The sequence below is a fragment of the Typopeltis vanoorti genome, chromosome 18 (genome assembly GCF_054136105.1).
Source record: "Typopeltis vanoorti isolate ZY-2024b chromosome 18, IOZ_Tvanoo_1.0, whole genome shotgun sequence".
NCBI classification, from domain to species: Eukaryota; Metazoa; Arthropoda; class Arachnida; order Uropygi; family Thelyphonidae; genus Typopeltis; species Typopeltis vanoorti.
This window is the reverse complement of record NC_143566.1, coordinates 82,664,466-82,952,823: the sequence shown is the minus strand read 5'-3', so window position 1 is coordinate 82,952,823 and position 288,358 is coordinate 82,664,466. Positions and strand designations below refer to the sequence as shown.

At 35.3% G+C, this 288,358-nt stretch overlaps 3 protein-coding genes across 3 annotated transcripts; 1 reads left to right on the top strand and 2 right to left on the bottom strand.

Moving 5' to 3' along the window:
* Positions 1–12,851: 12,851 nt before the first annotated feature.
* Positions 12,852–13,827, bottom strand: mRpS18B (mitochondrial ribosomal protein S18B). The gene has a single exon (XM_090408454.1). It carries the CDS (start codon positions 13,560–13,562, stop codon positions 12,900–12,902), a length of 663 nt encoding a protein of 220 aa, XP_090264580.1. The 5' UTR covers positions 13,563–13,827; the 3' UTR covers positions 12,852–12,899.
* A 21,557-nt stretch (positions 13,828–35,384) lies between these two features.
* On the bottom strand, positions 35,385–52,859 carry LOC150096863 (chromosome transmission fidelity protein 8 homolog). Its single transcript, XM_090408297.1, has 3 exons — positions 52,616–52,859; positions 44,961–45,078; positions 35,385–36,188 (listed from the first exon to the last, which is right to left on the bottom strand). The coding sequence occupies exons 1-3, from the start codon at positions 52,636–52,638 to the stop codon at positions 35,871–35,873; spliced, it is 459 nt and encodes a 152-aa protein (XP_090264423.1). The 5' UTR covers positions 52,639–52,859; the 3' UTR covers positions 35,385–35,870.
* An 89,800-nt stretch (positions 52,860–142,659) lies between these two features.
* l(3)72Dn (UTP4 small subunit processome component l(3)72Dn) lies at positions 142,660–287,577 on the top strand. The gene is made up of 12 exons (XM_090408484.1): positions 142,660–142,738; positions 142,858–142,905; positions 148,982–149,162; positions 154,689–154,762; positions 154,895–154,988; positions 171,326–171,486; positions 186,390–186,591; positions 231,452–231,558; positions 238,260–238,355; positions 238,644–238,817; positions 279,206–279,307; positions 287,395–287,577. The coding sequence occupies exons 3-12, from the start codon at positions 149,084–149,086 to the stop codon at positions 287,509–287,511; spliced, it is 1,206 nt and encodes a 401-aa protein (XP_090264610.1). The 5' UTR covers positions 142,660–142,738; positions 142,858–142,905; positions 148,982–149,083; the 3' UTR covers positions 287,512–287,577.
* The last annotated feature ends 781 nt before the right edge of the window (positions 287,578–288,358 follow it).

Sequence of the window (288,358 nt, the reverse complement as noted above, 5' to 3'; positions counted from 1 at the left end):
TATATCAATGCCTCCAACTAAACTGGTTTTTCTCCAAGGGAAAACCATAACACAGCATCATGAAGTATCCAAGAGCTTAGCACATTCGATGTGATTGCAGTGTTCTAGATTAAAGGGGAGGGGAAAGAACAACTTATTGAAGAACAGGTCAGAGACATTATATAACTAAATTCTAGTGCATTATCTAGTGATAGGGCAGGTGTGGTGGAGAATCGCAACCAACCAGTGGCTTGGGTAGAACTGGTTATAGATCTAAAACTGAGTTTATTCGCCCCAAAATCATTGGAATAAGTGAAACATGGTTGACTGAAGATGATATAACGGGAACAGAAATGGAAGGATACAATAGTTTTCAGGAGAATAGAAAGGTCAAGAATTGAGCATGAGTGCTGCTGATGATAGCAGGGAATTAAGTCCACATAAGGTAGACATGAAAGAGGGAAATAGCGGCACTGGTTATGAGGCAGTGCGTGTAACATGGAAATTGACAGGAAGGCATATTTAATTGGATGTTGCTATAGGCATGTGGAGGATTGTGATGAAGAAATGTATAAACAACTTGGATCAGTGAACAAAGGAAGGGTAATTATTATGGGGGATTTTAATTATGACAGTATAGATTGGAATGAAGAAATTGCATTTGGGAATAAGAAAAATGAATTTCTGGAGTTCTTGAGAGATAACTATCTCAGGCAGCACGTAAAGAAGGGCATTCGAGGATTGAGAGTTTTTAGATCTGATCATATCGTCAGAGAATTATGAGTGGGGTTTCACACTTTCCTCCAGTTGGTGAGAGTGATCATGAAGTGACCACCTAGGTTGTGGCTAGCCATATGTGGACTTCTGTGAGGAAAGGATATATGTGAAATTATAAGGCTGGTGATTATGACAAGCTTAGGAGACAGCTTGGAACGAGGAGTTAAGCAGTAAGGAAATAAATGCTGCTTCGGAGCTGATAAAGAAATACATAACAGCATCAATGTGTGAATTTATTCCGAAGGACAAAAGGATGAATAAGGTAGGCGCAAAATGGATGACTGAGGTGGCTTAAGCATGAAATCTGGAAGAAGCAGGTATTTCGGAAGCGGTACAAGATGAATAATGGTAATAATCAGTTACATGAAGAGTATAAAGAACAAGCCAGGAGAGCAACTCAGTAAGGAAAACAAAAGTGCAATATCAACAGAAATTGGCAATTCAGGTGAAGAAAAACCATATAAAGTTTTTTTAGATATGTGGCAAGTAGAAGGAAGAATGATCATGGTAAGATTATGTTAATGGATGAAAATGGTAGAATGGTACCTGCTGTTGAAGACATTGTTGAGTTATTCAGTGATCAATTTATAAGGGTGTTTTATTATGATCAGGGTGGAATCATGAGGAACTTAGGTGTACAGAATAAGAGAGGATGGCTTAATTGTAAGCAAGCAGGAGGTATTTGAGGAAATAACCTTGATGTCAATAGGATGTGATGACATATCAACCATGAATCTTAAGGGAATTGGCATGCTTGTTTAATGTCTTACAACACCACAGGTTCCAAGGGAGTGGAAAGAAGGTAAAATTGTTCCACTGCATAAATGTGGTAATAAGGCTGTGGCTTCAAATTATAGTCCAATCTTTATATCTGGAGTTGTGATGAAGGTACTATAGAGACTGGTGAGAAGTAGGATACAGAAATGGGTTGAAAACAGCAGTATTCTTTGTAGTTATCAGCATGAGTTTGTTAAGGGGAGATCTTGTTTTTCTATAACAAAGTGATGAATATCTTGAACAGGAGAAATGCATGTAGTGGTACCTGGATTTTGCAAAAACTTTCTAGGCTCCCACATGACAAACTAATAAATAAATTGAAACAGATGGAATTGGATAGCAGACTTCTGAGTTGGATCAGTGACTGACTGTCAGATAGGTTGTACATGGGGGCACAGTATCCCATAAGAGGAAAGTCACTAATGGTGTAATGCAGGGATCAGTTTTGGGACCATTGTTGTTCAATTTGTATATTAATGGTACTGAGATGTTTAAATAGTGATATGCAGCTGTTTGCAGATGACGCAAAATTGGGGAGAGCAATGCAGAGTCAAACATATGTTATGGCCTTGCAGGAGGACTTGAATAGAAGGAGATGAGATATCTGGGAGTGGTGGTGGACAAGTACTTGAAATCCGGGGAGGAAAATTGCACAAGTTGTGAAGACATCATATCGGATAATGGCAATGATGCTGAGGACCCTGATATGCAGAAATAAAGAGGTTATGATGCAATTGTATAAGGCCTTGATCAGGCTTCATATGGATCATTGTGCACAGATCTGGTCGCTGGGTTTTCATGGTGATGAGGATGTTAGAATGGTCCAGAGAAGATTCACAAAGGTTGTCAGTAGTCTTTAGAATTTGTAGTACAATTGAGACATAAGCTAGTCAGGGGTTATCAGGTTGATATGGAAGAGATTTTTCATAGAATGAGATAAGGGGCAGGGGGAAATAAGAAGTCATTCTGGGAAACTATATAAAAAGGATGTGAATGGGAAGAGCGAGAAGCAGGTTCTTTGCACAGAGAGTGGAATGCATTGCCTGGACGGTGTGAATATAGACACACTGAATCATTTTAAGGCACAGGTGGATGAGTGTGTACCTCCCACAGTGAGTCTTCGACTGCTTAGAGACCGGATGTTAATAATAATCTTCAGGCAGTCATGCATTCTCTGAAAAGCCAAATGATAATCATTCCATAATATATAAAGTGGGATGCATTGGAGATATTATACCAGTGTTATTCAACCATAATTAAGTTGTGGTATAAATGAGACCTCTTACATGTGCTCAACTATGTCAAGAGATGCAAAATAATTTCAGACAATGTCAATCTTTTATTAAAGTAATGCCAGTTATTGTATGTCTAATGTATTGTCATGTTTGTTTGAATAATTTCTTTTGTATATAGATACAATAAAAATTGATTGTGCAATTAAATTAAAGACTAGTTGATACTTTTTTTTGTTTCTTCTGTGTGTGTGTGTGTGTGTGTGTGTGTGTGTGTAAGGGAGAGGGTTCTGAAAAGTTCTGATAAACACCTAGAACAAAAATTAATATTATGTCTTCTTATATATTCTAAAAGAAAAAAATTATTACATGATGAAACATGGGGGTTAAAGGGTTTTAAGATATGTTCTTTCTTGTGGTTATATCAGTTACTTTAATATTTTTGTTATAGGTGTTTATCAGAACTTCTTTTCAAATCCCCATCACATATAGAGGGTGATCAAAATTAAAGCATACATGTTTAAGGCTTTGTGAAGAGATGATCTATCCAGTGATCTAAATTCTGAAAACTTTGCAAGAATACATTGTGTCATGCAGAAGCAATATCTGAGGTAAAAAAGTATTCCAAAATTCACCACAGAGGACACTGTATGATGGAGAAATTTTTCTGTGTGTAAGGAAAAAAGCGAATAAATAACACATTTTTATTCGCTTCCATTTATGCATTCATGGGCTGTACTGTTCAATGTGCTGCCCTTCCTGCTATGTCACAAACCGCATGCTTTGCACAGTGTATTCAACACAGTTATTTTGCACAGTTATCGGAATGATTGTGATAAACCCTGTCTTTGAGAAATCACAAGAGCCAGAAGTCAGAGGGTTCAGATCAGGTGAATGAGGTGCCCATGCAGTAGGAAACGCAAGGCTAATCATTCTGGCTTCCCTGAAATGCTCTAAAAGAATTTCCTGTATGGATCGACTGATGTGTGGAGGGTCCCCTCCTGCATGAAACTAACTGAATCTATACACAACTGCTGTAGCACAACTTGTTTATTATATTGCTGTACCACTCGGCAGTAACTGAGCAGATCACAAGACCTGAAGACCCAACTGGCAAATGTCCTCAAACAATGGTCCAATGATAAACAAAGCTATAAAAACTACACCAGAGTAACTTTGGATGAACAAAGGAATTTGTGAATTGTATGTGGGTTTTGAATAGCCAAAACCTGGCTAATAGCTATACAAAACCACAAAATCATCCACGGCCCATGCAGGATACAACCCCATTCAAGGAAGATGTGTTAAATTGAATGTCAGTAGACTTTCAAAGTTCTGTAGGTGCAACTCCTGTGTCATGGTTATCTTGAATGGGTAGAAATGCAGAATCTTATGTAGAATTTTTCAGACAGTTGTGTAAGGCTATATCAAGGCACATCCATGATATAGCATGTGAACTGCAGGAACCAAGTATGTTATTCATGGCTTGCTCCACAATGGAAGCAGCAACTGCATTCACTTGTTAACTGATTGTTTTGTGACCACTGCCAGGTCTAATTCTCAACGATCCTGTTTCTTCAAAATGACTGCTCATTTGTCACAGAACACATGGAGATGGTGGGCCTCATCGACATTTGTTCAGGAGATGAAATCTACACAGTGCAGCAACAGCACTGTAGTTGTTTTGGCTTTATGAGCAAAGCACGTTGCAGCATGATTAGTGCCATCACTGTGGACAGTATTTACAACTGGAATGAAGGGAAAAATCCCATGTCCATCTTTTTAAACCTTCGTGTCATCTGTCAAGTTGCATAATATGCAAATTCCAAGCATATGGTGTTTACATCACCTCTAGTGGTAATTTTGGACCCTTTTTATGTTTTCTCAGAATCAATTCCACATGATGCACAATATATTCCTCCAAAGTTTCACACCATTTGGATCAACTGATGGTGCTCCACAAGACTTTAAACAGGATATTTGAATTTTGATCACCTTGTATAAACACACACAGTATATAATACACTGATGTCCTAAAGCTAAGTACAAACTACATTTTTACCTGTAATTTTCATGACTCTACTCAAAATTTGGACATAAATTTATGGCTAGCATACTAACAAATTATATTACACAAAAAATGTGTTACAAATATCATACAAATTAAATTGCAATGTGTTTTTGGCAAAAGTTACAAATTTCCTAAAGATGTAGTTAAGAAATTAATGTATGGTGCTTATAGAATGCTATGCAGAGACATTTAGTATGGAAATGTCTATATATAGAAATACAATGCAGCTCGCACTATGTCATACTATGCTTTCAAGCTGGCCTACTCCTCCTTTAGAGCAAGGATAAGGCCTTGTTTGTTTTCTGGAGGGGAATTTTGAGCAGCAATGCATCTCCCTATTGTGTCCCATACATGCTCTATGGCACTGAGATCTGGGGAGCGTGTTGGCCACTCAATTCAATTAATATCCTCAGTTTCCAGAAATATCTCCCCTGCTCATGTATGCTGTGGCATTGTCATCCATTAAGATGAATTCTTCACCAACAGTGCCATGGAAGAATCGAACATGATGTTGAAGAACTTTTGCAATATCGTTCACCAGTCATAGTTGCATTTTTTTTTCCAGCACTTGTAGCTCAGTGTTCCATTAAGCATGCCTCCCCACACCATAACCCTAGCACTGCCGTATCTATCCCTTTCAAGAACATTCTCACGATGGTAAGCAGTATCACTTTCCTGCCAGATCAAATGTTGTCTATAATCGGAGGAGAGACTAAAATAACTCTCATCTGTAAAGAGTACATTAGCCTATTGGTGTCATGTTCAATTTTTATGGATACTATGATGAGCTGTGGATAAAGGGACACTGACTTTGGGCCTATAAGCCTACTTGTTGTAGATGTCTTGCCACAGTTTGTCGAGATATCTGTGTACCTGTGCTTGAATGAAGCCGATTTGCAAATTGACCTGCCATGGTTCGTTAATTACGTTTTGCTATTATAAGTAAAAATCTGTCTTCATGCTCTGCGATAAAGTGAGGAAGACCTCTTAGCAAACATCTGGAATGCATTCCACTGGTTTAAAATGCTGCTCAGAGAGCCTGGATGCAACTCTATGTGAGATTCCAAACTCAGACAATATCAGTAATCCTGTGGCCTTCTTCAAGCTTTCCAATAATTCTTCCCTGCATGAAATCATCTAGATGATGTCTTTGAGATGTTACAAGCCATCCAAGTTTGGCACTTTATTCCTTCACAAAGCGCTTCCTTCAAACACAATTCACTTAGCACAGCCTTTTATCCTGTTGAGTACTACCACGTGACCCCTTTGTGCATGATTTGAAAATCTGAATGTGTATCCGCTTTCTACTCAAAATCATCAGTTATACAAATTGCCACAAGCTGATTCATCTGAATTTATGACTGTAATCTTCAGAAATAGTGTTCATCCTCAAGTTTTGGATATCAGTGTATAAATGACCCATGCAACATGCTGTGACTGGTGGAAAGATGATTAGAAACAGTATATCAGGTCAATGCAATAAGCTAAGAATGAACCATGTCTTTGTGAGTATGGCATGATATGATAGCTAACATCAAATAACAGAAAGTGCTTTCTAGCGAGACTTGTGCAAACAGTGCCATTCTTAAGCACATTCTTAAGACAATGATCCTGTGGCCTTTCACAATTGGAGAAAGCAGAAGTGCTATACACTCAGCCAACTAGGTCAGCAAAGATAATACATAAAAAACTATATTATGTCTTTAAAGAAGGGCAGATACATATGTCAAATATTAACTGTGGCAATTAACAGCACCAACTATGCTTGTGAAGTATAAATCTTAACTGGACCATAGAGCACTGGAAATTCACAATGTAGAGCAAAATCGCATTATACTCTTTTCCAGCTGGATGGACAAGTGTAGCAGATACCTGTAGAATGCCTAATGCACAAGTGAAGTTTGGTAACATTAGTGAAATGGTCTGGATTTGTTTCTTCTATATGGTCTCAGACCATTGAAGGTACCTAGAAGGATAAATATCAATGGATATGTAACACTTCCAGAAAATGCAATGTGACAGAACAGATGCATGCCTGTTCTGTTACATTGTAGCATGACAACATGCCATATCATACTGCATTGTTACTGAGACGTGGTTTGAAGAAAATTACACGATAAACACTTGCATAGCCTTGATTTCAGACCATTTCTGGGACAAAGGAAAACATCAGATGTGGCAAAAATTAGTATGTCCAACAACAACAATATAGACCGATTTTTTTGCCGTTTTTTAGATGGTTTCTGTTATTTTTTAATGGTACTTTTTAAGATAGTGATGTCAGAAAATTAATTATAGACTAGAGCAGTGGTTCTTAACCTTTTCGAAGTCATGGAACACTTTTGATTATAAGAAAAATTTGGGGAACACCAAGAGCATTAGGGTCATAAAACTAACAATAAAAATATGCATGGACTTGCTTTTTATAAAAATGGAACTTATTTTAATGTGATACTTGAGCTTGTTGGTTTTCAGCAATATCAGGTCTAATATGTGATATAGCTACCCTCATCTCCTTGTCTATATTAGTAAGTCTTTCACGCATTTTAGTTTTTATATGGGATAACATTGAGAAACTGAGCTCACACAAATATGCAGTTGAAAACTGTATTAAAATTTTCAGTGCCCTTGTGGAGAGAGCTGGGTGTTCAGCTTCTACAAAAATCCAAAATTCCTCAAGAGTTATTTCAGAGAATTTTATTTTTAGAGTATGATCCATTGACAGGGTAACTAATTGTTCTAACGAAAATTCACAACTCGATGTATTAACTGTGCCAAATGGATTTCATATCCAGTCATAATTGTGTGTATTTAAGGAAGGAAAGTAACTTGAAATCTTTTCTTCCAATATTGTTAACTGTTCTGTTATAACGGAAATAATTCCCTCAACATTTTTATTCAGAGTAGCCAATTATACTCAGAACTGTGTCATGTGACATCTTTCACCGCGGAACACTTGTAACCAGTTCGCAGAACACCGGTTAAGAACCACTGGACTAGAGACATGCAGTGTAGGGATGAAAGACTCATGTATATGTCTCCAACAGAGAGAGAGAGAGAGAGAGAGAGAGAGAGAGAAATCTCACTCTACCTCTAAATGGCACAAATGACTGAAGCAATATAAATGGTGTTCACATTCAGCTTCAATTTAAAGGAATTATTATTGAATGAATATTTGTTTTATATTAATTTCTTTGCCAATTTCAATATCTATAAATCTGATGTGAGCTAACTGTGTTAATTTGTAAAGAAAAAAAAAATTAAGTGCATACATGTTTTCTTGGTACTGTTTTCTTTTTTGATTGTATTATCATGCAGCAAGACTTAAAAGCAAATGGCCAAATTATTGTGATAAGATGTTTAAGGAAACATATTTAAGTATTCACATTGCAGTCCTTTCTTTACTAGATCAAGGCCCACCCTAAAAAGTTGGAATAAGAGTATTTCAGCATAATGGTTAGAAACTTTGTGCTGCAAAAAAAAATACATTACAGAAAAAAAAAAAAAAAAAAAAAACTTTTCAAACCACTTCAAGCATTCAATAAACAGAGTGGAACTTTCACATTAGGTGAAGAAAATATCTACTCTAAATACTTGAAACTAAAATACATCTACATTGACTCTCATTGTAGCAAATTTACTTACTGTAACAAACTAGCAAAAAGCCTTGACCAAATCTCAACAGGCACAATGCTAAAGAAAATTCATTATAGCATACAATCCACTATGAGAAACTACTTATATGTACTATCTAATCATTTTTAATCCATATTAAAAATGATATAATTAACCAACCATTAATTTTTAAATACACTAATTTTTTGAATTATGTGGTTATAACATACATGGACACTTACATAATTAAGGTAAATAAACAGCATGCACTTGTTTAGTAAGTAATATATAGAAATAAAACCTGCTGAATGTGTGTTATTACATAAATCTCACATCAATTTTTTTAAAACATTTTTAAGAATACAAATGACATTAAAAAATGGCATTACTTCATGCATTGCAAATTGCTTTACAAGCTGAATTTATCATTTCATAAAAATCAGCTGATCAGCAACTGTAAATAAGCCATACATAACATACAGAAAATGTCCCATACAATGTAGGAAACTGAATACAAATTTTAAATCAAGCAAAATTTCTGAAATTAATTTTTTCACTTTAGACCTACTTCTTCATCAACAAATCCATGATGATGAAGGGATGCATAAGATATTAAGACAGTGCTACATGATTCAGTTTAGATCTGTTATTTCTCAGAAATCCAATACTTTAAAGACACCAAGAAATTATATACTTGGAAGCAAAATGTTTTGCGTGTGAAATATATTCATGTCAGAGCTATTCGTATTTAGAGGCTAATGACTTCATATTACTTGCCTTAGTATGTGTCCCATAATGCAAAGCACAAATCTTTTGGGCACGTATAATGCTATGCATAATGGGAAAGGCCACTACCTGCCAAGACCAGTTTCGACCTTTACTGAGGTCTCATCAGTGGGAGCCAGACCTGGAAGAGATACCAAGGTTGATGTAATGTAGAAGTCATATTACATCTCATATACAAGTAGCCAAAAGGTGCTAGACCTTATTAATAAAAATCTCTGAATGAGAGAAACTCCAATACTGTTAATCATATATTTTGATTTGTGTAGATTTGTCATCAAACACATATTTTCCTCATCTTTCCTCTCCCATTCTGCATTTTTTCCCCTTACATATGCAAACGACAGAAGAGCCTGTAGCAAATAAATGCTGTGTGGACATTTATAACACTGTTAGCAAATAAATGCTAACAGTGTCAAGTTTCTTTCTAGTATCTTAATTTTTTTTTATGTGATGATGCCATAATTTTCACTCCTATATCTAATCTTCAGTTCAACTGATGAAATGTTTAATTTCTAACCCAACTGTTGATCCATAAATCAAAATTGGTGGAATAGTATTTGGTATAGCATTTTGGCTAATTTCTCCCATATTTCATATGTATGTATATATATATATATACACATACTTATTCAACTGGGACCTTACTATACCAATGTTGCTTATCCTATTACCTATTTTCATATTTAATTTGTCTAAATTAAAAATTATGTATAAAGAGATGAAATATATTTTATTGGTTCTACAAGTTCTCCATAGAAAATTCAATTTACATTCTCAGTGTTCTTTCCTTTTTAAAATTTTTTTTTTTTGTTGTTGTTCTTTGTTTCATATCAAATTTGTTAAGAGTTGTTATACTTGTAAATAAATCAGGTACACACCATCTGCATTAAGTATAATGTCCATTATAACAACAATTGCTCACAGACCAAACACGGAACTTTTTTAAGCCACATCAGGCATTTGAGTGTCTCATACTAGCCAATGAAAACTGTTTGCCACCACAAGAGATTCGTAAATATCCACAAATATCAGTGGATACTTACGAATTGAATACACCATTAGATACCACATTCACCTAGAAAAAACCAGGCCAGTAAGGAGTTTCGTGATTTCTCTTATAACTGCAAATTTAGCATTATTTGATATTAGTGCTTTTCAGTAAGTCAACACTGCTGTGGTGCTTCATGGTGGTCCTAGCATTTTCTAGAACTCTTGTTCCTACATAAGTTTTTCTTACTGATGTTTCTCCAGTTAGTATTGCTATTGCTTTTCTTGAAGATGAGAGAGAGCTAGGTTTATAAACATTTTCTATTATGCATATTTTAATAATTATTGTTTGACTTAGTAGTTCCAATACTGTTTGGTTTATGTCTATGTCTTGCTGTATTTACTTTTTTTTTTTTCCATGGGCAATATTATAATTGTCACTGGAATTATTTGAATTTTTTTGACAACTGCTAATTTTTTAAAACAGCAAATTTTTGTGGCCAATTTTCAAGTGCTCAGTGACAATCGTGCAATTGGTGCCATTGGTTTCACAGACAGCTCGAAGAAAATTACTGTTTATTTATAATGTCAAAGTTTTGGAATTAATAATTTAATGGATTTTTCAGCTTATGCAAAGATCACATATTCCTTTCATGCATTTATAATAATCTAACTTGGAATATGTAGCCTTGGTTAATTACTATTATTACGGACAACTCCAAGGAGCCCTTAGACTCATTGGGGGGGGGGGGGTAGATACTGATAGATACTGTGCAAATGTTCAACATTTGCACAGTATCTATCATACTTTGCTATGAACTCATTCAGTCATGGTACCCACAACTGACTCCAGCAATCTATTTCATTCATTTATTACTCTACAAGCAAAAAATCTAATTCTAACACCCTTGTTAACTATACCCTTACTCAGTTTCTGTGGATAGCCCTAAGTTCTCTCACCACCACACCTGTTCTGAAAAATTTCCTCTGAATTAATCTTATAAAAACCCATCAGTAATTTGTATGCCTCAATCATATCACACCTTTCCACCTATCAACCAGTTTCTGTAACCCGTTCTCGTAAGGTTCATTCCATAGAGCTTCTACCATCTTGGAAACTCGCCTCTGAATCCTCTCCACTTCCTTATCACCAAGAAACCCCAGGACTTAGATTTGTGACACAGTATTCAAGATGGGTCTTATCATGGCTCGATAGAGAGGAATAATAACCTGCTTGTCTCTGCTCGTCCAAGTATTCTTCAGTAACCAAGTGATCTGATGAGCTGCTTTAGCAACTTTTACTATGTGCCTCCTAAACTTTAACTTCCTATCCACTAACACTCCCAAGTCTCTGGCTTCAAATGACTGGAGTATAGTTTCACCAATGTGGTATCATCATCATCTGGTAGCATCCTCTAGCAAGAGGGTTGCAGCAGATGAGCAGCTCTTCTCCATTTCTCCCTGTATGTCGCCTCTGTCATTCTTAAATGGCAGAGGCGACAGACAGGGAGAAATGACATAATGAAGAATGACATCGTGGAATGGACCAGTCCATTCCACGATGTCATTGAACCACTCTCTAGTTGGTCTTCCACATCTTCTCTTCCCCTCAACTTTCCTTTGTAATATAGTTCTTGTCAGGTGTCCCAAAGAACCTCTCAGAAGATGTCCTGCAAATCTGGTCTTTCTTTGCATAATATTCTTGAGCAGTGCATTCTTTCCATCTCAACTCTTCTTAAAACTTCTTGAGTTGATATTTTCTCTGTATAGCTAATCTTTTCCATCTTTCTATAACACCACATTTCCAATGCATCAATTCTTTCCATATCTCTCTTTCTGAGTGCCCATGACTCACTTTCATAACTTGTAATACTCCAAACTGTTGCTTAATTATTCCAAGTCTAACACCTTTATTAATATTCTTGTTTATTAAAATTCTCTTCATTTCCATAAATGCCGATTTAGCTTTGCCTATTCTATTTCTAATGTCTCTAACTCTAAAGTTCCTTTCTCTGAGATCCAGCTACCTAAATATTGAAATCTTTCCACTTCTAAAATCTTTCCTCCACATCTAATCTTTATATTATCTCCTATTATTCTGCCCATTATCATTACCCTGGTTTTCTTCATGTTAATCCTTAGTCTATACTCTTTACAAGAGTTTTCAACAATTCTTAACAATGTGGTATAAAGCTGGTAATCTTTTCACTGCAAAATACACCCATATTAAACGATATACATTCTCCTTTACTCACTTTACTTTTAATTAAATGCCAGTATTATTTTCCCAAGTTTCTGTTGGAAAAACCATTCCCAAAATTCTGAAAAGAATAAATGAAAAAGTTAATTTAAATGAGTAATACCAAAGCATCTTAGTGTGTCAAAAATGTCATTATATGAGGGGGGGGCTGAAAAGTTTTCATACACACCTAGAACAATAGTGATACTAAAGCAACAGATGTAAGCACAAGAAAGAACACGCCTTAAAACCCTTTAACCCCCATGTTTCAGAAAATTGTAATAATATATCCTCAATTCTTTCATGGTGATTATCACAACTTTTAAGCACACCTTTGCAACACAATACTGCACGTATTACTTAGAACTACATAGAATATGCAACAATAAGCGCTTAACCTTTTTTTTTTTTTAATAAGGTAATATACATCATAAAATTATTTGTGTTTTAGATAATAAGCTGAATAATCATAATGTCGAAATGGTACACTATAGGTAATCAAACCGTAATCTTTTGCCTTTTCAACAGCAACTAGCAGTTCTAGATATTTCTTACGACAAAGACCAGTCTTAAGTGCTTCATAAACCTCTCCCGTATACGGCGATATAAATTGCTTTAATAATTTAACATTTGTATAATGCAGAACAAGATATTCATCACGGCATATAGGACATGGATTTCCACTTCTTATAATACCACTTGTAACACACTTAGTTCGCGTCTTAAAAGCGAACTGGCCTTTGATATTTCTGCGATAACTTTTCCAAACAGGTTCATCACCATACGTTTCTTTATAAGCTTTACTTTCCATATATCTTAGGCTTACGTCCGGAGCTATAATGCGATAAGGCTGCCCTTTTATCTTCCCGCTTTCATTTTTCTCTTCTGCTTCTACATTATACAATAAAGGTGAGCGAATATATCCTCTCTTCAACTGATGGAATAGTGCATCATACCTTGTAGGATGTAGAAACTTAGTCAAAAGATTTTCAAATAAGTGAAAATTCAAATTACTTGCTAACCTACAAGACTTGCGTACTATTAAATGAACACCTGAATTAGCCAACGGGTTATTATTAAAAACCTTGAAAAAATGCATTTCTTTAAACAGAAAATATACAAACGATAACGATTAACAAAAAAAAGATGCTAACTTCTTCAATTTTCCATAACGCAAACCACTGAACTACACCTACACAACCCGTGTTGTTCGAAGTGCAAACTCACGAAGTTTCTACCACCGTCTGAGAGAAATCACAAATATATTGGAAATTTTTTCTGCTGTCAGCTGAGAGAAGTTTACGAGTTTACGTACTGTTTCGTTGTGCATTTCATGTTTATTTGACTCTTCTATCGCACGGTTTAATAACGACATGTATCATTTCAAGAGGGTTCAGTATGTGACTAATCTTGATCTTACTGTACGGTGAAACGATAGGTTAAATGCGTTATTCTTGAAATGAAAAACATACAGCCTGTATGACACCGGCATATATGCTGTGAATACGATTTACTTTATTTCTCTATAACCTGTTTTTATTTATTTATTTTTGAATATTCATTTGGGTATGATTTTATATGAGGAAAAAAAGGGAGGAGGAGGAGTACTGTTGATGGTAGCAGATAAGTTGTGTCCATCTAAGGTGCAAATAGTGGCAACGGTTTAGAAGCCGTATGGTGTGGGGTGGGGGTGAACAGGATGAAATATTTACTTCGGTGTTGCTATAGGACTAGTAATATGGAGGGTAATGAAAAGGGAGTGTATAGGCAAATTAGCCTGACTAGCAAGAAACGAGTGATCATTATGTGTGTGATTTGGATACGATGCTTCTGATTTCTTTCTGAAAGAAGCTCAAAGGAACATTGAGTGATAAGTATTTGGAATAGATAGCAACATTTCATAGGGTCAACCAGACAGGAATTAAAAGAGAAAAAACTTTTTTCCCTGTGAGTCATGATACATTACAACCATTAAGGTTTAACAACGTTAGACATCAATTAAGACTGATGACTTTGGGTAGAAACCAGAACACATGAATGGCATTTGGACAGGTTTCCTGATCCATGCAGGTGGGAAAAAGGAAGCCAGTTGGTGTTGTGAACATGGAAATCCTTGAGGAAGATGATCTCTCTGTTAGGAAGAATAAAAAAAAAATCTAAATCTAAATAAAGAAAATCAAAACGTTTGGAACGATTAGTGATGTTACTTTTGTGATAGAATGGGGATAACAGATTCTCAGCTAAAGGAAGTCAAAACCAGAGCATTTTTAGTTGGATCCTGTTTGTCATGTATATCAGGGCATATATATATATATATATATATATATATATATATATATATATATATATATATATATATATATATATATATATATATATATATATATGCTGCTAATATCTGGAGTTTCCCAGATATTAGCAGCGGCAATGGCGATTCTTGCCACGAGGTCCATATCAGAGGCAACAGGCATAGCTTTAAGGGTTCCCCACAGAAAGAAATCAATGCTCGATAAATCAGATGAGCGTGGGGCCATGCGATGAGTCCATCATGCCCAATCCCACGAGCCCCAAAGTACCTGTCCAAATACTGATGCACAGAAATGCCAAAATGGGCTGGAGCCCCATATTGTTGGAATCACATCTGCTGTCGCATAGTCATTCGAACATTCAGAAAATCCGGCAGAACTTCTTCCAGAAAGGTCCGATACTTCTGGGAGTCCAGTTGGGGTGGTAACAGGTATGGGCCAACTAAACAGTCAGCGATGAAACCTGCCCATACATTAATGGCGAAGCGTTGTTGTGCAGCATGCGATCGCACAGCGTGTGGGTTCTCATGGGCCCACACATGAGCATTGTAGTGATTGAAAACCCCTTCACGGGTGAATGAAGCTTCATCTGTGGCAACAGCACGTGTGGTTGTCTCTGGATTATTGTCCATCGCATGCAAAACCTCCTCTTCCATGGCAGGATTTCGCGTGTTGGAAAGATACTTTTTAAAGGAAGTAGGCAAACAAAATTTGTGCCTGAAGTATTTTCAGGACTGGAGCAACTCGCATAAGGAAGCTAAGACTTCACATCACTTGTCTTAGTATCCCATAATGCAAAGCACATCTCCTTGCGGACATGTATGATGCTATGCATTATGGGAAGGTTCATTACCCAGACCAGTTTCGACCTCTTTTTGAAGTCTATTCGGTGGGAGCCAGGCCCAGAGATGATACTAAGGTTGAAGTAATGAAGAAGTCATATTTTCATATACGAGTTGCCAAAAGGCGTCACCTTATTAAAAAAATATAATATTTTTTAATTTATATTTATATTTTTATATTTATATATTCTATAAATTTTATATTTATATATTTTATATTTATATTTGTAATTTATATATATAAAATATTTTAAATTATATTTTTTTAATATAATTTAATAATAGTTTTAACCACCTAACCTGCCATTATGGATCAAATAGGCATTCTCAAACGCTTCGTATCCATCATATATTTCAATGTAATAACAATGGTATTACAATTTTAATATGCACTTCGCATCCATAATAAACTTGACGTCTATAGATGTTTTGGCAGATAGCGTGTTAAAATAGGTGTGACACCTTTTGGCAACTCGTATATGAAAATATGACATCTGCATTACTTCAACCTTAGTATCACCTCTAGGCCTGGCTCCGAATGAAGAGACCTCAATAAAGGTCGAAACCGGTCTGGGTAGTGACCCTTACCATAATGCATAGTATTATACATGTCCGCAGGGAGATGTGCTTTGCATTATGAAATACTAAGGCAAGTGATGTGTAGTTTTAGCTTCCTTATAAGAGTTGTCCCAGTCCTGAAAATACTTCAGGTGCAACATTTGTTTGTTTACACTTGGATAAAGGATTAAACCAAGTATATAATTTCTTGTTATCTTTTATTTACAGTGCACTTAATGATGAGTGTGAAGTTAGTTCCGTTTTTACATGGCACATGAGTATCAAATGGCTATACCTGATTATTTGGGGGGGGGGGATGAACTAGAAGATTTCTTGAGCTGATGTATATTAGCGTCTTTCTGCGAAGTTGAGGATAACATTATTAAAAAATAAATAATTAAGCTTCGAGCATTATGACAATATTTTGCTTTTAGAATAAAGCTGTTAGTAGATGGGGTAAATTATTTTCCATTTCAACATAGTTGTGCATGATAAAATGTTTGTTCCTCGGCATTTACATCATGGTCTAGGCGCTCGTCGTGCATGACTACGAGATCTATTTCCATTAAATCCATTTTAACATGCACAACTATGTTGAAGTGGAAAATAATTTATTTGGTTGAGGTCAGAAATAAGCTTGCACTCTGATTCATTAAACCTTGCATAGCCAACATTGCCTTTTGTTCTTCTGATACTGAGTCTGCAACTGTTGCATTTCATAAGTGATCCGTTTGATTACTGATTGATTATTTTCCAGTGATAGCAGTACCGGATGTGCTCCAACATAGCTTGAAATTGTTGCGGCCATCTTTTTCTCGTGCAATAGACAGGGCCTTCGTAACTCAATATGCTGCTAAAGAAATGCCTGGGAGCAGCAAATTTGTAGGGCAGAAAAATTTATATATATTTATAATTTATAAATTTATATATATATATATTTTTTTAAACAGTCTTGGCGGTAGTCATAGTTGGGTCTCGGTGCGTTGTATGCGGTCTTGCTCGTCGGCAATATAAAATAAAAGACAACTGTTTCTGGGTTGGTCAAAAAGTACTTATGGATTTATCTGGAGAGTTCTTCAGCTCCTTAGAAATACTGTTTCATTTTCATTTGGTGTTGAAGTTAGAATGAAGCACTTTAAAAGCGGTACCTAAGCGATATCTGGTGTAAAATAGATTTCTGATTTAGTTTTATTGTTAATGTGATGCAACGCATGTTGTAGAACTACACCGTTGTAAAAGAGAAGTCCCAATGGTAAGGAAGCAGTTAATATTTTTCAAACATCACAAAAGGAGAGATACTGAATCATTAAGTTATAGAAACACCTGAAGTTGCATGAGGGGTTTAAACTGAATTAAGAACTTTAATCTTGCAAGACCAGAAACCACACTTCAATCCAGACAGAGATAATATATGTAATACGCTAGCCTCATAGCATTAGCTCGACTGTAATTCCAAGCATAACAACTTTACAATATTAAACCATAGCAAAATCATCAATCTTTTTTCTGCTACTTCTACTAGAGGAGATAACAGAGGTGTGTCCACAAAAGACATACCTCAAAACTTGTTTCTTGTGATTTTAAGAAAATATGGATGTGAAACTTGGAAACTGAAGAAATCTGATAGGAAAAGGATAATGGCTTTTGAGATATAGTGTTACAATAGGCTGTAGAGGATATCATATATTAAAAGGGGGAGAAATAGATGAGCGCTAGAAAGGATCGGTAGAAGTTTAAAGCTCCCTAAGAGTATTGACAGAAGAATGCTGAAATACGAGTTAGAGATATTTTTTCATTGGACTCATCCATCTCGTACTTTGGACACATTGAAAGAATTGAAGAACTTTCAAAACAGTAACAGAAGATAAAGCTTCTGAGAAAAGAGGACGTGGTAGACACCCTCACTGGGGTGAATGGATGGTTAATCTTCAGAGTTGAAATGGCCAGAAAAGCATTTAACAGGATTAACGGGAGAAGACTTGTGTGGAAAATCACAGAATGTCCAATGAATCGATTGATGGATTAACATAACAACCAATTATTCAGATCATCCCACGTTTGCCTTCTCCAAAAGTTGTTGTATATCAAATTATATAATTAGGGATTATCTTAGTATAAATAAAGTGGAAGCTCCAGTAATAAAAGTATTTGTGAATACCAGGATGAGCTTATATTGAACTGCATAAACATCACAAATCAGGCCCTACAGAACAAACATTGTATTGTAACACTAGCCAACGATTCTCTGGAACTGTGCTAATTTCATAGACTCATTTTAGAATTTAGCACATCTTTTAAAAGAAAGTACGAAGTCCATCATCATCATTAATATATTCACAATTTTGACTTCTGTGATAGACTATCCATGCCCAAAATGTGAACAACCCTAATTTTATATATCTATTGATATATAAAATTACAAACTATATTTCTTATTTTTTGTAACATATCTCGTATATTTTATTTTGTTTGTTGCTTCCTCAGCGCAAGGTATCCCCCCCCCAAAAGTACAACTCTACTCGCCCACTAGTTGAACATTTTGTAAGCGTTTCTTCAACTGGTTCCCGAATTAATTGATCTCTGGCACTGGCACATGATTTTTATAACAGAAACTTGTGTTTTTTGCCCAGTAAAATCAAGAAAATCCACCGTAGGACCAACACTATTTTAGACAACGACATATCATGATAGGGACCATGATATGGCAGCATTTGTTTACAGACTCTTCACTAGATGCCGCATAAAATTAGTGATAATCTTCGGCCAGCTATGTCTAATGGTCTAGTTTCTAGTTCAACCTCCTCCACTGATGGACGTTGAACCAGCAACTCACTCTCCAACAGGTACACATAGCTAAAACAGTTTCGTCTACTTTCATAATGGAATAAAAGCGATTGTGAGGCACCAACCAAAACAGCTGTAATTACATTATAAGTTCTTAATTAAAGTGTTTTACAGTGCACTATGCTTTTTTTAATATATAACTTAACTGCAATTGTTTATAGTTTGATTAGCAATCTGCTGCCCATAATATACTTTTTAATTTCGTACCAAAGAAGGAAATTTGATATTCAGCTATATGGCCTGGACTCTAATTCTGTGTGAGCCATTTCGTGTTTTGGAGAAACACCAAATGCCTGAAATTTTTAAGTTAGAACTCAATAAAGACCTTCCAAAGCTCAGTGGGTGTGGCGTTTGCATACCACGGCGCTTGGCCGCACGAAGGAAGACTTGGTTTCGAGTCTAGTCAGCGACTAGAGGAAATTTTTTCTAAGCCTTTTTTCGACCGGTTCCCGAGTTAGTCGATCTCTGGCACGGGCAAGCAGGTTTTCCTATCGGAAACTCGGGTTTTTCGCCCTGTAAACTCAAGAAAATCGACCGTAGAACCCACATTATTTCAGACATTAAATATATTGTATTAGGGTTAGGGACCACGAGATGGCGGCACATTTGACCGTCTCTCTTCACTGTATACAGCTTAATTAGTGATAGCCTTGGGCCATCTATCTCTGATTGGTACCAGTGGAGATTGAATTGCCCACTCAGTCTCCAAGTTAGATAGGGCTAAATGGTCTCGCTTACTCTCCGTATACGGGAATAAAAAAGCGTTAGCTGATTTTTTTTTTTTTTTTGTCAAATGACTGTAAATGAAAAACCCGCGTTTCCGGGAGAAAAACTCTACACCCCGTATGAGACCGCAAATTATCCTTAGAAAACACACCAGATGAAATTTCCTTGGGTCATAGTCATGAATCAAACCCTGGGCTTTCGACAAAAGGGTTTCGTCAATACCGATTGAGTTACGGAGGCTCCAAATCATACTTATTATATAACATTCATCTAGAATGCTCTTTTCCAGACTGCCTACTTTCTTCTTCATTAACTCTACACTACTTTTGTACAACTTTTAACCTTTGATATGTATTCACACATTAATATGCTCATTATTCTTGATCTATGTCACACAGCATCAATCTCATCCTCTACACAGTCAATGTTAATCTATCATATTCATCTAAGCTGTTTGACAATCATCTGTGCCGTTTTTCTACATACATAGTGATCTAAATTAAAGTGTCTCTGTTTAAGACGTCATCCAGCGATCCAAATGCTGCAGGAATGCGTTGTTCGTCATGTAGAATCAGTACCGTTGATAGGGTTAGCATAGAGGCAGCCTGCCTCACGGCGCGGCTTAATAAGGGCGCTCGTTCAGCCATATTGCGGTAGACACGGTGGCTACGCTAACAATTCCTGTTAGCGTAGCAAGTGTGGAAAGAAGTTCTTCCAAGCTTCAACTGATTAAAAATGATTTGCCAACAGCAATGACCCAAGAAAGGTTGGTTGGTCTAGCAACTATATAGTGGCGGACATAGCTTATAATTTAAATTTTGAAGAGCTTATGAGCAGTTTCATTGTGCGATATCCCCGTAGAGTAAACATTTAATTAATATTATTATGTAATTGTTTTGCATTAATATTTCTCTTGTAATAAAAACAAAATATATTTGGAGATTTTCTTATATTTTTGTCTTAAATCCATCAGGGATGATATTTAACTGTTTGCCTCAGGTCGTGATCTAATCTGGCGACTGCCCTGTGCATAATATCTGAGATTAAAAAAACTATTCTGCCTCTGGTCACCGACCAGATGCAGAATAGTTATATCTTTAATTGAAACCTCCTCTGACACTGTAATCAGATCTAACACTCCTTGACCGCGAGTTCCTTCTGTCCCATGCTGTTTGAAGAGGTCTCGCAACAGCTCAATAAATTCAGTTTCATTTTTCTCATGCGATTTCATAGCTGCCAATGAATGCTCGGATAATTAAAGTCCCACATTAGGATTACTCTTTGCGCCCAACGTATTTATTTGGTGATGCAATTCTTCTTGACTAGCAACCGATCTATCAGGTCTGCTACAACTCTCCACTATGAATTTCATCTTGTGAGATTCTACGTCACACCAGATGGCTACATATTCATTGCCACGTGAAAAACTGTTAAGTATTAATCATAATTCTCTACACTAACTGGATCCATGTCAACCGATATCATAAGCAGCTCGTCCTCTCCTAACCTGTCCATCCTTCCTGAAAATATCCTTTACACCCTATATTAGTTAGTATTGTTCAAATCTTATAGCCAAGTCTCACAAGTGTCTACAATATGAGCTCCCAACATATTGACCAAGGCAACAAACTCTATCCCTTTGTTTCTGATATTACTAATATTCTTGGACAAATTGCAGCTCTCTGATCTTTTCTAGTTCCTTACATATCCAGACATTTTTGCACACATTTGATGGTTCCGAACGGGACGAATACAAAGTCGAAATTGTTCTCTCCTGGTAATCATTTAAATTATAATGCCCATTCCCATCATTAAAACGGTTACATAACATTGTCGTTCTCATACACATATTCTCACTATTCTTGCCATTATAAATAAATTTCCCAAACTCTGTGTTAGATATCATATCAGATATTAATTTTTCAAGGCTCCTGATACCAATCGTATTCAAGTATGGGCTGACACTCTTATACAAATAATATCTTCCATCGGACTTACCCCACACATCCAAAAACTGGCATCCATTCCATCTACAATTGAAAACAATCTGATATACAATTTCGTTGTGTCTTGCGTTTCCCACTGCATGGCCACCTTGTTCGCCTGAAGTTTCACATCGTGACTTCTGGCTCTGTGGGCGTTTTCTAAAAGACAGGGTTTATCGAGATTCTAATAACTGTTCACCTCTGAAATACAGTATAACGTAGCATGTGAGCAACTTCAGTCCGACTAATGGCATTATGCGGTTGAACACACTTTGCAAAGGATACAACTTGTGGTGTACCAGGAGGGCAGCATATTGAACACTACAGCCAGTGAATACATAATACAAGTGAATAAAAATATGTTATTGATGCTTGTGTTGCTTATCTTCTTACACGCAGACTAAAATTACTACATATATAATAGGTACAACATGCACAGAGCCGTCTTGTATTGAATTTTGGAGCTGATTTTTGATTCTCAGATATCACTTCCGCATCATGTATTCTGCAAAGTTTTGCAGTATTTGGATTCACAGGGTGGCACACAACAAGGCCTTAAACAGGATACTTTAATTTTTATCATTCTATATATCCATTCCCCGATTTCGCCACCTACGACCATTATCTAGACTACTTAATAAATGGATGCAGATTTTTCAATCTATTTGACAATAAAGTTCTTTGATGTGATGAACAAATCCGTTTTCAATATACATTTCTCGCTTATTATCCCAAGTGTAAGGCAGTTTTTCTGAGGAATGTAACAAATTGATTAACCACGCTCGCTACCGACTAGGATGTATATTTATGTCCAAGTTGTCATGGATGCGAAGTGCATATTAAATTTGTAATACCGTTGATATTATATTGAATTATATGATGGATGCGGAGCTTTTGAGGATGCGTATTTGATCCATAATGGCCGGTAAGGTGGTTAAATGTTTTTAAAATTCGTAAATCCTAAATTTTTTTCTTTATGACAAAACATATTCATAATTAAAATCACTCATAAATATTTTCCTATTTTTATTAATTAAACCAGATTGATTTTCCCATGATTATCACTAATTATAAGTGGCAACCGATGAAGAGATGGACAAACAAGTCTTGCCATCTCTTGGTAACAAGCAATAACAGGATATGTTACTGTCTGAAATAGTGTGGGGTGATCGATTTTCTTGAGTTTACGGGACGAAAAACCCGAGTTTCCAGGAGAGAAAATACCAGTGGCGGCCGGTGAAAATTTTAAGTGGGGGTGCTGCATATAAATAATAATAATAAAAAAAAACACTTTTTTTTTCTATTCAATAACGAATTTATTAATAAATAAATTTACATATTAAAAATATTTCATCCTCACCACGAACAAACACCAATAATAAAAGTTTCGTATTAATAGCAATGACAAGTGCAAACGGATATCGGCGTTAGATAGAAGTGCATGTTTCATGTAACGATAATTGAAAAATTATAATTCTTTTCATATTTTCAACAGTAACACTCGTCATAATTCAGCCTTGTATCTATAATAAATAAATAATTATATGTTATTTTAACAAAATAAATTAAGATTTACAAAAGAACAGTTCACCACGAACACACGCCAATAATAAACGTTTCATATCTTTATCTGGTCGATTTCAATCGATGGTGAGTTAGCCGATCTCATACGGAGGTAGCAGGGTTTTTTCTCCCAGAAACTCGGGTTTTTCATCCCGCATACATACAAATCGGCCCTTCAGAACACACGCAATTTACAGACAAAAATTACTAGTTGTGGTGGTGTTGGAGGTGGGCGGTAGATGGCGTTGATTCGTAGTAGAGGTAAGGTGTAGAGACAGTTGAAGATGTCCTCCCGCGATGAGTCTTCGGACTCCTTGGAGGTGTCAGGAATAATAATAATAATAATAATAATAATATCTCATAGAAATAGCGAACACAAGCATAAGATACAATGCCCATGCAGCAGTGTATCTAATGACGTAACGTGCAACGACAAGGCAAACGAATATACGCGTTAGATCGTAGTGCATTTGTTTCGTGTAACGATAATTGAAAAAATATTATTCTTTTCATATTTTCAACAGTGACATTTGTCATAATTTAGCCTTGTATCTATAATAAATTAATAATTATATGTCATTTTAATAAAATAAAATAAGATTTACAAAAAATAGTTCACCATGAATAATAAACGTTTCATATCTCACAGAAATAAGGAGCGTAAACATACTAAAAATACACTGCCCTTTTTAGAAGTTACAGTTGGGAATGACGTAAATGTGCAATGACAAGCGCAAACTATCGGCCTTAGATCGTAGTGCATTTGTTTCGTAATCTAAAGCGTTAATCTAACAATTCCAATTATTAACTATTCAATCAATGTCAAAACATAAGCTGTAACCTTTAACATGTTGTATTGCATTTATATAATGTTGTAAGCATTGTTATTATTTATTAACACAAACAAATTTTAATTTTTTCATTTTTTCCTTGGGAGTGCTGCAGTATCGCAGTGCTTATGTATGGGCCACTACTGGAAAATAACCTGTTCTCTATGACAGAGATCCACTAACCAGGAACCAGCCAGAGAAAGGCTTAGAAAAAGTTCCTCCAGTCGGTGACTAGACTTGAATTTAGGTCCATCTTCGTGCGACCTAGTGCATATTGTGAATTAGAGGAAAAAAATGTATTTGCTGAAAATTTTCGAGAGTAAAAATCTGCTTGACAGTGCCAAAGATTGACTATCTCGGGAACCAATCAAAGAAAGACTTAGGAAAAGTTCTTCAAGTTGGCGACTGAACTTGAACTATAAGTCTCTCTTTAAGCAACCTAGCACAGAGGATGCAAGCATCACTTCCACTGAGCTAGGACTGAACTGAAGAAACCTTAAAGAAATTATAGTCAGTAGGTAGAATGAAAGTCTATAATAATCTTTCCTCAAGAGGTTTATAGAATTAAAAAAATCAGCTAACGTCTTTTTTTCTGTATAGGGAGGGAGTGGCGAGGCCGTTTTAGCCCTATCTAACGTTTTGGAGAGTGGGTGGGGAGTTCAATCACCACTGGTCACCAATGAGAGATAGCTGGCCCAGGGCTATCGCTAATTTTTGAGAGCCTGTGTAGCTCCTTGGAAGTGGTGTTTGCAATCCTTAGTGCTAAACCAACCAAAGATAGAATTCGAGTTCAAGTCTAGCTGCCAACTTTTCCGGCATGGTTGGCTGAGTGGTTAGCATATCTGCTCTCCAGTCAAAAGGCTGCAGGTTCGGATCCCTCCGTGAGCATGGATGTTTGTGATTGTCTGTGAAAATAGTAGTGGTGGTGGTGATGGCCAGTAGATGGCGTTGGAGGATTGAGTGGTGGACGCAGAGCGTTGTAGAGTAGGTGCGCTCCCTTGAGTCTTTGGACTCCCTGTAGGTGTCATGTAAAAAAATAATAATAATTTAATCTGCACCCAGCCAAGAGACTGCTAACAAGTGCCACCATCTCGTGGTTCCTAACCCTAACACAATATTTTTAGCGTCTGAAAATAGTATGGGTTCGATGGTCGATTTTCTTGCGTTTACGGGAAAATACCCGAGTTTCCAGGAGAAAAATCCCGCTAACGGGATTTTTCTCCTGGAAACTCCGCTTCCCTATGCCAGAGATCGACTAACTCCGGAACGTGACAAAAAATACTTAGAATATGTTCCTCTAGTCGGTAATTGGATCTGAAGTCAAGTCTTCCTTTGTGCGGTCAAGCACAATGGAGCACAAACTCCACTTCCACTGAGCTAATTATGGAGACACAAATGCTGATACGGCAGTTTCTAAATCAAAACTCAATAAATATTCTTATGTCGTACTTTTTTCATTTCTATGAAAAAGAACATATCTATAAAGCACGCGATTTCGCGTGTCGGTGACCATTTCTTTCTCCCCTTCAATGATAACGTCCAAGAGTAAATTAAATCTCATTCTGACGAATTGAGTGATTACGACCTGCTAAATTTAGATGCTCAGCGGGAAGATACCGAAGAATATGAAGAAAATTTAACCACTGATAGTCAGCCAAAAGAGATTTCACAGAAACAATTTGAAAATATTTTTCGTACAATCGAAGTTTTTACGCAGTAATGCTTGGGAGGCTGGCCCTGATGAAGAGAGAAGCAGTAAATTTTGCAGAAGAGTAGAAGAGGCAATAGGGTCATACCGTCGGGTGTGTGGGGAGGGAAAATGCCCGCCAAACTACGTTAGCTCAATTCTTTGTTATAAAGTAGAATAAAAGAATTTATATTCTGAATATGTTTTATTGTCTTTTAGCATTACGGTTTTCCTTTAGCTAGGCCCTGAGACATACTTTAAATCTTTTATAAAAAAATTAAGGTTCAAAAAATAAATTTGACGAACGAATTATACTTTTTCCAATAGGTTATTATATTCGATTAGTGCGTTTTTGATTAATGCGCATGTTTTAAAGAACGCATTAGGCACACTAATCGAGGGATTGCTGTACGTGCAAATGTGAGTTCTATCAAACGCAGGATGTGCCTCTGACAGCTCGTAATGAATGCATGCGAATTCCCAGTCATTGGGACGAACTGAGTTATTTTTGTGAAAAGAAATTTTTTTTGCTCTGATGCTTACGTTGGTGGATAAGGCATTGTTAGTGAAGTTGTCTAACATAAGTGGAGAACTAGTAACAGAAGTTTTGTGAAAGTTTCGAACGCAGAAAACAATGAATAAAGGTCGAGGTCCTATCACTCCTGCCAGACTACAGTCTCTAATACGATGTTTCGAGAAAAATGGAAATTTGTCAAATCGTTCTCGAACATGCAGATCAGTGTTATCCGAAGCTCGTACCAGTGTTGTGGTATCGAAAAGAATGCCCAGTGGCACAATCAACAAGCGGTATAAGCAGTGCACGGGAAGCAGCATCATACCACTAAAGTAAGCATCACAGCAACAAATTTTTCTTTTCACAAAAACTATACTGTTTATACCAATGACTGGGAATTTGCACGCATTCATTACGACATGCCAGCGGTACACCCTCGTTTTATACAGGGTGTCCCAAAATTCACGCAAGATTTAAATCTAGCGCCATTTGTGCAGTAAAGTGTTGCCAACGAGAAAAAAAGACAGCGTGACAGCTGATAGTTCAGGGTTATTAAAAATCACCACACACAGCGAAGAGAGTTCGTTGAATGGATTATGGAACAACAACAAGTGATGCTTATTTTTCGAACAAAATCATCTTCAGCGATGAGGCTCATTTTCATCTTGATGGCTTCGTTAATCGACAAAATTGTCGCATTTGGGGTTCAGAAAATCCACGAGTGATTGTTGAGAAACAAATGCATCCACAACGTGTCACTGTTTGGTGCGGATTTTGGGCTGGAGGCATCATCGGTCCATTCTTCTTCGAAAATGTGGCTGGTAAGGCCATAACAGTTAATGGTGCTCGCTATCGCGATATGATAATCCAGTTTTTTGTGCCTAAATTGCAAGATATGGATGTGGACAACATGTGGTTTCAACAAGACAGTGACACATGCCATACAGCCCGAAAAACAATTCAATTACTGCATGAGTCATTTCCTGGTCGTGTAATTTCCCGTTTTGGTGATCAGAATTGGCCGCCCAGATCATGTGACTTAACGCTGTTGGACTTTTTTCTTTGGAGTTTTTTGAAGTCTAAGGTTTATGCCAACAAGCCCACGACCACCCACGCCTTGAAGGAGGAAATTGAGCGCTGTATCAACGAAATTCAGCCACATTTATGCAAAACGGTCATGGAAAATTTCGACAAAAGAGTGCGTATGTGCCAGCAAAGCCATGGAGGCCATTCACCCGATATGCTATTCCATGCATAACCCTATACTGTATACTTTATGAATCAATAAGAAATTATAATTTTTAATTAAAAACCTGTGTTTTCTATCAAAATTACTTCTTGCGTGAATTTTGGAACACCATGTAGAACTCCCATTTGCACATATTTGCAAATGATGCATATGGTAAAGCGCAGTCTATCGGTGAAAATTTGAAGTAAAATTTTTCTCCCAGCCCAAAAAAATGCCCCTCCTTGCGATTCATTTTCGTGCAAACCGCACTCTAACATAACAATTTTTCTAATTTTTATGAATTATTGAAATAACCCTTTTTTCGACGAGTTAGTCGATATTTGGCACAAGCAAGCAGGTTTTTCCTCCCTGATACTCGGGTTTTTCTTCCTGTAAAATCAAGAAAATCGAACGTCAGACCCACACTATTTTCAGACATTAAAATATTGTGTTAGGGTTAAGTACCACGAGATGGCGGCACTTGCTAGTCTTCTCTTCACTGTGTGCCACTTAATTAGTGATAACTCCTATATACGGGAATGAAAAGACATCAGCTGATTTATATATCGAGTTAGTCGATCTCTGGCACGGGCAAGCAGGTTTTTCCTCCCGGAAACTCGGGTTTTTCGTCCTGTAAACTCAAGAAAATCGACCGTAGAACCCACATTATTTTCAGACATTAAATATATTGTGTTAGGGTTAGAGACCACGAGATGGCGGCACATTTGAGCCGTCTCTCTTCACTGCGTACCGCTTAATTAGTGATAGCCTTGGGCCATCTGTCTCTGATTGGGTACCAGTGGAGATTGAATTGCCCACTCAGTCTCCAAAAGTTAGATAGGGCTAAATGACCTCGCCTACTCCCGTATATACGGGAATAAAAAGGCGTTAGCTGATTTTTTTTTTTTTTTATATATATATAATTATATGCTTCAACTCGGTTGTTGTGATACATTTTTAAAAATAGATTTAATGACTTAATAAACCGAGATTACTTATAAAGATTTAATAAGATTAATACAACTAGTTTCGGCTTATAATAGCCTTCATCAGGTATTCTTAAAGGAAGAGAATAGTAATAAACATTGAAGTATCTAAAAACTTGAAAATACAGGTAAAATATCGCCACACATAATTGATACATAAAAAACGTTGTATTTTTTCAAGTTGTTCTAACAGACGTGCCATTGTTTATTGCAAGTATGCGTGCAGACTTGCAACAAACTTGCAATAAACAATCGCACGTCTGTTAGAACAACTTGAAAAAATACGTTTTTTTATGTATCAATTATGTGTGGCGATATTTTACCTGTATTTTCAAGTTTTTAGATACTTCAATGTTTATTACTATTCTCTTCCTTTAAGAACACCTGATGAAGGCTATTATAAGCCGAAACTAGTTGTATTAATCTTATTAAATCTTTATAAGTAATCTCGGTTTTAAAGTCATTAAATCGATTTAAAAAAAAAAAAATATATATATATATATATATATGTGTGTGTGTGTGCGCGCGCGCGCGCGTGTGTGACTATATATACACACACTGCTTGGAAAGAAGTAAACGGTTATCCCCATGGGAAAGGGGAATTGGTCTATGTAACAAGTATCGTGTTTCTAGCTAGTATACATTGAGGAACCTAATGCTCCCATGTCAGTACAGCTGTGTACTGACATGGGAGCATTAGGGAACTGACGGAGTTTGAAAGTGGTGTTCTGATGGAATGCCATGTTGCAAGCCTCTCCGTTCGGCAAATTGTTGTAATATTGGGCCATCCCAGATCAACAATTAATGATACCATACTGAGATGGAAGTGCAGGGAGTGAACTGTAAGTGCTACTCGCTGTGGACAGCCCATCACACTCACAATACGTGATCGTAGGATGCTACGAAGGATAATATGTAAAATCCGCATTTTAACTGCAGGCCGACGTGTTAAATGCGGAGTTCCGGGCACCGACTGGAACACTAATCTGCACAAAAATATTCGGAACTGAGGCTAACAACTTGGGTTTCCATAGTAGGACAGCAATATGTGAGCCTCACACTACACGAACCAAAATGCAGCGTCGTCTTCAGTGGTGCAAAGAATATGTACAGTGGGATGTGAATGCATGGAATGCTGTTTATGGAGCAACAAATCACGCTATACATCTGTATCGAGGTGATGAACCGATGTGGGTGTGGTAGATGCACGGTGAATGTGTCTTACCAGTGTGTAACCCCGAAGTATGAAATTTGAAGGTGGCAGTGTGATGGTATGGTCCTGTTTTTACTGGTTTGGCCTTATGGTGCCACAACTATTGAACTCCGAGAGGTATATGAACATTCTGGACAATGCAATGCTTACTTTGTAGTGTTGCTGTAGAACTGCCCATTGTCTCTTTCAGCAAGTCAATGCACTGTCATAAGTCTGCCGTTGTAACTGCATAGTTTGTGGACACGAATGTTATCACACTTGATTAGTCTCCACAGAGCCCTGATCTCAACTCTATTGAACATCTGAAGCATCGAATGAAGTCGAGGGTTGCCCCACGACAGCCAGAACCTTATTACATGCCTATAGGAAGAATGGTCCAAAATTCCTTGATCGCTGTCATAGGCTTATGGAAAGTATTTCCTGTAGAATTGCTGTAGTCATTGCAGAGAAGGGAGTTCCTACATCTTATTAAGTTGGGCGCCATAGCTGTTTATTCCTCACACTGCTATCCATTGGCTTCTTTCCAAGCAGTTTATGGTTAACATCTCTGTGGGAACTCGCCTCATGAAAAGAAAGTTTCAGTTATTTATTGGTAATGCAGGTAATTCTCATTGTGATAGTAGTAGGCAGTAATCACTAAAATCCCAGTTTAAATGCAACTCGCGTCTCGAATGCGTATATGCAATATGGACAGTAGAGCGACCGATTTATTATTACTGGTGCAGTGATCGCAGTGAAAGGAGATCCTACACCTTATTAAAGTGGGTACCATGGCTGTTTATTCCTCACAGTATGGTGCCTGTCTTCTTTCAAAGCAGTGTGTATCACTTCACCTCTTTATATAAATATATTATTATCATCACTGTTATGAATTTGACACTCATCGGAAGGAGCTCATTCGACTGAAAACATATTTATCATACTGAATCCTAAAATCCTTAACCCTCCTTGCATTAACATGGTGGTAATGGGTTTTATTCATTGACAATTCTCCATGTAAAAAATCTAATCCTTACACCACTCTTCACCCCACTGACAACTTCCAGGGACTGCTCTGGTTTCCCACCCTCTCACTTTCTACTCTTTTTATAATCTCATCTGGATTAATCCAATAAAATCCTCTAACTTAAATGTCTCCATCATATTACCTCTTTTCCTTCTAACCACCAAACTCTACAATCCACATTTCTTCGAGCTCTCTCCATAGTCAACATCCCAAGTCCTGATATTGCTTAGTCATTCAAATCTGGACCCCCCACCTCTCCTCCAATGTTTCCACATCACTGAAAACCAAGTGATCAAATTTGAGCACAATACTTCCAGTGTGGTTTGACCAGTGCTTTATACAGTAGCACAACCACTTCCTTATCTCTGCATGTTAAAGTACTTCTTATCATAGCAGCAATATGATATGCAGTCTTTGCAACACTTGCAATATGCCCTCTAATCTTCAGCCTGCTGTCAACCATCACTCCCAAATCTCGAATCTCATCCACTTCTTGCAGTAGGGCACCATCGATATAGTACACAACCTTTTATTTCTGCACTCCAAAATGCAACATCTTGCACTTATTAATATCAAAACTACAACCCAACTTTTTCCAAGTCAAATGTCTATTCAAATCTTCCTGAAGGAAATTAACATTAGCAATTATAATTCTCTCCAACTTTGCATCATCAGCAATCAACCAAAGTTCCCAATCAGTCCACATGATATATCATTTACAAACAAGTTAAACAGCAGGGGCACGTCACTTGTCACTCTCCTTTTTTGAGACTGCTCCATTATATACAACTTGCTGGTATCATTCAGAGAGCCCATCTCTGATCCATCTAACTATATACCATCTATTCCCATCCTATGCAGCTTGAACTGCATTTATGTGGTAACCTATCAAATGCTTTTGTGAAGTCCAAGAACATCACTGTACATGATTCACCCTTCTCTAACACACTCGTTACCTTATAAAATGCAAGTAAGCTGCTAAAACAAGACCTACCCTTTACAAATCCATATTGACCATCATTAAAAATGAATACCATGTCCATCAACACAATTCTGTATTCTATTCCTAACCAATCTCTCCAACACCTTGACTACAACTGCAGTTATACAAACTGGTCTATAATTGGAAACTTGTCCTAGAACCATGCTTGTGGAGTGGTACTATTTCGCCTTCTTCCTTGGAACCCTACTCACTGCAAGACTTTCATTAAATAATCAGGTCAAGGAAATAGCTAACTATTGCATACATTCCTTAATACATGGTGATATGTCATCCATTATCCATTCCCACAGCCTTAACATCTAACCCAATCAACACCTAATATACCTCTGATTCTTTCACTTCCAATTCTCCTAATACTTGCCTGCTCCATTCTACATACTGCACCACATCATTTACACCAGTATAATATACACCAATAAAGTGCTTGTTCAATAACTCCACTATATCCTTCCTTTACAATTGTTATTCTGCTGCCACGACTATCTACCAGTGTCAACCAGCCATAATTATTCTTTCTCTTGCTTGCCATATAGCAGAAAAATTCCTTGAGTTAACCTTGGCCAGACCAGCCTATCTCCTCTCATACTGTACCTTTTATTTCTTTACAAGGCTCGTTACCTTCCTAACCTGAACTTTACTGAACAGCTTAATTGGTCATTTCGGTCAATTAAAATAAGAATGTAATTTTGGCCCTTTACAAGGCTTGGAAAGACCTCACTTAGACTACTGCGTTCTTTCCATTGTAATTCTGATACAGTGGAGAGATTTCTAAGGAGAGTATAAAAATTGATATCAGGATTGTGGAATACTGATTATGAAGACAGAGTGAGAATTTGTAGTGCAGACACTCACAAACTTTTGCAAAAGTAATAGAGTATTTCAGTTGGTAGAATTTTTTATTTTATGGAAAGGACATGGAAGCATCCTTGGAAGTGGAGAATGAATGCCACTGAAATGACTTCAACAGATTTGATTTGTATAAGAGGGTCACAGTCTACACTTGAATATGTTTGGTATCAAGAATCTTGAAAAATTAATAACTGGTATGATATCTAATACAGAGTCAGGAAAATTAAATTATAATGGCAGGAATGGTGAGAATATGTGTGTTAAAATGACAATAATATGTAACCGTATTAACAATGGGAATGGGCATTATCATTTAAATGATTACCAGGAGAGAACAAATTTCGACTTTGTATTTGTCCGGTTTCAGAACCATCAAACATGTGAAAAATATCTGCATATAAAAGGAACTAGAGAAGACCAGAGCTGCAAGTTGTCCAAGAATATTAGTAGTATCAGAAACAAAGGGGTAGAGTTTGTTGCCTTGGTCAATATGTTGGGAGCCCAGATTGTAGGTATATGTGATACCTGTCTATAAGTGAACATACTAAGATAGGGTGTAAAGGATACCGTATTATTAGGAAAGACAGACAGGTTAGGAGAGCAGAGGGTGTGCTTCTAATGATATCTGATTACTTGAATCCAGTTACTGTGCGACCACAGATGTGACACCCCTCGGCACTTCTGCTCATGGCAGAAGAAGGCGAATCCATTCCAATAATAGGGTAATCAATGCGTTTCATGGGATGAGTGTTTATTATTATATGTTGGAAAGTTAGCTTTTCTTTTATGAAAATTCTAGTTTTTAAAGTGGTACTATTTTGCATGTACAACAGTTGGAAAATTTACATATAAAGCATGTGATTTGGCATGTTGGTAAAGAATTTGTACCTCAGCTTATTCCTTCAATATGATTCGACTCTCCTTGGCACATTGCGAGCTGAGGGTCTCGCATCTGTGGTCGGACAGTAATGTTGAGAACTATGATTGTAATACCAGTAACAGTTTTTCGTGTGACAGTGAATTTGAAGCCATCTAGTGTGATGTGGAATCTCACAAGGTGAAACACATAGTGGGGTGTTGTAGTTGACCTAGTGGATCGGTGACTAGTTACGAAGAATTGCATCACCAAATAAATACGATGGGTGTGAAAGGAGTAATCCTAATGAAGGAATTTAATTATCCGAATACTGATTGGTCTAATATGCTTTTAGGTTTCTTGTTGGCAATCTTTATCGTTGGGGGGAAAAAAGAGCATCAGTAATTTTTAAGTTATTATATATGAAAAAAAATTTCTACATCTGTGTTCATTTTTATTGCATGTAGAATCACCACATATTCCTATATTTGTACCAGGCACAACGTTCCTTACTCTGGATTGAAATCTTCAATTAATAATAGCGAGTAATTTCGGTTTATCTTTTATATTTTGTACACCTGAATAGAAAACAATGTTATCTTCCTTTATCTGGGGCAAAGACATCAATAACAGTCATGAAGCCAAGATTATTTGTAATCTTAGTTCTAGAATTTCATCGCTTCACAATTTATTATTATTATTATTATGAGATGCCTCCAAGGAGTCCAAAGACTCAAGGGAGGGGACCTAATCTACATCTCTCTGTCTCCACCAACTACAGTGAACTGCAACTGCCATCATCAGCTACACCAAAGCATTTTACCTGCCACCACCACAACCTCCAGTAGTATTTTCACAGACAATCATCACAAACATCCATGCCCACAGCCTTTTAGCTGGAGAGCAGATCCACTAACCACTCAGCCAACCAGGCTGACTGGTTTATGAGATTTTTTTAAACTGACTTATGAATAAAAATTACTTTTGTTTTTGCTCTTTCTTCCCTTTTGACTTCACTGTAGATATAGAAGTAATTATCTGTTTCATCTGCACCTTTGTTTTTTCTTTATTTCTGTTATTATTGCCCCTGTCATATTTTTTCTATTAAAGTTTTGTCTAGATCCTGGTATTTGTCATGAATACTTCTGATATTCAAAGTAGCAACATTCCAGATATTGTTTATTTTCCTTTCCTTGTCCTGCTCACATCCATTAACCTTTCTGAGTTGTTTATCAGTGTGATGACAGTTTAGTTTCTTATATCCTAAGACTTTGGAGAAAGAAAAAAATTAGCTTGGTTGGCTACTGGCCACCAGTAGCCTAGTTTGGTGGTGGGGCTGCCATCTTAAGACTTCCAAAAGCCTTGATTGTCCCTTCTCCCTTCTCTCCTTTGTACGTTTCTGACAGAGTTTACTCAATCTTTCACTTAGTTGAGGTGAGAGTTAGATTGGGAAGAGAAGCTAGGTGATCCTTCTTGAGAGGATTGCATCCATCTCCTTTGAACCCCCTAATCATTTTTTTTTTAAATATAAATTCAACAGTACTGAAATTTCTGAATGTGTGAAAAAAAAGATAAGAAAAATTCTCATTGATAAATCCTAAACTCATATATATATATATATATATATTTTTTTTTTTTTTTTATCAGAAATGATTATTTTAATTATTTATTTATTTTTTAATAGTAAAGAAGTTTTGATAAGAAATCAAAAAAATTCTGTAATATTTGCTATCATTATCAAACAGTAGCAAATTATCAAAAGCTAACCTTGAAAACAAAGAGTAATTGTTTTCTCCAGATGCTTATAAACTATCAAGATCACATAAAATAATCTCCCTTGTTGCAAATCTTCTTTTGCTTTAGAATATATCTGAAATGTTGACTGGTATATAAATAAGCAAGAAATAATACAATGTTTCAATTCATCCAGTTACTACACTTTAATTGTATATGGAAACATTGCTAACTTAAATATTACATAAAATTTATCACCAGAATATGCCAAACTAAAAGTACTTGTAAGTGAAATCTAAAATCAGTGTAAACAAACAGAATCGGAGGGAATGTTGTCCTTATTTAAAGCAGCATGAGGCCAGTTTCATGTGCACGCAGGGCTCTACAAAGAGCTTACTCACTAGTACGTGATAAGTAGATTTTGTCAGTGGCAAATGAATGCAGATTGGAAAAACAGACTAATTTTTATTTAATAAAAAAAAAAAAACTTTCTAAACAAATCTTCTGAACTTTAAAAAACTGATCCATTTATGAAACTCCTATTATTGATTTATTGATAGATTTTTTTTTTTTTTTCAAATGGGAATCTAAAGTAAGTGCATTTTTTGTGTAGTGAGTAAGAGTTTGCACAATTTGTCAAGCCCCAAATGTACACGTTTTCATATTCACATAAATACCTATACTTTTTTTGGTACATTTGCTATTATTGGTTTCGGTCGTGTCTTAAAAAGAAGTTTTTTTCTTACTACAGCAGACACATTATATTCAGTAACACTATGCGATCTGTTTTCACCAGCTGCAATTAATAAGTCACTATTTTTGTCTGATGGTTTGTCAATTTCTTGAATAGATGCTGGGTTTCCTTTCATGGGAGTACTCTCTGCATCTTCCTGAGCTCTCATTTTCCTTATCCTCTTGAGAACAACGAAGGGTTTTTCCATTTCCACAATTTTTCCATACAGGATATGATGACCAATAATAAGAACAGGAACTTTCTAAATTGAAGCCAAACAAAACAAACTGAAACATTTTTCTACTACTACTTTCTTTTTTTCTTTCACACTAAATCAAACCTATAATTATTAAAAATAAATAAATAAATGTGAAAAATTTACTAAGTTGGTTTACAATATATACGATAATAAAGATGACAAACTTTTTTTTAAATCTTTAGTATTATGAGCATTTATGTATTATTATGTTGTAGTATTATGAGCATTTCAACACACAGAAATACAAGACAAATTCCTTAATGTGTGTTATAATTTTTTATTTGAGTAGGTAGCAACACACACACACACACACACACAAAAAAAAAACACAAGGGTTGTATTATGATATTGCAAGCATTACAATGTCTGTCTGTTACCAAGTGAACAAGAGTGCAAATTGTGTGGACCATAACGTTTCAAAACAAGTGAGAATTTTTTTTAAATACTTATTTATATTCAAAATGTTGATCTCAATAGACAATTTTTTTTTATATTTTTTTAATTGCCTTAAAGCATTATTTAGATTAAATTTCATCTGAGTGAATGAATCTGGACAAACTATCCTTATTAGTAGTATTAATGTTCTATAAATTAATAGTAAATAGTGGTTTTGGAAAGTGGCATTAGATTTTGAAACAGAAAGCAATCATCAAATAAAATCATGTATTGAATAGGATAAAACTGAGTATCCCATTCAAAAACATATGGACTAGTTTTTTTTTTTAAAAAAAAACAAGTTGAGACAAGAAATAAACTTTAATGAGTAAGTTGAAAAATCCAAAGAAAGCACCGAATGAATGATTACCAGAGAAGTTAGGTACAAAAATATAACAATTAGAATAGAACATGGTGGATATAAGAGGAAAAGAAGAAATCTTTTGAGATATTCCTGGCTAGTAAGTCAGCATGTGCTCTGAGAATATAGAGAAAACTTTATGTTATTTTAAAACAGGCTAAACAAAATCATGAGAAAATTTTGAAAAGAATGAGTAAAATAATGGAGAAAGCACACCACAAAAGGAATCAAAGATAATAAAGAACTATTAAAACTGAAGATAAGAATATTTTGGATGTCTGTAATAATTATTTAGAAAATTATTTCAATTTGTTGTCATCTTCCTATCCAGGTTCTAGGCTAAGTGGCCTATTCCAGACTCAGTCCATGTACTTGGTTGTCCCCTATTCCTTGTTCCTTTAGGATTATATGTTAAGATCTTTCTTTTTTTTGGTAATCTTTCTCTGTGCATTCTTGCTATGTGGTCTAGCCAGTTTTTCCTATATTTAATCATTGAGTCAGTTATGGGACTGATTTCAAGAGTTTTAATTATTTCACTATTTCTTTTTTTATTTAGCAGGGTAAGTTTTTCTGTTTTCCTAAGGAATTTCATTTCTGCTGCCTGAATTCTCTGTATATCCCTTTCTCCGAAGGTCCAGATCTCATTTCCACATAATAGTGTAGATTTGGCTATTGTTTTGTAGACTCTAAGTCTTGTGTGTTTCTCTACGTAATTAAGTTTAAAGGTTCTGTTAATTATTCCAGTGATTTTTATAAAGTTTGTCATCTTAAAAAATCAATATCTATTTCATTTATGTATGATGGTTTACAGCCGAGGTATTTGAAATTATTAACTTGGTCAATTATTTTATTATTTATTACTATTTTTACTTCTGACTGGGTTATTTCCATAAAAAGCCATGACTTCAAGTTTTCTCTGTTGACATTTCTAGGCCATAATATTGTTTAAATTATAAATTGATTTCTGCATACATCTTCAGTCTTTCCAAAGATGATCTGATCATTAGCAAAGAGTAATGTGTCTATTTTTGTATGTCGATTAATTTGGAAGCCGCATGTATTTATTTCTCTCCATTTTTGATATTGTCCATATATATGTTAAATAATATGGGTGATAAAGGACAGCCTCGACAGACTCCTCTATTTATTGGTTTCCAAGTAGGTATGGTATCATTTTGCCTTATTGCTATTTCATTATTATGATATATGTTTAATAAAGCATTGTATAGTTGGTTTGGAATGTGATATTCCTTTAGAGTTTCCCATAGTTTATTTCTCAAAATTTTGTCAAATGCTTTTATATAATCAATAAAAGCTATGTGTGTTTCAATATTGTATTCTCCTTGTTTTTCTAATTCTTTTTTTTTTTTTAAAAAGCTGGATCGATACATAATCTTCCCTTATGAAATCCATTCTGTTCTTCTCCTAGCTGTGATTCTATATAAGATATTAATCTAATTTTTACAATCAGATAAGATTTTCACAACCTAATTATTTAAATTAGGTTGTAAATATCTCAAATGTTTTAATTACATTCGTTTTTTTCACAGTGTTATATATCCATCCACCCATCAGTGGTTTTAATTAAGCATCCATAGCCTTCCAAGTATCCTTGGACTTCCCAACCGTATTACGAGGATAAGGCAGTTACCCATATGCCTCTAAGTATTCTTGTCTGTAAATTGCATATGTTCTACTGGCAGGTTTATGTTTTGAGGGACGAAAAATCTGAGTTTCTGGGAGGAAAAAACCCTCTACCCACTTATGAGACTGGCTAACTCATCTTTTGTCAAAAGAAACCAGTTAAAGATAATGGGAATGAAAATCAGGTCTTTCCGATCAAAGGGCTTCATCTATACCCGATATGGCAAACCTAGCATGTATGCCAAAGGTAGCATGTACGAAAATTTTGCTGGCACGTCAACGATTTACAGGTGATATGATTTTATACGCTTATAAATTATTCAAACTTTTTTTTAATTGTTACAATGTGTACAAGTTAAATTTTGTTTTACACAAAAGAAACTAACCAACAAATACGCAGCCCACTGTAGGAACAAGGCCAGGCAGCTGAAAACTACAGCTGATGTTAAGAACCTCTAGCCAATAGCTGAGGGGCATAATGACATGACTCAGCTGATAGACAACTGTGTTTAGTTGCCAAAACTTTTCTATCACTGATATAAAAACTTTTCATTATTTAAAAGCTTATTAATTATATCAAGTTTATGATCTGTAATATTTTTAGCACATGAAAAGCCACCAGCTGCAACTTTGCCAAAATGTGTGCCATCTAAACATACGATATTCATTCCACGCATCTGCCAGTAGGCAGAAATAAGAAGCAGCAAGCGTATTATTGTTGCGCATGTGCACTGTGTTTTGTTTCTGCTGTAAGGGTGAATTATAAAGGTAATTTAATTTAGGCATATAATAAAATGTTGACTTTTGAGACGATAAAAAATTCATAAAAGAATATCATTAATTTTATTTTATTTTATTGTGCATTAATCAAGTAAAGCAACTATGAGATTGTGAACTGTAATAACTTAAAATTTGCAAAACTTAAAAAAATGTATGTCTGACTGATCTTTATAAAAAATAAATAAAAAAATTCAGAATTATTGTTTACTTTTTTGGTGATGTAAAAAACTGCATCTTCAAATTGAGTGATTGTATGTGGCAGCTAGAATTACATTGAAAGGCAAATAAAAATATCCATGCTATCAACAGGGTAGAAGGACTTTTAAGTAAAAATTCTGTCACTAATTTATAAATTTATTCAATGTTACATGACTTACAATAATCACTCTTACAATATTCTTTGATTTTACCACTCTGGTGTGATTTTTGATTATTTGAAACGATTCTCCCAATACTTACAAGACACCAAATAATATTATGCTCCCCAAAATTTTGCAAAGATTTGGCAATTTTGGCATGCACGGTTAAAAAGGATACCCACCCCTGGTCTATACTGACTGAGCTACGGAGGCTCATGTTATATATAACGAGAGAAAATGTCACTGGTGAGAAATACGTTTTTATTATGTGATATGATAATCTATAAGAATATATGTCACATGTTCACATTTAATAATGCAATTGTATATATACGTTAGTAATTTCAGAACCACCATGTGGTTAAGCGGAAGAATAACAAAAAGAAACTCAGATGCATTAATTATAATTTTCTTTAATTATAACTTTCTGGCATTCGTATAGTGAAGGTATGTAAGTTCTTTTCACTTAAATTTTGATATCATCCAGGTCTAGCTATTCACTGATGAGACCTCAAAAAAGGTTGAAACCGGTCTGGATAGTGACCTTTCCTCATAATGTAAAGCAGTATTACATCTCCTAGGAGCTGTGTGTTTTTACATTATGAGAAAATATCAAGGATAGTGAGGGAGCTTGCTCCACCTTTGCTTCGAGTTGCCTTGGTGTGGTACTACCAGGTGGTCACTTACACTTGGATTCGCCGATAGTTCGTCAGCATGAAACTCTTAGATCATAGTTTTCGATCTTAGAGTTTCGCATACTGGCTGTAAAATAATAAGGAATTTTTATCCCCTTAATTTAATTAACTTCACCAGAAAAATAGCCGTTTGGCTTTTGATCTTAGTTATAATATAATATATGGGCACACCTTTCTGGCATTCGTATAGTGAAGGTATGTAAGTTCTTTTCACTAAAACTTTGATATCATCCCGGTCTAGTTACTCACTGATGAGACCTCAAAAAAGGTTGAAACCGGTCTGGATAGTGACTTTTCCTCATAATGTAAAGCAGTATTACATCTCCTAGGAGCCGTGTTTTGTTACATTATGAGAAAATATCAAGGATAGTGAGGGAGCTTGCTCCAACTTTGCTTCGAGTTGCCTTGGTGTGGTACTACCAGGTGGTCACTTACACTTGGATTCGCCGATAGTTCATTGGCATGAAACTCTTAGATCATAGTTTTCGATCTTAGAGTTTCGCATACCGGCTGTAAAATAAAATAATAAGGGATTTTTATCCCCTTACTTTAATTAACTTCACCAGAAAAATAGCCGTTTGGCTTTTCATCTTAGTTAAACTCAGATGCAGTTATAAGTAATAAATTTGCTTACAGTATGTTGGAATCCTTAAGGAATAACAATAAGAATGGCATATGTATGTATATTTTGGATGGTAGTGTTTCTATGCCAAGCAGTATTACATGTGAGTACTGTGGTAACGGCAGCCATTTTTGTCACTTGAGTTTTGCATTATTTATTTAGCATATGGGAAAAATACAAGAAATTATGCAGAAATAATGGCATTGTCTGAGGGTAAATGCAAATTCCTGAGGCCTCCAGGAAAGGAGTGTATGGGGCAGTCATCAGTGATATGATGCATAGTCTACACAGCACCACACATGCAAAATGGTGACTGTGATATTCCGGCTTTGTCCAGTCCTAAATCTGTTTAGCCAACTCCAGAGGTGTCGAGGTAGATTAAATCCTGGCAGTTTGATGGTTGGATCAGTACTCAGGTACTCGACTCCAGAATTTTGCTTTGAATCTCAGTAATGGGCACGCAGATTAATTGTTTTTTTTTTCGAAAATAGCTGTCGCTGGGTAAAAAGAATGCTAGCCAGCCAAGAGTAGGCAAGCAAGGAAGGAGAGCTGGAAATGTTTTTAATAAACTGCTGAGTTCTCTAATCTTGGAACATGCTTTATCAGTCAAAAACCTTGCACAAAAAAGTTCTAAGGCAATTCTTTCATCTCAAATCTTGAGCATCTTCAGGAACGTCTGGCTTCAGTAATATCTCATAGGTAAAATAGTGTTCTGTGGACTGTGGTAGGCATTCAGCTCCGGCAGAATGAGTGAGTAGAAAATAAATAAGGGAAAATATATAGGATAGTGATAAAACAGATGCTGCAAAGGAAATTTCCATATGGTCAAGTGAAACTACAGAATGTTTAGTTGAATGCTGTGTTCAATTTGTTTTGTAAGTATTTGATGTTTTCTTTCGGAATCGTATTTAACAGTGAGTTAGTAAGATATATTTTATTGAGTCCATATAATCCAATTATAGAATGGTCATTTAATTGGTCTTTGCATATATAATGAGAAGTCAGCTATACAGATGATAGAAATTAAATTACTAAATATAATTCTAAAAAGAGCAAGAATGTCAGATCATCTTAGAGAGAAATGCTTATTATGTTAAGAGTTTATTTTTCACTTGGTTAGACTATAATAAGTTTAGTTTAATCCTTTATCCAAGTGTGAGCAAAAAAGTTTGCACCTGAAAGTTTCTTCAGGACTGAGGTAAGGTAGTGCAACACCAGGCAACTCGTTGCAAAGGTGGAGAAAGCTCTCTCATCACTCCTATCTCAGTATCTCCCATAATGCAAAGCACATCTCCTTGCGGATATGTGTAATGCTATGCATTAAAGCAAGGGCCACTACCCATACCGGTTTCGACCTTTATTGAGGTCTCGTCAGTGGGAGCCAGGCCCAGTAGTGGAGATACAAAGGCAGAAGCAATGAGAGGTCATCCTAACCTATAGGAGTTGCCAAAGGGTGTGCAACCTTATTATTAAATTACTCCGGATTCAGAGAAAGATGTTGAGAGTTTATTTTTCACTTGGTTAGACTATAATAAGTTTAGTTTAATCCTTTATCCAAGTGTGAGCAAACAAAGTTTGCGCCTATCTCATCAAAATACACAACATGATGATCCTTGAAGTCAATGTACCATCACAGATATGAATCCAAAACATTCTAACCAACTAATATAAAATTATATGTAACATACGAGGGTGGTCTGAAAAGTTTCTTGGCCTAACAATGAAAAAATGAATTTATAATTTCGAAATTATTTTTATTTTTCAACATAATCTCCCTTAAGACTAATACATTTATTCCAGTGATGCTCCAGCGCCATTATCCCATCCCTGTAGTGGTTCTCAGTAAGATCTGAAAAATAACCTCTCTACAGGTGCAATCACCTCTTGATTCGAAGAAAAATCCTGACCAGCGAGGAAGAGTTTTAGTTTTGGGAAGAGATAGAAGTCAGAGGGAGCCAAATCTGAGGAACAGGGTGGATGTTCCAACAATTCATAGTGTAGATCCCTTAATTTTCCCATTGCCAAACCACACCTTTGTGGGCAGGTGCATTGTCCTGATGAAAGATGATTTTTTTCTTCTGAAAACCGGGTCTTTTCTCACGAATTTTGTCATCTAGACTGGTTAAAAGATTGCAATAATATTCCCCGGTTATTGTTTTACCCTTTTCAAGATAATTAATAAACAAAATGCTTTTAGCATCCGAAAACATCGATGGCATGACCTTTCCTGTTGATGGAACCGATTCTGCCTTCTTTGGCGCTGAACAACCAGCTTATGTCCACTATTTTGACTGCTGTTTGGAAACTGGTGTGTAATGGTGAATCATCAAGCATTTTTAGGCCTCTTACATCTAGCTGGTTTACATTGCAACAATTGGCTAAATTTTTATCCTTTATATTTCTTTGTTCAATAATTTCTGGATTGTAACTGAAAATAAATAAACTATCATGTATTATATTTGCAGTGTTTTTTTTTTTTTTTTAAGTTTTATCACGTTTTAGCACATACAAGTAATGAACGCATCTCTCAGATACACGCGACCTAAACTGCAATTTTTTCAACTACGATCTCTGCAGGGATAAGCAGGATGGTAGTGGTCTCACACTGGGCAATGAAATTCATATCGAACTATAAAGACAATCACAAACATCTATACCCATAGTGGGATTTAAACCTGCGACCCATTGGTTGTAGAGCAGGTATGCTAACAACTTGACCAACCAGGATGGCAATGACAACAATCTCAGACCATAACATATTTTGTATGTAAACATAAATTACCTCCTGGCATTTTTGTATACGTCTACAGTGTGTTATACGTCTACAATGTACACTGTAGACGTATACATTTTTGTATACGTCTACAGTGGCAACATTCTCTTAATCTTCCCCCACACTCAATAAATACAAACCTGAATTCATAATTACTCACTGATATTTACATCATCGTATTTGCATACCTCAGTTGACAGGACTGTACTTTAACTTTTCCCGAGGTGCTAAAGTGCTCCTCCCTCACTGTTTGGGACCCTTAAATTGGCTCTAATTTTTTTGAGGTCCTCAGTTAGCAACTCATGTACCTGTGCATAAGTATGGCCCTGTTAGCTGCATTCCCACCTATTTCTACTGTTTCTTCCATGATGATCTAGTTTCTTTGACTCTCTCTCTCTCTGCATTGTCTCACCCTAATAGATAATTTCTTCAAGCTCATGATACAAATGATTTACTGATTTTTTTTTTTTTTTTTTTTTTTTTTTTTTTTGTATGTGTAATTCCCACCCATGAAATGCTATTAGAAACCTACAGCACATTTTGTGCTGTGGGTGGGATAAGAATTTTTTTTTTTGCCATTTTTTTTATTTATTTTTACACAGTCTGGAAATCCTGCTCTAGAGACCAAACATGTTACTTTTTCAAGCCACTTCAAGTCTCCAATAGGCAGGGAGGTGGTCTCACACTGGGTCAGTGGCGGCCTGTGAAGTTTTAAGTGGGGGTGCTGCCTATACAAAATAATTTTTAAAAAATTATTTGGTTACTGATTAGGAAAAAAAATATTTTTTTAAAAATTATTTTGTATAGGCAGCACCCCCACTTAAAACTTCACGGGCCGCCACTGCACAGGGTGAAGAAATTCATCTCCCACCTAAACACAATTACAAACATCCATGCCCACAGCAGGATTTGAACCCACAACCTGTTGGTTGGTGAGTGGGTACACTAACTGCTCAGCCAAACAAGCTTACCGAGATGATTGATTTTAAATATGCAAATATTTCAAACTATGGTTATTTAAAATTTAAAACTTATAAGCACTGGTACTATTTTTAACCTTTACACAAAAATTTAATAATATACAACAATTAAAAATTCCACCTCACTTTTTTTGTATAGTGAAGATCACCAATAAAAGCACCAAGTAAGGCCTCTCCATCTCTTGATTCCAGCTCTCCTTGCAGCTCTACTATGACCCATTCTTTAACATCTGCATTCTGAGGACTTCAAAAACAACATCAAATATTAAGATATCAGCAATCATAGAAGTATAATGGAATGCATAAAAACTAATTTAAAAAAAGTTGAGAACCAAATATAAGACATATATTAATAAAATATGATTATATTCAACCAACACAATAAATTATCTCTAAAAAAAAATATATATAAAGATCTGATTTTAAGTTTGTTTAAGAAAAATAAAATCTGGGCATGTTGCTAGCTCATCCAAGTTTTGCAAGAGATTTTGTTTTATGCATTCAGTAGAACTACCAAGAAATCTCATAATTTTTTACTCCACATTTTTTTGAGCAATTCATGCTAAAAAAAAAAACTTTTTGTTCAAAATTCCTAGGATAATCCTTTCCTTTCATGAATTCATAGGTAATGACTTGAGAACTGCTCAGCAAAGAATAACGAATTGAATAATTGTCTCATAGAGTACAGTATTATATTTTACTATTGGAGATACTTTAATAAGTGTTATAAATTGCATTTGAAACACTACATTATGTTACAAAGTACCCAATTCCTCATTCTTTCTAGTGTAGGTTTTATTGCTACATGGATAGCTGAGGCCAAAAAAAAAGTGCATTCTGAATCGAAAACCTACAGAACAAGTAAACCATTTCAGCAATTTAGGCATAATTTTTTACTAAAGATGGCAAATTAAATATTGAATTACACAACAGGATTAGTAAAGATGGTATGGCAGGAAGTCCTGAATAAATTTATATGAAATAAGAGAGCTGGGTTAGAAATAAAAAACTTGCTGAAAGACTGGAGACCACAGACATGAGAGTTCTGAGAAAGATTAGGGGGAAGTGAACAGATGTCATCAATGGCAATATATTATTAAAAATGAGGATATTGGGGAAGAACTTAACATTGTTAGCATTCAGGAATGTGTTAGCTTATAGTTCGCCCACCGATTTGAGGTCCCTCGAAACTACTGCGCATGTCAGAAAAAGGAGAATCCATTCCGATAATAGGGTAATCAGTCTGTCTTCTGGGATGTAATAATAAACAAACTGAGTTTGTTCATTATTACAGGTCGGAAAATTTAGCTTTTCTTTTACGAATATTGTTGTTTTTAAAGTGTAACTATTTTGCTTGTATAACAGTTGGAAAAATGTACGTAGAGTGTTAATACGTGCAAATACTGCAGTCTACATAAAACAATGTCACTTCGCTCCATGATAAGTTTCCTTTTATTCTGGGACTTTTTAAAACAAAATCCGATTTCGTGAAGTATTTTCCTTAAAGTTTCTCTTTTCCAAGGAAAATTAATTTTTTCTTTAAGCACAGGAATCAAGTTCAGAATAGTTGGCACTCTTTTCTCGAATACGTAAAATTCGTGAATAGCTCTTCTTATAACGTCTACATCAAAATCATTCAAAGCTACGGTTTCGATGGTTTTCTTTCTCTGGCCCTTTTTTTTTTTTTTTTAGGAGATTTAAATTTTGGCTTATCTTCACCTTTTGATTCCCTACGAATTCTTTTAACAGTCGACCCCGATACGCCCGCAATTGCACTTGCACATTTTATGACTTGAGAAAGGGGAACAAGAAGACGACCTTCTGACGATTCTTTTTCGCAGAATGTCAGCACATTATTCAATATTCTTTTGCAAGAGCTACTGAAACGTTTAACAACAGAACTTGTTGACTGTACTGGATCCATCATACAAATTAATAATAAAAAAAATAATGCAAAAAGAGAACAACAAAAATCAAGCTAGTACTAGTACAGCGACAGATTTCGCATGTTGGCGACCAATTCGTACATCCTTCATTTCTTTCTCCCCTTCAGCATGAATCGACTATTCTTGGCACAAAGCCAAGAAGGGATCTAGAAATGGTGGGCGAACTATAGCAGAGCTAATCTCAGTTGGCATTGGTCACTTAAACAGAATGGGAGTGGGAAGGTTAACAAAACATTTTTTTTTTCCAAGAAAAATGGCAAGAGAAATATCTAGAGAAGACCAAGATCTTGGACTCCTACAGTAAGAATTGCCTCATAAGAGCAAAATATAAGATAAAAATTGTTGATAGAAGGTAACAATGGATCCTTTTCATGTAGTATTATGATATCCTGTATGCTCCCTGAGGATTCATATTAGGAATTTGATGATACAAATCTCAAATAGTCTTCATCATCATCAACAACCATGGGTCCAATGCCCGTAGGTGTCTGCTGCCATCTTGATATGATTCTTCCATTGCATTCTATTTTGTGCAAGATGACTCAGTTTGTGTATAGAGTTTATGCACCATTTGACGATGTGCAGAAACTCTATACACAAACATCGTCCCATTCTCTGTTTGGTGTTCCTCTTTTGTTCTTTCCTTCAATCATTCCAAACAGCAACGTTTTTAATTTTCTCTCATCGTTCATTCATTCTACATATATGGTCAAATAGACGTAGTTTCCTTTTGTTTATTTTCTGGATCAGGTTTTCTTTTGGTTGTATTCATCTATAGATTTCTTCATTGTTCACTTTCTGTATCCAGCTTATTCTCAAGATTGTTCTATAGCACTTCCTCTCAAATGCCAATATCCTCCTTTTAGATTCTTTCAGGAGTACCCAGGCCTTGCATCCATAGAGCATGCTGCTGAAGATACAGGTTTCTACAATGCGCAGTTTAGTTTGCATCTTTATAGCTCGGCTCTTCCATATTTTGTCCATGGCTTTTAAAACAGTTGTTGCTCTGGCTATTCTAATTTTTATCTCTTTTTTGGGGTTCAAGTCATGCGTCATGTGGCATCCAAGATATGTGAAGTGTTCCACATTTTCCAGTTGAAATCTGTCTATTGTATTTCTGTTCAGTAACTTTTGTTATCCAAATATCATTGTTTTAGTTTTTTCAAAGTTGACATTTAGTCCATATCTTTTTCCTTCTGTGTATAGTGTTTGCAATGTTTGTTCCAGTCTTCCTGCATCTTCTTCAATCAGGACGATGTCATCTGCAAAGCAGAGGTAGTTTATTCTCATGCCATTTATTGAAATGCCTCCACCTTCTTTAATATTATCTAGTGTTCTTCCCAGATGTGTGATGAAGATGATTGGTGATATTGGATCACCATGTCTTGTGCCTTGACTAGTGGCAAACCAATCTCCAGTCTCACTTGCTATTCTGATTTTTGCTTGTGCTTGGCTGTTTATATCTTTCAGCAGGCAGATCAATTCATTATCCACACCTTACTAACTATTAAAATAACAGAATTAACTCACGTCAATTATTCTTTATTTGTATAATTTTCATCTGACTATCACAGGCATCATCAGTACAGGTACAAGGCTAATTAGACAATAACTGTTATATTCACAAAGCGCCTCCTAAGTAGCTAAGGTTAAATTTCCTAAATTTATTTATTTATTATTATTTTTTTAATTTTTTTTAATTATTTAAATTTAATTATTTACTTATGTAATTATTAAATAATAATTATTTAATTATTCAATTATCATAATTTTAAAAAAAAATTTTTTCTTTTTTTTTCAATATAATATAGAAGAACTACAACTGTTTCTCTCAAAAATTAATGCACTTCATCCAAGGATCCAGTTCACCCTAGAAGTAGAAGTAAATAAGCATTTCTAGACCTCTTGATTCTTCGCCAACCAGATGGTTATCTACAATTCAGTCTACAGGAAAGAGACTCATACAGGCCAGTACATCCATGCTGAATCACATCACCATCCCAGCCAAAAAGCAGGTACTATAAAAACACTAGTTCATAGAGCCCACTCCTTTTGTTCTTCAGAAGAACTTTTACAAAAAGAATTACGGTATATTAATTCCTCCTTCATATCCAATGGCTATACGAAGTCCTTCATAAAACGAGCTTTAAGTAGTCGTGCTCCAGCATCCTCTTCAAGTACAGAAGAACCTACACATATACCTATCCCCTATGTACAAGGGGTTAGTGAACGCATAGCTAAGGTGCTAAAACCATTAAATATCTGTGTGGCTTTTCGACCCGTCAGAAAAATCTCTACTTTCCTTATGTCTCCAAAGGACAAGCTCCCACATCTCAGCTATCCAGGTGTCTACCAGATTCCCTGCTCGTGTGGATTATCATATTTTGGACAAACAGGAAGATCTGCTCAGGTGCGGTCAGAAGAACACCAGTTGTACATCCAATACCTTGAACCCGAACAGTCTGGAATTGCAGAACATGCCATCAACACCAGACATAGAGTTAAGTGGAACAAGACAAAAGTCATTCACAAAAGTCGGTTCCTAATGGAATGGCTATACAAAGCAACATGTGAAACATTACTTCACTCCCCTAACCTAAACAGATCCGATGGTCTACGTCTTTCCCCCTTGTGGGAGATAGTACTTTATAAAGCAGCAAATCTCTCCTAACATATAATTGTATACATATATATATTAAAAAAAAAAGGGAAAAAAATTTTTTTTTTAATTATGATAATTGAAAAATTAAATAATTATTATTTAATAATTACATTTAAATAATTAAAAAAATTTTTAAAAAAATAATAATTAAATAAATTTAGGAAATTTAACCTTAGCTACTTAGGCGGCACTTTGTGAATAAAACAGTTATTGTTTAATTAGTCTTGAACCTGTACTGATGATGCCTGTGATACTCAGGTGAAAATTATACGAATAAAGAATAATTGATGTGAGTTAATTCCGTTATTATAATAGTAATATGTCTACTCACAGTATTTCCTTACTGAAACTTATTATCCACACCATAGGATTCCAAGACAGTACATTTTATGTTTTGGTCAATATTATCAAATGCTTTTTGGAAGTTCACGAAACAGCAATATATCTTTTTGTTCTTTCTTTGAGCTTTCTCTGCTATTAGTCTTAGTGCGAGTATTTGTTGCACTGTACTTCAATCTTGTCGAAATCCAGATTGCTCAACTGGAATATGTGCCTCCATATGCCCCACCAGGTGTTCTGTTAGTATTTTCATCAGCACTTTGCCAAGATAACTCATTAATGCAATAGTTCTGTAATTGGTGCATTCTAAAGAACTGCCTTGCTTATGAAAAACAACCAATAGCTTAGGTATTTCTTTTACAACTGATAGAATCTCCCCCCATATTTTAGCATCTCGCCTATTATGTTGTCATTTCCAGGACTCTTACTGTTCTTGAGATGTTTTATATCACCTCCTCTTCCAAGATGTCATTTTCAAAGATCTCTGCTGGTGGTGGGATTGCTTTTAGTTCTTTGATTACTTCTGTTGCAATATCATTTTGTTGATTTTTATATAGTTTGCTGCAATATCTTGTCCATCTGTGTAAGATTTCTGTCTTGTCCATCAATACTTTATCATTTTCATCTTTGATTGCTACTGATCTTGTTTGCCACTTCCTATTGACATTTCTTATAAGTTTGTAGACCTCTCTAGTTTTGTGTTCTCCATAATACTGTTCAATGTCTTTGCACTGGTCCTCCAACCATTTGGCTTTATCAGATCTTGCTGCTTTCCGTACTTCATTGCATTTTTGATGGTATAACTTATCTGCTGCCTCTGAATTATCTCTTTTAAGTTTAAGATCAGCTATAGTCTTCATAGCCTTGTAGTAACATTTGTGAAGTCAGGTGTGCAAAAAATACATTATAGGTTTGATTCTAGTCACCAGTAAGGGGTGGGACTTTTACAAGCTCTTTTTTCAGGAGTTTTTCATCATCATCAATCTTCTGATATATATCCCTAAATGGGTGTTCAAGTTACTTAATCATGTAGTACTATGAAGTACTACATGATTAAGTTTGCATTAAGATTAATCTCCTATCAACAATTCTCCTCCAAATCAGTCTATTACTTGTAAGAACTCCAATATTGTCATATCTAACATTTCACACTTTAAGACACTTCTAACTGAATCAATCCACCTAGACCTTAGTCTTCCTCTGAGTCTCTTTCTTGCCATCTTGGCATTAAACCTGTTTTTGTAATCTTTCCTCACCCATTCTATTTAAATGACCATACCACCTTAGATTAGCTCTGCTGACACATTCTTGAATGATAATAATGCCAAGTTCTTTTCTAATATCTTCATTTTTAATATGATTCTACCAATGACACCATCAATTCACTCCCTTAATTTTTCTCAGAACCCTTATATCTGTGGTCCCTAGTCTTTGATCAAGTGCTTTATTTCTAACTCAACTCTCAGATCCATAACTTAAAACTGGTTTGAACACTGTCTTGTATACTGCCAATTTGTTTTTGCTAACTTATCTCTTATTCCATATAAATTTATTCTGGCTACCCATCATATCAGCTTTGCTTATTCTGTTCTCTATTGTTAGATTTAACCTGTCATCTTCACTACAAACTATGCCTAAATAGGTAAAATATTTTACTTGTTCTATAGGATCTCCATTCAGAATGCAGCTGAAGTTTTCCATGTTCTTGCCTATTTTCATAGTATTGGTCTTCTTCAGAATTTTAGGGTTTATAAATCTTGATCATAAACAGAATAATTCCCCCATAAGAAAGAAGGGGTTTTTAATCGTGAAATCCTATCAAAATCAACTACGGAAAATACACACTAAACACTAAAAATAAATAGGAATTAAAATAATCTGGGTTTGGGCCAGATAGAGATTGTCTTGGTTCTGATTTTCACTTTAAGATAAACAGTTAAGATATCACTAGAATATAATAAGGATCTGTATTTAAGTTTTGTAGATCTGGAAAAGACACATGAAACAGAGCCAAGAGAATAGCTGTTCAAATCGCTAGTTATATGACAAAGGGACATTGTATTGAGCAATATATGTAATCTATACTGGAGACATGTCAGCAGTTAGAATTGAAAGAGGCACAGGAAGATCTTTTAATGTTAATCCAGGTGTCAGCAAGGGTATGCATCTAACTTCACAATGACTGGTGGAAACCAATGACAGTGAATTTCCAAGATGGCTAAAACAGATGTGCTGCCTACTCCTGTCTAAAGAATTAAATGGGTGCAAAGGAATTTGTTATTTCATAAAAAATAAATTTAAAATGTTAACAAGCAGTAAAAAAAAGGTATATAATATTCGTGTGTTATGTTACTGGCATGGGGAATTCAAACCTCCTTTAGGTGAACAAATGTAAAATACTTCAGTTTTCAACATTACTTTTTTAAGTATAATTTTAATTTTTATCTTTAATTATTCACTGTTGACAAATGACATGCATTTTTAATAGTAACATAATTTATTTAATTGGTATTAGTAATGAAGATATCATTCCCCTATAAATTCTGGTATTTAATAATTAAAGTGTATAGACATATAATATATGGAGTAGTGCGCTCCTGCGTTGATTCCTGGGAGGATGTCACTGTTACATCATAAAAATAATTATTCACTTTACTGGCCGCTGATTCAAAACTTTTAAAAGCAGTAAACTGCTGGGTTAAAAGTATTAACAAGTTACTAAATATCAAAGTGATTTCTATGTTTTATGTTTTGCACTGCCTATAGTTTATGTTAAGATTCTTCTCAAAAGGTGTACAGCTGAACAGTTTAAAAATATTTAAAATACTACATACACTTGAACGAAAACCTGAACCATCCTTAAGCATTATTTGTGAAATGTTCAAGTTAGTAACAAAACTTCTTCGCATCGACAAACACTTGAACCAAAACAATTAGTCATGAATCAAAAGAAGGCTATTTCCACAAAACATATATTTTATACATCATATCTGAATGAGAAAACTCAGAACAAATGCTTCTCGATGGAAAATAATAATTATATGAAACAATAGCCCAACACATCAACTTTCATTCTCCCTCCACATTCTTCGGCGCCATAGACAAATCAAAAAGTGTGTGGAACAACGTACAAAATAAAATATCAATTTATTAATTTTTATGGTATTTTGCCCATTTATGTTTGAGACGTTATTATACTACATCTATGTCGTATAAGTTTAGAAGCAGTAAGATGTCAATCGAAGGTGAGTTAGCCGATCTCATACGGAGGTAGCAGGATTTTTTCTCCCGAAAACTCGGGTTTTTCATCCCGCATACAGAAAAATCGGCCCTTCGGGAATACACGCAATTTACAGACATAAAATACTAGCAGTGGTCGTAATGGTAGTAGGCGGTAGATGGTGCTGATGTTAATGATTGGAAGTAGAGGTCAGGTGGAAATGGAGAGTTGTACAATAAGTGTCCTCCGGCGATGAGTCTTCGGACTCCTTGTAAGTGCCAAGAGTAATAATAATAATAATAATAATAAATTCAAACGGGTTGAAAGCACTGTTTGATGTTTAGAAGAAGGGCATTTCAGATAAATGAAGCTTACTTTGCTTGGAATTCTTAATTTTGTTGTTACAGAACATGGTTGCGTTAGATAGGGAGAGGTATTTTAATGTACAATACTGCTAACTAGGATAGAGGCAAAAACATTTCTTTCGGCCCTGCCACAGAACGTTTCCTTTACCTTTCTCTTACCTCGATGATAACAAATACATTACTGAATAATTCCCGCAGAAAAAAAACACCCAAAAAATTGACCAACATCAATAACAATCATCGATATATCCAAGTGTACTCTGAAGTAGCAAAAATATCCGATCTTGCTATTATTAACAGTAACCTCTATGAATTCAGAGATTCATCGATGGAGGTACACAATTGTTATTCCATAATTTTACTCTGTAACGAATGTTTCTCAGATGGAATAACAAGTTCTCTTTCTTCTTCTCTTCAAAATGTATCAAATTAACATTAACTACTCAAAGCCTGTGTAGATCAGGGAGTGACGCTTGCATCCTCTGTGCTTGGCTGTCCGAAGAAGATAGATAGATAGATTTGAGTGCTCAAGCCTAGTCACCGACTAGAGATACTTTTTCTCAGCATTTCTTCGACTTGTTCTCGGGGTAGTTAATCTCTGGCACGACAAACAGAGTTTTTTCTCGCAGAAATTCGGGTTTTTCGTCCCGTAAAATAATGAAAATGGACCATTGCCCCGCATTATTCAGACTCTTCAGTCGGTTACAGAGTTAGAAAAAACAAGAGTATAGAGCCCATTATATTTCAGACAAGGTATTGTTAGGATTAGGAACCGTGAAATGGCGAAAGTTGTCTGCCATACTGTCTTCATCGGATGCTGTTTAAAATCATTATTAGCTTTTCTATCAACAATGAATCCCTGATATTCTGGGATTCATTTCTATCAACAATGAATCCCAGAATATCAGGGATTCATTGTTGATAGAACTGTCATTTTCATGTAAGATTAATTTATATTGATTTTACAGCGATGTGCATACTGTTTCAACAGGAGCATTTCAAATGTAACAAACTAACAAATGCGATTTCAACAAGCACTGATGAGAACCATGCAATCTCATAATACAGAACAACAGGAAATGCGTTTCTTCAATACTGGTTTTGATATGATCGTTTTTCATATCAGGCAACTGTGCATTGTACATATTTTTATTTTAGCAGCAAGAATCAGTATTTGTATGATAGTCTGCATAAATTAAAGGAGATTATCAATGTAATCCCTCCCCACCCAAATCGACTGAGATATTACAACTGTATACTTTACTAGCTTTAACCTTGTAAAATTTCAAAAATGTTCTCTAAATATCGGTTAAATCTTAAAATACACAAATTTACAATAAAGATATATTTTTTGAGTATTTATTTACTAAGAAAGAAATACAAGAAATTATTCAACAAAACTATACACAGACTGACAGTTCAGTTAACCAGTCGATGGAACTGTCTGGAGTAAGTGCAAGTTCCTGATGGGGGTAATCATCAATGATATGATGCGTAATCTGCACAGCACCATACATGCAAATAGATGACTGCGAAATTCCCCACAGATGTACTCTAAAGTAAGTGTAAGTCTGTTTAGCCGATTCCAGAGGTGTCGAGGTAGATAGAATGCTAACGGTTCGGTAGTTGGATATGGGGTTAGGTACTTGTTCATAGTTCATTCCAGAGTCTTCTCCAGTGATGCATAATTCCACAACCCATGCGGGAGATCTGGAGGGAAGGCGGAATGTTTGAGATGAAGACATATCTTGATGAATACAAAGATACGTGTTATTATGAATTTCTTTCTTTAGTGACAAACTTTTTGTATTCCGAAGCATGAAGGAGTGATGTGGGAAAAAACAGGTAACCATGGGAGAGCATAGTCCTAAAACACCAGAAATCTTATTGTTATATTAAGCTGTGCATCTACAAGTGTCGTGTGACAAATTTGGCTCAAAACGTGCGAATAATACTTTTCAACAGGGAAAACTGGATCCATAGCTTCTGTTTTAAGAGTTGAGACATTACAACCCCAAGTTGCGCCTGTCAGCTTGTTTATGTTGTCAGCTTCTTTATGATGTTGTTCCTGAAAGATATCTTTAACTTAGTTTTTTCCAAATGTTTCTGTTGGGAAAAAGAATAGTATTTGGTAGTTTGAGGTGAGAGTAGTTCATGGATATCAGTGATGGTGGTATTACAAAGACTAGGAGTTGTCTCTGATGTCCAACTAAAGATTTAATATTCTGTTTTTTTTTTTTTTGCAGTTTAAGTGATTATAAATGACTGAATGCAATTTTGGTATCTTTGTGCTATAACAAGATATAAAATATATATTTCTCATGTAAGAAAATATTTCTTTGTATTTAAGGCAGTTGAGCTTGAAAAATATAAATACTTCTTAAAGTAAATATTCTCATATTCTCACACTCAAATATGATCATTTAAATAAATAGATATATGGAACTTACCTAACTCCGTGACGACTGACCCGTGTAAAGCCTTTAATTTCTGGGAATACACACCTTTAGCTGTTTTATTTCAGCTAAATTCTGTTTATTCCCGTGTAGGAAGCAGGCGGGGCCATTTGAGGGAATAGTTCAGTCTCCACTGTTAGCCATTCAGAGATAGATGGCTGAAGACTATCGCTAATTATAACCATTATAACCACTTCGATCCATTAAATCTAGACTGAGACTTTAGAATTATTCAGTTTTACAGTAAAGTGATTGCAATACATCATACTTTGCAGAGATTGGAAAAAAACTGTTAAGTATGTTAGAGTGATAGAGTTGCAGAAACTTAAAACCATATCTCTATCTTCGCATATAGGGTACTCAGTAGATCCACACAATGCTTGACAAAGAAACACACTAAGTTCTCCGGTACGAATCGGAACTCGCACATTGGTGTAATGATAAAACAAAAAATATCTGGGAAATGACATTAGATGTCATATATATACTTAAATGTACATTCGAGTATTCATTTATATCAACATTTCCAGCTGTTGCCAACAAAGGACACAAACGAAATGTATTTATACTGGATATAGAACACCAGCCTGTGTAGCTCAGTGAATGTGGCGTTTGCACACCAAAGCACTTGACCGCATGAAGAAAGACTTTTGTTTCGAATCTAGTCGGCGACTAGAAGAAATTTTTCTAAGCCTTTTTTCGACCGGTTCCCGAGTTAGTCGATCTCTGACACGGGCAAGCGGATTTTTTCTCACAGAAACTAGGGTTTTTCGTCCGTAAACTCAAGAAAATCGACCGTAGAACCCATTATTTCAGACATTAAATATATTGTGTTAGGGACCACGAGATGACGGCACTCAGTTAAGCCGTCTCTCTTCACTGCGTGCCACTTAATTAGTGATAGCCTTGGGCCAGCTATCTCTGATTGGGTACTAGTGGAGATTGAACTGCCCACTCAGTCTCCAGAAGTTCGATAGGGCTGAAACGGTCTCGCCTACTCCCTATACGTGAATAAAAAGGCGTAAGCTGATTTTTTATATTTGATATATATATACTGTATATATATATAAAAAAAAAAAAAATCAGCTAACGCCTTTTTATTCCCCTATATACGGGAGTAAGCGAGGCCATTTAGCCCTATCTAACTTTTGGAGACTGAGTGGGCAGTTCAATCTCCACTGGTACCCAATCAGAGACAGATGGCCCAAGGCTATCACTAATTAAGCGGTACGCAGTGAAGAGAGGCGGCTCAAATGTGCCGCCATCTCGTGGTCTCTAACCCTAACACAATATATTTAATGTCTGAAATAATGTGGGTTCTACGGTCGATTTTCTTGAATTTACAGGACGAAAAACCCGAGTTTCCGGGAGGAAAAACCTGCTTGCCTGTGCCAGAGATCGACTAACTCGGGAACCGGTCGAAAAAAGGCTTACAAAAATTTCCTCTAGTCACCGACTAGACTCGAAACCAAGACTTCCTTCGTGCGGCCTAGCGCAGTGGTGTGCAAACGCCACATCCACTGAGCTACACAGGCTCTAAATATATATATATATATATATGTATATTATATATATTTATTTTTGTAAATAATAAATATAATAAATATATATATTTTATATATATTTATATATCTTATATATATATATATATATGACAGCATGAACATTGACTCGGTTATCATACATAGTTTTATGAATAATTAAATGACTAGAACCGAGATTTAAGTAGAAAGGTTTTAATATAAACACACTACTAGTTTCGGCCTGTAACAGCCTTCTTCAGGTGACATTATAAAAGAAAAAACACTAAACATTGAGGGTTAAAAGACTATGAACAACACAGACAGTCTTTATACATAATTAGCATGAAAACGTTCACAACGTTTTCATGCTAATTATGTATTAGCCTGTTTATATATATATATATATATATATATAAACAGGCTGTACTTATGCACAGGCTGTACTATGCATAGGCGCTAGCTGGGGATTTCGAAAAATTAGGGACAATTTAAGGGCTCCAAACAATGAGGCGGGCTCAGAGCCCACTATCCCCAGCGACAGCCTCGGCAAAAGTGTAAGTACGGCCCTGTATATACAAAGACACACACACACATACTTATATAACACATACACATACTTAGGGTTTTTTTTCAGCAGTTTCCAATTCAGTCCCTCTAATGGAAAACCAAGAATGGTTTATACTGCTGGAAACTAGGCTTTTGGGCAGATCAAGAACAATAATATGGCAATCAAGGTTTAGAACCACGAAAATGCAGACTTACTTTTTTCGGTATTACTTCAAAGTCATCGATACCTCCGAGTACGGTCGTCGCCAGGTTATATCGCTCCCTGAGGAAAACAATTAAATATCGTCCGTGATGGATTATAAGACAAAAAATAAGAAAATCTCCAATTGCTATTTTTTTAAAGAGAAACATTAATGCAAAACGATTACAAAATAATATTAATTAAATGTTTGCTCTACGGGGATATCGCACAATAAAACTTTTAAAAAAATTATAAGCTATATCCGCCTCTATCGATATAGTTGTTAGACCAACCAATCTTTATTGGGTCATCGCTGTTCGCAAATAATTTTTAATCAGTTTGAACTTGGAAAACCTCTTCCGCACTTGCTACGCGAACAGGAATTGTAGTGTAACGACAGCATCTATCCCAATATGACTGAAAGAGAGCCCCTATTAAGCCGCGCCGTGAAGCAGGCTGCTTCTATGCTACACCCTGTCGATAGTACTGCTTTCTAGCTCAGTTATTGTTGGTAAAACAGAATGGAGTGTACTGTCCATTGTGTTATGAATGTTCCTGAAAGCTGAATTAACTCCTTACTCCTTTGAAGAAAAAGTTTTATATTTGTAGCTCAATCGGTATAGACCAAACCCTTTGGCCGGAGAGACCTGGGTTCGATTCACTTCCATGAAGTGAGGAATCTTTATATGGTCTCTTTCAACTAAAGGTGAGTTATCTAGTCTCATACGGTGGGTAGAGAGTTTTTATTACCCGAAAACTTGGGTTTTTCACCCGTGACAACAGGCAACCCGATCCCGTGAAAACATACGGATGTACAGCCATGAATACCTTCAACGATATGTGGAAGAGATCGGGTCCTCACCATCACATATCGTTATGCCCGTGGTTAACCATGAGACACATCATAGTACTCAACCTGATAGATAGGAGACCTCACATAAATGGGATGGGATTTGTAGACTAGTTTGCATTTAATCATTGCGTGTTATTTATTTGGTTCGAGAATGTACTTAGCCTGTATTATGGCTATGGGTAAAGAACGCTAACGCAGTTTATTTCCGTAGAGAGAGAGAGAGAGAGAGAGAGAGAGAGGCAAATTTAGTCCTATCTAATTTTTATAACTTGGCGGCAATTAATTTCAACTGTTCTTTTTGCAATCAGAAATAGAAAGTGCAAGAATCTTACTAATTTTTTAAAGTGTCCAGGGAAGAAACAAAAGACAAGTGCCGCCATCTCTATGCACCAATAAAAAAGCATTATTATTACAGCAATCCCTCGATTAATGCCCCTAATGCGTTTTTTAAAAACAGGCGCATTAATGGAAAACGCACTAATCGAATATAATAACCTATGGAAAAGTTTATAATTCGTTCCTCAAATTTCTTTTTTGACCCTTAATTTTTTTTTATAAACGAATTGGGGTATGTTTCAGGGCCTAGTTAAAGGAAAACCATGAAGCTGAAAGACAATGAAGCATATTCAGAATATAAATTTATTATTCTGGTTCTTAACAAAGAATTCAGTGAACGTAGTTTGGCGGGCATTCTTTCTTTTTTTCATACAACTAACGGTACGAATCACTCAATTTCTCAGAAAGAGATTTAATTGACTTAGATTCATTTGAAAAGCCTCTGAAATCATTTGCACAGTGTGGAAGAATGTGCTTCCAAACGGCTCGCAGTAATTTCATTCGACTTTGAGACTTTATAACCAGGCCGAGATTTCTCTGATTTGGCCAGAAAAGTCTTGGAAGGAGTGGAATTCCCAAAAAGGCCGGTTTCATCGACTATTAAATATTTATTGGTCAAAATAGCCCCTTTGTCCATAATTTTCTTCAAAATCCTTGATAATTTGCGACCACCTGCTTATCTCCACTTGTAGCTTCCCCTGTGATTATAACATTCTGTAGGCTTTTCTTTTTATGAAACGTTTAGACCACCCAGCACTAGCATGGAATTCTTTTTCATCATTGATAGCCCTTTCCTTCAAGGATGCAAGGAGGCTTAATGCTTTTGATTTAATAAGGGCAGTGGATCCGTTTTTGGTTACAATCTTCGATCCATATAGAAAGACGTCTCTCTAATTCAATGATTATAATACTTTGATTTCGAGTGCATGCATGACGAACTTGAAGCAACCTTACCTTTCTCTATGTATTCAGCAGTTTTGCTTAAAATTGCTCGTATAGTTGATTCACCCATTTTTGAGTTCTTGTGCTATCTTTGCTCTGCACTCACCTTGTTCATTTTCTTTATTATTTCAAGTTTTTCTTCCAATGAGATTACTTTTCGAATAATTTTCACACTTCCACATTTTTTCTCACTAATTGTTGTACTCATGATGAAAGACTGGGAAAATACTTCAAAATAAAAAAAAGAGTAAGGAAAACAATTGCAAAGGAGGGACGAGATATGATCATCAAACGATCAAAGACGACATTAATTTAAGCGTTAAATTTTGAACATGGTGTAGATAGAAATAATCTAGTATGCCATTAAAAAATAACTTTGTAAAATGTTTTAAATCGAAATTTTAAATTTAAAATGTTTTTAAATGGCAATCACTATCTTTCGCTCACATTGCCAATTTATTTAATTCATGCTGCAGATTATCTACATGACGTTTATGAGCTGTTACTTTCTCCAGATTTGCAGCTTCAGCAAATAACTAAATAACGCCTCCACCTTAAACCTTCTATATAATAGAACACAAACTAATGAGAAAAGGCACTAGTAAGAGTCTTCGCATAGCCATCCCCATTTGCCTTGATTTGATACAAAATACACCCTCTCAGATTCTATCTGTTTGTTATCCACCATTATCCAGGCTACGAGCCTCACACCCATTCTCGTCTGCTCTAACTTCGGTAATTGTGTATTTTATCACGGAGGTATTATGTGAAATATCTTTGTAAATTCTAGTAGTATATTGATGTCACAAATTTTTTAACCGGTTCCATTGTGTTTTTGTTATTAAATATGGAAATTTGACTAAGGCACTATCTCTACTTTATAACGTTGTCCTTTCCCCATTAGAGTGTTATATTCCTATCGAGAGCCTTCGTAGCTCAGTCGATCTAGACCATAGGTTCCCAAAATGGGCGGTACCGCCCTCCAGTGGGCGTTGAAGCCTTCTAGGGGGGGGGGCTATAGTGGGATGAGAAGCATTTGGGGGCACTCAGGCGGTCTTGGGGTCGGTGGCTCTTTATAGAAGAAATTAATAATATATATTTAAATATTAATTATTTTCGTGATTTTGCGATTAGATAATCATTTAAAATTTAAATATTGCATTTTAATTTTTAATTCATCTTATGCCCGTCTTACACGATCAATTTTTTAATCAATTTTCTATTTCAATTATTTAATCATTTGAAAATTTACCATGTCAGATAGAAATAGATGTATCCAAGCAGCAGACGATTCTTAACTAGTAGTATGTTGGTCAACAACAGGTCATAAACAGCGAAATGGGATTTGCTAGGGAGGCAGGTGATAGAGTCAGCTGTAAATAGTACTAAGGTCATTAATCACTGTGAATTTGGGATTAATTGTTTGCGGAATGTTAACAGTATACAGAGTGGGCTAATTCGCACACAGGGAGATTATGGGAGGAAGGGAGTATTGCAGTTTATGTATACTAATGCACGAAGTATTAGGAATACTGTGAAGAATTTTTGTCATTACTTAGTAGAACATGGCCAAAAATTATAGGAATTAGCGAAACTTGGTTAACCAAGAATGATATAGTTATTGGGATTAAATGTAAGGGGTACAGTATTTTCAGGCAGGACGGAGATGATAGAATAGGGAAGGGGTTTTATTAATGATAGACGAAACATTAAACCCAAAAAAAGATAGAAGTACCTCACTGTGACAGGTATGTAGAGGGCAGTTCATTAGAGGCTGTTTGGTGTGAGATAGAGATTAACAAGCCGAAATATGTAATTGGTTGTTGCTATAAGGGGAATAAGGGAGAATGTAAATAGCACATATTGGCAAATCAGCACGCTGAGTGAAGGTCAAGTAATTATTGTGGGGGATTTTAACTTTAGGGACATAGATTGGGGGAAGGAATGGTCACAAGGAACAAAGGAAATGGAGTTTATACAGTTGTTAAGAGATAATTACCTGAGACAGCATGTGATGGAAGGGACAAGAGATTCTAGAGCAGGGGTCCCAACCCTATGCCCGCGTGCACATAGGCGCCCGCAGACCAATTTCTGTGTGCCCGCCGCTGTTCAACTGTGTGCCGTATAGTTTGAAATAATCACGCAACAATTCATGGCATGCTATATGACGCATGCGTTAATGACACATGACGAGTATTAAACGCATACAATGTAAAGTAGACGCGCATTCGAAGTTGTTCGTTCTAGTTTAGAACTAGAATATCATCATATTCTCCTAATTATGAAGTACTGGCCAATGAAATGCAATGCCAAAGATCACACGAACTTACATATATATATATATATATATATATATATATATATATTTAAATTTATATATTTAAATTTTTATATAATGTAAACTTTTAAGTAATAAAACATTTGATTATAATGTAAACTTTGTATGTATTCATTTAACAAACGAATTCAAAAAATTTGCTTGAAAAAATAGATGGTGCCCGTAGCCCTATCGGTATTTTAGAATGTGCTCTAGGAAACAAAAAGTTTGGGAACCCCTGTTCTAGAATGTTAGATGTGGTCATAACATCGGAGAACATATCAATAAGTAATTTAGTTACAATGTCTCCACTTGGGGAAAGCAATCATGTGGTCTTGAACTAGGAGATTGTAAGATGTGCTGAATATTCTATTAAGAATGGGTATATGTGGAATTACAAGGCTGGTGATTATGACAAGCTGAGAAGTCAGCTTTCAGCTGTACTATGGCATGAGAAATTCAAGGGGAGAGATGTTGATTGCGCGTGGAAGATTCTCAAGGAGTAAAGATAAAAAACCAAAAGGCTAGTTTTCTGGCACCTTAATATAGAAATAAAAATAAATATAAAATAAAAATATCCACCTTTACTTCGAATTGCCTTCGCCGATAGTTTTTCGGCATTGAAACTTATATAGATCGTAGTTATCGATCTTTAGTTTCGCTTACTGGCTATAAAACAACATAGGATGTTATATCCCCTCATTTTCTATTCTCAAGGAGTATTTGAAGAAAGCTGTATCAGACTGTATTCCCAGAGTCAGAAGGAGAAATCAAGCAGGAGTAAAGTGGATGAATAATACTATTAAACAGGAGTTGCAGATAAAGAAAGGTTGTGGAGGACGTATAAAGAAAAAGATGATGAGAAAATGAAGGAGTATTTGAAGAAAGCTGTATCAGACTGTATTTCCGGAGTCAGATGGAGAAATCAAGTATTAGCAAAATGGATGAATAATACTATTAAACAGGAGTTGCAGATAAAGAAAAGGTTGTGGAGGACGTATAAAGAAAAAGGTGATGAGCAATATAAGGGACAGGTAAAGAGAGTAACCTGTATGGTAAGGAAAGCTAAAGCTAATTATGAGAGGAAACTAGCTGATGAAACCGAAAAAAACCCTAAAGAGTTCTTTCGCTATGTGGCTAGTAAAAGGAAGAATGTCCATGGAAAGATTACTTTCAAAAGTGTTGATGGTAGGGAAATTACTGAAGCTAATCAAATAGTTGAGTTGCTTAGTGATCATTTCGCAAAAGTGTATCATCTTCGTAGTGATAGTGCAGTGTCAAATGTGCCACTGACTGATGAGAGTATAGAGATAGACGAAAAAATTGTGGTGCTTGATATATTAAAGAACCTTAATGCTAACACTACCATTGGGTTAGATGGCATATCGTCCCATGTGTTACGAGAATGTGCAAGAGAATTAGCAACTCCTCTAACCTGGATGTTTAATTTATGCCTCAGTTCTGGTAAAGTGTCAATAGAGTGGAAAGAGGGGAAAATAGTTCCATTGCACAAGAGAGGCTCTAAGACTGAGGTTGCAAATTATAGACCAATCAATATATCTGGAGTGGTGGTTAAGATTTTGGAGAAATTGGTTAAAATTAGAATTCAGGACTGGGTGGACAGCAATATGATACTTTATAAGGGGCAACATGTTTTGTGAAGGGTAGGTCTTGCTTAAGTAATTTGCTTACTTTCTATAATAAAGTAATAGTGGAATTGGATAAAGGAAATCCTTACTCAGTGATACTTCTTGACTTTGTAAAGGCTTCTGACAAGATTGCACGTGGAACTCTTTTACATAAATTAGAGCAAATGGGTATCGATCCGAAGATGGTGATTTGGATTTAAGGATGGCTGGTGGACAGATATCAAAGACTAGTTTACGGTGGAGCTGAATCCAAGAAAAGGCAAGTGACTAGTGGTGTACCTCAGGGCTCAGTGCTTGGTCCTCTATTGTTTAATATGCACATCAATGATATTGGAAATACCTTGAATGGAAATATCCACTTGTTTGCTGATGATGCAAAATTGGGAAGAGCGATAATCAATTCAAATGATATAAATATTTTACAGTATGGCTTAAATAGGCTGAAGGTATGGAATGAGATAAATGGCTGTCAGTTCAACGTGGCTAAGTGTAAGGTGATGCACTTCGGGAGGATGACATCGCATGCTGTTTACTATATTAATGGAACTGAACTGCAGGAAGTTGATGAGACAAGAGACTTATTGTGGACAGATAACTTAAGTTTACAGGGCATATTGCAAAGATTGCCAAAACATCACATCAAATTACATGGTTGTTGAGGAACACACTAACAAGCAAGGATAAGGAAGTTATTGTTCCACTCTATAAGGCATTAATTAGGCCGAATTTGGACTATTGTGTACAGATCTGGTCGCCAGGATTTCATGGTGATGCGGAAGTGGTGGAGAGGATTCAGAGGCGGGTTACAAAGATTGTTGCAGGTCTGTGGGATGTTCCCTATGAGGCTAGATTGATGATCTGTGGGCTCCAAAAACTAGCTGATAGACGTAGGAGAGGAGATATGATAGAGGTATTTAAATTGTTAAAGGGATTTTACAGGATTGATACTGATGATATTTTTAAGACCAGTGCAGGATGTAAGAGAACGAGGGGACATCCCTGGAGATTGTGTAAGAGTGTGGTTAACAAGGGTGTTAGGACTAGATTTTTTACTTGGAGGGTTGTGAATGGGTGGAATGTTTTGCCCGAGGTGGTTGTGAATGCTTCAACTGTGAATGAATTTAAGGAGAGGTATGACAGGTATTGTGTAAATAATGGTTAGTGTGTCAATGTCGGGTCTGCCGCGATGTCTTTTGACTCCATGGAGACACCGTTAAAATAATAATAATAACTATTACGTAGGTAATTCACTCAATTCAGCATGTTTTGACAGGAATATGGGTGCTTGAAGTGACTTGTTCAAAGCACGAGTACGATGGTATCGCAAGTCGATTCAGGCTAGATTTCAAATCTATAAATACCAGTTGTTTAGGAATAAGTTTCATTATTTTTTGTGTGCTTTGCTAACAATCATCAGTCGAAAGTATGATAGATAAGTGGAGTCATACAAAGTGTAAATTATATCTTTTATTTTGTGAATGTTATAATGGGGGGGGGCGTTACAAAATTTGTCTTGCAAAGTGGGCGGTTGCCCGAAAAGGTTTGGCAACCTATGGTCTAGACGAAGTCCTTTGTTCGGAAAGACCTGGATTCGATTTCCATCTATGACGTGAAACGTTTATCTGGTCTCTTTCGACTAAAGAGACCAGATAAATCTTTCTTACACAGTACGACTAAAGGTGAGTTAACCGATCACATATTGGTGGTCGAGGGTTTCATCCCTCAAAACAGCAAACCGGCCCCTAAACACACTCGGCTACAGTCATAAATACTTACGGCAAGGAGGTCAACAGGAAACCATCTTGCTTCATTATCGTCTCCCTGATGTGAAGATAATTTGCTATTTTTTGTCAGGGATAAAATGTCACTATCTTACTCTTTTCACTTTCCTAGAAGTGAAACGTAGAAGAAACATCTTCTTCGAAGTCACTCCTTGTTCTGTTGCAATTTTTCTATCACACTAGCTGACATGCTATTCAGTCCCAGCGCTGTATTCGCATTCGTATTTTTGAACACGTTGAGTATCTTCAGTTTATCTTTAATTTATACATTAACATCTGTCACATGAGTGACTGTGAAAATTCCTCTGGATCATACATCCTTTCAAAGTGATCGTTCAGCAGGTTAACCATTCCTTCTACATTTATCACTTTCCAAACACCAGCACTGAGTATAGTTATACTTTTATAAGCATTCTTTCTCTTATTTGCTACATTGCGAAAAACCGTTTCTGGATTTATTTAGCTAATTTTTTCTCATAATCTGATTTATAACATTCTTCACTATACGTGTCACTCTTCTTGACTGCACTTTGCATTGCTTATGAGCATGTCGAGAACCTTTTCATATAATTTCTCTCCTCATTGTTTTCGTTTCATTTACTCACCTGATCCTTGGTGTATAGTCCAATAGTACTTCACTGAAATAATCTTTGCCTTCTTGCCATGCACTGCTGATAGCGTTTTACCGTAGCTTCTTATGCGATTGTTCTGCTCCTAGAAGCCACCTACATTTGTCAAAATAACTAGGTTTATAGTTCCGTGTGAACTTTTTTCTTTTTTTTTTTTTTTTTTTGCTAAGACTCCGGATAATCAGTTTCCCCGATCGGAGATAGAGCTGATACCGTAGTTATGGTAGTTACGAATAGTTCTGATGCTATTATCAGTTTTCTTACGCTCTCAAACTACTCCCCCCCCTCCATCACATTCTGTTTCTTCAGGTAATTTTCGCTTAGTAGTATAAATTCCTTTACCATGTTGTCACCTTTCATTTCCGATTTCCAATCTATATTCCTATTATTAAAGCCACCAATTATAATTTCTCGGTCAGCACTTATTGTGGTAATCATCCGGTCAATGTCATGTGCATCTTCTCTATATCCTCAGGTCTGTAGTAGCAACCAACAATGTATTTTATCTCACTGGTCTCTCTCTCACACCAGATAACCTCAAATGAATCATCTCCTTCATATCTAATATCCTTCTATTTCTTTTGGTGGATGTTCCTCAGCTATCATTTAATACCCCTCCCCCTGTCCTGTTCCTGCTATCCAGTACGACTAAAGGTGAGTTAACCGATCACATATTGGTGGTTGAGGGTTTTCATCCCTCAAAACAGCAAACCGGTCCCCTATACATACTCGACTACAGTCATAAATACTTACGGTAAGGAGGTCAACAGGAAACCATCTTGCTTCATTATCGTCTCCCTGATGTGAAAATAATTTGCTATTTTTTGTCAGGGATAAAATGTCACTATCTTACTCTTTTCACTTTCCTAGAAGTGAAACGTAGAAGAAACATCTTCTTCAAAGTCACTCTTTGTTCTGTTGCAGTTTTTCTATCACACTAGCTGACATGCTATCCAGTCCCAGCGCCCCTTGAAATTTTGCCGCCCCGTGCTGTAGCATATTTTCCCCTTTCCCCCGTATTTTTCTTATAGTTTGTGCCAATTTTACCGCCCCAAAAAAACTTTGTGCCCCGTGCAATTGCACGCTTTGCTCCATCGGTAGAGCCGGCCCTGCTGCTATCTTCTGTAAAAATACAATACCCATTACATTTTGTCCATGTAACTGCATTATTCTCTGTCAAGCAGGTCTGACTGACTGATGTCTATAATTTTGGGGCAAGTCGAACCGGCACTGTAAAAAAATTCCCCTCATTTTATTATGATATTTCTGGCATGCGTGTATGTGCATTCCAACATCCCATTGAACCAACATTATTTTTTAAAATGTTACTGTCGACACATTCAGATTCAAAACCTAGAATTATTGTCTGAAATGTGTGGGAGCTACTCTCGAGTTTCTGTGAACAAAATCCGCTTTCCCTTATTTGCCTTACTTTCAAAAATGGAAATGTATTACAGGATTTTTGTGATATGCGTAAATCAGTGAACTCATTTTTTATACGCTAGGGGACGCCAGACACTACAGATGTCGTTTTTCAATTGATGTTGGTACACGTGCTTTAGTTGTGTTTATGTTAACTGTGGTTTAGAGATTAAATTATTTTAGAAGCATGTCTCATTTAAGAATTCATAGAATAAATTTCTATCAACGAAACCATTCAGCAATTCATTGCTTAGCGTATTGTAAGCAGTCCTATAGGTTATGTGTGGTCAGGTAAAGTTTTACGTGTAAAAGTTTAGTTGAACTATAATTTTTTGTGTTATTGTTGGTCGATTGGTACAGCCTCTGTTACTAATGGCTCGCAAAAAAAAAAAAAAAAGTTAAGCAAGTTTGAGCGCGGTTAGTAATCTTTCGATGCTGTTGACACACTCTCCCTCGATGAGGCTTTTGGCTCCCTGGATTATTATTATTACCAATATTACATAATAATATTGGTAATAATAATAATATAACTAGAAGCATATCTAACATATTGTGTTTGAAATCATTCACGAGCCATTGCGTTCATCTGAGATTTCATTAAGTCTTCCATTCTACATTCAATTTGCCAAAATTTCATGCAGAAAATCTCACTCCTTTATTCATTACATACGTGTATAACTTAAATAAACAGTCTCATTGTTACTTCTGGGCATCAGTTCTATCCCCCCCCCCCCACATGCTCATATTAATCTGGTGACTTCACCATACACACACAAGAAATGAAAAGTTGTTACATTTCATCTGTGCCATTTGGTAATCTGTTTTGCATTTTCGCAACCTCTTTCTGTTATCAGCATTCCAGGTCTTAAGCTCTTTGTTTCTTAACCCCCCCCCCCTTTAGTTTCCATAATGTAAGAGCTATTTGATTTCCACAACTTCTGCAGAGTATCCCTTGATTTTTCAATGACTAATTATCTCTTCCCTGTGTTGAATTTTATTTTCCTTCTGGCACATACAGTACATGGCACTATACTTCTGCATTCCAGAATGCAAAACCTTGTACTTGCTAACATTCAAATGACACCCCCACTTATGTCTCCAAGTTAAAAGTTTGATTTATCAGCTGGACTTAAGCAGCACTCCTTATAACTCCAAAATTTATTACTCAGCAAACGTGAATAATCTTTGTCAGTGCAGATCAAATATAATTCCTACAGAGGCATTTCCATGGATTTTTGACTCATTATGACAGCCTATGTTATTATTATTTTTTTTACAATTAAGACAAGCCCTGTAAATTCAAAGAGTTGTCATGCTCATCTGGAGCAGGCTTTTACAAACAATCATGCTCAAGGTGGGATTTGACTCACAACCTGTTGGTTGGTGAGTAGGCATGTTGTATGCTCAGCCAATCAGCCTGGCTGTTGACACAATTGCTGACACTAATTATTGACACAGTACCTATCATATCTCTCTTTAATCATTAACTTACACACTGTAGGTCTCAAATCTGAGTCAGATACTTACTGAAAGCTTCTAGGATGTGAGGTCAAAGGAATATTGCAATATGTGTATACTAATGCTAGCAGTATCAAGAACAAAGGTGAAGAGTTTTTAGCATTGGCTAGTTTGAATTGGCAAAATGATATGCATCACTGAGTTTTGCTACACAGAGGAAGGTCATAGGGTTAAAAAAAAATGGGATACTGTATTTTCAGGGAGCATGGAGAGAACAGCACCAGTGGAGGTATTTTGCTAATGATAGCAGAATTGCAACCATCAGAAGCAGAAGTTCAGCAGGAAGGAGGTAGAGTTGAGAGAAAGGTAGTACATTTGAAGCTATTTAGTGTGAGATTAAAGCCAGCAGGGCAAAGCATAAGGTTGATTGCTGCTGTAGGCCAAGTGGAGAAATATCGATGACACATATCGCCAAATTACGCTCAATGAGCGCTTGGTGAGTAAAATTATAGGGTAATTTAGTTATAGAGACATAGAAAAGTGTACAGGGAGGAAATAAAATGGAAATTATGCTGTTGTTGAGATTACCCGAAACAGCATGTAATAGAAGGTATATTGGAGATTTGAGAATATTTGATCTGGTGATAGCATCAAAAAGTTTGACCATAACTAAGTCCAAGAAGGGCAGTATATTGAAGACAAAATCAGAGATTATGTGAGCAAAATTAACTGAGCAGGCTAAAGGAAATCCCAGTCTCTCTCTCTTGTTTTGTTTTTTTTTGGATGGGGTGGGGGGATACAGGGAAAATTATCCTGCAGTCTTCATATGGAAAGTTATGTATGTTTAATTTTCAGTCAGGGGGATTTGGTCATATATTTCAGATTTCAATCCCAAATATATATGTGGAACATCAGAGAAAGGAATTTGGCATGAGAGAGTATTGAGGCAAGGAGATCTGATAATTTTCTCCTGCATCAGAAGTCTTAAGAAATGTCTCATGCAGGAAAATATGGAATTAACATAAATGTAAGAAATCTAAATCATTTGTTTTGCAGATGACATTGTTTTGTTAACAAAAAATGAAACAGCTCAGACAATTTATTTTTTGTTAGGTATGCTAAATGACCTTAGCAGAGAAAGCAAGAAAAAAAAAGTAAAAAAATTAATATAGCTAAAACAAAACTGATCACAAATGCAGATTTAAGAGAAACTGAAATCAGTAGATAATCCTATTGAAACTGCTGATGACTGTATTTATCTCAGACAATAAATTAACTTTTAGGAAGACTAAGATAAAGAAATAGGAGAACCACACAAGGAGATGAAGCATTTTGGTTGTATAAACTTGTTAGGAGATCTGTATGTTTAAAAAGAAAGTTGTTTAACACGTTCGCTGCCACGCTACTTTTTCATGGTCTGTTCCCCTACGCCGAGCTGTTTTACTTCTTCAAGGTCAGTACTATAATCTCGTTACCGGAGGTAAACGACCTACGAGTATACTCGTAGTTGGCTTGTACAGAGCATATACGGTCTATGAGAATACACAGTTTTGAAGCTAGCCCCACAAGCCAAGCATTTTCACTTCTTCAAGGTCACTACAATAATCTCGTTCCCGGCGGTAAGCGTCCTACGAGTATACTCGTAGCTGGCTTGTGAAGCAGGATTACCCACTACGAGTATACTCGTAGTTGGCAGCGAACGTGTTAATATGTACATTACTCCAGTGTTTACCTGTGGACATGCAAGGAAGACAGGTTGTGTGTGGCTCAGACAACCTTGGAGGGAGGAATGCTCCACATAAAAAAAAAAAAAAAAAAAAAAAAAAAAAAAAAAAGGAGGATAGAATTAGAAAGCTGACTAGCATTGAGGATATTGTGAAACATCATAAAGTATGTAAATAGAGATGGACTGGCAGCATTATAAATTAACAGATGAGAGAGGGGCACAATTAAGTGCTTAGTGAATATGGATACTAGGAGAAAGAAACAGAGCAAAAGGTTACTGAAGAACAGGATGGAAGATAATCTACAAAGGTTTGATGTGATATGTTAGACTTAGCTAAAGACAGAAATAACTGGTAAGTTAAAGGGAAGCTTGTATCCAGCAGTGGATGAAAGAGGCTGAAGAAGATATCTACCAAGCTGGTGATTATGACAAACTCAACTTGCAACTGGGAGCAGTAGCATAGCTTAAGAAACTAAAAGAAGGATGTTAGTAATGCAGGGGAAATGGTCAAGGTGATTTAAGGACGTAGTATCAGATTGCACATACCGTAAGTTAGGGAGATAAATCAGGTGGGAGTTAAACTGATGAGTATCATTAGGTAAGATCTTCAAAAAAAAAAAAATAAATAAATAAAATGTTCTAAGAAGTTGACACGAGCAATGCACTGCATAAGTCCAAGAAGGGCAATTAGTACAGTGAGGAAGGCAAAATACTCAGTGATCTCTCTGTAGACGTGTATCATCCAAGTGGAGATAATGCAGGTAAATGAACTGGACACATTTAAGTTATTAAGAAATTTCAATGTGAATACTATGGGATTGGATGAGCTTCTGTGTTATGGGCAAGTGTAAGAATAATTGCATCCCTAACCAGGTGGGAGACCATGAAGTGTCACTACTGGTTGAGTGTAAGAGGGATAGAAGAAAGGAGGAGTGTATTCACATTTTGCTTGAACAGCTGAGGGTTGTGATCTTTGAGAAAGGCAGAGTGGGAGAGACTGTTCCAAAGGACAGAAGTAGATGGAATAAAAGAGGAGGCAGTGAAGTTGTTTTGGTGAATTTTAAGGTGTCTGTAAAAAGGATTTTTTGGTTAGCAGTGGTTCTTGTTTTAATGATTTTGGAGGAGAGCAGAGGAATAATAATGGCTAATTCTGCACAGCACTATCCATGAAAGTATGTATAGAAGAGGCACAACGCAGAAACTGAACATCTATGAGAGAGGGATTGAAGTGGGTTTGTTAGAGAGAGAGGGATCATTAATTAGCTGGATTGCCCTCTTCTGGATAGAAGTGAGCAATCTCATAGAGATTTTTGGTCCACCACCCCAATGGGAGCAATATTCCATGCTGGGCAGATTTGGGCTTTGTATATTTTTAGTAGCTGTGAAGGTATGAAATAGTGTCTTGTGCAAAAAAAGTACATCAAGTTTTTTGGTGGCTGCAGAAACTAGTTGAAATATGGTTGTGCCAGGAAAGATCAGAGATGCAAGTCAATCCAAGAAGAGAAATCTGATCGTGTTTGGATATCTCAGTATTCTCTCTCTCATTTTATGAGGAAAGATTGAGAAGATGTAATTTGTAGAGTGTGGTGGACAGGAGGAAGAGGGGAGATATGATAGAGACCTATAAGTTGGTAAGGAGTTGTTATAGGATCAATGCTGGAGAAGTTCTACAGAAAATAGTGGGAGATCAGGGGTAGAACCAGAGGTCATCCCTGGATGTATAAAGAGGGTGTGAGTAGGGGAGTGAAAGGCAGGTTTTTTTTCATTCAGAGTTGTAAATTATTGGAATGCCTTGCCTGAGAGAGTGGTGTCTGCAAGGAGTTTGAGTGCGTTTATGACATGGTATGATGAGCTGTGTGTGTGTGATAAAAGGACCTCCTAGATGAGGTCTTGGGGTAATAATAATAATAATAATTTTGTATAGTAATAATGATATACGAACACTACTGTAAACAAACATAAAATATACATACATATTTATTTTCAAGTAACTCTTTAAGGATTAATGCTTAATCACATCACTCAGTATACATAAAACTGTGAAAGGCGAACATAAAAAGTGAAACATTTATGTGCGATTTTTTACAGATACACTTACAGGTACAGATACACATAACACTTTTGGACTTTGCTAAAACTTTTGAGAGGATTCAGCATGGAAGATTGTTGCATAAGTTGGAAGATGTTGGATTGAATTATAATTGATTGATATCAAAAAGTGGTGTATGGAAGTGGGGATGTAAGACTGTAAGATTTAAGATGGTGTACCCTAAGGATCAGTCTTTGGTCCATCATTATTCTTTACATTAATGACATTGAAAGAATTAGAACAGGAGGCATACAATTATTTGCTCATGATTCAAGCAGGATAATCAGGAATGTGACTGACATTCGGTACTTGAAGATGATTTGAATAAGTGGGAATTGTGGATTGCATGAAAATGGTTGTGAAATCAATATTAGTAAATGTAAAGTTTTGTACTCTACATATAAATGGGCTTATGCTAGATGAAACTGACCAGGCTAGGGATGTTGGGTTTTTAGTAGATAGCAAGTTGAAGTTCAGGGCCATATAAGCAATGATTGTTAATATAACTGAAATGAAGTTTGACATGTAAGGATAAGGAAATCATTTTGCCTCTTTACAAGGCTTTAATATGACCTCATCTGAAATATTGTGTGCAGATCTTAGCTCCTGGTTTCAGAAGTGATGCAGAGTATGTAAAGGAGGGTGTTAAAGATGATATTAGGATTGTGGAATGGTGATATAATATACCTACAAACATCTGGTAGGGTCATACAGGACACCATGAAATGGAATTTTTCATTTTACAGAGGACAAGAAAAGGATAAAAGGGATAAAATTCAGTCAAGAGTGGGGAGTGTGAGCTATATTTTTCTCTCATAGAGTGGTGCATGACTGGAATAGCTTGCCTTTGGAAGTTGTGAGTGCAAATAGTCTGAATGAATTCAAGAGAAATTATGAGAGATAGTATGATATGTGGCCTCTCTCATATGCTCATCTCTCTCATCTCTCCCTGATTTCCTGGTAATAATCTCTTGTAATAATAATGATTCCTGTAATTTATTTTTTATTTTTTTTTATTTGTTAATAGCAGTTTTGATTGTCATAGCATTCATCTCTAAACTAAACATTTTGGTTTTATTGCCTTCATTTTTTATTGTAGATCTGACTTCACAATTGAAATATGGAACTTTACTTGTATACCATACCAGGAAAAGGTAGGCAATTTTTTAAAAATTTTTTAATGCCAAAGGATATATATTAATCATAAATATTGATTCACTCTATACATAATATATTTGTCTAGGATCAGCCTCCTGTCTTGTGACTTGTGGAGGTTCTCAAAAAGAATATACGTATAACTGTATATTAATATTGTTGTCGCTGAATGTTATATTTATTTCTAAGAATGCCAAAAAAAAAAAATAATAATTTAGTTCTAACTGTTTTAAGATATGTACAGCTTGTTACTTTTTTAGCGAAGTAAATCATAATAAAAAAAAAAAGTAATTTCATAATCTTGAGCCCTTAGTCTTAACTAATGTGAAAACAATTTTGAATAATTTTATTGCTGATTTTCTTACCAAATTTATTACAGCAGTTATTCTGTTTAATTAGGGAATCCGAAAACTTGTACCGGATTTATTTTGAAGCATTACATCTCCTGCATAAATTACAGAGCTAAGATTAATACCTTCATTTTTGATCCCAGGTTTAATGTCATTTCCTTCATAATGCAATCTATATAGATGATGAATAATAGTGGAGATGATTTGAAACCTGATTTAACATCAAATCATTCTGTACCTCCTTCAATTCTAACTGCTCACTTACAACTCAAATATAGATGGATTTGAACAGCTTTTCTGTTCAAATCCATCTATATTTGATCCATCATTGCCACTTTGTGCCTTTTCCAGATCTACAAAACCTTAAAATATATAGCCTTGTTTTAATTCTATGATTTCTCAACTATTTGTTCTAAAGTGAAAATCTGATCCTGACAGTCTGTTTGGCCTGAACCTAGCTTGTTCTCCAAGTTTTCCTTTCCACAATTTTTTTAACTTCTTTCTCAAGTATGCTTGTATAAATCTTATGAGGAACACTCAGAATTCTTCTGCATTTCTCACATTCATTTTTTTCTCCCTTATAGATGGATACCATGAGAACTCTAATCATCTGCAAGTCAACCCATTGACCAGGCCTTCTGAATTATGCAGTGTATTTATACCTCCATATTTGAGATTTCTAGTCAAATATCATCTGCTCCAGTTGCCTTTCCACATTTCAGGTTTTTGATAGCTGTACTCCTAATTGCGGTCCTCTTGAATATGTTCTACCACTATGCTTTCACTGCTTATTTCATTTCATAATCTTTCAAAGCAGTTACTCCAGACATTTAGAATATCTTCAGTTTTCATGTGAGCTTTATCATCCTATTCCTTTTACACTACTCTCCTCCATTTCTAAGCTTTTTCTACAGCTGTCAGAATATTTTGCACACTGACCAGGCTTTCTCTGTTATGCAGTGTCACCACTGTAAAACTTTTACATTTAAGTTTATACATTTGAGTTTACTCTGATAGCTTTATTTCTTTTTTAAAACTTTTTGCCACTTTTTTCAAACGATTTCTCATTTGATATATTCCGTACTCCATATACAGATTTCAAATCCTCCATATACTCTCATGTCCTAAACCAGCATGAAGATATCGCCATCAATGCACATCCTTGTTTGAATATGGTGTTAATAATGACTAGACCTTTTCCAGAACAGGAATCCAGAGGTACTTTACCATTAATATTTGCTTTGCTCTTTCTCCAAATTTTCCCTAAAGATTTCTGAATGACTTGTAATAATTTCCTCCACTGTTGCTTAGATCTTCAGTTAAGATCAACTTCTTTTTTTTTTGTCATCTGCCTTCTCTGATACCTTGAAAAATTTCTCCATTTCCTCTTTAGTAGAACCTTCTTTCTGATCATAGCCACAAATTTGATGTTTGACATCGAGGTCTACTCTGCAAACTGCCTGCCTTTGGTCTACCTACAACCCTCTGTAACTGGATGTCATGTTCGAGCTTTACCACTAATGCAGAAGTGCTTTAAGGCTCTATCACCTGCTCTCTTTCTCTTATACATAAATAACCTACTCTTAGTCACTGCAAATCCTATCCATAGCTTAGCCAACGATAGCACTCTCCATTTATCCTACTCCTTTGAAAAATCATGTAGTTCCCAGACTTCCCTTTCATCAAGATCATTTATTACCAGTGTCTTAAACACTGATCTCTATACCATCCTTCAGTGGGGCAAGGATAACATGGTCACTTTCAATGCACCAAAATGAAGCCTTGATTTTTCTCTTGCAAAAGGGATCTCAGCTCTAATTCCCTTATCCTCAGTAATACACACATATCAGACAGGATGAACTTTCTCTCTCTGCTTGGAATAATATTTATCTCCAGCTTCTGATACAAACACATCATATCAATAGCCTCCTCAACCTGTTAAAAAAACAAAAACAGACAAACAAAAAAAAAAACTAGGCACTCTTTTCTACTCAAGAAGCTATTTTACACCCACTCACCTACTAACTTATATAAATACCAAATCCACTCATTTAAGGATGGGTGGATTTGGGATTTATGTTAAAAATTACTAGTGCGTGAAGAATGATGCTGTTCAGAGGAGAACAGTTTTGCTCATAGATAACCCTTCCCTCATAGGCTTAGTTCAACCACTCTCACAGACGCAGTGTTTCAGTTCTGTGTTTCTTCTACAGGTAATTCCATGGATTCTGTTCCACAGAATTGACAAATGCTTGATGAGACCACTTGCAGTTGGGTCTGGTTAAACAATTGCAGCTACTGCTCAGCATCTTTTTACTATCCTATCTTATCCTATTATCTCAGCCATATGGCTGGTGGGTGGGGGACAGGGACAGCTATATGCTACCATACAAGGGAGATGATTATGGGCAAGGTGATTTCCTGTTGCCTTCCTTGCTGTAGTATATTTATGACTATAGCTGTGTGTGTGTGTTAACTGGACCGGTTTGCCTGTTTTGAGGGATGAAAAACCTGAGTTACTGAGAGAAAAAAAAACCTTCACCTCTGTATGACACCGATTAACTCACTGTTAGTTGAAAGAGAGAGATAAAGATTCATCATCATCAAATTCCTGCCATGTACCCTCAAAGGGTGTATAGGATATGATAGTACTACATGAAAAATTTACATCAGTACTAACTTCCTATCTGCAATTTTTCTCCAAATCAGTCTGTTACTTGTCAAGACTTCAACATTATCAGATATTATATTTCTGTCCTCGTAGACAGGCTTATACGTTGGTTATGCATTATTAAAACACTTAAGGAATTGAACAACGTAGTTAAGGATATAAATTAAATTAAACTTTAATAAATATTTCGGCAACGTCACGTTTTTTGTAAGTTCCTTTAGAAGATGGCAACGTGACGTTGCCGAAATATCGGAAAATGTTTATTAAAGTTTAATTTAATTTATATCCTTAACTACGTTGTTCAATTCCTTAAGTGTTTTAATAATTATATTTCTATCATCTAAGGCACTTTGTACTGTATCAATCCACCTATATCTTGGTCTTCCTCTGGGTCATTTTCCTGCCAAGCAGAGAATACTTGTTTTGCTAAAACAAGTGTTCTCCGCCAGGTTGGTAGCTGAAATGTTTTACTTGTTCCACAGGTTCTCCGTTCACAACACAGTTGACATTTTCAACGATTCTGCCCATTTTCATTGTCTTTGTCTTTTTATTGCTGACCTTCATACCATATCTATTACAGTAGTTATTCAATTTAGTCAGGGAATCTTGCAGACTTGTAATGGATTTATTTAGAAGTATAACATCGTCCGCATAAAGCAACCAGCTGACATTAACATCTCCAATTTTGATATCATGTTTAATACCACTTTCTTCATAATATGATCCATATAAATAATGTGCAGCCTTGTCTCACACCAGATTTAACATTAAACCATCTTCCAATACTTCCTTCAATTCTAACTGCTGACTTACAACTCAAATAAAGACTAAGTATTGCTTGATATAATGCCCCATTGACATCATATAACTGTAGCGTATTGAATAGCTTCTCTCTCTTGGCACCTTGTCATATGCCTTTTACAGATCGACAAAACTTAAATACAGATCTTTGTTATATTCCCATGATTTCTCAACTATTTGTCGTAAAGTGAAGATCTGATCCTGACAGCCTCTATTTGGCCTGAATCCAGCTTTTTCTTCAAGCGTTTCTTCCACAATTCTTCTCAACCATTTCTCAAGTATACTTGCATAAATCTTACTAGGAACACTCAGTAGGGAAACACCTCTGTAATTCTCACATTCAGTTTTATTTCCCTTTATATATATGGGTACTATGAGAGCTCTACTCCAATCATCGGGAATTCATCCCTCTGTCCAGGCCTTCTGCACTATGCAGTGCAGCCACTGTAAGACCTTTATACCACCATGCTTCAGCCTTTCTGGTCGAACATAATCCAATCCTGCTGCCTTTCCACATTTCAAGCCTTTGATGACTTTTTCTACTTCAAGTATGGATATGTATTCCTGAATGCATGCCTGTTGAGTGTTTTTTACCACTGTGCTATCACTGCTTATTTCATTTAGCAATTTTTCTAAGTAATTACTCCATGCTTCAAGGATATCTTTTTCTCCCGTTTTCATGTCACTTTCTCATCTCTAACTCCTTTTACAACACTCTTTCCTCCATTTCTAAGCTTCTTCAACAACCTCCTGAATAACTTACCACCCTCTTGATATTTATTTTCTATTGTCTTGCCAAAGTCCTCCCATGACTTTTGTTTAGCTAGTTTGGCAGTATTTAGCTTTCTTACATTTGTCTCTATATTCTCTAAGAGCACAAACTGACTTATTTGCCAGGAACTTTTGATATGCTTTCTTCTTTTCCTTCACTGCTTCTTTAACTTCCTGTGTCCACCATGGAGTTCTGATTTTTCTATCCTTGCAGACAACCTCACCACATTTCTCTCTGGCTGAATCAAACATTGTTTGTTTCAAGGCTTGCCATTGAGTCTCCAAGGTTTGGTTCCTCTTCTCAAACTCTTTTTACTTTTTTCTTCAATAATCTTTGTGTATTTTAGTCTACAGTTCACATCTGAGAGCTGCTCAACTTTTATTCGCTTTAAAACTTTCTTACATGTTATTCTTTTCAATATGAAATTCAATTTTATCTTGCTCAAGACTAAATAGTGATCACTTCCAATTTAAAATCCTCTGTACACTCTGGTGTCCTGCACCAGGGAGAAAACATCACTATCAACAATAACATAGTCAATGAGACTTTTCTTATTCCTTGCCTCTTCTCTCCATGTGAATTTGTGCACATTTTTATGTTGGAACATGGTGTTAGTAATAACTAGTCCATGTCCTGAACAGAAATCCAACAGGTATTTTCCATTATTATTATTAGCTTTGCTCTTTTCTCCAAATTTTCCCAAAATATATTTGTATGTCTGACAATCATTTCCTACTCTGCTATTTAGATCTCCAACAATGACCAACTTTTCCTTTTTCATTGTGTCAGTTGCTTTTTCTAAAGCCTCAAAAAATTCCTCCACTTCTACCTTAGTAGAACCTTCTGTGCGATCATAGACACAAATATGTCTTATTGTCCAGTTTCCCATTCTGATATTTGCCCACATCACTATACTTGAGACTGCCTGCCATTCAAGAAGATTAGCCTCATATTTATACATTTATTAAGAAAAATATCAATAGATTTCCTCTTTCTCAATCCCTATCTGCACCTCACTCACAATGCACTGATGTGCTATAGGTTCTTGTAATTTGTGTGTGTGGATAAATATAAAAAAAATAACTAAACGAATTTTGGCCAATTCCCTACTCTTTGTATTTGCTCACATCCAGTGTGCACCCAGAGGGGTAGCCAGGGGCCCTGGCCCTCCAAATAGAAAAAGGAAAAAAAACACTAGAAAATAAATACGTAAATAACTCATAGATAAAGATTCCTCATGTCAAAGACAGGAATCGAACCCAGGTCTTTCCGACCAAAGGGTTTCATCTATACTGACTGAACTACAGAGGCTTATCCCTTTACTGTGTAACTGCGAATGCACTGAACCTGCTTCTGCTATTTGTCCTTTATTCAATCTACATTTTTCCTTTAGAACAATGTAGATTGAATAAAGCATTTCATGATGCATTTCCTAACAACTTTAATCTCCAGTTCTTTAAGAAAAATATCAATAGATTTCCTCTTTCTTAATCCCTATCTGCACCTCAATCACATGGCACTGATGTGCTATAGGTTCTTGTACCTCTTGTGTGTGGAATAAATATAAAAAAAAAAAACTAAATAAATTCTTGGCCAATTTCCTACTCTTTGTATTTACTCACATCCAGTGGCGCACCCAAAAGAAAAAGGAAAAAAAAAAAAACACTAGAAAATTTTCCAAAAATCTTTTCCTAATTAAAATTTATTTATTTTTATTTATGTTGTGTCGTGTCTTCTATTTCTACTACTTATGAATTAGCGTTCATTGCAGATGCTCATTCAGAGGTCATATGCAATGCGTATTCTCAAATTGTCTACTTAACTCCTTCCACCGTATTCTGTGGCATGTATCCAGAGCATGGTCTGCAAGACCAGAGTGGCTGTACTTGTGAAAACGGATGTAGTCCTTGTGTTCCGAAATTCTGATATTCGCTGTCCTGCCTGTTTGGCCAAAGTAAGACAGTTTACAGCTCCACGGAACCTCGTAGGGGTAATGGTTGGTCTTTAGTGGAGTGGATAAGGGATGCCAATTTTCTGTATGGTCTGTATCAGGAGGTCAAGTCATGTTTTTTTAAGATTTTGGTAATTTTTTCCGAGGTGCCTCGGATGTAGAGAATGGTGAGAGATTTAGATTAATCCTTGTTGTGGAGAGGGGGGGGGGGGTTGTGGTTTGTTGGTTTCAATATTTTTTGGATTTTTTTGGGGTGGGGGAAGCCATTGGCTGAGAAAGTGTTGAGGATGTGATTTAGTTCAGTGTTTAGAGCCTTGTTGTTAGAACAGATTAGTTTAGCCCTGTTGTATAGTGTTTTCACCACTCCATATTGTTGTGAGGAGGGGGGGGGGATTGTTGGTGAATGCACCTGCCTGCATGGGTGGGTTTTCTATAAACTGAGAAAACCAAGGTTCCATCAGGCTGGCAGGTGACTAGTGTGTCTAGGAAAGGGAGGCTGTTGTTTTCCTCTTTTTCCAGGGTGAACTTGATTCTGGGGTTGTTGGTTGTTTAAGTGTGTTAAGTAGGAGAGGAGTATATCAGAGCCATGTGGCCAAATAGCGAACACATCATCAACGTAGCAAAGCCATATGGTTGGTTTTTGTGGGGCAGAGGCTAAGGCTTTTTCTTCAAAGGTCTCCATAAAGAAATTGGCCAAGGGAGAGTGGTGAACCCATGCTGTCCCCTCTATTTGTTTGTAGAATTTTCCCTGCCAAATGAAATAGCCTTCTGGTGTAACGTTTTTTTTTTTTTTTTATTATGAAAATGTCTAATGTTCTTTGCTTATTCTTTTTCTTCTTTTCATCATAAACTTGTTTATAGCAAACAAATGCATCATGTACTTTCCTTTCTACTAATAAGTAATGTTCAACATTGGGGTCCATGTCTTCAGCCATTTTGGGAATATCGCTAACTGCAGAGAATATTTCTGCAAGACCCTTTGCTGTAAATTGTTTAACTACCTCTTTTTGTTTCTCTTTTCTGTCTTCCTTTTCTCATTCTTCCTCTTCTGCAACTGTTGTTCCTCCAGTGCAACCATTTCTTTATTGATCAACTTTTCAGGAGTACTTTCAGTTGAACTATGTCATCATCATTCACTTTGAGAATCAGATTGTTTGCTAGGTCTACCATTTCTTCACTCAATTTATAAAGGCCTTCATTTTTTTCCAAACTTCCAAAATTGTACAGGAACCTTTTTAATAGAAGTCTTTTTCCATATGCCACTCATGCATCGAGAGGTCACTTCATCCCAAGCCACAGCAATATTTTTAATAGCATGATAAATATTGAATGCTTTCCAGAATTGCATGAGAGTCTAGTAATTTCCTTCAATGGCAGAAACAACTTGTGAAAAATTTCCTGGTAGATAATAAGCCTTAAACACTGCAAGAATTCCCTGATGCATTGGTTGGATCAATGAAGTACTGTTTGGAGGGAGAAATGTGACTTTGATCTTGGGGTGAAGATCACTGATGTAAGGTGGATGACCTGGAGCAATCTAGAATTAATAAAATTTTAAATTCTACATTTTCTTTCATATAATTGCTTTTCATTTCACTCGCATAACAGTTGATTAAGGCATCCGCAAACAATTTTTGAGTCATCCACGACTTCTTATTACTTTGATAACGAACTGGAAGAGTATACTTCCTAATGTTTTGGAAGGCTTGTGGATTTTCACTGTGCCATATCACAAATGGTTTTAGTTTATATCCAGCCACGTTGCCCCCTAACTGAATTGTAATATGGTCTTTAAGAGCTTTGAAATCTGGCATAGATTTTAGCTTTTTGTGGATGAATGTCTGCTCAGGCATTTTTTTCCAAAACAAGGAGATCTCATCCATATTAAATATTTGCCACAGCAAATATTTAATATGGATGAGATTCCATAATAATTTTATCCAATTTCTCCACGAACTCCTTAGCAGCCCTCTCATTGGCACTTGCAGATTCACCATACATTTTCACATTATGCAGTGCACAATTCTGATTAAATCTCATGAACCTACCGGAAGAAGCATTGAATTCATAGTCGTGATTGGGCCCTACTTTCTCCTTCAACACGTTGAAGAGACTTAGTGCGTTAGCAGTTATAGTCCTAGTGCTAAGGGGTATGCGCTTTTGGTTCAGGTCCTCTATCCATGATGCAAGTAGCTTTTCCATATCACTAATAGGACCTTGTTGTTGCTTTGTCACTATCATCAGTTTAATGGAATCAGATCCTTTCACAGCGTCTACGATTTTATTGTTATTTTTCAAAGTGCTTGTCACTGTAGAATGAGACCATCCAAAATTATGTGCGATCACATTGACAGGCTTATCAGTTTCATGTTGCTTTATAGCTTGCAACTTCATTTCAAGATCAATTGCTCGCCTCTTTTTCTGTGATTCTTCACTAGGTTTTTTTTTTGATTAGGCATCTAGGGGCCATGTTGAACAAAATAATGCAAAATATTTAATGATAAATGCACAAATAACCTATTTCTCAAACACAAAATCAACAGATGAACTGTTGAAGACACATGACAATTGCTGAATGTACTGTTGCCATTGCACATGATGCATTGTTGCTAAATATAAACTTTTTACTTTACGTTTGCTTACGTCATGGTCGAAAGTATAGTCAAAAATGTTATTTATTCCCTTATGGGATCACGGACATATCTTCGAGTGTACGTAAGTCAAGGGATGACTGTATATGGACACCTTTTCACTGTCCGTATCTTTATAGTAGTGGAAGTTTGAGGTCCGATAATTAATAAACCCTCGACACCACAAGGTAAAAGAGGGTAAAAGGAAGATGAGATGATGAGCTAAGGCAATTCTGATACTGAATATTGTATTATAAGCTCTCCAGTCAGTTTTTGAAACTTTCAAAGTTTCTATATATATTTAGTTATTCATTTATTTATTTTCATGTGGTCACATAATTAGGCGAAGTATTATTATATGTTTTTTAATCTTTCTTCATTTTATGATTTGGCCCAAAGTACTGAATATTTGGCTGAAGCTAATTAATTAAATTTTAAACATTGCAAATTAAATTTTATAAACAAATGTTTTGAACAACAAAAAAAAAACCCTCATTAAATTTTTTTTAATTTTATTTTTTTGAAAAATTTGTTTATAAAATTTAATTCAGTATGCTTCGACCAAATATCAAACTGAATATTTGGTATTCAGTGCTTCAGCTCATTGCTAGAATTATCGGTACAGTATAAATGAAAATGAGTTTATTAATGCTCTACTTTACAAAGAATGTGTAGAAAATTTTTTATAGTATTTGTAGAAAGTTTATTATTTATTAAATTCTTGTTGCTGATTGCACCTTTTGTAAAAATTGGCTGTGAGAAGTATCAGATTTCTATACTGAAATCTAAGAACACAAGTAAGATCATAGATAAATGTATTTTGATGTGATAATGTGATTTTCTCTACTATTCTCAAAATTCAAATTAGTATACTAATAATACTGAGATACATTAAAATAAATATACACTATTTTAAATTTAATAGCATTTTAATACTTTTATTAATTAATTAATTTTATTAATTAATTAATTTTAATACTATTTTAAATTTAACTTCGACAACAGAAACTAGTCTTAAACTCTAAAAAGATAATTAACCCTCACATTTTATCTGTGCCCAAAAATATGCCAACTAATCTAGACTTGAAAAAAATAGTTTCTTTATTTCTTTAGTGGAAACAGTCCTTATCCTGTTTTCACTTTTCTCTTACACATCTTGAAAATAAATGTAAATTTCTGATTTCATAGTAGATACGAACTTCAGACTTGGATAATAAAATCCTTGATTTCAAACACTGTCTAATGTTCCTCTTTTGTCTTCTAGAGAATTCCATAAAATATTCCTTCTTTCTTTCTTTCAAGGTTCATAATTCTTTGCCTCTTCCTATACAAAGAATTTCCAAGAAATAATGATCAAACATTTAAAAATAACTTGCTGTATCTATTTTCTTATATAGCTGTTAAATCATAACTGTTCTGATGAAACTTGTGATATCTGATAAACATAACTGGCTGGAACCAGCTTGTTCAAGTTTCCCTTCCAAAATTTTTCTTAGCACCTCATCTCAAGTAAGTTTTTTATATCATATCTGACCCACACATGAAAGATCAAGACCAAGCAGATCAGTGACATGTGTGGGCAAGAGGATAAAAAGAAAGGAGGAATCTGTTTGCATTTTTTTAAACAACTGAAGGTTGTATTCTTTGGGGAAGGCTGTTCCAAAAATCAGAAGTAGATGGAATGAAAGAGGAGGCAGTGAAGTTGGTTTGGTGAGTTTCAAGATGGACTGTAAAAGAGTGTGTTGGTTAACAGTAACTTAGCTCTTGTGCTAATGATTTTGAAGGAATGTGGATTAATAATAGTGGCCAATTCAGCTGAGAATTGTTTATGTTTGTATATTGTCTTACTTGGAATACTTGGTAAGGAAATTCCTCTGCTTTCAGTGTTTTATTTTCCTTTTTATATATGAGTACTGTATGCCCACAGATGCGAGACCCTTTGACACTTGTGTGTATGTCAGAAGAAGGAGAATCCATTCCGATAATAGGGTAATCAATCTGTCTTGTGGAATGAGTTGTTTATTATTATGCGTTGGAAAATTAACTTTTCTTTTATGAACATTGTAGTTTTTTTAAAGTGGTAACTATTCTGCTTGTATAATAATAATAGTAACAGTTGGAAAATTTTACGTATTTGCAATGTTTAAAATTTAATTATAAAGCAAGTGATTTCGTGTGTTGGTGACCAATTCTACATCCTTTATTTCTTTCTCCCCTTCAGCATGAATTGACTATTCCTGGCAATCAGCCAAACCTAGTTCTACGAACTGTGGGCTTACAATACTGAGAGCTAGACTCCAATCATCTGAAATTTAGCCTTCTGACCACGACTTCTGGATTACGTTTTAGATTTGTAGTGTGAGTTTGATGGTAGCAAAGTTGCACTTGAATGGATTTGGCATCAGGAGCCTGGAGAAATTATTTATTGAAGCAAAATGTAATGCAGAGTCAGAGAAAGTAGATCATCATGGGACAAATTTCACAATGATATGAATGTCACTGGGCATGGTTATGAATCTAATGAAGGGATGGAAATGAACACTTTGGGTTCAGGCTTTTTGATTGTGCCCAGGAAAGGCAAAAACAAAGTTGCCCAATCAGGTCAAGCAATCTGTAGATGTCAGAATAAGAAAAAGCCAGTTGGTAACTTATTCACAAATACCAGGAGCATCAGAAATAAAGGAGTTAAATTTGGTGCGTTGATGAATGGCCTAAAATTGTTGGTATTAGCAATTGCTGTTAGCAAATTGCTCTGATGGGTACTAAAGAAGTATTCATTTATGGGTGATTTAAATTACCAGAACACTGATAGGATAGCACAGAAATCTTATGAAAGAATGAAGAAGAATTTAATGAGCTGTTTTTTTTTTTGAGACAAACAGCATGTGAAAGTCAAAAAGTATTAGATTGGATCATAGTCAGAACAGATCTCAATTAAAAATGTGATTGTTTTGCCATCAGGTAGTATGACTAATGATGCCATACTGTCCTGGGAAGTAGCTAACTATATGAATGTTCTAATGAGGACAGGTTATGTGCTGAACTATGAAGCTGGAAACTATTACAAACTCAGGAGAATACCATCTTTAGTCCCATAGTATTAGTCAATGAATTGGAAGGATGTCAGTGCTTGAAAAGCTTTGAAGTAATGCTTAATGAGGCAATATCTGAATATATCCTTAAACGTGTGGACAGACTTATGTGTTCGTCGAACATGTTGTTTATTATTTTAACGGTATAATAGAACACAGAAACTAAGTAAATAATTAATTTATTGACTTGATGCTGATATTTCGCTGGTATTATAACCAGCATCTTCAGAGCACAAAAACACTGTTTGTCACAATACGCGAGACTAAAACAACATGGTGTACTTAACCAAAATTGTAGCAGCAACACAAAGACTAGAGTCCTGATTTTGGCGCCCTCTATCTGAAAAAAAAAAAAAAAAAAAAAAAAAAAAAAAAAAAAAAAAAAAAAACGCTATCATATATTACTAGAGTCCTAGAAAAGTGCTAGTTTTTTCTTAATATGACTGTCTCCCAGATCTTCGGCAAGTTAATACAGCCATATTTGTTGAGATTTGGAGTGTGTTTTAGGGCTTCTGTCGCCTCTAAGAACAATCTCTCTGATTTATATGGGTTTCTGTGTAGTACTTTTGTGTTTTTCCAGTTGATCCTGTGTGCAGGGGTATCCAGAGCATGGTCTGCTAGGCCCGACTTCCCATAATGATATTTCCGGACGTATCGTTTATGTTCGCTGATGCGGATATTCACAGTTCTTCCTGTTTGACCGTAGTAGGCTTGATTGCATGAGCAGGGTACTTGGTAGACTCCTGGATGTGATAAAGGAGGAATGCTGTCCTTGGGTGAGCGGATGAGGGTGGCTAATTTGCTACATGGTCTGAATGTGGTGCGTAATTTATGTTTATTGAGGATTCTTGAGATCTTTTCGGATGTGCCTTTAATGTAGGGGATGGTGACTGTTTTGTTGTAGTTCTCTGTGGTAGATGGTGGGAGGGGTTTCTTAGGAGTGTTTAGTATTTTGTTTATTTTTTGTGGATTGTAGCCGTTGGCCAAGAAGGTGTGGCGTAAGTGAGTCAGTTCAGCAGTCAGAGCTTTGTCATTTGAACAGATTGCTCTTGCTCTATGGGTTAGCGTTTTTAATATGCCATATTGTTGAGAAGGATGATGGTGTGATTGTTTGTGTAAGTATCTGCCTGTATGTGTGGGTTTTCTGAAAACTGAAAATGATAAGGAACCATCTGGGAGACGTGTGATGAGTGTATCCAGGAAGGGCAGACAGTTGTTGGTTTCCAGTTCCATAGTAAAGTGGATTTTTGGATGTTGGCTATTTAAATGTGCTAAGAATGTTTTCAATGTCTCAGGGCCATGTGGCCAAATAGCAAGCACATCATCAACATAGCGTAGCCAAAGTGTTGGTTTGAGAGTGGCTGTATTGATTGCTTGTTTTTCCAGGTGTTCTATGTAAAAGTTGGCTAGGGGGGGAGAAAGGGGGGAGCCCATGGCTGTCCCATCAATTTGTTTGTATATTTTCCCTTTCCATGTGAAATATCCTGCATGTATTGTGAATTTGAATAGTTCAAATATATCAGGGGGGAAGTATGACTTCAGTAGATTGAGGGTTTCTATTAGTGGTACATTTGTGAATAGTGAAGTGATGTCAAAGCTTACTATTAAGTCTGAGCTTTTTAGGGTGAGGTGTTGTAAGATGCTTTTTAGGTGTGCTGAATTTTTGATAAAGGAGGGAGAATTGTTAGTGAGAGTGGCTAGTAGCTTCGCTAAATGTCTAGCCAGTTTGTATGTGGGACTATTTATACTGTCCACAATTGGGCGTAGGGGTGTGCCTGGTTTGTGAATTTTTGGTGATCCATAGATCCTCGGTGTTTTAACATGGAAAGGTTTGAGTTTGTTAACTGTGTCTTTGGGCCAGGAAGTGACTTTTTTTAATAATTTTCGTGCCTTATTCTTTTGCGTGTTGGTAGGATTGCGATCTATAATTTTGTATGTTGACTGATCTTGTAATAGTGTGTGCATTTTGTTTTCATATTCAGTTGTGTCCATCACCACGGTTGCATTTCCTTTGTCTGCTTTTGTTATGGTAATCTGGCTGTTGTTGTGTAGCTCTTTTATAGCAATGAATTCCTTATGTGGGATATTATTTTTTGGAGGCTTGGACTTGATTAGGATGTTGGCCACATCTAAACGTATGTTGTTAGCTATTGTTGGAGGCAGGTCGTAAATTCCTCGTTCGATGGACGCCATTGTTTCGGCTTTTGGAACTTGCTTCGGAGTTATGGCAAAGTTGTGCCCTCGACTTAAAGCAGTCGTGGCTTCTTTGCTTAAGGTGAGTGATGATAGATTCACGACGACGAGGTCTTGTTGTAATTGTGGTCGTTGTATGGTGTTCCGTTGTTGTAGATTTTCGAACTTCTTTTGGTGCCGGTTTTTTGACTCTGTCGAATTCTTTTTTTGCCGTTGCGTCGGTGATGTTCTCTAAGATCTGCCAAAGTTCCGTATTTAGTCAATAGATTAATTATTTACTAAAATAAATTAATTATTTACTTAGTTTCTGTGTTCTATTATACCGTTAAAATAATAAACAACATGTTCGACGAACACATAAGTCTGTCCACACGTTTAAGGATTCTTCACGGAGACGATATCGTACGCAAGACACGACGATATGGTAAGTGGAAGTTGAAATTGGCGCGGCAACTAAACAGGTTAGCCTTCTTAAAGAGGTGCCGAGACACCAAATTAATACCGAACTGTTTTAAAATCAAAAACAAGTTCCACTCGGCCAAAGCCCAACGCATCTATAAACGAGCTAGTGTAGCGCTTTTACGCGAACAAATTAACACCACTCGTCGGGAATTAGCACAAGCAAATACAACCATCAGCGAATTACGAGAATCACTGCATAATATTCTAAATACGGAACTTTGGCAGATCTTAGAGAACATCACCGACGCAACGGCAAAAAAAGAATTCGACAGAGTCAAAAACCGGCACCAAAAGAAGTTCGAAAATCTACAACAACGGAACACCATACAACGACCACAATTACAACAAGACCTCGTCGTCGTGAATCTATCGTCACTCACCTTAAGCAAAGAAGCCACGACTGCTTTAAGTCGAGGGCACAACTTTGCCATAACTCCGAAGCAAGTTCCAAAAGCCGAAATAATGGCGTCCATCGAACGAGGAATTTACGACCTGCCTCCAACAATAGCTAACAACATACGTTTAGATGTGGCCAACATCCTAATCAAGTCCAAGCCTCCAAAAAATAATATCCCACATAAGGAATTCATTGCTATAAAAGAGCTACACAACAACAGCCAGATTACCATAACAAAAGCAGACAAAGGAAATGCAACCGTGGTGATGGACACAACTGAATATGAAAACAAAATGCACACACTATTACAAGATCAGTCAACATACAAAATTATAGATCGCAATCCTACCAACACGCAAAAGAATAAGGCACGAAAATTATTAAAAAAAGTCACTTCCTGGCCCAAAGACACAGTTAACAAACTCAAACCTTTCCATGTTAAAACACCGAGGATCTATGGATCACCAAAAATTCACAAACCAGGCACACCCCTACGCCCAATTGTGGACAGTATAAATAGTCCCACATACAAACTGGCTAGACATTTAGCGAAGCTACTAGCCACTCTCACTAACAATTCTCCCTCCTTTATCAAAAATTCAGCACACCTAAAAAGCATCTTACAACACCTCACCCTAAAAAGCTCAGACTTAATAGTAAGCTTTGACATCACTTCACTATTCACAAATGTACCACTAATAGAAACCCTCAATCTACTGAAGTCATACTTCCCCCCTGATATATTTGAACTATTCAAATTCACAATACATGCAGGATATTTCACATGGAAAGGGAAAATATACAAACAAATTGATGGGACAGCCATGGGCTCCCCCCTTTCTCCCCCCCTAGCCAACTTTTACATAGAACACCTGGAAAAACAAGCAATCAATACAGCCACTCTCAAACCAACACTTTGGCTACGCTATGTTGTTGATGTGCTTGCTATTTGGCCACATGGCCCTGAGACATTGAAAACATTCTTAGCACATTTAAATAGCCAACATCCAAAAATCCACTTTACTATGGAACTGGAAACCAACAACTGTCTGCCCTTCCTGGATACACTCATCACACGTCTCCCAGATGGTTCCTTATCATTTTCAATTTTCAGAAAACCCACACATACAGGCAGATACTTACACAAACAATCACACCATCATCCTTCTCAACAATATGGCATATTAAAAACGCTAACCCATAGAGCAAGAGCAATCTGTTCAAATGACAAAGCTCTGACTGCTGAACTGACTCACTTACGCCACACCTTCTTGGCCAACGGCTACAATCCACAAAAAATAAACAAAATACTAAACACTCCTAAGAAACCCCTCCCACCATCTACCACAGAGAACTACAACAAAACAGTCACCATCCCCTACATTAAAGGCACATCTGAAAAGATCTCAAGAATCCTCAATAAACATAAATTACGCACCACATTCAGACCATGTAGCAAATTAGCCACCCTCATCCGCTCACCCAAGGACAGCATTCCTCCTTTATCACATCCAGGAGTCTACCAAGTACCCTGCTCATGCAATCAAGCCTACTACGGTCAAACAGGAAGAACTGTGAATAACCGCATCAGCGAACATAAACGATACGTCCGGAAATATCATTATGGGAAGTCGGGCCTAGCAGACCATGCTCTGGATACCCCTGCACACAGGATCAACTGGAAAAAACACAAAAGTACTACACAGAAACCCATATAAATCAGAGAGATTGTTCTTAGAGGCGACAGAAGCCCTAAAACACACTCCAAATCTCAACAAATATGGCTGTATTAACTTGCCGAAGATCTGGGAGACAGTCATATTAAGAAAAAACTAGCACTTTTCTAGGACTCTAGTAATATATGATAGCGTTTTTTTTTTTTTTTTTTTTTTTTTTTTTTTTTTTTTTTTTTTTTTTTCAGATAGAGGGCGCCAAAATCAGGACTCTAGTCTTTGTGTTGCTGCTACAATTTTGGTTAAGTACACCATGTTGTTTTAGTCTCGCGTATTGTGACAAACAGTGTTTTTGTGCTCTGAAGATGCTGGTTATAATATCAGCATCAAGTCAATAAATTAATTATTTACTTAGTTTCTGTGTTCTATTATACCGTTAAAATAATAAACAACATGAATATATCCTTAGTTTGAAGAACAAATAGGGTGTAAGTGAAATGGAGATCTGACCTTATTTAGCAGGGAATCCCTAAGAAGATGATGGGAAGGATATCATTAGAATAAATATGTGAGGACTTAGGAAATGTATAAAGCACAGACTACAAAAGTTATAAGTATAGTACAGAAAGCTAAATCAGAGTATGAAAATAAATTTGCTATGCAGGCTAAGACAATTGAAAAAAAATTATAATTACTTATCAAAAAAATTATGCATTCACCTTTAGTGAATGCATACAGCACCTCTGTGTCCAAAGAAGATTAGGTTGTTCAGATAATAAGTGCTCGTTTTACTTCTTGCTATGAATCAGATTTATGTAACATGGCACTACCACTGTACTGCATGAAGAGTTAGAGGTGTATGAGGAGATTGAAGAGCTGTTGGATAACAGATAAGAATTTGGCAACAGGCACAGATGGGATATCATCATGCATGTTAAAGGGATATTCAGCCATATGGGGTAGGCTCTGACAGGTTTGTATTACTCAAGTCTCAGCTCAGGAAAGATCCCACAGGAATGGAAAGAATTTGCTAATACCTTTTATTCCCTTATATTGAGTAGGCTGCTCTGGCCCTATCTAACTTTTGGAGACTGAGTGGGCAGTTCAATCTCTACCAGTCGGCTATCTCTAATCAGAGATAGCCGACTCAAGACTATCATCAATTTTACATGCCATCAAGACCAGAGAACACCACCATTTCATGATCCCTAACAATATGTTCTTACCTCATAGTATATAGGTTGTACTGTCCATTTTCTTGAGTTTATGTGTAGGAAAACCAGAGTTTCCAGGGAGAAAAAAAAAACTCTTTATTTTGCCAGAGATCAACTAATTTGAGAACTGGTTGAAAAAAGTGTTAGAAAAAGTTCCTCTAGCAATTAGAATTGAACTTAGGTTTTTCTTCAGGCAGCATAGTGGTGTAGAAGCAAATGCCACTTCTACTGAGCTACACAGCATAGAAATGCAAAGAATGTATAATAATAATAAAAAAAAGATGTCTAACTGCTGATATATCAGTATCTTTGGAAAGGTTTGGAGAAATAGGTAAGAACTTGCGTACAGAAATCAAACAAATAAGCTGTGCTTTGTAAAGAGCTGCATGGGTTTACTAAAATGAGGTCACAATTTAGCAACCTGCTTATATTTTTAATAACATTATTACTGAGTTAGATAAAGGGAACTGATACACTATAATACTACTGAATTTGTTAAGACATTGGATAGGATACCACATGAAAGGCTGTTGCATAAACTAGAGAATATGAGATTGGAATATAAACTATGGGGAAAGTGAATCTGCCACATTGAAGGTGACCAGTGGTGGCCTCAAAGATCAGTCCTTGAACCATTGTTTAATTTATACATTAATGATATTGAAAAAGCCTGACAGGAGATATTCAGTTGTTTGCTGATGATGCAAAGATAGGTAGGTCAGCCAGATGTGTTACTGATATACTGTATTTATATGCTGGAAGTGTGAGCAAACAATAATGACTGTCAATTCAATGTTATTAAGTGTAAATTTATACACTTTGGCTTGGCATGTGATATCCAACAGCATATTGATGGGATTATGTTTGGAGTAACTAACGAGGCTAGTGGCCTTAGAGTCAATGTGGAGAGAAAGCTGAAATTCAGAGATCACATAACAAAAATTGCAAATACAATTCAGAGAATAATTGTGATATTGAAAGGAACATTGACATGTAGGAATATGGAAGGTCATTTAGCTGATTCACGAGGCCTTGATACAACCACACCTGCACTGCTGTGCCAGATTTGGTCCCTGTGTTCCAAAGGGATAAAGAAGCTGTGGAAAGGCTGCAAAGAACAGTTATAAAGATGATATCCAGATTATGGAATGTGTGAAGCTCATCAGAAAGTAAGGTCCATTCAGAATTTACCACCAAATAAGATATTGGTGATTGGATTGTGCATGCATGGTAGCATAGAATGACTCATTAGCTAGCTGTTGACCATTTTGCTTTCATCACAGTATTGTTTGTTGTCTTCTATGAAGAATTTATAATGAGTACTGTGATGATGATAACAAAAAAATAGTCAGGTTGATGGTGTCATATGGCTTTTGTTGGTGGAAAACAATAGTGCTGTAGAAATTAACTGACGACTGTGTAAGGTTTATGGGCTTAATGTAATGAGTGACAATCAATGGTGTTGTTTGTTTAAAGAAGAGTACTACAGTGTTTACGATGAGCGCAGTGGCAGGCCAAGTGTGGTGACAGATAGATTTGGTGAAAAGAGTGAACACGAAAATTCATGCAAATCGTTTCACAGTTATGGAACTTTCTTTTAAACTCCTGGAAGTGTCACACTCAGTCGTTCATGAAATTGTGACAGAAAAGGTAGGGTATAAGAAATTTGTATGCCAGATGGATCCCAAAAATGCCGACTGATGCGCATAAACAGCAACGAGTGGAATCAGCACAAAAATTTTTGGAGCATTACGAAAATGAAGATGAACTTTTTCTCATTGAGACGTTTATTGCAGCATAAGAACTGATCAAATCAGAGACTTGAAAAGTAATATACTGATAATTTGGAAGAAAATTAAGAAATGATGTGGTCAAGAAATAAGTTTGTTTATATACACCCTTGAAGTATATATTCCAGAAATTGATGATTTTTGTTATAAATTTTTATTTAATTGTTAATTTGTGGCATATTTAATAATTTTTTTGTAATTTTTTTCGTATTTTTTTTTTTTCCTTTTTTTAGTTGGTCTGGAAATCCTGCTCTGAAGCTCAGACATGGAACTTTTTCAACCTGCCTGAGTTCTTCAGTAAGCAATGCAGCGGTCTCACACTGGGTGATAACATTCACCTATTACTTGGTTGAGTAGTTAGCATATCTGGAGAGCAGATATGCTAACTACTCAACCAAGCAGTCTATCATCCAAATATAAAAGATGTATCTAAAAAATGAGTCATTGATCTTAGTTCTCTTTGTCTTGAAATTTTAAATGTAATATTCCAAAATGGGATTCTGATCATCAGATATATGAAAGCATTATTTTCTGATATGTACCCCCAAGGGGTATATAGGCTATTATGACAGTACTGTGAGTAAGTTTACATTATTACTAATTGCCTATCAATAGTTTTCCTTCAGATTAGTCTGTTACTTGTCAATAGGCTACGGGCTTATCAGCACTCCAATATTGCCATCGTATCTAACATACAGTATATGAAAGCAAAAGGATAGATAACTTGTGAAATGTGTGGTATGTAATAATGTGAGAAATTGAGATGTCTGCATTTATGATTTAAATGATGTCATGGTTTAATGATATTGTAACATTTCTCTTTTAAAGGTGATACCTGGTAATCCTGATAATTCTGTTGAAGCAGTAACATGGTGCAATGGTCGTCTTTTTAGTGCTGGTATGCATGCCAGTGTTGCTGAATATGATTTGTTACGGTTGATACCAAAGGTATGTAACTTTTTTTTATATTTCATTCTTGTTGTTCATAAATTCAACAAGAATTATTATTTTTGTTGAATTTATGAACTTTACATTTATTTTATGTAAAGATGCTTTAATTATACCAAATAGATTATTAAATTGTCCACTACCAGAGATAGGAGGGTTTTTCTTTTAAAAATCCTGTTTTTTTTCCTCTTTCATAATAGACGTACTGTCCTGAGGATGCATGCAGTTAAGTGATGTCTACCTCATTTACAAATTCTTAGATAACTTATACTGATCTGTTGCTGAATGCTTGCTGCTTAGCATCATCATCAAATTCCTGTCTGTCTGTCTTTAGGAGGTGTACAGGATATTATGAAATTACTACATGACACATTACATTATTACTAACTTCTGATTGACAAATTTCCTCCAAATTAATTCATTATCTGTCATCATAATATTATCGGATCTTATATTTCTCCCTTCTAAGGCACATTTTTTACTGTATCAATCCACCTAGATCTTGGTCTTCCTCTGGGTCTTTTCCATGCCAGCCTTGTAAAGGTCACTTGTTTTGCTAATCTTTCCTCTCCCATTCTGTTTAAATGAATAGATCACCCAAGATTAGTTCTGCTAACACATTCCTGAATGTTAACAATGTTAAGTTATTGACATAGTTTTTAATATGATATTGCCATTGATGCCATCCGTTCATGCCTCTAATCTTTCTCAGGACTCTTTGGTCAAGTGTTTTATTTGTAACCCAGCTCTCAGATCCATAAGTTAAAATTGGTTTGAACACTGTCTTACATATAGCTAATTTAGTATTTTGACTAATTTCTCTCTAATTTCATATAAATTTATTCAGTTGACTTCCTATCATACTGGCTTTGTTGATTCTGTTGTCTGTTTTCATATTCAATTTGCCACCTTCACTAAAATTGTGCCTGAATAGCTGAAACATTTTACTTCTTCTATAGTTTCTCCATTCATAATGCAACTGATGTTTCTACCTATTTTTGTTGTCTTTGTCTTTTTATTGTTGATTTTCATATGAAACTTATTACGACTGCTTAACATTGTTTGAAAATTGGAGGAGACTCATAGTCTGTCCACTCAGTTTGTGCTAAAAGTAATCTGTGACTGTCTGATTGATTTTATTTTTAGGAGAACATGACTGTCACTTACATACCATTTGCATTTGTCAGCAGTTTGCATTTAAAACAAAAGCCATCTTAAAGAAGACAAGAAATGCTCCTTGAGGCATTCAAGATAGTAGACACAATCTGTATACTGACAGCCTGAATGTTATTTGAAATGTTTTGTGCCACCATAATGTGAGGTATTTTGTGAGATTTGGTCAGTTTGCAGCAGTTAACCATTACATATGCCACCACCACATTAGTAGAACTTTTAGCAGTTCTAGATACATTTTCTATGCAGTAGGTATTATAACCCTCAGATTAGAGGAAACTATGAGCAAACTAACATAGGTGTCAAACTGATACACTTAGAGGAAAATCCTGAGTGCTAGAGAAATAATATTAAAAAAAGCAACAACAATTTTTGGTATTTATATAAAACGAGAATTTCCCACTTTTTTTTTTTTTTTTTTTTTTTTGATGGGGTGGGGGGTAAGAGAGAGAGAGAGATGTGGACTGTACTAGCACCTGTGATTTATTATTTGTATACTATGTCATGTTCAGCTGGCTTCTACCTTACAACATGAAAGCAAACTTATATACATCCATTTTCAAAAAAAAAAGGTGATAAGTCATACAATGAAAATAACACATTAATAAACTTTAATGAAAAGCACAGATGTTTTCCGTACTGAAACTAATAGTACATTGTCAGTGTGTGTAAACAAGCAATTCAAAGATTAGGAATAGAGAGTAAAGCAGCAATTGGCTTACCAATTAAAAATGGGTGCCTGCATGCTAGAGAAATAATATTAAAAAAAAATTATATTTACATAAAATTAGAATTTCCAAACTTTTGTACAGAAAGAGAGAGAAAGAATCATTATGATTCAGCTTAGGCCAGTGTAAAAGGGCTTCACAACTTTCTTTGAAAAGGCATTCATATTTAAAACTGCTTCGATACAGATGAGTGAGATTCATCCCACAAGATACTGGGTTAAGTGTGACTGCAGTGCTGTGACAGACCAGACTTTGAGATTTTAAGTATCCTTGGGCATGGATGTTTGTGATATTTATGTAATAATACTAGTGATGGCTTGCAGTGGCTGTTGTTGGTGTAGTTGTGATGATGGTAGTTGCAGTTTGTTATACTTGGTGGATAGTAGGGGACCCTCCCTCAATGAGTCTCTAGACTCCCTGGAGGTGTCACATAGTAATGATAGTAATGATAATGATATATATATATATATATGTGTGTGTGTGTGTGTGTGTAATGACCTCCTCTCATCGACCTCAAACCTTATTTTTGCTGATGATAGTACCTGCACTCATCCCACACACATGATATACAACTTGCAGTGCTCAAACATCTCTAGCTCTAAGATCGTCTATTATAAGTATAAACACTGTTCACAGTATCTTTCATTGTTGCAACATCAACCTATTCATCGTAATTACTTCCAAAGCTCATTTCTTTTTCTGTTTTCTCAAAAATAGCCTATTCTTCACTCACCTCTCACCTTTGATAATGCTCATCTTAACAGTCAATACCAGATCTCTTTTCTTGCACTGATTCTTACTCCTATCCTTTCCTTCATAATCACATCACTTCTGTAGCATCTTCCAAAATCTTGGCATTCTTTTATGTCCAAAAATGTTACTTCTCTACTGTTCTTTTTTTGTACACATCTCAAATCTGCTAAACCTTGGAAAACTGCTCTTATTTTTAGGGTGGTCCTCTCTAAAATTCTTGATGCAGTTCAGAAGACACTGGTTGGGTTGATTGATTTTTCTCTCAGACTCTTCAGCCACTATTACATAGATGGTCAGTTTTTGCATTGTCTCTTCTATAGATACTTCTATGGGCACTGTTCAGCAAAACTGCATCCGTTAGGTCCACCATTTCTGCTAAACCTACAGGAACATAAACAACAACTGCCCTGTTTTTTACAGTTGAACTGCTGACTCACTAAACTTGCTGTCTTTTATTCCATCTATCTCAGTTCTCTGGAGCAGTCTTCCCCCATGAAGTATTCCACAAGAACCACCTCCAACTCTTTAAGAAGAATATCAACAGATTACTTTGCTCTTTAACCCAGCCCACACATATAGACTTTACAGTCTCTCAAATGTGGAAGTAATATTAAAAAAAAAAATATCCGACCTGGTTGGCCGAGTGGTTAGCATATCCACTCTCCAGCCAGAAGGCTGCAGGTTTGAATCCTGCTGTGGGCATGGATGTTTGTGATTGTCTATGAAAATACTGGTGGTGATAGGCAGTAGGTGGCATTGGTGTAGATGATGCAGTTCACTGTAGTTGGTGGATTGAGCAGTAGAGACAGGAAGTTGTAGAGTGGGTGCCATCTCTCAATGAGTGTTTCAATTCCTTGGAGGTGTCACGAAATAATAATAATATTTCATATTGTTGGAATTTGCAAAGAACAGGTGCACTGCAGTTTGAAGAGCTTATAAATTTTGTTTTATTTTAACCAGTTTTACTCAGCTACATGATATAATTCAATTCATTATTCTTAATAATACGTTATTATTATTATTATTATTACATGACACCTCTAGGGAGTCCAAAGACTCATCGAGGGAGGCACCTACTCTACAACTTTGTCTGCACCACTCAATCCACCAACACCATCTACCGACATAATGGTTCAGATCAAAGGCCTTGAGGTTACCATATGATGTGAAGCTCAAATTCAGAAAGATGTAGATAGTGGATAAGTAAATTCCATGATATTTGTATGAGTATTCGCTACTTTTGGTTAAAATTGGCTTTCTTCAAATTTTGTGGAATCTTAACCTTCCATAATAACATTGTTCTAGAGTGAAATAATGATTCACATAGCAATAATTCATATAAAATGCATATTTTTAGGAATGTAATAATTTTGGCAAATAATTTGTATACTTAGAAATGACTGTTTGAAAATAGCATCACCATTTCTGATAGATATTTTTTCATCTGAATATTTGTGTTGTTTTTGCATACTGTAATTATTACTTTAAAAGAAATATTTATTTTTATTTTTTCAGTATTGTTTTCCTTTAACTTCTGGTCCTATATGGTGTATGGCTGTAAATAAACAACACACCTCTTTAGCAGTAAGTATTACTTTAAAATACTTGCTCTTCTGTTAGTCTAGAAATTTTAATGAAATATCACCAGTTTATTTTCATCAAAACTTATTTACCATTTATTATAAAGTTATTTACTGAACTCTGTTTTTGTTCTATTAATATGTATAAAATATTCTTGGTGAATAGAATGTGAAATATTGAGTATAATCAAGTAACCAGAATGGTTCATAGTGTGACATCCTTTCTTGACTACTTGTATTAGAAACTATAACACATTTTAGGAATGTTAGTGAAGTTAGTAATATTTATTATCCTACTAGTTTCACTGATTTTTGCTATCGGCATCTTCAGGGATACAATTGGTAATCGATATGAAGGTAACAGACTAGGTTTTAACTGACAGTTCTAATTCATACAAAAATCAGTACTGTGCGAGACAATACGCATGTCTCGGGAACATGATTTATTTGTTACGAGACATAATGTAATTGGTGTGAAAGTTCACGGGGTTTAGTGATCTAATTAAAGTTTTCCAAATTTCCAGTAGGATTAGACCTTGATTCTTATTTAGGTTTCCTATTGAACGGGTGACTATAACAGCTTCCTTGAAGGTTCTGGAGTGGTAGTTCTCTTCTATATAGGGCATATGACACTTATCCCACTCAGTAAGCTGGTTGGTAGTGGGAAGAAAGGCCTGAAATATCTTGTCTGTTGTTTCTAGCATAGCCTATGTGCTCCTTCTGTCTCATTTCGAAGCTTCTAGAGGTCTGACACCAATGTAACTAATACCACAGGAACAAGGTATATTATATACTCCAGAGTACTTGTAGAATGGATGAGGGTCTTTCGGTGATCTGAAAAATTTCCGGATAGTATTGACTGGCTTGAATGTTACTCTAATATTGTGTAGTTTTAGAAGGATAGCCAATTTTTTGGAAATGGTGCTGACAAATGGAATAGTTGTAGTACTGATGTATTGGGTGTCATCACGTTGTCTTTGTGGTATATCCGAAAAGAGAATCTTGTTGCAGAGTCCTTTAGGATAACCATTTAAGGATAGCTCTCTGGATATTGTAGTTAATTCTTCTTGTAAGTCATCTTGGTCTGTGATGTACTGCATAGCTCTTTTCTTAAGCATATGGATAATGCTAAGTTTCTGGGATATATGATGTGACGAGTTGAAATGGAGGTAATGTCCAGTATTCGTAAGTTTTCTGTACACAGACAGGTTGATACTGTTATTGGTTTGTTTCTTTATTAGGATGTCTAGGAATGGAAGTTTTCATCTTTTTAAATTTCTAATGTGAATTTGATGGTATGGTGGAAATTATTGAATTTGTTGAGATAATCCATGTTCTTCTTTCTTATGATTCCAAATGATAAAGATTTCATCTACATATCTGTACCAAGTTTTAAGTTTTGAGGTAATTTGAGATAAGATTTTATCTTCTAGGTCTTCCATGAATAAGTCGGCACAAGAAGGAGAGAGGGGCTACCCATGGCTAATCCGGTAAGTTGTTTGTAGACGGTTTTTTGCCAAATGAAATAGTTCGAAGTTAAACAATGATTGAACAACGTAGTGATGTTTCTTGGGAACAAGTTGTCTAAGATGTTGATTACTTCCACAACTGGAATGTTTGTAAACAGAGATGTGACGTCAAGGCTTGCTAGTATATCATCTTCAGAGATAGGGATGTTTTTTAATTTCTCAATTTCTCAACTTATATTTGATATAAGTATCCCAGTTGTGAATGTGTTGTTGTAAAATTTTGGCTAGATATTTAGGCAGTTGGTAAGTTGGAGAATAGATTCCATCAACTATTGGACGTAATGGTGTACCTTCTTTATGTATTTTAGGAACGCCATACAATCTTGGAGTCAACAGGTGCATAGATTTTAGCTTTCTTATTAAGTCTATAGGCCAGTTAGTCATTCCACATAATAGTTCATTGGTGTCATTATGGTTTTTTTGCATAGGATCTGTACTGAGAACATCATAGACAGACGTGTCTGATAATAGATTGTTAATTTTCTCTTCAGATAACAGTATTATTGCCTTTGTCAGCTTTAAGTATGATGATGTCTTTATTATTCTTTAATTTGAGTAGTGTTCTTCTTTCCATTTGGTTAGAGTTGGTGTTAGGAGATCTTGACGGAGCGGAGAGGATTATGCTGCTTTTTAATCATAGGTCATTAGCTATTGGGTGTGGTAGCAATGAGATGGCTTTTTCTAAGTTGCAGATGAACTCTGTTTTACGAATAGCAGTAGGTTTTAAGGTGAAATTGAATCATTTTTTGAGAATTGAGATTCAGGTTTTGTTAAAATGTGTTTAGATAGGTTCATTATCACTTGGTTATCTGGTAGAGACGGTTTAGAGTTAATGTAATTATCAGATAGCAAGTTGAATTTATCAATTTGCATCTTTTTGCTGTAACTGAAGGTTTTAGCAAAACTGTTGGTAATCATATTATCTAAAAGTTGCCGGGTATCTATGTCAAGGTTATTTAAACAAATCATAGCATTGAGAGTCTGTTTGGCTGAGCAAGGCTCTCGTATGGCAAATTCTTTCTCAGAGAAGGGCGAATGAAGTTTTGTGGTAAATAATATTAGCTTTTTTTTGTTTTAAAATGTTGTTTGAGACGAAGAAATTTTAGGATAACGTTATTGTCTCGACACCTTTTTAAAAATGTCAGATGGTTTAAACACTTAGCCTTTTTGCATTTTAAACCTTCAAGATTGCGTACCTTTCTTTTTGTGATCTCGTCGATCCTGTTCATAGTGTGCTTCCTTTCTTGACTACTTGTATTAGAAACTATAACACATTTTAGGAATGTTAGTCAAGTGAGTAATATTTATTATCCTACTAGTTTCACCGATTTTTGCTATCGGCATCTTCAGGAATACAATTGGTAAGCGATATGAAAGACAGACTCAGACTAGGTTTTAACTGACAGTTCTAATTCATACAAAAATTAGTACTGTACAAGACAATACGCGTGTCTTGGGAACATGATTTATTTGTTACAAGACATAATGTAATTGGCGTGAAATTTACCTCCATTTCAACTCGTCACATCATATATCCCAGAAACTTAGCATTATCCATATGCTTAAGAAAAGAGCTATGCAGTGCACCACAGACTAAGATGACTTACAAGAAGAATTAACTACAATCTCCAGAGAACTATCCTTAAATGGTTATCCTAAAAGACTCTGCAACAAGATTCTCTTTTCGGATATACCACAAAGACAAAATGATGACACCCAATACATCAGTACTATAACTATTCCATTTGTCAGCACCATTTCCAAAAAATTGGCTATCCTTCTAAAACCACACAATATTAGAGTAACGTTCAAGCCAGTCAATACTATCCGGAAATTTTTCAGATCACCGAAAGATCCTCATTTATTCTACAAGTACTCTGGAGTATATAATATACCTTGTTCCTGTGGTATTAGTTACATTGGTGTCAGACCTCTAGAAGCTTCGAAACAAGACAGGAGCATATAGGTGTCTGTTAGAAACAACAGACAAGATATTTCAGGCCTTTCTTCCCACTTTGCCACTATCAACTATCTTATTGAGTGGGATAAGTGTTATATGCCCTATATAGAAGAGAACTACCACTCCAGAACCTTCAAGGAAGCTGCTATAGTTGCCCGTTCAACAGGAAACCTAAATAAGAATCAAGATCTAATCCTACCGGAAATTTGGAAAACTTTAATTAGATCACTAAACCCCAAAGAAATGAACTTTCACGGCAATTACATTATGTCTCGTAACAAATAAATCATGTTCCCGAGACACGCGTATTGTCTCGCACAGTACTGATTTTTGTATAAATTAGAACTGCCAGTTAAAACCTAGTCTTTACTTTCATATCGCTTACCAATTGTATCCCTGAAGATGCTGATAGCAAAAATCGGTGAAACTAGTAGGATAATAAATATTACTCACTTGACTAACATTCCTAAAATGTGTTATAGTTTCTAACCAGAATGGTTATTTAAAAAGGTTAAGTGGTTGGTTACTGGTTTTGTGCATAACTGAATATTCTTGCTGTAAGCAGTTGCTTAGAACTGTTTCTATATTAGTCATATGTTATGCAATTAGTGACCACTACCACACACACATTGGTTTAGGAAAACAGTAACAGTGTAACAGTTGGTATTTTTATTATTTAGTTTTTTTGCACTATTAAAAAAAATGCATAAAATATTGTGGAATCAAATTTAGTAGTTTAGAGACTATTCAAAACAGTGAGTTATATTTCTGAAATTTTTTATACAGAATTGTTATATGCACAGTTCATTATAGAATTTTTTTATAGAATGAAGTAATACATCATATTTATTAGTATCCACAATGAATGTGCCACAGAAAATTTAATTGCATTTTATGATTTGTGGGAACAAAGAAAAATATACAGTAAATCCTGTTTAATTCAACCTCAAGTAATTCAGTATCATGTTTAATCCAAAATGGATTCCATCATCTGCCTACAAACTATAGTTTGTAATTAACTGAAAAGCATGGCAAACTATAGTTTTGCTTACTTTTCACTTAATTTATTTTGAAATGTACTTCATTTTTAATTTGTTCCAAATTGCATCCCCATTGACCATTTAGTTTTGATTAATTGAAATTAATCAAAACTAAATGGTCTGTATAAAATCCTTTGAAATATTTTGGCCTTTCTGATGCTGATTTTAAACTTTTCTTAAAATTTTCAACATCAAGTTGTCATTTTTGTTATTCACTGTGGACTGAATGGCCCTGACTTTCAGCTGAATATGTAACATTATTACTTCTAAGACAGCTGTGCATTCATTTCATACAGTAAGCTAGAAGGAAATATTGTCCTATGTGACAAATTTTTTGTATAATTTCTAATTCACACATGAAATACAGTACTATTAACCATTTAATTTTGATTTAGGTTCATTCACTCTCCCATAAGGACTACCACTAACCAACTGGGCTGAGTAAATATGCCATGAAATGATGCTGTTAAAGAAATCTTTTCATGTATACATTCCTTTAATATGCAGTAAAATAAATGCATTATATATATATATATAATGCATTTATTATATATAATGCATGCATATATAAAAAACTGAAAATGCCTTATAAGACAAATGTTATTCATTAAGAAATTATTTATTCTTGACTATCACCAACATATATAATTCTGTGTATTCATAATTGTATGTTAACGATTGAGGCCTACATGTAGCAGCACACTTCTCTAATTTAATAAAGTAGCTTGTTTGTTTAAAATTTTTTTTTTATATCTGACCTATACATGAAAGGTTAAAAGACCAATAATGCATTAGTGTTGCAAGGTCATGGAGTAAATGTTTTTTAGTACTGAAAATAATCCTGATTGTTTTGGGAAAAAATTAAATTTCATTTTTATGTGACATTTCCAAGGTGCGCTCCCAAGAGTCACATAGGAAAACACTCTACATTACACAGTTCTCCATATACACACCATGCCATCTACGATTTCCTAATAGTATTTTCATATGTAAATTGCATGTTCTCTGGCTGATTTGCTGTCAGGATGAAAAACCACTTTCCCAGATTAAAAAAAAAAAAAAAAACTCCCTGCTACCTCCATGTGAGATAGCAAAACCTTCACTTAAAAAAACCCATATAAAGATTTCTCTTGCAATGATGATGATGATTTAACTCTGGGTGTCATGAGTCTTCCAACTGCACTATGGAATTTACTAATTTCCCATGTGTTTGTTATCTACTGCTAATTTTAAGCTGGATCAGATATGTTACATCCTGCCCATTAAATAATGAGACAAAATTTGTAAAATACTACTTATTTAATTTTGATTTCTCCTTAACTCACTACAACATTTTCATTGTTCATACAAATTTTCGAAACATCACTGATAGGCATTTAAGGGTACAGCATATATCTCAGCAGCCACACTCTTCTGGATGGCCTCCACTGAATCAAATCAGAGTCCTTTGAATTTCGTTTTCACAAAACAAAAAAGAAGTGTACTGGAAGCAAATCCAGTGAATATGGCAGGTTTGAGCACTATAGTTGATTTCGAAGCAAGAAACTGTTTCACGTTTAATGCACAATGTGCAGGCAGGCACAGCATTGTCTTGAGTCAATAGCCAGCTGTTTGTTTTGATACTGCTCCTCTCTCACTCGTATCATGCATTAATTCAGACATTGCATGACATCAAGATAGTGCTGACTGTTAAAGGCATGAACATTTCTATGAATGTTGAAGGAACGTCAGCATTGTTTTGACTTGAAACTACTGCAGTTGACCTTTTGCTGTCTTGGAGATGTCTGCATTCACCAGTTAACATTTTGCCATTTTGTTTCTGGGATATGTTGGAAGCATCATGATTCACCACGTGATTCTTTCAAAAGTGTGATTTTGATCAATCATTTAAATGAAATTTTCACAGCAAGCAACACAATGTACTTTGCTCAGAGTCAAAGACTCTGAGCAAAGTACAAGAATTTTCCATCAGGATTCATGGGCTGCTTTCTGATATTTAATTTTTGTGCAGTAAAACAAATGGTGATTCAACATTCACTGTTGATGTGCTTACAATCTTTTTCCACATTTTCATCAGTCCAGACTGAGAGCTTTCCTGGTCATTGATCGTCGTTGAATCCCTATCATCTCTCCAAATCATGTGAATCACTCAAAAACTGGGCATGTAATGTGCAGTCATCCTCATACACCATTTTAAGATTGTTAAATGTTTCTGATGTGGATTTTCCTGTTTAAAATAAAATTTATCACTGCTCATTGTTCCATTTTTGAATTTTTTTTATGAATCATTAACATCTTGCTCAAACAGCAACTACACAAGAACTAATGACGCTATCACAATGTGCATGTGCTTGTTGGAAAGAGTATGTTATAGAGGTTAAAATTATATATATGTATAATTTTTTTTCCCCAATTCTGTTTACAGTATGCTCATAAAAAATGTCTCATTATTTAACAAGCATACTGTGTATATCTATATACACAGAGAGAGAGAGAGAGAGATGGTTGCCTGATACTTATCTAACTAGAATTACATCCATATGTGGAAAACTGTAAATAGCAGTCAAAGCATAGAATAAATTCCTAAACTAAAGACGATTGTGTTTAAGATAGCATCATGTGAAGGAAGCTTATTGAAACTAATAAGGTGGCACATGGAGGAAGTTGGTGTGACATGTCTTTGTAAAAAGAAAAGTTATAATTGGATTTGTAATTAATGATGTATAATTTTGGCAGATTTTGTTTATTATATGGTTTTAAGTATACAGTGTGTATTTGACTTAGTGTATTTGTATTTTATAAACTTTTTTATACACAGCACTAAAATGAATGGGGATAGTGGGGGAAACAGGTCATTATTTACTTTTTTCTCACAATGTACTCACTATTGAAAGTAAGCGATTTGTTGGTAATAAGTAGAAATGGCGAGATAGTGGGTGTCAGAAGTGTGCAGGTCAAAAAAAAAGAGGATGAAGAATGATTGAAGAAAAAATGAAGAGAGGGAAGTAAACACAAGTGAAGCAGAAAGAAGTATGAATGACAAAAGTGCCAAAAAGATGAGAATAGTGAGACTGTTTTAATAAGTGAAGTAGCACTTATGCAGTCTTCATAGGCCAAAATATGAGCTATTTGGAAAGCATCTCATAAGTAATATGACAGAGAAGAATGAGAAAGAAGAGGTGAAAGGAAAAGTTGGGAAAATATTAGTGTGAAAAGGCAGAATAAGCACAATATTTTATGGCAGTTCATGATTAGAGGTATGCTTGAAGAGTATGCAACAGAATCATGCTTTCCTGGTGTAACGACTGATAAGATATTAACTTTCAAACTTTATTTCAAAAAAAGAAATAAATACAAAGGGCAAGTAAGAATTAATTTTGGCCATAATAAACAATTAAAAAAGTGTGGAATGTGAGAGGCTATGAGAGTTACCAGAAGAATTGGGAAAAAAAAAGAGATAGTAAAGTTGCCAGGTATGATAGTATTGTATTGAGAAGGGCCATGATTGCAAATGAGTTGATGCATAGATTGTATAGGAGGATGGTGTAAAATTTTTAGATGTTTGGAGTGAATTTAATAAATGAAGAAACTTACATAAGCCTAGTGGATTATACTTCAAGGTAGGTGTCTGGAGAAAGTTATGTTCAGTTGAGAGAATGATATGCCAAATCAAACTGAAGATATTAGGAGGGATGTTAGTTGAGCATGTGTTCTGCTTGCTCCATTGAGATGAGTGAATGAACGGGAGAATGTCAAAGATTATAAAAGGCTAAATGCAGTTTCTCAAGTCTAAAATATGAATGAGACATGTTAAGTCTCTGGAATATGGAGTATAAGGACAGATTGAGAGAATACAAATTGCATGGTTCTTACTACACTCAATGTAGTCAAGAACCATGGCATTATTCTGCACCAAGTTTGGCCTTCATTCATCAAAAATCTCATGTTTATAGACCTTGACCATGATACATTTATGTCTCTAGCATATTTACACTTATGTAAAGTATATATGATTTTACAAAGTATACCTATCAAGCATTTTACGATTAATGAGCTTTTTAGTTCTTTTCACGTCATTAAATTGGCAGTTTGAAGAAAGTGCTCAAACCAGTTTTAAAGCATAGATCTGTGATAGACATAAAACATTTCAGTAAAGATTATGGTAACATATGAAAGTTTGACCTAAGAAAAGTGAACAGATAGCAACACAAGCAGAATCATATTAAAAATTGAAGTTAGGAAGTAACGACATCGTCAGCATTTAGGAATGAGCAATGCTAATGTCATGCGGAGAGGAAGGGTTCGCATAACAAATATTTGATCCCAAGGTGTCAGGAAAAAGGTTCAGAAGGAGTCCAAGATCTAGGTGGATTAATGCAATGTAAAGTGTCTCAGAAGACCAAAATACAAGATTTGACAATATTGTCCTGACAGATAACACTGATTTGGAGAAAAATCTGATAGAAAATTAATGTGCTGTTGTACTGTCTTGCACATCCATTTGAGGAAACATATCCAGAATTTGAAGTTTCTCTTCCACAATTTTCTTGACCTCTCTTTAAGGGCGCTTATCTAGTATCTTAACTGAAATGCATGGGGAAAATTTCCCATAATTTTGACAGTGATCTATTCCTGTTTTTGTAGATAAGATCTCTACTGCAATCATCTGGGATTCAGCCTTCTGAATCAATGCAGCTATTGTAAAACTTTTATACAATAGGAGTATGATACTCTATAGTGGGCAGCACAGTTTTGTAAATGGTGTCCAGTGTGGTCAGATATTCTGTATATTATGCATATATTTGTCTGTAATCTCACCGTGCATATTTTAAAGATAGTCATCTCTCACTATTAATGAGCGTCATTATATTAAGTCACTGATTATCAAACTACTGATGTAAATTATCACATAGCATCCATATTGTTTCAGAATGCCCTTCAGAAATAGTACAGATGTCATGTAGTACTGTACAGTTTCTGAAGGACATTCACCACAGCAAACATTTCACTATAGTAAATTATTTCTTTGCATCCCATGATTTTCGGTGTAATGAATGATTGTAGTTATGTCATTGAATTTATAAGCAGTAAAAAAAAAAAAAAATCTTGGAGTATGACGATATGAAGAAAAAGGATCTGGAAGATAATTTTTATTATATCTACACAAATTACAGAAGTTACATTTTAAGAGCATTCTTTGTAATTAAAGGGAGAGAGAGCAATGAATACTTAAAAGCATTTCAAATGATGTGTTTTCGTGTAATTATTTGTATGGTTTCTCAGGAGATAGTTTGAGTTATTTATTTTTATTCATTTTTATGTCTCTAGGTAGGTACTGAAAATGGGCATATTGTTCTTCTATCCATTAGCCAGGATGGATTACAGTTTGAGAAGACACTTGATAGACAGGAAGGTAGAAAACAGTACTTGATTTTCTGAATTGTGAAAATAAAGTGTAGTACTCTGTTATGAAAAATTCAAATTGCCAGTTTATAAAGTAACGTCAGTTGAGTGTTTTAATGACTACTGTTTAGACTGCATGACTTGATGGTGTCACAGATAAGCTACTCAATTGCATTGATTTAAAAAAAAAAAAAAAGAAGCAAAGCCTGCAAGTTCATTATGATATTTTGATTGGTTTATTTTAAATATGTATGTTTTATTACATTAATCATTGAATCTCTTTCATGGTGTTGATCCCATATACTATACCATTATATATACTATACTATATTTCTCTATAGAGAGAAAGTGAGCATGATTGAATCACATTATAATAAGAAATATCAAGTAGCATCTACTATGTCTTGAAGAAAATCGTGCCTCGTTGCTTTTCTAGAGTATAATATAATAAAATCTGAGCATTCATAAATCTCTATTATATATGTATATGAGGGGATACCAAAAATAACTGGAATTTTTTTTTTTTTTTTTTTTTTTTATTAAAGTTTATATACCATAACGTTTTTTTCCACTGCTGGAAACATTTCTGGAACTGTTTAACTGGAATACTGTTTATGGTCTCCAGCGACTCATCTTTCATTTCATCATAACAAATCACTGCTTTTTCATGGTTTTCTTTATCCTAGGGGATAAAAAAAAGTCGCCTGGAGAGAGAGAGAGATCGAGTGGGTAGGGAGGATGGGGAACAACCTCCATGTTGTTTTTCATCACGAACTGTTGGACAAAGCAGCGTGGGTTGGGTCATTGTTGTGATTCAGCAACCAATCTCTGCTACTCTACATTTCTGGCCGTTTTCGTCACACTATCACGTAGTCTTCTCAAAACATTGAGATAAAAATGTTGGTTCATTGGTCCAGGAGGAGGAACAAATTCTTTCTGTACAATTTCCATTCACATAAAAAAAAAATCAGCATTGTCTTGATGTTTGATTGAACTTGATATGCCTTCTTGACTCTTGGTGAATTTGCACGTTTCCATTGGCTTGATGCTTGTTTTGTTTCTGGATCATAATTGTAGCACCAAGACTCATCCCCAGTCACAACTTTTGAAAGAAAGTTCTTACTCCCTCGAATTGCAGCAAACATTCACATGATTTTTTTATTTCATCATCATTATCATCATCAAATTCCTGAGATGTACCCTCAAGGGGTGTACAGGATATGATAGTACTACATGAAAAAATTACATCATTACTAACTTCCTATCTACAATTTTCCTCCAAATCAGGCTGTTACTTGTCAAGGCTTCAACATTATCATATCTTATATTTCTATCATCTAAGGCACTTTGTACCGTATCAATCCACCTATATCTTGGTCTTCCTCTGGGTCATTTTCCTGCCAACCTGGCAGAGAACACTTGTTTTGCTAATCTTTCCTCTCCCATTCTATTTAAGTGACCATACCACCTGAGATTAGCTCTGCTAATGCATTCCTGGATGCTGACAATGTCAAGTTCTTTCCTAATATCCTCATTTTTAATATGATATTGCCATTGATGCCATCTGTTCACGCCTCTAATCTTTCTCAGGACTCTCATATCTGCGGTCTCTACTCTTTGGTCAAGTCTTTTACTTCTGACCCAGCTCTCAGATCCATAAGTTAAAACTGGTTTGAACACTGTCTTGTATACAGCTAATTTAGTGTTCTGACTAATTTCTCTCTTATTCCATATGAATTTATTCAGTTGACTTCCTACCATACCAGCTTTGCTGATTCTGTTGTCTATTTCTATATTTAATTTACCATCTTCGCTAAAAATCGTGCCTAAGTAGCTGAAATGTTTCACTTGTTCCACAGGTTCTCCATTCACAACACAGTTGACATTTTCAATGATTCTGCCTATTTTCATTGTCTTTGTCTTTTTATTGCTGACCTTCATGCCATATCTATTACAACAGCTATTCAATTTAGTCAGAGAATCTTGCAGACTTGTAGCAGATTTATTTAGAAGTATAACATCATCCGCATAAAACAAAGAGCTGACATTAACATCTCCAATTTTGATATCATGTTTAATACCACTTTCCTTCATAATGTGATCCATATAGATAATGAATAACAGAGGGGATAATGTACATCCTTGTCTCACTCCAGATTTAACATTAAACCATCTTCCTTCAATTCTAACTGCTGACTTACAACTCAATTAAAGACTAAGCATTGCCTAATATAATGTCCCATTGACACCATATAACTGTAGTGTATTGAATAGCTTCTCTCTTGGTACCCTGTCATATGCCTTTTCCAGATCGACAAAACTTAAATACAGATCTTTGTTATATTCCCATAATTTCTCCACTATTTGTCATAAAGTGAAGAGATATCTGATCCTGATCTCTATTTAGCCTGAATCCAGCTTGTTCTTCACCAAGCTTTTCTTCCACAATTCTTCTCAACCGTTTCTCAAGTATACTTGCATAGATCTTGCCAGGAACACTCAGTAGGGAAATACCTCTATAATTCTCACATGCAGTTTTATTTCCCTTTTTATATATGGGTACTATGAGAGCTCTACTCCAATCATCGGGAATTCGTCCCTCTGTCCAGGCTTTCTGAACTATGCAGTGCAGCCACTGTAAGACTCTTATACCACCATACTTCAGCATTTCTGGTCGAATATCATCTACTCCTTTTTATTTTTTATTTTTATTTATTTTTTATATCCTCTGTGATAAAGCACAAATATAATGGACACATGTTTGATTTGCAAATCTGTTAAAATTTGCTGTCATGAACTCCATGACAAATTCCTCTCTTCAGAAACTTGCTCAATGGCCTTTCGACAATCTTCATTGATAGCCTGGCAAACCTTCTTTAATGTTTTCGTCGTTTCTGCTTTGAAGGCTGACCAGATCATGATTGGTCTTCAACTGACATGTCCTCATTTTTGAAACAGGAAAACTACTTGTAGACCTTTGTTTTACCTAAAGCATTATCCTTAAAGGCTTGTGAAGCATAACCATAGTTTCAGCTGCAGTTTTATCCAGAAGAAAACAAAATTTCATGCATGCTCTGTTCCTTGTGGTCAGCCATTACAAAATCGCCAAACTTGTTTGTAAGCACTAACAAAAAAGTAGAACAATGAACCAGCTCACACAGCACTGCACATTCACAAGCCTATCAGCATCATCCATAACTAGAAAATGCTCCTGTGCCAAGTTCAGATTCTGGTCATTCTTGGGTACCCCCTTGTGTATGTATATATATATATAGAGGGAGGGAGGGGTGAGTGATTGAAAACTTTAAATGGTGTTATAGTAAGAAATATATCAATCTGTGTAAGAGCACTTAATATTTCTTAAGAACATTTAATATCTGATTATGAAGTTTAACTCAAAAATCTCATTTCATCTTCTTAACTTTTAACAAGTTAAGAAGATGAAAGTGACTTCTCAAACCCGGGTAACTTGGTTTCATAGAAACTAAATAATGCTATGCTATGACATTTAATTCTGTCTATAAAGATATCCTCACTAAAAAAAGTTTATTCTTTTTTTTCAGCTATATTTTTGAAGATGGGATTAAATGTCCTGGTATAGCATTATTTGGTGCTGACATGAGTTCTCCAAGTGAGTTTTTATGTGAGCCTCCATAATTCAGTCAGTACTGATAGTGCTCTTTTTTTTTGGAAAGCCATGGATTTCAGTTCTGTCTAGGACACATACGGCTTTTCAACTGAAGGTGAGTTACCTAGTTTTATGCAAAGGTGGCAGGGTTTTTCATCCTGCAAACCAACCAGTATAACAGGATTAACCATACTGTCATAAGCAATAGGCAACTTTATAAGAAGTCAAGTTACTTGGATGTGACCAGGACTAATATGAAAGGGCAGATGAAATAGGATGGTGAGTGTTCTGAAATTTCAATACAGAAATTTAATAAAATGAAGGAAAAATAAGCTCTTTAAGAGTAACAAAGATTTTCTTGTTTGAAAGTTTGCTTTAGTAAGGTAAATTAAGACAATTGAATCATAAGAATTTACTACATGTGTCGAATTTTCAAGAAACTTGCTGTTCATAGACCAAGAGAGATAAACTTAAAGGAAAAGTTTTTTTGGTTGCTTAACTAATGACGTGTAAGAATAAACGTTTGTTGTTTAGTGGTTTAATAAAAATTCCAGTGCTTGTAAAAGACTAAGGCAGTATCTAAAAAAAAATTAATTTTTATATCTAAGCACTATGAAACACTTAAATCAGGATGAATTACTATGGCCTATGCATTTGTGTTCACATAATACATCCAGCTGATCAGTCTAGTTAACCAAATGGATAGCATCTCCATTCTTTGTATGTAGATTCAAATACCACTCTGGATATGAATGTTTGTAATGTCATTAAGTGATGAATGAATTTTATTGCCTGCTGTGAGCCACCCCAGTTAGTTTTGACTAGCCTTCAGTTGGAAAAAACCTGGGTTTGAATCCCAGATGAAGGTTCTTCATCTGGGAATTTCACTGAAATGTGAGTTGGCTGGTCTCAGGGAGACATTTTTTTGTTTTTTTTTTCCCTTAAAAAATTTGGGGTTTTCCTCCTCCATCAGACAAACTGGCAAGGAAAACAGGTTTTTATATATAAGCATAGGGCTTTAACCACTTTATCCTGCAGTTCATCAATTTCTTGATATGTACCCTCAAGAGGTGTTCAGGCTACTATGACAGCATCTATGATTTAGTTTATTATTAATTTCCTATCCACAATTTTTCTCCAAATTAGTCTTTTACTTGTCAATACAGGCAGCCCTTGGTTTACGCCGATTCACAATAACTGTAGTAAGAAAGCCATCATAAGAAATCTAGTAAGAAAACACTAGATTGCGCTAGCAGGCAATCTGGTGTTTGAGTGTTTACTGAGCTACTACGACGTATATGTATCAAACCTAGTTTTAACGTTGAATCTACCTAATTGTTCTATTTAATTTTTTTTACGTACATACGTATTTAAATTGATAAAGTACTTAATTACATACCATGTCTGATAATAGAAGTGCAGAAAAATTAGCAGAACTTGGTGTTAAGAAGGCACGGAAATCGATCACACTTGAAAAGAAGATGGAGGCGATTCGAAGAATGTAAGATGGGCAGACACGTGCTAATGTCTGTAGAAGTATGAACTTACCTCCATCGACTGTTACTACAATTATGAAAAATGCAGATAGAATAAAACAGTCTGCGCAACAATCTACGGCAGTACTAAATGCAAAACATGTAAGTTATAGGAGGGGTAAACTTCATGAAAAAATGGAAAAATTATTATCATTATGGGTGGATGACTTGAATCAAAAAAACATTCCTGTGATGCAGGCTGTTATAACTGAGAAAGCAAAAACAATTTTTGAGGATCTTAAAAAGACAGATGGAGGCAAAGAAACATTTTTAGGAAGCAAAGGTTGGTTCATGAGATTTAAGTCTCGAAGTTAGTGCCACAGTGTCAAATTATGTGGTGAGGTGGCAAGTGCAGATGTCGCAGCAGTGGCTGCTTTTCAAGACTTTTAAAGAATTTCAAGACTGTGTAGAACAAGGAAGTTATCCTCCTGATCTCATTTTTAATGTTGATGAGACTGGGCTCTACTGGAAAAAATTACCATCACGCACCTTCATTTCCTGTGGAGAACGTTTCGCTCCAGGTTTTAAAGCTGCAAAAGATGGACTTACGCTTTTGTTGGGCAATTGTCTTCGGAACTTTGAAGCTTAAACCAATGTTGGTGTACCATTCACAGACATCACGCTCCTTCAAGGGTATAAAAGCCATGCTGCCAGTCTATTGGAATGGAACCAGAAAGCTTGGGTTACACAAGACGTTTTTATAGATTGGTACACAAATTATTTTTGTTCTACCATGTTTCGCTTCTGTAAAGAAAATGATTTGTCAGCCAAGGCATTGCTTCTCTTGGATAATGCCCCTGGACATCCTCAAAACCTTGCTGAAGTAAGAACACCATTGGATGTCAAGGTTGTTTACATGCCCCTAAACACAACATCGCTTTCTCAACCAATGGATCAGGGGATTATATCAATCTTCAAAGCCTATTACCTCCGTATAACATTTATGGAAATGGTAAGAGTCTTGGACACTTCAGAAAAAACTATTAAAGACTATTGGCGGTCATTCGATATTTTGAAGGGCATTAACAACTTCGAGGCAGCTTGGAACGATGTATCAGCAAAGTGTTTAAAAGGAGCATGGTGAAAACTTCTTCCAGCATTTATGCATGACTTCGAGGAATTAGAGCAAGAGGAGAATATTATTGAAGATGTTACCAAGCTTGCACGAGAGGTGGGATTGTATGATATTACAGCTGAAGATGTGACAGAAGTCTTAGAGAGCCATGATAAACTGCTTTCCAATGAAGACTTAAAAGAATTAGCTGAACAATTAAGTCAACATCTAAAGGAGGAGAAAGAAAATGAAGAAGGTCCTCTGAAAGATATGAAAACGGCCGATTTACAGTGTATCCTTACAATCATAGAGACATTGACTGATGAACTCTGCAAAATGGACCACGATTGGGAATGGAGTGTGAACGTAAAAAGGAGCGTAATCGCATCTATTTGACCTTACACTGAACTCCTTAAAGAAAGAAAAAGAAAATCTAGGCAGTTAATACTGGATACTTTTTTTAAAAAAAATGCAGGTGATCCGAAACCAGGAACTTCAACATAGAAATATGTGATGTCTTTTCGAAGTTTCATATTTTTTGTATATAATTTTGTTTTGTTTTCGTTATTAATAATTTTATTTTAACAAATATATATGTATGTATTATCAAAGCTTTAAATATAATAATGTTACACATACTTCATGTGCATATTTTTTGACTGTGCAGAACGTAACTTCATATCTTCTATTAAAATTGGGTTCGTTTTACACCGATTCAGTTTACGCCTGTTTTTTCAGGAACGGAACTGAGGCGTAAACCGAGGGCTGCCTGTATTCCAATTTTGTCATATCTAATATTTCATGCTTTTAAGGCACTTCTGACTTAATCAATCCACCTATACTTTGGTCTTCCTTTGGGTCTTTTTCCTTCCATCTTGGCATCAGTTTGCTGCTTTGCTAATCTTTCCTCATCCATTCTATTTAAGTGACCTTTGCCACACCTGTTCAGGCTCATAATTTTTCTAAGAACTCCCATATCTGTGGTTTCTAATCTTTGATCGAGTGCTTTATTTCTACCCAACTTTCAGATCTGTAACTTAAAACTGGTTTGAACTGCCTTGTATACTGCTAATTTAGTGTTTTGGCTAATTTCTCTCTTATTCCATGTGAATTTATTCAACTGGTTCCCACCATCCCAGCTTTGCTTATTCTGTTGTCTATTTCCATATTTAATTTGCATTCTTCAATAAAAAATATATCTGAATAACTGGAAATACTTTACTTGCACTATAGGCTCTCCATTCAGAATGCAGCTGAAGTTTTCTTTGTTCCTGCCTATTTTCTTAGTTTTTTTTCTTTTTATGCAGAATTTGCTACAGCTATTATTCAGTTTAGTTAGAAAATCTTGAAGATTTGCACTGGATGTGTTTAGTAGTGCATCATCATCCTCATTAAGCAAAGACTAAGTTTGATATCTTCAATTATAATATTAGGTTTAATATCACTTTTTTCATAATGTGATCTACATAGATGATGAATTAAAATGGAGATAATGTGCATCTTTGTCTTATGCCTGATTTTGCATCAAACAGTCTTCCTGTATTCCCTTCAGTTCTAACTGCTGACTTACAACTTAAATATAGACTATGTATCATCCTGTACAATGTTCCACTTACCTCATATTTTGTATTTTGAAAAACTTTTCCCTGTGCACCGATCAGAGCTTATAGCTCTATACTACCCCATCCATACATTTTCTTCTACAGATAACGGGAAATATGAAAAGCATTCTTGCTTCACCCATCTAGCCAAAAAAAGTAACGTAAGCTATCAATAAAAGTATAGCTCCTTATCATATTCCCATGATATCTCCACTGTTTGCCATAAAGTGCAAATCTGATCCTGGCAACTTCTATTTGGCCTGCAGCTTGCTCTTCTCCCAATTTTCTTATGTTCTTTCATAAGTTTTTTCAGCCCTCTTTCCAAGTATGCTTGCATAAATGATTGTCATTCAGTTTTATTCCATTTTTTTTAAATGGGAACTATGAGAGCTCTACTCCAATCATTTGGAATTCAACTTTCTGGCCAGGTCCTCTGAATTATGCAGTATAGCCACTTCAAAACTTTTATACTGCCATATTTGTGCATTTCTGGTTGAATATAATCTATTTTAGCTTCCTTTCTGCATTTCAAGTTTTTGACAGCATTTTCGGTCTCAAGTATTGATACATACTTCTGTTTACATTTCTCTTAAACATTTTCTAATACAGTTCTGTCACTGCTTGTTTTGTTTAACAGTCTTTCAAAGTACTTACTCTAGACATCTAGGATATCCTTATCTTCAGTTTTCATGCCATCTTTGATTCCTTTTTACAGTATTTTTCTCTCTTTTTTTTTAATATCCTCCAGAACATTTTGTCACAATGTCATCATACAGTTATGGTTCCAAAATCTAAGAACACCTGGTTGGTCATAGGTGCTTAAGATCCTGTTAGAACCACTGATGATGATGGTGTGAACCACCACCCTGCTTATTGGAGACATAAAGTGACTTAGAAAAAGTGCTCTATTGTGGGTCCTTCTAAATCAGGAGATCCATACCTAGGATTATCTATTCAAGATTCTTAGCCTACTCGTGTTACTAATAAAATCCTGTAAAATTCCTTTACTATACTTTGTTTCTATCAGATATCTTTTCTGCCTGATGTAAATGGGCTGAATGTTTAAAAAAAAATTACATACTAATGACAACCTCTGATTGTCAAAATTACTAATTTATGTAATGCTCTTGCATTTTATTTTTCATACTATGCTAGAAAAATTTATATGGTATTTAAACTTTCAGTGTTAAAAAATAATAAAAGAAATCCAAAGATTTCTTTGCTTTTTTTCCTCCTGTTTTTTTTTCCTATTTTGTGTAATACTTTTTTTTATTATTATCTAGTCACTTTCTGTAGTAAATACTCACAGATGACCACACTAACCAATATTTGCACAGTAGCTACCATACCTATAATTAAAGTCATATACTAATAATGGATTGCCATTTCTGGTAACCCATGCTACTCTTTTGCCACTTATTCTCACAGCCTTACTAAGTCTGCTCTTTCAACTTCCAGGTTTGACCCTCGATCTCTCTCTCTCTCTCTCTCTCTCTTTCTTTCTCATATCTCCTATGACAGCATTTCCCAAACTGTGGGTCGTAGGTTTTGTTGAGGGGGGGGGCATGAAATAATGAAAACAAATTTAAAATCTTTTAAGACTAAGTAGATTTTTTTATCTTAAAAGAAATGTATTTAATTTTTATTATTTCTTTTTTGATATTTTTTATATTTTAATGGAAAAAAATCACCCATTGGTGCAGGTTCACAAATTTTGCTTCCTGTGTATTTCGGCGCTTAATGAATATTAGTAAATATATGCATCATCATCATCATCATCATCAAATTCCTGACATGTACCCTAAAGGGGCGTACAGGATATGATAGTACTGCATGAAAAATTTATATCATTACTAACTTCCTATATACAGTTTTACTCCAAATCAGTCTGTTACTTGTTAAGACTCCAATATTATCATTATCATATCTTATATTTCTATTGTCTAAGGCACATTGTACTGTATCAATCCACGTATATCTTGGTCTTCCTCTGGGTTGTTTTCCTGCCAACCTGGCAGTGAACACTTGTTTTGCTAATCTTTCCTCACCCGTTCTGTTTAAGTGATCATACCACCTGAGATTAGCTCTGCTAACACATTTCTGGTTGCTAATAATGTCAAGTTCTTTCCTAATATCCTCGTTCTTAATATGATATTGCCATTGATGCCATCTGTTCACGCCTCTTATCTTTCTCAGGACTCATATCTGTGGTCTCTAGTCTTTGGTCAAGTGTTTTACTTCTGACCCAGCTCTCAGATCTATAAGTTAAAATTGGCTTGAACACTGTCTTGTATACAGCTAATCAAGTGTTTTACTTCTGACCCAGCTCTCAGATCCATAAGTTAAAATTGGTTTGAACACTGTCTTGTATACAGCTAATTTAGTGTTCCAACTAATTTCTCTCTTATTCATTATGAATTTATTCAATTGACTTCCTACCATACCAGCTTTGTTGATTCTGTTGTCTATTTCCATATTTAATTTACCATCTTCAGTAAAAATCGTGCCTAAGTAGCTGAAATGTTTTACTTGTTCCACAGGATTGCCGTTCACAACACAGTTGACATTTTCAACAATTCTACCTATTTTCATTGTCTTTGTCTTTTTAATGCTGACCTTATCTATATACATATTTATATAGCATTTCTATTACAACAGTTATTCAATTTAGTCAGGGACGCTTGCAAACTTGTAGTGGGTGGGGGGGGGGGGGGGTGGGGGGGGGGGGGGGTGGGGGGGGGGGGGGGTGGGGGGGGGGGGGGGTGGGGGGGGGGGGGGGTGGGGGGGGGGGGGGGTGGGGGGGGGGGGGGGTGGGGGGGGGGGGGGGTGGGGGGGGGGGGGGGTGGGGGGGGGGGGGGGTGGGGGGGGGGGGGGGTGGGGGGGGGGGGGGGTGGGGGGGGGGGGGGGTGGGGGGGGGGGGGGGTGGGGGGGGGGGGGGGTGGGGGGGGGGGGGGGTGGGGGGGGGGGGGGGTGGGGGGGGGGGGGGGTGGGGGGGGGGGGGGGTGGGGGGGGGGGGGGGTGGGGGGGGGGGGGGGTGGGGGGGGGGGGGGGTGGGGGGGGGGGGGGGTGGGGGGGGGGGGGGGTGGGGGGGGGGGGGGGTGGGGGGGGGGGGGGGTGGGGGGGGGGGGGGGTGGGGGGGGGGGGGGGTGGGGGGGGGGGGGGGTGGGGGGGGGGGGGGGTGGGGGGGGGGGGGGGAAATTAATAATTAGTTCATTACTAATAGAGACATATTTCATTAGGAATAATTCTTTTCATCCTTAATTACATTTGAAACAACGTGTGATGATACATATGCAGCAGTTCATGCCAAGTGCTGTAATTATGCCTTGGGCGAAATTTTATCAGATTATTGTAATCTTTTTAAATGGACTGATATTCTACTTATGAAATGTCTGTGAATTAGCTTCATGTCTTTTCAAAGGATTCTGCATATAATTTTGACACCATTGGCTAATCTAGATATGTGATGATTATATCTTGATGTTCATTATGATATGTATATCATGTATCAGAAGGCACTAAACATCTATTTAGTGACTAAATAGATGTAGATATGGGAGATGGATAGTCTATTTCTTGAATAAATCTAGGTTTGATTGCTTTGTTTGTTTGAAACTTCTCTCTGCAGAGCAATTTGCTGTACCAGAACTGTTAATAGTTCTCTTCATTGTGTTCCCAGTTAGTTATTCTCATTAAAACTCCATTGCTTCTGTATCTCATGTTCTTAATAATTGCTCTCCTGAGATTTATTTCAGTTAGTCCATTTTGAAACAATGTTACCATTTCATGTAGGTGTTTTATTCTGGCATTTGCAGTATCTTACTGGTTAAAGCTCTTTCTATGAGGCTCTGTTATGTTACTCATAGCTTGGGATCTCAATTCTTTAAAATTATTGAATATTTATTTCAGTTCCTGTATTTCTTAATGATTAGACTCTTTCTTGAGGCACCATGTTATTGTTAATTCGCCCATAGTAATACTACGTGCTATAGGTTTACAGCCTTTCATGGATGAAATTCACAAATCTCTACCAGAAATATTCATACGCCTCCGAATCAAAAAATTAGAATAATCAAAGAAAATGTTTTTTGAATGACTTGCAATTCAAATTTATTGCACAGAAAATAATTATTACCAAATATGAATTAGCATTGTTTAAATCTGCATACTTTGTAGATTATCTAACCATGTAAACACATAAAAATGTAATATAAATTATAAGAAAACTTATTTGAAAACATTCACAGAATTAGAATAATTTTTAATGTGATTCAAAATATTAGAATATTCTAAATTTTTCTGATTGGTTTTATATTTCACTAGCTGCAGGACTGACTCATGTGCGAGGAATCGTTTGCACGTGGATTTCATTTTATCATTTGCTAAATATGGGTTGAACGAGTGACATATCGGAAGCTAGGAAGTTTGTATGGTGTCTCTACAAAGAAGGCCAAACTCAACAGTTTATAGCTAAGGAATTGAAATGTTCTCAAGTAAGCTTGAGTAGAATATCAAGACAGTATTCTAATAACCAGAGTTTTCAAAATAATCATTGCAGTAGCAGTCAAAAGGTAATAACTACATCAAGAGATGAGAGGAGATTGAAGCATACCACTTCTGAACTGTAAGGTATTTTCACAGGAGATGGAAAGAACTAGGTGTGAATGTGTCTAAATCTACGACGTTGAGACAACTTCACAAATTGGATTTTAAATCACATGTGCCTAAGATGAAGCCGCTTATAACTTCCAAGCAAAAGGCAGCTAGAGTGCGATAGTGTAAGCAAAGACTGTTGTGAGGTCAATAGGACTGGAAAAAGGCACTTTTTAGCGATGAAAGTATGTTTTGTGTATCCCCATGGTCATCAAGAGATCCGTATTTGGCATCTTAAGAAAGAAGCATTTCATAAAGAATGAATGAAACATTTGGGGAAACTTGCAACCTCTGTCATAGTATGGGCTTGTATGACCGCAGAGGATACAGGTAGGCTGTGTATTGTATGAAAGAGTCAATTCCAAAGTGCACCAAGAAATTCTTGATCACTTTGTTATTTGCATCAGAAGATTTATATGGTGATTTAATTTTCAGCAAGATTCAGCTTCTTGTCACACTTCCAAGACCACTACTAGGAAAATCAATGTAATTCCTTGGCCAACAAACTCAGCAGATTTAAAATCCATTGAGAATTTGTGGTGGTGGAAAATTATGAAGAAATGTCTTCAAAAATTTCCCCCAAGAGACAAAAATGAACTATTTTCTAATCTGCAGGCCACATGGGCATATTTTGTTAAAAAATCAGACTGAACCACTAGTAAATAAGATGCTCAACTGTTTACGAACAATCATAAAAACTAAGGGGGATGCAACAAAGTACTAATTATCATGTTTCCCTTTGACTGTAATTTTTGTGCATTTATTTTCACATTCTAATATTTTGAACCATGTTAAAAATTATTCTAATTTTATGAATCATCATCAAATTCCTAATATATATCCTCTAGGGGTGTACAGGATATGATAGTACTACATGAAAAATTACATCATTACTAATTTCCTATCTACAGTTTTCCTCCAAATCAGTCTATTACCCGTCAAGACTCCAACATTATCAGATCTTATATTTTTATCTTCTAAGGCACTTTTAACTGTATCAGTCCACCTGTATCTTAGTCTTCCTCTGGGTCTTTTTTTTTTTCTGCCAACTTGGCAGAGAACACTTGTTTTGCTGATCTTTCCTCTCCCATTCTCTTTAAATGACCATGCCCCTAATCTTTCTCAGGACTCTAGTTTTTGGTCAAGCATTTTACTTCTGACCCAGCTCTCAGATCCATAAGTTAAAATTGAATTGAACACTGTCTTGTATACAGCTAATTTAGTGTTTTGGCTAATTTCTCTCTTATTCCAGATAAATTTATTCAATTGACTTCCTACCATACCAGTTTTGTTGATTCTGTTGTCTATTTCCATATTTAATTTACAATCTTCAGTAAAAATCGTGCCTAAGTAGCTGAAATGTTTTACTTGTTCTATAGGTTCTCCATTCACAATGCAGTTGATATTTTCAACGTTTCTGCCTATTTTCATTGTCTTTGTCTTTTTGACCTTCATACCATATTATTACAACAGTTATTCAATTTAGTCAGGGAATCTTGCAGAATTGTAGCGGATTTATTTAGATGTATAACATCATCCGCATAAAGCAAAGAGCTGCAGATTAACATTTCCAATTTTGATATCAGGAATAATACCACTTTCCTTCATGATGTGATCCATATAGATAATGAATAAGAGAGGGAATAACATACATCCTTGTCTGACACCAGATTTAACATTAAACCACCGTTCTGTACTTCCTTCAATTCTAACTGCTGACTTACAACTCAAATAAAGATTAAGTATTGCTTGATATAATGCCTTGAAATCAAAGGCTTGAAATGTGGAAAGGCAGCAGGAGTAGATGATATTCGACCAGAAATGCTGAAGTATGGTGGTATAAGAGTCTTACAGTGGCTGCACTGCATAGTTCAGAAAGCCTGGACAGAGGGACGAATTCCCGATGATTGGAGTAGAGCTCTCATAGTACCCATATATAAAAAGGGAAATAAAACTGAATGTGAGAATTACAGAGGTATTTCCCTACTGAGTGTTCCTGGCAAGATCTATGCAAGTATACTTGAGAAACGGTTGAGAAGAATTGTGGAAGAAAAGCTTGGTGAAGAACAAGCTGGATTCAGGCCAAATAGAGGCTGTCAGGATCAGATCTTCACTTTACGACAAATAGTCGAGAAAGCATGAGAATATAACAAAGATCTGTATTTAAGTTTTGTCGATTTGGAAAAGGCATATGACAAGGTGCCAAGAGAGAAGCTATTCAATACGCTGCAGTTATATGGTGTCAATGGGGCATGATATCAAGCAATACTTAGTCTTTATTTGAGTTGTGAGTCAGCAGTTAGAATTGAAGGAAATACAGGAAGATGGTTTAATGTTAAATCTGGTGTGAGACAAGGATGTACATTATCACCTCTGTTATTCATTATCTATATGGATCACATTATGAAGGAATGTGGTATTAAACCTGATATCAAAATTGGAGATGTTAATGTCAGCTCTTTGCTTTATGCGGATGATGTTATACTTCTAAATAAATCCGCTACAAGTCTGCAAGATTCTCTGACTAAATTGAATAGCTGTTGTAATAGATATGGTATGAAGGTCAGGAATAAAAAGACAAAGACAATGAAAATAGGCAGAATCATTGAAAATGTCAACTGTGTTGTGAATGGAGAACCTGTGGAACAAGTAAAACATTTCAGCTACTTAGGCACAATTTTTACTGAAGATGGTCAACTAAATATAGAAATAGACAACAGAATCAGCAAAGCTGGTATGGTGGGAAGTCAATTGAATAAATTCATATGGAATAAGAAAGAAATTAGTCGGAACACTAAATTAGCTGTATACAAGACTGTGTTCAAACCAATTTTAACTTATGGATCTGAGAACTGGGTCAGAAGTAAAACACTTGACCAGAGACTAGAGACCGCAGATATGAGAGTCCTGAGAAAGATTAGAGGCGTGAACAGATGGCATCAATGGCAATATCATATTAAAAATGAGGATATTAGGAAAGAACTTGACATTGTCAGCATCCAGGAATGCGTTAGCAGAGCTAATCTCAGATGGTATGGTCACTTAAATAGAATGGGAGAGGAAAGATTAGCAAAACAAGTGTTCTCTGCCAGGTTGGCAGGAAAACGACCTAGAGGAAGACCAAGATATAGGTGGATTGATACGGTACAAAGTGCCTTAGCCGATAGAAATATAAGATCTGATAATGTTGGAGTCTTGACAAGTAACAGACTGATTTGGAGGAAAATTGTAGATAGGAAGTTAGTAATGATGTAATTTTTTCATGTAGTACTGTCATATCCTGTACACCCTTTGAGGGTAAATGGCAGGAATTTGATGATGATGATGATGATGATGATATAATGCCCCATTGACACTATATAACTGTAGCATTTCCTATAGCTTCTCTCTCTTGGCATCTTGTCATATGCCTTTTCCAGATCTACAAAACTTAAATACAGATCTTTGTTATATTCCCATGATTTCTCAACTATCTGTTGTAAAGTGAAAATCTGATCCTGACAATCTCTATTTGGCCTGAATCCAGCTTGTTCTTCACCAAGCTTCTCTTCCACAATCCTTCTCACCTGTTTCTCAAGTATACTTGCATAAATCTTATAGGAACACTCAGGGAAATACTCTGTAATTCTCACATTCAGTTTTATTTCCTTTTTATATATGGTTACTATGAAACTATGAGTACAAATATATGAAAGCTCTACTCCATTCATCTGGAATTCGTCCCTTTCTCCAGGCCTTCTGAACTATGCAGCAGTGCAGCCACTGTAAGGCTTTTATACCTCCATACTTGAGCATTTCTGGTCGAATATCATCTACTCCTGCTGCCTTTCCATATTTCAGGCTTTTGATGGCTACTTCACATATATTCCTGACCGCATGCCTGGTCAATGTTTTTTACCACTGTGCTGTCATCACTGCTTGTTCATTTAGCAATTTTTTGAACCATACTTCAAGGATATCTTTTTCTCTTATTTTCATATAATCTTTATCATCTCTAATTCCTTTTATAGCACTCTTTCCTCAATTTCTGAGCTTCTTCAACAACTTCCAGAATATCTTGCCACTTTCTTGATATTTATTTTCTATGTTCTTATCAAAGTCCTCCTGTTAGCTAGTTTTACACAATGTTTAGCTTTCTTACATTTGTCTCTGTATTCTCTAAGAGCACAAGCTGACTTATTTGCCAGGAACTTTTGATATGCTTTCTTCTTTTCTTTCACTGCCTGTTTAACTTCCTGTATTCACCATGGAGTTCTGAATTTTCTATCCTTACAGACAACCTCACCACATGCCTCACTGACTGAATCAGTCAGTGTTTTCTTCAGGGTTTGCCACTGAATCTGCAAGGTTTAGTTGCTGTTCTCACACTCTTTCATTTTTTCTTCAATCATGTTTGTATTTTAGTCTACAGTTCACATCTGAGAGCTGCTCAACTTTGTTACATGTTCTTCTTTTCAATATGAAATTCAGTTTTATCCTGCTCAAAACTAAATGGTAATCACTTCCGATTTCAAATCCTCTGTACACTCTGGTGTCCTGCACCAGGAGAAAACATTACTATCAACAATAACATAGTCAATGAGACTTTTCTTACTTATTGTAAGGTACTTATCCCATTTCCTCAGATTGGTACTTATCCAATTTTCTCAGCTAGCTCCATTTCTTTGCCATTCAGGTTTCTTATGCTGATAGTACCAATCTTGAACTCTGGTGATGTTGAGTTGGGGTGTGTGTGTGTGAGGATTTGTTCCAGTAGCTGACTTTTCTCTGTTTGCCCTGGTTCCCTGGCGAAAACAATGGGGCTGGGGGATGGCCTTGTTTAACCAGGCGATGCCTCAGCTTGCATGAAATTCTGTCATATTGTACCATCATTTTTTATTTTGGTTTAAGCCAATAAGAATGCAATTTGGCCTGCTAAATCCCAAATTGCTGGACCATTCCAAGTTCCCAGTATCTAGGTAGATACCTAACAGGGTGCACCATGAGAAGGTGTGGATTGGACGTTAGGTCAGAAGCCCTGATCGGTTCTCTGCATTCCTTTAAAGGCTATGTGGAGTTATATAGCTTTTTATGAATGTTTTCAAATAACTGTTTTCTTATAATTTATATTACATTTTTGTGGTTATTACATTTAAATGGTTCTATAATTAAAAGTATGTAGATATAGACGATGCTAATTCCTATTTGGTAATAATTATTTTCTATGTAATAAATTAGAATTGCAAATTATTCAACACATTTTCTTTGCTTATTCGAATTTTTTGATTCGGAAGTGTATAAGTATTAATAACTTTTATTTTCAAACATTTGTGGTTGTTCACAATAAAAATAATGTTTGCATTTTATTTTTCCATCAGAAAATGTAGTTTTAATTTGAACAGTTTTACTATTTCTCTGAACAACTTCTTCAAGATCTCACTTATAAAAACATTAAGTGATGACTGTGAACGTAAGAAATTGCATATGAAAACAAATATAATTGTGAAGCATATAAATCCATTATGAATCAATGTTTCCAAACATATCGAGAAACATTATTTATTCATTAATGAGTTTATATTTTTTGTTTTTATTTACTTTCATGCATGTATTTCTTATCAATTTCCCAATATGTACCCTCAAGGGGTGTTCAGGCTAACACTATATGATTATATAGGTTACTAGGATAACACTATATGATTAAGTTTAGATTATTAATTTCCTATCCACATTTTCCTCCAAATTACTCCATCACTTGTCAGCACTCTAATATTGTCATATCTGGATGGATTGATTCAGTTCACCCAGACCAAGATCTGGGGGACTGAATCAGTCTACCTATATCTTTATTCTCTCTAGGTCTTTTTCCTGCCATCTTGGCATCAGACACCTGTTTCACTAACTTCAACCATTCCGTTTAAGTGACCATATCACTTTCGATTAGTTCTGCTCACACATTCTTGAATGCAATGTCGAGTTCCTAATTAACCTGTTCAGTTTGTTCAGGCCCCTAATTTTCTCAATATCCTCATATCTGTTATCTAATTTTTGATCAAGTTCTTTATTTGCATATGCATATAAATACATATGATGCTACAACGTGTATTTTCTAATATTTCTATTTAATATACAACTGTTGCTTAATGTCCTTATAATGTCAGGATCTTGGTTATAAAGGAACCAAATCAATAGCAAAGCTGTTGATCTGATAAAAATTACATTTTTATTAAATCAAATTACTGTTGATCTAATAAAAATTGCGATGCCTGTTGATGTGGAAAAATATAATGACATTGTTTGCCGCAACTTTTCTTTGATATCATTCATTATCGTTATGGTTACCACTCTCTCTCTCTTTTTTTTTCAGACTTCTTATTTTGACTTAACATTTCTTTTGCCTCTACTAAGTATTTGAAGTTGTATCAGAGATGGTGTATCTTGACCTTTAGCTGGTCAAGGATTGAGGATATCACATTCTGTGGAAAGTACACCACTCTCAATATAAGTATACAAATCTGAATGCTGCAAGTTGTACTGAATAACTAGAGCATTATTGTAGCATTAATAGTGTCCTGCGTTGGGAGCTTTTACAGTTTTTGCTCACTTTGGACAAAAGTGAAAAACAAATCATTGTTAAAAAATATTTGTCACCAAGGCAAACTTTCTGTTTACTTTTCTGATTATAGATAAGTGTGCTAGGAAAATGTTATTGCTCATGGTGTGTTTATGATTGACTTTTGGCCCTGTCTCTTGAGGCAAAGTAACTCAGTGCTGAAACCAAAAGAGCATCTGATTACCCTCTAAATTCCCTTTTCATCTTGGGATTATAGATAGAAGTGCATGAAGGTACACACTTCCACAAAAGAGAGAGAGAGACAGGGAGACTATCTCCTGTGCTTTTTACTACACTGAGATGAGAAAGTAGTTAGCAGATCTGAATGGTTGCTTTGAATGTACTTGAGAATTTGTATTCTGCCTGACTTATGACTTTGCTATCATTAGCAAAATAATGCAGGCTGGCAACCAGATAATGTATTATTATTTATGAATTTAGGGACACAAAACACACTTGTTGAAAAGATTATTTTACAGATTAATAATAAAATAATAACTTGACGTTTCGACCCCTGTATTGAGGTCATCATCAGAAGGATACATGTGTATAAGAACCAAGCTACATGCTGTTGCACTCTATACAAGTAAATTACATCTACGTTGTTAACTAATCTGTTTTCTTAGCCTGCCCTCTAGTGATTAAAAAAAAAAAAAACTACAATAAACTGCTAAAGTCCTCACGTACTAGGATTCTTCTGGAATTATACAGTTCATATTGTTATATTACGATTATCTTCTGGATTTGTACAGTAAGGTTGCTGGTGGTTGCAGATGGGTCCTCCACATTCTTGGAATGGTATGTGGACCCATCTGCAACCTTCATGGCAACCACAAAGATAAATCTCAATACAGGAAGACTTGGTGAAGTGTTTTTTTTTTCCCCTGAACATTCATTAGCAACTTACTGTACAAATCCAGAAGATAATCGTAATATAACAATATGAACTGTATAATTCCAGAAGAATCCTGGTATGTGAGGACTTTAGCAGTTTATTGTAGTTTTTTTTTTTTTGTTAATCACTAGAGGGCAGGCTAAGAAAAAAGATTAGTTAACAATGTAGATGTAATTTACCTGTATAGAGTGCAACAGCATGTAGCTTGGTTCTTATACACATGTATCCTTCTGATGATGACCTCAATACAGGGGTCGAAATGTCAAGTTATTATTTTACTGATTATTTTATTATACTGATCACTGTGTAACCTTAAAAGAAAGAGATAATGTATTAGACCAAATGTAATGGTAATGCATTAGAGAAACATTAGGATGTTTCTCTGTCCTCTGCTAAATAATTTCACTCACTACTACTTATTTTGCTAGGTGTGTCTGGAGGAAGACAAAGTGGTGGTATGTCAGAGCACTGCTGAGGCCATATGTGAAATGAGCTTGGAATTCCTTCTGCTTCAACAGAACTTCCATAAGATTTGTTTTCCCATACTCCATATTTTGCTTTACACTGATTTTTTTTCTAATATAAATATATACATTGTGGATTTAAGAGAGAACAATCCCAACAAAAAAACTCACAAAAAATGTATACACATTGAAAATGTATTTTGCCACATATGCTTAAATCTTAGAGGCATCCTGTGTAAGGTTATGGACTTTGTTCTCATTCTTCAGCTCAGGGTATTAAAGGATAAGTTAACAGCTTTTTTTAATGGGTCTTTCTCTATTTCTTTTTCCATTTTTGGTTTATATTTCAATAATTTTTGGCAGTGTTTGACATTATTCTCACATAGAAATTAATGGATTATATGGAATCCATTCTTTCTATAGCTATCTGTTTGTAAAGTTTGCTCCTATTGTCATTCTCAAATTTTCATGTTTTGATGATTGCCTAGTTTACTGGATTCCATCATCATCTAATTCCTGATGTATACTCAAGAGGTTATCAGGATACCATGATGGAAGTACATAAAAACCTTACATTATTACTAACTTCTTATTGGCAGTTTTCTTTCAAATTAGTCTATCTACCAGAACTCAAATATCATTAGCTTTTATGTTACTCCCCTTTAAGGACACTTCTAACTGCATGAATCCACCTACATCTTGGCATCAAACATCTGTTTTGCTTTCTTTCCTCTCCCATTCTGTTTAAATAACCATATCACCCAATATTAGCTCTGGTCACACATTATTGAATGCCAGCATTGTCAAGTTCCTTCATAATATCTTAATTTTTCTTCAAACTCTCATATCTGTGGTCTCTCGTCTTTGAACAACTGCTTCACTTCTCAGCCAACTCTCAGATCATTAAGTAAAACTGGCTTGAACAGTTTTACTTTGACAGTTTGAACTGTCTTGTATACTGCTAGTTTAGTGTTCTGAATAACTTCTCCATCTCAATTTTTCACACATTTTTCATCATCAGTAATTAGACTTCAGAGATAATCATCAATTTCCTGATACCTAAAGGAGTGTTCAGGTTACTATGACAGCACTACATGATTAAGTTTACATTATTATTAATCTTCTATCAACAATTTTCCTCCAAATCAATATTACTTGCAAGCACACCAATATTGTCATATCTAACATTTCATGCTTCTAAGGCACTTCTGACCGAATCAATCCACTTAAACCTTGGTCTTCCTCTTGGTCTCTTTTCTACCATCTTGGTGTCAAACCTGTTTTGCTAATCTTTCTTTACCCATTCTATTTAAGTGGCCATACCACCTTAGATTAGCTCTGCTTACATATTCTTGAATGCTAATAATGTCAAGTTCCTTTCTAATATCTTCATTTTTAATATGATTCTGCCATTGATGCCATCGGTTCACTCCCTAATTTTTCTCAGAACCCTCATGTCTGTGGTCTCTAGTCTTTGATCAAGTGCTTTATTTCTAACACCCAACTCTCAGATGCATAACTTAAAACTGGTTTGAACACTGTCTTATATACTAGTAGTTTGGTGTTTTGGTTAATTTCTCTCCTATTCCATTTAAATTTATTCAGCAGGCTACCCACCATAACAGTTTTGTTTATTCTGTTGTCTGTTTCCAGATTTAACCTGCCATCGTCACTGAAAACTGTGCCTAAATAGCTGAAATATTTTACTTGTTCTATAGGATATCCATTCAGAATGCAGCTAAATTTTTCTATTTTCATACTTTTAGTGTCTTTCACTTTTCTGATTTTCATACCAAATTTGTTATAGCTGTTATTCCATTTAGTTAGCGAATCCTGGAGACTTGCACTAGATGTGTTTAGGAGTACAACGTCATCTGCATAAAGTAAAGAGCTAAGTTTGACATCTTCAATTCTAATATCAGGCTTGATCCCACTTTCTTTCATAATGTGATCCATATACATGATGAATAAGAGTGGAGATAATGTGCATCCTTGTCTTACCCCTGATTTTACATCAAACCATCTTTCTGTATTTCCTTCAATTCTTACTGCTGAACTGACAGCTTAGACTATGTATTGCTCTGTATAATGTTCCATTCGCCCTCATATATTTGTACTGTTTCGAAAACTTTTCTCTGGGCACTTTGCCATAAGCCTTTTCCAGATCTACAAAACTTAACTATAGGTCCTTGTCATATTCCCACAATTTCTCAACCTTTTGTCTTAAAGTGAAAATCTGATCTTGACAGCCTCTATTTGGCCTGAACGCTGCTTGTTCTTCATCAAGTTTTCTCTTCCATAATCTTTCTCAACCTCTTTTTAAGTATGCTTCCATAAATCTTACCTTGAACACTTAGTAGAGAAATTCCTCTGTAATTGTTGCATTGAGTTGTATTCCCTTTTTCATAGATGGGTACCATAAGCTCTACTCCAATCATTGGGAATTCGATTTTTAGACTAGTCCCTCTGAATTATGCAGTTTAACCACTACAAAACTTTTATACCTCCATACGTAGCATTTCTTGTCGAATATCATCTACTGTAGCTGCCTTTCCACATTTCAAGTTTTTGATGGTTTTTTCCTACTTCAAGTATTGATAATTACTCTTCTTTGCATTCCTCTTGAAAATTTTCTAGTATGGTTCTGTCACTGCTTGGTTCATTTAAGTCTTTCAAAGTAATTACTCCAGACATCTAAGATATTCTTATGTTCAGTTTTCATGTTACCTTTATCATGTTTGATTACTTTTACAGTACTCTTTCCTCCTTTTCTAAGCTTCTTCAATAGTCTCCGGAACATTTTGCCACTTCCTGATATTTATTTTCAATATTCTTATGAAAATCTTCTCATGACTTTTGTTTAGCTACTTTTATTGCTTAGCTACCTTAGACTATGTATTGCTCTGTATAATGTTCCATTCACCCCATATATTTGTACTGTTTTGAAATGCTTTTCTCATAGCTTAACTCTATTACATTTTTTTCTGTATTCTTTTAGGACATCTGCTTACTTATTTGCTAGGATCTTTTGGTATGCTTTCTTCTTTTCCAGGCCCCTGCTTCTTTAACTTCTTGTGTCCACCATGGTGTTCTATTTTTCTATTCTTACAGACAACTTCACCACATACCTCCCTAGCTGAATCAATGTCTTCTCCAGAGTTTGCCACTGAGACTCCAAGGTTCTTTTCAATTTGTTTCATTTTTTCTTCAATAATGTGTCTATAGTTGATTCTGCAATTTATTTGTAAAAGCTGCTGAACTTTAATTATTTTTAAAACTTTCTTACATATTGTTCTTTTCAATGTGATAACCGTTTTTGTCCTGCTTAGTAATGGTCACTTCCAATTTCAAATTCCCTGTAAACTCTTGTATCCTGAATCAGCCTTATGATATCACTATCAACAATGACATTTAGTCAATTAGGTTTTTCTTATTTCTTGTGTCTTCTCTCCACGTGAACTTGTGCACATCTTTATGTTGAAACATGGTGTTAGTAATGATTAGTCCGTGTCCTGAGCAGAAGCCCAGTAAATACTTGCTATTATTATTAGTTTTGCCCTTTTCTCCAAATTTTTCCAAAATGTGGCTATATGTTTGGTGGGATTCATTTCCTATTCTGATTTTCAGATCTCTAACAGACAACTGTTGGAGATCTGAAAATGTCATCTGCCTGTTCTAATGACTCAAAAAATTCCTCCACTTCTTCCTTGGAAGAACCTTCTGTGGGACCATAGGCACAAATAAGTTTCATTGTCCATGTCCCCATTTTGAAGTTTTCCCACATAACTACTTGAAACCGCCTTCCAATCAAGAAGTTTATCTTCATGTTTGGTATTGGATACTATTGCTACTCTTTCCTTTCCTTGATCCTTGTTGTCTGAAAATAACATACTATACTTATTATTTAGTAAATCTCACCTGTTTTTGTTTTCTTTATCTCAGTAATATCAATTATGTCCATGTGGTACTTTTCCAATTCTCCAAGACTTCAAGAGATATATATAGTAAATATGTCAACTTGTTCAATGGGATGGCCTTTTAAGGTTATGTTTAGGTTTTCATCCATTGTTTTACCCCTGATTATTATTGTTTTTGATTTCTGGGTATTTATTTTTAGCTGACTATATCACAGTTCTCTGTTACTTTAACTATCCTGTGTGTATACTTTTCATTTTCAATGATTAGTACCTTGTCTTCTGTATATCCTATGTTATTTCTGTTTCTTCCACCAGTTCAGATGCTTTTATGTGTTTCTTTTAAAAAGAGGAAGAAAAATATTTCTTTGTTTTGATCTTGTTTAAAAAAAAATTGCTCTGAAACAATGAAAAAAACTACAGGAATGTTAGTTACCTATGGATGATTTTCATCACCTGGTGTGAGACTACTCTGCTTACTGGAGTCCAAAGTTTGTGCCTCACAGACTTTCACAACATGTAATCTTAATACAGCTATGGTACATTGATAATAGCTGTGAAATCTTTTGTGAGTGGTACTTTTATGAAAAATGCAACTGGTTTCAACTAATTTAAGACTTTTTCCAGCAAGTTTTCAAGAAATGTCATCATCTTTCTGTCTTTCGGCTGCAGCTCACAAGCCATAAAATCCAGAGTTACTGATTTTAGATTTCGATTATTATTTTGATGTAACTTCAAGATTAACAATAAGAGAAAGGACTAAACTTGATGCCTTTACACAAAAGGCTACGATTTGTTTTCTGCTTTCACTTTTTCTGATATGGTGGCAGTTTATTTGAAATGGCCAGCACACGATCATTACTGATGGCTGCCCATGCATAGTTAAAGGATAATGATCATAGGATAAGTTTCCTATGATCCATGTCTTTTTTTCTTTTTGATTTGATGTATTATGTGTTGTGCTTTTTCCATATAAACTATGGATTTTGTATGTGCTCCATTTTGAAATCCATTACTGTCTTGGACTCATTACTGATATATTTAATCAATTAAAATAAAATAAAAATCCTTCAAGTAAACAATTTAAAAAATGCAACAGATATGCAATCATTTTTTCAGTCAGTATTTTTTAAGAACAAAAAAAAAAAAAAAATCCATAATTGTAAACATTTAATTTGTAGGCTTATGAGTAGATACGGGTCTTTTGCATAAAGTTTATGGCATTTCTCCTACAAAAAGTTATATGTTGACAGTGCATTCTGTTGTCTTCAGACCTGATCCACTGTGACTTCTTCATAAAAATAAGAAGTCTTGTCTGAAGGAAGAAGTCAAGATAGTAAAACAAAAAATAATATTTCAAGAGACGGCAAGAAATGTTATTAAAGAAGAATAATGATAACAAATTGTGTTATTTCTTTAGGAAAGCAAATGCACACTGTTAGAAAAATATAGGGTGACAAAGTAGAAATAAACCTATTACTGGGCATGCAGTAAAAGTAAAAAGATCATGAAGGAATAGTGCTGCAGTGAAATGCATAATGGGGGATAGAGTGGGCAGAATCATAGTGGTGAACATTTCATCAGCTTTTGGCATCCCAGTAGACATGATGTTACTTCTGCAGCAAACAAATCTGTTGCTACTTTCAGATGAGCTGAAAGGCCTTGCAAATTGAACACACAGAATGAGGTGTGTTAAGATAAGATCATGGTTGCAGTGCTTTTGACTTATTTTTTAATTTGAATTTCTAAACTGGCTGGGGATTTCCAGCCAAGTGAGAAAAGTGCCTGATAGTTTTATTCCATAAGGGAGGCATTAGAACAGAGGCATGAATTTAGAACCCTTTAATAATTCTAAGGTGATAGGCTGGGCCTTTGAGAGGTTGGTCAGACTGAATTCAGGAGTGGATGGAATAAAAGGGACTACATACTCTGTGAAAGATGTCACGAATCTGTTAATGAAAGAACTTCTCTTGGTAATGCATTCACATTTTATTATGAAGTGACTTGAGTCAAGAAGTAAGTTAGTGTTGGAATTTCTAAGAGTAGCATTGGTTCAAGGGTGGCTGGAGGATGTGCCTATTAAGAATTGAGTTCCAATTGAATTTTTACATAAACTGGGGTAATGATGGAAGATTATTTTATTCATTCATTTAATCTATTAAAGCATCCTAGTTTTCTCCTCCCCTTCCTAAGGAAATAACAGAATTTCTGTTTTTGTTATTCCTCTTTAATAAGTCACTTTTGAAATATGTTGGGCATTTACATGCATCTTGCAACTCTCCTGAGCATTTCTTGCTGTAGCTTGAAATACAGTTCTTCATTTTATTGTCTCATTTTATTCACTTCTTCCTTCAGATGAGATTTCGTAATTTTATGAAGACGTAACTGTTGATAAGGTCTGGAAACAGCAATAAGCACTGCTGATATAACTATATCTAAGTGAAATGGCATAAGCTTTATACACAGGATCCCTTACCTTCTTGTAAGGCTACAAATTAATTTCTTCTCAGATTTGATTTCAAATTGAGAAATTTCTTATTCCATATAAGTTTATTCAGTTGACTCCCAATAATTCTGTTGTCTATTTCCACATTTTTACTTGATTTACCATCTTCACTGGAAATTGAGCCTAAACACCTTGAAATATTTTATTTGCTCTGTAGATTCTCCATTTAGAATCCAGTCGAAGTTGTTTATGTTCCTGCCTATTTTCATAGTTTTGGTCTTTTTATTGCTGATTGGAGCCTCCATAGCTCAGTTGGTATAGGCAAGGCCTTCTGTCAGAAAGACTTGGGTTTGATCCCCCCCCCCTCGAAGCAAGGAACCTTTATCAGGTCTTTTTGACTAAAGGTGAGTTAGCCAGTCTTATGCAGAGGTGTAGGTTTTTTCATCCCTCAAAACAGGCATCCCCACCCTGTGAATACACACACACCTACAGACGTAGAATACTTCAGAGAAGAATAATAGCCAGCACTGACCTCCTGGCTAGGAGGAAAGTTACTTCTGACCAATACCTCATCTTGGATCCAAATGTCAATATTGGTATCCTGAATACTCCTATCTGCTAACAGCATTGCTGATTTTCATACTAAATTTGTTTCTCAGCAGTTATTGAATTTAGTTACAAAATCCTATAATTTTGTATTTAATTTATTTCAGTATAACATCATCTGCATAAAGTAAAGAGCTGATATTAACATATCTCATTTTGGTATTAGGTTTAATGGCACTTTACTTCATAATGTAATTTTATACCATTCCATTCCCCATTCATCACATACCATTCTGCTGTACTTCCTTGTTTTAACTGCTGACTTACAACTGAAATATATAATGTATATCACATGGTATGATGTCCTATTTGCTCCTTACGATTTTAGTGTTTTGAGCAGCTTTTCTTTTGGAACCATATCACATAACTTTTTCTGATCTATAAAACTTAAATACAGATCCTTGTTACATTCTCATGATTTCTCAACTATCTGTCTTAAAGTGAAAATTTGATACAGACACCCCTGTTTGGCCTGAACCCGGCTCATTCTTTAAGTTCCTTCCACAGTTTTCTTAGCATCTTCTCATGTATGTTTTATAAATCTTGCAGAACACCAAGTAGGGAATTCCTCTGTAATTCTGGTATTCTATTCAACCAACAGGTTGTGAGTTCATATCCCATCATGGATATACATGTTTGCAAAGCCTGCTCTGAATGAGCTTTATAGTTTCTTTAGTATAAATGAGGCTTGTCATTTTTTTTTCCTTTTCCATTCTATAGATTAGTATCATGATAACTCTACTCTAATCATCTGGAATTAGACCCTCTGACCTAAATTATGCATTGCTGCAACTATAAGTTTTTATACTTCCACACTTGAGAATTTTTGGTCAGGTATCATTTTCACATTTCATGTTTTTGATGCTGTTTCATTCTCAAGTATAAATATGTACTCCTGATTGCATTCTTAATATTTTCTACCAGCATTCTGTCATGTTGGTTTTATTTAAGTCTTCTTTCAAAATAATGATTTCAAACATTCAAGATATTTTTATCATCTCAGATTTCTTTAATTGTGCTCTTTCCTTCATTTCTAAACATTTTTCCACCTTCTTGATGTTTATCTTCAATATAGCCTTCCCAAGACTTTTATTTAGCTTATTTTACAATGCTGCTTTGCTTTCTTACATTTTCCGTCTATTCTCTTAGGGTATCTACTGACTTAGTTATTAGGAACTTTTGATATACTGTCTTATTTTTTAGGACTGCTTGTTTTATTTCTTGCATACATGTAGTTTTTATCTTTTCATACCTATGTTTGAAAGACATAACTATTCTGCCTCTAGCTGGTGACAGTGATCATACAGTACTCACTTGGGAAGTGACTAAGTTTATGAATGTTCCATTCAGAAAAGGTTAAGTGCTGAACTATAAAGCAGGAAATTATGACCAACTGAGGAGTATACTTTGTTCATTGGAATGAGATCAGTTGCTGGATGGGAAGAATATCGACAGTGCATGGGAAGCATTTAAACAATACTTAAATGATGTGATATCAGAATGTGTCCTGAGAGTTTGAAGAATAAATAGAGTAGGAGTCAAATGGATGTGTAATCTTATTAAGCAAGAAAAAGGAATAGCCTTTAAGAAAAAGATGATGTCTGTTGTGAAAATTATAAGCAGCAGGCTAGAATTGTCACAACTATTATATGGAAAGCAAAGTCTGAGTATGAAAAGAAACTGGCTCTGCATGCTAAAAACAACCCCCAAGAATTCATTGATATGCTGCAATTAAAAGAAAGAATGAATATGAAAGAATAACTCTTCTAAATGCAGTTGGCATGAGAGTAATAACAGATGCAGAAGAGGTTATTCAACTAATGAGTGTCCATTTTGTTAAAAATCAACCTGTTGTATGTAACATTGAGCTTACTGCTGCCTCTTCACTAGATGAAGAAACTCAGGGGTATGAAGACAAGGCATTATAGCTGTTGCACAAACTGCATAAGAATTCAGCAGTAGGGACTAATGGGATATCAGCATATGTGCTAAAAGAGTGTTCAGCTGAACTGGCTATTCCTTTGACTATGCAGTTTAATATGAGTCTCAGAACAAGGAAGATTCTGCAGGAATGGAAAGAATGTATGGTAATTCCATTGCACAAGGGTGGTGCAAAGACCAATGTATCCAACTATTGACCAATTAGTATCTCAGGAGTGGTGGTGAAGATTTTGGAAAAATTGGTCAGGGCTCACATTCAGAAATGGGTTGACAGTGAATCTCTACTTTACAACGCACAACATGGGTTTATTAAGGGAAGGTCATGTTTTAGCAACTTGCTCACATTCTATAACAATGTTACTATTGAACTAGACAAGGGGAATGGATATATACCATGATACTTTTGGATTTTTGGCTATTGTAACCAACAAATATTTAATGTTGATAGAACCGGCTATTTTAGGAAGTGAATACCTTCCAAGACTTCTGGCCAATTCAAAGAAATCTCAGCCTGGTTATGAAGTCGCAAAGTCAAATGAAATTACTGCAAATGATTTTAGAGGCTTTTCAAATGAATCTAAGTTAATTAAATCTCATTCTGAGGAATTGGGTGATTCCGACCTGCTAAATTTAGAGCACAGCTTGAAGATTGTGAAGAATATGAAGAAAATTTAATCACTGACAAGTCCAAAGATATTTCACAGAAACAATTTGAAAAGATTTTTCGTGCAAGCGAAGTTTTTAAGCAGCAATACTTAGAGGCTGACCCTGATGAAGAGAAAAGTAAATTGTAGTAGAAGAGGCCATAGGACCATAACATCAGTTGTATGAAAAAAAAAAAGAAACAGAATGATCGCCAATCTACGTTAGCTCAATTCTTTGTTAAGAAGTAGAATAATAAATTTACATTCTGAATATGTTTTATTGTCTTTCAGCTTCATAGTTTTCCTTTAACTAGGCCCTGAGACCTACCCTAATTCTTGTATAAAAAAATAAGGGTCAAAAACGAAATTTGAGGAATGAATTATACTTTTTCCTATAGGGTATTATATTCGATTAGTGCATTTTTGATTAATGCGACTGTTTTAAAGAACACATTAGGCGCATTAATCGAGGGATTGCTGTATATATATCCCCCTCCAGTATGTATTTAGTTATTCTTCTCAAAACTAAATGGTGATCACTTCCTATTTCATATTCCATGTATACTGATTTATCCAGAGTTCACAGTGCTATCCACAATAACATAGTTATTGAGACTTTTTTTTATTCCTTATATCTTCTCTCTATAAATTTACATTCATATTTATGTATAAAGAGGAAGATGATCTTTTTGTCCTCTCTAAGTCATTGGACTTTCCCTAATTCATTGAGTCAAAATAATTTTACAGGCCACTCAACAGAATAAGGAACTCACTTTTTTATCTCGATTCTATTTCTTACCCAAAGTAACAAGAATACATTACTCGCTCTGTGAGTGATGCTAAATGTACTGTATATGTTTGATGTAAATCTTATCCACAGTAGATGGTTAGCCTATAGTACATTAGTGTATTAGTACCCTGGGTGAAATAATGGTTAGATAATCTTGAAATCTGCTGTATAGACTAAACAAGAAATGTTTCCAAGCACTTTAAACATTCACTAAGCAGAGTGGCAGTCTTTCACCACCTGATAAGATTCATCTGCCACCTAAATACTTGCAAACAAATTGTGGCACTTATAAACATATCACACACACAAACAACAAAAAAGTAGTCTGCACTTGTTTTACTTACCTCTAACTATTAAATATGACAGAAATAAAGAAGTTTTAAGAATCAAAGTTGAGCAGCTTTAAAAGGTGAACCATAGATTAAACATACCAATAGCATTAAAAAAAAAATTGGAAGACTTTGAAAAAGTGTCAAATCTTGGAAACTCATTGGCAGAATCTGAAGAAAACATTGATTCAACCAGTAAAGCACGTGGTGAAGTTACTTGAATGATAAAAAAAAAAAAAAAAAATGCTATGGTGAACTTAAGAAGGTGAAGAGACAGTTGAAAATGAAGAAAAGATCCACTTAAGAGCAGGTAAGTCAGCATGTGTCCTGAGAGAATACAGAGAAAAAAATGTAAGAAAGCTGTGTGAAAGTATATAAAGTCAAGCTATAGGAACAATTTGGTAAGAACTTGACACACTGTTAACATTCAGGAATGTGTGAGCAGAGCCAAGTGATATGTTCATTTAACCAGAATGCTAGAGGAGAGAATAGCAAAAGAGGTTTATTGCCAAGGTGGCAAGAAAAAGACCCATTGGAAGATCAAGATGTAGGTGAACTAATTACAGTTGGAGGTGCCTTAGAAGACAGAAATATAAGATCTGCAGATCTGGCCAATAACAGACTAATGTGGAAGAAAATTGTCAATAGGAAGGTAGTAATAATGTAAATATTTCATGTAATACTATTGTAGTATCTTGTGCACCCTTTTTTTTTTGTTAAATATCAGGAATTTGACAATGAAGATGATAATAGAATATGCAAAACTGGCACAGTCAGGAGTGACCTGAATAAATTTATGTGGAATAAGAAGGATATTAGTCGAAACTTCAAACTAGCTAGATACAAGACAGTTATCAAACCAGTTTTCACTTATAGATCTGAGAATTGGTTAGAAATAAAACAAGTTGTTAAGACTAGAGACCACAAATATGAAATTTATGAGAGTGATTAAGGGAGTGAACAGATGCTGTCATATCAAAATCATGTTAAAAATTAAGATATTAAAACAGAACTTGACATTTTTACAGGGATGTATGTGAACAGAGATAATCTAATGTACAATCACTTAAACAGAATGGCAAATGAAAGGTTAGCAAAACAATTTTGTGATGAGGATGCAGTGCATTGCGAATGCAAGGAGTCTAAATGATTACAAAGTTAAATTGAATGGACCTCCTCTGATGAGTCTACTGACTCCATGAAGATTATTGTTACAGTAATCTTGATAAACATTGATCCAACCATACCTCTGTTTATTTTCAAATTACTACATTTCTCTAAGCTGATAAAAGGGCACTTAAGAAGTAATGTTAATTTAAAAGTTTGGCATTATTGACTACTTCATGATAAATGTTAAAAACTTATTAAAAGCATTTTTATCTATATGTATTTCTTATATGGAACTTTTTGGATTACAGATTTGCCTTAATTACTTCCAGTTACATTTATTTATGTATTCATTTTTTAAATTTGTTGGTGTATTATAACATAGAATGATATAATCAAGTAGTTATGCTCTCACAATATGGTTTTGCTGATGTAATTATATATAGTCAGTGAAATTTGATTTACCATAAAAGACTAATACATGTAATATTCTGTAAATTCGAAAGGTATCTGAAAATATTACTGATTATGCATATATGTATTAATGATATTACTGACAAATGGGAAACTTTTCTTCTCCATATAGGATATTTTGTGTACCTTTTTTGGGTGTGTTTTACTAAAAACATATATTCAAGTATTTTAAATTTGTTTTTAGTGTGCATGTTGTATAAATAAATGCAAGCATTTCAAATTATGCACAAGCTTTAAAACAGGAAGTGAAATTTGACTTAAAAAGATATATAGCATTGTTTTAAATGGAAAATTGTGGGTGAATGGAACACGTTGAATGGATTTTAAGGTTCAGTATGATAAATGATGAGTGTGTTGACTCCATGGTAGATGTGATAATAATATAGTAAACTGTGGTTATGATTAGTGATTGTTTTTATTTATTTGTAGTGATTTCACAGTTATAAGTGGCGATTCTTGGGGAAGAACTTCCTTTTGGGATGGCAAAACTGGAACACTTTTAAATGTAAGTGGGATTCTATGATTTCTAAGTGAAATTATTTGCTCTGTATTTTAATATTAACGATTTTGCTTGATTATTATTTTCTGCTCAACTAAAATTGATTTTTTTTATACTATATATAGAGTTCAAAGACTCACAAAGCTGATGTACTTGCTTTATGTCTTACTGATGTAAGTTGGTGTAGTTTTTTATAAAATGAAATGACTTAATTTTATGCCTTTTTAACTAAAACACATATACATAAATTTGCTACATTTTAGATTTAATCATAAAAAAATATATGAATGTAATTAAAAACAAAACTTAAAAGTTTTTAAATACTTTTTGCAAACTAATGCTAATATTTCTAAATTTTATAAGACATTATTTAACAAATGTGTTTGTATTTATATTGGTGTTTTTTGTATAAAATTTTATAATTTATCAGCTAAATTTCAAAAATAAAGATTACTGGATTGTAATATTTAGATTCTTAGTTTTTAGCAGTAAGCAAATTGGATAAAAAATAGAGAAATGTCTGCCCTTAAAATGTATCCACTTATGTAAGTGAATACTGTGTAATAAAACATCACTAAAAAAGTATAAGTTAAAGTCCCAACGAACAAGCCTATTGTAAATTCATTACTATAAAAATTAAGTGAGTTTATTAATCATCATCCAAAAATTCACTGTAATGAACTGCATTTGATAAATATTTGTGCACTAAATGCAGATACATTTACTGTATATTCCAGTGTACAAGTCGACCTGGCATATAACTCGATATTGGAATTTTTTGAGTTTATTTGAGTTTTTAGTATATTGTATAAGTCGACTGGAAAATTTTCTTTAAAAATAAAAATTATGACAATTTTTAAGTAAATTTTTATACAGGCGTCAACCACTAGGATCATAACTGCCTTTTTAGTCCTTCCATTCTTTGTTTTAGCAAAAGATATAAAATACCTAGTTGACAAAAGAAATTTTATTTCGTATTGACCAGTTGACCAACAGTGAACTAAAGTGCAATGGCTCCTTTTAAAAGAATGAAATATGACGCGAGTTTTAAGTGCAAAGTGTTTAAATTTTCAAAAGAAAATACTGTGTTGCTGCACATCAGTTCGGAGTAAATGAAAAACTAATTCGCGATTGGAGAAAAAATTGAACTTGAATAATGAAAAAATAAGTGGGCATTACGGAAAGGAATTTGTAAGTGGCCTATTCTGGAAAATAATGTTGTGGATTGGGTTCTAGAAAATCGCCAAAATGGACTCGTTATAACGAGAAATAATATTCGTTTATTTGCTTTGAAGTGGGGTAAAAGAAACTTTGCCCCACTTCAAAGCAAATAAAAAGGACAACGAAAACTTCAAAGCTACAGTGAGTTGGTGTAACCGGTTTATGGAAAGGGAAAATTTTGTGCTTCGACTAAAAACGAAAATCGCACAGACGCTGCCAAAGGATTTGGATGATAAGTTATTAAGTTTTCAAAGATTTATAATTGCTAAAAGAAAGCAAAAAAAATTATTTATTGTCTCAAATTGGAAATATGGATGAAACTCCAGTTATGTTTGACATGATTGGGAATAGAACAGTAGAATTGAAAGGAAGTAAAACTATTTCTTTAAAAACAACTGGACATGAAAAAAGCCGTTTCACAGTTGTACTTGCTTGTATGGCTGATGGTACTAAATTAAAACCTATGATAATTTTTAAAAGAAAAAGAATGCCAAAGATCAAAATTCCAAGAAACATTTTTGTCCACGTTCATGAGAATGGTTGGATGGATGAAGCAGGAGTTAAGCTGTGGATAAAAAATATTTGGAATACATGACAAGGCATTAAAAAAATCCAGTCTTTTAGTGGGTGACATGTTCAAATCCCATTTAACGGAGAGCACCAAATCTTTATTAAGAGAGAATAATACCAATATGGCAGTGATTCCAAGTGGGTTAACTTCACTAGTGCAACCATTTGATGTTTGTATAAACAAGCCATTTAAAGACAGTTTACGAAAACAGTGGAATGCGTGGATGCAAGAAGGAGAGAAAAGTTACACAAAAGGAGGACAAATGCGACATCCATCTTTGGTAGCTATGTGTGAATGGGTAACGAATGCATGGGATGAAATAAAACCATATACAGTAATAAAATCTTTTAAAAAATGTGCTATATCTAACAAATTAGATGGCTCGGAAGATGATTTTGTTTACAATGATGACGAAATTGATGGAGAAAACGTATACAATTTATATGACGATATACCAGAAGAAATTACAGAACCAGAGTACAATGAACTTTTCATACATTCAGACAGTGAAAATTAAATTTTAATTATGTAGTTACCTACCTATTTTCTTTTGTAAATAAATAATTATTTACAAAAGAAATTTTGTAAATAATTATTGTAAATTTATTTATTTTGTAAATAAATAATTATTTACAAAGTAGTACAAGTTTTTTTTTAAAAGACTTATTTATTAATTTTTTCTGTAATTTTTTTTTTGATATAAGTTGAAATATTTTTACTTATTTATCCTTTTTGTATATTGCTAATAAATTTAACAGAGTATGATACGTACTAGTTTTTTCTTGGAAAGCAATCAATTTTGACCTGGCGTATAAATCGACCTAAAAAATTTAGTACTTTTTTTTTTCAATGCTGAAAAGTCGACTTATACGCCGGAATATACGGTATTGGTAATTTCATCTTAGGGTCATTAATCGACAATATAAGTCATTTCTGCCTTTCTGTCATTTCTGGTTTGTTTCCACAAACAGGACTTATAAACACCTTCTAATTTATAAACATATCTGCCCTATTTGATGGAAATGCCATTAGGCCTCTACATGATAGATAACTTTCATCACCCCCACTGCTCTGCTTATTAGAGCACGAAGTGGCCATTGTGATGTTTAATCTAGAGTAGGATCTCTAGTTTCTGCTCTCTCCTTCCTTTCTTCCCACACACAGTGTGGATGATGGCCTTGTTCTGGACTTATGCTAAACATAATTAGGAAATCAGCATTTCCGCCATTTGAGGATACAGTGGTAAATCAGTTCCATGGATCATTTACTAATCTACATCATCTGTCAGATTTTTGCACTAGAATTGGAGACACACTTCCTGTGGGAGAGTTATCCACAAGTCTTTCACTCTTACTGTATACCTCATGTTCTATAAATTTTTGACTGCATCAACTATGTAAGATACTACATGAACAATAACAACACTGTGGCTCAAAAAATATTCACACTACAGAAAATTGCAAAAAAACAAAACAAAAAAAAAACTTCCAACTCCCCTTCCCAATTACTATGCAAAACAAGTATTTCCACATCCAATTCAACATCTTGGACCTCAACATAAAGATTAATGATGCACATCATCACTTTTTTTACACAACCACAGTGTTCACTTTACCTGTTCTAACTATTCCTCTACCGAAGTTAATTTCCATAGTTTAGCTACCTAAATAGTGCAAGTTTTTTTTTAAAAGACTTATTTATTAATAATTGAAAACTAGTTTCCTCCCTCTAACTGCATAGATCAAGCTGGAAGAAATGCTGAATTATTTTGCTGTCAGAAATGCTCTAACACAAACTGCTCATCTATTGACCAGCATTCTGAATAATCCTCATCACTTTCTCAATACACTGGACCTTTTCTTAATTAGTTTTCCCTCCATGTACTCTATGCTTTCTTCTTGGCAACTTGACTTATAAATTTGTCCTTTTTGCAGAAAATGTTTCCTTTTCTGCACATTGACCTACTCTTGGCCATTCTTATCCTCATAATTCTATGGCATTACACTGGTGTCAATTGGGATGACCTCTGAGATTTTTACCCCTTTTGCCATGTGGTCTTAATATTTCTTTTTTCCCTAATCCGAAGACTTGTTCCAACTGAATAAAAATAATTGCTGCTGTAATGAGTACCAAAGCAGTCCATAATAAAAGTTCATTATTAACCCTAAATAGCTCAAGCTAAAAACCCAGATTTACATTTAGTCTACACTGCAGTCTGCAAAATCTGTGGAGGGAAAAAAGAAATAAAGAAATTCAAAACAGACTAAAAAGAAATTTGCCTCCTGCTCACATGGCAGTCAAGCCTTTTGTGCTTCCATCATTCACATCCAGTTAGTATATCATGGTAACATCACCTAAAGATAAGGCTGATCTCTTAGCATCAGTCTTTTTCTCTAATGCTTCTGTAGATACTTAAGAAATGCCTCCACTGATCTTTCATCAGATAGAGATAAAAAACACATCAGAAAAATTCTAAATCTAGATACTAAGTCTCTCTTGGTCCAGATGATATCCCTTCAGTTGTGCTAAAAGTTATTCTGGAATTAACACCCATCCCATATCACTTATACAAGCTGTCATACTAATTATCATCTATCCATCAGTATGCTATTAACATGTACCCTATCAAACTATCGCTCCCATTCCCCTCACCTCCATACTCTCAAAGGTAATGCAGGTGTGGATGCCATTTCCTGTCATTCTCTACCACTTGAGAGGAAATTCTCAGTAATACTCAATGTATCCGTTATACACATGAAAATTTCATTTTGCTAGAGAATATCAGTTGCCATGACTTGCAATCTTGAGTTGCTTCCACTTCATACACAAAGTTACTGAGGAAATTTGACAAGTTTATTCTACAGAGGATAGTGTTTTATTCGGATGATGCTAATTGATGCATTATATCACAGAAGGATTCATCTTTATGAATATCCATTAAAAAAAAATCATTGTCATAATTTCAGTATAAAAATTTCCTTTGAGTGTTAAAGTTACATAAAGTTGCTCTCATTGATATTTACGTAGTTTATATCTAGACTAATAAAAAATAAAATATAGATCATGCAACGTATTGTTTGTTACAGTAAATTTGGGGGCTGCATTTAATTCTTGGGAATAAATACCCTCAGAAGTATAGCATTTAATAGTATAACTGACTTTTTTTATTTTCAGAAACAAGCTTTCAGTGGGCTTCTTAAGACCCCTTCCCCTCTCCAGTTTTAATTGAATCCATACCTCTCAATCTTAAGTTTTGAATATGTATAGGTGTTAGCCAGATTGGTTAGAAAGGTCTTATCTGATCTGAAATTAAACAAATGAAGCCCACTTAATACTATGGATATTGGGAAATACTGGTATTGCTAACAATTGATGGGAGATGGATTTCATTGCCCAGTGTGAGACCCCCCCCCCCCTCTCCCGCTTATCTTATCGGAAAAAGGCCTGAAGCTGGCTTGAAAAGTTCCTTGTATGGTCTCTAGAGCAGGGTTTTTATGCTATGCAAAAATACATTTTAAAAATGCAATAAATAAATAAATATATATATATATATATAATTGATTAAAATAGAAGAAAAAAACATCCTTATCCCATCCATGGTACAAAATGTGGTTATAAGTTTGCAGATAACCTTTTTATGGGTAGGAGCCAGGGTGGAAAAAGAAAACTATTAAAAGAAGCTTGAAGCTTTCCACTGATCATATATTAAAAATTTATTATTTTTATAATAATTCTTTTAAAATAAATTAAAAATAACATGAAATTTAAAAAAAAAAAAGACAAAATATTTTAGTTTAACCTTTATACATTTCAGTCTCCTTCATTAAGTCTGGTGAAGCCACCAGACCTAACATGAAAATCAAGAATGGAATGTATAAGGGTTAAAGTGAAATCTTTTTTGAATTTCATATATGATTTATAGTATGTCTGAATCTAAGTTTGTCCTTATTGTATTCTTTTGTCATATATTTTATTATGTTTTCAAGTTCTTGGGTCTTTTAAATTTGTCTTTCTTATATTCCAAGTTTTAAGGTTTTAAGTTATTAATGTACTTTTTTTGTCTGACTCATTTTTTCTGTTTTTATTCTTGTTTTTTACTTATGAATATCATACTTATTCATTATTATTTATTTGTTCAGTATCATAATACTATCATTATCATCACACTCATTTACTATTAGTTTATTTTATTTTGTCATCTTTTACATCTACTTTGATTTATGAAATTAACTGTCTGAAAGGAGCACAGCAAAGGAAAGGATTGTTAATAATATGTTTTTTCAGTATTTATATCTTTAATATGTTATTATTAAAGCTGAGAGAATTAAATATATTGATGTTCTCAAAAACCAGAAAAGTACTTTTATTCTGTAAAAATATTTTTCTTGTGCTGTCTCTTTTTTGTTGCATAAAAAACAAATTTAGGTGTGCTGTGATTACAATGTTATTGTTTGCAGAATGAAAACAGTGTATATACAAGTGGGGTAGATCCCTTAATTATCCAATTTACACGAGTTTCAACAAAAGAAGAAACGGAACTTGATCAAACAAAACATTGGATGAAATCTCATCAATGGTCAATACATTCCCATGATGTAAGGGCACTGGAATATACAGGAGATTATATAATATCTGGAGGTAAGATCAAATTTTTGCTTGTAAAGTCTTTCTTGGTATCCTTTCTCTACCATGTGAAAGGATGCTCATTATTAGGTTTTAAATTATACATTTACAATCAGCTGTATATTAGCTGTATACAAGACAGTGTTCAAACCAATTTTAACTTATGGATCTGAGAGCTGAGCTAGAAGTAAAACACTTGACTAAAGACTAGAGATCACAGATATGAGAGTCCTGAGAAAGATTAGGAGCATGAACAGATGGCATCAATGGCAATATCATATTAAAAACGAGGATATTAGGAAAGAACTTGACATCATCATCATCCAGGAATGCATTAGTAGAGCTAATCTCAGGTGGCATGGTCACTTAAACAGAATGGGAGAGAAAAGATTAGCAAAACAAGTGTTCTCTGCCAGGTTGGCAGGAAAAAGATCCAGAGGAAGACCAAGATATAGGTGGATTGATACGGTAAAAAAAAGTGCCTTAGAAGATAGAATGCAGTAAATGCAGTAAAACCCCGTTTTTACGTTCCTGCCATTTATGTCATTTTCTGTTGGTCCCGTCTTAAGGCCTATTCTCACGATGTATTGTTTTCCCACCATTAACAACTTGATGTGGACGTTATTTCCTGTGATTTGCGTTTTTTTTCTCAGTGGCAATACTGATTTTCGAATCGATTTCAGTGAAAATCTGCGCATTTCTGTTCTCAGGTGGTGTTGCTTTTGGCTGTAGTTTCATATCCACCATCATAGTGACTTGCGCGCATGCAGCAGTACTGTAGTGATGAGTGATACTGTGCTTTTTCAATCACAGTATGAATTGATATTGCAGAATTTCTGCAACGTAATTTAGCGTGTGAAAGTTGCTTTCAAGTTGCAGTGGTGGATTATCAATGTTAGTAACATGGAGAAAAAAGACAGAAAATGTATTTTGGTTGAAGAAAAGATGGCAATTCTGCGATGTGTAAATTGGCATGCCGGAACACGTGTGCATTTAGCATAAGATCTTGGACTCTCCGTGTTCACTTTGAACATGATACTAAAAAAACAGGTCAAGCATCAAACTCAATGCAATGCAATCTGGCGCTAAGTCAAAAAAAAAAAAAAAAAAAAAAAAAAAAAACGAAAAGCAAAAACAATCAACAATTAAAGATTTTTTAAAATAGATAAATGTAAGTACATTGTAAATTCATTTATTTTCAGTCATTAAATTTTGTAATTTCGTATGTAGACTCGTGTACTAGCAGTAAGTCATCGTTTAGCCTTTTTTTAATATTTTTTTACATTTCCTGCTATTTGCACTTTTTTCCATCAGTCCCCTGAAAAGTGTAAAAAAAGGGGTTTTACTGTATAAGATATGATAATGTTGGGGTCTTGACAAGTAACAGACTGATTTGGAGGAAAATTGTAGATAGGAAGTTAGTAATGATATAAATTTTTCATGTAGTACTATCATATCTTGTACATCCCTTGAGGGTACATGGCAGGAATTTGATGATGATGATGTACAAATAAACATGTTATGTTATTAAACAAAAATAAGGAATTTTAATAAACAAACAAAACTTCACCTCTGGAGGTTTCTTGTGTGCGCTCTAGTTGGATAACATTAATGTTAAGTTTTCGTTTCTTTGAGTTGATTCATTTTTTCTATCTTTTGGAAACAAATTTAAGAAAGCTTGATTGCAATTTTCTTTGAAGATCAAATCAGTATTATTTTGATCCGTTATTGCCTGGCCCCTAAATGGCATGGGGCCCATAGTCCGGTGCGTACTCTGCCTATTTGGTAATCCGGCACTGTGTAAACCCATTCCATACCAGTCCTTTATGTCATGTATCCATTCTCTGTATGGTTTACTTCTTCTGTTTACACCATCCATAATACCAAACACGAATGTGTATGGTATTATGGATGGTATTATAATGAGGATCTTCCAGTCCTCGTTCATTCTGCAGATGTTTCCAAATAATTGCAGCTTTTGTAGTATAATCTTCTGCATTAGATTCTCCTTTGGTTGTATCTTCCAATAGAGTTCTTCATTTGTGATTTTCTGTACCCATTCTGTTCTTAGAATCTTCCTGTAACAAGTTCTTTCAAATGCCAAAATTTCTTGATTCCTCATTTATTACCTATGTATGTCAATCATTAATAAGTGAATTCATGTATAGACAATAGGTTTGCATGCTATTTGCTCTACTGAACAACTTATATGACACATATATATATCACAAATGTTAATTAAATAATTTGCTTGCCATTAATGAAAGTATTTCTACTCACATTTATTCTTTCCTTTACATTTCCCATTGTCACGTTTTCTAATATATCTTAAAACAAACACATTGTGCCCCACTCTATGCTGATTTGGTTGCCATTAATTGATAAATTAAAATATTCAAAGTTATCCTACAATTAATTGCATTGGACATCTAAATTGGTTCAATAGGACATTGGACCAATTTAGATGAGCGTTGATGTGCTATGTACTCTTCATACATCAATAAAAATATAATCATATGGGCAAATTGACGTGAATTTTGTAACACGGTTGAATAAGCCACACTACAGCACACCTGACTGAAATGGGCACATGACGCCACTGATATATTACTGTTTGAGTGGTTAGTTTTTTGTAATAAACCATGCTCTGATGAAGTGTGCTTGTTGGCATGCAAAACAGAATTTTTTAGGTTTAATAAGGTTTTTTATATTATTTTACATTACTAGGCAGATGTTATATTTACCAGTGTGTGAAAGGTAGGCTAAATTGCACACAAGTAACTTTATGCACTCCAGTATGTGCATGAGGATGAGGCTGATACTTTGAAGAACAGATGAAGGTTGCTAGCTTGTGTCGTTTGGAATTAGCTGAAGATTGTGAAGATTGTACTTACAAAAAACTTCAGCTGTCTTTTCAGATGTGTCCTAGATATATGGGGTGGGAATAATTTTCTTGTATATGGAGAAATAGGAGTATGCAATATTTTTCTGTGTTATAAGGCTTGTAGCCCTTGACTAAGAAAGTGTCACGAAGATTAGTTCTATGACAAGGACTATGTTGTTAGAACAAATAACCCTAGCTCTGTGTGTAAGCATTTGAGGATGCCATAATTGTTAGAATGGATGGTGGTGTGACAGTAAGTGCCTTCCAGTTTGGAGATTTCTTATAAACAGAAAGGGATGAGCCATTCAGTAGTTGTGTCACTGCTGTCTAGGAAGAGGAAACAGTTTATCTATGGCAAAGTATATTTTTAGGTGAATGTTTTTATCAGCATTTCATCAGAATGTTGGCCACATCCAAACAAATATTAACTATGGGAGGTAAATCATATATCCCTCATTTTGACACTGGTCATGATTTCTAGAACAGAACACATACACAAAAGTACTTACATAATTAGTCATACCATCATCAATCCCAACAATATGGCATCCTCTAACAGAGCCATCATTATTTATTCTAATGACAATTACTGCCACAGAACTTATCTTTACAACACTTTTTAGCTGAAAAAGAAAACTCCTAAATGACTAAAACTTCCATAAGATAGATAAAATACTTGTGCCTCACACCTGACACACACAATAATAAATTTAGTTTAATCCTTTATCCAAGTGTGTGCAAACAAAGTTTGCACCTGAAAGTATCTTCAGGACTGGGGTAAAGTGGTACAACACCACTTTATATATTTATATAATAAGATAGATAAAATACTTGTGCCTCACACCTGACACACACAATAATAAATTTAGTTTAATCCTTTATCCAACTGTGTGCAAACAATGTTTGTGCCTCAAAGTATCTTCAGGACTGGGGTAAAGTGGTACAACACCAGGCGACTCCTTGCAAAGGTGGAGCAAGTTACCAACACTCCTATCTCAGTATCTCCCATATTGCAAAACACATCTCCTTGCGGATATGTATAATGTTATGCATTAAGGGAGGGGCCACTACCCAGACTAGTTTCGACCTTTATTGAGGTCTCTTCAGTGGGAGCCAGGCCCAAGTGGAGATACCAAGGCAGAAGCATTAGCAAGGTCATCTCATTCTATAGGAGCTGCCAAATGGTGTGCCACCTTTTTATTAAATTACTCTGGATTTAGAGAAAGATGTTTTAAATTGAAAAATTGAAATTGAAAGTTTATTTTTCACTTGGTCAGACTATAATAAATTTAGTTTAATCCTTTATCCAAGTGTGTGCAAACAAAGTTTGCACCTGAAAGTATTTTCAGGACTGGGGGTAAAGTGGTACAACACCTGACCCCTCCCTTAATGCATAACATTATACATATCTGCAAGGAGATGTGTTTTGCATTATGGGAGATACTGAGATAGGAGTGTTGGTAACTTGCTCCACCTTTGCAAGGAGTCGCCCGGTGTTGTACCACTTTACCCCAGTCCTGAAGATACTTTCAGGCGCAAACTTTGTTTGCACACACTTGGATAAAGGATTAAACTAAATTTATAATAGTCTGACCAAGTGAAAAATAAACTTTCAACATTTGACACACACAAGATCACAACAAAATTTTCTGTCCCCTATATTCATGGTAAATCTGAAAAGATAGCTAAAGGTCTTCAAAACATAATCTTTGTGCAAGTTTCAAATCACATATCTAGCTAGTAACAGTTATTCATCCATTGCACACCTGAGTATATAAGGTTCTTTGTGCCTACACCTTAGCCTACTTTAGACCAATACCCCCTCCTCTGTTAACAGATGACTGTAAATGCAGTTCAAGGCAACTGAGGGCAGGCAGCCTATACTCTGAATACTCCTTCACACATGATTAAATTGAAGAAGACAGCTATGCTTCATAGAAGTTGTTAATAGGTCTGGGAGTATTTTTGTAATCTGCATCAACTATGAAACACTTCCTCGGTATGTTATAGCTACATTAATATGCAGAATCTGGAAAAATAGTTATTCTAAGACCAAACTGTTGTTTGTTCACTCACATAATCACATTATATGAGTGAATAGAAAGCAATCATATATTCTTCATTTCTAATATATGATTGCTATCTGTTCACTCACATAATTTTCTGCAGAACTATCTTAGGAAGGCTTTCTTATTTTTGATCAGCCCATTTTATTTGTAATCCAGTTTTAAAATCAGTATATTAAATTGATTTGAACAGTATCCAATGTACTGCTAGCAGCACCTTTAGTCTTATTTCTCAAATTCACTGTAGTTAAACTTGGTTCTACTGTTTGACATAGATTTTTCTGCAGAGAATGACAATTTTAGAACTTAATTTGCATAAATATAAATTTATGGCATTATGCTATAAATCTCTCCCTGCTTCTGATCATTGTATCCGAGGAATGTTTGCTATCCTAACTCAATGCCTGTCTTTGTTTTCAGGAAATAACATTCTTCCAATATGTAATGTATTCCAAAGTAATACACAGGATGTTGTTCTGACACATGAGGCATTGATGAGTGTCTCAATCCATTCAACTTTTTTTTTTTTTTTTTTTTTGGTAATAGAATGCAATGGATGATGATTTCATATTATTTATTTTTCTTTTCCAGGGGTTGATGTGTACTTAACATTGAGCAGCTGTTCTTCAAAGAGAAGGCATATTAAATATCCTCCATTCTACAAGGTAAAAATTCTTGTTTTAACTTGGAACTTTTTTTTTAGATTTTTATCAAGGATATTATGATTAGCAATATGGAATTTCATACCATAATTAACAATTTCTTTTATGTCTGGCTGATTTATTTTTATTTGTTAGGTTTGTCACACTGCCCCAAAGGTGAATTGTTTATTATTATGTTACTCTTCATTCCTAGAATTATGGAAGCTAGGTACTACTGATGTAATACAAGGTATGAGAGTTTCTCCTGTTTTTTTTTTAATTTTTTTTTTTTTCATATGGAAAATTTATTAGCAATTATATTATTTAGATTTGGAACTTCATAACTAGTTTATGCAAGCTGTATCAATAGAATCTGAATATAGTTACAGCTCACTGTGCTGCCATACTTTAAACACAACACTTAAAAATGCTTTGTAAGTAATAAGTAAGGTTTTAGTTTAATCAGATTTTGAATCTCTTAAGTTAGAATTATGCTAATAGTTCTGGTTAGCTGTGACCAGGATTTTTTTTGGTATCTTGTTGTTATGATCAAGTTTACTGTATTGGTATTTGTCATAAATAGAGTTGAGTGAGTAACTGAAATTCTTCTTTTGATTGAGTTGAAAGTAAATAAATCTCTAACCTTCAAGCTGTGCTTTGCTCATTTCATGCATCTGGTGTTAATCTGCTTGACCTCGTAATGTCTCTTCTGCTTCAGGTTAGAGAGCACATTTTTACACATTCTGCTAATGATATATACAAAAAATAATTTATTATCATCATCATCATCATCATCATCAAATTCCTGCCATGTACCCTCAAGGGGTGTACAGGATATGACAGTACTACATGAAAAAATTACATCATTACTAACTTCCTATCTACAATTTTCCTCCAAATCAGTCTGTTACTTGTCAAGACTCCAACATTATCAGATCTTATATTTCTATCGTCTAAGGCACTTTGTACCGTATCAATCCACCTATATCTTGGTCTTCCTCTGGGTCGTTTTCCTGCCAACCTGGCAGAGAACACTTGTTTTGCTAATCTTTCCTCTCCCATTCTATTTAAGTGACCATACCATCTGAGATTAGCTCTGCTAACGCATTCCTGGATGCTGACAATGTCAAGTTCTTTCCTAATATCCTCATTTTTAATATGATATTGCCATTGATGCCATCTGTTCACGCCTCTAATCTTTCTCAGGACTCTCATATCTGCGGTCTCTAGTCTTTGGTCAAGTGTTTTACTTCTGACCCAGCTCTCAGATCCATAAGTTAAAATTGGTTTGAACACAGTCTTGTATACAGCTAATTTAGTGTTCCGACTAATTTCTTTCTTATTCCATATGAATTTATTCAATTGACTTCCCACGATACCAGCTTTGCTGATTCTGTTGTCTATTTCTATATTTAGTTTACCATCTTCAGTAAAAATTGTGCCTAAGTAGCTGAAATGTTTTACTTGTTCCACAGGTTCTCCATTCACAACACAGTTGACATTTTCAATGATTCTGCCTATTTTCATTGTCTTGGTCTTTTTATTGCTGACCTTCATACCATATCTATTGCAACAGCTATTCAATTTAGTCAGAGAATCTTGCAGACTTGTAGCGGATTTATTTACAAGTATAACATCATCCGCATAAAGCAAAGAGCTGACATTAACATCTCCAATTTTGATATCAGGTTTAATACCACATTCCTTCATAATGTGTTCCATATAGATAATGAATAACAGAGGGGATAATGTACATCCTTGTCTCACACCAGATTTTACATTAAACCATCTTCCTGTACTTCCTTCAATTCTAACTGCTGACTCACAACTCAAATAAAGACTAAGTATTGCTTGATATAATGCCCCATTGACACCATATAACTGCAGCGTATTGAATAGCTTCTCTCTTGGCACCTTGTCATATGCCTTTTCCAAATCGACAAAACTTAAATACAGATCTTTGTTATATTCCCATGCTTTCTCGACTATTTGTCGTAAAGTGAAAATCTGATCCTGACAGCCTCTATTTGGCCTGAATCCAGCTTGTTCTTCACCAAGCTTTTCTTCCACAATTCTTCTCAACCGTTTCTCAAGTATACTTGCATAGATCTTGCCAGGAACACTCAGTAGGGAAATACCTCTGTAATTCTCACATTCAGTTTTATTTCCCTTTTTATATATGGGTACTATGAGAGCTCTACTCCAATCATCGGGAATTCATCCCTCTGTCCAGGCTTTCTGAACTATGCAGTGCAGCCACTGTAAGACTCTTATACCACCATACTTCAGCATTTCTGGTCGAATATCATCTACTCCTGCTGCCTTTCCACATTTCAAGCCTTTGATGGCTTTTTCTACTTCAGGAATGGATATGTATTCCTGACTGCATGCCTGGTCAGTGTTTTTTATCACTGTGCTGTCATCACTGCTTGTTTCATTTAGCAGTTTTTCAAAGTAATTACTCCATACTTCAAGGATATCTTTTTCTCCTGTTTTCATTTCACCTTTATCATCTCTAATTCCTTTTACAGCACTCTTTCCTCCATTCCTAAGCTTCTTCAACAACCTCCAGAATATTTTGCCACCTTCTTGATATTTATTTTCTATATTCTTGCCAAAGTCCTCCCATGACTTTTGTTTAGCTAGTTTTACACACTGTTTAGCTTTCTTACATTTGTCTCTGTATTCTGTAAGAGTAAAAGCTGACTTATTTGTCAGGAACTTTTGATATGCTTTCTTCTTTTCCTTCACTGCCTCTTTAACTTCCTGTGTCCACCAGGGAGTTCTGATTTTTTTATCTTTGCACACAACTTCACCACATGCCTCTCTGGCAGAATCAATCAATGTTTCCTTCAGAGTTTGCCACTGAATCTCCAAGGTTTGATTCCTGTTCTCAAACTCTTTCATTTTCTTTTCAATAATATTTCTGTATTTTAGTCTACAGTTTACATCTGAGAGCTGCTCAACTTTTATTCGCTTTAAAACTTTCTTACATGTTATTCTTTTCAATATGAAATTCAATTTTATCCTGCTCAAGACTAAATAGTGATCACTTCCAATTTCAAATCCTCTGTACACTCTGGTGTCCTGCACCAGGGAGAAAACATCACTATCAACAATAACATAGTCAATGAGACTTTTCTTATTCCTAGCCTCTTCTCTCCATGTGAATTTGTGCACATTTTTATGTTGGAACATGGTGTTAGTAATAACCAGTCCATGTCCTGAGCAGAAATCCAACAGATATTTGCCATTATTATTAGCTTTGCTCTTTTCTCCAAATTTTCCCAAAATATTTTTGTATGTCTCACAATCATTTCCTACTCTGCTATTTAGATCCCCTACAAGGACCAACTTTTCCTTTTTCATTGTGTCAGTTGCTTTTTCTAAAGCCTCAAAAAATTCCTCCACTTCTACCTTAGTAGAACCTTCTGTGGGACCATAGGCACAAATAAGTCTCATTGTCCAGTTCCCCATTCTCATATTTGCCCACATTACTCTACTTGAGACTGACTGCCATTCAAGAAGATTAGCCTCGTATTTTGTGTTGAATACTATGGCTACTCCTTCTTTTCCTTGATTGTTATTGCCTGAATATAACATTTTGTATTTATTGCTCAGAAAGATCTCACCAGTTTTGGTCTTTTTTGTTTCAGTCACCCCTATTATGTCGATCTGGTACTTATCTAATTCCTCAGCTAGCTCCATTTCTTTGCCATTCAGGCTTCTTACGTTGATAGTACCGATCTTTAACTCTGGTGATGTTGAGTTGGGGTTTGTTTTCAGATTTGTTCCAGTAGCTGACTTTTCGCTGTTCGCCCTGGTTCCCTGGCGAAAACAACGGGGGCCTTGTTTAACCGGCCGACGCCCCAGCCGGCATGAAATTTTGTCATGTTGTACCATCATTTTTCATTTTGGTTTAACCAATAAGAATACAATTTGGTCGGCTAAATCCCAAATTGCCAGCCCATCCTCGTTCGTTCAGTATCAAAGTAGATACCCAACAGGGTGCACCACGAGAAGGTGAGGATTGGACATTAGGTCAGAAGCCCTGGTCGGTTCTCCGCATTCCTTTAAAGGCTATGTGGAGGTCTCCTCTCAGTTATACAGCTTTGACCCTTAAGCACCCCAATAATTTATTATTATTATTGGTTAGTTATTTTTTTTCCCAAAACAAAAAAAAAAACAAAAAAAACAAATCACTCTCACCTCACTTGGTTAGTTATTTTTCCCAAAACAAATCACTCTCACCTCACTTTTTCAAAAATGAGTCTTTCATAAATTCTCAGATGCATAACTAGAGTTTATAGGATGACATGTAATGCATTCCCTACCAGAATAATTTATTGCACTACCCATGATACCACGACTGTAAATTATTGGATATTTATTTAACTGTAACAGAACTATTTACATTAATGCCTATTCTTTCCCTCAAACATGCTGAGTGAAATATAATTACCTATACCGTTTAGAAATTTAAAAATGCAAACAATTATAAAATATCTCTTCATTATCATCAGTGAATTATATAACTGGAAATCTAAAAGTGTTTTCCCTTCTAATATAACTTCTTTTTTCCCCCCTCCCTCTAGAAAGCACATATAATGATTCACTATGTGCCCAAGAGATGGCACACTGAAAATGAGATGATTTGTCACCTCTCACCACATGGAACAGTATTGATTCAATTTTTACAGTGCCCAGCATGAGCTTGTTAAAGGAAAAAATATTAGATGAAATTTGTACAGTGCCTGTCATTGAATGTGTTAACACGTTCATTGCCAAGCTGAAAATTGGAATTTCGTGCGGTGGCCAAATTTTTTTTATTTTTTTATTTAGTTTTTATTGTGCTCAAAATAAGTTAAATATATTATTTATATGCTTTTATTATTATGTACATAGGATTTATATGTACTCTAAATATCTATTACGCGATATCGCGTGATATGTAATTCGGTCAAATAAGTTATATATTTTACAAATAAAAAACATTTAAATATAATAATTATAACTTTAATTATCAGTCTTTTATAATCACATAGAATTTTTAAAAATAATGTACAAATAGAGAAAAAAATTATCAAAAATCAACATTTATAGGGAACTTACTAAAAAAAAAAAAAAAAAAAAAAAAACAATACTCAAAATAAATAAAAACCAAACTTCAAGCACGCTAAATCAACGAATAACTAAACAAAATCGTCATCGTCGCCTTGTCCGAACGCCACCACTGTGCACACTGGCTAACATAAACAGTAGACAATGGCTGGCGGCCATCCCCACTCCACTAAAGTCGATCCCTTCCCTAGTGGTCAATATAAATATTACGTGGCATTTCGCTGTGGCCACTACACTATTCCGCTTAGAAACTTGATAGCGACTTCCACGCGATATCGCGTGATCGACCGAAAGGTGAGAAGTCGCACCATGCGATATCGCGTGATCGACAATGAACCTTCTGAAGGAAAAAATATTAAATGTAACATCTTTTTTGTAAAGTTTAGTACCTTACAAAAAAGATAATTTAATACTGTTTGAATCTTGTGCTTAATGAAATGCTACTTTCTGTTTCATTTAATATTATAAAAATATTATATAGTCAGTTATGTAATCTTATTGAATGCATTTTTTACTGTAGTATTTACCCAGAGTCTAATTCAGTTAGTGAGGTAGCTGGTCTCATATGGTGGTGGCAGGGTTCTTCCTTCCAGAAACTTGGGTTTTTCATCCTGCAAAATAACAACACTAGTAAGCATACAATTAACACCTTAATATACTGACTTCATATCCTTAGTTGCTTTGATTCCAACTAATCTTTATTCTCACGTTTTTATTATTATGATGATGATGATGAATGCTCCAAGTTCAAGGATTCGAGGGATGGCTAATTTTAGATTCTCATACTTAAATTACCCAAGATGCAGTCACATCTAATGGTAGCCAGTTTGACACAGTCACCAGACACACCATGAGAAGAACCTACATGCTTCTTAACTGCACCACACCATTAACCTGTTTCCAGGGAATTGATTCCAAGTTCTGCCTCCCACCATCCATAAGATGCAGTTCTTGCTAGGAATTGCAAATATATTGACTTTAAATTACTGGCAAATTGGTAAAAATTTTTATTAATACCGGTTCACCAGTAAATTACCAGTAATTTCTTTTTCAAGTTATATGAAAGGCAGTAACTATTGATAAACAAAAATTTTATTGAAACATAAACCATATAAAAGTATAAAAAATTATAATAAAGAAAAAGATATAATACTGTATTAATATTAATAATATAAATTATAAACAACATTTTTATTTCAATACATCAATTTACCTGGCATGCTTTACCAATGTTTTAAATTTAGTGTGTCGTATGTGTTCTTTTTTATGGATTTGAATTGTGCGTCCAATTTCACTGATATAAGGTAAGTTACAAGTACATTGGATTCTGTATACTCCAGAGTGGGATGGGAGGAAGGTCCTTGGAGCAGTAGAATGTTTTTTAATTTTATAGGTGGTTCAAAAGTAGTATTAAGATTGTAATGGTGTAGGATTCTATTTATTTTATCTGGTAACCCTTTAGTGTATGGGATAGCTGTGGTTTTACTGTAATCTATATTTGCATTTTTTAGTGAAGTTTTATGAAGAATTTTATTGATGGAATTCTTGTTATAACCGTTGTTTATGAATGTGTTGCTAATAATTTGTAATTCTTGCTTGAGAGCTCATTCATTAGAGAAAATATTATAGTTCTGTTTTTGAGAGTGTTAATGACTTCAAGTTTTTGTGATGGGTAGTGATAAGAGGCAGCATGTATATATTGGCTGGTATATGTAGATTTAAGGTAGACAGTAGAGGATAGACTGCCTAAGAGCAAAGACATGTGACCACTGTATCTAGGAAAGGAAGTGAGTTTTGATTTTCAATTTTAATGGTAAATTGTATTGCACTCATGTTGTTTGTTCAGGTAGCTGAGGAGAGTGTTTAAAATTTTGTGGCCTTGTGGTCAGATAATGAAAATATCATCAACATATCTAAGCTAAACTGTAGATTTTAAAATAAAGGAATCTAGAGCATGTTCTGCTTTGGCTGATAGTTGAAGGTATGGATTACTGTAATCATTACCTAGCCAAGAAATTAGCATCATCATTTAAGGAGTAAGTAAGTTGGTAAGAAGTTGGATAAAGAACACACAACACTCATTAACAAAATTAAAAATCCAACACTTGACAATGATGATTTATTAGTCAGTTTTGACATTTCTGCCCAATATTACGACTCTTTCCCCATGTGCTATGTTCCAGTAACTTCTTATAGCAAAATAATTTTTGCCTACAAAAAGAAGGTATAGTCATGGGCTCACCACCATTTCCCCAACTGATTCCATATAAACTTATATGGAAGCATTTGAGCAACATGCTCTAGATTCCTTTACTTTAAAACCTACAGTTTAGAAAAGTTGATGTTTTCATTATCTGGCCACATGGCTGCTAAACTTTTAAGCATTTTCCTCAGTCCCTTGAAGAAACAACATGAGCACATACAATTTACCATTAAAATTGAAAATCAAAACTTACTCCATTTCCTGGTTACATTGGTCGCACATCTTCCTTCAGGCAGTATATCCTTCACTGTCTACCTTAAGTTTACATATACTGACCAATATACGCACTCTTGACTTTTCCACCACCCTTCACAAAAACTTAAGTTCATGTTTTTAACCTAAAGTCATTAACACTCTCAAAAACTATAACTCTCAAGTGCTATAATGAACATCCTAATCTAAACAATCTCTTAAACAAGAATTAAAAATTATTACACATTTATGAACAATGGATATAGCAAGAATACCATCAATAAAATTCTTTACAAACTTCACCAAAAAATGCAAATAATATAGATTATTACAGTAAATTCATAGCTATTCCATACATTAAAGGGTTATCAGATAAAATAAATGGAATCCTACATCATTACAATCTAATGCTACTTTTAAGCCATCTATGAAATTAAAAAACATATTCTCCAAAGATTCTCTTTTCTCCTTGACCAACTTAGGAGTATACAGAATCCATTGCACCTATAACTTACTTTATATTGGTGAAATTGAATGAATGCACAATTCAAATCCTTAGGTTGGGTGGGGGATGCATATGACATTAAATTTAAAATTTTGGTTAAGCAGGCCTCTGGGATCACACTCTTAACACTCTACACCAAATTGAATTTGGTGGAGAATGTTAAGCCTGTGATATTTTGATCAGCCATCCTAATCTAAATAATAATGGTGACATAAGCATCCCATGAATTTGAACTGCACACGTTCAGCCCATGCAAGTTCTTTCCGGCAGACTGTTACTTAGGACTCTAAGCAATAATTTCAGCCCTTATTCGCCACCATCTTTATTGTTTTGTTCTAATTTATTTGTGAGTAATTATGAGAGACCACGTTGCTCTCTAGCTCAATATTAATATATCTCTTAATGATTTGTAACAAATGAATAGCAAATAATGATGATCTCAATATGAAGGTTAAAACATCAAGTGATTATTTTGGTTTATATTAAACAGAAGTTTTACTATAATGTGGTAGTTGTTTCTGTAATTTTTTAGTAATGAATTATTCATTCATTATTTACTTCACAAAGTGCAGAAACAATTTATAGAATGCACATTTTCAAAAGCGATTATTTTCTTTTTTATGACTTGAAATATGATATTACAATTGGATTTTCTATGTGCCATTAACATGGTTCATGAATACTATTTTTAGAAATAAAGCCTACCAAATTAAAACTGGCAGGTCATATATACATATATATTTTACAATTTCAGAATATGTAAAAAAATGTGCTTGCTAGACGCTGAAGGTACATATTGTGCAGTCAGAAGAATTTCCTGCCCTATGCAACTTATGCAATGTCATAGCCTTGCATGAATGTGTTAACGTTACAGATTACTATTACTGCAAAGTTAATCATGAAATATTTGAGGTAATAATGCAATCAGTCAACTGCTAACATAAGCATGTAGCTACACAGCCACAAGACTCGTTAATGTCTGTTTGGTTTATTCAAATAAGATCTATTATTATTATATGGACACCTCCATGGAGTCTGAAGACTCATCACGGAAGACCCAATCTATCATACTTCTCCTTGAATCCATCAACAGACAAAGCACTCACAACTGACTCTGGCAACCCATTCTACTCATTCACAACTATCCAAGCAAAAAATCTAGAACTCATACCCTTACTAACCATATTTTTCTTCATCTTCCATGATTTGACTGCCTTGTTCTGGTTTCTCTAGCCAAGTGCTGGAACATTTCCCTTGCATCTATCCTATCCTTTAATCAACTTAAATGTATCTATCATATCACCTCTTTTTCTCTTACCAACCAATTTCTGCAATCTAAACGCCTTCAATCTATTCTCATAGGGAACATTCCACAGGCCACTCACGATCTTGGTCACTCGCCTCTGAATCCTCTCCACCACTTCCTCATCTTCAAGAAATTCAGGGGACCAGACTTGCACAGTAATCTAGATATGGGCATATCAAGTGCATATCTTATAAAGAGGAATAACAACTTCCTTATCTTTACTTGTTAATGTGTTCTTCAATAGCCAAGTAATGTTATAGGCTGCTTTAGCAACCTTAGCAATATGTCCTCTAAACATTAACTCTCTGTCTACCCCCCCAAATCTCTAGCTTCATCTATTTCCTGGAGTGCAGTGCCATCAATGTGATACATGGCTTGTAATCTATTTATTCCAAAATGCATAACTTTACATTTTTTGACATTAAACTGACACCCATTAACTTTTTCCCATACTTGACAACCTATTTAAATCATCCTGCATGCTCTCCACATTGCCTTGATTAACTATTACTGTACCTAATTTCACATCATCAGCAAATTGAATATTTACTTTCAGGTTATTTCCTGTATCATTTATGTACAAATTAAATTCTCACTAATCTATACTATAAGATCTCCTTACTGACTTGTGTGTTTCTATCTGTTCCCTCAATCGTTGAGGACCACATATCCTCATATATACAATTTCATAGGATAGTTGTCATCTTGGTTACCTGCTACTGAAATCCCCCCTCCCCATCACCTTGGAATCCAGAAGCGATCTTATCAAAGCCTCGTAAAGTGTGAGAATAACTTTGTTACTCTTACAAGTTAGTCTTCTCTTTAGCACTGTGACTCCTCAACTTTAACTTGCTGACTAGCTTCGTTGACAACAACCAAGTAATTCCATTAATATAATTCTCTGCCTATAATATCCTCCATCCAAAATGCATAAACCGTACACTTAGCAATATTGAACTGACATTTATTGTAATTTGGCCATATAATGAATCTGTTCAAATCAAGCTGCAAGGATCTATATTAGCTACATTCCTCATCACTAACTTGCCATCAGCAAATAATGAATATTACACCTGAAGACCCTCTCCAATATCATTAATATACAAATTAAGCAACAGAAATTTGTGATAAATGACTGATCATCCCCCTCCTCACAGACTCATTGACACACCATACATCACTTTCTGGTAATCTGTCAGTCAAACAATTCTCCAGTGCATGTCACAACTTTATTTTGCTTACCCATCACTCTGTATAATAGCCTCTAGCATGGAATCTTGAACAAAACTTGAGCTGTCCTCTATAATAGTGTTGTCTATCCACCTATTAAATGATTCCTAACCATCCTTTTCCAATCCCTTGATGACCACATTAGAGGTACTCATGTCTATAATTTATTCCATCTATCTTGTCTCTAGCCATATATAATGACATTATCTTGCTCTTCCTCCTCATTAGGAATCTTGTGTGTGGAAAGACTTAAGTGAAACAGCCATATCAGCAGTATTGCTAACTCCTTTGTACATCCTTCAGTACTGACTGTGCTGATGTTCTGTTTAATCCAGCTGCTTTGTTTGAGTAAGGCAACAGTTTTAATTCATCTATCTTTATTATTTCATCTAGTTCTTCCTAGTATCCAGAAAGCTAGTGGATCTGTCCAGAATAGATTAAAGTGAACACTAAGAACAGCTATTTCTTATATATCTAATTGTGTTTTTTACTATCCATAATTGTTAAGGTTATTCTTTCCTAATCATTCATCCATTTACTTGCTACATAATGATAAAATTCTCTGTTTTCCTTTGGCTTCATCAGCTGACTTCTTTTCATAATTCAATTTATTCTTTGTAGTATTCGTGGGTCTTTTTATCATTCATCGTTATATTGGATCCACAACACTCTTTTTATGCATCTCTTGCTTTAAAGTGTTATTCATCCATTTAACTCCTATGCTTGCTTCTGTCAGATTTAATATCATTCAGTACCCTTTCAACTGATTTCCATTGCCATATGCTGTTTGATTCCTTTTTCCATGCAAATTCTCTTGCCATGGCACTGCCTCAAGCTGCCTTCTCAGTTTATTATAATCATCTGTTCATGGTGGGCCAACCTAATACCAATCACAGTAACCCTGAAGTTACTATGATTGGTATTAGAAGTAATATCGGTCAGACTTCCTTGATGTTTCTGGGGAGATTTGCTAATAAATTTAAAGTTTAAGGAATGACAGCCATATGAATTCTTTTACATAGGATAGTATCTGTAAGGATTTATGTGTATGTGTGGATGTTAATTGTAAGATGTTACATTTAACATCTCAAAACTCCCAGCATCAGTGAAAGCAGGATAACTTAATTGTCCTCTCAAACTCTATTCTCCAAATCCTTCGTGCTGTTTAAATGTTAGAAACACAGTAATGCTCAGACACGAATGACAGAGCCATGTTTGTTCATGGCTCTGCCCTTTGCATCCAGTGTTGCAATAAAGAACATGAGAATAAAGACTATTTGCAAAGCATCCAAATGCAGTAATTCAGAGGGAGAACATCCAGCTTTCTCCCAAGCATGCCAAAGGTAGAATGATGAAAAGGAGATTCAAAAACTCAAGACCTAGCAGAACATACTGTATCAAGAGGTGAAGAGGAAGAATACAACAACAACATTTAATTGAAAACCATTATACATTGAGAAGATAAAAATAACAAAAGGAACATTAACATACAGGGTGTTCGGGATAAATTTGACAGTTTCGTGAGGAAAAAGAAAATCTTCTTTGTATCTATTAAATTTAATGAATTGACAAAAAAACATTACAGGCAGAGTTAATTACAATACTATCAACAAGATTTACTCAAAATAACCACCATTAGCATCGATCACAGCTTCAATTCTGCTTCGGAACCTCGAACAAGCTGATGCTACAGTCTCCCTGGGAAGGGCCGCAAGAACTGTTTTAATTTTATCCATTAACTGGGCTTTTGTATTACTGGAAGTGCGATTGGTGTCTTTTTCAACTGTTCCCCATACAAAATAATCCATGGGGTTAAGGTCTGGGGAGTTTGGAGGCCAAACATTTGGACTGGTGAAGTCGTAGAAATTTTCAGACAACCATTTTTGACTTTTCCCAGAGGTGTGGCAAGGGGCCGAATCCTGCTGCCATACATACGGCCTACCATTGGCTACCCTTGTTATCCAGGGCTTGACTACAGTTAGCAACTCCACGAACAAAGCCCGAATTCCAATGCCAGGGTTCTTCAACACCTGTTCCTGCAGATTTGCGAGGAATTCTGCTGTACGAACGCAATCAGATCGTCTGCTAGGGATCTTTCTTCTTGCTACATCCTCGTAGTCACCATTGCAAGTCTCTAGTTCATGCCTGATTGTTTTTACTGTATTCAGGGAGCATTGGGCAGCAGTCGTAATATCCTTATTTTGATGGCGGGCACGAATCATCATGATACAAGTTATTCTCTTCCATGATTCAGGTGGGTTCCAGCTATCCATCCTTTCTGACATCTTGTATATGAATGAAGAAGGGTCCAAACTTTTAAATGAAGAGAAGTGTGTGTTAATACATGTAACTTACGGAAAAATATAATTAATTATAAATATGTCAAATTTATCCCGAACACCCTGTATATGATGGTGGTCTCACTTACTAGCAGTTACATCATTCCTGAAGTTTATTGATATACTTGCAGTCTCATTAAAGTGAATCAGAAAAAAGAAAAATGAATATTTTCTCCATGCCTGAAAGCACAACAAAAATTATGCCAACTACATCAAAACTCACTAGTTAGAAAAATAATGGACTATGCACCTCAAATAATGAGGGATATACCTCTGAATCCATTAATAAATTGGACAAATACCAATGCACCCCCCCCCTAAAGAAAAATGAAATCATTTAGCTGCTTCTTATCCTGGATGGAGTAAAATTTGTTGGCATCTTGGATATTTTGCCTACGAAGAAGAGATATGGCCCTTCCCCAAAATGGAAAATTCCAAGACAAATAAAAACAAAACTGCACAACATTAGAAGCCAAGCTCATTCACAAAAGATGAGCAATGATATTATTTCTAGGTGGAATTGTGAATTCTGTCAGAATACAGGTGACTTTAAGGCACTACTGTAGGTGTATCAGCTAATATGCTTCTACCTGCATGCATACTTAAAGTTTGGTGAAGTTCTGAATGTTATCATCATCCAAATGAACAAGATAGAAGATGGACTTGCCCACACAGAAGTTGCCATCTATGTGGACAACCATATCCCATTCCAAGAAGTTCTTTTCAATACTAACAGAGATAATCACTAGGATCTCTTATTACAATCTGCCTGCATCTGTTTATCACCTGGCACATATATTTTCCAGGATGACCTAGATGATCCTATTCCATTTGTTACATGCCTGTGCTCTTAATGGGAGATTAAATGGCTACAATGCTGTGGAATTGTGCTTGTTAGTACAAACACAATTCCACATCAGCAGGAGGGTTGTTTAGTATATGCTCAACAGTAATCTCTTCCTCTTTACACAGAAAGTAATATCTTCCATATGCCTACCTGAATATTAACTTGCCACTTAACAATCTGTTCATCTCTCTCTCTCTCTCACGTACCACTGTTTACATGAGAAATTGATAACTATGTATATGGGAATGACCACTTTCTCATGATATTCACTCTTTGACATGGACAATGAAGTATTCTGATGGATATCATAGTAGAAAGTGGAGCAAGTTGACTGATTCACCTTCTCTTCCTTGATAGAATTTGATTCTTCAACATTCAACCTACCCTCTATCAGAGATGCAGTGAACCATGTTGTCTAATCTAATCCTGTGGCCAAGAAGGTTGCAGCTGATGAACAGTCCTCTTCCATGCCTCTGTATCTCTTGCCCATCCGATCTTTGATGTTGTCTTTCCATTGCAGTTGGGGTGGGGGGATCTTCTGGGAAGCTCTCCAGAAGAACCCCTTATCAGATGTCCTGCAACTGCTATTTACTTCTTTGGATACTAGCCATATAGTCTCTTTTCACTTTGAATCTTTTAAGAACCTCTTCATTACTCACTCTTTCAGGCCAGCTGATATGATCCATTTTTTTCAAGCACCACATTTCAAATGTATTCATTTGGTCAATCATCTCTTGATTGATCGTCCAGGACTCACATCCATATGTCCCCATGCTCCAGGTCATTGTCTTGAGGATTCTTACTTTCAACTGTTTCTTCAGATTTCTATTTCCTAATATGTGGTATATTTGGAAAAATGCTGCTTTTGCTTTTTTAATTCTGTTCTTAATTTCATAATTAGATCTATTGTCTTCTGTTATCCAACTACCAAGGTATTCAAAACTTATTACATTTTCTATTCTTTGTACGTTCAAAGTGATTTCCATCCCATCATGAACCATGTTATAAAGCATGTAATTGAAACCACCATAACTGCAATACTTAAAACATCTAGTCGGGTTCTTCCTTTCCTTAGTATGTTCACACTGGACAGATTGTACCATTGCATATTTCCTCGTGGTTGGACATGACAGTTTCAATGTGACAAATTATTACATGTGCTTTCCAGGAATATCCAATCTATGTAGAAGGGAAAAGACTTTTTGCTTTCAGTTTTTGCAAGTAATTATACTTAATAATTTGTACATTTGTTTGTATTTTTAAATTTCTATATGTGTTGATAATTATATTTTGCCATCATTATCAAATTTCTGACATGTACCTTCAAGGGGTGTGCAAGATATTATGATAGTACTACATGAAAAATTTATGTCATTACTAACTTCCTGTTAACAATTTTTCTCCAAATCAATCTGTTATTTGTCAAGGCATTATCAGATCTTATATTTCTCTCTTCTAAGGCACTTTATACTGTATCAATCCACCTATATCTTGGTCTTTCTCCACCCATTCTGTTTAAGTGACCACCTGAGATTAGCTCTTCTAACATATTCCTGGATGATAACAATGTCAAATTCTTTCCTAATATTCTCATTTTTAATATGATATTGCCATTCTCATATCTGCAGTCTCTAGTCTTTTGTCAAGTGTTTTACTTCTAACCCAGCTCTCAGATCCATAAGTTAAAATTGGTTTGAACACTGTCTTGTATACAGCCAATAATTCAACTGAATAAATTTATTCAGTTGACTTCCTATCATACTGGCTTGGTTGATTCTGTTGTCTATTTCTATATTTAATTTACCATCTTCACTAAAAATTGTGCATAAGTATCTGAAATGTTTTACTTGTTTCTGTAGGTCCTCCATTCATGATGCAGTTGATATTTTCATTGTTTTTGTCTTGTTATTGCTGATTTTCATACCAAATTTATTATAATATTATTCAGTTTAGTCAGGGAATCTTTCAGACTTGTACTGGATTTATTTAAAAGTATAACATCATCTGCATAAAGTAAAGAGCTGAGATTAACATATCCAATTTTGATATCAGATTTAATATCATTTTCCTTCACAATGTGATCCATATAGATAATGAATAACAGAGAGGATAATGTACTTTCTGCAATTCTAACTGCAGACTTAGAACTCAAATAAAGACTTTACTTGATATAATGCCCTATTGACACCATATAACTGAAGCATTTTGAATAGCTTTTCTCTTGGCACCTTTTTCACATGCTTTTGCAGGTCTACAAAACTTAAATATAGATCTTTGTTATATTCCCAGCCCATCCTTGTTCATTCACTATCCAAGTAGATACCTAACAGGGTGCACCACGAGAAGGTGAGGATTGGACATTAGGTCAGAAGTCCTAGTCAGTTCTCTGCATTCCTTTAAAGGCTATGTGGAGGTCTCCTCTCAGTTACACAGTTTTGAATCTTAAGCATTTATATTTCAGTCTCTATTCAACAGATTCTTATTATTATATGAGTATCTCCATGTAATCAACTCATCATTGTGGGTTCACACTAATCATTATTCACATTATACTTATCATATTTCTCTTTAAATTCATTGGATTATTTCCAATGATCATTAATTATTGATCTTTTAAGGAGTTAGGATGAAATATTTTAGACATATTTTATTTACAGGAAATTTGTGGAAGATATATCTTTGATGAGTTGAAATGATCACCAAGGTGACTTGGCTGATCATTAATGTGTATAATAAATATATTTTATCAATGAAATATATATATAACATTTTTTTTTCCACCAGGGTGTGATGGAGAAGTCTTACCTCTTATATCTGATCCTGTTAAAGCTCTTCAGTTGAAAAGCAAAACAGAAGAACCAATTATATGCTCTGCAATATCAGGTGATGGTCAGTGGCTTGCATATTCCACATCATATAAACTCAGGCTGTATCATTTTACCTTGGTAAGTTAAAAAAAGATGCTTTTTTGTTGTTGTTGCTTTGTATATACTATATCTCATATTTCCGAAAATTAGTGGTACTGATATTATGTTATTGCTCAACCTTCAGATGAGTGTTTTCGTTCTATAAGTTAAATTAATAAGAAGCTACTTCTAAAAAGTGAGCAGAATGCTCAAGAAGAAGATGCCGGCTTGCCAATATGAGTGGTCCTAAGACTTTTGACATTGTTACATCACAAGTTTTAACAAGTGGTTAGTGAGAAGAAAGGATTTTTTTTTTTTTTTTTTTTTTTTTTTTTTTTTTTTTTTTTTGCCTTTTTGGAAGATTTGAGAGTTGTAATCATAGTCATTGGGAAAAGCAGTATAGGGAAGACTGTATTCCAGAGAATAGTTATATGGAATGAAGGTAGAAAATGAAAAGTTGATTTGATAAATTATAACTGAACTATGTGATAATTAACCAGCAGCTTCTCATGTTCTCACATGACTAATGGAAAGTGAAAAATCCAAATTTTTCAAACCTTAACATATCAAAAACATTTAAGTTTATTCAAAATTGGTTAGTGCAAAACTGGGCAATTTTTTATAGGACATTCAGCCCTTACAATCTTCACTTCAATCTGATTATGCTGAAAACACCTTAAGCAATGTTAAAAACAGCTGTATTCCAAATATGAATGAAACTAATTGAATTATATGACCTATGGAGGTAGGTGTCTATGAAACATGCGATCTCTCCCCTACCCCACCATTCATTTTTATCTAGTTGAACTGAAGTGTTAATTAGAGCATAATCAATATAATAACTACAAGGTGCATCCAGAAAGTAAGGCCCATTCAGAATTTACCACCAAATAAGATATGGGAGAGGGATTACACATGTCTGGTAGCATAGCGACTCATTGGCTAGCTTTTGATCATTTTACTTTTGTTCCATTATAATTTGTTGTCTACAAATAATTTATAATGAGCACTGTGATAATAAAAAAAATAAATAAATAAAAAATCATCCCGCAAGTTGCGAGGTTCATGGTATGATATGGATTTTGTTGACAGAAAACAATAGTGCTGCAGAAATTCACTGACAACTGCGTAAGGTTTATGGACCTAACATAATGAGTGGCAGTAAAGTTAGGCAATAGTGTCATTTGTTTAAAGAAGGGCACAACAATATTCAAGATCAAGAGTGCAGTGGTTGGCAAGTGTGACAGATGATTTGGTAGAAAGAGTTGAACACAAAAATTTGTGAGATCATTGTTTCACAATTATGGAACTTTTGTTTGAATTTCCAGAAGTTTCACGCTCAGTTATTCATGAAATAGTGGGATATAAGAAATTGTGTGCCACATCTATCCCAATAATGCTTACCAGTGTGAATAACAGCAACAAGTGAAATCAGCTCAAAAAATGTTCGCGTATTACGAAAATGAAGAGATATCTCATTGAAAATGAGAGATATATTTTTTTCTCATATTGTGACTGGTGACAAAACGAGGATTTTGTACACATGTTCAGTCGAAAAAACAATCAATGCAGTGGGGCCATTCATTACCCCTGAAAGCAAAAAGAATTTAGTCACTGTTGGTCAAAAAATTATGATGCTGTCTTCTGGGACAGAAAAGGGATCTTCATTGTTGATTTTCTTCAATGAGGAACCACAATTAAATTTTGTGTTTATTCTGTCCACCCAGTCATTGTCACAATACTTGGCTGGCCACTGTGCTCTTCATTGTGAACATTGTTGCTCATTACGTTAGACCCGTAAACCTTATACAGTTGTCGATGAATTTCTGCAGCACTGTTTTCTGCCAACAAAATCCTTATCACACCATGAACTGCACAACTGACAGCATTTTTTATCACATCACTCATTATAAAATATTCATATAAGAACAAATGATAATAGAACAAAAGAAAAATGGTCAACAGCTAGCTAATGAGTCACTTCATGCCACCACGCATGCACAACCCCTCTCCTATATCTTATTTGGCAGTAAATTCTGAATGGACCTTACTTTCTGGATGCCTCATACATTCCAAAGTTAGTTGAACAATATGACTAGCAAAGGTTCCTACAGAAGCTTCCCCACCCAACCACTTTCACTTTAGTCTGGTTAGGCTGAATTTTCAAGGGAACTTTAAACAATGCAAGAAACAACTATTCCAAACTTGATCAAAATCAGTTGAACAATACAACCTTTAGAGGTATAGATAGGCTGAGGTTTTTGTGTTATTCATAATAGTGTAGAAAAAAACTACATTATTTATTGAGCTAATGTTTTGCTGGATTGCTAATCCACCATCTTCAGGGCATAAATCACATCTTTTAGAAGATTGTTTATTTTTATATTATTTCTGGGAAAATTCCCATGTTACTCCTCTAAAATAAACTATTATTTTAATGGCTAATATAGTCTACTTTTGTTTAGGAGTGCCCCTTTTTTTACAATGTCATTGGCTCTTTACTCAAATCTTAGGGTATTACTGAAGTGTTATAAAACTAATATATGAAGAATAATATAGGAGGAAAATTCAGACATACCTTTTTTTTTTTTCAGACATACCTTTGTTTTCTGTCTCTTTATCCCAGCAATATGCATTCATCTGCTGTTAAGCTGTTAAAGGAAGGGAGTTTTGGGAAAGTGGGATAAAGTAATGTGGGGGAATTATTTTTAATTCTAATGACATTGTAAAAAAAAAAAAGGGGGGGGTACTCCTAAACGAAAATAGGTATATTAGCCATTAAAAATAATTGTTTATTTTTTTCTGTTAAGTTTGATATATTATTACTGTTGGATTACTCTTATCTTCTTTTTGTTGTAAGTTTTTAAAGACTATTTCTTACATACCACATTATAGAATCTTGTTCTATAATGTGGTATGTAAGAAATAGTCTTTGAAATAGTCAGGAAAAAAGTATATAAGTTATTAAAAAAAAAAGAAAACGTTATCTGGACCCAAAGAAATTACTAGAAAGCTAAAGCTTACCTGTTAAATCTTGTGAAACCACATTAGATATATGGGGTCCCCAAAAATTCACAACCCAGTGCCTTGTTTTCCCAGTAGTTGATACTGTGGATATCTGCCACTTTCTTTCCATCACAGATAACTTCTCTTCCTTCAGTAAATATTCTATTCTCTTTAAAACCGTAATAAAAAAATCTTAACCTTAGATATTCACGCATGATTATCTTTATTTCATTATTTACCATTGTAGTGCTGACAGAAATATTTAACCTTATTATGCCATATTTTCCTCCTGACATATTTAAATTATTCAAATTCACCATACATTAAAGTTCTTTGACATGGAAAATAAAAATATACAAACAGATGATATTACTGTGAGTTTTCTCCTCTAGCCAAGCACACTACACACAAACCAAGAGACTGGTTAAGCTGTGTTATACAGGTACTGTTTACTATTTGGCCTCATTTTAGTGCATTAAACAGCCAGCATTCAAAAATGCATTTCACTATAGAAAAAAGAACAACTTTCCCCTTCCTATACTAGTTAAACAACTACTTAATGGTTCAGATTTCTTTTCTGTTTAGAGGAAGCCCACATGCAGACACGTTACCAGAAGATACTTACATGAGCAATCAAGATTTATGCTTCCTTCCAGATATTTATCTTCTATATCTTATCAGAGCTTATGACTTTTGCTTCCTTCCTGATATTTATCTTTTTACACACTACTTTGCTTTCTTGGATTTTTGTAAACTTTTACCTGGATGAAAGGTTACAACATGTAACCTTTCATCCAGATACTAAACTACTTCCTGAATCATTATAACATGATCGATCACTGTCACCACCTGGTGGTATATGAGACTGAGCTACTTGCATATATAGGGTAATGACTCCACATCAACTGCCTTAGTATCCCATAATGTGATGCATATATTCTTATGGACATGTATAATATAATGCTATGCATTATGGGAAGGGCCATTATCCATACTGGTTTCAACCTTTTATTGAGGTCTCATCAGTGAGAGCCAGACCCAGAAGTGATACTAAGATTGAAGTAATGCAGAAGTCATATTTTCACATACAAGTAGCCAAAAGGTGCTACTAAGGCAGTTGATGTGGAGTCATTAGATCTCTATATCCCAGTAGCCCAGTCGTGAAGTGACTTCATGAGCAAACTTTGTATGCCTACAGTTGGATAAAGGATGAAACCATGAATATAATTTCTTAGCAAGTTGTTGAAAGTTTTTTCACTTGGTTAAAGCATATGAAAGAAGGGTGATCTTTCCATTTAATATAAGATCACTGTCACCATCTGGTGGTATCTGAGACCCTTTCTGATGCCACCAGATGGTGACAGTGATCTGGGAAGTAGTTTAGTATCTGGACGCTCTAATTAGGAAAGTTACATGTTGAACTACTAAGATGGGAATTGTGACAAACTCAAGAGAATGCCAAGTTGTGTTCCATGGTATTCATAATGTTACTGAATGATATCAGCAGTGTATGGGAAACTTTGAAAAGATGCTTAAATGATGCATGTACAAACTTTGTTTGCTTACACTTGGATAAAGGATGCAACCAAGAATATAATTTCTTGGCATCTAATTTATAGTACAACCAAGTGAAAAAACTTTCTATTTCTAATCTAGAGTATTTTAATAATAAGGTCTGACACCTTTTGGTTACTTGTATATGGAAATATGACTTCTTCATTACTGCAGCCTTGGTATCACTTCTGGTTCCAGTTCCCATTGATGAGACTTCAATAAAGGTCGAAAACCAGTCTGGGTAGTGGTCCTTCTCATGATGCATTACGGGATACTAAGGCTTATAATAATTTCTTGTATCTTTAACTTATAACCAAATTGTCTTGCAACAGTTCAATTAAAACTCTCCTTCATTCTTGTCAGGAATAACGGGGACCATCCTGTTTCTTCATTCATCATATTCTATCCCTCTCCTTTCCCCTAAAAATATTTTTCACATTTTTCCCAAAGAATGGCAGCCCACCCTTAAAACTCGGGTCTTAAATTGCATACCTTTATGTTATACTTCAGCAGTGGTATATAAATATTTATCGCTATATGTCTAATACTGCTCCAAAAGAAGACAGTCAAGAACATCCTACAAAAGTATGTCCAAAATTATTTCTTTCTTATATTCTTCATGTATCTGTCTTTAAAATATCAATAGTGCCCTAAAAAAGTAATCCAGAAATACCTCTCTTTTATTCGTGGGATGGAATGAACTTCACGCACCTCATGAAAGTGACTTGCAACACACCGACAAGCACATGAAAACTAATAACAGTGATTAACAAGTTTAAAGGCACTTGTCACCAATTACACATACAAGCTTGCATGGCATAATAATTCCCAGAGAACAAGAATGGCAACCAGCTAGAAGAAAAATGCCAAAATGGACATGACAGTTTGATCATCGATCACCAACTTTCCTTGTTTGTCGACTGCTTGTTGTCATCATCATCATCATCATCAAATTCCTGCCATGTACCCTCAAGGGGTGTACAGGATATGACAGTACTACATGAAAAAATTACATCATTACTAACTTCCTATCTACAATTTTCCTCCAAATCAGTCTGTTACTTGTCAAGACTCCAACATTATCAGATCTTATATTTCTATCGTCTAAGGCACTTTGTACCGTATCAATCCACCTATATCTTGGTCTTCCTCTGGGTCGTTTTCCTGCCAACCTGGCAGAGAACACTCGTTTTGCTAATCTTTCCTCTCCCATTCTATTTAAGTGACCATACCATCTGAGATTAGCTCTGCTAACGCATTCCTGGATGCTGACAATGTCAAGTTCTTTCCTAATATCCTCATTTTTAATATGATATTGCCATTGATGCCATTTGTTCACGCCCCTAATCTTTCTCAGGACTCTCATATCTGCGGTCTCTAGTCTTTGGTCAAGTGTTTTACTTCTGACCCAGCTCTCAGATCCATAAGTTAAAATTGGTTTGAACACAGTCTTGTATACAGCTAATTTAGTGTTCCAACTAATTTCTTTCTTATTCCATATGAATTTATTCAACTGACTTCCCACGATACCAGCTTTGCTGATTCTGTTGTCTATTTCTATATTTAGTTTACCATCTTCAGTAAAAATTGTGCCTAAGTAGCTGAAACGTTTTACTTGTTCCACAGGTTCTCCATTCACAACACAGTTGACATTTTCAATGATTCTGCCTATTTTCATTGTCTTTGTCTTTTTATTGCTGACCTTCATACCATATCTATTACAACAGCTATTCAATTTAGTCAGAGAATCCTGCAGACTTGTAGCGGATTTATTTAGAAGTATAACATCATCTGCATAAAGCAAAGAGCTGACATTAACATCTCCAATTTTGATATCAGGTTTAATACCACATTCCTTCATAATGTGATCCATATAGGTAATGAATAACAGAGGGGATAATGTACATCCTTGTCTCACACCAGATTTAACATTAAACCATCTTCCTGTACTTCCTTCAATTCTAACTGCTGATTCACAACTCAAATAAAGACTAAGTATTGCTTGATATAATGCCCCATTGACACCATATAACTGCAGCGTATTGAATAGCTTCTCTCTTGGCACCTTGTCATATGCCTTTTCCAAATCGACAAAACTTAAATACAGATCTTTGTTATATTCCCATGCTTTCTCGACTATTTGTCGTAAAGTGAAGATCTGATCCTGACAGCCTCTATTTGGCCTGAATCCAGCTTGTTCTTCACCAAGCTTTTCTTCCACAATTCTTCTCAACCGTTTCTCAAGTATACTTGCATAGATCTTGCCAGGAACACTCAGTAGGGAAATACCTCTGTAATTCTCACATTCAGTTTTATTTCCCTTTTTATATATGGGTACTATGAGAGCTCTACTCCAATCATCGGGAATTCGTCCCTCTGTCCAGGCTTTCTGAACTATGCAGTGCAGCCACTGTAAGACTCTTATACCACCATACTTCAGCATTTCTGTTCGAATATCATCTACTCCTGCTGCCTTTCCACATTTCAAGCCTTTGATGGCTTTTTCTACTTCAAGTATGGATATGTATTCCTGACTGCATGCCTGGTCAGTGTTTTTTATCACTGTGCTTTCATCACTGCTTGTTTCATTTAGCAGTTTTTCAAAGTAATTACTCCATACTTCAAGGATATCTTTTTCTCCTGTTTTCATTTCACCTTTATCATCTCTAATTCCTTTTACAGCACTCTTTCCTCCATTCCTAAGCTTCTTCAACAACCTCCAGAATATTTTGCCACCTTCTTGATATTTATTTTCTATATTCTTGCCAAAGTCCTCCCATGACTTTTGTTTAGCTAGTTTTACACACTGTTTAGCTTTTTTACATTTGTCTCTGTATTCTGTAAGAGTAAAAGCTGACTTATTTGCCAGGAACTTTTGATATGCTTTCTTCTTTTCCTTCACTGCCTCTTTAACTTCCTGTGTCCACCAGGGAGTTCTGATTTTTTTATCCTTGCACACAACCTCACCACATGCCTCTCTGGCAGAATCAATCAATGTTTCCTTCAGAGTTTGCCACTGAATCTCCAAGGTTTGATTCCTGTTCTCAAACTCTTTCATTTTCTTTTCAATAATATTTCTGTATTTTAGTCTACAGTTCACATCTGAGAGCTGCTCAACTTTTATTCGCTTTAAAACTTTCTTACATGTTATTCTTTTCAATATGAAATTCAATTTTATCCTGCTCAAGACTAAATAGTGATCACTTCCAATTTCAAATCCTCTGTACACTCTGGTGTCCTGCACCAGGGAGAAAACATCACTATCAACAATAACATAGTCAATGAGACTTTTCTTATTCCTAGCCTCTTCTCTCCATGTGAATTTGTGCACGTTTTTATGTTGGAACATGGTGTTAGTAATAACCAGTCCATGTCCTGAGCAGAAATCCAACAGATATTTGCCATTATTATTAGCTTTGCTCTTTTCTCCAAATTTTCCCAAAATATTTTTGTATGTCTCACAATCATTTCCTACTGTACTATTTAGATCCCCAACAAGGACCAACTTTTCCTTTTTCATTGTGTCAGTTGCTTTTTCTAAAGCCTCAAAAAATTCCTCCACTTCTACCTTAGTAGAACCTTCTGTGGGACCATAGGCACAAATAAGTCTCATTGTCCAGTTCCCCATTCTCATATTTGCCCACATTACTCTACTTGAGACTGACTGCCATTCAAGAAGATTAGCCTCGTATTTTGTGTTGAATACAATGGCCACTCCTTCTTTTCCTTGATTGTCATTGCCTGAATATAACATTTTGTATTTATTGCTCAGAAAGATCTCACCAGTTTTGATCTTTTTTGTTTCAGTCACCCCTATTATGTCGATCTGGTACTTATCTAATTCCTCAGCTAACTCCATTTCTTTGCCATTCAGGCTTCTTACGTTGATAGTACCGATCTTTAACTCTGGTAATGTTGAGTTGGGGTTTGTTTTCAGATTTGTTCCAGTAGCTGACTTTTCGCTGTTCGCCCTGGTTCCCTGGCGAAAACAACGGGGGCCTTGTTTAACCGGGCGACGCCCCAGCCGGCATGAAATTTTGTCATGTTGTACCATCATTTTTTTATTTTGGTTTAACCAATAAGAATACAATTTGGTTGGCTAAATCCCAAATTGCCAGCCCATCCTCGTTCGTTCAGTATCAAAGTAGATACCCAACAGGGTGCACCACGAGAAGGTGAGGATTGGACATTAGGTCAGAAGCCCTGGTCGGTTCTCCGCATTCCTTTAAAGGCTATGTGGAGGTCTCCCCTCAGTTATACAGCTTTGACCCTTAAGCACTGCTTGTTGTAGTTGATGCTATTAGTCACTGTGGAAACCAGTATGTGGGCATTGCATAGGAAAAGTGTACAACTGAAACATATGCTCCACAGATCCTACACCTCACCAACATATGTGACGTCAACTTCATCCTTAATAGTGTCCACTACTATCTCCCGTCTACCAAACCCCCCCACCTACTGTTCTTGGCAGAAACCCCCCACCACCTTCCACAAAATCACTACTCATCACAGATTTTCCCAATTACACACTCTGTGACTCCTTTGGATCCATTGGTGGCTGGTATCTATATATATCCACTTTGACATATGTCAGAGAGCACCCAACCTTGAATCACCTCACTTTGACCTTCTTTAGTTGAAAATCTCCCCATTCAGATCTATTGTTTTCTCTGTTTGCTCATCCAAACAGAGGATCAAGTTGTTTAATCCGGCATTGCAAGGTTAAACAAGATCCCTGTTGTTTTGGGAGGGAAGCAGGGTGAACAGAGAAAAATAATATACTGGAAAAGAGTGGGAGAGGAAAGGTTAATAATACAAGTGTGCTCTGCTAGACTGGCAGGAAAAAGATGCAGAGGAAGACGAAGATATCGGTGGATTGACGTAGTATAAAGTGGCTTAGAAGATAGAAATATAAGATCTGATAAGATTGGAGTCTGAAATTATGAATTGTCATAATTATTCTGCACACCCCTGAGGGTACATATCAGGAATTTGTTGATGATGGCTTCAGACTCTTTTCACTTTCTCATTCTTCTTTTTCACTTCTTCCAGCAATCCTTTCATATCTTCTCTTTCTCTCCCACTCCATTTATCACTATTAAAATCATTTGTTTCTACAAACACTGCCATCTCTTTTTACTTTTTTGTTTCTCGATTGCATTCAACCATCTTTAATTTTCGCACCGAGTAAGCTCAAAGTAATGACTTCATTGTCAAGTGCAAATTTTGATCACCATATCACCATTCCTTTTTTTTTTTTGCCAACATTCTAATTTTTATTACTATTATCTATTACTATTTTTGCATGAATGTGAAATAAATGTGATGGTTTTGCAAATGATTTGATACTTGTGGGTCTTCAGGAGTTGTTAGACCATGCTGCTCAGCATTTTACTTCTGGCGGTCTTGTATTAATGGAGACTAATCTTTTGCCATCACCCTAATACCATCAGATCATGATAGGCAATACTTGGGATTAATATTTTCAGCTACTTGATGATGACCTTGGTTGAGTTGACTGTCAGTATTTCTGAATAAGCTTTCTAAAATTCTGTCGAAGCCTCAGTGCTGAATTGCATTATTAAATCAATTTGTGTTACTTAAATCATTCCATTCTTAAGCATTAGGAAAACCAACTTTGACCATCATGAGTAGAGCAGAAAAATAAGTACATCAAGCAGTTAGATCTTAGCTTAGATTTTCACATATGTCCCAGTTGCTTATTTTCATGCTGCTGTTAAATCTGGTGGATTAGGAATTTCTGCATTGAGATGGATGGTTTGTCATTTATAATATCTAAGATTAAAAAAACTCCAACATTCATCTTCACTCTTTACCATAGCTACCTTTAGAACCCATAATATTAGAGTTAAAAGACATGATGCAATATGTACTACTGTAAATAACCAACTAGAACATAAAGGATGGGTATTGAAAGAAGTCTAATATTAGAAGTAATGTAGGCATAAGGAAGCTTGATCTTTTGGCATCAAGAGACAGTAGTGTTGTTGTTGTTCTGGATATACAAGTCTGTGGATCAAACAGAGACCTAGATTGGGCAAATGAAGATAAGATAAATTATGCTTCTAATTCAGGCATTAAAAGACATTGTTTAGAAGAATATGGCTCACTTCTAGCTTTTTTTGCTATAACCATCTCAAATATAGACTTATGGCGTGTAAAGTCCTATAAGTATGCACAGGCGTTAGGTATTAGTACACAAACATGAAAATACTTTCTCTCTGAGCCCTTCAAGGAAAACGTTAGTTGCATGGATGATGCATCAGTGAATGATGAACAGGGTACCTAGGAAGGCATTAGTTAGGCTTCCACATGTAATTGTAAAGTATACATCAATGGTATGTACACTGTGTGCATGCCATTAATGGGTGTTTGTTATTGTCCTAGTGTTAGGGTACTGTAACTGAAAAATTAAAAAAAAAATTTTAAATAAATATTCATGTGAATTATATAAATCAAGTGGATGTTAAATCCAGCATTATTTCAAAACCAAATGCAGAAGCTATGAAAGTTTCGTACGAAATTTGACCAGAGAGCTTATGTAAATACACTCGTCGGCATTTGCAAGTTGCCCTAGCGCAGACCTTATAGGAGACATGATTGCTTGCCCAAGCATCCACATATTCGCTTTCTATTGGTCCATTTTGATAAGATTTCACTGGCCTGACAGCTGTTTCAAACTGGTTGGTTCTCCTCAGAGACTAGGCAGAAAACCTTAAGAAAGCAAAAATTCTCATTCAGTACTAAGGAACTCAGTGGTGGAGAGGTGTATTTTTGTAAGTGAACTCTCAGTCAGTGCATAAAGTATTTACTAAAATAAAGAGCCAAAAGGCTTCATTTTGGCGATGCAAAATTATATAAATCAAGCGGATATTAAATCCAGCATTATTTCAAAGCCGAATGCAGAAACTATGAAAGTTTCATATGAATTGCTTATGGGAATACATTCGCCTGCATTTACGAGTTGCCCTAGCACGGAGAAGTGGTCATGTCTCCTTATAGGAGACATGATTGCTTGCCCAAGCATACGTATATTTGCCTTCTATTGGTCCTGATAAGGTTTCACTGGCCTGACAGCTGTTTCGAACTGGTTGGTTCTCCTCAGAGACCAGGCAGAAACCTTAAGAGAACAAAAACTCTCATTCAGTACTAAGGAATATAATTTTGCATCGCTGAAATGAAGCCTTTTGGCTCTTTATTTTAGTAAATATTCACATGAAGAGAACACACAAAAAGAAGTCTAAGAGTATGTCATTATGTGATATCTTCAAGCTGGTCCACAATACAAGTGTTTGAGGGATTTGAAATAGGAAGTGACCACTACCTAGTATTGAAATAGAATACCTGGTATCAAAATAGGATAAAAAGACAATTCCATTAAAAAGAAAATGTATTGGATACAACCCACAGGTTCTCCTGGAAGAAAACCACCATGCTCCACCATAGTAAATTTAAAAAAGGAAAGGCTGTTTTTAGAATGTCCAGCAGCACTCAGAAATTTTAAATAAATATGGATACATAAAACTTCCCAAAATTTGGGAAACTAATTGTCAGAGGTCTCACGTACATCCTAGGCCACCTACAAATGCCCATAGAGGGTACAAATACCCACCACCTAGATAGAACTTTAGAGTGATGTGTTTCATTTAGTATTGTGTTGTCGTCTTTGTGTGTGTGTGTGTGTGTGTGTGTGTGTGTGTGTGTGTGTGTGTGTGTGTGTGTGTGTGCGTGCGTGCGTGCGTGTGTGTTATAAGAGTTATTTGTAATCCCTGAAGATGTCTCAGTGACGGACGAAATATTGGAAGCATTAAAATTAGTTTTTAATCCTTTCCTAGTGCGGTAAATATTTGATTAAACCTCCAACATGATGTCCTCCAACCACATGGAAAATGTAATGGAGTTTGTAAAGAATCAAAGTTAAACAGTTCTCAGATGTATACTTTAGGCTCAAATATGCCAATATTGCTGTGGGAAAATAAAAAGAGTAAAACTGAGAACTGAAACCTTAGAAACTGGTGGCAATATCTGGGGTGGGGGTGGGGGTTGATTATCTTTGATACATTACTAAAAAATAGCAGATTCAAAGACAAAAAAGAATAATCCATCAATCAGCTTTACCATAAAACAATACTCCAAATGAAAATAAATGCTGGTAGAACAACCTTTCCAAAGATTCAGGAGATAGATTTACTCACTACATTGTTTGCTAAAACAGTCCATGTCTCCTTAAATGCTTAGAGTGTGCATTATAATACTTCAGAGAGAAAAATAAGTTTGCAGCCAGCTTATGATTAGTATTTTTTTGTTGTATATTGTGCTATTTCCTGATGATGGGCACTTCCAAAGTGCAATCATGAGAATGCCAGTAATTCATTTGAAAACCTCTTTCAAATGAACGAGAACCTTCATTTGAAAGACATGTTTTCAAAGCCATCAGGAATCATCATCAGCCATTGTCAATCCGCTGCTGAATGAATGTCTTTCCAAGATGACTCCAAAATTGTCCATTGGTTTTCTTCCCATGTTGCTCTATTATCAATCCATTGTCATTTGGTTAGTGTGATTGTTTTTCTCTTGTGGAATCCAGTCCAGTACTTCTTTTGTCCTTTGTTCATCTTGTCTTCAAGCAACATGTCCTGTCCATTTCCATTTCAGATGTTCCCTGTTTTTCTGTCAGAGATTTTGGTTTGATTTCTTATCCATGTCTTCCTTTTGTGATCCAGTATTATAATACTAAACCTACTTCTTTCCATACTAAATTGTGCTCTTAATTTTTGAATTTCCTTTGTATTTAGTATGTTTCACAGCCATGTTGAAAAGAAAATACTTTCCTTTTCAGGCATAATGGTAATTTTTTCAAATGCTTTCCATCCAAGCATCATACATCTTTTAATTTTTCCTCCATGATATTTTGATCCATCGATACCATTGTCCTAAGTATATCTAATGATCCACTTGTTCGATTTCATCATTATTGATTTTTATTATTTTTGGCTATATTTCTGTATGCTTCTATTTAACATGGAGTTTCTTTAGGTTTATCTTTAAGCCATCAGTTTTGCTAGCAATTTCGAGTTCATGGATAAGAGTCTGCAATTCATGTGCAGTTGGAGTAAATATAACTGTCATCTGCAAAGTAAATCACTTAAATATCTTCCACTTATCTTCAGCCTGTTTTCTTCACAATCAAAAAGTTTGAATATTTCTTCTAGACACATTGTGAATGGCTTTGGAAATATTGTGTCACCTTGTCTTATGCCTCTCTGTACTTCCATAGTAGACATGTTTCCATTGAAGTGAATTGTTGCATTGGTGTGTGTTGATTTGATGCTCCTGTCATATGGCTCCTCCACTTGCTGGTTTTGTAATGCTTTAGGTATCACACAAATATTTACTATCAGTATGACTTATTGTTGGTGTGCAGACATCAATGACCCTCTGAGTATATCTTTTATGAGATCTGGATAACAATACTTGCTATTCGATCAGATATTCTGATAAAAATTCTGTTATGTTCTTCAATTTTTTGCTAATCATGAATCAAACTCCACTGATTCTTTCCCCATAGTACAGTATATCTCCATTTTCTAATTGAAGAATTTCTTCACCATTACGTTTAACTTCGCACAGTTCAAGAATGTCCCATTTTAGTCATTTCAGCTCCTCAGTTAATTCATTTAGCAATGTTTCACTGTTCAAAGTCCTACAGTTTAAAGCTCCAAGGTCTCCAATGGCAGATTGATCTGGTTACCCTAGGATTCTTAGTACTCTTAGCCTTCATGTTTAACTGCCTGCTGTCATAGGTAACAGCAATCTGGCCTCCAGGGCATATGGGCGGTTTTATTCCTGTATGATTCATCTTGAAAGATTGGGCTATAATTCACCACACTGGGCCACTGCAGATTGGTGACTGGCAATCAGGGATATAAAGAAAATTTGTATTCAAGTGGAAGTTCTATACTTGTTAGCTGGTGTTACTTTGAAGCACTTAGGAGTTTTTTTTTTGAAAAAAAAAAAATTGTAAACTTGTATTTTTTTATTCCTGCAAAGCAGCAAACTGACTAAAGAATATACACAGATAAGACTTACTTTACTGACCTTATAGCCTGAATTATTCAGCAGTAGTTTTAACCAAACCTGCCCTGGGTGGAATAATAATTATACTAAAATATAGAACATAAATTTTTATTCTAATTAATAATTGTTCTATTAACATCTAAGGGAAAATCAGTATATTAATCATGTATGTAGCATGTAACATGTCTTATGTTACATAAAATATTATAGAGAGAGTTTTTATATATATAAATGATCATTTTTACATATGCTATTGTTATTATTAATATATGTTTTTAACTTAGGGTGAAGAGGAAGTCAACGTATCTTCAAAGCCACATATTAAGAAAATTCATTATATTCCAGAAGAATGCAAACCAGCTCATTGTTTGGCATTTACAGCATCTGGTCAACATCTTCTTATAGCGGCTCAGGATGGATCACTGCAGCTATTAAAAACCGATATGTTAAATCCATCCTTACTGCATACTTTTATTGCACCATCAGGTGAGTGTTGGAAGCATAATCTCCTTTTTTAATGAATATCAGGATAATCTAAAAGAAGCAAAGAAATTTCATTTTACTATGAAGTTGAAATGCATGGAAATTCACTACTTGAGCTTCCTTAGATGTTTCAAAAATGATTTACTCAGTATCTGTAACATTTGCCTTGTTTCAGAACATCATCATCATCAAATTTCTACCACATACCCTCAAGGGGTGTACAGGATATGATAGTACTACATGAAAAATTTACATCATTACTAACTTCCTATCTACAATTTTCCTCCAGATCAGTCTGTTCTTTTCAAGACTCCAATATTATCAGATCTTATATTTCTGTCATCTAAGGCACTTTGTACCCTATCAAACCACCTATATCTTGGTCATTCTCTGAGTCGTTTTCCTGCCAACCCTGCAGAGAACACTTGTTTTGCCAATCTTTCCTCGCCCATTCTGTTTAAATGACCATACTACCTGAGATTAGCTCTGCTAATGCATTCCTAGATGCTGACAATGTAAAGTTCTTTCATAATATCCTCATTTTTAATATGATATTGCTATTGATGCCATCTGTTCATGCCTCCAATCTTTCTCAGGACTCTCATAACTGCGGTCTCTAGTCTTTGGTTAAGTGTTTTACTTCTGACCCAGCTCTCAGATCCATAAGTTAAAACTGGTTTGAACACTGTCTTGTATACAGCTAATTTAGTGTTACGACTAATTTCTCTCTTATTCCATATGAATTTATTCAGTTGACTTCCTACTATACCAGCTTTATTGATTCTGTTGTCTATTTCCATATTTAATTTACCATCTTCAGTAAAAATCGTGCCTAAGTAGCTGAAATGTTTTACTTGTTCCACAGGTTCTCCATTCACAACACAGTTGACATTTTCAATGATTCTGCCTATTTTCATTGTCTTTGTCTTTTTATTGCTGACCTTCATACCATTTCTATTACAACAGCTATTCAATTTAGTCAGAGAATCTTGCAGACTTGTAGTGGATTTATTTACAAGTATAACATCATCCGTATAAAGCAAAGAGCTGACATTAACATCTCCAATTTTGATATCAGGTTTAATACCACATTCCTTCATAATGTGATCCATATAGATAATGAATAACAGAGGGGATAATGTGCATCCTTGTCTCACACCAGATTTAACATTAAACCATCTTCCTGTACTTCCTTCAGTTCTAACTGCTGACTTACAACTCAAATAAAGTATTGCTTGATATAATGCCCCATTGACACCATATAACTGCAGCGTATTGAATAGCTTCTCTCTTGGCACCTTGTCATATGCCTTTTCCAAATCGACAAAACTTAAATACAGATCTTTGTTATATTCCCATGCTTTCTCGACTATTTGTCATAAAGTGAAGATCTGGTCCTGACAGCCTCTATTTGGCCTGAATCCAGCTTGTTCTTCACCAAGCTTTTCTTCCACAATTCTTCTCAACCGTTTCTCAAGTATACTTGCATTTGGATTTATTGATAAATATAACATTGTCCGCATAAAGCAAAGAGCTGACGTTAACATCTCCAATTTTGATATCATGTTTAATACCACTTTCCTCGATAATGTGATCCTTATAGATAATGAATAACAGAGGGGATAATGTACATCCTTGTCTCACACCAGATTTAACATTAAACCATCTTCCTGTACTTCCTTCAATTCTAACTGCTGACTTACAACTCAAATAAAGACTAAGTATTGCTTGATATAATGCCCCATTGATACCATATAACTGTAGCGTATTGAATAGCATCTTTCTTGGCACCTTGTCATATGCCTTTTCCAGATCTACAAAACTCAAATAGAGATATTTGTTATATTCCCATGATTTCTCCACTATTTTCGTAAAGTGAAGATCTGATCCTGACAGCCTCTATTTGGCAGAATCCAGCTTATTCTTCACCAAGCTCTCTACAATTCTTCTCAACCATTTCTCAAGTATACTTATCAGGAACACTCAGTAGGGAAATACCTCTGTAATTCTCACATTCAGTTTTATTTATCTTTTTATACAGGGTGTCCCAAAATTCAAGCAAGAAGTAATTTTGATAGAAAACACAGGTTTTTAATTAAAAATTGTAATTTCTTATTGATTCATAAAGTATACAGTATAGGGTTATGCTTGGAATAGCATATCGGGTAAATGGTCTCCACTGCTTTGCTGGCACATACGCACCCTTTTGTCGAAATTTTCCATGACCATTTTACATAAATGTGGCTGAATTTCGTTGATAGAGCGCTCAATTTCCTCCTTCAAGGGCGTGGGTGGTCGTGGGCTTGTTGGCATAAACCTTAGACTTCAAAAAACCCCGAAGAAAAAAGTCCAACAGCGTTAAGTCACATGATCTGGGCGGCCAATTCTGATCACCAAAACGGGAAATTACACGACCAGGAAATGACTCATGCAGTAATTGAATTGTTTCTCGGGCTGTATGGCATGTGGCACCGTCTTTTTGAAACCATATGTCGTCCACATCCATATCTTGCAATTTAGGCACAAAAAACTGGATTATCATGTCGCGATAGCGAGCACCATTAACTGTTATTGCCTTACCAGCCACATTTTCGAAGAAGAATGGACCGATGATGCCTCCAGCCCAAAATCCACACCAAACAGTGACACGTTGTGGATGCATTTGTTTCTCAACAATCACTTGTGGATTTTCTGAACCCCAAATGCGACAATTTTGTCGATTAACAAAGCCATCAAGATGAAAATGAGCCTCATTGCTGAAGAAGATTTTGTTCGAAAAATGAGCATCCACTTGTTGTTGTTCCATAATCCATTCAATGAACTCTCTTCACTGTGTGTGGTCAGTAGGCTTCAGTTCTTGAGTCAATTGAACTTTGTAAGCATAAAGATGCAAATCTTTCGTGAGAATACGCTGTAGAGAACTTCTTGAAATGCCCAATTCAAGACCACGGTGCTGAATTGATGTTCCTGGACTCTCAGCAACACTCTCACGAACTGATTCGATGTTTTCTGTTGAACGACTTGTTGAAGGAAGGCCAGAGTGTATAAGATCACTAATTGATCCAGTTTCCTTGAATTTTTTAATTAGTTGATGAAGTTAAATCACTATTCCGACCATATTTTGTACGAAAATTGCGAACTGTAGCTGCCAAACCTTCATTATTTTTAAAATATTGCTCAACAATGAAAATGCGTTGTTCTTTCGTTTAGCGCTCCATTTTTAATAACCCTGAACTGTCAGCTGTCACACTGTCTATTTTTTCTCGTTGGCAACACTTTACTGTACAAATGGCGCTAAATTTAAATCTTGAGTGAATTTTGGAACACCCTGTATATGGGTACTATGAGAGCTCTACTCCAATCATCGGGAATTCATCCCTCTGTCCAGGCCTTCTGAACTATGCAGTGCAGCCACTGAAGACTTTTATACCACCATACTTCAGCATTTCTGGTCGAATATCATCTACTCCTGCTGCCTTTCACACATTTTAAGCCTTTGATGGCTTTTTTTTTGGGGTGCTTAAGGGTCAAAGCTGTATAACTGAGAGAAGACCTCCACATAGCCTTTAAAGGAATGCGGAGAACCGACCAGGGCTTCTGACCTAATGTCCAATCCTCACCTTCTCGTGGTGCACCCTGTTGGGTATCTACTTTGATACTGAACGAACGAGGATGGGCTGGCAATTTGGGATTTAGCCGACCAAATTGTATTCTTATTGGTTAAACCAAAATAAAAAATGATGGTACAACATGACAAAATTTCATGCCGGCTGGGGCGTCGCCCGGTTAAACAAGGCCCCCGTTGTTTTCGCCAGGGAACCAGGGCGAACAGCGAAAAGTCAGCTACTGGAACAAATCTGAAAACAAACCCCAACTCTACATCACCAGAGTTAAAGATCGGTACTATCAACGTAAGAAGCCTGAATGGCAAAGAAATGGAGCTAGCTGAGGAATTAGATAAGTACCAGATCGACATAATAGGGGTGACTGAAACAAAAAAGACCAAAACTGGTGAGATCTTTCTGAGCAATAAATACAAAATGTTATATTCAGGCAATGACAATCAAGGAAAAGAAGGAGTAGCCATAGTATTCAACACAAACTACGAGGCTAATCTTCTTGAATGGCAGTCAGTCTCAAGTAGAGTAATGTGGGCAAATATGAGAATGGGGAACTGGACAATGAGACTTATTTGTGCCTATGGTCCCACAGAAGGTTCTACTAAGGTAGAAGTGGAGGAATTTTTTGAAGCTTTAGAAAAAGCAACTGACACAATGAAAAAGGAAAAGTTGGTCCTTGTTGGGGATCTAAATAGCAGAGTAGGAAATGATCGTGAGACATACAAAAATATTTTGCGAAAATTTGGAGAAAAGAGCAAAGCTAATAATAATGGCAAATATCTGTTGGATTTCTGCTCAGGACATGGACTGGTTATTACTAACACCATGTTCCAACATAAAAATGTGCACAAATTCACATGGAGAGAAGAGGCAAGGAATAAGAAAAGTCTCAGTGACTATGTTATTGTTGATAGTGATGTTTTCTCCTTGGTGCAGGACACCAGAGTGTACAGAGGATTTGAAATTGGAAGTGATCACTATTTAGTCTTGAGCAGGATAAAATTGAATTTCATATTGAAAAGAATAACATGTAAGAAAGTTTTAAAGCGAATAAAAGTTGAGCAGCTCTCAGATGTGAACTGTAGACTAAAATACAGAAATATTATTGAAAAGAAAATGAAAGAGTTTGAGAACAGGAATCAAACCTTGGAGATTCAGTGGCAAACTCTGAAGGAAACATTGATTGATTCTGCCAGAGAGGCATGTGGTGAGGTTGTGTGCAAGGATAAAAAAATCAGAACTCCCTGGTGGACACAGGAAGTTAAAGAGGCAGTGAAGGAAAAGAAGAAAGCATATCAAAAGTTCCTGGCAAATAAGTCAGCTTTTACTCTTACAGAATACAGAGACAAATGTAAGAAAGCTAAACAGTGTGTAAAACTAGCTAAACAAAAGTCATGGGAGGACTTTGGCAAGAATATAGAAAATAAATATCAAGAAGGTGGCAAAATATTCTGGAGGTTGTTGAAGAAACTTAGGAATGGAGGAAAGAGTGCTGTAAAAGGAATTGAGATGATAAAGGTGAAATGAAAACAGGAGAAAAAGATATCCTTGAAGTATGGAGTAATTACTTTGAAAAACTGCTAAATGACACAAGCAGTGATGACAGCACAGTGATAAAAAACACTGACCAGGCATGCAGTCAGGAATATATATCCATACTTGAAGTCGAAAAAGCCATCAAAGGCTTGAAATGTGGAAAGGCAGCAGGAGTAGATGATATTCGACCAGAAATGCTGAAGTATGGTGGTATAAGAGTCTTACAGTGGCTGCACTGCATAGTTCAGAAAGCCTGGACAGAGGGATGAATTCCCGATGATTGGAGTAGAGCTCTCATGGTACCCATATATAAAAAGGGAAATAAAACTGAATGTGAGAATTACATAGGTATTTCCCTACTGAGTGTTCCTGGCAAGATCTATGCAAGTATACTTGAGAAACGGGTGAGAAGAATTGTGGAAGAAAAGCTTGGTGAAGAACAAGCTGGATTCAGGCCAAATAGAGGCTGTCAGGATCAGATCTTCACTTTACGACAGATAGTCGAGAAAGCATGGGAATATAACAAAGATCTGTATTTAAGTTTTGTCGATTTGGAAAAGGCACATGACAAGGTGTCAAGAGAGAAGCTATTCAATACGCTGCAGTTATATGGTGTCAATGGGGCATTATATCAAGCAATACTTAGTCTTTATTTGAGTTGTGAGTCAGCAGTTAGAATTGAAGGAAGTACAGGAAGATGGTTTAATGTTAAATCTGGTGTGAGACAAGGATGTACATTATCCCCTCTGTTATTCATTATCTATATGGATCACATTATGAAGGAATGTGGTATTAAACCTGATATCAAAATTGGATGTGTTAATGTCAGCTCTTTGCTTTATGCGGATGATGTTATACTTCTAAATAAATCCGCTACAAGTCTGCAAGATTCTCTGATTAAAATTGAATAGCTGTTGTAATAGATATGGTATGAAGGTCAGCAATAAAAAGACAAAGACAATGAAAATAGGCAGAATCATTGAAAATATCAACTGTGTTGTGAATGGAGAACCTGTGGAACACGTAAAACATTTCAGCTACTTAGGCACAATTTTTACTGAAGATGGTAAACTAAATATAGAAATAGACAACAGAATCAGCAAAGCTGGTATCGTGGGAAGTCAATTGAATAAATTCATATGGAATAAGAAAGAAATTTGTCGGAACACTAAATTAGCTGTATACAAGACAGTGTTCAAACCAATTTTAACTTATGGATCTGAGAGCTGGGTCAGAAGTAAAACACTTGACCAAAGACTAGAGACCACAGATATGAGAGTCCTGAGAAAGATTAGAGGCGTAAACAGATGGCATCAATGGCAATATCATATTAAAAATGAGGATATTAGGAAAGAACTTGACATTGTCAGCATCCAGGAATGCGTTAGCAGAGCTAATCTCAGATGGTATGGTCACTTAAATAGAATGGGAGAGGAAAGATTAGCAAAACAAGTGTTCTCTGCCAGGTTGGCAGGAAAACGACCCAGAGGAAGACCAAGATATAGGTGGATTGATACGGTACAAAGTGCCTTAGATGATAGAAATATAAGATCTGATAATGTTGGAGTCTTGACAAGTAACAGACTGATTTGGAGGAAAATTGTAGGTAGGAAGTTAGTAATGATGTAATTTTTTCATGTAGTACTGTCATATCCTGTACACCCATTGAGGGTACATGGCAGGAATTTGATGATGATGATGATGGCTTTTTCTACTTCAAGTATGGATATGTATTCCTGACTGTATGCCTGCTGAGTGTTTTTTTATCACTGGGCTATCACTGCTTGTTTCATTTAGCAATTTTTCGAAGTAATTACTCCATACTTCAAGAATATCTTTTTCTCCCGTTTTAATGTCACCTTTATCATCTCTAACTCCTTTTACAGTACTCTTTCCTCCATTCTAAGCTTCTTCAACAACTTCCAGAATATCTTACCACCTTCTTGATATTTATTTTCTATGTTCTTGTCAAAATCCTCCCATGACTTTTGTTTAGCTAGTTTTACACAGTGTTTAGCTTTCTTACATTTGTCTCTGTATTCTCTAAGAGCCCAAGCTGACTTATATGCCAGGAACTTTTGATATGCTTTCTTCTTTTCCTTCACTGCCTCTTTAACTTCCTGTGTCCACCATGGAGTTCTGATTTTTCTATCCTTGCAGACAACCTCACCACATGCCTCTCTGGCTGAATCAATAAAGGTTTTCTTCAAGGCTTGCCACTGAATCTCTAAAGTTTGGTTCCTGTTCTCAAACTCTTTCATTTTTTCTTCAATAATCTTTGTGTATTTTGGTCTACAGTTCACATCTGAGAGCTGCTCACCTTTTATTCGCTTTAAAACTTTCTTACATGTTATTCTTTTCAATATGAAATTCAGTTTTCCTGCTCAAGACTAAATAGTGATCACTTCCAATTTCAAATCCTCTGTACACTCTGGTGTCCTGCACCATGGAGAAAATATCACTATCAACAATAACATAGTCAATGAGACTTTTCTTATTCCTTGCCTCTTCTCTCCATGTGAATTTGTGCACATTTTTATGTTGGAACATGGTGTTAGTAATAACCAGTCCATGTCCTGAACAGAAATCCAACAAATATTTGCCATTATTATTAGCTTTGCTCTTTTCTCCAAATTTTCCCAAAATATATTTGTATGTCTGACAATCATTTCCTACTCTGCTATTTAGATTCCCAACAAGGACCAACTTTTCCTTTTTCATTGTATCAGATGCTTTCTCTAAAGCATTAAAAAATTCCTCCACTTCTACTTTAGTAGAACCTTCTGTGGGATCATTTACAACTTTATTACAGTTAATGAAAAGTAAGTTATCTATTTTTCATTCTTCAAATTCTGATAGGTACCATCAAGGGGTCTACAAGATACCATGACAGTAGTGGTTAAGTTTCCATTATTACTAACTTCCCATTAACAGTTTTTATTCTGTGTTTGTTATTTGTAAAGACTCAAATATCAACATCATCATCTTGCCAGTAGTAGGCATATTGGCCTGTTATGGTCTCAAGCCGTCTTGTGGCTGGTCTTCCTGACACTTTCTTTCCTGTAAAAAATGTACTGAAGAACCTGTTGAGATATCATTGTCCTGTCCATTCTGCTTACATGCTGTAACCATTTTGTCTTTATTGCTGGATAAATTATATTATAGGTATCATATTTAGTTTTTTTCCATTAGATCTTTGTGTTTCATCTGGTCTAATAATGTATTTCCTGCAATTTTTACCTCATCAATATCATTTCAACTGCATTTGCTTTTCTAATGATCCAAGCTTCGCTCTCACAGGTAAGTATTGATCTTGCTAGTGTTCTTGTATGCTTTTATTCTGGTACTCCTCTGTACTTCTGTGGACTTTATTAATTATTCTAAGTGTTCTACTGTACTTTTGAATTTTATTATCTATTTCTTTTTTTTTTTTTTTTTTTTGACTCAGAATATACCCGGATAGTTGAAGTGGCTTACTTGCTCAAATATTCATTAAATAATTATGGAGACACAGTACTGTGTTAAAGAACTTACTTTAATTAAAATGAAAATAACATTCTACATTTTGACCTTCATATAAAGGTCAAAAAGTTGAATGTTATCTTAATTTTAATTCAACATCTTCAGGAATGTGTGTGTGTGTACAGAGAATCACAGCTACATTGGTATATACATACTCCGCTAGACTGAGAATAACGTCTTGGTTAACCACTGACCCTAATCTGAATTCTGGTGGGAGAAAAAAATTATTATTATTCAGATATCACCATGGAGTCAAAAGTCTCGTCATGGGAGATCCATTTATTCACACAATACCTATCATTCTTCTCCTTAAACTCTTTCACTGATGAAGCATCCACAATCATCTCTGGCAACCCATTCCACCTATCCTTTACCCTCCAAACAAAAAAATCAAGTCCTAACACCATTTCTAACTACATTCTTACACAACTTCTACTCGTGTCCCCTTGTTCTCTTCCTTCTTTCCACATACTGAAAAAAAAAAGTCTTCAATGCCAATCCTATAAAACCCCTTTAATGACTTAAAGGGATTTTATAAGATTTTTGAATGCTTCTATCATGTCTCCTCTTTTTTTTTTTTTTTTTGTCTATCAGCTGATTTTTGAATTTTTAGCAGGCAGTTCTACTAAATAGCACAAAATACTTAGTTCACCTTACAGTATGCACAGTGTAGCTGTAATTTTAAATTTGTGTTGCGTATTAGAGAGTGAGTAATGATTGGTTTTTTACAGGACAGCCTTTTGAATAAAAGTAAGAAACGTGTTTATAATTTGACCACTAGTGTGTTTGTAATCACAGGTGAAACCTTTGAATCAGATGATGCAGCAGTTTTCATCTGGCAACTATTGAACTAAGAGTGCATGAGTGGAGCATGTCAGAAGTTACATCATGGAGCCGAAAGCTATGATGAAATTCCACTGTAAATTAAGAAAAACTGCTACAGAACTGTACCGAGACCTAAAAAAAAAAGTTTAGGCTGATGATTGTGTGAGCTGTGCACAGGTGGTCTGCTGGTTTTCAATGTTTAAAGAGAGGAGGGAGTGGATGGCCAGTTTCTGTATGGCCAAATGAAAATGGGGGTGAAAGCTAGGGAAATGGTTGCCATGATAGTGAATAACTGCTAGGCTATTTGCTGTATAGCTTGGTATCAGTAAGGAAACAGTTAGATTAATCTTTAGAAAGAGATTTGCACAGAGGAAAATTTGTTCAATATTTGTGCTGCACACATTGACACACACGAACAGAGAGAAAGCACTGGGTTGCATGTTGTTAAAATTTCATTCATGCAGTTGATCAAGATCATGATCTGTTGCAAAGAATTGTCACCAGCGTGTTTTCAGTTTGATCCAGAAACGAAATGCCAGAGTATGGAATAGCATGGAATGTCTTCTCCTCAGCAGAAGAAAGCTATGTTGCAAAAATCACATGTCAAGACAATGGTCGTTGTTTTTTTCAACAGTGCTGGAATTGTCCAGCACTGGTGCAAATTTGTTCCTGAGGGCACCACAATGAATGGTCAGTATTATTTAGGAGTAATGCAACGTCTATATGCCTGCATGCGACGTGTCAGGAAAGACCTGTTCCACAACAACAATTGTTTTCTGTTGCACGACAATTCATCCATGTACTGTGCACTGCCTGTGAAGCAGTTTCTGGCTTCAAAGTCAATCTGTGTGAGCTGACATCTCCCATATTCACCAGATTAGTCTCCCACAGACTTTTTCCTCTTCCCAAAAATGAAGTGTGCCTTGAAAGGGAGAGTGCTTCAGTGACATTGAAGATATCCAGTGCAGTGTGACCCCAGACAGTGAAAGGAGGTTCTTGTTCAGGACTTTCACCGTGCCTTCCTGTATGACAGATGTAAATATTGTGTGGAGTTGGTGGGAGATTATTTTGAATCTATATGACAATATAGCTCTTTGTTTTAATATAATAATTGTCTCGTTACTTAACGGGCACACTGTGTACAGTGTAGCTGTAATTTTAAATAGACTAAATGTATACAGTATACTTTTATATTTCTAGTCCTTTTATCCTATAATTATAATTTATTGTTAATGATAAAAATAAGATAAGGCAAATTTCCATTCTGAAATACAGTTTTTCTTTTTATATCAGAGTGTAAAAAAAATGAAATAAAAAAATAACCATTCACACAGGCAGAAAATGATTGCTATCAATTATTGCCCTTAAATCTTACATCAGCCTAATAAAAGAAATGTCAGTATTTTTTTGTTAATATTGCTTGAATATGGTTAGGTGACTGTACAATATTTTTTTTTTCGCAAAAATCTTTATTGAGGTTAAGTGTTTTCAGGAAAACAGTTATTCCATAAAATAATCACAAAGGTATTTATTATAAAGTTCACTGTTTCTTCTGAATTACGCCTTGGTTTATTGTTTATGTATTTGTTTATTTATTCATATGGAGCTTCCTCCCTTTTCTTCCCCATCCCTATTGGGGCAAGTTGAGCCCCCTCATGGGGGGTTAAGTATTTATGACTGTAGATCCGTGCGTGTGTGTTCACGGGCTAGTTTGCCTTCTTGCGGGATGAAAAACCCCAGATAAACCTGGTGGAAAAACCTGCTGTGCATGCCCAGGACCAGCTAATTTGGCCATGGCTGAGGAAAATCCTTAAGCTCCACATGTCTCCAACAGAAACGAACTTTGGACACTCCTTCCCCAGGCATATAGTTGTGAAGCACAAAGCCACTAGGCTAACTGTGCAGACATTGTTTATTTATAAATCTAGTTATAAATCACTTCACAGAATGGTTATGGTTTCTGCAATTGTATTGTTTTGATTTACAGAAAACAAACTGACATGTACAATAATAATATATAATGCTATATACAGCATTTGCAGCTAAGTCCCCCCCCCCCCAACATATACACACAATTTTCAAAATCCGTGCATTACTAATTGAAACAGTTATGAAACTAATTATGTATTAGCTAAGCTCTCTGGGTATCAGCAACTAAGGCAATATCAATGTCATTCTTATAAGTATTTTCAATGTTCAGTTGGCAAAAATAGTGAGAAAATAATCTGGTGCACTTTCTTGTGAAAAAGGAAAGGAAGAACATTGTCAATAACATTTGGTTCTGAAACAATCACTAATGAAAAACAAAAAGTACCACATTTTTTTTCTTATTTGGTATTTTCTTGAGGTACAAAGAAGAAATCACTGCACATTTGAAAAGCAATAAGTTTACTGCTAGTTTAGATACATGGCATTATTGAAGTAGCTATACTTTTACTATTTTGCACTAAAAATTCCCTAAGTGATATTTATTTTCAATTATCTTCTGAACACTTTTGAAAATAAATTATAATTGGAAATATCTGAATAGGTAACTCCTTTCTCCCCTCAAAGTTGACTGCCCGTATAACATATATGCACTTTTTAAAAAATTCAGATTGTTCTTTCTTTACTTTCCTGACTTCAAAGGTAATTGTATCAGATAATTTGTAATTTTTTTGGTGATAAAACTGAATCTTATTATTATAAATTAAGAAATTATTTCGAAATGAATAGTGCATCAGCCTGCAAAGAAATATCAGCATTTCTGTTTAGGTCTGTGTATGTCTACTAATCAATCAAACAATTGAAAGCAAAACAAGACATTGCTGATGTATACCTCACTACTGCTTGGGGCTCTTTAGTGCAAATTCTAGACAAGTGTGCTTTCTTTTCTTTCTCGATAGCAGTCAGAGTAATGTAAGCTTTCAGCCTTTTCCTTGAGCAGAGAGGATTATTTGGTATCCCTAAGACATAGCTTATTTCAGAAATGACAACTGGTAGAAGTGATAATATTTGTGACTTTTTTTTAAAGGGAAAAAACTAATACAGTAGTCCCCCCCCCCCTCATCCACGGAGTAGGAGGATACGTTCCAAGACACCCTACAGATAGTACCAAACCCTTGTATAATATGCTTTTCTTATACATATATACCTGTAATAAAGTTTAGTTTATAAATTAGGTGCAGTAAGAGATTAACAACAATAATAATAAAATAGAACAGTTATAACAACATACTGTAATAAAAGTTATCTGAATGTGAATGGAATCTTAGCAAAGCATGCAATTTTTATTATTATTATTTATTTATTATTTTATGAAGTTGAAAACTTTCACTTTGAGTGCATTGTGACTGCAGGAAGTGTAAATGATTTCAAGGCCTAATATAATAATATATTATATTGAGCATAGATAGGTTGCTAGTTGAGTGGTACCACAACAGTAAATCTACCGACTCCATGGAGGTTACCAAAATCATCATAATAACAATATATTAATGATATTGGGAAGAATCTGACAGGAGATCTTCAGTTGTTTTCTGAAGATGCAAAGAGGCAAGGCAATCAGAAATGCTACTGATATACAGCATTTACAGAATGATTTTTATAAGCTGGAACAGTGGAGGAATGATAATAGTTGTCAATAAGTTTAAAGTTATGTTGTTTGGTGTGATGGCATATTTCATTGGTGAGAGTATATTACAAAAAATGGATGAGACTAATGAACTTGAGATTATGGTGGATAGGAAACTTGAAGTTCAAGGGTCATATGGCAAATACAATGTAGAGAATAATTGCGATGTTGAAATGAGCATTGACACATAAGGTTAAGGAATTCATTTTATCTCTTCACAAGACCTTGATACAACTGCACCTGGACTGTGTGCATTTAGTCTCATCTTTTGAAGTGAATATAGAAGTTGCAGAAAGAGTGCAAAGAAGAGTAACAAAGATTATATTGAGATTATGGAATGTTTACAAGAATAGATTGAAAGTATGTGTGGACTGCAGACACTGGAAACAGGAGAAAGAGGGATGATAAGGTCTGTAAACTTCTGGACAGGTGTTATAGGTTATAAAACTGATTAATTTTTTAATTTTTTTATTATATGCCAGGTGGTCAGAGGACATGGGGATATCCATGTAAGTTACGTTTGTGTGCAGTTAACAAAAGAGATGAGAGCTAGATTTTTCTCTCACAGTGGCTGGAACAGTTTACCTGTTTAAGTAGTTACTGTATCCAGCATGAATGAGTTTAAGTATAATAAATTTAGTTTAATCCTTTATTCAAGTGTGAGCAAACAAAGTTTGTGCCTGAAAGTATCTTCAGGATTGGGGTAAGGTAGTACAACACCGGGCAACTTGTTGCAAAGGTGGAGCAAGCTAACATCACTCCTATCTCAGTATCTCCCATAATGCAAAACACATCTCCTTGTGGATATGTATAATGTTATGCATTAAGGGGAGGGCCACTACCCAGACTAGTTTTGACCTTTATTGAGGTCTCTTCAGTGGGAGCCAGGCCCAGACGTGGAGATATCAGGCAGAAGCAATAGCAAGGTCATCTCTACCTATACGAGTTGCCAAAAGGTGTGCCATCTTTTTTATTAAATTACTCTGGATTTAGAGAAAGATGTTGAAAGTTTATTTTTCACTTGGTTAGACTATAATAAATTTAGTTTAATCCTTTATCCTAGTGTGAGCAAACAAAGTTTGTGCCTGAAAGTTTCTTCAGGACTGGGGTAAGGTAGTACAACACCAGTCAACTCGTTGCAAAGGTGGAGATACAAGCTAACATTACTCCTATCTCAGTATTTCAAGTCCCACAGAAGGTTCTGCCAAGGAACAAATGGAGGAATTTTTTGAGGAATTAGAGAGAGCAGCTGGCTCAATGAAAAATGAAAAGTTGGTCCTTGTTAGAGATCTAAACAGCAGAGTAGGACATGATTATCAGACATAGAGAAATGTTTTGGGAAAATTTGGAGAAAAACACAAAGCTAATAATAAGTAAATGCCTGCTGGATTTCTGTTCAAGACATAGATTAGTTATTACTAACACCATGTTCCAACATAAAATTGTACACAAATTCACATGGAGAGAAGATTGCAAAAAATAAGAAAAGTCTCACTGACTATATTATAGTTGATAGCGATGTTTTTCCACTGAATTAAGGACACAAAAGTATACAGAAGATTTGAAATAGGAAGTGATCGCTATTTAGTTTTGAGTAGGATAAAATTTATTTTATCCTACTCGGGATTGTACCCAAAGAAGATCGTACTCTCTGTGTGGTGGGATTATAAAGGTGTTGTCCACTACGCTGTTACTGTCAGGCAGAACAATTGATTCAGCTGTCTATTGCTCACAGTTAACGTGACTGGCCCATGCAATTAGCACAAACATCCTGAATTGGCAAATCGGAAAGGAGTTGTCTTTCACCATGACAATGTCAGACCCCACACATCATTAACAATCCAGAGTAAATTGTTACATCTTGGCTGGGATGTTTTGCTGCATCCTCTGTATTCACCTGACCTGACACCTTTCGATCGTTGCAGAATTCTCTGAACAGGAAAACCTTCGCTAATGAGGAGGATGTTAAAAGGCACCTGGATCAGTTTCTTGCCAGTAAACCTCAGGAGTTTTATGAACGCAGCATAATGAAGTTCATGGACAGATGGCAAGAGGTCTTTGATAAAGAGGGTCAATATATAACTGACTGGTATGTATTATATATATTAAATAAAACGTGTTTCATTCCGCTCTGAAAAACCGAATGAACTTATTTTGCCAATCCAATGTTTAAGTTTTCTTTTATTTGGAAAAGGCATATGACAAGGTGCCAAGAGGAAAGCACTTTAAAATGCTACAGTTACATGGTGTAAAGAGGACATTATATAAATAAATAAATCTATTTATATAATATAAATTTATTATATATATATATATAAAGACATAGTCTTTATTTAAGCTGTAAATCAGCAGTTAGGATTGAAGAAGGTACAGGAAAATTGTTTGAGGTAAAATCATTTGTATGACAAGGGTGCATGTTATCTTCACTGTTACTCATTTATCTATAAGGATCACATTATGAAGGAAAGCAATATTAAACCTGATAACAAAATTGGCAATGTTAATCTCAGCTCTTTACTTTATGTAGATGATGTCATAATTCTGAATAAATTCAATACAATACAAGCCTGCAAGATTCCATGATTAAATTGAATAACTATTGTAATAGACTTGGTTTGAAAATCAGCAATAAAAAGACAATGAGAATAAGCAGAAACATTGAAGACATCAACTGTATCCTGAATGGTGAACTTATAGAAGAAGTAAAACATTTCAGTATTTAGGCACAATTTTTAGCGAAGATAGTAAATTAAACATGTCAATAGACAAAGAATTAGTAAAACTTGTATGGTGGGAAGTTAGCTGAATAAATTTATAGAATAAGAAAGAAATTAGTCAGAACCCTAAATTAGATGTATACAGGACAGTGTTCAAACCAATTGTAACTTATGTATCTGAGAGCTGGGTTAGAAATAAAACACTTGATCAAAAACTAGAGACCTCTGATATGAGAGTTTTGAGAAGGATTTGTAGAGTGAACAGATGGCATCAATGACAGCATCACATTAAAAATGAATATATTAGGATAGAACTTGCAATTGTTATCATCCAGGAATGTGTTAGAAGAGCTAATCTCAGGTGGTATGTCACTTAAACAGAATGGGCAATCCACCTATATCTTGGTCTTCCTCTGGGCCTTTTTCTTGCCAACCTAGCAGAGAACAAGAACCAGAGGATGACCAAGATATAGGTTGATTGATACAGTATAAAGTGCTTTAAAATACAGAAATATAAGATCTGATAATATTAGAATCTGATCAGATAACAGAATAGTTTAAAGAAAAGTTATTGAACAGAAGTTAGTATTGCTGTAACTTTTTCATGTAGTGCTATCATAATTATCTGGTATGTCCCCTGAGGATACATATCATCAGGAATTTGATGATGATAAAAGGCTGCTTATTGTGAAATTGGCAACTTACAGCAAAATTTCTTGTTCGTGAGTTGTATACAACTTGATAAGCATTATAAACATTTAAACAGTAAGAAAGAGATAAAATATTTTATTATTTTGTATAGTTCAAATTTTACACATTTCATAAAGTTAAAAATATATATTTTTTGTAATATGCCACATACAGTAAAGAGTCCCTGTCTCTTACTGGAGAATCTTAAGTAATTTTGGAGTTGGTTGATTTTAGGAAAAGTTCCAGAAGTTTTAATTGCTTCCTCCAAGATTTCTTGGCTTGGATAAAACAGGAATGTAACTTGTGTAGAGTCATCGACTCTTGAGGATTAAAGATGCATTTCTTTCGTACAAAATTTGAATTTTGTAGGAAAAAAATAGTTAAACTTTTTGCAGGCGTAGACTTCTGTGGCTAATTGGTTCAAAAGATATATTTCGGTGATTACACCACATTTTTTATTATTCAGTTATACAAAATACTGAAATAATAGTTCCCGACAAGTTTCGTAAATTGTAGGATTTGCATCTTCAGGGGGTAAATAGTATAACTTAAAGTTTAAACAAGAGAATTAATAAATACAAATCATGACCATCTGGCTATTCATAAACTCAAATAACAGAATGCAGATATAAAACGTTATTGATGTTGAATAATACTGGACGATGTCACGTGTTCTTGTTTCTCGTTCATACAGTCCAAGCTTAGATTGAGGTAGATTTTTTATTAGAGCTGACCACACTTGATGGAGAATTAAACCTTGATTTTTATTGCATTGGGTTGGGTTTCTTAGCATATTAGCAGCTTCTTTAAATTTTCTTATATAACTGTTGTTTTCTATGTGTGACATGGTCGTTTTTTTACCAGAGTACATCGTGTCCGGTGGAAGTGGTATGGAAAGCAAGACCCGTTTTTTTGTTCTCTTTTGTACTGTAAGTCTTTTTGGTGTTCAGCCATGCGTATTTCTCCAGATCTTCCTGTCTGTCCTACATAGCAAATATCACAAGAGCAATGGATTTTGTAGACTCCTGGTTTTTTAAGAGGATGATGAGGTGGTTTTGGTGGATGTAGGAATCTTGAGATTTTTTACATAGGATGGAAGGCTACTTTTATGTTGTGTTTGTTCATTAATTTGGCTAGTTTATCTGTAACATTTTTGATATAAGGAAGCGAGATTGCGTTTTTTAATCCTGTTTTATTGTGTTGTTAGTTGGAGGCATTTTAAGGATTCTCTTGATGGTTTTTGTTTCATATCCATTCTGTTGGAGGATTTGTGTTAAGTATTTTAGCTCTTCATTACATCTTTCTTGTGTGCTGGAGATATTGTATGCTCTGTCTTGAAGAGATTTAATTAAGCTTATTTTTTGTGAAGGATGGTGGTGTGAGGTTGCATTTAGAAATCTTCCAGTATTTGTCGGCTTCCTATATATTGAGAAGGAGAGTTTACTTTCTTCATTAACTTCAAATAGAATATCCAGAAAAAGAAGTTTTTTATTTTCTTCTTGTTCTAAAGTGAATTTTATGGTGTTGTGCAAATTGTTGAGATAATCTTTGAAATTGATTAGTTCATCTGTTGTTCCATTGAATATGATGAAAATATCGTCCACATGACGTAGCCATATTTTTGGTTTTTTATGGTAATTCTTAAGAGCATTGTTTTCAAATTTTTCCATAAATAGGTTTGCTAATACCGGTGATAATGATGAACCCTGGCCAGTCCTTTTTGTTCCCAGATTCTGTCTTGATAGGTGAAAAAATTATTTATTTTTTATTATTATTTATTGTTATTATTATAACTTTATGATTTCGGCATAAAGTTATACAACTAGAGAAACTATGCATTAAACATCTCAGCTTCATTAACCGTCTAATTTTCCTCATTCAATGCAGAGATAACGAAGTCATCCCGAAAATCACCAAAATGAAATGCATATTCCATACAAACAAGGCCTCCAGAATTTATCATAAAATGGAACCAGCTTTTATAAGAGAAAGAATTACAGTTATTAGAGCTGAATTAGCATTAATTAGTAATAACACTTTTTCTCTTCATAATGAACTGGCCACATTTCTTCCATCCTACCTATTGAACAACATCGATAGTGTTACATTCAACAAAGCAATAGCGATCTCAGAACAGAAGAAACATGCATTAATTCATAAGTTCAACTTACTCCTTCAGAAGAAGGAAATACATAAAAAACAACTAGATCATTCAAAAGTAGTTATTAACCTTTCTTCGAGAGTCATAACAAAAGAAGAGAATAACCTTTTACTTAAGGGTTTTAACTTTGCCTTAACCCCACGTTCTACCAAAAATTGATATCATAGCACAAATAGAAAAAGGAATTAGAAATCTACCAGACAACATGGCAGATCTTATCCATATAGAAAGTACAGCTTTACTATTAAAAAGCAGATTACCTCATAGCAATGTTGCCATAATAAAAGCGGATAAAGGCAACGCAACTGTCTTTTTAAATGCTACAGAATATGATAACAAAATGAAAAGTCTACTGGAAGATGCAAACACCTACAAATCCTTAGACAGAGACCTGACTTGACATACACACAAAAAAAACAAATGATCTAAAAAAAAAGTGCCTCTCTGGATGGAAGAACTTAAAAAATACTTACAATCAAAACATCCTTTGATACCAAGAATATGTAGTGTTCCAAAGATCCATAAGACAGATATACCTTTAAGACCAATAGTAGATGGAAGAGATTCACTGACTTCCAACTTGGTGAAATACCTCACCAACATAATCTCACAACATATAGGAAAAACATCTTCCTTCATAAAAAATAGTAAACATTTCATAGAAAAAGTGAAAGATATACATATTGGTCCAACAGACATCTTAGCAAGTCTAGACATTATCAGCTTGTTTACAAACGTCCCGAAACAAGAAATTTTGAATCTCCTAGAAGACCTCTTCCCTCTGGACATCTTAAATCTTTTTAAACATTGTATAAACAATACTTTTTTCACCTATCAAGACAGAATCTGGGAACAAAAAGAAGGACTGGCCATGGGTTCATCATTATCACCGGTATTAGCAAACCTATTTATGGAAAAATTTGAAAACAATGCTCTTAAGAATTACCATAAAAAAACAAAAATATGGCTACGCTATGTGGACGATATTTTCATCATATTCAATGGAACAACAGATGAACTTATTAATTTCAAAGATTATCTCAACAATTTGCATAACACCATAAAATTCACTTTAGAACAAGAAGAAAATAAAAAACTTCCTTTTCTGGATATTCTATTAGAAGTTAATGAAGAAAGTAAACTCTCCTCAGTATATAGGAAGCTGGCAAACACTGGAAGATTTCTAAATGCAACCTCACACCACCATCCTTCACAAAAAATAAGCTTAATTAAATCTCTTCAAGACAGAGCATACAATATCTCCAGCACACAAGAAAGATGTAATGAAGAGCTAAAATACTTAATTCAGGATTCTCCAATTTTGTGAAGCAAAACCATGGGAGGTAGTAGTAATGGAGAAAATCCAGTGCAACAAACTAATTTCTTATGTAATATACAATTAATCGCTAGATTGAAAGTGTTAGAAGCACCCATTCCCAATCATGTGAAGAGTGAAACATTCTAACGTTATAACATTCTTTCATTCCAGTTTTATGAAAAATATATAATTCTTTACACTTGGTAGTTATATACGGTCAAACTTTGTTGTAATGAACAAAAAAGCCATAATGATTTTAATTTATGCATATTCCTGTACAGTTGCTCACCTTTATAATGAGCATACTATATGGATGTACTGTACAAATTTTGGTAACTGCAAACAGTTTTAATTTCTTGGGTAGCTCTAGGAATAGACAAAAATGAAAGGAGTGACTTAAGCTTTTATAACTACCTGCATTGAATTACCGGCCAATTTATAATGTAATCTTGTCCTTGGAAACCTTCTCCCCTCTACCTACTTTTCCAGTATCTAACCTCTAACCCTCCTCCTCCACTTTATCCAAACACTACTGCAACTGTAAAATCAGCTCAAAACAAATCTCGTAAAAGAATTTGTCTTTTGGTTTGCAAAAAAAGTTGAAATTATCTTTGAGTTAGAACATGGTGCAAAAAATGTTGAAGTGGGTAAAAAGTTTTCTTTGTCCTCAGTGGTATTGACATTGTAGAAGAATAAGGATGATTCAGAAATAAAATTAGAAAGTGCAAGCCTACAAATGTGAATAAAGTGTTGCTTCAATGGTTCACTACACAAATAAGTGCTGGATTCTGAATAGGCAGTCCTATTTTGAAGGATAAACAATTTGGGTGTAATGATTTTGTATGTAACAATGGTTGACTGGATTGATTTAAAAACTGATATAAACATCTTTATACAAAAATTGTTGGAGAATCCTGATCTACAGAATCAATAATGGCAAATGTGAAAGATTTCAATGGCGAAGATATCTACGATACTGATGAAACAGTACATTTTTATAATTTGATACCTGACAGTACATTTAAATTCAAAGGGGAGGGGGTATGTTAGCAGGGAAAAAATCTTTATTAATCAGCATTGTTTTTAATTATGGAGAAATAAACTGTTTAATGTCGAGTGTATGGTTTTAAAATGATGGACAAATAAAAATGTATTGTAATGTAAATAAACCTGTTCATACAAATATCATCTAGGTATATAATTATATACTAGATATATATATTTTCCCCTCTCTAATACTTTTTTTAAATCTTTTTTTATTGGGTTATTGAGAATTAAAAAGAAAAAGAAAAGAGGAGGTAGATTTAACTCATCACTGATATAGTGAGTAATGATTATAATTTTGTTGGTCCTCTGGTGCTTGTTATAACCAAATTCAACTGTATATATGTAATTTATTTATTTGGACATAAAATTGGTATAAGAGAATGTTTGAAGATTAAAGAATAAAAGTGGAGAAAATGTAATTTTCAAGATCTTTTGTTTGGAAAGTCTTGAGTTTTCTTCTATTAAATTAAATGTATCGTTTTAGTTTAGCTTGCTTTTACATAAAAAGTGAAAATGACTTATCAGTATTTGAAAAAATGATAATGAATATTTGACTCCATGATTTATTTATAGAATAATAAAGAAATTCATATGTCTGATCCTCTGTTGCAGAGAATCTCACCTATACACGTACACTTTGTGTATCAAGCCTTTTTTTTTTTTTTTTTTTTTTTTTTTTTTTTAAAGCCAAACCAATGGGGGAAATTTCAAAACTGTTTTATGACCAGCCCAATACATGTATGGTGCTAACACATTATAGGTTGACTGGAAAGGGGGTTCTCTTCTCCCCCCCCCCTTTCAATTTCATATTGAAAAGAATAACATGTAAGAAAGTTTTAAAGCCGAATAAAAGTTGAGCAGCTCTCAGATGTGAACTGTAGACTAAAATACACAAAGATTATAGAAGAAAAAATGAAAGAGTTTGAGAACAGGAACCGAACCTTGGAGGTTCAGTGGCAAGCCTTGAAGAAAACACTGATTGATTCAGCCAGAGAGAGGCATGTGGCGAAGTTGTCTGCAAGGATAGAAAAATCAGAACTCATTGGTGGACACAGGAAGTTAAAGAGGCAGTGAAGGAAAAGAAGAAAGCATATCAAAAGTTCCTGGCAAATAAGACAGCTTGTGCTCTTAGAGAATACAGAAACAAATGTAAGAATGCTAAACACTGTGTAAAACTAGCTAAACAAAAGTCATGGCAGGACTTTGACAAGAACATAGAAAATAGATATCAAGAAGGTGGTAAGATATTCTGGAAGTTGTTGAAGAAGCTTAGAAATGGAGGAAAGAGTGCTGTAAAAGGAGTTATAGATGATAAAGGTGACATGAAAACAGGAGAAAAAGATATCTTTGAAGTATGGGGTAATTACTTTGAAAAATTGCTAAATGAAACAAGCAGGGATAGCACAGTGGTAAAAAATACTCAACAGGCATACAGTCAGGAATACATATCCATACTGGAAGTAGAAAAAGCCATCAAGGCTTGAAATGTGGAAAGGCAGCAGGAGTAGATGATATTTGACCAGAAATGCTGAAGTATGGTGGTATAAAAGTCTAACAGTGACTGCACTGCATAGTTCAGAAAGACTGGACAGAGGGACGAACTCCTGATGATTGGAGTAGAGCTCTTATTGTACCCATATATAAAATAGGAAATAAAACTGCATGTGAGAATTACAGAGGTATATCCCTATTGAGTGTTCCTGGTAAGATATATTCAAATATACTTGAGAAACGGTTGAGAAGGATTGTGGAAGAGAATCTTGGTGAAGAACAAGCTGGATTCAGGCCAAATAAAGGCTGTCAGAATCAGATTTTCACTTTACGGCAGATAGTTGAGAAAGCATGGGAATATAACGAAGATTATATTTAAGTTTTGTCGATCTGGAAAAGGCATATGACAAGGTGTTGAGAGAGAAGCTATTCAATACGCTGCAGTTATATGGTGTCAATGGGGCAACACTTAGTCTTTATTTGCGTTTTAAGTCAGCAGTTAGAATTGAAGGAAGTACAGGAAGACGGTTTAATGTTAAATCTGGTGTGAGACAAGGATATATATTATCCCCACTGTTATTCATTATTCTATATGGATCACATTATGAAGGAAAGTGGTATTAAATATGATATCAAAATTGGAGATGTTAATGTCAGCTCTTTGCTTTATGCGGACGATGTTATACTTCTAAATAAATCCGTTACAAGTCTGCAAGATTCTCTGATTAAATTGAATAACTGTTGTAATAGATATGGTAAAGAAGGTCAGCAATAAAAAGACAAAGACAATGAAAATAGGTAGAATCGTTGAAAATGTCAACTGCTTTGTGAACAGAAAACCTGTGTAACAAGAAAAACATTTCAGCTACTTAGGCACGATTTTTAATGAAGATGGTAAATTAAATATGGAAATAGACAACAGAATCAACAAAGCTGGTATGGTAGGAAGTCAATTGAATAAATTCATATGGAATAAGAGAGAAATTAGTCAGAACACTAAATTAGCTGTATACAAGACAGTGTTCATACCCATTTTAACTTATGGATCTGAGAGCTGGGTCAGAAGTAAAACATTTGACCAAAGACTAGAGACCGCAGATATGAGAGTCCTGAGAAAGATTATAGGCGTGAACAGATGGCATCAATGGCAATATCATATTAAAAACGAGGATATTAGGAAAGTTGTCAGCATCTAGGAATGCATTAGCAGAGCTAATCGCAGGTGGTATGGTCACTTAAATAGAATGGGCAAGGAAAGATTAGCAAAACAAGTGTTCTGTGGCAGGTTGGTAGGAAATCGACCCAGAGGAAGACCAAGATATTGGTGGATTGATACTATACAAAGTGCTTTAGATGATAGAAATATAAAATCTGTTAATGTTGGAGTCTTGACAAGTAACAGACTGGTTTAGAGGAAAATTGTAGATAGGAAGTTAGTAATGATGTAAATTTTTCATGTAGTACTATCATATCCTGTACACCCCTTGAGGTTACATGGCAGGAATTTGATGATAATGATTAATCAACCTATCTATGTGCTCAAAAAAAAAAAAAACACCTCTGCTTAAATAACTAACTTGAGCACAATTTTTTTCATAAGCTCAAACAGTACAAGTAAAATAAGGCATTATTCACAAGTATATAATAATTTAGTAAGAGCAGTTATTTCAAACAACTAAATTTTATAAAATTTCTAATGATCTTAAATTGATTTACATTAGGAGATATGAATTTGTTTGTTGTTAATTTATTGATAAAAGAAACTATATCAAAATGTGTATCTCACGTTTTATTCTTTCTTATTGATTTTTGTATAAATTTATTATTTATTGCATTAATGCATAGAATGGTCTGCATTAATGTTTTAATTAATGAAATGAAAATAGTTCTCATGATACTGTAGACAGATATCTAGTAGAAATTAAATTATTTTATGTTTGCATAATCTGTAGTGAAGCTATTCTGCAACTAATGCTTGTTGTTTTTCAATGAGACTGATAGAGATGGGAGGTAAATAAACAGAATGTCAGAATTAGAGTAGGTCATGCTTAAGTTTAAAGTTAATTAGTGCTGAACATTTCAGTTTCCTCATATTAAGTGAAATGTGTGTATTTCAACCCAGATGTTGTTCTTGATGAGGAAGGTATGAAAACACTGTCATGAGTTAAATTAGTTATGATGGAAATCCTCTGTTTTTGTTAGTAACTTTTTGAACATCCATAGTAATGCATCTTGAATACTGGAATTGGCAGTGTTATTTTTCTAAAAACAAACAGTACTAATTTCTGATTATCAAAGAGTCAGATATATCCACTGAAATTCTCTAGTTACTAAAACCATTTTTTTTATAACTGTATTTGTCAAAAATGGACAGATCCCTTCCTGATAGTGTGTATTTCCTAAATATTTTTATAAGTAAAGTACACATTGCCTTAATTAATTATTCATAAAATCTAATTTATATTATTCAGCAGAGCAGTACATGTAAATGCTTGTGATCTTTGCTTTTGCTAAATTTAGAAAGCCAGAATAATTTGCCGGTCTGGTTGGCCAAGTGGTTAGTGCACCCAATCTCCAACCAACAGGCCTCAGGTTCGAATAAATCCATGGACATGGCTATTTATGATTATCTTTAGGTGGAAGATAAATTTCATTACCCAGTGTGAGACCAGCCCCCACTTATTGGATGCCTGAAGTGTCTGAAAAATGTTCCATATTTGGTCTCTAGTTTTTAGTCATTAGGTCTCATAATTTCTTATTTACTTTACATGGTCCAGAAACCCTGGATTTCTGGACCATGTAAAGTACATAAGAAATTACAAAAAAAAAAAATAAATAAATAAAAAAAAAATATATATATATATATAAAATTGGCAAAAAAGAGAAAAAAAATCCTTAGTGTCTTTAAAGTGGAAGATGAAGTTCATCGCCTGGTATTGGACTATCACTCTTAGTAGAGGCCAGAAATAACCTTTCGTGGGTGGTAACCACATAAAAACAGTGATATTTCTTAGTGAACTAAAGCAAACAAGAGAGGGTTTACACTATAAAATAGTAAATTGACGAAAAGAAGAATAAACATAGATATCAGAGTAGCCTAAGTAAATGCAAACAAGAGACCATAAATCATGACTAAACACAAGTAATAACCACAGTAATAAGTTTTAATAAGTAAATATTTCATCCTAAGTATCTTAGGACATTGTCAGTACAGTTAATTCAAACAATACTAGGAATAACATACAGTTAGGGCACATGATTACAATGGAATCCCAATATGCGTGCAGTAGCATGTTATAGAATTAAATTAAAATATATCTGGAGGGGAAAAAAAAAGATTATAAGATAACATATAAAAAAATATTTTTTATATATGTTATCTTATAATCTTTTTTTTTCCTCCCGAAGTGCATCACCTTACACATTTAGCCACATTAAACTGACAGCCATTTACCTAAGCCCATACTGCCAGCCTGTTAAGTCATCCTGTAAGATATCCACATCATTTGAATTGACTATCACTGTTCCCAGTTTTGCATAATCAGCAAACAAGTGGATATTACCTTTCAAATTATTTCCAATATCATTAATGTACAAATTGATATTGTGTCTCTTCACTAATATCCCTCACAAAAAAAACTATAGAATTGTTAACACAAAAATTTCCACTAGACATAGTGGAATTATTCAAATTTGCAATCACATTAGGTTACTTCACGTGGAAAGATAAAATATATAAACAACCAGAGGGAACAGCAATGGGCTCACTATTATCACCTGACTTAGCCAGCTTTTTTTCTTGAACACCTTGAAGATAGAATTTTCACTCTCGACCCAAAACCAACAATGTGGCTACACTATGTTGATGACATCAAGTTCAGACTATAAAAGGTATTTCCTTTCTTGATGTATACATCCAGCGCAAACAAGATGGATCCATTTCCACTTCTGTCTACCGAAAATCAAACTTTTTCAGATAGTTATATCTGTAATACATCAGTCCACCATCCATCTCAAAAATATGGCAAAATAAAATCTTTAGCATCCAGAGCATACAAGATTTCTTCTGAAGAATCCCTAAAACAAGAGTTGGAAATTATCAAAAACAAACAGCCTTACTAAATGGATATAATCCAGTAACAACCCAAAAAATAATTACCCACACTCTTACAAATTATCCTAGACAAGAAGCCCACAGGATTTATACCATATATTAAAGGCATCTCTGAACATGTGAGAAAATAGCAACTGATTGCTACCTACAAACCTATCAACCGAAATCACAATGCGTTACCTTCTCCAAAACACACACACTCACCAATAATGCTATCTGGCATATACCAAGTACTGTGTTCGTGTAACTTGTCTTACTATGGACAAACAGGAAGATCTATAAATCAATGTATCTCTTAACATCCAGACCGCATCTGCCTTATCGAACCTCACAAATCTGGCCTTGCACAACATGGAATAAAAAATGCTAACCACGGGATCCATTGGTAAAACACCAAGCTACTACAATAGATCCACATGCAAATGTGAGTGTTTATATAAAGAAAGTGCCTACAAACCTATCAACCGAAATCACAACGTTACCTTCTCCAAAACACACACACTCACCAATAATGCTATCTGGCATATACCAAGTACTGTGTTCGTGTAACTTGTCTTACTATGGACAAACAGGAAGATCTATAAATCAATGTATCTCTTAACATCCAGACCGCATCTGCCTTATCGAACCTCACAAATCTGGCCTTCCACAACATGGAATAAAAAATGCTAACCACGGGATCCATTGGTAAAACACCAAGCTACTACATAGATCCACATGCAAATGTGAGTGTTTATATAAAGAAAGTGCCGAAGCCTTACTTCATAGACCTAATCTTAATCAAAATGAATGTTTCACTATTCCAAAAGTTTGGGAAATTGCTATCCTCAGTTTTATTCAATAATTTATCTGCTATTAATTAAATAAAATTAAAAAAGGGGTGCTTAAGGGTCAAAGCTGTATAACTGAGAGGAGACCTCCACATAGCCTTTAAAGGAATGCGGAGAACCGACCAGGGCTTCTGACCTAATGTCCAATCCTCACCTTCTCGTGGTGCACCCTGTTGGGTATCTACTTGGATACTGAACGGACGAGGATGGGCTGGCAATTTGGGATTTAGCCGACCAAATTGTATTCTTATTGGTTAAACCAAAATATAGAATGATGGTACAACATGACAAAATTTCATGCCGGCTGGGGCGTCGCCCGGTTAAACAAGGCCCCCGTTGTTTTCGCCAGGGAACCAGGGCGAACAGCGAAAAATCAGCTACTGGAACAAATCTGAAAATAAACCCCAACTCAACATCACCAGAGTTAAAGATCGCTACAATCAACGTAAGAAGCCTGAATGGCAAAGAAATGGAGCTAGCTGAGGAATTAGATAAGTACCAGATCGACATAATAGGGGTGACTGAAACAAAAAAGACCATAACTGGTGAGATCTTTCTGCGCAATAAATACAAAATGTTATATTCAGGCAATGACAATCAAGGAAAAGAAGGAGTAGCCATAGTATTCAACACAAAATACGAGGCTAATCTTCTTGAATGGCAGTCAGTCTCAAGTAGAGTAATGTGGGCAAATATGAGAATGGGGAACTGGACAATGAGACTTATTTGTGCCTATGGTCCCACAGAAGGTTCTATTAAGGTAGAAGTGGAGGAATTTTTTGAGGCTTTAGAAAAAGCAACTGACACAATGAAAAATGAAAAGTTGGTCCTTGTTGGGGATCTAAATAGCAGAGTAGGAAATGATTGTGAGACATACAAAAATATTTTGGGAAAATTTGGAGAAAAGAGCAAAGCTAATAATAATGGCAAATATCTGTTGGATTTCTGCTCAGGACATGGACTGGTTATTACTAACACCATGTTCCAACATAAAAATGTGCACAAATTCACATGGAGAGAAGAGGCTAGGAATAAGAAAAGTCTCATTGACTATGTTATTGTTGATAGTGATGTTTTCTCCCTGGTGCAGGACACCAGAGTGTACAGAGGATTTGAAATTGGAAGTGATCACTATTTAGTCTTGAGCAGGATAAAATTGAATTTCATATTGAAAAGAATAACATGTAAGAAAGTTTTAAAGCGAATAAAAGTTGAGCAGATCTCAGATGTGAGCTGTAGACTAAAATACACCAAGATTATTGAAGGAAAAATGAAAGAGTTTGAGAACAGGAATCAAACCTTGGAGATTCAGTGGCAAACTCTGAAGAAAACATTGATTGATTCTGCCAGAGAGTCATGTGGTGAGGTTGTTTGTAAGGATAAAAGAAATCAGAACTCCTTGGTGGACACAGGAGGTTAAAGAGGCAGTGAAGGAAAAGAAGAAAGCATACCAAAAGTTCCTGGCAAATAAGTCAGCTTTTACTCTTACAGAATACAGAGACAAATGTAAGAAAGCTAAACAGTGTGTAAAACTAGCTAAACAAAAGTCATGGGAGGACTTTGGCAAGAATATAGAAAATAAATATCAAGAAGGTGGCAAAATATTCTGGAGGTTGTTGAAGAAGCTTAAGAATGGAGGAAAGAGTGCTATAAAAGGAATTAGAGATGATAAAGGTGACATGAAAACGGGAGAAAAAGATATCCTTGAAGTATGGAGTAATTACTTTGAAAAACTGCTAAATGAAACAAGCAGTGGTAAAAAACACTGACCAGGCATGCAGTCAGGAATACATATCCATAAAAAGCCATCAAAGGCTTGAAATGTGGAAAGGCAGCAGGAGTAGATGATATTCGACCAGAAATGCTGAAGTATGGTGGTATAAGAGTCTTACAGTGGCTGCACTGCATAGTTCAGAAAGCCTGGACAGAGGGACGAATTCCCGATGATTGGAGTAGAGCTCTCATAGTACCCATATATAAAAAGGGAAATAAAACTGCATGTGAGAATTACAGAGGTATTTCCCTACTTAGTGTTCCTGGCAAGATCTATGCAAGTATACTTGAGAAACGGTTGAGAAGAATTGTAGAAGAAAAGCTTGGTGAAGAACAAGCTGGATTCAGGCCAAATAGAGGCTGTCAGGATCAGATCTTCACTTTACGACAAATAGTTGAGAAAGCATGGGAATATAACAAAGATCTGTATTTAAGTTTTGTCGATCTGGAAAAGGCATATGACAAGGTGCCAAGAGAGAAGCTATTCAATACGCTGCAGTTATATGGTGTCAATGGGACATTATATCAAGCAATACTTAGTCTTTATTTGAGTTGTAAGTCAGCAGTTCGAATTGAAGGAAGTACAGGAAGATGGTTTAATGTTAAATCTGGTGTGAGACAAGGATGTACATTATCTCCTCAGTTATTCATTATCTATATGGATCACATTATGAAGGAAAGTGGTATTAAACATGATATCAAAATTGGAGATGTTAATGTCAGCTCTTTGCTTTATGCGGATGATGTTATACTTCTAAATAAATCCGCTACAAGTCTGCAAGATTCTCTGACTAAATTGAATAGCTCTTGTAATAGATATGGTATGAAGGTCAGCAATAAAAAGACAAAGACAATGAAAATAGGCAGAATCATTGAAAATGTCAACTGTGTTGTGAATGGAGAACCTGTGGAACAAGTAAAACATTTCAGCTATTTAGGCACGATTTTTACTGAAGATGGTAAATTAAATATAGAAATAGACAACAGAATCAGCAAAGCTGGTATGGTGGGAAGTCAATTGAATAAATTCATATGGAATAAGAGAGAAATTAGTCGGAACACTAAATTAGCTGTATACAAGACAGTGTTCAAACCAGTTTTAACTTATGGATCTGAGAGCTGGGTCAGAAGTAAAACACTTGACCAAAGACTAGAGACTGCAGATATGAGAGTCCTGAGAAAGATTACAGGCGTGAACAGATGGCATCAATGGCAGTATCATATTAAAAACGAGGATATTAGGAAAGAACTTGACATTGTCAGCATCCAGGAATGCGTTAGCAGAGCTAATCTCAGGTGGTATGGTCACTTAAACAGAATGGGCGAGGAAAGATTAGCAAAACAAGTGTTCTCTGCCAGGTTGGCAGGAAAACGACCGAGAGGAAGACCAAGATATAGGTGGATTGATACGGTACAAAGTGCTTTAGACGATAGAAATATAAGATCTGATAATATTGGAGTGTTGACAAGTAACAGACTGATTTGGAGGAAAATTGTAGATAGGAAATTAATAATGGTGTAATTTTTTTCATGTAGTACTATCATATCCTGTACACCCCTTGAGGGTACATGTCAGGAATTTGATGATGATGATGATTAATTAAATTAAGGGGATATTAGATCCCACATCGTTTTAAAACCGAATAAGAAACTCAAAGATTGGAATCAGAGAGTTTCATGCTAAATATAGTATAAAAACTATGAAAGTATCAGCGAATACTAGCGTGAGCTAAATGCAAATAGTCCTAGAACGTAGCACAAACACGGGCAACTCGTTGCAAAGGTGGGGAAAGTTCTGATCACTATTCTTGGTATTTTCCATAATGTAAAAACACATTTCCTAGGAAATGTATGCTGCTATTACATTATGGTGGGAGGTCACTACCCAGACCGGTTTCAGCCTTTATTGAGGCTTCATCAGTGAGTAGCTAGACTAATTAATACCAAAGGGTAAAAAAAAAAAAATTTATCTGCTATTTATTTTTGAAATTATGGATTTTACAACTGTGTTATAACTAACTCTTTTTATTATCCCGACATTTCGATCATCATCCGGAACATACACAAAATATACAAGACAAGCTGAGTTACGTTACAAACCGTAAGCTAGAAAAACAATGATTTGATCACGTTATTCTACTGGCATGACCTCTAGTGGGAGAAAAAAAATTATTTATAAATTACATCAAGCTAGATTTAATTTAAGAAAACATGAATAAACGTTTTTTCTTTTAGATAGTATTCTTTCAGTAACAGTGATATCCTATTTTTAGTATTACAATTGTTATTTTTGATTTAGGATCCAGGATTTCCTACAGTCCTGTTTATAGTTGTTCTTAGAGAAGAAGGTTAAACAAAAGTTTAAATTATGCTGTAGCACCCAAATCGATAAACTTGAATTTATTTGTAATATTGAAAGAGGCCAAGATTCATCCCAAATAACATTGCAGAAAAAATACGTTTAGAAACTGCCAACATTTTAAATCATAACAAAACAATAACAAGCAACCTAACCAAACACGAAGTAACAGCGATGAAATCACTAAAGTCTAATCCGAACATCATAATAACTAGAGCAGATAATGGAAGTGCCACCATTATTTAAACAGAACCACTTATGTAGAAAAAATGAATCTGCTGGTCTCGGACAATAACACATACCGATTAGTTAACTACAATCCAACCAACAGAATAAAAAATAAAACAAAGAAACTACTTAAGTCAGTTACCACATGGCCTGAAGATACGGTCAAAAAACTATTTCTGCACTACGCTCGTTCCCCAAGAATTTATGGACTACCGAAAATTCATAAAGAACACACACCGCTAAGGCCTATTGTTGAAGAGATAGATAGCCAGACTTATCACTTAGCCAAAAAATTAGCAGCAACACTCAAGGAGTTGGTAGGTCATTCCCCCTCCTATATCAAAAATACACGCTTCATAAACATCATCATCAAAGACATTACACTAGAAAAAGATGATTTATTAGTCAGTTTTGACGTCTCTGCCCTCTTTACGAATGTCCCAATCAATGACACAATCCTTCTTTTACAGAACAAATTCCCTCCAGATATCACAGCGCTCTTTGCGCATGTATTACGTTCTGGTTATTTTGTATGGCAAAACACTTTCTACCTACAAAAAGAAGGCACAGCCATGGGCTCGCCATTATCCCCCCTATTGCTAACTTTTACATGGAACATTTTGAGCAACTTGTTTTAGGTTCTTCCCCTTTAAAACCCAAAGTCTGGCTTAGATGCGTTGACGATGTTTACGCGATCTGGTCCCATGGTCGCTAGACACATTCCTTAGCCACCTAAACAAACAACACAAAAGCATACAGTTCACAATTGAGATTGAAAACAGAACACACTTCTGTTTCTAGATATACACTTGTCACACATCTTTCTTTCACAGTTTACCGAAAACCGACACATACTGGCCAATATATATACACATAAACTCCTACCACCATCCAATACAAAAACTAGGTGTCATCAATACACTAAAAAACGGGCTCTGAAAATCTGCTCCAGTGAACAGGCACTGAAAGATGAATTTAAAGTAATCAGCAATACTTTCCAACAAAATGGGTACAGCCAAAACACTATTAACAAAATTCTCTACAAGACCTCAATAAAAAAACAAAGACAAACCAGACTACAACAAAACTATAACCATTCCCTACATTAAAGGGACATCAGACAAAATAAACAGAGTACTACAAAAATACAACCTCAAAGCCATCTTTAAACCCCTTGCAAAATTAAAAAGTTTACTCAACTCATCCAAAGACACACTCCCCCCCCCCCCCCCCCCCGCTGGCCCACCCTGGAGTATACCGTATTCATTGCACTTGTAACATACCATATATAGGAGAAACAGGATGCACAATTCCTACAGACAAAAAGAACATACAAACACATTAAATATAATAATTATGGTGAAGCTGGCCTTCCTGATCATGCCCTGAACACCTTACATAGAACTAACTGGAAAAGCACTAGTTGTCTACATCACACCAAAACATGGTATGAACGCAAATTTAAGGAAGCCTGTGAGATCATTATCAACCACCCCAATCTGAACAATAATGAAGGTCTAAAAATCCCATACGTATGGAAGGCATATATTCGACCCACGGAACCTTCCTCTCTAAGAACAACCATAAACAGGACTAGGAAATCCTGGATCCTAAATCAAAAATAACAATTGTAATACTAAAAATAGGATATCACTGTTACTGAAAAAAAACTATCTAAATGAAAAAATGTTTATTCATGTTTTCTTAAATTAAATCTCTTCTTCTCTTCTGTCTAAGATGGGTTTAGTCTTCTCTTGAGCAGGATCTTCCAGTCTTCTCTATTCCTTGCTGTTCGAAAAAGTTCCTTATATGTTCTGCATCCCGAGATGTTCTTTATTAATTTCAGCCAGGTAATTCCAAGAATTACCTGGCTCTTCCGGGTCTTCTTTTTTCAGTTGGAAAAGTATTGATTCAGGCGTTAGGAAGTCTGTCTGCATCCATCCGTACAGTATGTCCAAACCATCTCAGTTGTTGTTTTCTAATTTTTTCTATTGTCGTTTTATACAATAGTTCTTGTCTAACTGTGATGTTTGTTTTATTTTCTATCCAACTTGTTCTATTTATTTTTCTTAAGCATTTCATTTCAAATGCCAGCAGTTTTTTCTCCTCTCTTTTTTTTTAACTGTCCACGCTTCTGCTCCATAGATGACTGTTGGTATAATTATTGCTTCATATAATTTGATTTTGGCTTGCTTAGATATCTTGTTTGTTTTCCAGATTTTCTGTAATTTTCCCATGGTGGTCCATCCTATCGCTATTCTGTGTTTGTTTGTTTTGAGTTCATCTATTGTTTCTGTTAGTTTTGATCCAAGGTATATGAAGTTGTCTACTTGTTCTATTTGTTCTCCGTTTAGGGTGGCTGAGATGGTAGTTCCGTTCCTCCCTATTTTCATCAATTTTTTTTTTTATATTTATTGTCATGTCATATGTTTTACAGGATTCGTTTAGCTTGTTACAACTTTTGTAGTTAATTTGGGGTTCTTGCAAGAAGGACGAGATCATCTGCATATTTGATATTATTTATGTTTAAACCATTGACATTAATTCCAGGCTCATTGTCTATTGCCTTCTTTACAACTTCTTCTAGATATATGTTGAATAGGCATGGGGATAATGGGCATCCTTGCATTACTCCTTTTTGGATCTATTGGTTCTGTTGTGAGTGTGTCCTTTTTAATTATTGCATTTGCTTAGAGTAATATTTTATCAGAAATAATTGTATTATATATATGTCTATTGCTTTTTTCTAGTAGAATTTTAAGAAGGATTTCTCTATTGGTGTTATCGAAAGCTTGTTTAAAGTCCACAAAACAACAATATAGTTCTTTATGGTCTTCCCAGCTGAGCTCTGCTAGTTGGTGCAATGTGAAAATTTGGTCCATTGTTGAATAGTTTCCTCAGAAACCAGCTTGTTCTATGCCTATCATTTCTTCATAGGTGTTTTTAATCTATTTTGTATAATTCTTATGAATATTTTATAGGTGTGAGGGAGTAAATAGATTGGTCTGTAATTTCTGCAGTCTCTTTTGTCTCCTTTCTTGTATATTGGGATGATCTTTCCAGTTCTCAGTTCTCCAGTCATTTGGGATCTCTCCTGTTTGTAGTATTTTTTTGAATATGGTTGTTAAATATTCTCTTGATATGCTGCCTCCATATGACCACAGTTCAGTAGGGATAGTATCAATGCCTGGTGCTTTATTGTTTTTCATCTGTTTTATTGCGTATCTAACTTCTTCTCGTAAAATTTTTGGGTGATCAATATTTTCTTCTATTGTTGGCATTGTAGTTTTGTTTCCTTGGTGGAAGATAGTCTTAAAATGGTTTGACCAGATTTTTCTTATATATTTAGTATTCCCAGTTTCAGTCATCTTGTTGTTTATCATTGTCACTGCTTTTGCTGAGAATTCCTTTGTAATTTCTCTTACAGTATCATGGAAGACTTTTAGGTTGTTTTGTTGGTATGCTTCTTAGCTTTTTCTTCTAACCATTTTTCTTTGGCTTTTTTTGCATAGGTTATCAACTTTATTTTTTAGTGCTCTGTATTTTTCTCTATTCTCTTCATTGTTTTGTTGGTTTACAAGTATCTTGGCCTCTCTTTTCTCTTCTATGGTAGCTATGATTTCTTGGGTTATCCACTGTTTGTTTATTTTGGGTTTGGAACCTAGAGTGTCTTTTGCAATTGATATGACTGTTTCTTTTCCTTCTTCCCAGTATCCACTGTTCTGGAAGATGGAGGGTTTTAATTTCAAGCACATCTGTTCTAAAAATTGACTTCTGCTTGAGCTATCTTTTAGTTTTGATAGGTTGATGTTTTCTTCTTTTCTGATATTGTTTTTCCTGTTGAATTTTATCTTCACTTTGGCAGCTAATATTTCGTGGGCAGTGTCAAAATCAAAACTTCTTAATGTTTGTACATTATTTACTGATCTTTTCCATTGTTTGTTTATGATGATATAGTCTATGCAGTTCTTTATATTACCATCTGGGGATGTCCATGTATATTTATTATTAAGGCATTGATAAACAATGTGTTTGTAATCATCAGATCGTTTGCTTTACAGAAGTGGAGTAATTGTTCTCCTCTGTTGTTAAGCTCTCCGTATCCAAATTTCCCCATCACGTCTTTTTTTTTTCTGCTGTGAACTGTCCTATTTTAGCATTAAAATCTCCCATCACTATCATGAGTTCTCTATTTTTGGGATTATCTATTTCCTGTTGTAGTTCTTCATAGAAATTTTCTATTTCTTCCTCTGAATGGTTACTGTCTGGTGCATATATTTGGATTATTTTAATTGTTTGACCTTTTTCTTTTGCTTGAAATTTGGCTGTGATTATTCTAGGAGACACTGGTTTTATTTCAATTACTGAGTGTGTAAGTTTCTTTTCAATTAATAATGCAAATCCTTCTCTGTGTATGTTATCTTTTCTTCCTTCATGGTAAATCCATGAATCCATCTCCGCACCAATGTGTCTCTGATAAACCTAAAATACTCCATTTCACTCTTTTTAAATTTTCCTAGACTAATTGCAATTTTCCAGGTCGGTATAGTGATCTTATGTTGAGGGTGGCTACATGTTTCACATCCTTGGCTGACCACATTGCTGATTTCTCACCTACTCTATGTGGTCTTCGAGTAGGCGCATCGGTTGTCCCGTATGCAATAGCACTATCTCGGTTTGTAGACTTTCTCCTGCTCATGAAAGTTACTGGCATAATAATGTAGCCAGCTTGCCATGCCTCTGCTACATCCTTTGGTCCATGGCTCTTTATTCTTTATTCAGAGCAACCCATTTGGGTTTCCCCCATCTGCCACCCGGGGGGGGGGATGCACCTGGTAGGAGTGTGGTCTCCCCCCCCAAGAATTAGTTTCGATTAAATCTAGCTTGATGTAATTTATAATTTTTTTTCCCCACTAGAGGTCATGCCAGTAGAATAACATGATCAAATCATTGTTTTTCTAGCTTACGATTTGTAATGTAACTCAGCTTTTCTTGTATATTTGTGTATGCTCCAGCTACATACTTAAACCATTAAATAAAGCTGAATATAATACTCTCTTTCTGTATGAACCAATGTGTCATCAATATTACAAGATAGATTAGTAAATTCGAAAAATATTCCAAAAAACAAGAGGCTAAAAGCATTCTTTAGGCTTTTGTGCATAAAGTATATGATAATGTTTTCAATTAGTTTTTGTTCTGCAAGTAAAAAAAAGGCATTAAGAGATATGCTTGAAAACATATCTCTTAATGCCTTTTGAACAGAATATTTCTTTAACTGATATATGATATAGAATAAGATTGCTATGCTATTTAAATGTACATGTTCAAGTATAATATTATTGAAGAGCAGTCTTTAGATGAAATTGACAGAATGCAGCAAGGAATATTTTGATCTTTATAAAACTGAAATTGATGGATAGTTATAGAAGAGAAAAGTGTGTAAAGAATTACTTATTCATTGTCATGACTAATTTAATGACACAGATTTATAATACCACAGTTTATGTTTTAAAAGGTATTCAATGAATGAGTGTGGTTATTAAACTTGAAGCGAGATGGTTGATTGTTCTGAATTTGCATTGAAGTTATTGTATCATGTTTTGATAATGGTAGGTGGGACTGGTTTAATGCATGTTTCATTTATGAAATGGATATGCAGAGTTCTTTTTTGCTAATAACTTTTTATATTTACGCGACTTGCTATATTTAGTTAAACTTTTGTCATGGAGATCATATGCGGAATCAGTTGAGAAACTTTTCAGTATGATATATCAACCTTGATATTTTTGTATTCCTTCCACCACAATGTCTCTTTATATATAGCAAGCAGGTTATATATTAGCTATATTATAATCTTGCTGTGCATCTACTTTTCTAGTCATTGTTTCTTGATATTGTACCTTTCATAGTATTCAGATCAGCTCACTACTTCGTATCTGGTAGCAGTTGTAGATGAACTCCATTACATACATCGACTAGAATGGAAAAAGTCTAGCTCTTTACTGTTTGCTATTTTCATCATGCGTTTGACTGTTTTTGCAAGGAAATATACTTTATTTGCTGGCATATAAGACACACTTTTTTCCCCTAAAAATTCATCTCCAATCCAGGGTGCGTCTTATACTGAAAAGGTTGAAATTTTAGTTAGAATTTTGATCTGTCAAAATTTGTTATATTATGCTTCTACTTGCCCCAGTTTGTCATACATGATTTCGAATTAGATATGTAAGAACTAATTAAAGAAGACAGCAGATACATTCTGTATAGTGAAATGGAACTTAGTGCATCCAGTTTCATTTAAACACGGCACTCGACAGTTTGCATCTGCACAATTTCATAACGATAGTTATTATTATTATTATTATTATTATTTAACGGTGTCTCCATGGAGTCAAAAGACTCATCGCGGGAGACCCGACATTGACACACTAACCATTATTTACACAATACCTGTCATACCTCTCCTTAAATTCATTCACGGTTAAAGCATTCACAACCAGTTCTGGCAAAGCATTCCACCCATTCACAACCCTCCAAGTAAAAAATCTAGTCCTAACACCCTTGTTAACCACACTCTTACACAATCTCCAGGGATGGCCCCTCGTTCTCTCACATCCTGCATTGGTCTTAAGAATATCATCAGTATCAATCCTGTAAAATCCCTTTAACAATTTAAATACCTCTATCATATCTCCTCTCCTACGTCTATCAGCTAGTTTTTGGAGCCCACAGATCATCAATCTATCCTCATAGGGAACATCCCACAGACCTGCAACAATCTTTGTAACCCGCCTCTGAATCCTCTCTACCACTTCCGCATCACCAAGAAATCCTGGCGACCAGATCTGTGCACAATAGTCCAAATGCGGCCTTATTAATGCCTTATAGAGTGGAATAATAACTTCCCTATCCCTGCTAGTTAGTGTGTTCCTCAACAACCATGTAATTTGATGTGATGTTTTGGCAATCTTAGCAATATGCCCTTTAAACTTAAGTTCTCTGTCCACAATAACTCCCAAGTCTCTTGTCTCATCAACTTCCTGCAGTTCAGTTCCGTTAATATAGTAAACAGCATGCGATGTCATCCTCCCGAAGTGCATCACCTTACACTTAGCCACGTTGAACTGACAGCCATTTACCTCAGTCCATAGCGTCAGCCTATTTAAGTCATCCTGTAAAATATCCACATCATTTGAATTGATTATCGCTCTTCCCAATTTTGCATCATCAGCAAACAAGTGGATATTTCCATTCAAGGTATTTCCAATATCATTGATGTACAAATTAAACAATAGAGGACCAAGAACTGAGCCCTGAGGTACACCACTAGTCACTTGCCTTTTCCTGGACTCAGCTCCTCCGTAAACCACTCTTTGATATCTGTCCGCCAGCCATCCTTTAATCCAAATCACCATCTTCGGATCCAAACCCATTTGCTCTAATTTATGTAACAGAGTTCCATGTGGAATCCTGTCAAAAGCCTTTGCAAAGTCAAGCAGTATCACTGAGTAAGGATTTCCTTTATCCAACTCCACTGTTACTTTATTATAGAACGTAAGCAAATTACTTAGGCAAGACCTACCTTTCACAAAACCATGTTGCCCCTTATAAAGTATCATATTGCTGTCCACCCAGTCCTGAATTCTAATTTTAACTAATTTCTCCAAAATCTTAACCACCACTCCAGATATATTGATTGGTCTATAATTTGCAACATCAGTCTTAGAGCCTCCCTTGTGCAATGGAACTATTTTCCCCTCTTTCCACTCTATTGGCACTTTACCAGAACTGAGGCTTAAATTAAATATCCTGGTTAGAGGAGTTGCTAATTCTCTTGCACATTCTCGTAACACATGGGCCGATATGCCATCTAACCCAATGGCAGTGTTAGCATTAAGGTTCTTTAATATATTAAGCACCTCGATTTCATCTATCTCTATACTCTCATCAGTCAATGTCACATCTGACACTGCACTATCACTACTAAGATGGTACACTTTTGCGAAATGATCACTAAGCAACTCAACTATTTGACTAGCTTCAGTAATTTCCTTACCATCAACACTTTTTAAAGTAATCTTTCCATGGATATTCTTCCTTTTACTAGCCACATAGCGAAAGAACTCTTTAGGGTTTCTTTTGGATTCATCAGCTAGCTTCCTCTCATAATTAGCTTTGGCTTTCCTTACCACACAGGTTACTCTCTTTGCCTGTACCTTATATTGCTCATTGGAACGCTCATCACCTTTTTCTTTATATGTCTTCCACAACCTTTTCTTTATATGCAACTCTTGTTTAATAGTATTAGTCATCCATTTTACTCCTACTTGATTTCTCCTTCTGACTCTGGGAATACAGTCTGATACAGCTTTCTTCAAATACTCCTTGAGAATCTCCCACGCATCATCAACATCTCTCCCCTTGAATTTCTCATGCCATAATACAGCTGAAAGCTGACTTCTCAGCTTGCCATAATCACCAGCCTTGTAATTCCACATATACCCATTCTTAATAGAATATTCAGTTCGTCTTTCAATCTCCCAGGTCAAGACCACATGATCGCTTTCCCCAAGTGGAGACATTGTAACTAAATTACTTATTGATATGTTCTCCGATGTTATGACCAGATCTAACACTCTAGAATCTCTTGTCCCTTCCATCACATGCTGTCTCAGGTAATTATCTCTTAACAATTGTATAAACTCCATTTCCTTTGTTCCTTGTGACCATTCCTTCCCCCAATCTATGTCCCCAAAGTTAAAATCCCCCATAATAATTACTTGACCTTTACTCATCGTGCTAACTTGTGAGCAAGTGTGGCACCCATCTTGCACAAAGCTTTTTCATTTGCAATTCTTCATGGAAAATATATCTCACATGTTCTTTTGAAATGCCTATAGTCTGAGCAATTTCGCGCACTTTGACTCGCCTGTCATCCAGTACCATATTGTGCACTTGATCAATGATTTCTGGTGGTGTTGTTGCACTTTTTTGGATGTCCTTCGCATGGATCATCTTCACAAGGCTGGTACGGCCTCGTTTAAACTTGGCAGCCCATTTCGTGATTGTCGAAAATGAAGGAGAAGAGTGCCCATAAACTTTTATGAACTTTGAATGAATTTCTTTTGGCATTAACCTTCTTTTACAAAGAATTTTATAACTGCACGATACTCAATTTTATCAATTTCAAGGGATATTACACTTTTGCTTCAGACTGTTGTATAAAACAAACTACTTGATTGAATGACTTGCAATTTCAGATGCTTATGACAGATGTACCAACTTAGGAAAAAAAAATCTTGCCGATAGTGTTGCCCTATGGTCGAGGCTGAGAACTTTTCAGACCATCCTCATATTATTAACTCTTGGCTGAAAAGCAACATATATGTTGCTATATTATTGCTTTCAATATATTCATATTGAAAGATTGCATCCTTTGTGCTAGGCTGCCAAAGACAAACTTAAGTTCATTGTTAAAGATACCAAGCAATTTTATAAGCTAGGTTTTAATCCTTTTTTCCAAGTAAGCAAACAGACAAGTCTAATTTGCGCCTGAACATAGTTCAAGTCTGAGGCAACTCGTGGTAAAGGTGGATTAAGATCCAATCACTTTCCTTAGTATACTCACCTAATGCAAAGCACATCCCCTTGGAGAGATATATGATGTTATGCATTAAAGGCAGGGGCTACTACCCAGACTGGTTTTGACCTTTATTGAGGTCTCGTCAATGGGAGCCATACCCAAAAAATGCCAAGGTTGAAGTAATGCAGAGGTTATAAATTTTACCTACACAAGTTGCCACAAGGTGCTTTGACCTTATTAAATAAAAATCTCAGGATGAGAGTAAGATGTAGAAAGTTTTTTTATCCTGGGTATATACTATGTTAAAGATACCAAGCAATTTTATAAGCTAGGTTTTAATCCTTTTTTTCCGAAGTAAGCAAACAGACAAGTAAGTCAAGTTTGCGTCTGAACATAGTTCAAGTTTTGGGTCTGGCTCCCACTGATGAGACCTCAATAAAGGTCTGGGTAGTGGCCCTTGCCTTTAATGCTAGCATCATACATCTCTGCAAGGGGGATGTGCTTTGCATTAAGGGAAAATACTAAGGAAAGTGATCAGAGCTTAATCCACTTTTACCACGAGTTGCCTCAGACTTGAAGTACATTCAGATGAAAACTTGACTTACTTGTCTGTTTGCTTACCTGGGAAAAAGGATTAAAACCTAGTTTAGTATTGCTTGGTATCTTTAACATACCCAAGGTAAAAAAACTTTCTAAAACTTAAGTTCAAGTCCAGCCTCCAGGCTAAAGGAACTTTTTCTAAGCCTATCTTCAACCAGTTCCTGGATTTGTCGATCCCTAGCACAGCAAGTGGATTTTTTCTCATGGAAACTCGAGTTTTTCATGTTGTAAACTCAAGAAAATCAACTGTAGAACCTACATTATTTCAGACAGTAAAATATCCATTTAGAGTTAGGTACTTAAAAGATGGCAGCACTTGTTTTCCCATCTCTTCACTGGTTGCCACTTATAATTATGATAGTCATAGGCCAGCTATCTCTGATTGGCTACCGGTATCCACTCTCCAGCCAAAAAAGCTTCAGGTTTGAATCCTGGCATGGATGTTGGTGATTCTCTGTGAATCACCAATATGTGAATCATCTAGGCAATAGATGATGTTAGTGTGGATGATGTGGTTCGCTTTAGTTGGTGGATTGAGTGATGGAGATGGAGAGTTGTAGCGTAGGTTCCCTTCCTCAATGAGTCTTTGGACACCATGGAGGTGTCATGTAATAATAATAATAAATGACATAATAAACAATATATTTAAGCCATCCCTGGTACAAAAACACACCAGAATCAGGCTAATGTCCTCTCTAAATCAAGTTTATTATATAGTAGTGTAACATGGACCATAAAAAGAATGAAAAACAGATTCAAGCAGTAGAAATGAAATTTCTGAGAAAAACAGCTAGATATACCAATTGGTTTCATGTGATCATAAAAGAAATGAAATTTGTTTCATACAGTCCTCAGATATAAAACTAGTAATTACATTATAAATACAGGGGATCCTCGACCTACGTCGTCCTCGACTTTACGGCGGTAAGGTAATCCCATAAATAATTTTAAAAATAAATTTAGACATGAAGCAGCATGACGTAAAATTCAAATGTCGTGGATGGACTTGTTTGTGAGCACAGCAGAAGAATACGCCGTTACGCGACGTTTGTTTGGGAGAGGTGGCTTCGCTTGGGTCCCAGCATACACTCTTTGGGTACCGCGTGCTTTGTTTACATCCACTCTCTCACTTTTGTGTTTGTGATTTTTTACCCTTCAATATGGCTCCCAAACATAAGGCAGACTCTTCCGATGGCAGTGTGTCGAAGAAAAAGAAAGCCATTACATTAGAAGTGAAATTAGACAGTCGGGACTATTATCAAGGATAAAGTTCACATCCTTGAACACGTGAAAGGATTGGCGCCCATGAAATTGACTGTGATTACGAAAAAACATAGTCGGCTCATGATTGAGATGGAAAGGCTTCTTGTTCTTTGGCTTGAAGACCAGCATCAATGCTGTATCCCAATTAGCCTCATGTTAATTCAAGAAAAGGCGAAAAGATTGTTTGAGGCATTGAAAAGTGAAAGGGGGGAAACGAGTGCAGGTGAAGAGTTTAATACTAGTAAAGGTTGGTTTATGCGGTTTAAGGCTTGGGGCAATTTACATAACCTTAAGGTGCAAGGTGAAGCTGCTGGTGGTGATGATAAAGCATCTGGTGAGTTTCCTGAGGTATCTCCTGCACCTTCTGCAGCCTGTCCTGCCTCCTCCTTCCATTAAGTCAGTCTCTTCCACCTTGCAATGCCCCTTCCAGTGTGCAAGCCAACCACAGGATAAAAGGTAAAGATTTTTTTTTTTTTTTAATCACCTGTACAGAATGTACAGTTTCATTTGTCGTTTGATTGTTCTCATTTTTATGTTTTTTTTTTATTATAGTTTCATTTTTGTTATTTTTCTGTACTATACAGTAACTATGGTCTCCCTTTCATTTTCCTATGGCCTAGTTCTGTTTCTTGATATATACGTATGACTTTAGGGTGTTTTAGGTTAGGTAAGTAACTTAGGCTATGGTAATTCCGACTTGCATCGGAAATTGCCTTACGTTGGTCCATAGGAATGGATCTCCGACGTAACTCGAGGACGCCCTGTAAATATGTATAAACCAAAAATGGCTAGAATATCTGAATTGATTGGACAATAGCAGACTGCCAGAAATACTATCTGGATATAAAATAAATGGAAAAAGAATTAGAAGATCAAGAAAGTGATGGCATGAGACCAAAACAGGCCATCTGGCCTGAAATCCATGATAGGAAAAAGAAGAGAAGATTTTTATATGACTAGGTGGTAGTATTGTATCTCTTTGCACTTCTTTTAGTTATTATAGTGAAAAGTCATAAAATGTTTCTCTTACTAACCTAATTAAAAAAAAATATATACATATATTAACTTATATATGTTATATAAGCTATCATATATAATATAATAGCTTATATATTAACATATATAAGCTGTTTTTGTGTTTTTCAAAGAATTTCATTTTTTGATTAATTTTTTTTTTACATCAGTGTATTCCTGAAATCATACTCTGTCAAATATGCTATTAGCTCTCACATCCTTCTGTAATATCTTGCATCAAAAGTTTATTTTTTTAATCCTTTTCAATTTATGCTTAATTTTCTCAAAGTAAATATCTCTGTGATTCAGGGTGAAACTTAATTTCCAGTATGTTGGCATTTTTTTTCTGACTCTTCATTTTCAGCCATTGATTACTGTAATTATGATTAAGCTTAACTGAGTAGAAAACTATTCAAGAAATATATAATTTTTGTTTAGTTATCTAAACAGAAATTAAAATAGAAAATAAATAAAAAGAAATTACATAAAAGAAATGGTAGTAATAAAAGGAAGATGGAGATTATTAACATGAAAGTTTATGCCTTTTTATTATTAGATGGTCAAAATGGAATCCACTTGCTGGATGTTGATGGGAATGACTGTTATGTTGCAGTAGGAGATTATGAAGGCTATATAACAGTATATAACATAAAAGAAGGCAAGGTGAGCGTTATTGCAGAAATAATATATTTAGAAAATCTGAATATGATTAGAAATAAGACAAAGGCATGTAATATAACCACATGCAGTAATAGAAAAAAAATTACTTTTAATTATAATTGAAGCTCAGCTTAATTTTTTTTTTTTTTTTTTAAATTTTTTCTTATGTAGTAAAACCCATTCAGTACAATTTCTTTAGAGTGGTCTCCTCTACTATTGATGTCATGAGTATTGGATTGGAATTCTGAGCAACAATATTCAGTTCTGTAAGTTATTCCTATTAGACAGTGGTGTAGCTAGAGCTTTTGCCACCCCTCTCAACACACACCAAAAATACTACAAAAAAAAAAGCAAAATGACGTATAGGGAAATAAATTAAAACACTATGTTTATTTTTGAAGTAAAACTTTAACTTCAACATTTTAAAATGTTATTTTTCTTGCTTTTCTGTTAGCAAAATGGTCGATGACAATGGCAAAGTCTATTTCATAGTAACCTAGGTAATTCTTAATCTATTCTATTTAGAAAAACTCCTCTCACAATTAGCAACACTTACAGCAATTGTGAGGAAAATTCGCAGTAGTATTACAATATTTGGAAATGAGTTCTCGAGACTGTATTTTAGAATTAACTACAAAAGTTCAAAGTGCCACCCTGGGGCGGACTGTCCCCTCCGCACCCCCCTAGCTACGCCACTGCCATTAGAGCTCTGTACAACAGTTTCTTGCAAAAAATAAAATGGCATTGCCATTTTATTTTTCGCAAGAAACTTGTACGGACAAGAAAGGATATGAGCATGTGCATTATCATGATGCAGAAACTACTCATGGCTGTCTTATATTTTTGCAATCTTTTGTTGTATGCCCTTTTGCAGCTGCCTTAAAACATCTTTTGATAAAACTTTATTTTATTTTTGTCAATTCTTGAGAGCAATTCCTTTATGTCTAGCTTATATATAAATTGTATAATGTTATTTGGTTATTTGTTATATTGCATGATATATGCACTGTAAACTTACAGTTTACAAGGTCATTCAGTGCTGTCATAGTAACCTGAACACCCTTTAGGAGTACAGGTCAGGAAATTGATGAAATATGCACTTCCTTCATCCTCTATGAACTGCATAATATGCTAAACATCTTGGTTTATATATTTTATTTAATAATGTTAGTATTTGTATAGTTTAATACTAATAATTTAGGTGATAGATGAATTTCATATCCTGGTAAGACTACCACCTTACTTATTGGCCTAAAAGACCTTTTTAAGTTTTCATGATGGTGGTATCTAGAATAGGGTTTCTGGATTTGCTAACCTTTAGCTTATCCATGTACAGTGCACTTTTCATATATAAGTTAGCTAGACAAAAATTAGCTAATGTTATATTGCTTTCCAAATGGTATTTTCTTTCAAGTTTTATCGATTTTTCAATCTTGCACATAAATTAGTGAGCATTCTGGTTTTTTGTCAAGCTATCAGTAGAGCTGGTTTACACTGGATATGTTGAAAACTTCCTGGTGAACTTATCAATAATTGTGTACAATAATAATTATGATTTTTTTTTATTTTAAGCTTATTAAGTTGAATTGCTTCTCACAACCCAAGTAACTTGGCTCTATATAAATTTGATTTAATATTTTGATAGGGCAATTAATCCTATCTTCAAAGTCTGTGTAGCTGTGAATTACAATGTGAAATACTCTAGCCTCTTTATCTCTTTCGTGTGGTGAAACCCCAATGGTAAGATGTAAAAAAAAAAAAAAAGGAAAAAAAAAAAAGAAAGAAACAGTCAATTCCATGAGACTCAGTTAACTTAAGTGAAAAGCAATTATATGAATTGTTTATGTATTTGATGAGATACTAATCCAGGTCTTTCCATCCAAAGAACATTGCTACTGACAGCTGTAGAGGCTGAGCAGTTTACAACTATTTCATATACATGCCTTAGGGTAATTTTGTTGGTGGTTTGTTTCCAAAATTTATATTATTCACATCTATTTTATGAGAGTTGTAAATAAAGTAGTGGCATCACTGTAGAGAAACATAGTTGGTAACTTAAACATTACTCTTGACAGTTAGAGGCATTAGTTGTATGTACTGTACATGCACACAAAGTGACACAGTCCATCTAACAAGTGTTTTGTTTTTGTGTTGAGAAGTGGTTAAATTCAGTGTTCTTAGTGTGAATGCTCTAAGGTATGTTAACAAAATTAGAACAACAATCCTGGATCAAGGTCCAGGTTGCACAAGATAAAACTGCAAGCAACTGTTGTTGTGGCCTTAGGGAAGCTTGTGGTGACTTTGCCCTACCATACTAGACTGTCGCAAGATGGGTCAGTGCATTTCATGTGGAGTGAGATCATCCGGATGATAATTGGCGTGCATGATGACCTGCCATTTTAGATGAACATATTGAGCTTGTTGGGAACTCCTCGCGATTGATCGGCAATGGACTGTATGTCAGTTGCTCCAGGAAATCAGGAATAAACCACCAGTGATTAGCACATCCTAAAAGAGAGGCTCAGTATGTGCAAAACATTTTGGTGATTTATTGATCCACAATCCATCAATTATATGAGACTGAGATGCAAAAATTGCACAGATACAAAGTTGCTGGCTTCCATCCGGAATAGTATGAAAAAAATGAAGCGGATGCATTCCTGAATTGTATCGTAGCCATTGATGAAACTTGGGCAAGGTCTTGTGAGCCTGAACTGAAGAGACAGTCCAATGAATGGCTCTGTTCAGGATCACTTTGCCTGAATAAACCAATAATTCAGCAAAGTTGGTCACACTGATAGTTGCTTATGATGTACAGGGTGTCATTCTTTGTCATGCTGTGCTCCAAGGGCAAACTGTTAATGCACAGTACTATCAATGATTTCTAGAACACTATTTGCATCCAGCTTTAAGGAGAAAGCAACCACATTTTTTCATGGGTTCTCCACTGTTTTTTTGTTGCACAATGTCATGTCACAATTGGTGATAGATGTTGGACAGGCGATGATGGGAAGAATTGGAACAGCCTCCATATTTGCCAGATATGAGTCCTTGCAACTTCAACTTGTTCCCCAAAATGAAAGTCAAAGAACCCTTCAGAGGTCTACAGTTTAATGCAAGTTCTTGAACAGGTAGCACTATCACCAATATCTCTGCTGATGAGATCCAGCAGCCTCCACAAATTTGGAAACAGGTGCAGAACATGGCAAGAGATTATATTGAATTGATGTAATATATAGACTTGATAAAGTATTTTACATTTTGTGCACATGTTGCCACTACTTTGTTTGCAACTCTCCTATATATGTTTTAATGTAATTATTATTTTTTTTTACTGTTTCTTTGGTTTACTTGAACTATGTGCATTATTTACAACTATTTAATTTTAATATATGCTTTAGTACTTTTTTTTTTTATGTTTTGGCAACATTACAGTATTTATTATTGTATTATATTGTTATAAATATTATGGGATATAAATCATTTTATAACTGCCATTATTATGTTCATGTTGTAGCTTTATTTTATTATTTTACTTTTGTTTTGTTTACAGGTGTTTTACATACCATCTTATCAAAATATTATGACCACTCTTCTAATACTTTGTATTTACATTTGCTGTTTTACACTATGACATGGGCTGTGTAAGACTATGAACATTGTAGGAGGTATACTGTAACACATCAGGATTGTTTACCAATAGATCTACAAGAGTGTTGAAGGATTTAAATACCAGATCTCCCAATCTACATCATCATAGAGATGTTATGTTGGATTCGAATCCTACAAATTTGGCAACCTTTAGGTTTCTTGAACCATTGTGGTTCAATCCTCAGTTGATAGGTAAACTTTGTAGCATTTATAATATGGTTTGCAGGTGCTCCAAGAGATTTCCAGTAATATCCCTGATGCCATTACACTACTACCACCTGCCTGTTTCTCCTGGACCCCATGACATTGGGGTAATTTCTCTTCCCAGATTTTTTCCTGATTCCTCAAATAACCACATGGCATAGCTAGAAATGAAATTCATAGATTCATCCAAAATGGCAACTCTTTCCAATTTTCAGTGGTCCAATAATAACTCTCAGATGCAAACTGAGAGAGGTGTCTTAGTAATTATTGATTAGGCATAGGCATTTGACTAAGTGCTAACTTCAGAAGCCCATATGGAGTAGAATACAATGGATTGCAGTCTGGGAAACACTTCCGTTTTTGTTGGTAACTTGTAGACATTCTTTTACCATTTTACCATTCATGCACTTTATGGGAATGATCAATTTCTCCTCCAACAAGATGGTGCATCACCACACTTCCACTGAGACTTGAGAGCTCACCTTGATGAGAGTTTGCAGGGACATTGGATAGGACGAAGAGGTGCAGTTGAGTTCCCCACACACTCTCTTGATTTAACATCCCTGGACTTCTACCTATGGGGGACTCTAAAGGATGTAGTGTATTGTAGAAAACCAGCTACACTGGTGGTCCTTCATAAAGAAATTGAAACAGCATGCGCAACAATCTCACTGGATACTTTGGCCAACGTTGCCCAAGCAGTAGTTCGCCGTAATAATAAGTGTCTGGGTAACCACTAATGGTAACCACATTGAGCACCTTGTGCATTGTAGAAGTCAAAGGTAATTTGTATTCATCCCTTGATGTCTGTATGAATTTAGTATTACAATTTTTATACAGGTTTTTCTTTTGCTGAAGTGTGTATACATTTTTTTTTTTTTTTTTTTTTGGGTGGATTCTGTATGTGTGTGTGTATATATATGTTTTTGTGTGTGTGTAAAGATTCTGTTCAAAACTAGCCTAGAACATTTCATCCGTCAACATTTAGATATCATGAACACATTTGAAATGGCTTCTCTCTTTCATTAATCAGACAACCTGGTCTGGTTAATGAAGTAGAACGAATAGTATCTGCTGTCCAGCTGCCAGGCTGCGAGTTCAAATTCCACTGTATAGTACTGTAAGTATGGATGTTTGTGAATGTCTGTGGATGTTTTAGGTTGTAGACAGATTTCATTTCTTGGTGTACAACCACTACTCTTCATATTTGGAGGCCTTGAATGGCTTGAAAAAGTTTCATATTTGACCTCTGTGGGTTTCTGGATTATCCAACTCGTGATTCTGATATTGTAAGTTTACAGCATTTTATGGATAAGTTGCACATAAATTCATTGCTACAACCAAGACCTATGAGCAAGTATATTTGAATGCATACTATGTCAAACAGTGGCAATAAGGGTAACACATTTATCCACACAGCTATGTCTAAGGTGGGAAATGGACTATCAGAATATATACCAGACTAGAGAAAGATCACATGATGTGAATGGAATGATAAATCTGATTTCTCTTATAACAAGTGACTCATCATGATGCCAAGTGAACACTGTGCTTAAAGTTTGATGTCAAGTGTAATGGTCTAGAACTGTTTTTGTGGCTTAGATCAGACTTTTCATTATAATGCCTAGAAGGATTGAATGCCAACAGATATGCAGTACTTCTGTTTAATGCAATGCTTCCTGTGGCAGTGTACCATATCTACTGTAATGCTATTGCAATATGGTTTGAGAAAAACAGTGTGGAAAAAGTACTGTTCTCAACTCCAATGGAACACTTCTTTTGGAATGAACTGGAACATCCCTATCCATTACATCCAACATTGGTGCATTGGTTGGTGGTTATGTTGAAGGAAGAATTATGCAAAGTGGAAAGTGTAGTTGGAGCAAAAAGGAATTGAAGCTTCTCTGAAATATTAGTGTTCTTAAATTTTGCCATTGTTAGTATATATGCACACATACCCAGCTACTTGGTTGACTGCATGAACAGCACTTCTCTATCTCTTACTAAGAGGGCATGAATTTGATTTCGTCTACAGGCATGGATGTTTGTGAACATCTTTAGGTAGGTAGATGTTTTGTTATCCATTGTAGGACTCCCTCCCCAATTAAGCCTAAAAGTGGCTTGAAAAAGTTCCATGCTGGATCTCTAGAAGGATCTCAGGACTTGCTCTCCAATACTTTGTAAATGCATAATATATACTCCAAATCTTGGACTTGTATTATTATGCTGAGATGAATGACCATAGATGCTGATTATTTAATATATATATATATATGTGTGTATGTGTATTCTTTTCTGCTATTTTTTGCAGTATATAAATGATGTTTCAGCATCCATCCTCATTATATATTACAGAAATGTGCTCTTGACCAATCATTAAAAAAATCACCTAACGTCATTGTTTTCACATGAATTTAAAATTTAATTTAATGATATGAATTTTTTGATTGCCTCTGTAACTCAGTTGCTGTTCAAAATTCCCTTTAGTTGGAAAAATCTGGATTCCAATCCCATCTAGGACACACAGTTTATGAGGACTTTTCAACTGAAAGTGAGTTGTCTGGTCTGACATGGAGGTGGCAGAGTACCCTCTGGGAACATAAGTGTTGCATCATGCAAAATAGGCAAATCAGTCAGAATAATTAACAGATATTTGTCTCAGTACTTCATAGATTTAGTACTTCAGTTGGAATTACAAAAAAACAACAAGTATTTATCTGACCGTTGTAATTTCTATTATACATGTAATTGTATTTATTAATTCTTTTTATGACCTATAACTTAATTGCTGAGTTATAGGCAATATGATGCTTTCAAATTTTTATGACAGTAAATTATTATTTTTACAGATCCAGTGTTCTCTTCCTCATTATAAATATCAACCAACTGCTTTGGGGTTCCATCCAGATGGTGATGTGCTAGTAGTGGTGTATAATGATCGGAAAGTATGCTGTCTAAATTTTCATATTGTTTTCTCTTCATTCTTTATTTCTCATATTCATTTTTTTTTCTATAATTAAATCTTCACCTTCAGCATAATGATTTATTTAATTAGACAAAGAATTCTTTGCCATTAAGAAATATTGGACTAAAGTAAACGAGAACAAAAAAAGATAGCATTGTGAATTTTAATAATAATTATATGGATAAAAATTAGTATATAATTGAAATTGGAATATTATTATTCAAAATTTTATCATTCTTATTATTTTTCTTTCTTTCTGCCCCAAAAGCTAATTGAGTACAGCATAAGCAAACAAGGTTACACAAGTTGGTCAAGAAATCAGTCCTCCTTTCAGTTTGCAAATAATTACTTCCCTATTACAGGAGTCACCTTCTCCCCTACACATAAGGACATTATCATGTTACATGACTCTGAGTCAATATATGTTATTGACAAATCACAGGTAATTTGATATTTTCATAATATTAATCATTCATTAATTGTGTCATATATAAAAATATTTTTGGAAATATATCTAAGTAAACTGTTTATTTCACTAGTATCCTTTTAGTATACTCTTATCACCATTTCCACAGATTATAAAAATAAATTTCTTGACACAGTCAAGAAATTAAAGAAACAATTCAGGAAAAGAAGAAATCATATAGAAAAGACCCAATAAGTAAATTTCTGAAAACATAACACTGAGTGGTAAACATTAGGTGTAAAAATTATTAAATAAAAGTATTTGAAGGAAAATATAAAAATTAATGTTCTGGAGGCTAAAAAAAATGCTTAGAGATTTAATTAAAAGAAACACACGTATTAACCACAGTGAAAATTATTTAATTGTAAATATTTTATCCTAAGTATTATCCTTGTCAAAAATCTGGCACCATTAAGTCTCTCATCCATGGTGCTCACTGTTTGTGATGATTTATCTTTCTCTGAAGTATTGCTGACACAAAAAATAAATTTTATTAAGACTACCTTCTTGTCTGTAATAAATTTAGTTTAATCCCAAGTGTAAGCAAACAAAGTTGGTGCCTGAAAATATCTTCAGGACTGAGGTAAGGTGGTACATACCTTGGAAACTCGTAGCAAAGGTGGACCAAGCCCTCATCACTCCTTGTCTCAGTATCTCCCATAATGTAAAGCACATTTCCTTGCGGACAAGTATACTGCTGTGCATTAAGGGAAGGGTCACTACCCAGACCAGTTTCGACCTTTATTGAGGTCTCGTCAGTGGGAGGCAGACCTAGAGTGGTGATAATAATGCAGAAGCAATGGAGAGGTCATATTTACCTATAAGAGTTGCCAACTGGTGCACCACCTTATTATTAAATTACTCTGGATTTAGAGAAAGATGTTGGAAGTTTGTTTTGCACTTGGTTAGACTATAATAAATTTAGTTTAATCCTTTAGAGCTTGGTTCACCTTTGCTACGAGTTGCCAAGGGATGTACCACCTTACCTCAGTCCTGAAGATATTTTCAGGCGCAAACTTTGTTTGCTTACACTTGGGTAAAGGATTAAACTAAATTTATTATAGTCTAACCAAGTGCAAAATAAACTTCCAACATCTTTCTCTAAATCCAGAGTAATTTAATAATAAGGTGGTGCACCAGTTGGCAACTCTTATAGGTAAATATGACCTCTCATAAATAGGTCATATGTAAATAGGTCTGCAAAACACAAGGAGTTGTGTTTTGCATTATGGGAGATACTGAGACAAGGAGTGATGAGAGCATGGTCCACCTTTGCTATGAGTTGCCAAGGGATCCTCAGTCTTGAAGATATTTTCAGGTGCAAACTTTGTTTGCTTACACTTGAGTAAAGGATTAAACTAAATTTATTATAGACTAACCAAGTTCAAAATAAACTTCCAACCTTCTTGTCTAACGGCATCACTGAGTCCTTTGTTAAGTGATTAACAGGTGTAGATTTTCTAAGACACCTGCTCATGAGGAAGTTATCAAGTGTATTGCCATTAATTATATCAGAGGTATATCTGAGAGGATCACCAATTAGATCTGTTGGATTCATTGTGACTTTTCTTCCAGTTAATAAACTTTCTTCTTTTCTAAACTCTAAATAAGGTTGGATAAGTTTCAACTCTCTAGCTTATCCTGGTATTTACAAAGTACTCTGCACCTATGGGATCTTACTTTGGCCAGACTGCTGTTGATTTTAATGATGAACAAATTTTTGTTTTCTCCAGACCTGGTTGAACTGTTCAACTTTGTCATGTACTCGGGCTATTTCATCTGCAGGAATCAGTTCTACAAACAAGCTGAAGGAACCACCATAGGAAATCTTTACCTGCACGAGCATCTTGAATCCCTATTCTCTTCAATACAATCCCAACCTTCCTTTTGAGTTCGATATGTAGATGATGATGATGTGTTTGTTGTCTGGCCAGCCTCAGAAGAACCTCCACTTACCTTTTTAACCAAAATCAACAGCCTACACCCACACATCAACTCTACCATGGAAAAGAAAAGGATGGACAATTAACTTTCCTGGATGTCCTCCTTTCCCATACCCCTTCTGAAATACTTGCTACTTCTGTTCATTATAAACCTACCTCAACAGGCCACTATGTACAGCAAGATTCAGCACATCATTCATCTCAAAAAATAGGCATCTTCAAATCTTTTCTCAATAGAGCATGTGTTATCAGTTCCCAAGCTCTCCAACAAAAATTGAACACCATCCAATGCATCTTACTGCAGAATGTTTTCACCTCAAGGAAGTTTAAATGCATCTTGGACTCTTACAAGCCCACTGCCAAAAAAACACAAACCTGTATGACGAATCTCTATCCTATATATTGCAGGCATCTCTGAGACCATTGCTAAGATCATGAAAAGATATAATTTAGTTCGTGCTTCTTTCCCTATCAACATCTCCTCTTGGTTACCATCCATGAAAGATAAACAGCACCCCTCTCTCTCTCTCCCTGATGTTTATCAACTTCAATGTGGGTGCCTCTGCTCATACTACTTTAGACGAACAGGACGTTCTGTTGAAAAACGACTATAAGAACACCAGTCTTATATTAACAACAATAAACCTGAAAAATCTGGCTTTGCTCAGCATGGAGTGGACAATGACCATGATATCCAATGGTCCAATATTTGCCTTTTACATTGTTGTAAAAGGCAAATATTGGACCATTGGATATCATTGGTGCATTGTTGTAGGTTTAGGTTTGAGTGATTATTTAGAGTGCTGAAGCACTTCTATACCACCCAAATTTAAATCAGCATGACTGTCTCTCTATTGCCAAGATTTGCTTAATCATGTTTTTTTTTTTTTTTTTTTTTTTTTTTTTTTTTTTTTTTTGCATTAGTATAGTATTGATCTGTTTGGAACTCATTACATGGAAATCTGGCATGTCACTGTACTGAAACTTCAGTGCGGTTTCATTTAGTACTTTATATTTTTGCATTAACTGCACTATTTGAAGTGCAATTGGACCAAAAAATTGCTGGATCAAAGTCATTAGGACATGCTATCATTGTTGAGGCTTAATTTTGTTACTTATGCTTGTTTAATTTAAATTTTATACTGATAATGATGTCCGTGTGGTTAGCCTAGTGGCTGTGTGCTTTGCAACCATATGCCTGGGGAAGAAGTGTCCTAGGTTCGATTCCCGTCGGAGACGTGAGGAGCTCAAGGATCTTTCTCAGCCATAGCCAAATTAGCCAGTCTTGGGCGTGGACAGCAGGATTTTTTCCCCAGTTTATCCTAGGGTTTTTCCTCCCACAAAGCAGGCAAGCTGGCAACGTGAAACACACTCTTTGACAGACATGGGATACCACCGGGAATAAGGAGTGACCAACCTATTCTGTGGGAATTGGTTACGGAAGCTTACGCTGTAAAATGTGTAGGCCTGTGCGAAAGCGTAACATACTACGATGACTGATGATGATGCCTTTATTACTTGAGAAAAAGTTTATATGGTGTAAATTTGGTACAATTATATGTTGTGAATGAAAATTATATCAAACAATATATAGTCTATATTTCAATTGTAAGTCAGTAGTTAGAACTGAAGGATGTACAATAAGATTGTTTGATGTTCAATCGGGTGTGAGATGGGGATGCACATTATCTCCACTGTTATTCATCATCTATATGGATCACATTATGAAGGAAAATGAAATTAAACCTAATGTCAGAATTGGAGATGTTAATCTCAGCTCTTTATGCAAATGATATTATACTCTTAAATTAAATCTGGTACGAGTTGCAGGATTCTCTGACTAAATCAAACTGCTGATAGGAAATAAATACTAAATTTATTTCATACCAAAATAAATTTGGTATGAAAATCAGCAATAAAAAGACATACAATGAAAATAGCTAGAAACATTGAAAACATTAACTGCATTCTGATTGGAGAACCTGTGGAACAAGTAAAACATTTCAGTTGAGCACAATTGTTAGTGAAAGTGGTATATTAAATATGCAAGTAGATATAGAATTAACAAAGTTGGTATGGTAGGAAGTCAACTGAATGAATTTATATGGAATAAGAGAGAAATTATTGAAAACATTAGGTATATACAGGACAGTGTTCAAGCCAATTTTTACTTATGAATATGAGGTATGGGTTAAGGGGGGAAAATAAATAAAAATAAAAATACTTTGTCAAACTCTAGTTGCCATTGATATTAGAGTTCTGAGAAAGATTAAGAGAGTGAACAGATGACATCAAGAGCAGTATCATATTAAAAACAAGAATATTAGGGAAAAACTTGTCATCAGTAAACAAACAAGATCTTCAACAAAGTTCTTCAAGAACTAAAAAATATGCACCATTTTCTAAGTGTGATCCCCTCCCTCCCCCCAACTGGCCACGACGTCCATAGACATCCAGCTAAATCTGGATATGATTCTGTAATACCCATTGAATAAAATGGATAAGAAGTGCAATTTGGTCTCCTTATTTCATCCATCTCGGCTGGTAGGGAGGTTAACAAACAAAAATCTTATTCATTAAAGATGCCAAGAAATTATATCATCATCATCATCAAATTCCTGCCATGTACCCTCAAGGGGTGTACAGGATATGATAGTACTACATGAAAAAAATTACATCATTATTAATTTCCTATCTACAATTTTCCTCCAAATCAGTCTGTTACTTGTCAACACTCCAACATTATCAGATCTTATATTTCTATCGTCTAAAGCACTTTGTACCATATCAATCCACCTATATCTTGGTCTTCCTCTGGGTCGTTTTGCTGCCAACCTGGCAGAGAACACTTGTTTTGCTAATCTTTCCTCGCCCATTCTGTTTAAGTGACCATACCACCTGAGATTAGCTCTGCTAATGCATTCCTGTATGCTGACAATGTCAAGTTCTTTCCTAATATCCTTGTTTTTAATATGATACTGCCATTGATGCATCTGTTCACGCCTATAATCTTTCTCAGGACTCTCATATCTGTGGTCTCTAGTCTTTGGTCAAGTGTTTTACTTCTGACCCAGCTCTCAGATCCATAAGTTAAAACTGGTTTGAACACTGTCTTGTATACAGCTAATTTAGTGTTCCGACTAATTTCTCTCTTATTCCATATGAATTTATTCAATTGACTTCCCACCATACCAGCTTTTCTGATTCTGTTGTCTATTTCTATATTTAATTTACCATCTTCAGTAAAAATCGTGCCTAAATAGCTGAAATGTTTTACTTGTTCCAATCATTTTCAATGATTCTTTTTATTGCTGACCTTCATACCATATCTATTACAAGAGCTATTCAATTTAGTCAGAGAATCTTGCAGACTTGTAGCAGATTTATTTAGAAGTATAACATCATCCGCATAAAGCAAAGAGCTGACATTAACATCTCCAATTTTGATATCATATTTAATACCACTTTCCTTCATAATGTGATCCATATAGATAATGAATAACAGAGGGGATAATGTACATCCTTGTCTCACACCAGATTTAACATTTAACCATCTTCCTGTACTTCCTTCAATTCTAACTGCTGACTTACAACTCAAATAAAGACTAAGTATTGCTTGATATAATGTCCCATTGACACCATATAACTGCAGCATATTGAATAGCTTCTCTCTTGGCACCTTGTCATATGCCTTTTCCAGATCGACAAAACTTAAATACAGAGCATTGTTATATTCCCATGCTTTCTCGACTATTTGTCGTAAAGTGAAGATCTGATCCTGACAGCCTCTATTTGGCCTGAATCCAGCTTGTTCTTCACCAAGCTTTTCTTCCACAATTCTTCTCAACAATTCTTCTCAAGAAATTATATTCTTGCTGTAATCCTTTATCCAAGTATAAGCAAACAGTGTTTGCATGTAATGTACTTGTGTAATGACTTCTGATCAGTTGCCTTAGTATCCTATAATGCAAAGCATACATTCTTTTAGATCTGTATAATGCAATGCATTGTGGGGAAAAATGTGGAGAAATATGGGAAGTACAGGGAACGTGCGAAAAATGTGCGTGGAGGAAAATCTTATTGTTTCCCTGATCCTTTAATTGGAACAATATAAGATTGTAAATGAACAATCCCTGAAGGCTAATAAAATGTCAATGTCTAAATTCAACTGTATGGGAAAATAAAGATCTCACAAAACAAACAAAAGTATATAAATTAGTACTGTGGTGCAAGAATAGAAACATCAAAAATGCAACAGATAAATACAACATGCAAAATGAAAACATTAAGAAAAATAGTTAACAAGACTGAAATTGATAGAGTGAAAAACAAAGATTTATGAAGAATGTCAATTACAACCCATAAACGCATGAATCAAAAAAAAGAGGATTGGAATGGAATCAACATGTTAATTGGATGGATCTAAAAAGAATAGTTAAGCTAGCCAGAAACTAGAAATCAAATATGAAAAAACCATTAGTAGAACAAAAAAGGCAATGGGCAGAGTTCCTACATTGAAGTTAAGTTTGGAGAAGAACAAACAAAAAAAAAGCCATTGCTTTCCAGAAAAATACAATGCATGTGTAGTAGTAAAATGATTACAGCCATTTCCACGCCTGTCAATGGCTTTTTTTTTTAAAGTAAAAAAACAAACAAACATATTTTAGTGTAGAAGTTTCTCCTATTTTGGTCTTAATATATACATTTATCTGTTATCTCTGTTTAAAATTAGATTTGTCTTTCATACTGTAAGGAACTACACATTTCTTTCTTTTAGTAGCACTGGTTCTGAGATGCAGCTGAACACAATTTCATCTGATTAAGCATTTTATTGTGAAGGATTACCATACCTCATAATGAGATAATTAATGGCTTACACTTCTTATCTATTTTTCGTCAACTTGATTATAGCTTCATATTCATATTTTGGTTGACCTGAAAACAGTGGCTGAATAGGCTGGATAAATGCTCTAGACTCTGAAACTATACCAATCTATCAAATTAAAACAATTTAATTCAGTTAAGGCAAACTACATCTTGATAAAGCAAGCTAACACAAGAAAAGAGAGAAAGAGATTAATGCTGTTTTAATGTGTGCTCTTATAAGCACTCATTCACCAAGGAAGAATGTTAGAAAAACAGAACCAAACGACTCAAAAACTACCATAAAAAAAGTAGCAGTCATCAATTTGATTCATGATTCTTAGTTTAATGTGTAAATCCTAAAGCTCAGAAGATTGTAGATTTCATTAAGAGAAGCTTTAGTTGTAGAAAAATAGAAGTACAATGCCATAATCCAGTTGGATTATGGTTTACAAGTTTACTCATCCGTGGTCCAGCTGCTTTAAGTATATTTTTTAAAGCATTTAAATAACCATCTGCACCATAGAATCAGCTTTAGTATTGAAGAATAAAATAACTTTTAGACATACCAATGGCCATTTTCTTAATGGTTGTAAAGAGAATTGAAGATATTCAGAGGAAGTATTCACTAAATCTTCGAAGAGGAATCATTGTGTAGTTAAGCAATATAATCAGTCTTCTTTAGAATTCAAGCAATAAAAAATAAATAAATAAATAAAAACTTAACAGGGAAATGGAATAGACAAAAGTATAATAGATCTAACAGAGAAATTTTGGGCATACAGCCTTCAACTTTCACACATCTATAAGAACCAGCCTGGTATACAGGCTGGTTCTGCCATCTTCATCTTGCATTTTGCATATTTACAAGGTATACAGATTATTCAAACATTTGGCAAAATTATTATCATAAGAAACTGGAAACAGACAATAGCATGCTTGCAAATATTTATGTACTAATGTACCTTAATGATATGTTAACTTTAATTAAAGAGAAACTCCACTGAATATCATCATCATATTACCTTCTAATGTTCTTATCACAGTAAACAGTGCTCCTCGAGACTAAACACCAGAAATACTGAAGGAAAATTGTTATTCACAGCCTCTCAAAATCCACACACACAATCCAATTTTTCATGAAGGGTTTTTAAAACCTTCACGTAGAACAAGATTTGTTCAATCAATGCTACCAAATAAAAAACTAACCATCCTAGAAAATGTGCTCTTTTTCATAACATACAGAGTCTCTCAAAAATAATAAAAAAAATAAAATGAATTTGCAAATTTATTGCCAAACCACAACATTCCTCATTATTATGAGTTCCATCATGAGCATTTCCATGTAACTGCAAACTGTCCTGCTATAGATAATCAGGATATAGAATACTCTGCCACTCAACCATCAAAATGACTTTTTTAATTCATATGAAAAATTATGTTCAGTTAGAAATTCTTGAAGATGAATTAGAAGAACCCAACTTATCACATGAACAAATTTAAAACCCTAAACCTGTTCATGAAATCAGCCACAGCACACTGATAAATATCACTAAACTGAGCAAATTAATTGCTAGAGACTGTCCAAAATTTTGGGAGGTATTAGTTCTTTGTTCTAGAAATGCCAACCATCTTAACAATCAATGCCAACAGACAGAACTCCCAAAGGATATAACAACCAGAACATATTGTATTTTCAGTACATGGATGCTGAAAATGCAATAATTTAAGGAAGGTTCTTCAGCATTCTGCTTCTGTGATCCAATGATTGTTGAGTGTAAACATTAAATATGAAAGTTAGCGTAATGGAAATTTATCTTTTTATCATTGTCAGTTCCATATGTGAAAAATGGTTGCAAAGCCTATAACATCTGTGCCGTTCATTGGCAACTGTTTAAAGAGAAAGAAAGAACTTGATGTGTTTCTTGAACAGCTGGAGAATGCAGTGCAGGGCATGCTGTTCCGAAGAATAAATGTAGAAGGAATGAGAGAGGAGAATGAAGTTTGTTCAATAAGTCTGAAGCTGAATTTTGCATGGATGTTCAGCTGCTAATGTTTCTATGTGCTTATGGAATGGTTGTGTAGTGCCAAAGGCCTAAGAGAAACAGAACATTTATGAGAAAATGATTGGAATGGATCTATGGTATAGTTAGCCCACCGATTAGAGATCCTTCGACACTTCTGCGCATGTCAGAAAAAGGAGAATCCATTTAACGAAGTTTATTTTTAAGAAAGTTTTCTATAAAATAAAAATAATTATACAGAAAAACAGAAATTTTTTCAAATGAACTTAGATATTCTAAACTTACAGTTGAGAGAACTGAGACACTTTAATGTCCTAAACCGATTAATTATTTATGACTTGTTGTGACTCTTTTAACAAACCCATGCAAAAAAAGGTTGGAAAAAACACCATTATCAAATCCTTTTAATTTTCATAGTCATCTGAATCGGTGTCCGAATCGCCATCACTTTCACTTAAACTGATCACCAAAGGTTCGCATAATTCTTCGATAATTCCGTCTCTGTCCCAATACATATTTTCCAATGAGGTGACATGAAAGCAATATTTTCCCCAGTTTTGAACTGTAATACTTTCAATCGCCCATTCTGAAAGCTTAAAAAGTTTTGACATGTCAATATCTCCAGTTACGTTGCGATGGCGAATGAAACTTTTCACTTCTGCCCAAACATACTCAATAGTATTAATATCGCAGTGATATGGTGGTAGCCTCAAAGCTAGAAATCCATGCTCTTTGAGCATTGTGTCAAATTTAAATAGTATAGTTGTGGGCGAGTTTCTTTTGACCAAATTAAGCAATTCAATTTTTCACATATCTGGGGAACGAGAAATGTTATTTGCAGAGAGCCAATCCATAAGAACTTGCTTCTTATTAGACCAATTTGGAGCTTTATTTGATCGAATAGAGTGATATGAAGCGTTATCAATTATAACAACAGCATTTTTAGGAAGGTTTGGAATCAGTTTTTCTTCTGCCCACTTTTCGAAGATCGTAGAATTCATTTGCCTATGGTAATTGGCTTTGTATAGGTTTGAATTTGGTAAAAAATCCATTTCTCCACCCGCACACAAAATTATTATGCGCTGAGAGGCATTTCCGGTTTGTAGCACTCCACATTCTTCTTTAGACTGCCAACATTTTCCATAATTTAAATTGCTATCAATCCAAGTTTAGATACACAATCGGTCTTTTCTCCTCCCTGAAACGTCTTATTGCTCTCAAATACTGCGTTCTAGATAGGTTTTCTTTTATTCTGGGACTTTTTAAAACAAAATCCGATTTCACAAAGTATTTTCTTTAAAGTTTCTCTTTTCCAAGGAAAATTAATTTTTTCTTTAAGCACAGGAATCAATTTCGGAACAGTTGGCACTCTTTTCTTGACCACGTAAAATTCGTGAATAGTTCTTCTTATAACGTTTATATCAAAATCATTCAAAGCTACGGTTTCGATGGTTTTCTTTACTTTGCTGCTTTTTTTTTAGGAGATTTAAATTTTGGCTTACCTTTTGATTCCCTACGAATTCTTTTAACAGTCGACCCCAATACACTTGCAATTGCACTTGCACGTTTTATGACTTGAGAAAGGGGAACAAGGAGACGATTCTTTTTCGCAGAATGTCAGCACATTATTCAATATTCTTTTGTAGAAGCTACTGAAACGTTTAACAACAGAACTTGTTGACTGTACTGGATCCATTATACAAATTAATAATAAACAAATAATGCAAAAAAGCGACAACAAAAATCAAGCTAGTACTAGTACAGCGACAGACAAGAAAGCACGTGATTTCGCATGTTGGCGACCAATTCGTACATCCTTCATTTCTTTCTCCCCTTCAGCATGATCGACTATTCTTGGCAAAATGCGAAGGAGAGATCTACAAACGGTGGGTGAACTATAGTCATATGTTAAGTCGACTGCCATCTTCTTGATAGCACCATTATTAGGATGGTTTTTGGTGGTTGGTTGGTTGTTTAGTAGTTTATTGGCAGAAGCACAGCTAAGGTGATACTGTGCCAAACCAAAGGTTAAATGGGAAGATTTTAGGATACCACATGAAAAGCTTTTGCATAAACTAGAGAATATGGAATTGGAATCTAAACTTTTGGCTGGGATAAGTGGGTGGGATTTTCTTCTTCAACCTTTTGGTTCTGTCCATGCTGGACGAAGGTCTCCGTCATGGTTTTCCAGATCACTCGGTTTTCTGTCTCTCCCATTCATCTCACTCCTGCAATTTGTTCCAGTTCATCCCTACACCTTCTTCTAGGTCTTCCTCTTTGTCTTGCTTCATCCATTGGTCTCCACTCTGTTGTTTTTCTAGTCCATTTCCCATCACTGCATCTGGCAATATGGCCAGCCCATCTCCACTTAGCCTGTTTAATGTATTTTATAATACTTGACACCTGTTTTAGATCTTATCCAGGTATTTGTCTTCCTATCTCATAATGTTATTTTTAGCATACTTCTCTCCATGCAATGTTAAGTTGTTCTCAGCTTTTTCTTTAGGGCTTTTGTTAAAGTCTATGTTTTCCCACCAGCCATCTATCAAGGTGAATTCTTCGTTCAATCTCTTTTTTTGGAAATCTGTGGAACAGTTTACCTGTTGAAGTAGTAAGTGTATCTAGTGTGAATAAATTTAAGAAAAGATATGACAGCTGGTGTGAGTGATATGTGGTGATAAAATATTTTTTCGAATTCACTAAGAAAGTAGTAGAAAAAGTTCTGAAAAGTACTAGGTCTGTTGAGAAAGCTGAAATGGATGTAAAAACTGATTATGTGGATATCCTAGATGTCTTGAGTAATTACGTTAAAAATTTATTAAAAGATGCAATAGAACTGTGATGAAAAATATCCAGCAAGAGGGCAAACTTAAGTGTTTTTTTGGTATCAGAAGTAGAAAAAGCAATTGGAAAATATGCAAAGCGAGTTGAGTAGATATTCAATCTGAAATGTTAAAGGATGAAGTATACAGGTTTTATGATGGCTATGCTTCATAATTCAGAATGTTAGAAGTTCAAATCTCAGATGATTGGAGTATATCTCTCATTTGAATCACTTTATAAAAAAAGTGCATAGTGGAGAAATAAATATGAGAAAAATAGTAAAATTTCCCTGTTGAGCACTTACATGCATTCTTGAGGGAAAGCTAAATGAAATTGCTGAATGGGAAAATCGTGTAAAAACTACATGTTTGTGCCAGATAAGGAGTGCCAAGAACAGTCAAAAAAGCATTATCTGTATTGTTATTTACTTACATGGTTATGGAAAGTGATATTAAACATAATGTTCAAATAGGGCAGTGTTTCTCAACCTGTGGTCCACGACGATGGGATAGGTGGTCTGCATGCAGACTTAAATTAATTAAATGAATAGATATTTTTTAGTTATCCAAACAAATTAAAATTGAATAAGTAAGTAAAAATTATTGAAATCAAATGGTGACTTAAAAAACAACAACAAATAAAGTCAGAATGTTCAAAGGCGAAAGCAATAAAACTATATTGTTGTTCACTTCACCCCTCTTTTATTACTCGTCATTCTGGCACTACAATAATTTATAGTGGCAGAATGATGAATAATAAGAGGGGTGAGTGAAGTGAAGTTCTTCTATGCGTTATTCCCGCTTCCTATGCAGGGTCCGCGTATTATTTAGATGCGACTTCTTGTTAGTACTACTCCCAACCGACCCGTCGCCTGGTCTGCCGCTGGGGGAGGATATATTTTTGACTGTAGAGGCGTATGTTCAGGGGGCCGGTTTGTCTGCTTGCGGGATGAAAAACGCCAGATAAACTGGCGGAAAAAACCCTACTGATCGCGCCCAAGACCTTGCTGTTTTAGATTTTGAAGTGAACGTGTGTTATCCACATTTCAACCAATTGCTTGTTGTTTATTGATTTTTATTGCTGAAGGTTTTCCTCCTTAAACCATGGCTCAGTATACCTTCAGAACTGCTAAATGATACTTGGACATGAGTTAACCAAAGTATTTACAGGGTGTTCGGGATAAATTTGACATATTTATAATTAATTATATTTTTCCGTAAGTTACATGTATTAACACACACTTCTCTTCATTTAAAAGTTTGGACCCTTCTTCATTCATATACAAGATGTCAGAAAGGATTGATAGCTGGAACCCACCTGAATCATGGAAGAGAATAACTTGTATCATGATGATTCGTGCCCGCCATCAAAATAAGGATATTACGACTGCTGCCCAATGCTCCCTGAATACAATAAAAATAATCTGGCATGAATTAGAGACTTGCAATGGTGACTACGAGGATGTAGCAAGAAGAAAGATCCCTAGCAGACGATCTGATTGCGTTCGTACTGCAGAATTCCTCGCAAATCTGCAGGAACAGGTGTTGAAGAACCCTGGCATTGGAATTCGGGCTTTGTTTGTGGAGTTGCTAACTGTAGTCAAGCCCTGGATAACAAGGGTAGCCAATGGTAGGCCGTATGTATGGCAGCAGGATTCGGCCCCTTGCCACACCTCTGGGAAAAGTCAAAAATGGTTGTCTGAAAATTTCTACGACTTCACCAGTCCAAATGTTTGGCCTCCAAACTCCCCACACCTTAACCCCATGGATTATTTTGTATGGGGCGCAGTTGAAAAAGACACCAATCGCACTTCCAGTAATACAAAAGCCCAGTTAATGGATAAAATTAAAACAGTTTTTGCGGCCCTTCCCAGGGAGACTGTAGCATCAGCTTGTTCGAGGTTCCGAAGCAGAATTGAAGCTGTGATCGATGCTAATGGTGGTTATTTTGAGTAAATCTTATTGATAGTATTGTAATTAACTCTGCCTGTAATGTTTTTTTGTCAATTCATTAAATTTAATAGATACAAAGAAGATTTTCTTTTTCCTTACGAAACTGTCAAATTTATCCCGAACACCCTGTATATATTTTTCAGAAACCTTTTTTAATAATGGAAAAGTGGCTTAGAACTAGGACTTTGAAAAGCAAAGCAAATGAAAAGGTGATGCTAACCCTAATTGTGATACAGGTGTTGTAATGGCGAGTAAATCTGATACTATTAAAGAAGAAGAAACAAGCAGTTCAAAGAAAAAATACAGTAGGAAATATAACAGTTTATATTTGGAATTCGGGTTTACTTGGTGTGGAGATGAAAGTGAACAGAAACCTGAATGTGTTATGAAGTGTTGTTGAACGAGTGCATGAAACCTGGGAAACTCCGACATTTAGAAACTAAACATCGCGATGTGAAAAATAAGCAAATTGAAGAAAAAAAAATCCAATTTCCTCGACACTTAGCAACATTAAATCATAGGAAAGATGTAGTTTTGGCCATGGGTTCGATTAATAGCAAGGCGCTGGAAGCATCTATCTCTTAAGTTGGCGCATAGTGAAAATAGGGAAACCTCATTCTATCAGGGAAAATTTACTACTTCCAGCTATAAAAGATGTAGTAAAAACTATGTTTGACAACAAGTTACTGAAAGATGTTGATTTGACTCCTCTTTCAATGACACTCTAGGTTGCAGAATTAATGATATGGCAGGTGACGTAGAATCTCAATTAATCAAAAGAGTTAAGAAGTGCCCTTATTATGCGTTACAAATAGACGAGACTACTGAAGTTACAGATGATGCACAGTTAATATGCTACGTCTGGAGAAGAAATATTCCACACTCAATAATTACATAATACACAAAGGGATCCAGTAGGAAAAATGCATGGACTTCTGTTTGGATGGAGCTCACGCCCTTACAGGCAGACATAGTTGGGATTGTTTCTATGTTCAAAGAAGTGGCTCCGGATATGAATCGGGTATATTGTTTCATACATAGAGAAAGGTTAACCTCCAAAGGAATGGCATCAGAATTTAAAACTGCTATATAACGCTAGTTAATTTTATTAAGACTTGACTGTTAAATAACAGGTTATGTTCTGTACTCTGCAATGAAATGGGCAGTGAATATTTACAACGTTTGCGTCATTCTGAAATTCGCTTGCTTTCCAGGGGCAAAGTACTAACAAGATTAATTCAATTAAGGCACGAAGTTTTATTGTTCGTAAATGAACATAATTCTAATTTTGCATCACTCCTTGTTGATGAAGCATGGTTATCAACACTATCTTATCTTTCAGATAGAAAGTGTTGAATTCATTTTTTTCAAAATTAAATGAACTAAATCTCTCCCTTCAGGGAAATTCTTTAACTGTTCTTGATGCCTACGACAAAATAAAGGCATTCGAGAAAAAAAATAAAAATTGGTGTTGTGTTAGTTATGTAAAAGACAGATAATTTGCACCTTTTCCAACATTGGAATCCTTTTCAGTGGAAAATGATCTTTTTGTTGAATCTCAGTTTTTGGAAAAGGTTTGTGACCACCTCAAAACTCTGAAACAGAATTTTGAAACATATTTTCCAAATAACTTATGTAAGAAATTTCTTTGGGTTCAAGATCTATTTCAGACTTATAGTCACGAAAAAAGAGCACTTAATTGAGCTTTCAAGTGATGGGCTTAAAATGCAATTCCGTGATCTTGGTTTGGCTTGATTCTGGATCTCACCTTCAGTGAGAAGTGAATTTCCTGAATTATCTGAAGAAACACGGAAAATCGTCATGCAGTTTTCTACAACCTGTCTTTGTGAGAAAGGATTTTCATTGCCCCTTCAAATGAAAACAAAATACAGAAATTGTCTTAGTGTGTGTGTGCCAATCTTTGACTGAAGTTGACCAATATTGAGCCAGACATCCAGCAACTCTGCAAAGGTGGAGAAGCTGAACCATCTCATTAAAAGTAAGTTGTAACATTATTATATCATATTATTTATTTGGACTACAGTTTCCTGTTATTCTCGTTACTGGTTTTGGAATTAACTCATTTCCAAAATCGGGGATGAAACAAAAGTTACGCAAAGTGACGTCACGGTGAAGCTCAGCTCTGCTGGTGAGGAGAATAGCTGCCTGCATCCTGTTTAGCAAAGTTTCATATCTCGTACGGTTGCTTGCAGGAATATATGGCCGAGCACGCTGAATCCATCACATGCAGACAACAACATCCATACGATCATGGACTGTACAGAAACACACATCACATCACAATGTAACAAATACAAGCAGCACACAGGATGGATATAAATAAAACCACCACACGATTAATGAATCTACCAGATTTACAATGACCACTGTTGTGCTTCTGGATAAAACAGGACTGATATAATTAAAACCACCATCATAACACGATTAGTACAAATCACGTGCGTACGGTATATACGGCATACGGTTGCTGGTGGGAAAATGTGCCTGACCACATGGATGGCACTTTGCAACTGCCATCGTGGGTTGGACTGTTTATAGATATCAGGAAGGACCTCACATAACAGGATATTTTAAATTTTTTTTGCTGGTCATGGAAAACTCGTCAGGGAAATAAAGCAATTCATATCGGCTGGAAGCATGTGTGTGTGTGTGTGTGTGTGGATGGATGGGGGGGGGGGCATTAATGGCTTTGGGATGTTCTGAGTAAAATTTTTGGGTATATGCAGGGGATGGTTAGGACAGGAAAAGGGATGTCATCCATGATGGAATCCACGGATGTCAAGTTCGTATTCAGTATTATGATGAATGAAGTAAGATAAGAACAACATTTTCCCCTCATCTCACAATGCACTTAGCGAATGGAACAGTTTACAGATCGCAGGTCGAATTAGAGAGTGTGTGAAGATAAAAGTTGCTGTGGGGTTAGCTTCATGAGTATGGGCAGGTGAATTGGGATAACATATAAAATATAAAAGTTGCTGTGAGTAGATGAATGGGGATTAAACATAAAACGCCGTGTGTGAGCAGATGAATGAAGGTATCAGCGGGACGGTGCTGACATTCCCCATTCATTTGCCCAGGGTACCAACGGCACTAATAAAAGTTGTGGGGCGAGTTTAATGAGTGTGGGCAGATGAATGGGGGTGTCAGCTGGATGCTGACATACCCATTCATTTGCCCATAGCAAATCTGAAACTGATACCTTTATTTGTTTAATAAAAATTAAAACTTTGTTCAGTGGTGATACACTTTTAATCGTTTACTTCCAACTGAGTTAATTATGTTTCCATATGTATTCAAAACATGCTATTAGATTTATTATGTTATAAAAGGCATAATTTTTTCAAGATGTTGGTAATTCCCACATACATTTAAAAAAAAAAATTACAAAACTTAGTGGTCTATAGAATTGTTTTAGGCATTTTACTGGTCCTTGGCTTAGAAAGGTTGAGAAACACTGAAACAGGGAATATTAGATTAGTTCTTTACATATATATAATGCTATCCTCTTGTGTCAAATTTTGTATGAAATTGACCAATAAAAATACAAAACTGTGGAAATAGGTAGTCAAATCAATTCACTATTTGTAGTGACCACGCGGTTAGCCTAGTGGCTTTGCGCTTCGCAACCATATGCCTGGGGAAGAAGTGTCCTAGGTTCGATTCCCGTCCACGACGTGAGGAGCTTAAGGATCTTCCTCAGCCATAGCCAAGTTAGCCAGTCTTGGGCGTGGACAGCAGGGTTTTTTCCGCCAGTTTATCTGGGGTTTTTCATCCCGCAAGCAGGCAAACCCGCCCCGTGAACACACAGGTTACAGTCATAAATGCTTACGGCAAGGAAGGCAACAGGAAACCACCTCATAATCATCTCTCCCTAGAATGGTAGCATATAGCTACCCTCCCCCGGCCGTATGGCAGATGGGAACCAGAAGAAGAATTAGTAGTGAACCCATAAAGCACTATAGAATGGTAACATATTAAATATTTAAGCACAATTTTTAAAGAAAGATAACTAAATATGGAAACAGATAATAGGTCCTTAAAAAATAGATAAGTCAATTAAGTAAGGCTGACACGACGCGAAGCCACATAGAATATGGCTTCTCACATGGAATGTGAGGTGCTATGTTCTGCTTTGGCTTCTTGAAGCCATATTCGAGATGCCATATGTGAAAACTGCTTTCTCACATTCCATGTGAGAAAGCAGCTAAATCACTAAGCTAGAGGTATCCAGACCATATCCACTGATTTTAACACACATATATATATATATGAGAGTTGAGTAGAAATGAAACATTTGATCAAAGGTTGTTGATCATATGAACTTTCTAACGAAAATTATGGGAATGAAAAATAATACCAGTGGAAGAATTGAAAATGAAGATGTAATTTTTAGGATGTATTCTGAAAAAGGAGGCCATTAGCTTCAGAGAAATTATGCAGAAAGGACTGACTGCATGTGATAATTGTCACATGCAGAGAAGTCTAAAGCAGTGCAGTGGAGTAAGTTTTTAATATTTCCACCTACCAAAGGCTCAGAAACCTATATCACATTGGTACTGCAGGTGGGCTAACTTTGGAGAGAAGTTACTGAAGATTATCCAAGTATTGAATTTGTCGGTTTTTTTTTGGGGGGGGGGGGTAGGAGAGGGAATTAGAGAGAGAACTTAAATGTGGAATCTCCAATCCTAAGTAATTTTTTGTATGTTATCTTTTTGAATGCTAATCAGGCCTGTCCTTAGGAAATGCTATCTCTGAAATGAGATTCAAATATTCAACTCAGTAAAAAGAAAACTTTATCTTGATTATTCTAGCTGCAGTCAGAAATTAATTACAAATAATTTAACTTGGATATATGCTTATTAATATACTTGTATATACTTATATACAAGTTTATATACTTGTGTGCGTGTGTGTATATATATATATATATATGTGTGTGTGTGTCTCATTAAACTGTAAATGAATCATTCACTCTCACTCACTTTGTGTCAAATAAAAAAATGTGTAAAAACGAAGTTTGTAGGTTTCATTAATTAGTTGAGCTCAAATAATTTAATAATCAAACTCATAATGTAAAAAACATAGGCCAGTTGTCAGTGCTGTTAATTCCCAGCGGATGGATGGATTAAGCAGAACAGGTAAAATTATATGAATCTCTTTACTGAAATAATTTTTGAACATGCTATAAAAAACCAGCTATATGAAAAATCATACTTATTTTCTTTAGCAATTTATCCATTGTCACCACTCCATTCCAATTTAATGTACTCTAATTAGTTACTTTTAGCTGGCATTGTGTGGGCAAATTAACATTGAAGTCAACAAGTTTCAAAGGCATATTTTGTTTATAGAGAGTACTGTCTAAACCATACAGTCATTTGAATCATTAAGAAAACACAAAAGTATATGCGTAATATAAAGGGTCATTCCAGTAACAAATTATTTTAACAAAAGTATATTTTCAAAGCAACATTTTTTTTTATTTTATTTACCGTTCTTTCCATTCTCATTATTCATTGACTTTTCCTTCTTGGAATGGTTTTCAAACAAAGTAAATTTTATTTTTTATTTACCCCCAAACAACCATACAATACTACTAATCTTTTTAAGGAATTCCAGTTGACTTTCCATTCTCATTATTATATGTAAATCTTGGACAAGCAATTTATTTATTTATTTTTTCTCAGATAGAATTTTCCTTAACTTGTTGAGCCCTTGGTATAAGTACAGGTATCCCTCGATTAATGCAGTTAATTAATCCCTCAATGTTACCGCGTATATCAAAATCGCGTTAATCAAATATAATAATCAATGGTAAAAATTACAATTCGTCCATGATCGATTACTGTATTAATAATTCGTTTTTATGGTACTCTTTTAGGAAAGATAAAAAATCAATGCAAAATAAATGTTTAATTATTTACTGCAATTTTTTTAGCAAAAGAAGTTATCAAGAGTCGTTTGAACAGTTAGTTGTTTTATTATCAGCATAAATTCTACGATAACAAGCAAAATGACTCTCCAGGCCTTGGCAAACAAGCAATAAAACATAAAGAAAAAACACTGCAAATATAATACATGATGGTACAAATTAAGTGGATATTGAATCCAACATTATTTCATAGCCGAATATAGAAACTACAAGAGTTTCGTGCCGAATATATAGAAACTAAAAGTTTTGGCGGATGCAAGCATAAGCAACATTATGGGCAACTCGTAGTAAAGGTGGAGTAAGCTCCGGATCACTTTCCTTAGTATTTACCATAATGTAAAGCACATCTCCTAGAGGACATGTATGATAAATAAGCCTTTGGCTCTCTATTTCAGTAATACATGATGGTTTAATTATTTTCAGTTATAATCTAGAAATTATTGAACAAAGAATAAAAAAAAAACAACTAAACCATACTGTACTGACATCGGAGGTTGCGGTATCTCTCAGATACAATTTACTGTCAAACATCACAAACTTTTACATAACATGTTAAACCAAACTGACAGCAAAAATATCACTCGTAACATATGAATGCACAGCTACTCATGACCTTCAAGCTATACACTGAATTGTGTAAGAATATTTATATTAAACATTTTGCATGTATCTGTTAGATCAGCTGTGAGCTCCGCAGATTAAAGGCACATTAAGCAAGGTATACCTGTATATGCAATTTAGTAAGAAGGTAGTATTATGTGGATATAAGTCGAATGAACAAATTCTAGAGATTGTTAATGAATATAAGAAGTTTGGTTGATAGGAGATTTAAGTTCAGGAATGTTACTGGTGAGATAACTTATCAAGCTCAAGATTGTGGGTTTTATTAAAAGGTGCATTCACTTGTAGGAGAATGGAAGAATAATACCATTTCTGTAGATCTTTAAAGCAAGAATTGGTGCTCACAACTTTGCTTACAGATTTTTAATGTATGTCAAGAGATACACAGAGATCTACTATGTACATGAAAGAAATGTATCATGTTAGTTGGTAGAATCAGTTGGTTAGCTGTAATTTTGTTGAATCTAACAGGTAATAGCATAAGTGAATAATATAAATTCATGGATTAACTGCCCTGTCAGGATCATTAGTTAGGTTTCAAAAAAGCCATGTTACTTGCCTGTGATGATAGACTATTGAGCCTAAATACACAAGGGAGATACATAATAGATATTGGAGCAGAAGTTCATTGCACTTGAACCAGGTTCTACCTAACATAACAAAAAGTTAGTAAAGAAAAGGAAACAAATTATAAAAACACTCCAGCCTATGAAAAATTTTGAAACTAATGCATTAAAAACCTATCAGAAGAAACCAAAAATTTGGTTACATTACGTCAACAATTTTTTTCGTCATTTGATTGGGAACAATGGATGAGCTGGTTGCTTTCAAAGAGTATGTGACCAACTTGCATCCCAATATAAAATTCACTCTTGAACTAGAACAGTACAAAAAATTACCTTTCCTTGATATTCTTGTCAAAGTAAATGGGGAGGGGGGGGGGTGATCCTTCTCCGTAAACAGAAAACATACCACAACAGGAAGATTTTTAAATGCCTCTTCACACCACCATCCATTGCAATAGATAGGCAATTAAAACTTGACAAGACAGGGCATACAATATATCAAGCACATCAATTAAAAGGAATAAAGAACTGCACTACCTGAAACAGAACCTCAGAGATTCTTGATACATCTCCTGCAACTCCCTTACTTAAACAAGATTTCAAGAATGCAATCACATTACCTTACATCAAGAATGTCACAGACAAAGTGGCTGCATTGCTCTGCAAGTACAACATAAAAGTGGCTTTTTTACCTTTACAAAAAATATCAAGATTCCTCCTCATCATCAAATTCCTGCCATGTACACTCAAGGGGTGTACAGGATATGATAGTAATACATGAAAAATTTACATCATTACTAACTTCCTATCTACAATTTTCCTCCAAATCAGCCTGTTACTTGTCAAAACTCCAACATTATCAGATCTTATATTTCTATCGTCTAAGGCACTTTGTAAAATATCAATCCACCTATATCTTGGTCTTCCTCTGGGTCATTTTCCTACCAACCTGGCAGAGAACACATGTTTTGCTATCTTTCCTCGCCCATTCTGTTTAAGTGACCATACCACCTGAGATTACCTCTGCTAACGCATTCCTGGATACTGACAATGTCAAGTTCTTTCCTAATATCCTCATTTTTAATATGATATTGCCATTGATGTCATCTGTTCACACCGCTAATCTTTCTCAGGACTCTCATATCTGCAGTCTCTAGTCTTTGGTCAAGTGTTTTACTTCTGACCCAGCTCTCAGATCCATAAGTTAAAACTGGTTTGAACACTGTCTTGTATACAACTAATTTAGTGTTCTGACTAATTTCTCTCTTATTCCATATGAATTTATTCAATTAAATTCTTACCATACCAGCTTTGTTGATCCTGTAGTCTATTTCCATATTTAATTTACCATCTTCACTAAAAATCGTGCCTAAGTAGCTGAAATGTTTTTCTTGTTACACAGGTTCTCCATTCACAACACAGTTGACATTTTCAATGATTCTGCCTATTTTCATTGTCTTTGTCTTTTTATTGCTGACCTTCATATCATATCTATTACAACAGCTATTCAATTTAGTCGGAGAATCTTGCAGACTTGTAGCAGATTTATTTAGAAGTATAACATCATCCGCATAAAGCAAAGAGCTGACATTAACATCTCCAATTTTGATATCATATTTAATACCACTTTCCTTCATAATGTGATCCATATAGATAATGAATAACAGTGGGGATAATGTATATCCTTGTCTCACACCAGATTAATATCACCTTCCTGTACTTTCTTCATTTCTAACTGCTGACTTACAACTCAAATAAAGACTAAATATTGCTTGATATAATGCCCCATTGACACCATATAACTGTAGCATATTGAATAGCTTCTCTCTCTCTCTCTTGGCACCTTGTCATATGCCTTTTCCGGATCGACAAAACTTAAATACAAAACTTTGTTATATTCCCATGATTTCTCAACTATTTGTCGTAAAGTGAAGATCTGATCCTGACAGCTTCTATTTGGCCTGAATCCAGCTTGTTTTTCACCAAACGTTTCTTCCACAATTCTTCTCAACCATTTCTCAAGTATACTTGCATAAATCTTACTAGGAATACTCAGTAGGGAAATACCTCTGTAATTCTCACATTTAGCTTTATTTCCCTTTTTTATATATGCTATGAGAGCTCTACTCCAATCATCAGGACTTCGTCCCTCTGTCCAGGCATTCTGAACTATGCAGTGCAGCCACTGTAAGACGTTTATACCACCATACTTCAGCATTTCTGGTCGAATATCATCTACTCCTGCTGCCTTTCCACATTTCAAGCCTTTGTTGGCTTTTTCTACTTCAAGTATGGATATGTATTCCTGACTGCATGCCTGGTCAGTGTGTTTTACCACTGTGCTCTCATCACTGCTTCTTTCATTTATCAATTTTTCAAAGTAATTATTCCATACTTCAAATATATCTTTTTCTCCCGTTTTCATGTCACCTTTATCAACTCTAACTCCTTTTACAACACTCTTTCCTCCATTTCTAAGCTTCTTCAACAACTTCCAGAATATCTTACCACCTTCTTGATATTTATTTTCTATGTTCTTGTCAAAATCCTCCCATGACTTTTGTTTAGCTAGTTTTACACAGTGTTTAGCTTTCTTATATTTGTCTCTGTATTCTCTAAGCACACAAGCTGTCTTATTTGCCAGGAACTTTTGATATGCTTTCTTCTTTTCCTTCACTGCCTTTTTAACTTCCTGTGTCCACCATGGAGTTCTGATTTTTCTATCCTTGCAGACAACATCACCATGTCTCTCTGGCTGAATCAGTCAGAGTTTCCTTCAAGGCTTGCCACTGAATCTCCAAGGTTTGGTTCCTGTTCTCAAACTCTTTTATTTTTTCTTCAATAACCTTTGTTTATTTTAGTCTACAGTTGACATCTGAGAGCTGCTCAACTTTTATTCGCTTTAAAACTTTCTTACATGTTATTCTTTTCAATATGAAATTCAATTTTATCTTTCTCAAGACTAAATAGTGATCACTTCCAATTTCAAATCCTCTGTATACATTCTGGTGTCCTGCACCAGGGAGAAAATATCACTATCAACAATAACATAGTCAATGAGACTTTTCTTGTTCCTTGCCTCTTCTCTCCATGTGAATTTGTGCATATATTTATGTTGGAACATGGTGTTAGTAATAACCAGTCCATGTCCTGAGCAGAAATCCAATAGGTATTTGCCATTATTATTAGTTTTGCTCTTTTCTCCAAATTTCCCAAAATATTTTTGTATGTCTGACAATCATTTCCTACTCTGCTATTTAGATCTCCAACAAGGACCAACTTTTCTTTTTTCATTGTGTCAGTTGCTTTCTCTAAAGCATCAAAAAATTCCTCCACTTCTACCTTAGTAGAACCTTCTGTGGGACCATAGGCACAAATAAGTCTCATTGTCCAGTTCCTCATTCTGATATTTGCCCACATCACTCTATTTGAGACTGCCTGCCATTCAAGAAGATTAGCCTCGTATTTTGTGTTGAATACTATGGCTACTCCTTCTTTTCCTTGATTGTCATTGCCTGAATATAACATTTTGTATTTATTGCTCAGAAAGATCTCACCAGTTTTTGTCTTTTTTTGTTTCAGTCACCCCTATTATGTCAGTCTGGTACTTATCTAATTCCTCAGCTAGCTCCATTTCTTTGCTCAGGTATTATCTTACATTGATAGATAAACACCCCAACTCAACATCACCAATCCTTAACTCTGGTGATGTTGAGTTGGAGTGTTTTCAGATTTGTTCAAGTAGCTGACTTTTTGCTGTTTCCCTGGCGAGAACAACAGGGGCATTGTTTAACATGTTCATTGCCAAGCTGAAAATTGGAATTTCGTGTGGTGGCCAAATTTTTTTTACTTGATAGAGACATCCACGCGATAATGTGTGATCGGCCATTTGGTGAGAACTCGCATCACGTGATATCGCATGATTGGCAATGAACGTGTTAACCTGGCAACGTCCCAGCCGGCATGAAATTTTGTCATGTTGTACCATCATTTTGTATTTTGGTTTAAGCCACTAAGATTACAATTTGGTTGGCTAAATCCTAAATTGCCAGTCCATCCTCATTTGCACCACGAGAAGGTGAGGATTTGACATTAGGTCAGAAGCCCTGGTTGGTTCTCTGTATTCCTTTCAAAGCTATGTGGCGGTCTCCTCTCAGTTATAAGACCACATGAGTAATAAGACTCGTGTCTTATTACTCATGTGGCATTTGCTATGTAGGCCAGACAGTGAAGTTTGGAGAGATCCACATGTCTGAACACATAAAAGATGTCGGTAAAAAAAAAAGAGAGCTTAAATCGGGCCTGACATTCCACACAACCACTACTACTGGCTATCAAGATTCCTACATTCACAAAAACCTACAGGCATCTATAAGATTCATTACTCGTGTGGCATTTGCTATGTAGGCCAGACAGTGAGGTTGGAAGAGATCTACAAGTCTGAATACATAAAAGATGTCTGGGGGGGGGGAAGAGAGCATAAATTAGGTCTGACATTCCACACAACCACTACTACTACTGGCCATCAAGTGCTCTGTCAACAAACAAAAATGTCATATATTGATAATTTCTGTTTCACAAGAAAATTTAAAGAACCCTCAAAAATGCTTAGAATCCCTATATAATGCAACAAATTTGAAGGCTTAATTTTACATCAAGTATGGTCTGCTTTCATCAAAAATTTAACTGCCATAGACCTTGGATGCGTGATACCATAGAACGTGATAGCAACAACTAGCAATGTTACAACACACATACATTAACAAATTTATCATTTGTATTCTGGTTTATCAATTATATTTAACAGTTCTGAAGTTATCAAAAACATCTAATATATGTAATTAATTGTTAATAGGCTTTCGTTGTGTAAAATTTTTATGTACCACTACCCTTGATGATGTAAGTCTTACGATGCATGAGACTTGTCAGGTTTTAATTGCTTATTTTTAATAAACTCCTTATTTATTTACTTAAATATAAAGAGCCAACAGGCTTCATTTCGGCGATATAAACATTAATTAAATTAATCCTTATTTATATTACAATGTGGTATCAATACCGAAAACTTCCCCCAATTCTGTACCACAGTAGTGATTACTCAACAATTGGTTTCTCTTCTTTCTCAATCCTCTCTTGCATCTCACACATGGATTGATGTACTATAGGCTATCTCTCATGTATAGTGTAAATATAAAAAATTAAAAATTTATATATAATTTTCTAGCCTTGCAGTTTTTTCCAGAGTTAGTTGTATTGCAGTTGTGAGATTGTTGCACTAGATGCTGTGCATTCCCTTATAAAACTGACACCAAAAACATTTTGCAATGGTGTTATAGGAACTGTAAGTTAAATATAAACTAGGAATATGGGTAATTTGTGCAGGTTTTTAATTTCTGCACAAGAGGTTACAGAACCCATAGTATATTGTATAATATGTTGAAAGGCTTAGGTGTTGTTGATTATTCATACTAGCACTTCATGGTAATAACACCAACAGAAGAAAAAAAATTAAATTAATTTATTGAAACTTACTAATATTTCATTGGTTTTCCACACATCATCAGCATTCAACTAAATCATTGGAAAAAACAATTCAAATGAAACTGAAACAAAACGACTAAATCCCTAACATGGTTGGGCCAGATAACTATAAAGTTAATTTGGAGAAGTCTGACTACCTGGTCTCAGAACTGTTTCCCAGATCTTTGGCAAATGAATGAGGTTGAGGGGGTGGGGGGGGAGTGCTTCATACCTGATACTGATTCCAAAAATAGTCTCTCAGACCCTTGGTGACTTCTCAGTAATAACAATGTCTTCTTCCATTTACTCCTATAATGAAGTGCCCAGAGCATGGTCTGTCAGTGCCAACTTACCATACATATGATTATGGATAATTTTTGTGTTCTTCAGGGTGAATGGTAACTGATCTCTGTCTGTCCAAAATAAGCCTAAACTTGCAGGCTCAAGGAGGGTTTTACGCTCAGGAATGAGCAAGAGGATGAAGTTGAACTTTAGGAGAACGGATAAAGGTAGCAAGCTGAGGAATAGCTTGAATATGGCATGATCATATTTGCAGAGAACTTTAATTATTTTGATGTATCTTTAATTTATGGGTAATGTATGAGGGTGGTCTGAAAAGTTCTTGGGCTAACAATGAAAAAAACGAATTTATAATTTCAAAATTATTTTTATTTTTCAACATAATCTCCTTTAAGACTAATTCATTTATTATAGTGATGCTCCAGCACCATTACCCCATCCCTGTAGTGCAGGGATGCACAAACTTGTTAAGGTTGAGGGCCGCATAGTTCCACTGTTACTTATGGCAGGGCCGCCAAAAAAAACTTGAAAGTTATCTACCATATATTGTTTATTTTATTTATACCTATCATAATTGTTTCAAAAAAGGTAATGAAAAGTAAGTGAATTTAACTTGATGCATGACATTGCATTGATTTGAATTGTTTTGATATTTGGTTCGAGTTTTGTAGTAGCCAACTGCAAAATTGATTCTAAATTTTCATCAGTCAAGCGGTTCCATTTTTTTGATTTGTTAATATTCATGACTGAAAAAGTTTGTTCACAAATATATGTTGAGCCAAAGAGGCTTGCATATTTTAATGCATTATCTAGCGACCATTTATAATTGTTTTTATCGACACAAATAGAAGTTTAATAAATTGCCTTCGTTAAATTTATATCATAGGCTCTCATCGTTTTGAATGTCGATGAGTTCAAGCTGTGCTGATTTGGGTGCATTTTTGGGCAAAATGGCAAAAGGATTGCTAAATAAATCTAGCAATGGTTTTACTTTTTTAAAATCAGAAAACTGATCCTTGAAGGCTGATATCAAGTTATCAATCTTTTCAACATACACAGTTTTGAAGTTAACATTGAACTTTTCAGAAACTTTCTTATAATTAGGAAAATGGATGTAATTCCCTGACTTCAGTTGGATTTGAAATAGATTTAACTTGCACTGAAAAGACAAAATGTGGCCATAAAGTTGAGTAACCAATTGATCTTTGCCCTGAAGTTGCGTATTTAACGTATTTAAGTGATTAGTAATGTCAACCAGAAAGGCTAAGTCACATAACCAATCCAGATTTTTTATGTCAGGGACGTTTTTGTTTTTTTTTCAGTCATGAAGATTTCAATTTCATCAATTAAATTTAGGAACTGCTCCAGTGTTTGTCCACGACTTAGCCACCTCACTTCTGTGTAAAAAATTAAGTCACCATATTCACTTTCAATGTCTTCAAGAAACTTTTTAATTGTTGGTGATTAAGGCCACGGGATTTTATAAAATTAATCGTTGTAACCACAACTTTCATGATATGTTCAAATCCAAGTTTCTTAGGGCACAAGCTCTCCCTGGCGGATTATACAGTGGAATTGTATCAACTCATTGTCATGCCGTCCCAAATGCTGTTTCAATGATGTTACCAATCCAGAATTAGCTCCTCTCATGGAAGGAGCTCCATCAGTTGTGATACCTGATAATTTTGTCAGATCTAAATCAATTTTGGAACACTGTTCCAAAAGCCCAGTGAACATGTCATTACCTTTTGTTTGATCTAACAATGAACTCATTCCAATCAGCTCCTCACTTACCTCAAACTCTTGTGTTATTCCACGTGCAAATATTAACGACTGGGCTGTCGAAGTTAACGTCAGTTGATTCATCAATAGCTAATGAAAAATAGGCAAATTTCTTTGAATAAGATGTTAATTGGTCCTTTACATTTTCCGACATTGCAGTAATTCTTCTTTGTACAATCATTCTGTTTAACTGAATTTTCTCAACATTTATGTCTGATTCAGGATAAATTTTTTAGCAGCTATCTCAAGGCACTCTTTAACGAAATCTCCATCTATAAATGGTCGGCACCTTTTTGCTATAAGGCGAGATATTTCAAAACTTATTTCTGTTGCGATTTCCGAATCTTGAATAGGTTTTGTAAACATCACTTGCTGACCTGTCGATTCTCGTTTCAAAAATGAAATCTTTTTGTTTACGTAGTTCTTCGGGTAGATTTGAAAATGTAGAATGCAGACTTTCATAGTGTCTCCTTATATTGTATTCTTTTGGTATGGCCTACAGCACTTTTTCAAATCAAGCACACAATATTATTAAATGACTGCACAAAACCATATTTTTCGGTCCAACTATCCTGAAGCTGCCGTTTTTCATCCTGTACTTTGCATTTCCTACTTGGCCCTGCTTTATCCATGGTAGAATTTATTTTTTACCATTTCCTAGGGGGTGATAATTAATTATGGCAACTGCACTTACGAAAACAAAATACTCATATGACAAATAGATGCATTATAAAATTTGGTTACATTATTACTAACCGATCATCGTAAGTAGATAGGCAATCTTGACGTCACAGCTACTTTGCTTTGCGCATGTACCATTTTTAAAAATTACCTATCGTGTAACTTGTTAAAATTAAAATAATACATGGTGAGGCGGGCTACCAGCAAATCAACGGAGGGCCATGGTCTGTGCATCCCTACTGTCTGTGCATCCCTACTGTAGTGGTTCTCAGTAAGATCTGCAAAATATCCCTCTACAGCTGCAATCGCTTCTTGATTCAAAGAAAAACTCTGACCAGCGAGGAAGAGTTTTAGTTTTGGCAAGAGATAGAAGTCAGAGGGAGCCAAATCTGGAGATTAGGGTGGATTTTCCAACAATTCATAGTGCAGTTCCCTTAATTTTCCCATTGCCAAAACACTTTTGTGGTCAGGTGCATTGTCCTGATGAAAGATGATTTTTTTTTTTCTCCTGCAAACTGGGTCTTTTCTCATGAATTTTTTCATCTAGTCTGGTTAAAAGATCAGAATAATATTCCCTGGTTATCGTTTTATCCTCTTCAAGATAATTAATAAACAAAATGCCTTTAGCATCCCAAGAATAGAACCAATAGAACTGCTGATAGAACCGACTTTGTCTTCTTTGCTGCTGAACAACTGGCTTCTGTTGACTGTTTGAATTCTGGTGTGTAATGGTGAATTCACTTCTCATCCATAGTAATAAATCGATGCACACAATCAGTTTTATTCTTGTTAAAATGCTCCAAGCACTGTTCATAGATTTTCATGCGAGTGTGTGTTTGATCTGCTGTGAGCAAGCTCGACACCATCTTGCGCAAAGCTTTTTCATTTGCAATTCTTTACAAAATATATCCTACACGTTCTTTTGAAATACCTTTAGTCTCAGCAATTTCACGCACTTTGACTCGCCGGTCATCCAATACCATATTGTGCACTTGATCAAGAATTTCTGGTGTTGCTACACTATTTGGACGTCCTTCATATGGATAACCTTCAAGGCTGGTACGGCCACGTTTAAACTCAGCAGCCCATTTCTCAATTGTCGAAAACAAAGGAGAAGAGTGCCCATAAACTTTTATGAACTTTGAATGAATTTCTTTTGGCATTAATCTTCTTTCACAAAGAATTTTATAACAGCACAATACTCAATTTTATCCATTTCAAGGGATACAGACAACATTTTTGCTTCAGACAGCTGTATAAAAAAAATGACTTGATAGAATGACTTGCAATTTCACATGGATTCTTATGACAGATGTACCAAGTTAAAAAAAAAAAAAAAATCTTACCAATAGTGTTGCCATCTATGGTTGAGGCCGAGAACTTTTCAGACCACCCTTGTATTTGTTGGCTTTTTTTTTTCTTCATTTGGTGTATGCTTCAGCATAAACTGAGGCTGGCTTTGTATTATGCTGAAATTTTTTAAACTTTACCTTAGCACCTGTTGTTAAACTGTGACTTTGGTAGCGAGTGGAAATTTTGATTCATTAATGAGGAATGAAGGTCTTCATTTCATCAGAAATAATTTCTGTAACTTAAGATAAGTGTCAGGAGAATGGATTCAGTAGGCTGAAAATGGAAAGGAAGAGTTGAGATTTTCAGCGGCCATCCTATGTGGCTCTTCTTATGTAGGATTGTTTAAGTGTCACTGTTTATTTTCACATAAATAACTACTGTAAAATCATTTTAAAGAAAAGTTGTGCATCATAGTATGTTATGTTTCAATTGTTTATCCATATATATATATACACACACACACACACTTCTGTACCAGCATGCTATTTCTAGAAGTAACTAAATATCTCTTTTTTTTTTAATTATAGTCAACAAATTCATATACTCCCCCCCATCCTTCAAATTAGATTTGTTATTCATATAATAACCCTGAATACTTGGACAAATTGAATTATTAATCCTTACAAACTGCAATTTGTATAAATTCCAATTATTTTGGTTTATTGTGTAAGAAATGCTTATGCTGTTTTACATATACATACAAAAACAGTAATTTTCTTAGTGCTTTTTTTTGTGTGCTGCCCAATCTAATTTTAACTATACACCATGTAACATGAATCTGGTGATAGTCTGCATTTTTAATTAGTAACTAAAATCTACATGTGAGCTTAATAGACTGGTAGCCAGGTAATAAAATAAAACTATTGACAGATGTATAAATGCAAAATTGTCACCCATTTTATAAATGTCATTAGGCCAAAGATCACCACCTAGAATCATCATTTCCTGAAAATACTTATAAGAGTTCCATGCTGCCAGCAGTTTTTTTTTTTTTTTTTTTTTCCCCTATCCTTCATGTGCTGTCATTTATCATCCCATTTGACAGGCAAGTACAGCAGCTTAGTGGCTCCTCTTTTCCTATCCTTCTTTTTTCCCCCTCACTGACCCCTGTCTAAATATGTGTGATGTCTGTAAGAACCCTATTCTTCTCTTTCTGACATTAGAATGTGTAAATTCTTATTCTTTGCACAGTCAACAATTTTTTAATTATTTTCTATGTGGCTTGCTTAGCTATTGAAGGTGTTGCTACAAAAATACTCCAGAAATTATATCTGTCTTCAGATACTTTTCATTCAGAAACTGTCATTAATATAATATAATATACAACAAAGTTCAAATTCTGAATATTAAATAGTGAACATGTGCTATTCTTATGATTTTTTTTAAATTCATTGGTTTTAATTATTATCCAACAATTTTCAGATTTTTAAGAAAGTTATAACTTCACAATTTAATAGTTTGATTTTGTGTCCTTGAATTGCATTATAATTTTCTTTATTTATTGTTGTTGTTTTATAATGATCCTGCTAACAAAAGGTTGTGAACTCCTACAGCAGGTATTGCTGAATTAAATAATCTGGGAACCCTGCTTTTGAAACTAAGCATGGCCTTTAAAAAATAATTCCCAATTTTTTTAAAAGTATTTATCACTGTCATTAAGTCCAGATAATTTTAATCCATAATGTACTGAAACGAAAAAAGGTTGGGTGAATCTGAAATGAATGCATGACACATCAATATAAGTTGCAAAGCTTAACTATTCTATAATTGTATAACTATAACTATTCTGCCATTCTCACCAAACTTACATAAAGAATGGCAATCATGTCAAACAAGATTGACATTTTCAAAATTTTATATTTAAACATGAATGCATTGTAAATGCATGAAAAAAAAAATTTTTTTTTCACGTTTCTTTATACATGAGATCATAAACTTCTTGATTAATTATATTAATTAAATTTTTTTATATTTTAAAGATAAAATTTGTTTATCTTAAAATTAATTCCAATAGCATGATCATAATATTATGGGAACAAATTCATTCATATTTTTGCTTACACTTGGATAAAGGATTAAACCAAGAAAGTATATAATTTCTTGATATCTTATTATACAGCATTTATTATTATTATTATTACGGGCGACTCCAGGGAGTCCTTAGACTCATCGAGGGAGGCCCTAACATCATGTCCGCACAACTATACAACATTCTCACAGTATCTATCATACCTTGCCTTAAACTCACTCATCGTCATAGCACCCTCAACAGACTCTGGCCGCTTATTCCACTCATTTACCACTCTAAAAGTAAAGAACCCAGCTCTAACACCCTTGCTAACCACACTCTTTCCCAGATTCCATAGGTGTCCCCTAGTTCTCCCACCACCAGTCCTGATCTCAAAAATATCCTCTGAATTAATCCTATAGAAACCCTTTAGTAATTTGAATGTCTCAATCATATCTCCCCTCCTCCGCCTATCAACCAATTTTTGCAACCCACAAATCCTCAACCTGTTCTCATAAGGTTCATTCCACAGACCTGCTATCATCTTGGTCACTCACCTCTGGATCCTCTCCACCTCCTTCCCATCAAGAAGAAATCTAGGTGACCAAATCTGGGCACAGTAGTCGAGATGAGGTCTTATCAAGGCTCGGTACAGAGGTACAATAACTTGCTTGTCTCTGCTCGTTAAAGTATTTTTCAACAACCAAGTGAGTCGATGAGCTGATTTAGCCACTTTTGCAATGTGTCCCCTAAACTTCATCTCTCTATCCACGAGCACTCCCAAGTCCCTGGCCTCATCAATCTCCTGGAATACAGTTCCACCAATGTGGCATACTGCTGCTAATCTTTTCACCCCAAAATGCATAACCTTACATTTTGTCACATTAAATTGACATCCATTCTCCTTAGCCCAGAACTCCAATCTATCCAAGTCGTCCTGCAAGATTTTGACATCTTCTGCATTCACTATTGCCCTACCCAACTTTGCATCATCAGCAAACAAATGAACTGTTCCTCTTAGATCCTTCCCTATATCGTTAATGAACAAATTAAACAGCAGTGGTCCAAGAACAGAACCCTGCGGCACACCACTAGTCACAGGCCGTCTTTTGAACTCTACTCCTGAATAAACTACTCTCTGATATCTCTCCATCAACCACCCACCTATCCATCTCACCAACCCTATATCCATTCCCATATGTTGTAGTTTATGGATTAGAATTCCATATTGTATCCTGTCAAATGCCTTAGCCAGGTCCAGCAGTATCACTGTAAACCCATTACCCTTATCGAGTTCAGCTGTCACTGTGTTATAAAATTTGAGCAAGTTACTGCGGCATGATCTACCCTTCACAAAGGCATGCTGTCCCCTGTACAGTATCTCATTTTCATCAATCCATTCCTGTATTTTTCCCTTGACTACTTTCTCCAAGACCTTGATAACGACTCCTGATATGCTGATCGGTCGGTAATTTGCAACAGTCTTGGATCCTCCTTTATGCAGTGGAACTATTTTCCTCTCTTTCCACACCTTCGGGACTAAACCAGACCCGAGACTCAGATTAAACAACATGGTCAAGGGCACTGATAATTCTTTAGTCGCTTCACGTAAGACCCGTGCCGGTATACCATCCAATCCCACAGATGTATTCACATTAAGGTTCTGTAATAGACTATTCACCTCCACTTCATTCATCACAATTCCCATATAAACTAATGGTTCCTTCATTTTTTCAATGTCACCACTTGGATGATATACTCTTGCAAAGTGCTCACTCAGTAATTCCACTATGTCGACTGATTCAGTGACCTCCTTCCCATCGTCATTCCTTAAAATCATTTTGCCATGTACAGTTTTTTTTTTTTTTTTTTTGCTTGCAGCATATTGAAAGAACTGTTTGGAATTCTCTTTAGCTTGCATAGCTAGTTTCCTTTCATAATCTGCTTTTGCTTTTTTACCACACTAGTTACCCTTCTAGCCTGCACTTTATACCGTTCGTGTGCCTGCAGGTTATCTCTTTCTTTAAATTCCCTCCACGGTTGTTTCTTTTTTTGCAGCTCAAGCTTAATGGTGTTATTCATCCATTTATTTCCTACTTGTTTTACTATTCGGACCCTAGGTATACAATCAGCCATAACCTCCTGTAAATGCTCCTTGACCACTTCCCATGCTCTATCGACATCCAGCCCTTGCAGTTGTACATGTCATGGCACTGATCCAAGCAATCTCCTAAGCTTGTCATACTTGCCAGCACGGTAATTTCACATATACCCTGTCTTAATCGAAAATTCCACACCTTTAGCCACCTCCCAGGTCAAGACCTTATGATCACTCTCGCCAGTAGGTGGCAACATGGTCATATTCATTACAGTCAGATTCTCAGATGCTATTACCATGTCAAGCACTCTCACATTCGTAGTATTTTCGATTGCATGCTGCCTCAGATAGTTATCCCTTAATAATTGAATAAAATCCGTTTCCTTCCTCACATGTGTCCTCTCCTCCTTTCAATCAATGTTACCATAGTTGAAATCCCCCATAATAATTACCCTCCTTCCACTCATTCCATCAATTTGTTTATGCATCCTATCACCACCATCTATTCCATCATCTGGTCTATAGCAACACCCAACTGTATATTTTGTTCTGCCAGTCTCAATCTCACACCAAATACCCTCAAATGAGCTCTTTTCACTATCCTGATATACAACTTCAATTCTCCTTGGCTGCAGTTCATCAGCTGTCATCAATAACACTCCTCCCCCATTTTATTCTCTCTGGCCCTCCTAAACACACTATAACCTACACATTCTATCCCACTAACTATATCATCTTCTGTCAGCCATGTTTCACTAATACCAATAACCTGTGGCCAGGAAGAGCCAATCAAGGCCAAAAATTCTTCCTTCTTGTTCCTAATACTCCTGGCATTAGTATACATGAAATGCAGAGGTCCCTTTGTCCCACCCTATCTTGATGCATTATTTTAACTATCCCATTCTGATTTCTTTTCCTTAGTACTGGCTCGTGTACATTATATACATTCTTACACTCAACTGTCCTACTGATGTCCACATATCTACCCCCCCCCCCTCCTTGGTAGTTCTAGTCTCCCTGGTTCTGCACATCCATTTTCACTTCATTCAGCAACACTTTTTCCAGTCTCCGCACACCAAATGCATTCAAATACAGGCCATCCATCTCGTATAAATCCTTTCGCTCATCAAATTCATTCCGCACCACACCATCTGCATGACCTGCACATAAAGTCATTTGCGATTATGACCCTCCTTCTAAACTCCTCTCTGTCATACCGCGGCAACAGACTCACCATCCTAACTCTGTCACTCTTTTCTTTCACTACCTTTAACAATACTTTCAAGTCCTCTCTCATAAAAAATTTATCTCCTTTCAATTCATTCGTACCCACCACAACTATCAATTCTTTCACCCTCTGTTTTTGCACTCTAATACTCTCACTTACATCTTTAAACTTCGCACCCGGTAAGTACGATTTAGTTAAACTCCCATCTATCACTCCTCTTAATAACGAGTCACCATACAATTTATAGGATGATTTGAATAGGCTGGAAGTGTGGACAGACAATAATGGCTATTAGTTCAGTGCTAATAAGTGTAAAGTTATACACTTGGATGTGATGATATCCAATGGCATATTATGTCAGAATATTTCAGAATATTAGTATTATTATATAGTTCGCCCACTGTTTGTAGGTCCCTGCTTCGCGTCTTTCCAAGAATAGTCGATTCATGCTGAAGGGGAGAAAGAAATAAAGGACGTCCGAATTGGTCGCCAACACGCGAAATCACGTGCTTTATAGGTAAAATTTTCCAACTGTTATACAAGCAACATAGTTAACTACAATAATCATAAAAGAGAAGTTAATTTTTCGACCGGTAATAATAAACAACTCATCCCACAATACAGACTGATTACCCTATTATCGGAATGGATTCTCCTTTTTCTGAGATGCGCAGAAGTGTCAAAGGATCTCTAATCGGTGGGTGAACTATACTAATGATAACAATGAACGTGTGTAATAATTATAATGTATAATATATATTATTAATTTGTTAGAATTCTTTATTTTAATCTCTAATTTTGACTTTGATTTGTCAGGAGAAGGTACATAATAATGTACTGGAAAGGTAACTTCATCAGTGGTGGGCACGTGGTGATATGATTCTACATCTTCACTTTCCTTATAAACAATAATTAATTACTACCACCACTATCATCATGCAGCTATAGATATAGAAATAAATATAAATAATATCTCTATCCTGATTTGCGCTCACCCGTAGACTCACTTCTTGTAGGCGTTTGCAACCATAACCCTATGGAATAAGTTGGTTAATCCTTATTCCAGGAATGTGTTATGTCTGTAGATGTATGTGTGTTCATGGGGCGGGCTTCTCTTCTGAGGGACAAAACCCAAGTTTCCGGATAAAAAAACCCTCTATCTCCTTATGAGACCGGCTAACTCACCTTTAGTCTAAAGAGACCAGTTGCTTATGTCATGGACAAGAGAATCGAACCCAGGTCTTTCTGACCAAAGGGCTTTGTCTATACCGACTAAGTTATGGAGGCTGTATATAATATATATATATATATATATATTATGAGCTTTATTTTGCAAGTTGGGTCAGGGCACCTACCTGTTTCAGATTCTATTTACGGCCTCTAATCCTTTGAGATCAGGCGCTATTTCAGTCCATTTAAGTCTTATCCAGGCAACACCCTATGATTCATGTCACCATTTGTAATCCCATTATACATTCCAGTGTTTTGTCTTCTGATTTCACTGCATCTTCTCAGGCTAGTTTGTTTGTTTGCAATAAAAGAAAACAGTTTTTATTCTAAAACATTCCTTGTGTCACCAGTGAGAATTTAACCCTTTTGCCAAATTGCATGTGGCATCATCCATGTAATTGTGCTAATCTAGATGATGATAATAAATAAAGTGTGCTCCTGATTATCTTGGAGAGAGGGGGAATAGTGTCTTTCAGTTATCCAATTCATTGATAATTGATAAACCCAGATAATCTAAATTTTATTATATTATTGTTTTACAAATATAAGCTATTCTAAATAGTGGCTCTTACTATATATTCATATGCATTATTTAATCATGTAATCTGTAATTTTTGGTTCTTTTCAAGACATTTTCCTTGGCAGTACACTCAGAAAATTTACATCACTAAATAATCATGTAAGAAATATACAGACTACTCCTTTATCTAGACACAGACCTAAGCAATGTGCTCTTTCTGATGATGAGTCACACAGGAACATACACTGCTTGGAAAGAAGTCAACAGACATTTCCTGTGGGCAAGTTGCATTGTATCATGTATATTCATGTGTTTGTAGCCATTGTAGGAATATGATGCTCCCATCAGTGCAACTATGTCTGGGTCAAATAGCTACCAGAAGGAACTGACCGAGTTTGAAAGAGGCATTGTGATAGGATGCCATGTTGCAGACCTATCTGTTTGGCAAATTGTTGACAAATTCAGCCATCCCAGGTCAACATTCAGTGATGGCATACTGAGATGGAGGTGCAGGGAGTCAACTGCAAGTGCTATCTACAGTGGATAACCCACCATACTCACCAATCATGACTGTAGGGTACTATGAAAGATAATATGTAAAAACTGTCATTCATCAGCCGACACGTTGCATGCAGAATTGTAAGCATCGACTGAAACGCAAATCTGCACAAAAACATTCAGAACCAAGGCTCACAGCATGGGTTACCATGGTCGGACTGCAATATGCAAGCCCCACATTACCTGAACTAACATGCAGCATCGTGTTCAGTGATGCAAAGAGCACGTATATAGAGGTATGCTTGGAAAGCTGTCTTTTTGTGTTAATCATGCTACATCGTCAACTGAGCAGATGGATAGGTGAGGTGAATGCCCAGTGAACATCTCTTATCAGGCATAATGCCAGCTATGAAATTCAGAGGTGGGAGTGATGGTGCGGTCCTGTTTTTCATGGTTTGGCCTCAGACCTCTGTTTGTGGTGCCACAAACATTGAACTTTGAGAGGTATCTGAATATTCTGAACAATGCAATGCATCCTACTTATGGTTTCTATGGAACTGACTATTGTCTCCTTCAGCAAGACAATGCACTGTAAAGCTGCTGTAACTGTGTGGTGGTTTGTGGATGTGAACATCACACCACACTTGACTGGCCTCTACAGAGCCCTGATCTCAACCCTATTGAACATCTGTGGGATGAACTGGAGTGTCAGGTGAGGTCAAGGGACATCTGTCCCACAACAGTCCAGGACCTCATTACATGCCTACAAGAAGAATGATCCAAATTTCTCATTGATCACTATCGTGAAAGGAAGTCCTATGTGTTATTAAGGAAGGGTGCCATGACTGTTTGTTCCTCACACTACAGTGTCCTTTGACTTGATTCCAAGCAGTGGAACCAAGTTGAACCTCTTGATGAGCCAGATATTCTGTGTATAATTATAATGTGTATATTAAAGCAAAAAATCATGCATGGATAATCTTCAACTGAATAATCTTCACTTGGATTACTCAAGAGTACAGTTATATTTAATCAAGTACAGAATTTCCCACTTTGTAACAAGTCATCTTCAGTTTTAATCTATATTGTACATACCTAAAAATACTTGTTTTTTAGACATAACATGAAGTTCTGTTTTCTCCTTTCGCAGACTAATGGCAATGGCATACTACACTGCATAGATTTCTTTGTGCTATGTAATTGGGGATTGAGACTCGCCAAACCATAGTATTTTTTCAGAGATAGGTGACATAATTTAGTAGATCCCCTGTTCATTGGCAGTAACAGAATCCATACTGTCAGTCATTTATTAGATGAGAGAGTCTTCAAGGTAATACAGGAGTTGGGTGTTCATGGTTCTTTCCATTATTTTAGAAAGAATTGAGGTGAGAGAAATTGTACTGTAGTTTGAAGATAAAGATTTGTTTCCTTTCTTAGGAATAGTTTTTAGTGGGGTAGTTTCCAGAGGATAGGTACCAGTGGATTAAGAAAATGTAAATAGGCAACATAAAGTGAGAGTCATCTTTGAAGCATGGACCTTTAGAACAGTTGGGGGAATGCCATCGGGGCCAGGAGACTTTGATATCCAATTCAAGCAAAATTTTTCTTATCTCTTTCTGGTTGACAGGTCAAGTGTGGTGTTGAGCACTTGGAATGGTTGGAGGACATTTACCATGATCAGCTATGGAAGAAGTAGGAATTCAGGAGGTTGTCTTTTTCCATGGGTAATGATGCAATAGTAGCATCCAGGTGTAATAGTAATAGTGGTGGAGTAGTGCTACAGTCATCACAGTGAAAGGAGGTCCTATAATATTCCTAATGTTTTACAATCTCCCAAGTCAAGACTATATAATAATAGTGTTATTATATAGTCTTGACTTTATAAGTGACTTTAAAATTATCACCATTCGATGTGGTGATAATTTTCTTGCAGCTTTTCTGGGCTTGCAGACAGTATGGGAAGATGGAGTTTTGGATGCAAGCCAGTTGCGGTATGCCTGATTCTTCTTTGCACAGCCTTGGCACACCTTACCTGTGGGAGAACCAAGACTAAAATAGGGGAAGAGAATTTAGGATGGAACAGGAAATAAATATTTCCATCTGATGAGAATTATTTCAGTGATTCATTGTGCACATGGGTTAGCTCAGGTGGCTGGAAACAGTAATCTGAGAAACGAAATATTTTCATGCAAGTATGAGTTTAATCTTATTCTTTAACATGATTAATGCTTTGTTGCTTTATGTACTTTTGGGTCTTGGATTACTTGTTATGTTTAGTGTACGTATACTAGTCACTGTAATTTTATTAACTGTTTACTAACAGTGTTGTGAATGAGTGCTGTCTACATTACCTCTAATAATTATGCTTTCTATATTTTATTCAAATTTGTTTAAATAGAATGGAATACAGAAGAAGAAAAAGAGGGCTGATTTACAAGCTTCTGTGAAAGTAGGAAACATAGAAGAGACATTTACGATGCACACATACAAAAAATATAAGGTAAATCTAAAATTTCATTTCTGTTGAGTATTTGTTAACAGGCATTTTATAACCTTTCCTCCATTTTTACATGATGATCAGCATTCTTTATTAAAAAATTATGGAAACAAGTACTGTGTTATAGTAAAACTTCAGTTTAAAATAAACCAAAATAATCACTGAACATTTCGACCTTCATATCAAGGTCATCGTCATCTGGAGTATGCACATCCATACAAAGAAACAAGCTACGTTACAATCTACATTATATGCTCAAGTCTCAGTAATTTGGTCAATCTTTAAAATTACTTTCCTGATGTCTGGTGAAAAAAAAATACCTTTCTATATCAAAGCTAGAGTCCTGTTATTATTATTATTATCTATTTGGTTACAAATCATTAAGAGGTATGTTAAGCTAGAGAGCAACATGCTCACATAATTATTTGCATAAAATTAGAACAAAACAGCATAGATGGTGGCCATTAAGAGCTGAAGTTATTGCTTAGTCCTAAAGTAAAGGTTTGCTGGAAAATTTGCAGAACTTAAGTGGGCTGAATGTGTGCTATTCAAATTCTTGGAATTTTTATGCCACCACTATTATTATATAACACCTCCAAGGAGTCCAAAGACTCATTGAGGGAGGGTACCAACTCTACAGCTCTCTATCTCCACACATCCACCAACCACAACTACCTTCATCATCTACACCAAAATGGCATCTACCACCATAATATTTTCACTATCACAAACATCCATGCCCATGACGGGATTCAAACCTGCAGCATTTTGGCTGGAGAGCTGATACGCTAACCACTTGGCCAAATTATTGTTAAGATTAGGATGGTTGATCAAAATTTCACAGGCTTCTTTAAATTTGCATTCATACCAGGATTTTGAAAAGAGTACCTTTCCAATCAGTTTGGTGTAGGGTGTTAAGAGCACGATCTGATAGGCCTGCTTTACCAAAATTGTTATATTTAATGTATCGTTTGTATTCTTTTTTACGGATAGGAATTGTGTGTCCAGTTTCACCAATATAAGGTAAGTTACAGGTGCAATGAATATTTTCACAATCACAAACATCCATGCCCATGACGGGATTCAAACCTGCAGCATTTTGGCTGGAGAGCTGATACGCTAACCACTTGGCCAAATTATTGTTAAGATTAGGATGGTTGATCAAAATTTCACAGGCTTCTTTAAATTTGCATTCATACCAGGATTTTGAAAAGAGTACCTTTCCAATCAGTTTGGTGTAGGGTGTTAAGAGCACGATCTGATAGGCCTGCTTTACCAAAATTGTTATATTTAATGTATCGTTTGTATTCTTTTTTACGGATAGGAATTGTGTGTCCAGTTTCACCAATATAAGGTAAGTTACAGGTGCAATGAATATTTTCACAATCACAAACATCCATGCCCATGACGGGATTCAAACCTGCAGCATTTTGGCTGGAGAGCTGATACGCTAACCACTTGGCCAAATTATTGTTAAGATTAGGATGGTTGATCAAAATTTCACAGGCTTCTTTAAATTTGCATTCATACCAGGATTTTGAAAAGAGTACCTTTCCAATCAGTTTGGTGTAGGGTGTTAAGAGCACGATCTGATAGGCCTGCTTTACCAAAATTGTTATATTTAATGTATCGTTTGTATTCTTTTTTACGGATAGGAATTGTGTGTCCAGTTTCACCAATATAAGGTAAGTTACAGGTGCAATGAATATGGTATACGAGGTGCGTCTAAAAAGTTCGGCGAATGGCATCAGAAAACAAACAAAACAGAAGATACAAACAAATTACCTTTATTGGCCTTCAAAACAATCGCCATACTTCACAACACACTTTTGGCAACGTTCATAAAGCTTCTCGAAACTGTCAGCAAAGGCCTCTTTAGGAATCGATCGCAGACCTGCTGTCACACGTTCTTGGATTGCCATCACATCTGCAAAACGTGCGCCTTTCATGACGCTCTTCAGGCAGGGAAACAGAAGGAAGTCCAATCAACATTGTCTTGACCTTGGACTTTTGCAGACAACTCGTTTTGGGTCGCGGGCAAGACGTTGAATGCCATTCCATCAATTTTCGCTTAGATTCCGGATTGAACTGGTAGCACCAGGTTTCATCTCCTGTGACAATGGTTCGCAGAAAGGATGAATTCTGGTCACATAGGTAATGAAATCTCCAGAGGTTTCCATCCGTTTTGCTTTCTGTTCGTCTGTCAGCTTGTGCGATACAAACTGGGAGCAGATTTTCCGCTTACCCAAATCTTCGTGGATGATAGTGCTTACTAATGCCCAATTCCTCTGCCACAGAGACAGTCGCCAATCTTGTGCCAGCATTTGTCACACTCGCTCGATCATGTCTGGGGTTCTGCTTGTCGACGGCCGACCCGAACATGGCTCATCTTCAGTTGTTTCCTTCCCATTGCGAAAGTATTTGAACCAGTCGTAAACACATTTTCTGCTCACGGCTTCCATCCCATACACTTGCACCAACATTTCATGCATCTCTGTCACCGTTTTCCCCAATTTGTAGCAGAACTTGATGTTCACTCGTTGTTCCATTGCACTGTGACCCTACCTCTCTCACTGAGTATGTTTGACTGCCCGGAGCAGGTTTATCCTGATGGTCATGTGTACTCCACGCTAGGTGGCACTTCTCAACATGTCTCTGGACTTCTCCGGGTGTACTCCACGCTAGGTTGGATAGTCGTGCATTCGCACGACTATCCAACCTAGCGTGGAGTACACCCGGCCCATGTTGCCATTGAGATATTGGACCATTCACCGAACTTTTCAAACCGCCCTCGTATACTGGGGTAGACTTGGGGGGGGGGAGGAATCCTTGGAGGAGTTGAATGTGCTTTTTAATTTTATAAGTGGTTTAAAAGTAGCATTAAAAGTAACATTAGTATCAGATAAAATAAAATTTTACACCATTACAATCTTAATCTGTAGCTTAATATATTTTTTAATGATTTGTAACCAAATAGATAATAATAATAGGACTCTTGCTTTGATGTAATAAGTTTTTTTTTAATGGCTGACCAAATTACTGTGACTTTAGCATACCATTTAGATTGTAATAACCTAGCTTCTTTCTTTTTATGCATGTGTATACTCCAGATGATGACCTTGATATGAAGGTCGAAACGATGAGTGATTATTTTGGTTTACATTAAACTGAAGTTTTACTATAACATGGCATTTGTTTCCATAATTTTTTTAATAATGAATACAATTAAATGGCTTGTTGCTTTATTTGTAACATTACCAAACAAGATTAATTCTCTCCCCCATCATGTTTTTGAACTTTTTTCATGCCTATTTGATTATTTATCTGTATGAAATTATATGCTGCATCTGCACATGGGTGTTTCTACAGGCAAGTAGTGTCACCACACACATCACTTAGGAAATAGATCCGAATTCATTTCCTGTCTGTGATGGAAGAAACTTTATTTGGCCCTATCAAGACATAGTGAAATTTAACCAGTCTTGGAGATAGCAATTTTTTTTTTTTTTTTTTTTTTTTTAGCTTGGCAACTTGGGTTTTCCTAAGTATCTGCATGCACAAATCTTGTTTGCTAACACTTGGGTTTATTAAAAATGCATTACACAGAATTAAGGGATAAAGGGTTGATCACCCTAACTTTGTGAAGTACATTTCACTATGAAAGGTGCAGTCTCCACCAGTGATGATACGAATCCGGTATTTTGGCACCATTCATCTTCAACATGTCCACCAGTCTATGAACTATTGTTGGATTCACTAGTCTGGCCACTTGCCTGACATTTCAGTTTATTCCACAAATATTCTCTTTTGGAATAAACTTGGATTGAGATTGGACTTGATGCAACCTAGCGCATTTTTCCTCAAACTCTGCTGCAATAGCCTGCAGAATGGTATTTTTTGAAGTATCACTAGCGAAAGGTTATAAACCTATAATATGTTAATACTGTGCATAAGTTGAGTGTCACATCATTCACAAACAGAGACTACATACATACATAGCTCATGGCAAAAACATGATGTTAAAAAAGAGAATCATGATGTCATTATATATTAATAGAATTGAAGAATTTAAAATATTTTAAGTTAAAACTTTGAAGGAAAACACAGATATAATCCGAGAAGTTTGAAAATTAAAATAAGAGTTAAAAGTAAAAGTCTTAATATGTTATAATAAGGAAAAGAAACATATATACAAACAGAGACTATAAAGCATTCAGTGCTCCAGTGAACAGGATGATGGTTTCTCATGCTGGGTGATGAAATTCACCTTTCACTCGGAGACATTCACAAAAAAGGCTTCATGGTCTTTGTTTCTATGGAAAAGCAACTGCAAATAAGCTAAACCACACATCAACAGCATTAATAATAACAATCAACAGGCTATGTGGCATAAATATAACATAAGAATGATCCATAGCATTGGATATCCATTATATGGAGCAACAAATCATACTATACCCTTTTCAACTTAGATGGTGTGGGTATAGAGGATGTCTGGGAAATACCTTATCCCTACTAATGCTGATAATATTACCATATCTATGTGAACTCTTGCACTTGACATTTCAGCTTATTCCACAAGTATTTTCTTCTGCAGTAAACTTGGATCAAGATCGGACTTTATGCAACCTAGTGCATTTTTCCTCAAACTCTGTGACAATAGCCTGTAGTATGGTATTTTTTTTAAGTCTAACCAGTAAAAGGTTACAAACCTATAGTATGTTAATACTGTGTATGGGTTAAGTGTTAAATAATCTACAAACTCAATTCTAGAGACTGTCTAAAGGCTTCAGGATTCCAATAAGCAGGGTGGTGGTTTCTCACACTGGGTGATAAAATTCATCTCTCACCTAGAGACATTCACAAACAGCTATGATTCATTGTTGTGTCGAAAGATTGGAAAATCATTATTTCAACATCTGGTTGATAAAAGCACTATAATGTAGAAAGCATTAATATCCATACCGTAAGTACTGTGGATCTGTTCTCCATCCAGGGGAAATAGCTCCAGACCATTACACCTCTGCTACCACTTGAGGGTTGGGATGATGCCCTCAGAAATAATGCATTCCCCAGACATCTTATACACCCACACCATCTAAGTTGAAGACGGTATAATATGATTTGCTGCTCTATATCATGGATATCCAATGCTATGGACCATTATCATGTTCTTTATACCATGTAACTATTAATTACTATTATTAATGCTGTTGTGTGGCTTAGCTTATGTGCAGTTGATTTTCCATAGAAATGGAGACCACAAAGCCTTTTATTCAGTGTTCCTCTTCCAACTTGAACCTCTGTAGAATCTTTGAATTCATGATTATTTCCTTGCCAGGATTTTCATTACCATTCTTCAATGTTTCCCTTGGTGTTCATTTCCTGAGTAATCCTATGCATTTCTTGGCTTTGGTGATACAGTCGTTACCAGTATAATGTAGTTGTCACCAGTATAGCATCCCATGATAAAATATCTTTCAAAGTCATATGTACTTTTCTGAGTGCCCAGCAAAATTAACTCAAGGGTGTTTCTTTTTGTCCCGCATAACAGTGCAGCTTATATGAAATAGGTGCATATCAGTATGAAATTGGGGGAGGGGGTCCCAATATTTAATTCAACATTCATTTCTTTCAAAAATGAGTTTGATCTTTGGAAATGATGAAGGCATCTACAATGGATACCATTTGAAAGGTTGCAAAAAATACATTAAAATAAAAAATGAAGTTCAAATTATTTTGAGGGTTTTCTACCCTCATTGGAAAAAGTATGCAAATACTGTACTAAGAAAAAGTATGTTGAACGTGATTGTGTCACTGCAGACAGGAAGAACTTTGGGTATGGGATGGGGAGGATAAGTTGACAAACTTTTCTAGTGAGCTCATGGTATAGTTTGGCTTTCATGTATAAACTAAATGGATATTTGTTAGATGACATAATATTCATGTGCAAGCAAAAATGCTAGCATTAATAAAGTGTTACACTTTCAGCCAAGTTAGCCAACTTGTTTATCAATGTAATGAAAAACTAATGATATAATAGAAGAAACATGTGGCATATGTATGCTTCAATTTTTATCGCTGTTCAACATGTCAACTTTGTCATCTATATGTTAGTATAAACGTACATCTAAAAATAGAAGAAAAATAAAATAAAAAAAAATCAAGTTGAGAGAATAGAAATGAAAGAGCATAACATTATGCTCTCTCTCTCTCTCTCTCTCTGTGTGTGTGTGTGTGTGTGTGTGTGTGTGTGTGTGTGTGTGTGTGTGTGTGTGTGTGTGTGTGTGTGTGTGTGAGTGAGTGAGTGAGTGAATATACACAAAGCAACCTGTATGTGAGTTGATGGCTTTTGTGTTCATGTATTGGTTTGGCTACAGTGGCAATTAGTTATGCAGCTTACTTGCTATTAAATTCTTCCTCTCTCCATTCACTGATCATTTAGTCAAGTTATGGGATATGAAGAGTTGTTTTCCTCCAGTGCAGTTTTTCCTACATGAATACCATGATTCCACAAAAGAATACCAGTAATTTAAGTGCTAATTTTTTTTAAACTAAATTGCTGAAAGTTTCTAACCTAATTGTTTAGTTTTTTTTGAGCTAGAAGAGTTCAACAAAATGCTCATTGTATGGTATGGTATGGCATATATAAATTTTGTAATATGTATATAGTATGAATTTAGAAAATTGTCTTGATTCTTTCTGGATTTTGCAAGTCAAACTGAAGTGACTGATTTTCTACTACAATTTAACATACAAAATTGTTGGTGATTTCTAGAATGAAATGAATTTAAACCTAAATGTCTTGGCTTTCATTCTGGATATATTATATAAATGCTCTCGTGGAAGAAGAGAACATTTATATATATATAGGAGCACTTGAGTGTGATTATTAAATTATAATTGAAAATTCAATTTGAAAATTATATAATGTTCAAAAGTCAGTAATTTATACTTAATTTCTTGTCCAGTATTAGTCAGTAGACATTACAACAGAAACTGCATAATATTTGATGTGCTTATTATATTATATTATATGAGGTGTGATTACATTTCTGATCCTTCCCCACCCCAGGACAGTGCATTTACCTGCTTTATGTCAATGTTGAAATCATTTGTAGAAATGTATTTTGATTGGACATATAATACACAGTATTGTTTTTAACTGCATAGTCTGCTATGTAATGAATCTTTGAAAAGTGTCAAATTTCAAGAAGCTATGTACTAATTGCAACTTGGGCAACCAATAGACTGTGGATTCCAATCCTCCCATGGCCATGAATGTTTTGTAAATGATTTTAGGTGGTGGATGAATTTAAATTGCTTATTGGAGGTTGTTTGAAAAAGTTTGGTCTTTACAACAGAATTTCTGGATTTTCTAACTCTTAATTCATCCATAGTTCTAATACTAATGTGCTATAGGCCAGCAGCCTTTTGTGGGTGGGAATGACGTAAGTAATGTTGAACGTTTTTTGCCAGAAATTTTCACATAGCCAAAGCAGACCCTTTGCTGTAATCTGTAGTATTCAGATCTTATATCAAAAATGCCTTGGGGTGATTCAAATGGGATTTACAAATTGAAAACTAACTTGCTGATAGTTGTGCATCTGTTTTGTTCACTGACAAATATCTCTAATGTTTATCATCAACAGATATCAATTTGCTTTTGAACTTTGGAAAATCAAAAAATGCTTGAATGTAGTTCATTATTTTATCAGTTTTAAATTTCAGTGATTTTTGCTTTCTGTGCAGTTTTATCAGATGGATGTAGAACTTATGCATGTACTCATGTGTTCATTATAAAGCATTGTTCTTTGAGGTCTGCAATTTTATTATTAGTTTTTGTGGAGCAGAAATCGCAAAAAGCATGGCACATAGTCATACTTCATACATAATGCAAGCTTCAACTTAGGAAAACCTAAGACAATTTTTGATTGCACCTCATATACTGTATGCAAAGTGTTCATTCTCACTTAAAATTAAAGAAACAAAGTTTTAATTAAATTTTTGTGTGTGATGCTTAATAATATGCCTGGGATAATTAGATTTTTTTTGTTAATTAGCAATACTTTTTTTTTTTTTTTAAATAGCATCTAATGGCATTTGACAGCCTTGAAGATGACTTGATGATTGCAGTGGAGATTTTACCTCAAGATATAATAAATCAACTTCCACCAGCACTCAAATTAAAGAAATTTGGAACATAGTTTTAATATTTTAGACATTTTCTCTGTATGATATGACAATTGTATTATAAAAAAATTCGTTTGTGAGTTTTGATTTTTTTTTTCCTTTTTTACTTACAAATAGGTTTTTTTTTTTTTTTTCCCAAAGCAACAGTAAAAGATGTTTAAAAGCCTAACTATTATGAATTGGAATTTTATAGCAATAAATAAATATTGAAAATATTAAATTCTGCTGCACTGGTTGGCCAAGCAGATAGTGATTTCACTTGTCAGCTGTGGGTTCAGATCTCACTATAGTGAGATACTTTTGCTGAATTACTTTAAGTGTTAGATGATGTCCAGTGTGAGATCTACCTTGCTTCACTGGATTCATAAAAGGAGCTTGGAAAGTTGGATTTCTGGATTATCTACCCCTAAGTTTACCCAATCACATTACTAATGGTTTGTATGTTAATCCCATTGCCATTCACGGTTAGGATTAATTTAGAGAATGCTGTTATAGCAAATCTTAATGCTGCTGTGAATCGTTGGAAGGCTCAGTCATATTCACTGCAACAGAGCTATTTTTTAGTTCAGTGCACCAGATAATAGAATTTCAAAAATTTACTGTAGTAATTTACATTTACTAATAAGTGTCCATGTCTTTGTTCATTCTATTTATTTGTTGAACACAAGTACATTTATTTTTAACTGAATCTAGCCAGTACAATAGCCATATCAAAGGGATTTTACTAGGCAGTAGTGAATGGAAATCATCCCAACTTATATAGAAGGATAGCTTCATCAAATATGTAGTGACTGGTTCCAAGTATTATTTGATTTTATTTATGTTTTTGACATTGTTCTCACACACACACACAAAACAACA

Coding starts and splice junctions, on each gene's coding strand:
- mRpS18B (XM_090408454.1), bottom strand. CDS start 13,562: ATGCATTTTTTCAAGGTTTTTAATAATAACCCGTTGGCTAATTCAGGT.
- LOC150096863 (XM_090408297.1), bottom strand. CDS start 52,638: ATGGTTCAGGTTTTCGTTCAAGT. Junction 45,079..52,615: donor GTTCAGGTTTTCGTTCAAGT/GTATGTAGTATT, acceptor TTGTTTTTGAAG/TCCTCAGAATGCAGATGTTA. Junction 36,189..44,960: donor ATCTTCACTATACAAAAAAA/GTGAGGTGGAAT, acceptor GCTTCAATTTAG/AAAGTTCCTGTTCTTATTAT.